The 288,358-nt window shown below is 47.3% G+C and overlaps 2 protein-coding genes and 2 pseudogenes across 5 annotated transcripts; 1 reads left to right on the top strand and 3 right to left on the bottom strand.

The window, feature by feature from the left end:
• Nucleotides 1–76,222: 76,222 nt before the first annotated feature.
• Nucleotides 76,223–90,836, bottom strand: LRRC32 (leucine rich repeat containing 32). Of its 3 annotated transcripts, none has more exons than XM_066249746.1 (3): nucleotides 90,421–90,836; nucleotides 85,759–85,853; nucleotides 76,223–80,441 (listed from the first exon to the last, which is right to left on the bottom strand). In XM_066249746.1, exons 2-3 carry the CDS (start codon nucleotides 85,843–85,845, stop codon nucleotides 78,549–78,551), a joined length of 1,980 nt encoding a protein of 659 aa, XP_066105843.1. In that variant the 5' UTR covers nucleotides 85,846–85,853; nucleotides 90,421–90,836; the 3' UTR covers nucleotides 76,223–78,548. The 3 variants fall into 3 exon arrangements, with proteins under 3 accessions (XP_066105843.1, XP_066105851.1, XP_066105838.1); XM_066249754.1 differs by lacking the exon at nucleotides 90,421–90,836 and adding an exon at nucleotides 90,162–90,212; XM_066249741.1 differs by lacking the exon at nucleotides 90,421–90,836 and adding an exon at nucleotides 89,600–89,700.
• Nucleotides 90,837–107,986: 17,150 nt separating this feature from the next.
• LOC136319576 (guanylate cyclase D-like) lies at nucleotides 107,987–131,983 on the bottom strand (annotated as a pseudogene).
• A 726-nt stretch (nucleotides 131,984–132,709) lies between these two features.
• On the bottom strand, nucleotides 132,710–227,010 carry LOC136319575 (uncharacterized; annotated as a pseudogene).
• Nucleotides 226,790–242,019, top strand: TSKU (tsukushi, small leucine rich proteoglycan). 2 transcript variants are annotated; one of them, XM_066249694.1, is made up of 2 exons: nucleotides 226,790–226,927; nucleotides 239,493–242,019. In XM_066249694.1, exon 2 carries the CDS (start codon nucleotides 239,501–239,503, stop codon nucleotides 240,572–240,574), a length of 1,074 nt encoding a protein of 357 aa, XP_066105791.1. In that variant the 5' UTR covers nucleotides 226,790–226,927; nucleotides 239,493–239,500; the 3' UTR covers nucleotides 240,575–242,019. The 2 variants fall into 2 exon arrangements, with proteins under 2 accessions (XP_066105791.1, XP_066105798.1); XM_066249701.1 differs by lacking the exon at nucleotides 226,790–226,927 and adding an exon at nucleotides 226,994–227,773.
• The last annotated feature ends 46,339 nt before the right edge of the window (nucleotides 242,020–288,358 follow it).

Raw genomic sequence — 288,358 nt, 5'->3', positions numbered from 1 at the left:
GCTAAAGTGCAAGTGTTCCATTTGTGTTAGGTTAAGGTATGTTTCAACTTACACCAAAATTTGGGTTACCTCACCGTTGTAGGAACGGAACTGTGTCATAACCTGAGGACCCTCTGTAGAGAAATAACTCTAAGAACTCAGAAGTAAAAATCCCAATTTAAAAATGGGCAAAGAGTCCAACTAGACATTTTCCCAAAGGCAATATACAGATGGCCAATAAGCACATAAAAAGACGCTCAACATCGTTAGCCATCAGGGAAATACAACTCTCAACCTCTCCATTCTTCTCATCCACCATGCTTCAACCACAGCGGCCTTCCTCTGTTCCTGGACATGGCAAACAGACTCCTGTCTCAGCATTTTGCATTCGCTGTGAAGGCCTTTCTACTAATTCTTCAAAAAGAGAACAGTTGCATAAGCCAAATACTATGTTAAACTTTATAAGAAACTGTCAAATTGTTTTTCCAAAGTAGCTAGATCATTTCTTATTCCCACCAGTGATGAATGAGAGTCCCTGTCGCACCACATCCTCATTGTCAGGTTTTTGGATTATAGCCATTCTAATAACTGTGTAGTGGAATCCAATTATTTTGATTTGCATTTCCCTCATGACTAATAATTTTAGGTGTAATTTTATTTTTAATTTTTACTTTTCTGATTATTACTAAGGTTGAGTTTATTTTTATATGTTTATTGATGATCTGAGTTTTCTCTTTATGAGATGCCTGTTAAAGATTTTTGCATATTTTTTATTTGATTCTTATCTTTTTTTATTATTTCTTAGAAGTTATTTATATATTCTGGTTATATTTTATTTTTTGATTGAATGTATTGCTCATGTATTTCCTGACTATTGTGGCTTGATTTTTAACTCATTTTGTTCGGCTGTATTTTATTCTTTTTATTGAATTTATTGGGGCAACATTGATTAATAAAATTATAGCCTGACCAGGCGGTATAGTGCAGTGGATAGAGCATCAGACTGGGACGCAGATGACCCAGGTTCAAAACCTCGAGGTCGCCAGCTTGAGCGTGGGCTCATCTGGCTTGAACACAGGTTTGCTGGCTTGAGCGTGGCATCATAGACATGGCCCCAAAGTCGCTGGCTTGAGCCCAAGGTCACTGGCTTGTCACTCAGTCTTCTGTAGCCCCTCAGTCAAGGCACATGTGAGAAAGCAATCAATGAAAAACTAAGGAGCCACAACAAAGAATTGATGCTTCTTATCTCTCTCTTTCCTATCTGTCGGTCCTTATCTGTCCCTCTGTCTGTCTCTCTGTCTCTGTCACACGAAAAAATTATACAGGTTTCAGGTATACAATTCTATAATATATCATCTGTACATTGTATTGTGTGTTCACCGCTCCAAGTCAAGTCTCCTTCCATCACCATTTACCCCCCCTTTACCCTCTTCTACCTCCTCGTATCCCCCCTTTTCCTCTGGCAATCACCATACTGTTGTTTGTGTCTGTGGGATTTTAAAAAATTTCTTCACCTTTTTCACCCAGTCTCCCACCTCCCTTCCCCTCTGACAGCTGTCAATTTGTACTCTGTATTTATGAGTCTGGGGTTTTTTTGTTTGTTAGTTTATTTTACTCATTAGATTCCACATGTAAGTGAAATCTTATGGTACTTGTCTTTCTCGGATTGGCTTATTTCACTTAGCATAAAACTCTGCAGGTTCATCCATGCTGCCACAGAAGGTAAGATTTCCTTCTTTGTAAGGCTGAGTAGTATTCCATTACATTGTGTAAATATACCACAGCCTTTTCATTCACACACCTACTTATGGGCACTTGGGCTGCTTCCAAATCTAAATAATGCTGCAATGAACATAGAGGTGCATATGTTCTTTCAAACTAGTGTTTTAGGTTTCTCCAGATATATTCCCAGAAGTGGAATAGATTGGTCATAAAGCAGTTCCACTTTTAATTTTTTGAGGTAACTTCATACTGCTTTCCACAGTGGCTGCATCAACCTGCATTTTCACAACAGTGCATGAGGGTTCCCTTTTCTCCACATCCTTGCCAACACTTGTTATTTGTGGATTTATTGATGATAGCCATTCTCAAAGATGTAAGGTGATATCTCGTTGTGGTTTTAATTTGCATTTCTCTGATGATTAGTGATGTTGAACATCTTTTTATATTCTATTAGCCATCTGTATGTCCTCTTTGGAAAAGTATCTATCCTGGTCCTTTGCCCATTTTTTAATTGGATTGTTTGGGGGTTTTTGGCATTGAGTTTCATAAGTTCTTTAAAAATTTTGGATATTACCCTTATCATATTTTTATAGTTTTGAGTCTGACATTTTTTGCAGGGATCTGTTCAAGTTTCCCAACATCATTTATTGAATAGACTATCTTTATTCCATTGTATATTCTTCCCTCCTTTGTCAAATATTAATTGACCATAAAGGCATGAGTTTATTTCTGGGTTCTCTATTGTTTCATTGATCTATATGTCTGTTTTTATGCCAGTACTATGCTGTTTTGATTACTATAGCCTTGTAGTATATAGTTTGATATCAGATAACATGATTCCTCCAACTTTGTTCGTCTTTCTCAAGATTACTGTGGTTCATATACATTTTTGTAATATTTGTTCTAGTTCTGTGAAATACACCATTGGTATCTAGATAGTCATTGTGTTGAATCTATAGATGCTTTGGGAAGGATTGACATGGTAATGATGTTAATTCTTCTTATCCACGAACACAGTACATGCTTCCACTTATTTCTATTGTCTTCAGTTTCTTTAGTGTCTTATAATTTTCTGAGTACAAATCTTTTACACCCTTGGTTAAATTTATTTCTAGGTATTGTATTTTTTGATGCAATTGCAAATGGGAGTGTTTCCTTAGTTTCCTTTTATGATAGTTTATTATTAATGTATAGAAGAAGTGCAACTGATTTCTGGATATTTATTTTGTATTCTGCTACTTTACTGAATTCATGTATTAGTTCTAGTAAATTTTTGGTGAAATATTTAGGGTTCTCTATATACAATACAAATGCATCTGTTTTACCCTTTAAAATGCCTTTTGATAAACAGAAAACCTCTGTGCTTGAACTAGATCATTTAGTCTATATTTAACTTAAACACAGATACATTGAATATATATCTATCATTTATTTGAACTTTCTGTTTATTTCATTCTTTTTATTTCTCTTTCTTTCCTTCATTTGGATTATTTGGTACCATTCCATTTTCCCCGCTACTAGTCTGAAAGGTATACCTGTTTTTATCTTTTTAGAGTTTCTTTGGAAATTAAAATGATCATATCCTGAATTTACCAAAATCTCATATAGTTAATAATTTTACCCTTTTCTTAAACAATAAAAGGACCTTAAAATACATGTACCTTCCACTCCTGACATACATGCTATTGTTGTGTATTTTAAGGCTATTCTTAAAAAACCCACCTTTTTTTCTTGCAGTATAATATAATGCAGAGCACTGCACCTAGCAAACATGTTGACTCAATAAATTTTTACAGACTGAACACCTCCATGTAGGCAGAATCAGATCGGGAAAGAAAGATTATCAGTACCTTGAAATCCAACTTGTGCTCCTTTCCAGTCATCACCACCCCTTGCCAAAAATTTTACTATCTTGACCTCTATCAACATAGTTTTGCCTACTTCTGTACCTTATAAGAATGGAATCATACAGTATATACTTGTCTGTACCTGGCTTCCTTTGCTCAACATTAAACTGTGAGAGTAAAAGTTTTTTGCTGCAGATTATTGCCTTGATCTGAAATCTACTTTGTCAGATAGTAATATGGCCTTTCTTTTTTCTTTTCTTTTCTTTTCTCCCTCTCTCTCTCTCTTTCTTCCTCCCTCTTTCCCTTCCTCCCTTCCTTCCTTTCTTTCATTTAGGTGAGAGGAGGGGAGCTAGTGTGGCAGACTCGGAGGGGAGATAGTGAGGCAGACTCCCACATGTGCCCTGACCGTTTTTTAAAAATTATCACATGTGCCACACAACTCCCCGTCTGGGACTGTTGCTCGAGTACTGAGCTATTTTTAGCACCTGTGACCAATGCACTCCAATAGAACTATCCTCAGCATCTGGGGCCACACTCAAACCAATCGAGCCACTGGCTGTGGGAAGGGAAGAGGGAGAGAAAGTGGAGAGGGAGGGGTGGAGAAGCAGATGGTCACTTCTCTTTGTGTGCCCTGACTGGGAATCAAACCCAGGGTATTCATATGCTGGGCCACGGGCCAGGGCCCACTCTATCTTTCTTTTCACTAATGCTTTCATGGTATACTCTATTCTTTTTCTTTTAATGTGTCAATATCTTTATATTTAGAGTGGGTTTCTTGTAAACAACATGTGGTTAACTGCTTTTTTATTCAATATGTCAATTTCTTTTAATTGGTATATTTAGACCATCAACATTTAATGTACTATATTGTATATATAATGATATAGTTGAATTTAGATCAGACTAGATCAAGCACATTCAGGGTGGTATGGCTGTAGATCAGTGGTCCCCAACCCCTGGGCCACAGACCGGTACCGGTCCATGGGCCATTTGGTACCTGTCCACAGAGAAAGAATAAATAACTTACATTATTTCCATTTTATTTATATTTAAGTCTGAACGATGTTTTATTTTTTAAAAATGAACCAGATTCGCCTGACCTGTGGTGGCACAGTGGGATAAAGCGTCGACCTGGAACACTGAGGTCGCCGGTTCGAAACCTTGGGCTTGCTTGGTCAAGGCACATATGGGAGTTGATGCTTCCTGCTCCTCCCCCTTCTCTCTCTCTCTCTGTCTCTCTCTCTCACTCCTCTCTCTCTAAAAAAATCAATAAATAAAATATTAAAAAAAAAAAAAAAGACCAGATTCCCTCTGTTACATCCATCTAAGACTCACTCTTGACGCTTGTCTCGGTCACATGATACATTTATCCGTCCCACCCTAAAGGCTGGTCCATGAAAATATTTTCTGACATTAAATTGGTCCATGGCCCAAAAAGATTGGGGACCACTGCTATAGATGATATAGTTGAATTGAAACCTACCATCTTATTAGCAATTTTTTGTTTGTCCATCTTCTCTTTGTTTCACTTCTCCTTTTTCTGCCTTCATTTTGATTGTTTTTTAATTCAATTTTAACTCATTATTATTATTATTAATTATATGTTTATTAAAATTTAAACCCTCAGTAGTTTACCTAGGTTTTAATATATGCACTTTAATTTGTCATAGTCTACCCTCAAATAGTATTATACAACTTCACCTAAGGTGTAAGAACTTTATAACGGTATACTTTCAATTCCTCTTGCTTATATTTTGTGCAGTTATCATACATTTTGCTTTTATTTATATTACAAACCCCACAATCCATTGTTACTATTTTTGCTATAGACAGTCAATTATTTCTTAGAACAATTCAAAAAAAGTCTTTATATTTACCTTCTCATTTCTTTGTGTATATCTAAAGTTTTGTCTGGTATCATATTCCTTCTATCTGAACTTCTTTTAACATTTTTTTAAAAGACTGATTTGGGAGAGAGAAAGAGGAAGGAGAGAGATGAGAACAACTTGTAGTTGCTTTAGTTTAGTTGTTCATTAATTGCTTCTTAATTATGTGCCTTGACCAAGGGGCTCAAATCAAGCCAGTGACCCTTTTCTCAAGCCAGTAAACTTGGGTTCAAGCCAGCAACCTTGGGATCATGTCAATGATCTCAGCTGGCAAGCCTGCACTCAAGCCAACAAGCCTGCACTAAAGCCAGTGAACTTGAGGCTTCAAACCAAGGACATCAACATCCCAGGTCGATGCTCTATCCATTGCGCCACCACCAGTCAGTCTCTAGGATGTTCATTAGACTCAATGTCATAGTTGCTATCTCTTTGCTAAAGCTCCATTTATTTTTTATATTGTCCATCTCTTCAACTAGATTCTAAAACATATCACTTTTAGTTGTTTTAAAGTCCCCTTATTATAGTTTCTTTTTAGATTTTTTATATAGAAATTAAACTTAATGGGATGACATTGATCAGTAAGAGTACATAGGTTTCAGATGAACATCTCTGTAGCATTTGAACTGTTGATTGTGTTGTGTGCCCATCACTCAAAGTCAAATCATTTTCTTTCACCATATATTTGTCCCTCTTTACCTCCCACCCCTTGGTAACCACTTTACTTTTACCTATGTCCATGAGTCTTGATTTTATATCCCACCTATGTGTGAAATCATATAGTTCTTAGCTTTTTCTGATTTACTTACTTCACTTAGTATAATGTTCTCAAGGTTCATCCATGTTGTTGTAAATGGCACTATGTCATCGTTTCTTATGGCTGAGTAGTATTCCATTGTATATATGTACCACATCTTCTATATCCAATCCTCTATAGAGAGACACTTGGGTTGTTTCCAAGTCTTGACCACTGTAAATAATGCTGCAATGAACATGGGGTGCATGGGTCTTTGTGTACCAATGTTTTCAAGTTTTTTGGTGGTTAGATATCCAGTAAAGGGGTTGCTGGGTCATAGGGTAGTTCTATTCTTAATTTTTTGAGGAATCACCATACTGTCTTCCATAATGGCTATACCAGCTTATATTCCCACCAACAGTGAATGAGGGTTCCTTTTTCTCCACAGCCTCTCCAACACTTGTTATTACCTGTCTTGTTGATAGCAACCAATCTAACAGGTGTGAGGTGGTATCTCATTATAGTTTTGATTTGCATTTCTCTAATAGCTAAGATAAGCACCTTTTCATGTATCTGTTGGCCATTTGTATGTCTTCTTGGAAGAAGTATTTGTTCAGATGCTCTCCCCATTTTTTAATTGGATTGTTTGCTTATTTGTTGTTATGCTTTGTGAATTCTTTATATCATATAAATATATTTTGGATATTAACCTCTTATCAGAGCTGTTGTTTGCAAATATCTCTCATTTAGTTGGATGTTTGTTTTGTTGTCAGTTTTTTTTGCTGCGCAGAAGCTTTTTGGTTTGATACAGTCCCATTCATTTATTTTTGCCTTTACATCTCTTGCCCTTGGTGTCAAATTCATAAAATGTTCTCTATGTCCAAGGTTCATAAGTTTAGTTCCTATGTTTTCTTCTATGTAATTTATTTTTTCAGATCTTATATTTAGGTCTTTGATTCATTTTGAATTAATTTTTGTACAGGGGGACAAACTATAGTCAAGTTCATTTTTTTGCATGTGTCTTTCCAATTTTCCCAGCACCATTTATTGAGAAGGCTTTCGTTTCTCCATTGTGTGTTTTTGGCTCCTTTGTCAGAGATTATTTGTCGATATTTATGTGGTTTTACATCTGTATTATTTCTTTCTTTTTTTTAGAGAGAGAGATAGAGAGAGACAGACAGGGAGTGGCAGGGACAGACAGACAAGAGGGAGATAGATGAGAAGCATCAATTCTTTGTTGTGGCACCTTAGTTTTTCATTGATTGCTTTCTTATATGTGCCTTGACCCAGGCACTCCAGCAGAGCCAGTGACCCCTTGCTCAAGCTAGTGACCTTGGGCTTCAAGCCAGCAACCTTTGGGCTCTAGTCAGCAACCATGGTGTCATGTCTATGATCCCACACCCAAGCCAGTGACTCCACGCTCATGCTGGTGACCTCAGGGTTATCGACCTGGGTCCTCAGCATCTCAGGTCAGCACTCTGTCCACTGTGCCACCACCTGGTCAGGGTAATATTTATTTATTTATTTTATTGACTGTCAGCCATTTTCTATAGAATAGTAGACTGAGATAAATAGCATTTACACTTGAAAATAAACATGTGTCCTGTCAGACCTTTAGCATGTAGGATTGAATTGGGAGTGAACTAGGTTGAATTTTGTTGTAACTATGGTTATCTTCAGTACATCACAAGTTTCAAATTCCTTTAAAATTGCCATGTCCTCAAAGATAAACTCAAAATGGATAAAAGACTTAAATGTAGGCCGTGAAACCATAAGCATCTTAGAAGAAAACATAGGCAGTAAGCTCTTCGACATCTCTCGCAGCAATATATTTGCTGACTTATCTCCACAGGGAAGTGAAATAAAAGACAGGATAAACAAATGGGAATATATCAAATTAAAAAGCTTTTGCACAGCTAAAGACAACAAGAACAGAATAAAAAGACAAATTACACAGTGGGAGAACATATTTGACAATACATCTGATAAGGGGTTAATAACCAAAATTTATAAAGAACTTGTAAATCTCAACACCAGGAAGACAAACAATCCAATCCAAAAATGGGCAAAAGAGATGAATAGACACTTCTCCAAAGAGGACATACAGATGGCCAATAGGCATATGAAAAAATGCTCAACATCACTAATCATTAGAGAAATGCAAATTAAAACCACAATGAGATATCACCTCACACCAGCCAGAATAGCGCTCATCAACAAAACAACACAGAATAAATGCTGGCTAGGATGTGGAGAAAAGGGAACCTTCCTGCACAGCTGGTGGGAATGCAGACTGGTACAGCCACTGTGGAAAACAGTATGGAGATTCCTCAAAAAACTGAAAATCGAACTGCCTTTTGACCCAGCTATCCCACTTATAAGAATATACCCCAAGAACACCATAGAATGGCTCCAAAAGGAGAAATGCACCCCCATGTTTGTGGCAGCATTGTTCACAATAGCAAAGATCTGGAAACAGCCCAAGTGTCCGTCAGAGGACAAGTGGATTAAAAAACTTCAGAACATATATATACTATGGAATACTACTCAGCCATAAGAAATGATGTCATCGGGTCATTTACAATAACATGGATGGACCTTGATAACATTATATGGAGTGAAATAAGTAAATCAGAAAAAAACTAAGAACTATATGAATCCATACATAGAAGGGACATAAAAATGAGACTCAGAGACATGAACAAGAATGTGATGGCAACAGGGGTGGGGGTGGGGGAGGGGGGAGGGGGCGAAGAAGGAGAGAGGGGTTGGGGGAGGGGAGGGGCACAAGAAAACCAGATAGAAGGTGACAGAAGACAATTTAACTTTGGGGAAGGGGTACACAGCACAATCAAATGTCAAAATAATCTAGAGATGTTTTCTTTCAACATATGTACCCTGATTTATCAATGTCACTGCATTAAATTTAATAAATAAATTTTAAAAAAAAAAGAATAAAATTGCCGTGTGCTTAGAATTAGAAGTAGGATGCTGGGGGATTTTTCTCAGTAATTTCTCCTCTTTCTCTAACCATATCCATACTCCTTCACCACAGAAAGACTCACTGTCCATATTCTTGCTCCTCCCCTAGCAGTAGACTGATCTTGCTTGTTACTCAGTGCTTGTGAAGGTTGGTGTGAGTATAGGGAGGTGTCCTTTTCATTGTGTCATAGCCTCGGTCTTAGGCAGGCACTGCGTGCCTGGGCCTCAGAACTGGGAAGTTTTAAGCATTCCTGCCCTTCCTCCCCATGGAAGCCAATGTCTGCCTTCTATCTAGGGTACACTTTGCACCAGATGGGATTTCCTTCTGTCTTCCAATGGTGAAAGACCTGTGATCGTATTCGTTTAGGATTCCAGGCCTGGGACAGCTTCCTGCCCTAACCAGGGTAGAGCTATTTTTCTTTCATCCTTCTTTCATCAGCAATGGGATTTTGCCTGTGCCCTTGGGGACAAGTTTTGATGCTCTGCCCAAGTAGCTTAAAGGTTTTGTTCCATATGAAAGAAGGATCTTGGCAGAGTGACAGCACTGTGTGCCTTTCTTCTAGTAGTTACCAAACCCCTTCCTACATATGTGCACTCCTGAAGGTAGCCCCTCACAGCCTCCCACCCTTTCTCCAGTCTTTCTCGTGGGTGCCTGGTTAGAGGTGCATGAAAAGCAGCTTAAAAGTGTGTTAAGATTCTACTGAGTGTGGGACTCTATACTATCATGCTAGCCAACAATTGGCTGTTGGCAGTTATTAAATTAAGTCATTAAACCTAGTTGTTTTCTTCTTATCTGCTTGTATGGTGGCCAGTACCTCTCCCTCTTGAGCTCTGTCACAGGTGAGCCAATCCTGGTTTCACCTCTTCTTGGAGGTGCCTGTCCCTCCTGGAAATTCAAAGTCCTCCAACCTCAGATCTCTGATAGGTTCAAGTTCTGGTTTGTAGTTTACCCGGCCTTTTCTTGTGAGATGAGAGCAACACTCTTTCCAACTTTCTCCATCTTAGGCAGTTGTAAACACTCCCTCCTCTATTCTTTTTTTTTCCTTTGTGAGGAGAGAGAGATAGAGAGACAGAAAGACAGAAAGAGATAGACAGACAGGAAGGGGGAGAGATGAGAAGCATCAACTCGTAGTTGTGTCACTTTGGTTGTTCATTGATTGCACTTCACATGTGTCTTGACCAGGGAGCTCCAGCCAAGCCAGTGACCCCTTGTTCAAGTCAGCGACCTTGTGCTTCAAGCCAGCGACCATGGGGTCATGTCTATGATGCCATGCTTAACCTGGCGCCTCGGGGTTTTGAACCTGGGTCCTCAGTGTCCCAGGCCGATGTTCTATTCACTGCACCACCGCCTGGTCAGGTCTCCCTCTTCTATTCTAAATAAAGTAAACAGGATGAATCTCTTTTGCCAAGTCCTTCCCCTTCTCCGCTGCCCTCTGATCCAGTTCTTCTCTGCTTCCTCTGCAACTCCGTTCTCCATTCCCAAAGTAAAGAGTCTACCTGATAGATCACGGCCTTCCTTAGAGGACGAGGATGCTTCAGGAGAAACTGAAGGAAAAAGGCAGAGTTTTGTTAGTGGACAAGGCTTAGGCTTGAATACTCATATGTTAATAATGTTTGTCCTGTCACAGCTTTAAATAATAGCAGTAACTGGGATGGACACAAGTCACTATGCAGGGTCCCCATCCTGCCAAAGGGAATCCAGTGAGGGTCCCTGCAGTTTTCCCCATTGTTCTCCCTATTACTGGACGAGGAGCCAGGTTGATCCTCATAATAAAGTATTGGAGTTGAGGGGAGGGAGGAAGGAAGATGAGAAAAAGCTAAATAGTTTGAGACTAGAGGAGTTTTCAGGGAATTTGAGGAGAGCGAAGCCAAACCAGGCACAGGGTAGGAGTGGACCAGAGGGGAAAGATGGGGCTTCTGTGAGTACTGCATGGACCCCATTTCGATTTCCGTTTCTCTGTAAGAGCATCAGGTAAAGAGTGAGTTAGTCTATGGCTTTTTCTGTTCACGTCTTAAATGCAATGCCACTCTGAGACTGAACCGTGAGTGTCCCTGGCTTCATAAGGGTTACACTGAAGGCCTACTATGTATGTACCAGGCTGTGGTAAGTACTTTACAGAGGAAGAAACTGAGGGTCGGAGATGGTAGACGACTTGCCCCCAGTCACACAACTAAGAAATGTCAGAGCTTGGATAAAAATCAGGCTTTCTGCCCAGACAGTTTTCCTCTGATCAGCCACCTATCCCGAGGCTGTTCCTGCCCCTCTCAGAGTCTCTGACCCTCAGTCCACAGAGCCAGCTAGGCCTCGCCTCAGGGCTGGGCTGAATCTGCACCCTATTTAGCTCCTGCAAAACCAGCCTCCACAGACATCTCCCCCTGCCCCCATCACCGAGGAGAGAAAGCTCTCCGCTTCCTGACACTCTCCAGACAGCCAGGCCCCGGGGTTGCAGCCAAGCGGAACCCCTCTGGGTGCCCCAGCCTGGGCTCCGGGTGTGTTCCCTGTCACAGCCCAAGAATGTGGGCATCCAAGCAGCAGCAGCAGATACGCTGGCTGTCAGCCGAGCCAGGGCCCCTGATAACTGACAGGAGCTCAAAGAACCATTAGAGAGAAAGGCTGGGTTGAGGGAGCATTTCAGAGTCGCCTGAGCTGCACAGAATGGCAAAGGGCAGCTGGGATGGCCGCCTCAGGTAAGCTGGTGTCTAATAGGACTCAGTTCTTATCCGTGGAATAGGGATGATATTTCTTGGCCCGCCTGCCTTACCAGGCAGCCATGAGAAAAATGAATGTGCTTGCTTGTGCTGCCTGATTGTATTGCCTCCTCCAATCCATCTCAGAGAGCTACAGCAGAACCGAGGCCCCAAGAGCACAACTTACACCTTCAGCTGGTCACAGAGCTAGGAACAGACTGCAGGCCCTCTTCCTCCCCAATCAGGGCGATCTCCCCCAGTTTCAGTGCTTTCTATCCTAAAGACACCCAGAGAAGGAGGACAGCTTCCTGGATGGAGGGCCAGATGAGGCAGATTCCAGTCCTGGGACCCTGGATGGGGCCAGGATGCTGGGCTCCAGGCTTAGTGCCGTCACTCACTCACTGTGGCAAAAACACTGGGCAGAGTTTCTCCTTTTAGGACCTCGGTTCATGACATTGCCACAGCAGTACCTCAGACTTTCATGTGCTCGTGAATTACTGGGGTCTTGTTAACAGTCAAATTCTGGGTTAGCAGGTCTGAGACAGGGCCTGGGAGTCTGCATTTCTGACCAGCCTCCAGAATCCACTGGTGCTGCTGGCCCGTGGACCACAATTTAAGAACAGTGGCCTGGAGGAGCCCTAAGGACTTCCAGGTCTGGCCTTGCAGCCTGCTGGGTCTCTGAGGCTCCGCCTTTTTCTTATCCCAGCAAACCCCCTCCCCAGAGCTGTCCAGAGGTTCTCAAAACTCCTTGGGAGTACTTTCTCCTCCCCAGGATCTGCCCCACCATCTGCTCCTGCTGCACCTCCAGGGCCAAGAAGTCTCAAGTTGCTCCTTCTCCTGCTGCAACTTGCCTCAGGAGCACCCTCCCCCAGCTCTTCTAGGAGACGGAGCCCCATCTCCACTGAGGACGCAGGAGCTCATTGCAGTTACCCAGCTCTTCACTGCAGGCCGGGCGGCATGTGACAGCAGGGCTCTCAGGAGCACCCTATCCAGAGACCTGGCCCTGGCTGATGTGGCGCCCCCTGGGCTTTCCTGCCCCTGCCCCCTCACGCCAACATAACAGCAGCTGCTGGAGTGAGATTTATGTGGATGCTATTGGGGTTTTGTAAAGAAAAGAGGGCGTGTGCTCATAAGGAAGGAAGAAAACCAACATTTATTACGGTCCTATTGTGTGGCAGGCACATTCGCAAACATCACTTCCGCCCAACCCTTGGCCCTGGAAGGAACGCTTGCCTTGAAGGTCATGGTGAGGATGAAATAGGACGAAGCATATGAAACTCCTGGGTGACTGGTCAGCAGTTTGAGGAGCAAACAGAGGCCAGCCTGGCTTCAGGACACAAAGAGAGAAGAGGCTGGGGGTGGGCAGATGAGGGGCATCCGGCCGAGGCTGGGCCTGCAGACCTCAGAGGGAATTAGACTCTTTTTGAGGAGAGGGGGGAGTGTGGTAAAGAATTAGGCAAGTTTGGGAGTCAAATCCAATTGGCCCTCCAGAAGCACAGTGTAGCCACTGAGTGCAGATGGACAGGAGGGTGCAGGGCTTATGTGGAGTCTTCCAGGGGTCTAAGGAGCCTCCAGTGACATCCCCTCCACCTCTGGGAGCTTGAGCTAGCCAGTCTATGTGGAAGTTCTGTTGTTTGTCTATTCCTTCAACACCTCTAGGAATGTTCATATCCACAATTTGAGTCTCCCTGTCAAAATCTCCAGAAGGGGACAGCCCAAGCTTCCCCACTGGCAGATAAGGTCTAAGCAGCCCAAAGGCCTCCGCAAGATCACCCTGGATGAGTCACTGGACTGGGGTTGGAACCCAGGCTCCCTTAGGCTGCACTGCTGCCAGGACACTGGGCCTGGGAGGGAGAGAGGCCGGAAGGCCAGAGTCCAGCCTGGGTCAGCCAGCGTCCATCAGCAGGAGCATCACCCGGCTGGCTGGGCTCAAAATAGCTCTCCAGATGCAAGGAAATATTTTATCTTACTCTGTTTTCCCACAAAAAAAAAAAAAAAAAAAAAAAAATTAAATAAATAAACATTTCCAAATCTCAATGGGGCCAGACTCCAAAGACAGGGAAAGGGAACAGAACATGCCCGGCCTCCCACTGAGAAGTCCGGTTTCTGTCCTTTTAGTTCATTTCTTGAGGGTCAAGACTTTGCTTCATGACTTGAGTGAAGAGACTCCCACGGCTTTCCCAGTAATGACTGGCTTTCGGTGTCAGGCTGCCCTTTTCCAGGGGTCACTCATCTCAGACATGGTGCCAGTCAATGATGGGAGAGCTGCAGGGACCGCCACGGAGGAATGAAGACATAAATGACACAACTTTGCCCTCAAGGGGCTTCCAAATTACTGGGTAACAGGGCTGAGCTTCCTCTCTCCCTGAGAAGCCCGCCCTCTCTCCCTCCCTCCCTCCCTCCCTTCCTTCCTTCCTTCCTTCCTTCCTTCCTTCCTTCCTTCCTTCCTTCCTTCCTTCCTTCCTTCTTTCCTTCCTCCCTCCCTCCCTCCCTCCCTCCCTCCCTCCCTCCCTCCTTCTTCTTTTCCTTCCTTCCTTCCTTCCTTCCTTCCTTCCTTCCTTCACCCCCAAATCTGTAATGTTTCCTGCAAACAAGGACTGTCTTCTCTGTAACTGCAGAACGGCCATCAAAATCAGGAGGTGAATATGAAATCATTGCTATCATTTACTCCTTGGACCCCCTTCAAGTGACCACGTGTCCCAATAATGTCATTTTTAGCCTCAGGATCCAGTTTCAGACACACGTACTGTATATAGTTGTCATGGCTCTTTAAAGTCCTTCAGTCTAGAAAAGTTTCTCAACTTTTACATGACTTAAAGTTTTTAAATTTATTGGAGTGACATTGGTTAATAGCGTATACATTTCAAGTGTACAATTCTATAATACATAATACATATATTGCATTGTGTGCTTACCACATTAATTGACTTTTTTAAGGCCTTGACAACTTGAAAATTATTTCATAGCTCTCCTTCAGTTTGTTTGTCATGGAAGTGACCCTGTGTTTTTCCAAACACACCTTCAGGTGGCATTTGATTTTGATCAGTCCTGTTACTGGTGATGATTTTTTTTATAGAGAGATTCTTTGAAATGAAGCAAATATCTCATTTCTTATCAAGATTTCAATTTATTCATTTGTTTATATCAATATGAACTTACGGTTTTGTTTTATTCAGTAGGTTATAATCTCTTACTATCATTATTTATTTTGATGCTCAAATTGCTCCCAATTTGGCCATGGGGGAATCCCTTCAAGGTGGCTCCTGTATCCTTTTGAAAAGTCCTCATCATTCTTTGACTACTTACTTACTTTCTGGCATGACAAAATGTTCCAAGTGGATCTTGGACTTTTCCTGTCCCTATCCTGTAATCAGGCATTCTCTAAGGAAATGTAACATGGTGAAATTCTAATTCTATTATTTTTACTTTGTTTATTAGCTAGCATTCCTTTATTTGAAAACAAAAACTTCCTTTTCATCAACTACACTGATTCATTTCCTTGAGGTACAATTTAACAGCAAGTCAGGATAAATGTTTGCTTTCATAATAATGAGTTAGTTTTCTAGCATCCTCTAAATGTGGTCAATAAGGGTTTTTTAAATGTTATTATGAACTAATTAATTTTTATGCATTTCACTCTTTATCATTATTGTTATTAATGTTCAAATAATCCCATCTTTGGTCAATGGGAGCTGTCTTTTCTTCCATTTGAATCTAACCATGAGGAAACAGGAGAAAACAAACCCAAACTGAGTTATTTCCCAATGGAAATTTTGTTTGAGATTGCATTGAGTCTTCGGGCTGATTTGGGAAGAATTGATGTCTTTAAAATAGTGAGCCTTTCTGTTCGTGAATGTGGTGTGCCTCCCTGTTTACGTAGGTCTCCTCTAAGGTCTTTCATTGAAGTTTTATTAAGAGTCTTGCACATTTTTGTTAGGTTTATTAAAATATATTGTATCTTTTTATTGCTAGTCCAAATTGTATCCTTTTAAAAGTACATTTTCTTTATTTTTATTTTTATTTATTATTATTATTATTATTATTTGCATTTTTCTGAAGCTGGAAACAGGGAGAGACAGTCAGACTCCTGCATGCGCCTGACCGGGATCCACCCGGCACGCCCACCATGGGGCGACGCTCTGCCCACCAGGGCGCGATGCTCTGCCCATCCTGGGCATCGCCATGTTGCGACCAGAGCCACTCTAGCGCCTGAGGCAGAGGCCACAGAGCCATCCCCAGCGCCCGGGCCATCTTTGCTCCAATGGAGCCTTGGCTGCGGGAGGGGAAGAGAGAGACAGAGAGGAAGGCGCGGCGGAGGGGTGGAGAAGCAAATAGGCGCTTCTCCTGTGTGCCCTGGCCGGGAATCGAACCCCGGTCCTCCGCACGCTAGGCCGACGCTCTACCGCTGAGCCAACCGGCCAGGGCAAAAGTACATTTTCTAAATGGAAAAGTGTGGTATGTAGAAGTACACCTGGCTTTTTTGTATATTGATTTTGCACCAAGTTGCTAAACTCTTAACTCCAATAATTTGTAGATTATTTTGCTTTTCTATGTAAAAATTATATTAAATCATAATACAAATCATAACACAGTTTTGTTTCTCCCTTTTCAGTCCCTGTAATTTTATTTCTCTTTTGTCTCATTGTGTTTTCTGGAGCTACTAGTGCAATGTTGAATAAAAGTAGCAATAGTAAGCTTCCTTATCTTATTCCTGTTTTTAAAAGAAATATTTTTAACATTTCAGAATTTAGTAAAATGCGCCCTGACTGGACAGCTTGATTGGTTAGAGCATTATCCCCATATGCAAAGGTTGTGGGTTTGATCCCCATTCAGGGCACATAGAGAAACAGATCAATGTTTCTGTCTCTCTCTACCTTCCTCTCTCTCTAAAATCAATAAATAAATTTTAGAAAAAAAGAATTTTGTAAAATGTTTTCTGTATGATTGCTTTTTTTTGTAGATACCAGGTATAGAATGTTCGTTTATATTACTAAGTTGCTAAGAGTTGTATTTTTAATCATGAATGGGTGTTGAATTTATGTTCTCTATATACTTACTGAAATAATTCCATTTTATCTCCTTTAACCTGTGAATAAAGAACAACTCATATATAGATTTGTCTAATGTTGAACCCTGTGGTCAAAGAACATGGTTTGTAATGAAACTGATTCTTTTGGAATTTGTTGATTCTTACTGGTCCATTTGTGCTTTTTATTTTTATTTTTATTTTTTTTTTGTGACAGAGAGAGGGACAGATAAGGACAGACAGGAAGGGAGAGAGATGAGAAGCATCAATTCTGCATTGCGGCACCTTAGTTGTTCATTGATTGCTTTCTCATGTGTGCTTTGACCGGGGGCTTCAGCAGAGCGAGTAACCCCTTGCTCAAGCCAGCGACCTTGGGCCCAAGCTGGTGAGCCTTGCTCAAACCAGATGAGCCCGCCCTCAAGCTGGCGACCTTGAGGTTTCAAACCTAGGTCCTCCGCGTCCCAGTCTGATGCTCTACCCCCTGCGCCACCTCCTGGTCAGGCCATATGTGTTTTATGTCGGGTTTATTCCTCAGTCTTTGGATGCAGGGTTCTGATCCATGCATTAGATTGCTAAAAGTCTTACTGATTTTTTTACATAGTCTATCAAATCCTGATAGATCTTCCACTATATATATATTATATATGTATATCAATTACATGTGTATATAGTATATATCCATTATACATTATATATATGTATAATATATATTTATTATATATAAAGTTATAATATATGTATGAATTAAACAATTTTATATCTTCCCAGTTGATTCAATCTTCAGTCATTTTGTAATGGCCTACTATATCTCTAGTAATGCTTTAGTCTTCAAGTCTGTTTTGTCTGGTATTAATCTGGCTATACCAGATTTCTTTTGGTTAATATTTGTCCCATCTTTTGACTTTCAACTTTTCTGCATTCCTTAAAATAAAACTTTTTACTTACTTTGACAATCTTCTTGTTATTGTGAGTACTGATGTGTTTAATTTGTTTCTACCTAGAGCACATAGTAGGTGCTTAGGAAATCAGCCAGTGTCAACCCTGGATCTGTTAGAGGCTTGCTGGGGGTAGGGGAGAGGAGAGAGAAGGGGGGCCTCTTCTCACTATTACCCCTTAGTGTGGAAGGCCAACAGGACATGGTTTTTCCTGAGAAAAGCATGGCATTTCCAGAAAGACTTGGCTGAGAAAACCCCAACCTAGTCTGAGGCCGCATAACTGTTTCCTAGAAACTAGATGTGAGTGAAACTCGGCCGGTGCCCGAGTCACAGCATTCATTTCCTGTTTTTCATCCATGAGCTAATAAAGTTATTTCCTTCGTATGCTACACTGCTGAGCAGGAAGGTCCCGCTGCCTCAAGGCTTGAGGCCAGCTGTCATCCACCACCCGGCTCCAAGCAGAGGAGGAAGTGGCCAGGGCTCCCAGGGGGAGGGCTTCCTCTCAGCCAGGGTCGGCTACTCCTCTCCCCACACATGTTCCCAGGCAGCATCAGAACCACCTCTACCCTGATAGACTCCAAGGCTCTGTCCCCAGCCTGGAGCCCCCTGTGGATCACCTGCTGACCCATCTATCTCATTCTCTCAGAAGTCCCCCAAGATGTCTGACCAGCACCTCAAATCCCACATGTCCCACAAAGACCTTCTCTTGGCTCACCACGTTCCTTTGGGTGATCCTCATATTCCACATCTCTGTGGTGCCGTCACCATCCACCTGGCTGCTCAGTCACAATTAAGGGCATCACTGTGCCCCCTGCCCAATCCCTGTAGCCTGTCAACCAGCCGCCTTGGTCTGGGCTCCCCGGCCCACTCACAGCAGTGTGAGGTGGGCTCTTGTCTGGCCCAGGCCAATCTCCCGCTCACTGCAGGTTCTCCAGGGCAGGGCGAGTGTGGATTCATCTCTGTGCCTCAGTGTCCCGCACAGAGTGTGGGCATGGGAAGACTGCTCAGAAAAGTTCACTCAACAAATGAATGACTGAGTAAGTGAGCAGAACCCTCAAAGCCTTCTCCAGGATAACACTCTGCTATTCCACCTATCCCAGGGATCCTCCCTGGTTGTGGATTCCATAGGCCTCTGCCTCCTGTCCCTTCTGAATCTGCCCCAGGCCTCCGCTTTCTGCCCCACCTGCGGAATTCAGCATCGTACACTGCCCTGGTCACTGCTCTGAGCCAGGGCCCTGGCTCCAGCTCTGGAGGTGGCTTGGTCCTGCACAGACAGCATTGGCTCTAGGTACCAGGGCTGTTTCCCTGGTTCATTCATTCTCTACTCATGCAAACATTCACGGAGCCCAGAGCTCTGGGGATACAACGCAACAAAGAAGAGGTTCCTCCCACCTTGAGGTTTACTCACCCGAGTGGGGAGCAGACGATCCAGCAGCACCCAGTCACTAGCAATGTCCAGGTGAGCTGGGGGACCTCCGGGTGTGTGTGGTGGGTCCAGCCTCATGGGAACAGATAAGAGGGCCGTGGGAAGCTCGTGCAGTTAACAGCCCAGACAGCAGGCCGAGACGCAGGGCTGAGTCTGGCTCCCAGAATGGAGTGTGAAGGATGAGGGCAGTGGCCTACAGGGGCAGGGTTCACTGCAGACGCCCCATACAGAAGGTGGACTGGGAAGGTCACAGTTTGGGAGTTGGGCGGTCTGACATACTGCAGGAGCTGTTCTCTGAGCCCCGGTTTCCTCTTCTGTGGAATGGGTGTTAATAATCCTCACCTCAGCCTGACCTGTGGTGGCACAGTGGATAAAGCGTCGACCTGGAAATGCTGAGGTCACTGGTTCGAAACCCTGGGCTTGCCTGGTCAAGGCACATATGGGAGTTGATGCTTCCAGCTCCTCCCCCCTGTCTCTCTCTCCTCTCTCTCTCTCTGACTCTCTCTCTCCTCTCTAAAATGAATAAATAAATAAATAAAAATAATCCTCACCTCGCTAGGGGAGGAAATACATGCACACCAGGAAAGGTGTTTAACAAATCGGGCACCTATGAGAAGCTCAAGCCAGAGCTTGGGGAGGCGGGGAGCTCACAGTCAGCCCTGGAGCATGGGGCTGGGACCCTCTTCTGCTCAGGGATGCCTTGAAGCTAAGACAGGGCCAAGGTGCAGGGACAGGAATTCAAGAGGATTCAGGTGAGGGCGAGGGGCAGAGTGTGGAGGAAAGATTCAGTTTTGAGCTGGGCAATTTATTTGTATGAAAAACACCTTCACAAGCCCAAGGTAGTGCTGGTGTCAGCCCAGGAAACCGCAGCTTGGAGGGGAAGGGGAATGGCAGAGCTGCGCTCAAATCTGGGTTTGTGGAACCCCTGCTCCCATGCCCCTGGCCTTGCACTGGGGTCCGGGTTTCATCAAGGCCCTCACATCCTTTCACACAGAATCAGGGTCCTGGGGTCAACTGAGCTGTCCTTCCTGCCCTGGCCGCGTGCTGCTGCATTTTTGAACATCTTATTCATTCCCAATCAGTTCAGCTTTTGTTTCCCGGGTCAAGTGCAGTGCACCCAAGAGTGGCTGGCATGGTTCCCACATTGGCACAAGTCACCCCTCAAGGACACTTCCTAAAGGGCAATATTGCATATAATAATAATGATAATTGCAGCAAAACCGTAAGAGTGAGGCGTTGCGGACAGGACCATGGCCGGTGAAGAGAGGGGAGACTCGGCCCTTAAGCCTGCTCTGCTGTGAACTGACTGTGGGCCTGACCACGTCCTTCTCCCTCTGGGCTGCAGCTTCCTTCTTGCATAAAGACGGGGTGCACAAGGAGACTTGCTCCCGCAGCTTCCAAGGCTCCTTCTCTTCTGTTGTCAACCCCAGCCCTCACCTCCCCTGGGCGGAAGCTGCATGAGCAGTTCCCCATGTGTGAGAAGCGGGAAGTAGTGCTTCCCAAGGCCCTCTGCTCCCTGAATATCTTGTCTGCTTGTCCACCAGACCCTCAAGGACAGGGGTCCTGGCTTTCTCTCATCCATTCATTTATTCATTCACTCATTCATTCACTGGTGTACTTAACGAGCCTGTGCCAGGCCCCGAGCTGGGCTGGCTGTGGGCGGCCTGGTGCCTGCCTTCCAGGGGCTCCTGGTCTGGCGGGCAGGCAGAGCCAGGTACGCGTGGTAGCGCCTCACCAGGCCTGCAGGGACGAGATGAGATCCTGGAGTGCTCTGCCCTACAGAGGGGCGGGGTGGGGAGCGGCCTGCGGTGTGGACATGCTGTAGCAAGTGCTCCTGTCCTTTAAGCTCTGTCTCCTCATCTGCAAAGCAGGTGTGAATAACAGCAGCCGCCCCATAAGGCTGTTGTGAGGAACAGATGAGAAAGTACAGGTAAAGGAGCGAGCATAGCTGCTCAGCAAACGCTCGGTCTCAATGGACCAACCTGTGGGTAGGATGGACCCTGCTGACAAATGCTACACTTATATGTCCATTGTCCCTCAGCGAAACACTTCAGCACCTCTCAGGTGCAAGCATGTTTCAGGTGCAGTGTTGCAGACAGCCCAAACGGGCTGCTCAGTGCTGCAAGGCAATTCTTGAGAACCGTAAAGATGCTTATCTCCACCGAGCTGCATTTCTCAGAAGGGACTTACTGTTGGTTGAGCATAAGCCTTGGGTCGGGAACACAGAAGCACAAGACCTAGGCCCCTCCCTCCAGATCTTCGGTCTCATGGGGAGGAGACAGGTGTGAAACTGCAAGCGGCCTGCCCAGTGTGGTGCGGGGCAGGTGGTATGACTCCAGCACCGTGCCCCCAGCAAGGGTGGGAGGTGTGGAGCAGTGGGAGTGACAGCTCATGGATGGAGGAGAGGATTGAAACTGGGGTAACAGACTGCTGTGGCCAGTTCTGATGTTTATTCTCACAACACCATCACCACCACCACACACACATGATTTAGAGACATTATATCTACAATTATCATTTTATAGATGTGGATGCTGAGACTTAGAAAAGTCTTCTATTTGCTGAAGATCACACTGTTTAGTAGGTGGCAAGGTTAGGATTTGAGTGCCATACATATGACATCAGAGGCCACCACCACCCTCCACTCCCCTGTGAGAGTCTTTCTCTCTCCCCTCCGGGCACACCTTCCCCTCCTTTCCTTTTCACGTGCCCATCCTTCAGGTTTGGTCGGAAGGCTCTCTCCCCTTGCCCATCATGGGTGGTCAGACAGGGACTTCCTGGGTGCAATGCCCAGGAAAGCGGTAACTTTGTAATCCCCAGTCCTCCCACATCCACAGCCTGGGCGCGTCCTCTGTTCAGGTACAGCCCAGGTACACAGGCTCCACCCTGGGGTGTGTGGCAGGGGACAAAGACTCTTTGTTCCATTATCTTCCCCCACGAGGCCTTGCCCTGAACACCCTGGATTTGGGGAGGGCACAGGGCAGCTGTGCCAACCAAGCATGGGTTTGCTGATGAGGCAGCAAAGTCCATGTATCCACGATTTAGTACAAAGGCTGTCATCCTGCCTTTGCACCAGAATCACCCCGGAGCTTATAAAAAACCTCCCTGGCAGGGCCCCACCCCAAGCCAATTGAACCAGGATCAGGGGTGGAGCCCAGGCACCCACACTCTATGAAAGCACCTTACAGAATTCCATGGGCAGCCAGACCCATCGCAGTGGGCAGTACATCAGTCCTAACGGTCATGGCGGGGTGCATAGCTGGACAGTAACTCGCACTGATCGGCAAACCTCCCCGTCAAACTAGTTTTCTATTACCTCCTGTTATGGATTGAGATCATCCCCACCCCCTCCGCCAAATTCATATGAAGTCCTGTTCCCTAGTCCCTCAGAATATGATCTTATTTGGAGAGCAGGTCTTTACAGAGGCAGTCAAGGTAAAATGAGGTCATAGGCTGGGTCCCAATCCAGTATGACAGTGTCCCTATATAAAGGGAAGAAGACATGCACAGGAAAGGGCCATGTGAAGAGGGAGGCAGATTAAGGGGATGCTTCTCCATGCCAAAGGATGCCACAGACTGCCGGCAAGCCACAGGAGCTGGGAGCGCAGGGAGTGGATCGGATATATTAGGTTCACCTGTTTCTCTTTACTTTCATAACGTGGCTACTGGGGAAACACAGCAGAGTATGGGGCTCGCATTAGTCTCTATTGGATAATGCTGCTCTGGAACTCAAAGACCATTTCTTTTTTTTTTTTTTTTTTTAATTTTTTTTATTTATTTATTTTTATTTATTCATTTTAGAGAGGAGAGGGAGAGACAGACAGAGAGAGAGAGACGGAGAGAGAGACAGAGAGAGAGAAGGGGGGGAGGAGCTGGAAGCATCAACTCCCATATGTGCCTTGACCAGGCAAGCCCAGGGTTTTGAACCAGCGACCTCAGCATTTCCAGGTCGACGCTTTATCCACTGCACCACCACAGGTCAGGCCAAAGACCATTTCTTTTTAATTTTTTAAAAAGAAATTAAATTTAGTGGGATAATGTTGGTCTATAGCAGGGGTCCCCAAACTACGGCCCGTGGGCCACATGCGGCCCCCTGAGGCCATTTATCCGGCCCCCGCCGCACTTCCGGAAGGGGCACCTCTTTCATTGGTGGTCAGTGAGAGGAGCACTTTGACCATCTCATTAGCCAAAAGCAGGCCCATAGTTCCCATTGAAATACTGGTCAGTTTATTGACTTAAATTTACTTGTTCTTTATTTTAAATATTGTATTTGTTCCCGTTTTGTTTTTTTACTTTAAAATAAGATATGTGCAGTGTGCATAGGGATTTGTTCATAGTTTTTTTTTTATAGTCCGGCCCTCCAACGGTCTGAGGGACAGTGAACTGGCCCCCTGTGTAAAAAGTTTGGGGACCCCTGGTCTATAGGAACACAGGATTAGGTATACATCTCTATAGCATGTCAACGATGCATTGTGCTGTGCCCCCATCACCCAAAGTCAAAACACTTTCCATCACCAGATATTTGGCCCCTTTACTCCCCTCGCTCACCCCTCCCTCTGGTAACCACTTCACTTTTATCTACGTCTCAGTTTTATATCCTCCCTATGTGTGAGATCATACAGTTCTTAGCTTTTTCTGATTTACTTATTTTGCTCAGTATAATGTTCTCAAGGTTCATCCATGTTGTCGCAAATGGGAATATTTCATCATTTCTTATGGCTGAGTAGTATTCCATTGTATATATGTACCACATCTTCTTTATCCAATCCTCTATCGAGGGACACTTTGGTTGTTTCCATGTCTTGGCCACTGTGAATAATGCTGCAGTGAACATGGGGGTGCACATGTCTCAGAAAGGCCATTTCCAAGACGTCTTCCTGGTGGCTCCCAGGAAAAGCAGCCTTGGAATTCTCACTGAATTTCACTCAGCCTCAGCCTCTGAAGAATGTCTGCTTCCCAGATGGCCTCTGGGCTCTGGAACGCACTCAGGGAATTCACTCACTTCTCCCCAGTCCCCCGTGTGTCACGCAGCCTCCCAGGAAGCTGTCCCAGCCAAGCGACCTTTCGTGTGTCATCACAAAAGTGTAGCCAGCAGAGCCCGCAGCCCCCTGCTCAAACTGGAGCTGCCCAGCTGGTTAGAGTCTCAACGCTGTGTGGGAACTTCCATGGTGTCACTTTCTCCCTCCCCCCACAGGCCCTAGGGATGTGGCTTTGCCTCGCCTCAGGCCCTGAGTCAGCTCCAAGGAATCCCCTCTTCTCTCAAGAGGGTTTTGAGGATGAAAAGAAGGCCATGTGATGCTCAAAGTATGTCTTCAGGAGCCAGAGAGATCAGGCCATGAAAGCAGGCGCTGCCTCACACCAGTCACACAGGCAAGTCCCTCTCCTGTGCCTCCATTTCTTCATTGATGAAATGGGCACAAGCACTGTACCTGCCTCACAGAGTTGTTGGGGATTAAATGACATCATCAGTGCATGGTCCGCAGCACAGCACCTGGTTTATAGTAAGTGGTGGTTGTTAGAGGACAAGAAAGAGGATGTGGCTTTTGGCCATTGCTTTACTCAGTCAGCCATCAAGAGGAGGCAGGTACCAAGGGGGCAGGGCCCGCGGTGGGAGGGAGGTGGGAGGACTGTAGTTCCCTTTAGATTTTGGGCTGCATGAAGCTCAACAGACAGCCTATCTGGCCCATTTCCAGGTGAGGAAATCGAGGCCTAGGAGGTGAAGTGACGTGCTCAAGGCTGGTGCAGGGGCTGCCTGTCTCCGAAGCCTGTTTTCTCTCTACCACGCTGCATCATGAAATCTGAGTCCAGTGAACTCAAGAGAGTTTGAGAGGATATAAGCTAATAATGCCTCGAATGCAGGCACTTCGTTCAGGAGGTGACCCAGGAAACACAGAAGCAAGACAGAGAGGGAGAGAACCAAAGAAAGAGTGCTTTGATGAGCAGGTCATCGCTGTGGGCTCTAGCCTGCTGGGCACCCTCTGAGCTGGTGCATAGAACAAACTCCAGGTTTTTTAAACCAGGACGCTGGAGACTGTGGTGTTTGCCTGGCTTCCACCCTGGTGGAGCCATGGGGCCCAGGATCTCTGGCACTTCCCTGCACAGGCTGCACAGGGTCCTCTGTGGTGGAGGGAGCTCCTGCATAGAGTCAGGAGAGAAGCTGAAGCGGCTGCTGTGAGACAGGCGTCCGTCCACGGGGTCAGCCGCAGCCCCACGGCTAGGGAGTCCTCTTGAGAAAAACTTTCAAATTGTGTGATGATGGTCATGAAAGTTTCACAAGTATATATATATAATAGTGGATATTTGGAAGTAATCTGACTATCCAGCAAGAGGGGATTGGCTTAGTGAATCGTAGTGCATCAACAAGATAGACTATTCTGCAGCCAACATGGAGAAGTGCTTGGGAGGGAATGGTGAGTAACAAGTGGCAAGTGCACACAGCACCACGTGGACGGTGCATCAGTCAGGGCCCCATCGGGGAACGCTGAGTAACAAGTGGCAAGTGCACACAGTCTCACGTGGACGGTGCATCAGTCAGGGCCCCGTCAGGGAACGCTGAGTAACAAGTGGCAAGTGCACACAGTCCCACGTGGACGGTGCATCAGTCAGGGCCCCGTCAGGGAACGCTGAGTAACAAGTGGCAAGTGCACACAGTCCCACGTGGACGGTGCATCAGTCAGGGCCCCGTCAGGGAATGCTGAGTAACAAGTGGCAAGTGCACACAGCCCCACGTGGACGGTGCATCAGTCAGGGCCCCGTCAGGGAACGCTGAGTAACAAGTGGCAAGTGCACACAATCCCACGTGGACGGTGCATCAGTCAGGGCCCCATCAGAGAAGCAGAGCCATAGGAGCTGAACACTGAGAGACATTGCCAGGAGTTGGCTTACAGAGTGTGGGGCTGGCTAAGTGAGTTAGAAGGACTTAGCTTGGGACCAGTCCGGGCTTCCCTGAGGCCATGGAGCTCCATCAGGCTGCTACCACTCTAGGCTGAGGTTAGATCCTTTCAGAGGTTCCCCTTCCTTCACCTCCCATGACAGCAGACCTATGCTGGCCAAGGTGGGGGTCACTCTCTCTCCTTTTTCCCAGCCTTGGCCTCAGAGTTCATCACATCTGGGCTCAGTGCCTGGACTGACACACCACAGTCCTCTCCCCTTTAGCTCCCGGCCTCCCGGGGCTGGGAGGGGAGGCCTGCAGGGGAGATAAGTCCTGAACACGTGGGTCCCATCAGTGACCTCACTCCGACTAGCCATTACTGGACTCTCTGGCCTAGCAAAGGTCTGGCTGGGGCTGCCTCACCCCAGGGTGAGTCTGTATAGTCTCCAGTCTCCTAAAATGGACCAATGCCAAGTAGAAAGTGAGTCAGGTTATGATTGTTTGTGTTACCTCGGGCAGGTCTGTGCCCTTCTCTGGGCTCTCTGGCCACCCCAACTCTAACATGGGACATGTATGATTGTGTCAGTGTTAGCCTCTGTGCCTCTTGGGGTCAGTGTCCAGAGTTGAATTGCCCAAAGCAGGGCTGTGTAGACATGGGGGTTGGGCCGAGTGACACAGCTAAGGCCAGCTGGCCTGGGGCAGGGGCATTTATGCCTGGAGTCTGGTCTGTCCCTACTGGCCCCACACCTTGTACTTCATGCTAGGCTGAGCCCACCAGATCCAGGGACACTGTAGGATCCACCTCTGAGGCATCAGTGCCCAGCCCAGGGTTGGCACAAAGAGGGAACTCAGTGAATAGGGAAGAAAGAGAGGGAAAGGAAAGGCATGGAAGGAGGGGGTATGGGGAGTGAAAAGGGAGAGAGGAAAGAGTAAGACGGGAAAGGGAAGTGAAGGGAGGAAGGAAGGAAAGGAAAAGAGAGGGGACAAGGTGAGGAAGTGGAGGAGAAGACCGAGTGATCTAGTGGGTGGGAGAAGAGGCCACGGTCTGAGGCACCCAAGCATCTGTGTGGCCCGGTTTCGCTGCTGACTCAGAATGCAGAGCTGGAGGGGCAAGCCCAGCCCTTCCCGCAGGCACAGGAAGGGGAGGGAAGATGCATGAGGTTGTGCAGTGAGCAGAGGCAGGGACAGTAGCAAGGTTCATGGTCCAGTGTCTGCCTACCTCCCAAGATCACCCCCAGAGAAATGGTTTCCCTGAACCAGTGGGAAGGTGATTTGGAAACAGCCCCAGAAGAGAGGCAAGAGGGAAGGTGTCCTTGGATAGATTGTACAGGGCAGGGGCTGGGCTCTGACGGGTCAGTGGGCAAGAGCTGACTTCTCCTGGTATGACCATGGCTGCCCCAGGACTAGCTGTAGCGGGTGCCATCTGGTTCAGGGGCTCCAGCTACTCTGAGACTTCCCACATTCCACTAGTCTCGCCAGCTCCTGCTGTCCTGGCATTTCCCAGCCTTGTTCTGTTTCCTCTGAGGCTGTCCCTGTCCTTCCCCTCCTCCTTTCTCCCTCTCTTTTTCTCCCTTGCCATCTCTTCTTCCCCCATTTAGTCTGCCCAGCTCTCTGCCCCCACCACCAGGATCCATCTCTCAATGCCTTTCTCTCCCTGTCTTGTTCAAACGTCACTCCACCTGACTGCCTCCCACTATCACATGTGCTTTAACTCATTTTCTGTCTTGCTCTGCTCTGTCTCAGAGTCTCCCTCTGTCTCTCTGTCACCTTCTGTCTCTGATTTCCTCTTTGCCTCTGTCACATGCTCCTTCTTCTCAAGTCACCAGAGGCCCAGCTGGCTGCTCCGGGCAGCGCTCTACCCCGCCCCCTCTCCTCCCACCCGATCTTGCCCACCTCTGGTAACAATTACTTTGGGTTGGGATGGAATCCTCCAGTGCCTCAGACAGACCCACAGGCAGCACACAGGGACCAGATGGCGACAGATTCCTCAAGAAACTAACCACTTTGGGCAAGGGGGCAGAAGCCCCAGGGGAGGCTCAGTCAGCCAAAGAGCAAAGACCTACAGTCCTGCGCTCTCCACACAAGAGCCTCTTGGGCTGCCATGTTCACTGGGCCAGGAGACACAGGGGTAGTGCTGGTGCCCAGGGCACGGACACCAGGAGCAGCCAAAGAGCAAAGACCTACAGTCCTGCGCTCTCCACACAAGAGCCTCTTGGGCTGCCATGTTCACTGGGCCAGGAGACACAGGGGTAGTGCTGGTGCCCAGGGCACGGACACCAGGAGCAGCCAATGGCAGAGGAGCAGGGCCACTGGAAAGCAAGTGGTCCTGCCCCAACTTCACGGGTCACTAGAATCTGGGCAATAGACCCAAAGCTTGAGTCTGAATTGAGGCTCTACTCCTTGGACTGAATTATTCTTACTCTGGAACCTGACTGTCTGGGTTCTAGGCCCACCTCTCCCTCTTCCTGGCTCTGTGACCTTGAGCAAGTCACTGAACCTCTCAGTGTCTTCACCTGTAAATCAGAGATAATAATAGTACCTGTCACAAAGCGTTGATGGGAGAGTTGATATGTATAATGTGCTAGTACAGGGCCTGGCCAGAATAAAGGTTCAATCAGTGATAAATGATAAATAATATAATATAATATAATAATAAACAGTAATTATCATTAATCTTCTTAAAGCATAGTTCAGCTCAAGCCACTTGCTGCTCAGGAACCTGCCATGCCCCTCAGGGTCTACTGTGTAAGTCCAAGCATACTCCAAAGGTCAATTTTCTTCCCTCATCTTGTTCCACTTAGCACAGCCGGTCTCTCCCTCCTAGATATGGAAACATTCTGTCCACTGGCCCCTGGGCCTCTGCCCTTCCCACTGGCAGCTTATTCTCCCTCTCCTGCTAAGACTCCTGACCGCTACCTTCCACCCCTCTCATGTGGCCTACCCACCAACTCCCTTGGCCATCTCGGGCAGGCCCATGGCTCTCACCACATAACAGAGACGTCCCCGTGAAATCTCCAGGCTGGTCCTCTCCCCAGGCCTCCTCACCATTCCCGACTAGTTATGTCCTTGACTTCCCCACTTAGCTTGTCTGAACCAGAACTCGTGATTTTTCTCTCCAAATATTTTTCTCTTCTGTCTCCCACTTCCTATTGCTCAGGCCAGGAAACTTGCAGTCATTCTTTAGTTCGCTCTTCTTTTCACAGCCCACATCCACATGTCAGCATGTCCGATCAGCTTGGCGTTCGGTCTGAGCCACAGCCTTGCTCTGGGCCACCACCATCTCTCACAGGGGCTATTTCAACAGCCTCTAGCTGATCCCCACTGAGGCCGCCTTTGTCTTCCCAGCTTGTCTAGACTAAGCAGCCTGTATGACCCCTTTCAGAGTTGTACACTAAAAAGGGTGTGTTTTACTGTATGCAAATTATGCACTAGTATAAAAAAAAAGTGGAACAAAAAACCAAAATGGACCACATTACTCCTCTGCACAAATGTGTCCAGTAGCTTCCAGCTTACTCTTTACAATGGTCTTTATAGCCCTATATTAGTGTTTTTCAAACGGTGGGCTGTGACCTTTTACTAGATCAGGAAATCAATTTAAAGATCGTGACCAGCATTTCTAAAAGATAAAATAGAATAAAATAAATTAGTTGAGTGTATACCTTTAGTAAAAGTATGTTTCATGAAATGATTACATACTTTGGTTGTATTTTTGGGTATGTATGTTTATACTGAATTGCAAAATATAATTTATTTCTTGCTGTGGATTATAATCAGCCAAATTAATATACTGAGCAGCATGATCTGTTCCTCAGCCCCTGGTATCTGCTTATTTTATCTCTTCCCTCCCTTACCCATTCTACTGTGACCTCACTGACTTTCTTGCTGTTCCTGTGTCATTCCTGGCAAAATCCTGTCTCAGGGCCTTTGCACAAGCTGTTTTCTCTAACTAGGACATTACTCCTCCAGATATCCCCATAGATTTCTCTTATTTCCTCCAGGTCTTGACTTCAATGTCAGCCTCCAGAAAGAGGCTTTTCAGACTGGCTTGTTTAAAATAGACCCTTGCCCTGGCTGGATAGTTTGGTTGGTTGGAGCATTGTCCTAAAGTGCAGAGGTTGCCGTTTGATCCCCAGTCAGGGCACATACAGGAACATATCTACGTTCTTCTCTCTTTCTCTCTCCCTTCCTCTCTCACTAAAACAATTTTTAAAAGTTTTTTTTTTTTTTTTGAAATAAACCCCATTCCAGTTTCCCTGTCATTCTCTTTATTTTCCTTCATAGCACTTATGACTACCTGGAATACTATATATTTATTTTCCTACTTCCTTCTGCTAGAATGTCCATTCTGTGAGGGCAGGGCCGGGTCAGTTTTACTCACTGTTGTTCCCCGGGGCCTAGAACAGTGCTTTGCACAAAGAGGACATTTATTGAATAAATTACTATACTTGCCCTGAAGGAGCATAAAGTCTAGTTTAGATGGATTCTTACAGTTTTCTTTATTTTTATTTATTTAAATGGTAAAGTTCTTGGAACCTGCCTCCAATCTCTACTGAAAGGACAGAGGTACACCTGAGAATTCACCGGGTTTCAGGACCTGGTGAGACCAGAACACCCTCTGGAACCTTTGGCGCCTCACTGGAACCTCAGTGAGAACTGGCACCGTCTCCAAATTCCAGAGCGCCTCTGCTGGTATTCCCTGGGGTCCTGCCGAGACCCCGGTGGTCTGCGCAGAACCTTGGGCTCATGCCCTGCTAGAGTCAACAACATGGAAATGCTGTGGTTGGGATGCTTCATTCCAGTTGACAAGACTTGCGGGCTGAGTGCTCCAGCTGAGACGAAGCAGAGAAACCTGAACCAGATGGCTGGAGGTCTCCTCGCGTGGGAGGCCGCCTCACTGGTGTGGAAGGCAACCTCACCATGGCGCTCTGTCCTGCTGGCGGCAGCCAGAAAATCCCCTCAGCAGCCCACACTTGCTTCAGGAAGACTACTTTGTGGAAAAGGAAGGGGGAAAAGGAGAGGACCAAACCTCCAATAACTTGAGGGTTCAGAGTGAGTTCTTTCTACCAAAATGACTCTTTCCTCCGGAGGGTGAATCACAGGCTCATAGTACCAGGAGGGTCCATAGGGATCAGGTAATACACTTCTCTATTTCACACGCAGAAAAACTGAGGGCCAGACAGGGGAGCAACAGCCCCAAAGTCACACAGCAGGCTGAGGCTAGAACCTGCATCCTACAACCATCAGTCAAGAGGTGTTAATAGAGCAGAAGTTATAGGGTGGGCAGGCCTGAGGGACCAGGGACAGAGCACCAAAGCTCTCCTGAGCCCATGGCATTGGAAGGCCTTGGGGCCCAAGTGGCATTTGAACAAACTTTCTATAGGTTGACAGGATTTTGACCAATAAAGAAGGCATTCCTTGAGGGTTTGAGCTAGAGGGTGGCTGGGTTAAGCCAAGTTTCAGAGGTTCAGAGGTAGAAAGCTCATTTGGGACCCATGTGCAATAGTGTGGCTCATGTCCAGCTTGTGTGAGGGTGGTGGTGAGTGGCTGGAGCTGAAGCCCACGGCCTTGCTTGGCAATCAGCAGTAGCCTATGCACAGTAGAGGAATTAGGGGCTAAGGACTTCACACCTGGAAAGGATTAGGGAACATAGAGTGCTACCTGGGAGTTTTCTGTCCAGACAACCTTCCCTCCACCCCCTACCCCCACTTCCAACACTGTCCCTACAGGTGTGTGTCTCTCCTTGCCGGGTGCTGATGCTATTTTAAGTTTCAGAACCTGCCAGTTGAGAGAGACCTGGGCTTGAGGCCCCACCTCCTGCAGAGAGGCCGGGGCTCTGGGAAGCAGGAGCAGGGCCTGGGAAAACAGGCTATCAAAGCGGCCTGGGCAATTCCCTCTGGCCATGGAGAAGAGAGGGCGGCAGGGTCACAGTGGATGGCTAAATATAGTAACACTAAGAGGTGGAAGTCTTTCCTGCCAGCCACAGGGGGCCGGCCATTCATAGGAGTTCCTTCTCATAGGAGCAAGGATAAGGCTCTCAGGAATGGTGTTTGTGAGACTGAGCTCTGAGGGCCAGGCCAGCCTGTGGTGGACTCAGGTGCTTGGAGGACCTCAGTCTGAATTTGATGTCAAATATTTGCCCGTGGCTGCAATAGTGACAAGGATTACCCCCTGTATTATTATTCTTAAATTTTAACCAGTATCCATTTGGTCCCTATTCTGGGCTAGGATTTGTGCTTGGAGCTCAGGCTTAAAGACTCTGCTTTTTGGAGCAAATGGTTTCCTGGGGAGACAAACTTGTAAATGGCCAACCACTTTGTGGGTAAACAAAATAAAGACTGATCCTAGAACATCAACAGCTATCCCACTAGAATGTGAGCTCCTAGAGGAAGAGATTCCTATCTTTTTGGTCCACTGACTGCTATATTCCCAGCAACCCGTAGATCAGTGGCTGGTATATAGTAGATGCTTAATAAATACATGTTGAATAGCTGAATAAATGACTCTGCCCAGAGAATCAGAACAGACTTTATGTTGGGGTGGCCTGGGGCTGGCTCTTGAAGAAATAATGGACTTTTAAGCCAGACCACTAGATACGGGCCTATTAAGCAAAAAGACTTGCACTGGAAAGACACAAAAATGTGTAATGTACTCAGGAAGGCTGGATCTAGTTTCATGTGGGAGCCAAGGTGGGAGGAAAACTGAAACAGATTCTGAGGGGCTGTGAACGTGGCTAAGAAGCCTGCTGTAAGAAGTGTCCAAAATTGGGTGCACAAGGGGATCTGTTCATGTAGACAGAACATTCTGGAACTTTTATTTTTAACTGTTTTTAAAAAGGAAGAAAAATTTAAGCTCTACTAATATTTAACAACTAGACTGACATCCATGCCCTCACCATGTCCACACTGTGGTAGGTCATGTGTCCCACTTCCCAGGTCTCCTGAGGCAAGCAATGTGGGGTCCTCCCCATGGGCTTGGCTGACACGGTGCCCCCACTCCACTGTGATGCCTTCAGTTAGCCTGCCACAGGATTCATCCAGGCACTTAATTTTATAAAAATAAAGTCTTTAAATTTTATAGCATCTTTACAAAACTTATTGAGGTAGGGGTACAATTTTTTTTTTTTTGTACCATGTAGAAATGTGCTGTTTATCTCACAACAAAATACTGAAAGAGTTACCCATGAAAATGATGAGTTTTATCTTTTTCCTTTTTTGTTTTTTTGGTTTGTTTTTTTTTATTTCTCCGAAGTTAGAAGTGAGGAGGCAGACAGACTCCCACATGCGCCCGACCCAGATCCACCCAGCATGCCCACCAGGGGGCAATGCTGTGCCCATCTGGGCCATTGCTCCATTGCAACTGGAGCCATTCTAGCATCTGAGGCAGAGGCCATGGAGCCGTCCTCAGCACCCAGGCCAACTTTGCTCCAATGGAGCCTTGGCTGTGGGAGGGGAAGATAGAGACAGAAAGAAAGGAGGGAGGGAAGGGTGGAGAAGCAGATGGGCACTTCTCCTGTGTGCCCTGGCTGGGAATTGAACCTGGGACTTCCACACACCAGGCCAATGCTCTACTGCTAAGCCAGCTGGCCAGGGCCTTTTTTTCTTTTATGAAAAGACAAATTATCCAAATGTGCGGCTCTTTCTTTGACATCAAGGATAACCATCCAGCAGATGCTAAAACAAATAGATAACAGAGGAAAATGCATTTTAAAATTGAGTAAGAAAGCCTGCCCAGGCAGTGGTGCAGTGGATAGAGCATTAGACTGTGAAATGGAGGACCCAGGTTCAAAACCCCAAGGTCGCCAGCTTGAGCGCGGGTCATCTGGGTTGAGTGTGGGATTATAGACATGACCCTGTAGTCTCTGGCTTGGGCCCAAAGGTCACTGGCTTGAAGCCCAAGGTTGCTGACTTGAGCAAGGGGTCACTTGCTCTGCTGTAGCTCCCCCTCTCCCCCTGTCAAGGCACATATGAGAAAGCAATCAATGAACAACTAATGTGCTGTAACAAAGAATTGCTGCTTCTCATCTCTCTCCCTTTCTGTCTGTCTGTCTGTCTGTCCCTATCTGTCCCTCTCTCTCTGATTCTCTCTTTCTGTCAAAAAAAAAATTGAGTAAGAAAGTAACTGCCTTAGAAGAAACTTATGCTATAGAGAGAGTAACTTTGCAAATGGACATTTTGGAATATTTCTGTTGCTGAAGTTGTTGTTAGAACTTTACCTATCTGTTGCATCTACACATTTAACAACAGGGAAATAGACTTAAATAGAATTGTATAACCTATTTAAAAATCTAAGTACAGACAGGTTCCACTTAATACCAGGGATAAGTTCTGAAAAATGCAAGATGCATGAGGCTGCTGCTGGTGTAACACAGCACACTGCTTCACAGCAAATCTTTTTTTATAAGTAGAAAGAATACACTCTAAAACAAGGATAAAAGTATAGTATAGTAAATACATAAACCAGTAACAGTCATTTATCATCACTATCAAGTATCGTGTACTATACATAATTGTGTATGCTATACTTTTATACGACTGGCAGCACAGTAGATTTGTTTACACCAGCATCACCACAGACACGTGAAGAATATGTTTGTTATGACGTTATGATGGCTATGACATCACTAGGTAATACAGATTTTTCAGTTCCTTCATATGTATTGACTGAAAAGTCGTTATGCAGTACATGTCTGTAAAGAGTTTCAGTGGGTTTTGAACTCATCCGTCAAAATAATTTTTAAAAATATCACTTTCTGATTAGTTTCCAATAACAACTGATGTCACAACCTCTGCACAGGACTGGAAATCGCCCTGTGTGATTTAGTAAACGCAGGTAGAAACACAATTCTTCCATGCAGTGCTTGGGCTCTTCGTGAGGTATATTTTCAACTACAACAGACATTAAATCAAGTGAAAAGGTAAATAGAATTTAGCACCAGATCCTCAAATAAGTGTACCACATTGTAAATCAAGGTTTTATTTAAAAATAAGACATACTTGGTCCTGGCTGGTTGGCTCAGTGGTAGATGGACGGCCTGGCATGTGGAAATCCTGGGTTCAATTCCCGGTCAGGGCACACAGGAGAAGCACTCTTCTGCTTCTCCATCCCTTGTCTTCTTGCTTCTCTCTCTCTTTCTCTTCTGCTGCTGCAGCCAAGGCTCGGTTGGAGCAAATTGAAGCTAGTTGGCCCTAGGTGCTGAGAATGGCTCCATGGCTTCCGCCTTAGGCACAGAGAAGAGCTTGGTTGCTTAGCAATGCCCCAGATGGACAGAGCATCGCCCCCTAGTGGGTTTGCTAGGTGTATCCCGGTTGGGGCACATATGGAAGTCTGTCTCTCAGCCTTCCCTCCTCTCACTGAATAAAATAAATTAATTAATAAAAATAAGAAAAAAAATCACAATTTTTAGAAATAAAGCATTTAGTCAGAGCAAGAAACTTTTTAAAGCCATTTAATAAAATGAAAATGAAACTTTAAAAATAATATTATTTATTTACTCTTTCATTCTTTTTCCAGTTTCTATTTTTGGTTTATGTTTTATAATTTATCCAAAATATGGAAAATGGCATATATATATATAATTTATAAATAAACAAATTCATTACTGGTTAGATTGCATGGACTTGGCTTTTACTAGAGGGAAGGTGAGATCTATTTGTAACTGACAGTGATGGGGAAGCTAGGGCAGGGTTTCAGAGGGAAGGATTGCATCCACGTGAGGTCTCTGTGAAAACCGGAGGCCTGAGGTTTCCAGAGGAGAGGCTGGGCTGTGATCCAGACTGGGATCGGGAGAGGGCCTGACTGGGCCTGGGGCGAGGGCAGGGAGGTCTGGGGAGCGGAGGAAGCTAGAGGTTTTAGAGAAGGCAGAAATGCAGGCTGTGGAGATGGGTGGGATGAGGGGGTGAGGAGAGCTCAGAAGGTACCCATGCTGCTACCTAGGATCCTGGTCCATGTGATGAGGTGGCCATGTGGAGTCCCTGCTGGAGAAATCGGGGACAAGAAATCCAGGGAGACAGAGAGAGAAGCCAAGGACTCTGCTTCCTCTCTGTTCTCCTCCAGGATGACCAGCCCCAAAGGCCCAGACAGGGCCTCCTTCTGCCTTATTCTCCCTCACAGCCTCCCTGAAACCAGGAAGGGCTGCTCCCCGCGTGTTAATGCCAGCAGCCAGTGGAGGGGGGCCAAAGCCCTTGGTCCCAGATCACCTGGTCTAGCGGTTGTTTTGGCAACAGGCTCTGTTGTGATGCTACACAGAGCCAGAGGCCTGTTAGTCACCGCCATGCAGGAAGGTCTTGTCTATCCCTGGAAGGCCTTTCAGGCCAAATCTGGACATGCCTGGAAGTGGTCCAAGGGCTGACCATTGTCTGGTTCGGCCCTGGCTGCCAGGCCAAGGGAAGAACAGCTGGTCAAAGGGGAGAGCTGAGTCCATCAGGGATTGGAATTCAAGTATCAATCTATTGTCCATTAACAAACTGCACTCAGATAGCAGGCAAATCAGGTTCTACCTTTGGTTGGGGGAAGAAGTTCCCTGTCTATCACCCGAGATGGGATATCAAAGGTGTCACCAGCACAGCTAGGATGCATCTTACCAAACAGAACTCCCCCCTTGAAGCAGTCCCCTTAGAAGGCTAGTGCGCTAGGCCAGTGATGCGTCTGGGGTGCCTGTGTTTCAGGACTCCCAGTGGGGACCGCTTCAGAGCCACAGGGAAAATGCAACTCACTTTAGACTGGGCTGCAATATTTTTCGTATAGCCTGGGAAACACAAACCTTCTTTTTCTGGGCCTCAGTCCCCATGGTATGTCAGCAGATTGCCCAGGAGACCTGCCCCCTCTCCCTCCTCAGAGCCAGCCTCCCTCATCTGGCCCCTACAAGCCCCACTTCATCCACACCGAGCTCTGCCCATGCCAGCCGGGGCTCAGTGCCACATTAACGCCAATGCTGTCCCAGTTCACTGTTCTGGCTGTGGTGTCTGTGCTGAAGGCAACGAGGGGCCCTGCGCCCAACCACCACCCGCCCTTCCATCCCTCCCAGGATTGGGTTAATGTCCCCAGGTAGTGGTCCCTTTCCTGCTGTGTCCATGCCCCACCCCTCACAGCACACACGCAAATGCCCCCACCTCCACATCGGGGCACAGTATCCTAATGACGGGCCTCAGTGAGGCCACTTCCCTCCCCGAGTCTCAGTTTCCTCATCTGTGAAAAGAAGGTAATGAGAGTGACCTCTCAGAGAAGTGTGACAGGGCAGTTCACTCCCATGCTTCTGATCACATTTAAGGAATTGTTATTTTTATTATTCACGTGGGTGTCTCCTGTTGGCTTTTTCGGGTTGTTGGATGAATAATTCAGGCATAGGTCGGACCCCACTTGACCCTTCTGTGGGTCGCTCAAGACTGCAAGGGTGGTGCCTGGGAGGCCACACCCTCCAGGAACCTGCGTCAACAACAGAGCAGACCTGAATGACTCGGCCCACCCTGTCCCTCGGGAGCTCTGAAAATAGATTCAGGACCTCTTCCCAGAAGCAGCCCAGAGTTCTAGAAAGGCTGACAGGCCTAGTTAGAATCCTGCCTCTGCAAGTGACTCGCAAAGCAGGTCGCCTGAGCTCCCTACCACATCCTCATCCCCATTCTCACCTTCCTGGTCCTCCCTCCATCTCTATGGCAACTGTCTCAGCGGGGCTTGTGGATTCTTGCTCAAGCTGTTCCCTCTACCTGGACTGCTGGCTCCATTCTTCTAGGCTTAGCCATGCCCTCTAGGAAGTACTCCTAGGTTCCTCCACCTAGAACAGGGTCGCAAACCTATGGCTTGCAAGCCAGATGTGGCTCTTTTGATGGCTGCATCTGGCTCACAGACAAATCTTTAATAAAATAAAATGATAACGTTAAAAATAGAAAACATTCTCATGTATTACAATCCATTCATTTCTTACCGCTCATATTCATGGTTGAGGGTGGCTGGAGCCAATCACAGCTGTCCTCCGGGACAACACCAAATTTTTATTGGATAATGCGTAACGTACATGGGTCATTGTATGGCTCTCATGGAATTACATTTTAAAATATGTGGCATTTATGGCTCTCTCAGCCAAAAAGGTTCCTGACCCCTGACCTAGAAGGATCTTTTCCTCAACACCTTGCAAGCATCACGTTAAAGGGCCCAAATAGGAGCTCCAAATCAGCAGTTGGAGCAGGGGCTGGGCCCTTCAAGAGCAGCAGCTCACCTTCCTCTATTTTACAGAGGAGGAAATTGAGGTTCATGAAGGTTGAATAACTTGCCCTGGATAATTTGCAGAGGGCGGACTCAAAACAAGATAGTACAGCTCCCCCATCAACTCCTCACAACTGCACCCTCATTGTCTTCACTAGACAAATGAAGGTGACGCAGCAAAGAAAATCTGAACTTAAAAATATTTTTCTTCTTTTACATTTTATTTACTCATTTTTAGAGAGAGAGGAGAAAGAGAGAAGGTAGGGTAGGAGCAGGAAGCATCAACTCCCATATGTGCCTTAACCAGGGAAGCCCAGGGTTTTGAACCAGTGACCTCAGCATTCCAGGTCAATGCTTTACCTTGCACCACCACAGGTCAGACTGAACTTTAAAAAATTAAAAATTGCCTGACCAGGTGGTGGTGCAGTGAATAAGAGTATTGGCCTGGGACGCTGGGGACCCAGGTTTCAAACCCCAAACTCACCAGCTTGAGCATGGGCTCACCAGCTACAGTGCAGGGTCGCTGGTTTGAGCATGGGATCATAGACACAACCCCCTGGTCGCTGGCTTGAAGCCCAAGGTCGCTGGCTTGAGTAAGGAAGGAGTCACTGGCTCTGCTGGAGCCCCCTGGTCAAGGCACGTATAAGGAGCAATCAGTGAACAACTAAAGTGATGCCACTATGAGGTGATGCTTCTCATTTCTCTCCCTTTCTGTCTGTTTGTCCTTGTCTGTTTCTCTCTCTAAAAAAAAAAAAAAAAAAAAAAAAATTAAAAATTAACCCAAAGTGATTCTCCAATTAACCCATGACTCTCTCCGGTTTTTTATTCTCCAACATAGTTCCTAGAGCAAACGCTCTCAGTGAACTCAGACAGCAGAGCTGTGAAGGCAGCGTCCCCTCTGTGAGCCTGGATCTGCCTCCTTACAGGGACACTCAGCAACCACCGCGGGCTCAGCTCACAGCTTCCCCAGCACTAGGGGCAGTAGTAATAACCACACTCACACCAGCTCACAGCTTCCCCAGCACTAAGGGCAGTAGTAATAACCACATTCACACCAGCTCACAGCTTCCCCAGCACTAAGGGCAGTAGTAATAACCACATTCACACCAGCTCACAGCTTCCCCAGCACTAAGGGCAGTAGTAATAACCACACTCACACCAGCTCACAGCTTCCCCAGCACTAAGGGCAGTAGTAATAACCACACTCACACCAGCTCACAGCTTCCCCAGCACTAGGGGCAGTAGTAATAACCACATTCACACCAGCTCACAGCTTCCCCAGCACTAAGGGCAGTAGTAATAACCACATTCACACCAGCTCACAGCTTCCCCAGCACTAAGGGCAGTAGTAATAACCACACTCACACCAGCTCACAGCTTCCCCAGCACTAGGGGCAGTAGTAATAACCACATTCACACCAGCTCACAGCTTCCCCAGCACTAAGGGCAGTAGTAATAACCACACTCACACCAGCTCACAGCTTCCCCAGCACTAGGGGCAGTAGTAATAACCACATTCACACCAGCTCACAGCTTCCCCAGCACTAAGGGCAGTAGTAATAACCACATTCACACCAGCTCACAGCTTCCCCAGCACTAGGGGCAGTAGTAATAACCACATTCACACCAGCTCACAGCTTCCCCAGCACTAAGGGCAGTAGTAATAACCACATTCACACCAGCTCACAGCTTCCCCAGCACTAAGGGCAGTAGTAATAACCACATTCACACCAGGCGAAGAGGGTGAAGGTCTTTGTCTCATTTTCACAGCAACCCAGCTATGTGGGTATTACTGTCCTGTGTCATGGGGTGGAGGGGACACTGAGGATCAGAGAGATTTGTGGTAACTTTGACAGATTTGTCTGGCCCAGAGGTCATGTTCGCAACCTGCCAAGTAGGGATGTCCTCACCCTCCTTTCCCAAGGGAACCCTTCCCACTGTTGCCAGAGACCTCTTGCCAAGGGACCTGCCTTGGGAGGGGGCCTCTCTTGGGGTTTCCCCTCCTCCCAAAGGCTGCAGAACTTGGCTGACCCCCACCCCCACCGCACACCTGCTGGTCTGGGCCTGCCCCATGATAGTCTATTGGAGGAGAGAGTGCGGACTTGAAGTCATGAACCTGAGCTTCCAATCTCTGCCACGTGTTTGCTGTGCTGTGACCTTAGTTGAGTCACTCACTTCTCTAAGTGCCTGAGGGATTGTCTCTCAGGTGAAGTGAGGGCGTGGTGGCGACTTGGGCAAGAGTACAGTGGGACTCACTGGAAGTGAGCTGGGTCCAAGATCAGGGTGGAGAAGCAGGCAGGAGGAACCTTGACCCAAGAGGCCAGGTCACTCCAGGTCTGGGTCAGGAAGCCGAGAAGGGAGGGAAGGAGGGCCTGAGAGCAAGGACATACTCATCTGGGCTTGGGCAACTTCGGGGTGAATCTTGTCCCTCCCATGGGGCAAGGAAGAAAGTGCTTCGGAATGTGCCCCTCCCCCTCTTCCATGCCGCAAAGACACAGACCTCCAGCATTTGGGCTGAATTAAGAGCCCCAGACGTCAGCTGCCTCTGAATCACGGGCTGCTCAGAGCTGGGGGAGCACGTAGGATCCCATCCCAGATGGTGATTTTCACATTGTGTCCTGCAGGCTCATTGGAATTTGGGGGTATCCAGGAGAGGGGGCTCTGGGCCCTGCTCTGGCTGCTCTCCCAGAAACTAACTCCCTTTATCTGCCTTATCTACTGGGTAGCTTTTATTTCAAGTGCAGAGAGAGCACTGCATCCAAACAGAGAAAGGAAGTAAACCATTCATATATCCAATAGTCTGGTTTTAGAGTTCCAGAGAAGTCACACAGCCAGACAGTGTGAGGGTGGGGTCAGCACCCTGTTTGCCAGGCTCGTTCATTCATGCATGTGTGCCTTCATCCACTAATTAATTCAACAAGCCGAATTAAATGCCTCCCCATGCCAGGCTTGGTGCTGACCATGGGGGCTCCATGGGAAACAAAATAGGCTGGCTTCCTATTGTCATGGAGTTTAAAGTCTAAGGAGATGACCCTGATTACTAAAATCTCATACATTCAACTTTATTACCACCTGCCATATACTTTACACATTACCAACTCTCATGACAAGCCAGTGAGGTAAGTAAATCCCCCATTTACAGATGAGGAAATTGAGGCACAGGGAAGTGAAACAATAAACCAGACAGCTAGGAAGTGACAGAGCTGGGATTTGCTCCTCAGCTATCTGGCTTCAGAGTGTGAACTCATGACTCTTACATCATGCAGCTAAATATAGTTTATAACCTACGGTGCTATGTATATATGTATATACATACATATACATACAGGGGAACCTGGTTAAGCTGAGGTGGAGAAGGGCATCAGCAAAAGCTTCCCTGAGGAAGTGATGCATGAGTTAAGAGGGAAGGATAACGTTTGGCCTGTGGTAGCACAGTGGATAGAACGCAGACCTGGAATGCTGAGGTCGCTGGTTTGAAACCCTGGGCTTGCCCGGTGGTCAAGGCACATACAACAAGCAACCAATAAACAGCTAAGAGTGAAGCAACTACTTCTCATTCCCTGCCTCATTCCCACTCCTGTAAAATCAATAAATAAAAATCTTAAAAAAAAAAAAAGGGAAGATGACATTTATAGGCAATTGGTTTTTGACAATGGTGTCAAGGATACTACTTTGTGAGAGAAAGAATAGTAGTCTGTTCAACCAGGGGTGCTAGGGCAATTGGATATCCACATGCAAAAGAATAAAGTTGACCCTTAACCTCACACCATAAACAAAAATTAACTCAAAATGATTTGAAGGCTTCAATATAAAAAGTTAAGCTATAAAACTCTTTTGTATGTGTGTGTTTGTGTGTGTGTGTGACAGAAACAGAGAAATGGACAGACAGATAGGAAGGGAGAGAGATAAGAAGCATCAATTCTTTTTTTGTGTGTGTGACAGAGACAGAGAGGACAGATAGGGACAGACAGACAAGAAGGGAGAGAGAAGAGAAGCATCAATTCTTCGTCGTGGCACCTTAATTGTTCATTGATTGCTTTCTCATTTATGCCTTGACCTGGGGGCTACAGCAGACCAAGTGACCCCTTGCTCAAGCCAGTAACCTTGGGCTCAAGCTGGTGAGCTTTGCTCAAACCAGATGAGCCTGAGCTCAAGCTGGCGACCTCGAGGTCTCGAACCTGGGTCCTCCACATCCCAGTTCAATGCTCTATCCACTGAGCCATGGCCTGGTCAGGCTCAAGCTATAGAGCTCTTAAAAGATAAACATAGTTGCAAATATTTTTGACCTTGTATTAAGCAGTTTTCTTGGAAATAATACCAAAAGTAGAAGCAATAAAAAGAAAATTAGAAACATTAGATAGCATCAAAATTAAAAACTTTTATGCTTCAAAGAATGCAGTGAAGAATGGGAAAATTTTTTAAAATCATATCTGATGAGGGACTTATATCTGGAATATATAAAGAATACTTACAAACCAATAATAAAGTGATAAGTAGCCCAATTTAAAGATGGGCAAAAGATTTAGATAAGCATTTCTGCAAAGAAGATATACAAATGGCCAATAAGTCCATGAAAAAATGCTCTGACAAGTAAACCATCAGAGAAATGCCACTGAAAGCCACAATGAGATACCACTGACACTGGCTATTATAAAAAGAAGAAAAAAAAAGACAGATAGCAAAGAGCAGTGTTAAAGATGTGAAGAAATCAAAACCCTAAAACACTGCCGGTTGCAATGGAAAATGACACAGCCTCAGTGAAAAGAGTCTGGCAGTTCCTCGAAAGGTTAAACAGAGAGCTGCTACATGATCCAGCAATTGCACTCCTAGGAATATATTCAAGAGAAATAAAAACACATGTGCACACAAAAATTTGTACACAAATGTTCATAGAAACATTCATACTAGCGAAAAAGTGAACACAACCCAAACGTTCAATTGATGGATGGATAAATAAAATGTGGTATCATCCATTTAATGGAATATGGTTTGGCAATAAAAAGGGATGCCGTTCATATACATTTCTACAACATAGGTGAACCTTGAAAATGTTATGCTAAGTGAAAGGAGCCAGTCACAGAAGACCACTAACTGTATGATTCTATGTACACGAAATGCTTCGAATAGGCAATCCATAGAGACAGAAGTTAAATTAGTGGTTGACAAATAAAGGGTGGGGACAGTGATTGCTAATGAGTAACAGATTTATGGGGAAAGTGGTACAAACGTTCTAAAATGGATTGTGTGATAGTTACCTGAATCTGTGGAGGTACCAAAAACCATCGAATTATATGTATATTTTCAACAGGTGAATTGTATAATATGAGTTATATCTCAATAAGTCTGTTATCTTTAAAAGATGGAAGGATGAAGAAACATTAACTATGGACATGGGAGTGGCTGGGGCTTGGAACATAAACTAAGGGAATTGTCATGCAAAAGCCCTGTGGCTGGGGCCCTGGAATGCTTAAGAAAGTAAAAAAAAAAAAAAATCTCAAAACACAAAACCCACGTAGCAGGAACCTCTAGGGCAAAAAAGAAAGGGAAGAGAAGAGGTGGGAGGACCGGTGGGGCCAGGCCACCCAGGGCCTCAAGGGCTATGGCAGGGCCTCCAGTCTATGTGCAAGCATGGCAGGGTGAAGCTCTTCCTTGGTGCAGGTGACGGCATGAAGCTCACCAAGCTCAGGCTGTGCTGTCCTTCCCCTCTTCCTGATCTCTCTCATCTGCCTGGGGGACCCTACGATAGGATATGAGCTCCAGAGAAGCTGCAGGAATCATCAGAGTCAAGAGTCTCTGCAGAAGATGGACTTTGTGGCAGAGCCAAGGGGACAGTCTCAGCTTTTTACCTTGCTGTGAGACTCTGGGCAAGGTACTTCCTCTCTCAGAGCCCAGATTTCTGCATCTGTGCAGTCATGTTTCTCCCTGTTCTACCTTCCTCACAGGGCCATATTGGGGGTGGTGTCCATGTGAAGGCATGTGGCAATTTAGAAAGAAAGTTTAAAAAACCCAGACAAGGTCATTATCTCTCTACTACCAGCTGCCTTCTTTCTGAATTCCAGGGTCTGCCGAGAGCTGCCACACCCCCGCTCTGGGGGTTTCACTGAGGAGCTGGCTCTTATCCTGAGACGGGAAGGAAAGCCTCTGGCCTGCAGGCTGCTCCTCCTCAGCTCCAGGGTACTCAGGGGATCAGGGGGTGGGCGAGCTGGGAGCAGACAGACTGCGCCCAGAGCTTCAGAGCTGACTAATTGAGGGCAAGGGGCCGGCCGACCGGCGAGCGGATTCCTCAGAGAGGAGCCAAGTCAGGGCCTTGGCAGCTGGAATCTGTTCACTTGCTCTTTGAACAAACACTGGCTTTCTGTGCAACCTTAGAGATCATTCCTGTCCAATACAGGCTCTGGATCTGTGGGGGCGAGTAAGGCCAGAGTGCAGGAAGCCTTAGACAAGGCCACATGGTCAATAAGGGGCAGAGGAAAGCCAAGAATCCAGAAAAAGTCAGAAAGAAAAGGAAGGGACTTTAGGGGTTTCCTGGTCCAACTCCCACACTGAAGCCCATAAAGCTCAGACCAGCCACAGTGGTAGGGACAGACCAGCCTCCAGACAAGGATGGGCCTAGTGACCCGTGCTGCCCACGAGGTTCTGTTATCCCGACCCCCGAGGCTTCCTCTCCAGACTCTCTATCTAGAAGAGCACTCCTTGGTATCTTCACAACGTCCCATTCCTTGTCTGAGTCACCCACCCCATACTCCTCTGTAATGGCCCTTCTCCCCTCTCCCCACCCTGTCTCCCACTTCAATGCCTGCAGCTGCGTTCCCAGGGTCAGAGCTGAGCCCAGTATCGGGCACCGTATAACCATCTTTGTGAGTCCCAAACAGAACCTGTCACTGAGCCCAAGTACAACTTGCCACCCTCTAGTCTCTGTCAGTGATGGACACCGTCATCCACACTGTGCCCAAGCCAGCCAGACCCTTGAGGTCACCTGCCTCCCCCTCCTCCCCCTGACGATCACCTGTGTACCAAGACCATCTGTTCACCTCTGAAATAGGCCCTCCCTAGGGGCCCACTGCCCTTGACTGGATTCAGGCCTCCTTTTCTCTTACCTACATCTCCAGACTTGCAGGCCTATGGCCTCTCGGCCTCCCGTCCATCTCCCTGCTACAGTCCAACCTCCCCACAGTGACCAGAGACACATTTTGAACACACAGTTCTGATCCCAGCCTTCCTCTCTTCAAACTCTTCCATGGCTCTGTAGTACCTCATAGGAAAGCCCATGTTCCTTGGTCTGCTGTTCAAGATCCTTCTTCGCGTTCCTGCTGGGAGCCCCATGCTCCAGCCATCCCGCCAGGAGAAAGATGGCTGGGCTCCCACCTCCAAGCTTCGATTTCCAGCCCTCTCTGACCAGGACTCTCTTTTCCTTCTCCCTCTGCTCTACCTGGCAAATACCTACCCATTCCTTCAACAATCACACCCCCCAAAGATTTCCCCACAAGGTGCCCCCTGCCCCTGTACCCTGTCAGACCTTGATCTGAGCCCTGTGACACTGGTCATACCCCCTGCCCGGCCTGGGGGCCCCTCAGCCCAAGGACCAGATCTTGGGCTCAGGGCAAAATGTAGAAGGAAGGCAGGAATGGAGGAGAAAGAAAGGACTTTGTTTCAGGTGCCAGATCTGTGCCTCCTTCCCCTGGAAGGCCTCCAGATGGCCGCGTCTCCTTGTCATGGCCACCTGGACCTCTTGCTTGCACCTTTGCCAGTGCAGCCACCACTACTCGTGCCCACATGGAGTCTGGAAAGTCAGTGGAACTCTCAGCCCTGGCAGATCATTTAGGCCGCACCTTGTTTTACACATGGGGAAAATGAAGCGCTGCTGAGATCACTCCACCAGCATGGAGCAGAGCCAGGATCCAAACTCTGTCCGTCTGACCCCAAACCCTGCGCTCTTTCCCTGCTCCTGCTGCCTGATGTTGGCACCTCTGGATCTGCTCATCACAGAGGGGCCTCTACGGGACTGAGAGCCTCAGGCCTCAGGCTGAGCACAGCGGGGCAGGTGGTGGGGGTGGGCATAGCATGGTGCAGGGGTGTGGGGAGGAAGGCAGTAGGGACTGAGCCTTGTGGGGCCTCCACTCTGTGCTGACCCTTTCCTTCCCAGCTCATTCGAGCTCAGGCAGGAGACTACTCATCACTGGAACCCCATCACAGCTCTCCTCATGTCTCTGTGGAGTCAGACCTCTCGGTCTTGAATCCCAGCTCCGGGAACCTGTCTTGCCCTCTCCCTGTGCCTCGGTTTCCTCCTCTGTGAATGGAAATATTACCAGTGTAAGACTGTGGGGCTGTGTGTGAATCAAATGAGTTCATATGTGTGAATCACTCACAACTGTGCCTGGCATGTAGTAAGTGCTCAAAAACAAGCTTGGTAGTATTGTTATTATTATTACCTATTTGTCCCCTTTGCCCACCAGAGTGCTATGTTTTTGGGGTCCCTCTTTATCCCAGTGCCCAGCGCTGTACCTGGTCCGGCAGTGGTTTTGGTGCATGTCCGTGTGAGTAGGGAGAGCCCATTGGTCATGTGAAGGGACTTGCTTGAGGTCTCACAGGGACTTCAGCCTGGGGGCTCTGCTCCTCCGTTCTGCAGGCAGGGTGGGCACCATGCTGCGCTCACATGGGGCATATTGGCCAGCCTGACCTCACGAGAAAGTGTTCCTTGGGGCCCCTCCAAGTCCAAGTGTGACATGCCAGGAGTAAAAAAACACATCCGGGTGTTAGAGTATAAGACACCAAGGCTAGAGGGTGAAGGGCCCGCCTCCTGCTCTGTGAAGCTGGTGTCCCACGTGCCCACTTGCAGTGCTGCAGGGAGATTAAGGGGGGACAGGAGCCATCTGCCTGCATGTCTGCTTTATGTCATCCTGTGTCTGGTGCGTCTGGTGCGTCTGGTGCGTTTACATTCCCAAGTACTCCAGACAACAGCAGCTGATAAGGATGTCTCTGGTCTGGGAGTCCCCACAGTAACGTATCTCTCCTGATAGGGCTGGGCTGGCCCTGTCTAAAACAGGGAGGGCAGCTTCGATTTCTGAGAGGCCCCACGCTCAGGTGTGGCTGAGCCCACCTGGCTCTGGTATGGTCGCCCCTCTCCCCTACCTCCAGCCCTGCCTGCTGGTCCCTCCACTCCTCTCCCGTACACCCCCACCCATTCACCCTGGCCTGGGCCTTCCAGGGCCTCCCCAGGCCCACCCCTCTTATTCCCAGGTCCTGTCAATTTGGAAGCAAGCTGAGGTCAGTGCCTTCTGGGGACCTGTCGGCCTGTACACAGCTGGGTTTCTCATAGCCAGTACCCACCAGAATTCATCACTTTCCAGCCTTCCTGAAATCCATTCCTCCTCTCGCCTTTGACTAAGTCAGAGGCTGGGGCCACATCCTTATTTAAGTCAGAGGCTTTGGGTGTCACATCCTTGCCTCCACCTAGAGAGTTTTCACTATTGCCAGGCACTTTAATGAATCCCAGACTTCTGAGAGGCACTATCTGAATCTCATTTGGCATTAAGCATTGGAGAGGGTTGGTGACCTGCCCAAGGGCACACAACTGAAAGCTACAGAGCTGGGCTTTGAAAGAGGGCTGTGCAGCCCAGCAGAGTACTGACTCCAGGTTATGCCTGCTGGAGTGGAAGTGGAGATGAGAAGAAGCTTACCTGTACTTTGGCTGGGTGATTCAGGGGCTCAGGGTAAGAAGGAGGGATGTTTCTGTTACCTAGCATTGTGTACTCAAAACTTTATGCTCAAAACAATGGCAATTATTGTGTTCTCAAATCTGCATTTGGGCAGGGCTCAGAGGGGATAGTTTATTCTGCTCTGCTTGACATTACCTGGGATGATTTGCAGTCTGAGAGCTGGAATCATTTACAGAGTTGTTCAAACATATGTCCAGAGGTTGACGTTGGCCATTGGCTGAGACCTTAGTTGGGCTTGTTGGCCAAAGCACCTATAACGGTCTCTTCTTGTGGCTTGGGCTTCCTCACAATATGGTTGCTGGATTCCAGAGAGAGACAGAAACAGAAATAAGTAGACAGGTGGAAACTGTATCACCTTTATAGATTTAGCCTGGGAAGTTATGTAATGTCATTTCTGCCACATTCTGTTTGTTGAAACCGACACAAAGTTCTGCCCAATTTCAAGGGGAAGGGCAATAGACTCATCTCTTGATGAAGAACAACAAGGTTTTACTATGTGGATCTGAAAATACTCCTGAGGCCATTTTTAAAAAACACACCCTACCACAGGGACCTCCTCTCTTGAGTTCTCCTGAGTAGTTCCAACTTCCATGACCTAGCAAGGCACTCCCAGAGGTTCAACCAACACTGCCTTCCCACCCCAACTTTGAAGTATGTTCCTAAGTGGTGGGAACAGGGAGAGACAACGAATGGCCACTTACTGAATACCTGTTGCATGCCAGGCTCTACCTGGACACTTCAATGCCTTATGTCATTTATGATCTGACACAATGGGCAATGAGGCCCCATGTTATGGGTGAGGAAACTGAGGCCAAGAGACATAAGGACCTTACCAAGACCACAAGGAGTCACCAGTGAGGCTAGGATCTGAAGCCATTAAGATTCCAAAAGTCTTTCTCTTACCCCTGTACCAGCTGTCCCCACAGTCAAGGCAAGGAAGGAGTGAAGGATCAAGAACATGGGTCTTGGATTGGAACAACTAGGTTCTGACTGAAGCTCCTTGCCCTTGGGCAGGTCACTTAATTTCTCTAAACCTCGATTTCCATATCTGCCCAACGGGACATTGCAGGCTTTTAAAAAACAAAGAAATGAAATAATCTCTGTTACAAGCGTGGCACAGCCTCTAGCACATTTCACATAGTACCAGACCCCTCCAGCACTCCCCAGAAAGGATTTGCTCAGCTGTGAGACAGCAAGTCCCTGGGCTTTTGCCACTCACTAAAAGGGAGTCCCCGGTCTGCTTTTGGCTATTTTTAGACCTGTGTGGGCAACCACAGAACCACATGTGGGGTTTACCACGAGCTGGCCAAGCCCAGAAAAATAAGAAAGCACTTCCAATGACAAGAGAGTGGGCATCTGAGATCAGGATGGGCCTCACTTCTTCCCAGCATCTCTAGATTGACTTCACACAAAGTCTGAAAGCCTTTTCAGGTCTCAAAATCCTCATCTGCAAAATGGGGATCACTATAAGCACAACAGCCCACATTTTGGGGCTGCTTCCAGTGTGCTGGCTCACGGTGTTGACTCACGTGACCTCACATGACGCTGGCCTTGAGGGTAGCTGATGGGGAGAAGCTGCTCACCCAGAAGAGGGGCAGGAGTGGAATGAGGACCAATCCTTTTCTCCATTCTGCTTCCAGCCTTCCCAAGCACACTAGAAGTTCATGAGAATTAGCTGAGATTATAGAAATGGTTGTGTTTTTTAAATTGTAGATTAGAAGGAAAACTGAAAAGGCCCAAGAACAACCTAGACGCAGAGCTTAGAACTATATTTCATGGAGACCCCTCCCCAACCCCAGCCTTCAGCAACAGTCCTTCCATTTATCCATCTGCTTTCCTGGGAAGGATCCTTGCAAGATTTTGTTTTGGCTTTACTACTACTGCTACTACTACAAGAAAAAGGCCTTAAAAGTCACTAAGGTGTGAACTGAAGACCAGAGGTCACAGTGACATTCCCCAGGGCACACAGTGGGGTCTGAGGTCCCTGGTGTCCCAACCCCATCACCAGCCTGGCTGACAGCATTGGCCCTGGGGTCCTCTATTCAGTTCTCAGAGGAGCCCAAACCTCAGGCCCACCCTCTTTGCACCCTCACCTAGGACCTCTGGTGTTTTTACTTTTCAGGTCCAGGAAACCATCTTCCTGGAAGAAACAGGCACAGCAGGACTCAGAAGATCTGTAATTCCCCAAGAGAAAAGGAAAGAAGAGGGCGAGAAGGATGTTAGTGTGCACATGTACGTGCAAGCATATGCATCATCCACACCACACATATCTCACATGTACACACGCACATGTCACACACACACTCACCTATACACACATGCACAGGCACACACAACACTCATTTCCACAGGCACCATACATACACCTCCTCACACCACATTCTTGCAGTAAGATGGACCGATAGATGTGAATATTTCAAACAACTTGCTATTAAATTATATTGTTAATCCACAGCAAAAAAGATGTACTCATAGAATGCACACACACCTTACACCAATATGCACACATATTCTGTATTTTCTTATGGATTAACATAAATGCACAACAAGTATTTATGCAAAAAGCACAAATAAATGCATATTTACACCTACCTAGATATATACACCTCCATGAATAAACAAGTACATATACTCAATATACTTGCATTGTAAAAGCTTGCATACAAATGCATGTTCATACAAATACACATGCCTATATAAATTTGGATATGCACATATACTTTATTTACACATTGTCATTCATAATAGCAGTAAGTATAGACACTTAAATAGCTGTATATTTACAAAAAAGCCATATATCGCAGCTGTCCATGCATGCACATGCACCTTACACACACACACACACACACACACACACACACACACACACACCCTTGCATGGACGCACACAAGCTCAGCAATTCTGAACGTTGCAAGTGCACACTGCCTTTTTCGGCTCCACTGTTGCTGAGCCAACCTATAAAGGTGCAGAGGCACAAACACCTAGTTCCACTTCACCTGAAAACCGCCAGCCCCTGGATGTGTGGGAGGGTGAACCAGACACCTTCCCTGCAGGGGGCACAGTGGAAAGTATGACCCAAGTGGACTTTTGTGATAAGAGCAAAGGTGAGGGTTTTTTCCACCGGGTTACTTCAGTGTGTCAGGGGTGATCAAGGTCGCCATTGCTATTCCACGTCCTATTAGCCCCTCCAACCCTTGAGGACATTCAGGTCTAACATCAGTTTACTAAGCAATAAACTACCATCGCCCGACCTGTCTGTGTGCCAGGCCCTAGGCTGGGTTAAGGACAGAGAGAGCAGCTGGACCTGGGCTCTGGCACAGTCAAGAGGAAGGGTGGAGGATGGGATCAGTAAGAGGCTCTTTCTCAAGTCCCTAAAAATATATTCACTTGATGGCCAATTTGTCAAGTGCTTAACCTTCAAGTGACTGATTTGCTGCATATACTAAATTTTTCAATTTACTGTTAATTTTTGTTCAATTTCAGTTCAAAAGTATACAGCAATTTGTCCTAGCTGGCTCAGTGGTAGAGCATTAGCCCAGCGTGTGGATGTCCCAGATTCGATTCCCAGTCAGGGCACACAGGAGAAGCACCCATCTGCTTCTCCGTCCTTCCCTCTCTTCTTTCTATCTCATTCACTTCTGCAGCCAAGGCTCCACTGGAGCAAGAGTTGGCCCAGGTGCTGAGGATGGCTCCACGGCCTCCACCTCAGGCGCTAGAATGGCTCCGGTTGCAATGGAGCAATGCCCCAAATGGGCAGAGCATTGCCCCCTAGTGGGCATGCTGGGTGGATCCCGGTGGGGCACGTGCGGGAATCTGTCTCTCTTCCTCCCCGCTTCTCACTTCAGAAAAATACAAAATAAAAAGTATACAGCAATTTTATCAAATGGATTGGAATTTGTTTTCATTTTGTCTTCATAACAGCATTTTAAGGAATATTCAGATGGTCAAAAGCTAAGGATTGGGCTGATTTGGTTTAATAAAGGCACTTAATATTTTTAACTGGAAAAAAGATTTTCTGGGGACATTAGGATTAGGGCATTCTGGGAAACTTGCAACATTTCTGGGACTGCTGACCCCCAGGTGCCATGTGACCTGTACCTGGGGCTAAATTGCTCTTGATCTTGGCCATGTCCCTTTGCCTTGCCAGGCTTCAGACTCCTCACTGAAAAAGAGATCTCTTAAGGGCTCTTCTGACATTTAATGGTCCCCTTGAAACTTCTTGTGACCTCACTCTCCCAGCGGGGCCAGGGTCTGGGCTATGCCGTACCACCTTGTTTTGAGTCCTCCCTCTGCAAATTATCCAGGGCAAGTTGTAAGAGTCAACACTCACGTATATTGTGCTGGTGTCTCTGTGTGAACCATGACGTTTCTGATCCCATTTCCAGCCCCAGGCAGAGGGGCCTAGCATGCTCTGAGGGGGAAGCATGGGGCTGCAGAGGGTGGGGCCCAGCTAACTTTCCTTTCCTGGTAATACGCTTGCTAACCTCATTTCCTTTTTCTGAAGGGAAATGCCATTGACATCACACAACTGGATTTTCAGCAAGGCCAGATAAGAACTCGTGATCCTGCTGGCAAAAAAGACTTTATGCATGGGCTGGGTTCAAATCTGTCCAGCAGTGGACTTTGGGAACTTCTGATCTGAGGCTCTTACTCAACCCCCTTGCTTCAGAGATGGGACTCATAGATGCAAAGACATGCCCTGGGGCCCACAGCCAGATACAAGAGCAAGGGCCAGAACCCAGGTACCTGCCTCCCAGCCGGGGATCTAGATGGAAAGGCTTAACCTGCTCCTCCAACCCTGTCTTAATAATAGTGGCACCAACATCCACCAAGCTGCCTAAGCCGGAAATGGCCCAGCACGGTTTCCTCCCTTAGCAGCCCCTCCTCATTGCAACTACGCATCTCCTCCAGTCTATCCCCAAACCACACTCCAGCTCTGACCTCCTAGTCTCCCTCTAGAACCCTTGCCCAGGTTCTGCTCAGGTCTCCCACATCCATCCAGACCTCTTCCTCCACTCTTTCCAGCTGACTGGGTGACATTGCTAAAACACACAACCCTCAGAGGCTTCTGGCTGAGAATTTGAGGTCTTCCAAAATATTCTCCATCTTCTCAGCCACTGCCCTGATATGCCCCTTTGTTCCTTCAATGCAGAGATTACTTGCCGTCCCCAAATGTGGAACCTTCTTGCACTTGCCTTTCTTACTAATGGAAACTCCTGCCTCTACATGTACATCCCTGCCTGAATTCACTCACAACCAAGGGACAGAACTCGGGGATTTGCCCCCATCACTCTCTTTGGTTGATATGTCTAAGTCCTCCTTCCCACCCCTTGAGAGCATCAGGACATTCTATTGTGCAAAATTTCAATCATATACAAAAACAGTACAGTACAAAGGAGCTCACATATTCCTCACCTAACTTCAACCCTCACTAATTCAAGCCACTCTCATTTCATTGACATCCTCCTCCCCACTGGATGCTTTGGAACAACTCCAAAACATCAAATTGTTTTATTCATAAATATTTTTGCATGTATTTCTAAAAGATAAAAGCATAACCAGGATACCATTATCATATTTATATTTTAATAATATTTTTATATTATCTTCAAATATCTAGTAGTGTTGAAATTTCTCCAATTACCTCATAGATGGTCTTTTAAAGTTGGTTTGTTCAAAATCAGGATCCAAACAAAGTCCATACATTTCACTTGGTTGTTGGGTCTCTTATATCTCTCAATCTGTAAGTTTCTCCTCCTCATCCTATTTATTTGTTGAATAAACTAGATTTTTTTGTCCCCTGTAGTAATCCACATTCTGGGCTTCTCCTAGCATGACCTCCATGGTGTTTGTTTGTTTGTTTGTTTTTAGCTGGAGAGAGAGAGAGAGAGAGAGAGAGAGAGAGAGAGAGAGAAACAGGGGACAGACAGACAGGAAGGAAGAGAGGTAAGAAACATCAACTCAGCTGTAGCACTTTAGTTGCTCATTGATTGCTTCTCATACCTGCCTTGATCAGGGCTGCAGTGGGGGGTTCTCCAGCCAAGCCAGTGACCCCTTGCACAAACCAGCAACCTTTGGGCTGAAGTCAGTGACCATTAGATCATGTTGATGACCCGTGCTCAAGCCAGCGACCTTCGTATTTCAAACCTGGGTTCTCAGTGTGCCAGGTCAATGCTCCATCCTCTGCACCACCACCTGGTCAGGCCCCCATGGTGTGTTTTAACAGTCTTTTGTCCCCTGCCTTTTCTAGAAATTAATAGTTAGATCTAGAGACTTGATTAAATTCAGATTCAAAGTTTTGGCAAGAATACTTCATCAGAGGTGTGTGTACTTTCCTCTAAAGGTACATAAGGCTTAGCTGTCTGCTTTTTGTGCTTTTAAAAGTCTTTGAAGATCATTGCCTAGATCCACTATTTCATTGATTATTTGAAAAACAGTAATATTTTATTTTAATTTTATCATTCCTTCATTTATAGCTGGCATCAGCTATTTCTTCAAGAAGGACCAGTTTTTTTAGTGAGAAGAGTATTTAGATACCATAAATCTGGATGCTAGGAGGCCCAATGCTATTTGATTGGTCATTGCATTTAAGCTTTTCAGTGTGCAGAGCTGGGAAATGCTTTTTTTTTTTTCTTAAAAAATATATATCAAGGCCCTGGCCAGTTGGCTCAGCAGTAGAGCGTCAGCCTAGCGTGCGGAGGACCCGGGTTCGATTCCCGGCCAGGGCACACAGGAGAAGCGCCCATTTGCTTCTCCACCCCTCCGCCGCACTTTCCTCTCTGTCTCTCTCTTCCCCTCCCGCAGCCAAGGCTCCATTGGAGCAAAGATGGCCCGGGCGCTGGGGATGGCTCTGTGGCCTCTGCCTCAGGCGCTAGAGTGGCTCTGGTCGCAACATGGCGACGCCCAGGATGGGCAGAGCATCGCCCCCTGGTGGGCAGAGCGTCGCCCCATGGTGGGCGTGCCGGGTGGATCCCAGTCGGGTGCATGCGGGAGTCTGTCTGACTGTCTCTCCCTGTTTCCAGCTTCAGAAAAATGAAAAAAAAAAAAAAAAAAAAAAAAAAAAAAAAAATATATATATATATATATATATATATATATATATATATCAAGAGTTTATACTGATATTTTAAATAGAAGCTAAGATTACAGGGCTTTTATTTAAGCTTCTTGATTTTATATTTGTATCTTTTTTCTCTAATCTTGTTTTCTACCAGTGTTAACATGATGACTGATTTGTTTTCTCCTACTTTAAACCTCAGAGTAACAATACCAGTAGTATGAATAAAAATATATAATGACTGAAAACACTTCATAATTTACTTATAGTTCTTTTGTCCTTAGAATTTATTTTTTTGTTTGTTTGTTTGTTTTTTGTATTTTTCTGAAGCTGGAAACGGGGAGGCAGTCAGACAGACTCCCGCATGTGCCCGACAGGGATCCACCCGGCACGACCACCAGGGGGCGATGCTCTGCCCATCCAGGGCGTCGCTCTGTTGTGACCAGAGCCACTCCAGCGCCTGGGGCAGAGGCCAAGGAGCCATCCCCAGCGCCCGGGCCATCTTTTGCTCCAATGGAGCCTCTGCTGCAGGAAGGGAAGAGAGAGACAGAGAGGAAGGAGAGGGGGAGGGGTGGAGAAGCAGATGGGCGCCTCTCCTGTGTGCCCTGGCCAGGAATCGAACCCGGGACTTCCGCACGCCAGGCCAATGCTCTACCACTGAGCCAACCGGCCAGGGCCGGAATTTATGTTTTATAAGTGATGTGCAGTCGAGTCGCCAGGTTTCTAAGTTGCTTCAAATAATTCAACTCTTTATGGTGAAGCCATGAACTCAATACATAGATTTATTTATTTAAGTTTGTTTTTGATTTTTTGGAATTGCTTCTGACTTTTATTTTGATTTAACTTTGTTTTATTTTTATGTAAAACATTTATTTGGTTCTAAAGTTAATCTATAAAATAAAGTATATTCAGAGAAGTCTAGCTTCTACCCTTACTCTCTTTACCCTATTTCTTCCCTTTGCCAATAGATAATAATTTTAAACACTTATTTTTTATTTTAGCTGATTTTTAAAATTAAATATGTATTCCCTTTATTTAATAAATAATTGGTTAACAATTATAAATAATTGGTTATATATATATTTTATTCCACTTTGCTTTTCACTCAGCACTGTACCCTGGAGATGATGTCATCACAGCATCTGTAGATAGTGCTTTTTCCCTTTTCTAGCTGCAAAGTCATCCCTCGTGTGGGCAACTAATTCCCATTGATGGAAATTTGAGTGGTTTTTAGATTTTTGGTTTATTTTTTTTACTATTACAGATGGTGCTTCCATGAATAGCTTTATGTATGCATCTTGTCTTATTCAGCTAGCATATCTTTGGCATAGATTCCTAAAAGTGGGATTGCTGGGTCAAAAGGCAAACACATGGAATTTTCTAGAAATTGTCAAATTGTCCTCTATATGGAGCTTGCACCATTTTGTAATCCCACTAAGATATATACAAGAGGGCCTGTTTTCCCACAGTCCTGCCAGTAGAGTACATTGTCAAATTTGGGGGTTTCTGCCAATCTGATAGATAAGATATGGTATTGTGGCTTAGTTTTAATTGGTATTTCTCTGGTTACAAATAAGGTTGACCATCTTTTTATTTATTTTTATTTTTATTCACTTTTGGGCTTGTAGCCTTCAGCTGGCAAAGATGGGGCCCTTAGGGGAGATTTTTTTTTAAGTGCAAGGAGGGGAGATAATGAGACAGACTCCCGCATGCTCCCCTACCAGGATCCACTCAGCAACCCCTGTCTGGGTCCAATGCTTATATCAATGAAGCTGATTTTAGCACCTGAGGCTGACCCTCAGATCATCCAAGCTGTCCTCAACACCTGGGGCTAATGCTCAAACCAATTGAGCCACTGGCTGCAGGAGGGAAAGAGAGAGAGAAAGGAGAGAGGGAAACAGAGAGAAGCAGATGATTGCTTCTCTTGTGTGTCCTGACCAGAAATTGAACCTAAGACGTCCATACACCAGGCCAATGTTCCATCTATTGAGCCAATTGGACAGGGCCAAGAGAGATTTCTAGAATAAAAGAAGGAACAGGTGCACAAACAAATAAAAATTGAAGAGGATGACTGACTTGCTCAACACCACATATTCAGTAATCAGCAGAATTGGAACTAGAATTGTTCTCCTTTCTCCCCACTTGTCTAATTATATTTTTTCCAACTATAAAATAAACAAATTTATAGTAGATTTTTTTCTAACTATAAAATGAATAGAAGTTTATAGTAGAAGCTTTGGAAAGCACAGAAAGTATCAACCTAGAAAAATATTTTAATTTTTCTATCCCAATTCAACCATTTTTAGGATTCCAATCTATTTCCTCCCAGTTTTTATGCATTTTTGATCACACTACATTATGGTTTATATTTTTTATATAAGACTTTTACATATTAATAACAACATTTACAAACATAATTTCAATGGCTGCACAATATTTCACGGTCCAAATACAAGTTAGTGTATTTAAGCCTTTTTGTTACCACTGGGCTTCTAGATTGTTTCCAGATTTTTGCTATAACAAATAAATTACACCATGTTCATCTTTGTTCACATTCTGGGTTTTGCCCCTTTAGGATTGATTCCTGGAAGTGGAGCTCCTAGAATCTCAGCACTGAGTTCCAAGTTGAGGGATTTTCTTGGCTGCACTTAGAGAGGACTGCTTGCTAAGCTTCATCCCCATGACTTCCCAGAGCCCCAGACCTGGCTTGGTTCTCGATGTCTGTGATCTTGAGTAGAGATACACTCACACCCAAGTCAAATCGGCAGATGGGCTCAGTTGGGAGAGATGGAACTCACTCAGGATGAAGAACAGACAGTCCTGTCATTTGCCCCTGTGCTCCTTGCCTTCCCAGGGCTATGAACAGATAACCTGGAACCAACAAGAAGAAACTGCACAGGAGCAAGATCACATCTGGTGAAGGGTGCTGGCAGGCAGCGATGCTGAGTGGATGTTATTATCTTTGCTTTGGAAGCCTCTGACTGGAGGAGCCATCAACTCAGTTTAGTAGTAAGGAATATACCACATTTCCCCATGTATGAGACGCTCCCATCTATAAGATGCACTTTAATTTGGGAGCCCGAAATTTGAAAAACAAAATGTATTGCATAAAGTTATTGAACTCAAGTTTTATTCATCACAAAATTCATGCAACTCTTCAAGCTGGAAATACAAGTAAAAAAATCTACAACTACTGTATAAGATGCACCCAGTTTTTAGACCCCAAATTTTTCGAAAAAGGGTGCGTCTTATACATGGGGAGATACTGTAGGTCTTATTTGACAGGTGAGATTGGGCGGTGGCCAATCATGAGGGGCCCTGTAAGTTAGGTTACAGATCCTGGACCTGATCCTATAGTTGGTGAAGAAGGCAAAGGACAGGGTCAGGTCAATATTAAGGACAATCCCTCTGGCTGCTGTTTGTGGGGGCAGGATTACAGATGGGGAATAGACAGACTGTTAGAATGAAGCCAACACCCAAGCAAGAGACCATGAAGCCCAAATCAGCGCAGCAGCCATAGGGATGGAAAAGAAGGACCAGGACAAGGGACACCAGGTATCAGAGCAGAAAAAATCATGTCAATTTACGAGCTTCCTGTTGTGTGTGCGAAAGAGTCCTGGATGGGGAGTCAAGGTACCTGGTTCTAGTCCCAGCTCCATGTGACCCAGGACCCAGCCTCTTGTCTACATCTGGGCCTCAGTTTCCACTTTTGTATACCGAGGAGGTTGTATTATATCATCTCCAAGAGCCCTAATGTTCTGAAATCTGTAATCTTAAAACTGTAAAGTGGCTGAGAAAGGAAAAACCAGGCTGAGTGAAGAGAGCATCTGGGTTGGGGGCCTTAGAGTCTGTCTTTCTTCCCCATCAATCTTGCAGCATTAATGTCAGTTGGGGGGGGGGGGGGCTGGGCCCAGGCCAGAGTCCAGCTGTGGAGAGGGAGGAATTGTCTGGCTCAAGAAACAGAGGGAAGACTACAGAACTTCTAAAAGGCTGTGAACAAGTCATCAGCTCTGGCTGGGTGCCCAGAGGTTCTGCAACTATCCTCCCAGCTTGAGTATGAAGAGAGGGCCAGTGTGAGGAAGGTGCCTCGTTCCCCCTCTGTGCATAAGAAACTGCAAGGTCACAAGGAGCACTGAAGAGTCCTTGCCTTTGGCTGCAAGTAAGAGGACTCCGTGGCTTGGACATCTAAATACAACTGAAAACTATTGTCTCGCAGCACTGTGAGTCCAGAGAATGTGGCTCCACCACTAGCAGCTCCTGGTGTCATCAGGAATGCAGGCTTTTTTATTTCTCTCTCATCCTTATATGATTCCTCTTGTGGCCCCATGATAGCTGTCGCTCTCCTCAGGAAGCCGCAGGCTTCCATGAGAACATCCAGGGGCAGAATGTAAGAGAGGACTTCTCTACCAACCAAAAATTGTTCTTCAGTTCATGTAGGATGACTTAGCCATTTCCAACCAGTATATTGACTTACTGATTGGGATCCAGTATTGAAGCTGAGAGAACAAGCAGAATTGGGGTCCTATGAGAAAGAAAGAGGTGAATAGATGCTGGATGAACAACCAACACAACCGCAAGACCATGATCCTCCATTCCCCATCATCTTGTTAGATCTCCACTCAGCCCAGCCCAGGGGTCAGGTCAGGAGGACAGCTGTCATCTCCAGATGACCAATGAGGTCACTGAGGCATAAAGTGGAGTGGCCTGTTTGGGTCACAAAGCAGGTAAGTAGCAGCGCCTGGATTGATAAAAATAAACACACAGCAGACACACTGAGCAGGTCTCAAGCTGCCAGTCCCGCAGTCAGGCTCCTGACCCCTGTCCCTCAGGCAGGGGCCTGCTGTCTCCTCTGGGTTTGCATAGCACCTGCTCAACCAATGGCGCTTTGTCCAGTCTCCTCGCAGTGGTGGATGGGTGGCCATCTGCCTCTGCAGCCTGAGCGTGTACTCAGTCACTCACCAAACGAGGCTGTCCAAGAGCCTCAGGATCCAAGGCCAGGGTGTGAGTTTGAATTCTGGCTTTGAGCTTTTGTGTCTTCCTCTGTGAAATGGGACCATGAGTCCCACATTTACCTCTTTACATAACTGTTGGGGGTTCAAATGAAATGAGGAGATGGTGTTTTACTAATTGTGAAGTGATCTGGAACCATCAAGTTTCCCTTCTCTTGGTGGGAAAAGGTCATTCCAAGAGCCTCATCAGCCCTGGAAGACAACAGGAAACAGGCAGCCAGAGGGCTCAATGAGACAGCCAGACAGGGATCCATTCAACCACAAACCCAGTGCAAACCCATCTGTTGTTAGATGAGGAGATCTGTCCTGAGAGGGCAGTGACCTGCCCAAAGCCACACAAGACTAGAACCCAGCCCCTGGGCTCTCAGCCTTGTCCTCTTTGCACCAGGCCACACGGGTCAGTTGAGGTCCACTACCTGGCCCGAGGGTGGGTGCAGCTGCAGGACAGCTTGTGCCTGCTCGCACGTCCCCAAGTTTCTCGGGGGCCATTCTTCAGGGGTTCACTGAGGCGAGGCCACACTTCCCCTCGGGCGGCTTCCTGTTTTGGCCAAACAATGACTCTCGCTGGGACCTGGTGCCAGCTGGCTGCAGCTGTTGCCAAGGCCTTGACTTCTTACATGTAGGGGAGATCCTGGCCCCGGCAGCCTGCTATTGGCCTCCTCAGGCCATGAACTCCCCTCCCCACTCAGATGTGGCCTTTGGACCCCACTCAATCTAGCAGTCCCTTCATGTACTGATCACATACATGCAAGCACCTTCTGTTTGCCAGGCTCGGTTTGAGCACCCAAAACAGAGAGAGACATAGGGCAAGAGTTTATCCATTCTACATTTATCCTCTGTCCATGAAGCTGAAGAGATTGTGCTAGGAACCAGTGATGCAGATATGAATAAGATACTCCCTGGAAACTCGCTGACTGATGCATCTGCTTGTCCTTTCAGTGCCTTGCAAGAGCTCAGAGTCGGTTGTACACGCTCATGTGAATTAGTGCATCCAGCTCCTTCCTGAGGGAATGTCTCGAGGCACATGGGAAGAGGTTCTAAGGGGTATGGGTAAAATAATGAAGATGAAAATTTTCCTGAGTTTTTTAATAGGTGAGTAAAGAAAGATTCAGATATGTAAAGGGGCGGGGGGATGGAGCCAAGACCTTGACCCAGGCCCTCAGAGTCCAAGCACGGCACACTGAAATGCTGCAAAACGCAGCCAATCCAATGTGCAGATTGGAATACTGTGGGCGTGTCGATGTGCACGTGGGGTGGGGAGTCTGCTGCTGAGTAAAATATGTGACGACCAGACACACACACACAGAGAGAGAGAGAGAGAGAGAGAGAGACACTGAGTGCTCTCAAAGTGCTGGCCACCTAGTCAGGGGTTGTTTTCACTCCAGAGATGAGGAAAATGAAGAGGTGAAACAACTCCTTGAACATTTGGAAAGCAGCATAGCTGTCATGTTCACCCAGATCTCATGTGGATGCTGGCCCTTCTCCACCTGCCCCGGGTCTCTGTCTGCCCCAGGGGTTACCCTGGAAGGCTGACTTCTACCGACACGACACCTTTCTGTTAGGTCAACGGGAGGCTGTGGCAGGAGAGCAGTGAGAAAGGAGAGAGAGGTCAAAGCCTTTGGTCCCCTTGCTTCTCCCTGTGTGGCCACAGTGCCGGCAGCTGCAACGTTCTGTGATTATGGCTCCAAGGACCAACGGCTCTGGAACAAAAGCACTGCTGCTGCCTCTGGGTCCTGCAGGCCTAGGAAGGCCACTGTGTCTTGCCGTTGCTGGTGGGGGGCTCCTCGCCTTCGGTTGGCTCCTTCAGCATGCCCATCTTTTCATTTCTCTCTCCTCAGCCCCTCGCCCTGAGTGGTCCTGTTTCCTGCTGGAACGCTAGCCAGTGCTGAGCTGGACCCTGCTCCCATCTGGCTGCCTTGCTCCTCATAGCCAGGGGGATGCCCCCACACCACCCCATCCACACCTGTCTGAGATAGGGCAGTGACTCGGCAACGTCTGCCTCCTCCTGGGCCTCCTGAATTGTGTGGGGGCTGGTGATCCTGTGAAAACAATGAGGAGGGCTTTCCAAAGGCTGGGATCGGGTGCCCCTCTACAGCTCACATGTCCTGGGACAGGCTGGATCTCCTGGGCCCAGCGCCTAGAAGAAGCACAGTGTCCTGCCTAGAAGAGGGGTGGTAGGTCTTGGGAGAGTAGTGGTCTGGAATCAGACTTCTCTGCGGCCACCTCCAAGCGGGGGGTGAAGGAGGTACCAGAGACAAAGGGGGGGGAGAGAAACCACAGAGGCTCTTCCTGCTGAGCTGCAGGACCCCTACGAGTCACCCAAGGCAACCCTCTTGCTTCAGCAGCAACAACAGGCCCAGGAGGGAAGGACATGACTGAGGTCACTAGGTGGATGCTTCTCCAGTCTGCTTCAAGCCCCGTCTCCCTCCTGAGCACCGCACCCAGGCCTGCGCATGCTCCAGAGACCTTTGTGAGCCAGGAGAACAGATGCCTAACATGATCCTTCTTACTCCTCACCATGTCCCCTCCATCAAGGAAAGACACCAGAGGCTTAGAGTCAGTCCTGATGGTCTCTCTCCCTCTTCTCTCTGCTCCCAACCCCTGACCTTACTTAGGTCCTCACCAAGTTTCACTTTCTCAACTGCCCTGGACTCTGTCATCTTCTCTCCAGGACATCTCCACTTCCTTAATCTGGGCCTCAAATCTACACTCAATTAACGGCAGGGACCTCCTCGCTGGTCTCCCTGACCCTGGTCTTGCTCCCACCGATCCATCGGGAGAATGTATCCAGCAGCCGAAGTGATCATTCAGAAATAGAAATAGAAGCATGTCTCTTTGGTGTGTAAGTGGAGCCCAGACTCACTGACCTCTGTGATATGCCCAGGCCTCCCTCTCCAACTTCACCTCTAAAGCAAAACCCTATCCAATGGTCCATCATCCACTAGCCTTTGCTAGTTTCTCCACGTGTGGCTCTGAGTCCATTCAGAATGGTTCCCTTGGAAAGGGTCTTCCTCATGGTCACCAGCACCTGCATTGTTCCTAGTTTGGGTTCCTCCAAAAACAAAGTATGACACAAAGCCTTGGTGCACATTTAAGGAGGTGACCCCAGGAAGGGGAGTAAGGGAGTGGGGAGCGTGAGTCATGGAAGGAAAAAAAGCCTATGACAGGGTGTGTTATATCTATCTCCACAGAGGGCTTACATTCCAACAGTACCCTGCAAAGCCCACAGACACCTCCCAGAAGTGCCCACCTGCGGGGTGGAAGGCTGGAAGTCCACCCATCGGGGAGTCCATCTGTTGTCTCTCGCCCCGTCGGGTCAGGGCCTTTAGACCTCTTGGCAGCATTGCTGGCCCAAGCAAGCTCCTGTGGCGCTGAAGAGCCTGCAGCCCATGCAGAAACTCACAGCTCAACTTTGGGGTCAAAGTCTGCCCACAGGAAGTGATCTTGGCTGAAGTCAGACGTGAGCCTTGGCTGTGACAATAGCTTCTGAGGTGGCTGCCCCAAAATATTTCTTAATCCATCAGTACATTTGGCTTGTTGGAGCTCAGTGGCACCTGAGTTGCCTCACGATGTTGAAAAGGAGACTGTGGTCAGAGTGCACCTGAGGAGCTCTGGATGGAGATTTGCTGTCAGACTTTCTGAGTTCACATCCTGCTTTGGGTGGTACCTGCTGGGTGGACCTCAAGCAAGGCACTTACCCTTGAGCCCCATGTCACGTTCAGCAGTAAAATAGAGACAGTACTTTCTACCATGCAAAGTGTTTCTGAGAACCCAATGTGCCCGCTGAAATGAATACATGTAGCAGCCTGATGCCAAATGCAACGTTACCTCTGCTTCTTTCTTCCGTCCCAGAGCTGCTGCCCCAGATTCCTCCTCACTCTTCTCCCTCAGCCAGAGGTACCCATCTCCTCCTGGCCGTGGATTTAGCTTGTGTTGCCCAGAAGCCCTGACTTCCTGGGGACAGTACTGGTTTGCCCATGTCCTGGCTTTGGGCCAGCATATCTGCAATCTTCTTCCCCACTCCACTGTATAGAGCAGTACCTTCTGTGGGAACACAGAAGATTTGACAGTGCATACCACATAGAGATAGCTTATGTTTTTAAATCCCATGAGCTGTGTCTGCCTCTTCCCCGAATGCCTGTTCTGACCCAGCTGTCTTTCTCACATGGGTGAGTTTAGCTTGAACCGGCCCCTTCAGTTCTAGCCTTACACATTCACCACTGTCCTTTGGGTGCTGGCCTCTATCCCCTGTTATCAGTTCAATTTTGTTCCCCCTCAAAAAAAAAATCATATGTTGAAGTCCAAACTCCTAGCACCTCAGAATCTAACCTTATTTGGAAATAGGGTCATGACAAATGTTAATTAGTTAAGATGAGATCACACTGAAGTAGGTGGGTCCCTAATTCAGCATGATGGGTGTCGTGATAAAAAGGGCAAATCTGGGCACAGAGACACAGATGCAGGGACAGCTCCATGTGAAGACTGGACCACTAGATGCTAGGAGAGAGGCCAAGAGCCGACCCTGCCCTCGCACCTTCAGAGGGAGTCCAGCCATGCTGACACCTTGATCTTGAACTTCCAGTCTCCAGAACTGGACAATATATTTTCAGTTGTTATTGTAAGCCGCCTCTCACCCCAGTGTGTGATACTTCGCTCTGGCAGTCCTAGCAAACTGATACACCACTTACAAGAGCAACTTTTTCTTTCTTGCAAAGGTCATTTTCCTATCCTTCCCTTCTAATTCATTTTTTGTGTCTCTGTTTATGTGTTTATATGTCTTCACTCCCTGACGGGCTGTGAACTCCTTGGAGAAGTCTGGGTCACTCTCACTATTGTCTCTACAGGGCCCAGCCTAGCACCAGGCCCAGAGGAGCCATTCCGCAAAGGTCTGTGGAAGATTTTATATTTATTTATTTATTTTTTACAGAGACAGAGAGAGAGTCAGAGAGAGGGATAGACAGGGACAGACAGACAGGAATGGAAAGAGATGAGAAGCATCAATTATAGTTTTCCATTGCGCATTGCAACACCTTAGTTGTTCATTGATTGCTCTCTCATATGTGCCTTGACCGTGGGCCTTCAGCAGACTGAGTAACCCCTTGCTGGAGCCAGCAACCTTGGGTTCAAGCTGGTGAGCTTTTTCCTCAAACCAGTTGAGCCCGCGCTCAAGCTGGTGACCTCGGGGTCTCGAACCTGGGTTCTCTGCATCCCAGTCTGACGCTCTATCTACTGCGCCACCGCCTGGTCAGGCTGGAAGATTTTCTAAAAGAGGTAACTTTGATGCTTGCCCTTGAAGGGTGGTCCGGGTTTGGACAGGAAAAACTAATAGGAGAAGGCATTCCAGGGAGGAAAGTGGCATGAGCAAAGGCATCGAGGCAGGAAAGAGCGGTACGGGGGTGAGTGAGCACCTCGGTGGGCTGGGGTGTGGGGTACTTACTGGTAGGGGCGGAGGCAGCGTGGGACCAGAGAGTGTGGAAACATAGATGTTGCCAGCATTTCAGGGAATGAGTTTGACTGGGTAGGCAATGGGTCAGTGTGGAACCATGGAAAGGGGATAGAATAGCAGCAAGGTTCTGAGATTATTCAGCCACAGAACAGATTGAAGACAGGGAGACCAGGAAGTCTGGGGCTTGGGCCACAATCCAGATGAGAAATGCCGTCGGTCTGAACCCTCAGGGGCATGAGGATGGAGAGATGAGAGACAATTAGGAGGAAAAAATACCAACCTGGTGACTGAGTTGGAGGTGTTTTCCCCTTTGAGGTACCTGTCTCCAAGCTTCCCCTCTTTCTGAAGATGCCACACTGAGAATTTCCATGATGTCTACAGTGACATATAAATCAGTCCGCCCCCATCCCCTCTCTGACAGCTGTCAGTCTTGGTGAGAGAGCAGAAAAGAAAGAGCCATCACCACCCCAGTCTGCTGAGGTTTCTGGTCACAGTTCAAAATGTCAATTTATGGAAACAGATGGTTTTTCATTTTTTTTAATATCGTTTTTTTTTTTCTTACCACTCACAAATAATAAAAGTTAACTGTATAAAAAGTCTGAAAATACAATGGCATTTCATCTTATAACTAGAAAGTGAAAATTACATTCAGTAAAAAATGATCCTGGATGATCCCTTCAGTGGAAGGACCTGGGATATTGGAAATTCAAAAGGCAAAGATTACACAGCGTTATTTTCTTTACCTGTTGACTGTGACCTTTCTCCTGGAGCATCAGAGGTCAAGGTCTAATTAGAATTGGGTAAGAGGGCAGAGTTTGGAGGTGGTGGGGCGTCGGGTATGAGTCCACTCTATGGATGAGTCCACGGAGAAATGGAAAATTACCTGAAATCCTTCCACTCTGTTTTTAGGTGAATATTCTCCTCTCAGTGTTTTTTCCTTCCTAAAGCTATTCTCAGTGGTGACCTGAGCAAGACACATCACTTTTGTGGTATTTTTGCCAAAAAGGCAGACCCTAGCAGGGGAAATACCAGACAAACTCAAATTGAAAACCATTCTTCAAAACTGGCCCAGAATTATCTAAAGTGCCCATGTCATAAAAGACAATGAAAGACTGAGGAACTGTCCCTAAAGAGATAAAAGAGACACAGCAACTAAATAGAATGCGTGATCCTGGATGGAATCCTGGATCAGAGGGGAAGTTGCTATAAAAGACATTATTGAAGCATTTCGAAATTTGGATCTGGTCTGAGGATTAGATAATAGCAATGTTAAATTTCCTGCATTGATGACTATGCTGATGTTGTGTAAGAGAATGTCTTTTTCTCCTTAGGAAACGTGTGTTGAATATTTGGTGTAATGATGCAATGAACTCTCAAATGGTTTGGGGCAAAGTGTGTACTGCGTACATAGAGATAGAAAGAGACAAAGCGAAAAGTTAGTGAGTCTGGGTAAAGGCTTTATGGGAGTTTCTTGTCCTAGTCTCACAATACTTCTACCAATTTGAAACAGTTTCAAAACTAAAAGTTAAAAAAAAAATCCAGTTGAATTCAAATAAAACTTTATTTCAGCCTCCAGAAGAAAATTTGCAAAAGGCATATTAATAAAAATATCAAAATAACCAAAAATCTTTAATCCGCAACTATACTCCTATGAAATGGATTAAAAGCAACAATAACAATGCCAAGTGTTAGTGAGGATGAGGAGCAACCTAATACTCTCAAGGAAATAAATGAATGTCAAGTGCATTATCCTCAGTGAAAGAGCCCAGACTTGAAAGTCTACATACTGTGTGATTTTATTTATATGCCATTCTGCAAAAGGCAGAGCTATGGCAGAAAAACAGATCAGTGGTTGCTTAAGGGCTGAGGACAGAGAAAGGAGTTGACTATAGCCTAACCAGGTAGTGGTGCAGTAGATAGAGCATCGGACTGGGATGTGGAGGACCCAGGTTTGAGACCCCAAGGTCACCAGCTTGAGCACGGGCTTATCTGGTTTGAGCAAGGCTCACCAGCTTGAGCCCAACCAAGGTTGCTGGCTCAAACAAGGGGTTGCTTGGTCTGCTGTACACCCCTCCCCCATCGAGGCACATATGAGAAATCAATCAATGAACAACTAAGAGGAGTTATAGAGGTGCACGAAAAGAGCTTTTCAAGGTGATGGAAATGTTTCACATCTTGATTTTGGTGGTGGGTATACAACTGTATGTATTTGTCAAAACTCACAAAATGTACACTAAGGGTGAATTTTACCAAATGAAAATTACATCTCAATTAAACAAACAACTGAGTTTCTCAAAGCTTCTCTCTTCCCTTACAGCTCTCAGCCTGACACCATTCAGAAACCTGTAGTAGGGAAAGGAAGGATTGTTTGTCTCTCCTTTGTTCTGTGTCTTCGTCTGTGAATCAGGCTCAGGGATGCATGGGGCTCCTGGGAGGTAAGGAAAGTGATGGCCTGTTTGAAACAGAATCATTATAAGCTGGCATTAGACACTTCTGAGTGGTACATGCCCAAAGTCTTGTTCTTGCTCTCATGATGTAAACATTTTGGGGGGTTGTGGAGCCTCTTTGTGGTCTCCTTCTGCTAATTCCTGGGCTTAGGGGACATACCCCTGGCTGACCACCTGTGCCTGGCCCCTCCACTCCAACTGAGGGGTCTTTCTTCAGGCGGAAGACTTCTTGGACAAGAATCTCCCAGGGTAGCTCATGTCCAGCTACCTTGCACTATGTCTAACTGGTCCTTTTTTGAAAACATTTTTTTCTTTTGCTGCCAAGTTCTGAAAGCACAGGCTGCTCCCACAGCAGCCTCCGACCCCACCTCGGCTACCACCACGGCAACTCCCACCATCTTTTCTCTTCAGATCTCTCCATGGGAGAGGGGAGCTCAGGCTCTGTGTCCTTTAAGCTCCAGAAAAGCCCCAGTCACTTGCCTTGAGCTGTGTAGGGTGACACACAACATCTTGCCCCGTGGGAAGCCTCAGCCCTGTCCTCCTCTGCCAGGACAGTGCCTGCAGTGAGGCTGGAGGCGGATGATGGGGTGAAGACGTCATGATCGCTGCTGGAATCCTTCTGGGTTGTGTCTGGTGCTGTTTTTAAGGTTCTGGGGGAGAGTAGCTATTCGGAGACAGGAAAAGTCCCATTTAACAACCCATTACACATAACTAATGTGTTTCTTTTTTAAAACAAAACTTGGATCTTTCACATATTTTAGAACCTGCCTTTTCACTACATATTAGGTTTTGAGCATCTTTTCATGTCAATAAATATATCTCTACATTGATATCATTCTAAGTGACTGATCAAATTCCTTTGATTAGATATGCTATAATTTATTATATCCAACCACGATAGTGCTAAGTTGTTTCTAACTTTAGATTATTATTAGTAATACTATAATTGAGTTAATTTAGGTGAAACTTATGAAGCTTTAGCTGCAGAGCTCCTCACTTCTTCAGGACCTATATCTGATTGCCCAGGAGGGTCTAGCAATTTTAAGATTTTATTTATTGATTTTAGACAAAGGAAAGAGAGAGAGAGAGAAGAGGGGCAGGGAAGAGTGAGAAGTATCAATTTGTAGTAGTTGCTTCTTATATGTGCCTTGACAAAGCAAAGGCAAGCCTGGGTTTCAAACCAGCAACCTCAGTATTCCAGATGCTTTATTTACTGTTCCATCACAGGTCAGGCAGGTCTAGCAATTTTATATTCATGAATTTGTCTTTTTTTTTTAAAAGGGGCCCTCTAAATTGTATAAGCTTCAAAGTCCAAAAAGCTGGATGTGCCCTTGGCTATGATAAACAGCCTCACACTCAATTTTCCTTTGGCTACATCTTTATTTCCTTAGGATAAACTAGAAACAGAATTGCTGGGTTAAAGCAGATGCACATTTTTAAGATTCTTGGAACATATGGCCAAAGAGTCCTCCAGAAAAAGTGATTTAATTTGCACCTCAACCTTGCCCTAAACAAGAACACTCAAGACTGGAATGGTTTCTATGGGATGGTGTTTCTCTATTATTGTGGTTCAGTTGTAGCTGCCATGAACACCTTCTCCAAAACACAGGGGTCTTGACTTGAGGTCCAGGGGTAGAATTCTTGGGGTCTGTGGACTTGGATGAGAAAAAAATTACATCTTTATTTTCATCATTAGCCTCCAACTAAAATTTAATAGCTCTTCCAGTCATGAACATAGGCCACAAATCCTCACAGTATCACCAGTCCCTGTGACATTAGCAGTCCTGTCACCAACAGAAATCACAGATGTTTTCATGCCGTTACAGCTGTTGCAAATCTCTCAAAATATTGTTCATACTCATCAGTGCTTCAAAATTACAATAGTTACTGGACTTGCCACTAGATATCATTATATAATGTGTTAATAAAAAACATGTATTACCAAATCACAATTATTTTTTAATATTTCAATAACTGTAGTCAATGTAATGGATTTCTTTGTAATAATGTGTATTATTTGTTTTATGAATTTGAAAACCTTATTCTGAGAAGGGGCCCATAAGCTTCCTCAGACTGCCAAGGGGACCCAGGTTTTTAGATTTCCCAGGATTTTGAGAAAAATCAAAAATCCAGATTTTCATATGTTCCCATATAAAGCAATACTTCCAGTTTTCCGATGTTGGCAACTAACCCAGATTTACATAAACCACTGCCTGGGCCAAACAAAGCATGCCTGAGGGCTAAATTGGGCCCATAGGCCACCCGTTTTCAACCTTTGCTCTGGGAGGAGAACAGAATTCCAGTTAGGGTGGAACAAATTCACTCTGTGGGACAGAGCAACAGGGATTCTGAGCTCCCCACCCACACTTCCACTCTGCTCCCATAAACCAGGAAGACGGGATTGAATGGAGCCTTGGTCTTGGGGGGAGAGGTCATGGGAGAAGGAGTGTTTTGGTGGTCATTGAGGGTTCCTGCAACCTGGCTGCAGGCTGGGCAAGAATAAGTCTGGATGGAAGCAGATGCCACGGTGGTGAGGGCAGCAAAGGGCTGTGGCAACAGGGGAGCCATTGAAAGATTGTATACCTAGAAAACTCAAGGGCCTCTAGCAGAAAAACAAAAACCAAAAATAAATGCAAACACAAAGAAACAAATTTTAAAAACTTTTTTTTGAATTAAGAAAAATTGATAAGGTTATTGGATACAATATAAATATACAAAATCCAATCGCTTTGCTCTGTTTTGACAATAAACATGTAAAAAATGAACAGACACTCTCATAAGTTGCACTTGTGGAAATGTAAACTATAACTGTCCTTTGGAAAGGGAAGCTTTATTAAAATTACACATAATATGTATATAATATCTATCCATGGACCTAGAATCCCACTTAGAAGTGCTTATCCAACATAAATGCAAATCCCAGAGACTCTAGTCATGTGAACAAGAATATATTTGCAGCATGTTTATAGCTTCAAAAAAAAGGTAAATATTTATCAATCGGTGAATGGCTGAATAAATTTTGGAATATGCACATTATGAAATGTTACGTACTGTCAAAAATGAATCAGTTATGTCAGTTTGGGGGGACTTCCTTGAAGTGAGCTTGAATAATAAAAGGAAGAAGCAGAAAAATGTATAAAATACAGTCCCATTTGTATAAAACACGGATACATGCATATATGTATTTGCATATAATTTAAATGTGTTAATGACTGATGATGGAGAAAATATACAGAAGGTTAGATATGGGAATGTTAATAACGTATCTCGAATGAAAGAGGAGTGTGCAAGGTGACATGGGTGGGGGAGAAATGGAGGAGGGAGATAAGCCCATAAAAGCAGGGGCCTTTGGAACTAGACTCTCCTAGTTGCAGCCTAGCTGGCCCCCTACCCTTACAGTGATGACTCCTGACAGCCCTTCCTTAGTCGTCCTCCCCCATCATGTGGCCTTCCGTATCTGTCTCCATGATTCTAGAATGGGCAGCCAAGGCACCACGGAGTGGGGGAAGCAGGGAGGGACCCAGGAGAGGGGCCTGATTTCAGTGCATGAAAATGAACCTCAGAGTGTTGTGTTGCTCTTTCTCTCTGCAGGCATTTTGGCAAATTCATGGGAGTGAGGGGCAAAGGTATACTAATTTACTTAATCAACTTAAGTCCTCCTGCAGTCTTAGTTTACAGATTACATCCTCAGAGAGAACTTCTTTGAGTCCACTCAGTTCAGTTACATCTCCCTATTATTTCCTTTCAAGGGTCTCATCATAATTTGCCATTTTATCTTTATTCAAATGTATGTGTCTGGGTGTTTAATGTCTATTTCCCCCAATAAACAGTGAGCACCACAAGCAGAGAGACCTGGTGTGTACAGCACCTAGCATGGCTTATAGCAGGGGCTTAAGAAATTTCAGCTGAGTTCAGTAATTCACTTACTTATTCTCTTTGTCATTGACTCACTCTTTTATTCATTCTTTATTCATTTATTTCCTTATTCATTCCAGAAACATGTGCTTTTGGCTAATGACTTTTTCCCTGATCAGAGTCTCCCATTTTCGAGGGTGGCTTTTTGGAGGGATGTTGGAATGGGGATATGACTGTAGAATTCCAGGAATGCATCCACATTGGGAGAGCTGGGTGAGTTGGAAATTCTTCAGGGAAGGAGGGAAGATTCCAGATGGAAGGTAAAAGCAGAAGGTGCTATAGGGTCAAGAAGGACAAAGTTGGGAGTGATAGGATGAAGGCTGGGCCTGGGCAGACTGCTCCCTGCCCCACCCACAACGGCATCCCCCCCCCCCCCCCGACTCGCTCATGCATTTGCTCTGTCCAGTTTCTGCACTCTGGAAGAGCCTCTCCCCATCTTCACAAGCTGAAATCCTACCCTAACTAACAGAGCCAGCCCAGATGTCCTGGAAGTCCACCTCACTCCTCCAGCTGGAAGGACCACTCCCTGTGGCAAACAAATCCCCTGAACACAAAATCTGGACCTCCCCTGTGGCGCTGACCACTTCCTGTCCGTGCTGTGGTATGGCCTATCCCTCCACCCGAAAGGCAGTGGTTCCTTCTGACTGTTCCCAGGGGTCTCCCCCCTCCCCAGGACTTGGCAGAGAGTGGATGCTCACGCCACTCTGTGCGCTTGAGGGGCAGTGGTTACGACCCCATTTTATGAAGGGGGAGCTGGAGGCACAGACAAGTAGCTCGGCCTGCCTTTGTTCCCAAAGCAAAACAGTGGCAGACTCAGGCCTGGTTTCTGATCCCAGAGGCAGCGCTCTTTTCAGGGTGGCTTGGTGGGAGGTGAGAGCAGGGTGGGTGGAGTAGGGAGCTGGGTCCTGAGAACCAGCAGGCCAGAGAGTTGTAGAGTTTGCATGGCCAAGTTCAGGGAAAGCACAGCTGGGGAGGAGCCAAGGTATTTATTATGCTTGGTCTCCAACTCCAAACAGAGCTGATGGATGGAGCTGCTCCAGTTCCTATAAACAGCTTGGGCCTCCCTCCCCTCCACCCGACCCTGTTCTCACCACCACGGTCCCAACTGCTTCCAGTAAGACTAAGACTGGCTGGAGGGAAGAGAGATGACCAAGGGAGGAAAAGAAGAGGAGAGTGGGGGGAGGGGAAGGAGAAGATCAGACAGGGTCTTAGAGGCAAGATGAAACTGGAGGGAAATGAAAGGAGGTGAGAGAAGATTGTTTCTCTGCCACAGCACTGGCCACTGCTGCTTTTGGGCAGCACACACCCTGCATCCTTTTCTGTGTCCTCTGTGTCCCCTGGATTGTCTGAGAAACTGTCATCCCATTCTCTGAGGGCTGGTCTTAATCCCCCCCAAGTTTCTTAGTCTCAGAGAGCAGGGGCTATTCATTCAGAAAACCTTTTCTGAACTCCCTTCTGCATTGGCTCACGGGCCCTGGGGACACAGAAATGACTCCAGTAGTGGCCTAACCCTAGGAGCTCTCCACTGGTGGCAGATCAGGCGGACATCCCAATGCTGTGGCCCAGGGCAGCTCTGGGCTCTGGGCAGCTGGAAGAGGGACGTCGGGGCAGTGTCCCCAGAGGAGGTGATGTGGGCAGTGGTGGAAAGATGAGCAGTTTGGCAGGTGGGGGCTGGGTGTGTGAGACATTTCAGGTGGAGGAAGTGGGAGAGAGCCTGGGGTGGGGGTGGGTCAGGAGGCAGTGCCCCCTAATGGTAGAGATCACTGGCTCTGGAGCTGAGCAAACCTGCATTTTTAAGTCTCAGCTTTGGCACTTCTCAGCTGTGGGAACTTGAGTCCCAGTTTCTCTAAATTGAGGATGATAATAATAGAAATATCTTCAAAGACGGTTAGAATTACACTTGACAATTACTGAGCACGTTCGGAAGCGCTCAGTTATTGTCAGCTCTGAACACAGGGTGAGAAGTGGTTAGAGAGAGAGGGGCTAGGCTGCTCGGGGGTCTCGGGGACTGGGCCTCAGAGCTGCCGAAGGGACAGGGGCACAGACAGCAGACCGTGACTCCCGGTCCCGGGAGGTGTGCTAGGTCAGGGGACTGGGAAGGGAGGCAGCTCCGGGCCGTGGATGCTGCCCACCTCTCCTCCCACCTGACCTCCAAGCCTGGCTCCTGGTCCCTCTGCCTCCTGGAATGCCAGAACAGCTCACCGAATAAATGGGTCTGGTGACCTGGCACCGCAGGCTGTCTGCAACTGAGTAGGCGAGGGCCTCCCCTCCCACTGGTACTTGCCGGATGCTCTGATGACCTAGTTGGCAGCTATGGCCACGTTTGGCTGAAAACAGGAATTTCTGCCTCACTAGGGGTCTTGACCAGGTGAGCAAACACTTCTGTTTGCCAGGAAAAGGGGTCAGGGGCCTGATGCACTGCTGGCTGGATGGGAGGTTCACAAAGCCCCGGGCTGAGCTCAGCCCTTCTACTGTCTTCCCTTAGGCCTTCATTGGACACCTGCGGGGTGTTAGAGCGTCGGTTCACATGCTCTCTCACTGCCCAGCCCCATCCATGAAATAGGCATTTAAATTTTTCCTTTGGAGAGTAGGAACTGGAAGCAGGAGTTGGGAGTTGAGAGGTCACAGACTAGAGAAGAAGCTGGTTGGAGACATCTCCAGGATGCCTTGGGGTGGGGGACTGGGGATGAGGCATCATTAAGCAAGAACTCGGGGGAGAAGAGGTTGGCGCCTGCAAAAGGGGTAGTGTTTGGGTGTCAGGAGGCTGAGAAGGGACAACAAGGACACATGAGGACAAACACAGGAGCTGCAAAGTGTGTTTGGGGGAGAACCACTCTATGTTCTCTAGACTCTGTCTCAGAGCCCCTCACCTGCCCTCCACCCTACATAGGGTGGCTCTGGTCCCTGCCTCAGACCCCACTGCCTGCAGTCTCACCCTCTACCTCCCTTCCTGGAACCAGGAGAGCTCTTCTGTTGGACTCTCCTGGTTCTTCTTCCAAGGTCAACCTTGAACTGCAGCCTGGCTGCTTACTCCCAATTCTCCAGCCCCTGGGAGAACTTTAGTACTTTAGCTGGGGAGGCTTCTGGGTATCAGGGTATCAGGGCTGAATGCTCAGAAGGGGATCCAGCTGGAGGTAGAGACGTGGGCATCATCATCTACTGGGGTGACTGTGGCAATGAGTGTGATGACATTCCCGAGGGAAGAGGGCCTGGGACAGGAGTCCTGGTAGTTGCCACTCAGATAGCTCAAGGCAGATGAGCAACACAGTGGGGCCTGAAAGATATGGCCTGAGAGGAAAGTGAAAACTGGGTGTGGGTCCTAAATGCCGGAGAGTGTGCCAAAGGGAGGGTGTGAATGATGGGGAGGATAGGGGTGATGGGGGAATAGGGGTGATGGGGAGGGATGGGGTGATGGGAGGATAGGGTTGATGGAGGTTAGGGTGATGGGAGGATAGGGGTGATGGGGGATGGGGTGATGGGGGAATAGGGGTGATGGGGAGGGATGGGGTGATGGGAGGATAGGGGTGATGGGGAGGGATGGGGTGATGGGAGGATAGGGGTGATGGAGGTTAGGGTGATAGGGAGGGATGAGGTGATGGGGATAGATGAGGCAATGGGGAGGATAGGAGTGATGGGAGGATAGGGGTGATGCTCTGATAGGGGGGTAGGGGTGATGGGGAGGATAGGGGGCCCCCACTGCCAAGAGGTCAAGGGAGTAACAGGCTGAAAAGTGCACTAAGGTTGGCAAAGGACACTCTTGGTGACCTTAGCCAGGGCAGTGTGGGGCTCTGAGGAGTTGAAGGCCGCCTGGGTGGTTGAGGGTGGAGGGGAGGGAGGAGAAGCTACTTAACCAAGAAGTTTGCCCGTGACATTGGGGAAGGAAGGGAAAAGTGGTTTAGGATCTTTGCACACTTTTTAAGATGGGCACAACTTGAGCACAGCTGAAGTCTGAGAGGAGGAAGTGACTAGAGGTGAGAGGAAAGTGAGAGAGCCAATGAGAGGAGGGAATGAAGACCCTGAGGGAGACAGAGGGGTGAGCGCAGGGAAAGGGCCCGACGTGTAACCACCGAAGGCCACCCTTTTCCCAGCGGTGGGGTGGGGGTGGGAGCAGGGTTTGTTGAGTGTGAAGGATGTGATTGGGGCTGAGGGCCCAAGGTCCGGGGTGGTGATGACCCAGAGCTTCAACCTCTGGTCTAGAGATCCTTGGCCTCTCTCCCTAGGCGCTCGCCACGAGGGTTCCAAGACCATAATGGGAGTAGAGGAGGGCAGGGCTTGAGCGGAGGCAATGGCGCTGATCACCTGAAGCAAGAACAAGGCTAGCAGGCCACACTATTTCTCCAAAGTTATTTTTTAATACATTCATATGGGTTATACAAAGAGCTAGTCCCAAGGCCTGGCCTGTGGCCTGGCTCCTGGGAGGTGAGAGCAGCATTGTGTAGTGTTTTCAAAGATCAGGCACAGAGAGGCTCACACCTGCCCCCAGGCCCGAGAAACAGTGTTTGTGTGCAGTCGGCACCTGTAATCACAACCGCACCTGTAATCACAGCCCCAACCGAGCCTGGATGCCCTGAGCTGCCCCTCAGGACCACAGGGCCCCAGATGAGGCCAGGACACGAAACTCCAGCCCTGGCTCTGCAACCAACTACCTGAGTCCTGGACCCTCTCTGGGCCTGTTTGCTCATCTGTAAAATGGGGCACAGAGTGGCATTTTCATAGTCTCACGCTTTCCCCAGTACTGCCCTGAGCTGCACTGTGGCCTCGCACAGGTGGGAGGTGAAGACAGCAGCCCAGGAGCCTCCTTTCTTCCCATGGCTTCCCTGGGTGTGAGGGGCAGGGGGTTAGATATGAATCGTTGTTTTTAGCCATTTTTTTTAGGGGAGTGGCAGGGAGGGGAATCCCTGCATGATGAGGACCAGGAAAAACCATTTGGCATCCGTGTTACCTTGTGATATGACAGCTGAGAGAGAAGGACGCCACCCAGGTTCAGCTCTCAACCCCCCACCCCTGCCATACACACACCCTTAATGAGGCCTGAGTCCATGTTTTTCCTACAGGCTCTGAACAATTCTGTTTCTCTTCCTAAGCCTCAGTTTCCCTATCTGTGCAATGAGGAGATGGGATTCAATGGTCTCACACTATAGGCTACACTCACTGCAGCACGGGAATGCAAGAGCAAAAAGAGGAAAGGGAGAACCCACCAGTCTGCTAAAAAGAGAACGAGGGAACCTGAGGCAGAGAAGGAGGAGAGGGCCCGTGGCTGCCTGTCTTCTCTGTGCCTGCTGGGAGAGAGGAGGGAGCGAAGCGGGTGGGGAGGGACAGCACAGGATGCTCCCAGGCCCTGTCCCCGCAATGAGGGCCACTTCCTGGCCACCTGACAGCCTGCAGCCTCCGCAGTGGCAAAGCTCTGTCCCTGGAGTCAGGACGATGTGACTCTGAATCTTAGTTATGGCCATCTCTTAACTGGGTCACACTGGAGGGAGATTCAGAGCCTCTTGTATAAAACGGGATCATACACCAGCCCCGCAGGGTTGTCATTAAGAGGCAGGTGCAGCCTGACCTGTGGTGGCGCAGCGGATAAAGCGCCGACCTGGAAACCCTGAGGCCGCCAGTTGGAAACCCTGGACCTGCCTGGTCAAGACACATATGGGAGTTGATGCTTCCTGCTCCTGCACCCTTCTCTCTCTCTCTCTCCTCTCTAAAATGAATAAATAAAAAAATAAAAAAAATTAAAAAAATTAAAAGAAAAGAAAAAAGAGGCAGATGCAGGCTTGGGTTTGTTACAGCTGCCAAGCCTGGTGCAAAGCAGAACCAGAGACCTAAGGCTCTAACTCCTGTCTCCCCAGCCAGGCTGGGGTGGGATGACGCAGGAAGTGGGGTTAGGGCAGTATTTGGACCAGTGTGTGCAACACAAGGGTGCCAGGTGGGAAAAGAGCCTGTCTAGAGCAGGAAACAGTATGGTCCAGTGCTGGCCGAAACCCAGGGCAACAGCCTCCTAACCCGGACGTGCTGGAGCCACCACAGTCTGCCTAAGAGCGCTGGATCCAAGACTACTCATGTGGCTCCAGTTCTCTTCCAGTTACAAGTTCCTCGTGTTCCAGAGAAGCTGAAAGTCATTATCAGAAGATGTGACAAATAGTCTGCTTGGAAAGGTCTCAAATTCTCTTGGTCTTTCCCCTCCCTGGCCCTGCAGGGGGCAGGACTCTCCACTCTCAGCTTGTGCTGCCAAGCTTTGCAGCCCGAGGCCCCACACTCTGTGTGGTCATTGCATGGCTCTGTGACCCCCTCCCCACCCAGACTGGGAGATGCTTGAGGGCAGGGATGTGTCTCCTTCACCAGTACCCCGGTGCCCAGAGCATGGTGGGGCACAGAACAGATGTCTGGTGAAGATCTGTTGATCTGATAGGTCAACCTCATTCTTTGTCACTCCCGGTACTGCTCAACTTCCAGCTTCCACAGTTGTACCACATGTGTGGCCGAGGATGTGGGTCACCTACTGATGCAGCCGGATGCAGGGAAACGAGCCCTGGGCTGGGATTTAGAGCTGCGAGTTCTGGGACCCTGGCTCACTGTGAGATCTTGGGTCAGACCTCAGCCTTCTCAGTGCCTCCGACTTCCTCACATAGCCTGGAAGGGTCTCCTGGCCGAGCTGGTCAGCAGCCTGGATTCCTTAGGCTTTGTACTGTTGGTTGAACTTCTGCTGGCGGATACAACAGCAGGTGGCCAGCATGGTGAGGACAACAGCAGAGACAAGTGCGAAGGTGAGGATTATGATGAGGTTGACATTCTTGAACCCGCCCTTCCCACAATCCTCGGGACGCACGTGGCTCAGGGACACCTCCTCCTGGGAGCCGAAGCGGCAGATCAGGTCCTGGGTGGCATCCACATCCACCCGGCCCTGGTGCAGCTGGGCCGCCAGCCAGCCATTGCCACAGCAGCTGAGCGGATTGCCCTGCAGGTAGAGGCGCCGGAGGCTGGTCTCAAGGCCACCCATGGCACTGCTGGGCAGCAGGCTGAAGCTGTTGTTCCTCAGATCCAGCACCTCTAGGGACACAGTCTGTGTCCAGGCCGGCAGGCGGCTCAGACGGTTCTCCGCGAGATTGAGCAGCTTGAGGCAGCTGAAGCAAGGCAAGTCTATCTGCAGGACCTCCAGCCCATTGCCCTGCAGGGCCAGGACCTCCAAGGAGGCCTCCAGGCCAGCCAAGGCCCCCATGGCCACATCCAGCCCAGGGTTGTAAGAGAGGTCCAGCTCAGTAAGTGGCGTGTGGAGGAAGGCACCTGCCCACAGTGTCTCCATCTCATTGTCCACCAAGTTTAGGATGCGGAGGGAGGAGATGCCAGAGAAGTCCACACAGCCTGAGGGTCCAGGCCCAACTGACCCCCCACAAGGGCTGACCCGGTTTCCCTGCAGGTTGAGCCTCTGCAAGCTGGCCAGGCCAGCAAAGGTGTGTGGGGGCAGGTACCGCAGGGCATTGTCCTGTAGAAGCAGCGTCCGCAGAGACCCCAGGGCTCTGGTGCCCAGCTCTAGTGTCTCCAATGCATTGTGGCTGATGTCCAGAAGCACGAGGCAGGGCAGGGAGCCCAAACGCTGAGCCACAAAGGCCCGTAAGCAGTTTCGGCTGAGGTTCAGGAAGCGCAGGGAGGTCAGGTGCTCAAGAAAGCCCTCAGGGACAAGCTCAATCTCATTGTAGCTCAAATCCAGATTCAAGAGCTGGGAGAGGGGATGGGTGCTGGCATTCCGGCTGGGGTTTGAGAGGGGCAAGGCTGACAAGCCCTTGGAAGGTGCTTGGCTAGCCTTTTCTCCCTGGGGTGTTCCCGCAGGGAGACGGATGAGGTTGTTGGACATGTTCAGGTAGATGAGTCTCGGCAGTGCGGCCAAGTCAGGGAAGTGGAGCAGTTTGTTTTCCCGCAGGTCCAGCCAGGTGAGCTGGTACCCAGCCTGGGGCTCTGGGGCCATCTGAAAGGCCTCAATACTGTTGCAGCTCAGGTCTAGCACGCGCAGTTGCTGGAGGCTAAAGTCGGAGATGCAGGTGAGGGAGTTCCTGGAGAGGTTGAGGTGGGTCAGGTGGGGCATAGCCTCGAAAGCACCATCCTCGATGTCCATCAGCACGTTGCTATGGAGGTCCAGCCACTCAAGTGCAGGTGTGCCCCAGAAGGTCTGGCGGGCAAGGCGAGTCAGGCTGTTCTCTCCCAAGGAGAGGGTGCGCAGGGCGGGTGCCTCCCCCAGGAGCTGCTCCACCAGGCCACTGTACAGGCTGTTCCCAGACAGGTCCAGGGACTTCACATGCAGCAGGGGGCCCAGACCACCAGTGCTCAGTGCCAGGTGGTTGTGGGCCAAGTTGAGGTGCTCCAGGTGGGACAAGGCCTGGAAGACACCTGGCTGGAGGAAGCTGATCTCATTGGAGCTCAGGTTCAGGTGACGAAGCACCGTGTATACGCCCAGGGGCAAAGCCAGGATGCTCCGAAGCTGGTTTCCAGACAGGTCAAGGGCCTCAATGTCCCGCGGAAGCATCGAGGGGACCTGGAGTAGGCCAAGGCCCTGACACAAGGCCTGCTTGTTCACCTGAGGAGGGGGAGGCAGGGAGAGGAGCAGGCATTAGTGGGTGCAGTAGGAGCTGGGATCAGACAGATGCCTCCAGGAAGGATGGCTTGAGCTCCTGCCGGGTTTGGCTAGGAGCTTTCTCCCCTGGTCTCCCAGGATGTTTGACGTTCCTCCATCGTAGCCTCAGCACCCATGTCTGGATGACCTCGTTCTGCTTCCTGCCCCTATCTCTGGCACCCAGTACAGTGCTGGCATCAGGGAGGGATTCAAGGAAGCTTTGATGGGTGGACAGATAGAGAGGTGACAGAAAGTTAGAAGAACAAATGAATAGAGAAAAATACCTGCACTGATTATTATCCCATTTTATAGGAAACTGAGCCACAGATCAGCTAGATAGACCCAGAGCCAGCAAGGAACAGAACCAAGCTGGGCCCCAGGCCTCCTGGCTCCACACCCTGGGTTCCTTCTTTGGGCCTGGGTAGTTAAATTTACCCAGCTGGTGTTAAACTAATTAACCCACATTGGGGGAATTGTTTCCAAAAGGGTAAATTTGCAATTTTCCCTCTTGTCATAAGTTTTTGGCTCTGCACTCTCAGATCTCATTCAAGCCCTCATTCCATGGGGTACGGCTCTGGCTCCCAGAGCTTGCTTCCTCGGTGACTCTCCCCAGAAATGTCCTTCTGCTGCTGCTGCTACCCACCCCCACCCCAGCAGTGGCTTCACTTCCCATGGCCCTGCCCAGATCTGCCCCTGGAGATGGGGGAGGGGGAAGGGGAAGGGGAAAAGGAAGGGGAAGGGGAAGATGGCCAGGGTCTCAACCCACGTTTTTCGACAACAAGGCTATGATTTCACTGTGGAAGCCCCATCAAGTTACATTACCACTCTGGTTTCTTTTTTTTTTTTTTTTTTTAATTTTTTATTTATTCATTTTAGAGAGGAGAGGGAGAGACAGAGAGAGAGAGAAGAGACAGAGAGAGGGGGGGGGAGGAGCTGGAAGCATCAACTCTCATATGTGCCTTGACCAGGCAAGCCCAGGGTTTCGAACCAGTGACCTCAGCATTTCCAGGTCGACGCTTTATCCACTGCGCCACCACAGGTCAGGCACCACTCTGGTTTCTTATTCAGAAAGTAACTCATCCTTCCTCAGCATCCACTCAGCATTTTAGATTTTACTTAGCATTTTCAGACTGGTTCTTCACAATAGCCTGCCTATCAATATGATCACCCCTATTAGAAACCTAAGCTCAGAGAGAATAATGGAGGTTCCACGATCAACTATCTGGTGAGGAACTGAGCTGGGTTTATATATATATATATCTATATATATCTATATGTCTATAGATATATATAGATATATAGATATATACAGATATATAGATATATATATACTTTTTTTTTTTTACAGAGACAGAGAGAGAGAGTCAGAGAGGAATAGATAGGGACAGACAGACAGGAACAGAGAGAGATGAGAAGCATCAATCATCAGTTTTTTGTTGCGACACCTTAGTTGTTCATTGATTGCTTTCTCATATGTGCCTTGACTGTGGGCCTCCAGCAGACCGAGTAACCCCTTGCTCAAACCAGCAACCTTGGGTCCAAGCTGGTGAGCTTTGCTCAAACCAGATGAGCCCGCTCTCAAGCTAGAGAGCTCAGGGTCTTGAACCTGGGTCCTCCGCATCCCAGTCTGACACTCTATCCACTGCGCCACTGCCTGGTCAGGCTGAGCTGGGTTTTGAACAGAGGTCTTTTAACGACCAAAGGCCCCACTTCTTTCCTTCTATCCCATGTACTTTCTGGGGTCAGAATTCTTTCCAGTAAGTGCAATCTTCCTCTTATCTTTTCTAGCCCACCAGGGACCCCAGCCTTTCTCAGCCAGTCTGACTTCTATCATCATCCAGCTCAGGCCCACTCCTGCCCCAGCTTCTGTCTTCGCTGATCCTTCTGACCCACCCACCAATCAAATACCTGACAACTGCCCCCAAATTCCACTCTCAGTGCTGCCCTCTGCTTGTGTCCCTCCAGGGCAAACTCCAGGACTCTCAGCAGGGTTCAAGACTGTTTGTGGCCACTGATAAACTCTCCCCTCTCCTCCCAACCCACTCCAGCCCAAACGCAGTGACCATATCTGAACACTCTCCATTGTGCCCTCCAAGTGCCTGCCCCTTGCTGTTTCTTGTGCTGGTTATACCCTTCCCAACCAGATCTTCCTGGTAGGGTCTCCTCTACCAGGAAGCCTTCCCTGACTACTGGCCAGATCAGGGCCTCTTTTGGGTTCTCACAGCCTCTGTGCTTTCTCTGTTACAGCTTTTGCCCCTGAATTGTGGCTGTGGTGGGACCTGCTAGACACTGAGCTCAGAGCAAACAGGGACTGGTTTGATGGATGTGGATGCCGTGGTCCTGGCTCACAGAAAGTGCTCAGTAAATTCTTTAATTAATGAAAGAGTCAAAGGCATCATTGGCTTAGTAAAGGTCTGAGGGACTGACTCAATCAATAACCTTTCTAAAGGGTAAGAAAAGGGATGATCCATACACTCAGACTAAATTCAAAGACTGTTAGAGCAAAAAGGGTCCAATCACCCAATTCTCAGATGGGGAGACTGAGCTTGAAGATAGCCTGGGTTCCCTGCCTGACCCCACTGTTGGCTTTCTCTCGAGAACCCCAAGATGAAGAGGGCAAAGAAATGGACTTTATGCCTCTTCTGAGTCCATGCATCACAGTGACCAGCCTTCTCAGAGGCTCAAGGACACCCCTGCAGTTGGGCACCATGTTAACCAGACATCTACCCTGGCTACCTTGCCAGTCCTGCCTGACTCCTTGCCCCTTCCTCCTTTACAACCTCTCAGCCAGCTGGGGCCACCAGGAATGGCCTTCTCATCCGGTCCTCAGCTCCCGGACCATCCTGATTAAAGAAGGAACAGCCAAAGAAACATAAACACCATACCTGCCACTAACTGTAGAGCATCATCTATGTGTCAGGCTTGTGCTGAATGCACAGATCCCTTGCCTCATTTAATGTCATAAGGCAGGTATCCCCAAACTATGGCCCATGGGCCACATGCAGCCCCCTGAGGCCATTTATCCGGCCCCCCGTCGCACTTCTGGAAGGGGCACCTCTTTGGTAGTCAGTGAGAGGAGCACTGCATGTGGTGGCCCTCCAACGGTCTGAGGGACAGTGAACTGGCCCCCTTTGTAAAAAGTTTGGGGACCTCTTTCTAAGGAGTATTTACCCCATTGCACCCCTAAGGAAACTGAGGCTTAGAGAAGGTGACTGCCCCAAATCAAATAGTCAGAGGCTCAAAACTACCACTGCGAGGTCCTTTTCCTATTGGTGCCAGCCCAGTCCTGACTGGGTGCCCTCAGCTGGTTGAGCACCCAGGTTGAGTCCTTCAGCACAGTAATAACACCAGCCACCACTTCCTGAGCAGTGACTGGGGCGGGGGGCGTTCTTTGCATCACATGTCATCCTACAGGAAAGCCCACATCCCATTTCACTTCTGGATACTCAAAGGCTCCCTTCTGAGAGTAGTCAGGACACAAAGCCAAGCCCAGAGCTTAAGACTTGCTTTCTGCCCAGGTGCCCAGGCCCCTGTCAGAGGCCCAGACGAGGCTGCTGGCAGGCAGGTGCACTGGGCTGGCCCACTCTCCAGTGCAGTCTGGCAAGGAGCTTCAAGGCCAGAGCAGCCCTCAGCACTCCATTGCACTCACCGCTGCAGGGGCTCGGGCCCCAGTGAGCCTGACTTACTTGGGAAAAGGTCTTGGGGGAATCAGCCCTTAGCCAAGTTCGGAGCTTCCCTCGACAACCCTCTACCTACTCTGGGAGGCAGGATGCCCCTGCCCATCTTTTTTTTTTTTTTAGGAGGGAAGAAGACTTGCCACCCAACTCCATTTAACCACCTGCAGAGAGAAAGGACGTGGGGTAGTAAGAGTCACCAGTAGTGGACATTATAAGCTCTGGAGAGCTGAGTTCAAACACTGTTGTTACTTCCTATCTGTGTAACCCTGGAGGGTCATATCTCCTCTCTCAGCCTCGGTTTCCTCAGCTGGAAAGAGGAGTTCTGGGCAGCAGAAAGGAGACAAAGCCCTCAGTATGTAGCATTTTATTTTTATTTTTCTTACTATTTTAAAAGTCATCATAACCCCTTTGATGGTAGTCCAGAAAGTACTTTCCTGCCTATTACCTCATTTGCCCCAATCCAAGGCTCACCCAACTCCCCGTCTTGTTGGGTGGCGCAGGCCCCTCACTTCGCTGAGCCCGTCTTCCCAGGTAAAACGTGGGCTGCACTTGGTGACATCTGGGGTCTTTTCTGCCTGTTAGTCTGGGTTCTGGGCATCTCAGAAGGGCTCTGAGGGGCTGAAGTGAGGTGACAACAGCAGGACGCTGAAATCCCAGGGCAGGGCAGCCGGGCCCTGGCAGCCAGCACATTCTGCGGCCACTCATTCTGTGTCAGAAGTTTCCAGTCCCGGGGGCGAGCGTGTCTGCCAGAGGGCCTGTCCCTTCCCAGCACAAGCTGCTGCCTTGACCTCAGTGCCTGCCCAGCCGTACTAGCGGACCTAGGTGGTCTTTTCCCTTGTGCCTCACAGGGTGACAGTAACTTCAGGGCTAGTCACCCTGGTTTGGGGTGAGGAAAAGGAACCAAGTGAATCAAACCTGGTCCCTGCCCGTAAGGAGTTCTTGGTCGGGCAGGCAAGACAGGCCTAGGCCTATTTTTTCAACTACACCATGTGCTCAACATTGAGAAGGAGGAAAGCTTGGGGCTGTAGAAGCCCAGAAAAGGGAGAAAACAGAATGAGGTCAGCCTAAGAAGGAGTAGAGGAGGCTTCCTGAAGGAGGTAGCACTTGACCTGGGCAGTAAGGAGTGAAAGACTTCTCAGCAGGGATGTGGTAGATGGGCCCAAACCAAAGAGCCCCATTAGAAAAGGGGATTTGTCCCCAGGAAGCCCCAATAACAGAAAAGTCCTTCCCAGCTGGTCCACCCCAAATTCTGCATCACCCAGCTAGATGCACTGCCCTGTGGGGGCAGCTTGGGGCAATACAGTCCAATATTGGCCCCACTGGTTCTAGCTGAATGACCTTGAACAAATCACCTAACCTCTCCAAGCCTCAGTTTCCCACTCTGTAAAATGACAGTAATGGTTCTTACCTGACAGGATTAATAGTAAATAAGGCATTTAAACATTCTAGCAGGTGCTAACTAAATGCAAGGCTTAAATGCACTAACTGCATTCCTTTTCTGACTCCTCTAACTTCTGGCTTCTGGGGCTGGGACAGGAGAACACCCTAGGGCTGGGGAATGAAGGACTGTGGGGAGCTTACCCTGCCTGGGCAGGGCTTCTTACCATCTCACAGGGCACCTTGTCTCGGAGCTGGGAGGCAGCCAGACCCAGGGTCAGCACGGCCAGGAGCAGCAGGATCTGGTGGCTCATGGCTCTGCCTAGGGCAGGGAGGAAAGGGGAACACTGTAAAACCTCAGGCTCCTCCCACTGCCCGCCCCCACCCTCCCATCCTGTCTGCATCTGTCCTGAAGGAGCCCCAGACCACAGCTGTATCTGAAATTAAGGTGCAATGAGGGGCTGTAGCCCATCGCAAAGGGCCTCCAGGGCCAAGACAAAGAGCTAGGCCATTCGCCCAGCTTGAGTTTCTAAGCAGTGGGTGACATGGTGAGATTTGGAATTCAAGACTCTACCTGGTGGAAGACAGTCTAGAGGGTAGAGTAGGAGGCAGAGAGACCCTAAGGGCTACCCTGAGCCAACCTCAGGGGTGGGGTAAGATGAGGTGGGAAATGGGCCTCTGACTCCATTTCTACCTAGGCCACAAACAGGTCACCCCACCCTAACGCCTCAGATCCCAAAGGGAATTTCCCCACCCCACCCCCACCTCTGGACTTTTATTTTGCCCGTTTTCTTTTGATTTTCTGCTTCTGGAGCCCCTGCCATTGTTTGAAGGCTGGGCCTGGAGCCTTGACAGGAAGCCCTACCAGGAGGCCTCCCGGCTCCCCAGGAGCAGGCTCGAGCCCTTCACTTTCACTGAAGCCACTGACAGCGCCAGGGCAGGGGACACTCAGGCCTGCGGGGCTGGCCCCTCTCCGTGAGCAGACAGGTTGAGGCTGCCGGGGAGCACAGAGGCCTCAGCAGGATGGAATCCCAGAGCTGTGAGGGGCTCACTCACTGAAGACCTGGGTCAAGTGCTAGGAATGCACAGATCAATCTATTAATTTCATTCACGCATTCACACTGTTACTGAATGCCTCCTCATGTCTAGCTTTGTCCTGGGAACTGAGGGCACAAACACACAGAAGTGACCATAATACATACAGAGCATTAAGGAAGACATAGAAAGCCCTTCCAAGAGCACTGGACTCAGTGTCACCCATATCCTATTGTTCTATCCGACTCCTTCACTTACCTACTGTGTGACCTTGTGCAAATCACATTACCTCTCAGAGCCTCAGTTTCCTTTTCTGAGGAAATGAGGTTAATGATCAAATGAGATATATTCTATGAAAATGCCACTAGAGAGCCCTTGTTATGCACCACTCTTCTCCATACTTCACATGTATTAACTCATTTAATCCCCGCAATAATTCAATGACTTGGCTCTATGATTACCATTCCCATTTTACAGACAGAGAAACTGAGGCTCAGAGAGATAAAGTAACACGTCCAAGGTCTCACAGCTAACAAGTCTGGCTCCTGGGTCTGTGCCCATAACCTCTACACCATAATGTCTCCCACAAGTGCTCAATAAATAAATAAGTGCTGAATCGTGACTCAGGGTGCTTTAGAAGAAGAGGCATTTATAGGACCTTTGAGGGCTGGGTCTTTATAGTTGGAATCCACTAGCATCCTTACTATGAATTTTAAGTGAATATGGCTGCTCTGAGGGCCTTTCTTGTTCAAACAGTGGTCTTCTAAACCTGTTCCCTGGATTCCCCCAGGCCATGGGCCTCTGCCCCCACAGCTGCTCTGTCTTCTCACCTGCAATACAGGTCAGACTTTCACAGGAAATTTTGTTCTTCTGTTTAAAAAGCAGAACATCACCACCCATCTGAAAGCTGGTATACTCAGAATTGAGTGGAAACCCCTCAGTGGGGCCTCCGAGGCCCTTGGGGAGTGTGCCGTGTGCCTGGCCAGCTCTTCTCTCCAATCTCATTTCTCACTGTTCCCTCTCCCACCCTGGGTTCTGGAAGCCTTCTATCTCCTTCAGTTCTCGGAGCCCCTTTTCTCTGCCCCAAACCTTCATTTTCTCCCCTCTCTTGTGCTAAATAACTCCTCATCCTTTGGGTCTCAGCTTCGATGTCACCTCCTCTAAGAAGCCTTCTCTGGTTCCCCAAGTCTAGGTTATATATTGGCTCTTCTTCTAGGTTATTACAGCCCCTGAGCTTCCAGTGAGCACAGCACTGAGCAGTTCATGGTTTATTCCCTCCCCCATAGGAAATGTCCCTAGGGCAGAGGGGCTCACTGTCCTCTGGGACCCATCTCAAACCACATATAGGCAGGGGGAGGCACTGAGATTGGCATGAGGCATCTCAGTGACATGGTGACACTGGCGAGAGCGGTTGCTCTCCTTGACTCTCCCTTCACCTCCTTGCCATACTCCTCCCTTTCAGTGGGTTCTATCTGTTCTCCCCGAGAAACAACCACCAGATCTGCCCACCTTTCTCCTCTATCACTGCCGCAGACAGAGGCACCACCATGACCCTGGGCCTGGACCACAGCAACATGCTGCTTTTACCCTGACTTCTTTCAGTCTGTCCTACACATAGCTGCCAGAGAGATGTCGTTAAATCATAGATCAGCTCATGAATCTCACTGTTTAAAAATCTCCAGTATAATACAGGCTTTACACCTCTCTTCTCTGACTCCATCGACCATTTGCCCTTCCCTTACCAAATTCTAGCGTTTAGCATTCTTCTTGCCTTTCCTCAAATAGAGCAAGTGTATTCCTGCAGAAGGCTGTTTGCCCTGTGGCTCTGTCCACCTGGAATCCTCTTCCCCAGACTCTCATGTTCTATTGTTTCCATTGCATTGATCATTTCCTGATAATCAATTTTTTATTCTGTGAGGACAGGGGTCTAGTGAGTGGTTCTCATCAAAGATCTATTGAACAAACAGCAGAGTAAGGGGTAGAAATGGGCTGAGGGCTAAATGTGAGGTGAGGACAAGGAAAGGCTGACAGTTCAGAACCAGAGGCATTGCTGCCCAAAAGGGTTTTCATTTCCCCCTTCTCTGCCTGCCAAATCCCACTCTACCCACAAGTGAGCATCAGAGCATCCAGCAGGGACTGTCCCTGCACCAGTGGAACTCTGCCCTGGCATCTGACAGAAAGGGGCGCCTCAACTGTTACCATCCATCGACAGTGCCAACGATGTGTAGAAGTTGAGGACAGTAAAAAGTTGACTTACAAGCAGGAAGACTTGGGTCACTTAGACCCAAACTCACATCCAGACTCTACTGCTCACCAGCCTGTTCCCTGGGACAAGTCCTTTAACCATTTAGTGCCTCAGTGTCTCCTTGGTAGGGCAAGTAGCCTGGTTCCCATTTTGCCGCTGCATGTCCCAACCCTTGTGATGATCAAGCTGAGAATGCCTGTGGATGTGCCCTGGACACGTATTATCTTTTTAGCTTGGACAATGATTCACAGGGTTGAATAAACCCAGGCAAGGTATGCTGAGAATGGAGGCCTCAGGCCTGCAGACAGGCAGACAAGAGAGCTAGGCAAGAGATATCTTAGGATTCGGATTGAAATGAGACATGCTAAAGAATATCTGTGTGTGTGTGTGTGTGTGTGTGTGTGTGTGTGTGTGTGTGTGTGTGTGTGTGTGAAAGAGAGAGAGAGAGAGAGAAAGAGCGGAAATGAGGTGGGGCAATGCCTACTATCATAAATAAGCCCATCCTTACTATTTAAGGATGTTAGACACTCTTCAAAGTACCTGACCTATATTATCTCAATTCTCACAACAAATCAACAAAGTAGTTATTACAATTTCCATTTTACAGATGAGAAAACTGAGGCTCAGAAATGACTTACCCCATAGTTACTCAGCTCATAAATGTTTGGGGATTTAGCCCAGGTCTACATGACCCAAATGCTGTTTTCTCTAGCAGGAGCTGAGCTGCTGCCGCCTATAGAACTGTCCTCAATTTGCCCAAGAGGATGAGGCTCAGAAAAGTGACTTACCCAAAGTCACACAGTCAGTTAACAGAGTCAGGATCAAAATCCAGCGTGAATACCTCCAAAGCAAATGTTTCCACTGCATCTGGCCAAGATCTCCCTCTCTAACCCCCACTAATAGCAGCCCCCCCACATCCACAAGTTGACAGGCTCCCAGTGCTCCCCCTCCTCTCAGCCAGGATCACTGGCACAGTGGGGTCCTGGGAGAGCTGCCGTGGAAGTCCCTGCCCAGCAGTGAATCACTAAGAGCAGACATGTGCATCCCACGGGGGATTTAGACCTTAACCCAAAGGAATGTGACTATGATGGTGGAATTTCAGGCAGCTCAGGGTGGGGGTGGGGGTCCTTCACATCTTACCACCCATAAAGAAGGCTGGCTTCCCAGCCCCTTGGAGAGAAGTGGGTGTCCCCCCCCCATTGGGCAGGCTATCTGGAGCAGTGGTATGGGAAGCCCCACCACAGCCAGTCCGGTCAGAGGATGGTAGAGATCTGGATTCAAGTCCTGGTCTGTCCTTGCCTAGCTGTGTGTTCCCGCTAAGTGCTGGCCATTCTGCCCTTGTTTTCCCACCTGTCAAATGGGAACGCTGGCCTCCCCTTACAGGAAAGATCCGTTGAAACAGGAGCCTAGGAGACCTCTTGGGCAGAGGGAGGGTCAACTCTGGCTCAACGCTCAAGGTGGGTGTCGGTGGCAGAAAGGGCTCTTGGGGGATAGGGATCGGCGTCCTGATGGGCTGACCCCTGCCCAGCTCCACGCGATCTCTCAAGAAGGGCGCGGGACAGCGGGTTCCCTAGGGGGCCCGCCCGCCTCGCTCGCTAAGGGCTCCTACCTGGCTCAGCGCGGCCGCCGCTCCTCTCCCGGGCAGCCCCGGCACATTTTGCGCAAACCTGCCCCCCCCCCCCGGTCCCACCCCGCGCCAGACCCCGGGGTCACGGCCCGAGGAGGCACACGGCAGCTCCACAACCCCACGGGAGCCCGACCCGCGAGGGGGCGGCTTGGGCTCCAATTTAAATACCTCTCCCGTCCCACCACGCCCCCCCCCTCAGCCAAGCCGCGGGGTCCTAGCGCCCTGCCAACGCTTCCCAGCTAGACTCGGTTTATCCGGAACCCACGAGGGAGTGAAGCATCTCCCTTACGCTGAAACCCCGGCTGGGAAGGGGCGGGTTGCAGAGGGCGAAATGGAAGGACGGGAGGAAGAGGGCTCTCTGAGGAAACCCAGTGCGAGCGAGGCTCGGCCCGGGGCCGCACGTGCGGTTCGTGGCCCCGCGGGGTCCTGAGGGGCGGGTGGCTCTAGAAGCCACAGGTCCTCAGAGGAAATCCGGCCTGGCCCCGATGTCCCCGCTGCCGGCGCCGCCGCACTTAAGAAGAGGGCTTGGGGGGCGGGAGGGGGAGCAAACAAGAGAAGCGACCGCGGGGTGAACGCGGAAGGAAATGACCCTTTACTGGCCCTGGGGCGGTCACGGAGGGGTTTCCCCCGGACCGCGCAGTCTCCTCTGGGCAGTGCAGGCAAGTCGCTCCCCCTCTGGATGTGCTCTAGTATCCAGGACCTGTCGCCGACCTAAGCAACCCTCAGACACGGTGCCATCAAAGCTTCCCGTTTTCAGATTGAGAAACTGAAGTTAGGGATGGGGACAGCGAATATAAATAAAAACCTGCGACTGATAAGATCCCTACTTATATTTGGGAAAACTGAGTCTCAGAAAGGTTATATGGCATATCCAAAGTCATATAGCCCATAAGAGGTTGAGATCTGAGCTCAATTTGTCCACAAAGCTAAATTTAGGCCAATTTGAGTGCCCCTTTCCAGGCACCGTTTTCTTCAGGTTGTTTAAATGCAGTGCAAAGAGCACGGTGGTATTAGTGTCTTTTACATCAGAGGTTGAGGCACATCTTCCCTAAAGCCACACCCTCTTCTACATGCCTTGACCCTACCAAATCACAGGTACTGTGCCCTGCTGGGTGTGGACTCAGGATGGGGTACTTGCAGGAAGAGGGTCAGAGCTGTCCTTGGCGTCCTGGTTCCCAGTGTAGAAGGAAATTATTCCTCTTCCATGGGGTTTCTCTTCCTTGATGGAGTGGCACAGGGTGCCCCATTTTACAGATGGGAACTGACCACCCAAAGCCTGTGATAAATTAGGGGAAAGCTGGGCTTAGAAACAGGGTTCCCTGAATGCTAGATGGTTGCTGCTTTTCCTTTCTCCCATCTGGCCCACTATGAGGATGGGCCTGCTTACATGGGGACAGAACAGAGAAGACAAGCTATGATAGCGTGTGGCCCGGGGCCTAATCTAGCCTCAGAGGACGCTATCAGGGAAAGCTTGCCTAAGGAGGGGCCTAAGCTGCAATGAAGACATGGGTAGGGAAGGTTGCAGGTTGTAGGCAGGGTGTCCAGACCTCCACCTTCCCTCCCAGTCACCTGAGGCTTCAGATCTATGCTCAGGGAGGGCCCAGCAGGTCATTCCAACCCCCTCTCTGGGCTCCACTGCTCACCTGGTCAAATGGAACCTCAGTATCCCTGTCTGTAAAGTGAGGAAGATAGTAGCTACTTCTCAAGGTTGGTGCCAGAATTAAGCATAGTGGACCCAGCCTGGAGCCTCTACTCAGTGGGTAAATTCTCACTGTCTTTGGTGGTGACTGGAGATACCTCTGCTATACCCTGCAGGCTTCCTTTTCCAGATCCTTATCCAAGAGGCCACTGTCCAGGAAGTGATTGCCAGCAGCACTCCATCACAGGCAGAGCATGTCTGGGTGGATTCAGGTAATTCCCAGCTCTCCCACCTGACCTGATCCCCCCAGGCCAGCTAAGCACCCCCTCACCCTTTCCTGAGCTGCTGCAAAGCAGCAAATGCTGAGTTGGCATGCAGCTCTGACTGGGGCTGGAGTAGGGCAGGGCTGAGGCCATGGTGGGCCAAGGAGAGTGGCCCACCTCCCCACACACCCCAGTGGTTGTGGTTATGGTTAGTAAGTTCGTGGAGTTCCACCTCACTCAGTGCCCGGATGGGGCTCCCCAGGAGTTAGATACAGATGGGCAACCAAGTGTGCCCACCTGCTACAGATGTCTCTTAGGACTCGGGGTGCTAAATGCTGGAAACTCCAGGTGCTCAGCAGCCCTTTATCTCTTCACTTCTTCAGCAGTCATGTTGCTGTGTGACTTTTGGCAAGTTGCTTGATCTTTCTGACCTCAGTGTGCTGATCTGCAAAGTGATACTAATAATAGCACCTGACATTTGGCTTGTGGTGAAAATCGTGTGTAAAGTAGCTGCTTGAGGGCCTGACCCATGGTCCTTGCTTAGTAAACATAATCCCTTCCCTGGTGGGCCCTGGAGAACTGGTGAATAAAAATATCCAGGACTGGAACTCCCAGTCCAGATGGGAGGCAGAGGAGGACATAGGATGATTGAGGCCTCGAAGGCCAAGTATGGGAGTCTAAGCTTGATCTGAAGAAGGAGGAGAAGTTGGAACCAAGCAGGGTGGGAGTTGCCTGGCAACCATGTGAAAGGTAGCTTTCTTTAAATGCCACTAAGGCCAACTTTGCATCTAATGTTGCCTACTTAGCTCCTGCTCACACACCTATAGGAATGGAGAGTTCTCCTGGACAGCCCATCAAGGGGCAGCTCTGTCTGCACTGTGTTGGTATTTTGGGAGCTATGCTACCAGTCCTGCATGCATCTCAGTGGAAATAGGAGACACGCCTTTTCCTGTGTCCTTAGGAGATCCATTCCAAGGCAAGAAAGGCCTTTAAGTCACCAAGTCAGGCTCAAGACTTCCTGGAAGGGTTTCATCTCAGGCCAAAATGAAACCCAAGGGCCCCAAGTAGGAGCAGGTGGCCGAGGAAAGCAATCGTGTATATATCCTGTGTGACCTTGGACAAGTTGCTAGCTGCAGGACTGGATTAAGAAGGATTGTGGCACCCTGGACCCCCAATTTAGTTTTCACTACTCACTGCTGAATACCCCCTCTGGACCACCCTTCATCTCATGTGGCAAATCAGGATAAAGACAGACATCGAGAGCTTTCCAGTTAGGTGTCTTTATTCTCAATTACTCACTAAGAAACTGAGGCTCAGAGAAGTTAGATAACTGGCCCAAGTCACACAGAATTGAACCCAACTCTCCAGTTTCCCAGTCTAGATCTCTGTGCAAGGATGTGGCTGTTTTTACCCCTTGCTTCTTCCCAGCACCTCTGTGGGCCCCTGGGAGTCAGGAAGTTCCCTCATCAGCCTCCCTGGGGGCCCTGCCTTTTTGGGTAGGATTCTGGGTTCCCCAGTTCTTCTGCCCACCCTCTCTTGCTCCCTAGGGAAACTGGGCTCAGATCATACTGGCTATGGGCCACCTCCTAGAGAGGTGGTAGGTACAGAGAGCAAATGTTGCTGGGTATCAGCTGTAGAGAGTTTGTGGGCCAGAAGCCAACACTGGATGCTTGGGAAACAAACACTTATAAAAAGACAGGTGGTGTGTCCCTTGCTCTGAAAAATAGCTGAAGTGTTAAAGGGGAATAATGAGGGATTGAAGGACTGGGCCTGGTGCCAGGTACTTTACTTGAATTATCTCCTCACAACCATCAACGAAGGCTCCGTCTTTTGCCCGTCTTTTATAGAAGAGGGACGGAGGCTCCAAGGGACTTGTCCATAGTCATACAGCTAACAGATGGGAAAGGGCAGGGCACAGCGGACATTCCCATCTGAGTCCTTAGACTCCCAGGCCCTTGTGCGTGGCCAGCAACTGGCTTGGTTGGTTTTCTGTTCTCACTGGGGGTACAGGTTCCCTCCTCACTGTGGCACTTGGAGTAATCAATGAAGGGGAAGCAGGTGGTGCTCTTGGGGACCAGCGTTCCCCACCAGCCACACCAGAGGCTTCCGGTTCTGAGACTGGTCAGTGAGAACTGAGGCTGAGGAGGCTCCCAGAGGCCCTGAGGTAGAGGGGGGCTGTGAAGTGAGAAAACCTGAGACTGGGTAAAGCAGGCGGGGCAGGATCAGAAGTGTTTCCACAGCCTGACTATGCTGTGTCACGGACCGTGAAACCACAGCTCTCTGCAGCATCCACGCTGCTCGGAGCCTGAGGGCTTGTCATTCTCAGCCACACAACTTTATCCTCCGTTTTAACCATTTGAAGGTTAAACCCAATGTACCCTTTTCTTGATGATTCAGGGTGGTTGGTATGGGCTCTGATGTCATAAAATGTCATCTTCATGTTAACAACAACAGCCACAGAGCCAAGCCCAGAGTGAGACAGCAGCAGACACATGAGTGCCCCTGAAGGCAGCGCTTAGAGAAGGCTGGCCACAAGGGGGCTGGGCGACCTGGGACAAGTCATTTTCCCCCGGGAGTCTCAGTTTCTTATCTGTAACACTGGGAAGTCATTCTGCCACTTCAAAGGGGTGTTAAGATGATGACACTGTGGCAACCTGAATGGAGTAGGGGGAAATATGATTATTGGTATCACCTGCCTCACGCACAAGTTGGTGGTTGACTGAAGGGACCTATTGGCGGATGAAGCACCAGTGATGGGAGACAGTGACTGAGGGGGGTGCTGAGTTAGAGGGGCTCTGTCACTGCAAGCTCTGTGGTCCCAGAGCAGAGGTGGGTCCCGGGCTCTTTGGGGGGATCGGCTGTGGCCCAGATAGGGCATCTCATAGTGGGGATACCTTGCCCCCAGACATTCCCTAGAGGTCCTTTGCCAACCTCACAGCCCTTCCCAATTTTGGATTTTTTGCTATGCTGAGCTCCCAGCAGGCTGTGACCTCCCATCTTCATCTGAGTGTTAAAGCCCCGAGGGCTGGCAAAGTTTCCAGAAACAGACTTGTGTACCCAGGTGATCCCACTGATAATGGTCACTTCTTGAAGTGTCAGAGAATCCCCTCCCCCCTACTCGTTTCTCTCACTTGCCTTTCATGAGGTGTTCACACGGCAAGCAACCTCGGGTTCTAGCCCAGGTCCTCTCAAACTTTGGAGAGTGTCAGAATCCCCAAGAGTGTTCAAACAGGCTGCTGGGAGTTGTGCTCTCCTCCTTCTTGGGTGGGATGAGGAGGAGAGCAGAGCCAGTGGAGACAAGCAGCCTGGGTTTCAGAGAGGGACCCACCTGGGTTCCATTCTCAATGTTCTGCCCACTGCTGTGTGACTTTGAGTTGGTGGCCTCACCTCTCTGAGCCCATTCTGTCTCTGTAAAAGTGGAACAATGATGGATGACTAGGGCTAATGGAAGAGTGTGCTTCTTGTGTCAAGTGCCCACCCACCCATGGCACCCACCCAGTCGATAGCATGACTTGTGATTCCTGGCTGGATATTATTTGTATATTTTTGGCAGCAGCTTGGTCTTTTTCATGCTGCAGGGAGGGGAGTAAAGTGGTTTGTGAAGCTTCCCGTGGCTGTGCTTGGAGGATATGGGGAGGGGACTTGCTGTGACTGCCTTTCAGAGGCAGCATTCCCCTCTGCAAGGGGACAGCTGGGGCCACCAGAGGGTGGATGAGGGGACAGAGACCTGGGCACACCCAGCTCTCATTGGAACCATCCTCTTTAGCACAGGCCACTGTGACCCAGTGTCCTACTCACATTGCCTTTCTTCTCCTGGCCCTAGGGCCTCCCTAGAATATATCAAATACTGGCCTTTGGGGAGAATCGAGGCTAAGGTGGGATAGGAACTAGCTCAGGTGACACAGCCAGGAGATGTCAAAGTGGGAGCTGCAACCTGCTCCTCTCTGCTGTGTTAGGCTGTCACACACACACACACACACACACACACACCCGTGATGTCCCTACACACGCACGCACGCACACGTGTGCTTCCCTCCATGGACACAGTATACCTGTACCTGCCAGAGTGTATTTCCCCCAACGCACATACACACAGACCCTTCATATAGACCCTCAGGCAGCATAGCCGTAGAGGGGAACAATTCATGAAAACAACAAGCATACATCAGCCTCACACATATATTTCACACAGGCACACATGCTATTCACGAACATTTCAAACATTTCACAGAGACATCCTCAAAAGTGACACCCTCACAAATTCAACTCTCATTTATACAGAATGCATGCAGCACACAAGCATGCATAATGTACACACAGAATGTGCATATATCGCACCAAATGCCATCGTCACATACACACCACGCACACGGCTAACAAACACACATCATATCCCACACGTACAGCAAAGACTTAAAACATGCAGGCTCCTAAGCCCAGTGCACACACATCAGACACAGTGCACAGATCAGTGTGCCATCTCTGTGTGTGGACGTGTACATGCACGAACACATGTGCACTTGTGTGCAGGACCATAGGAGCTAGACTGATTTTGCATTGTTCGTGCCTCTGATTATCTCAGAAGCAGACCACATATGAGCCAAGAGGCTTCCACTAGGGCTGATTTCCTGGGGTGTGAAAGGGAAGAAGGGGAAAAGGCACGGTTTGACAGACTGCTGTGCTCCCAGGGATCCCGTGATTAACCCTGAGGGGTGCTGTGAGCTCAGAATCCCAGGATCCTGGAAGCTAGGCTGGGGCTCCGGGGCACAGAGGGCTGGATCCCATCTCTCAAGGATTGATGTGCCCAGGTCTGTATTCATAGCCAGCCTTTTTCTCTAGGTCTGGAAGCTTGGGAATGGATATTCAGCCTTCCAGACTGCTGCTCTCTGGCCTCTTCTGAGCTATGTGACTTCTGCCTGCTTGCCTTCCCTCTCTCTCCCTGTGTGTTGGGGCAGGAGACCTGGGTTTGAGGCCTGAACTAGACCCCTAAGACCAACCTCATCTCTGTCTGCATCAGGGCCTGCCTGGCCTGGGGGATGGGCTGCTGGCAGAGCTGCCCCTGGTGGAAGCTTCCGAGAAGCCTTTCCTGGCAGGCTCTCCCATCAGCATGAATACCCCATTTCACACACCCCATCCCGGCTTCTCAGGCTTCCCAGCCGGCCACTGCCATGCCCTCTTGTCTCCTCCCAGCCAGACCTGTCAAGGTCGCTACCTGCTCTTGCTGTCTCTATTTTCCTCCACTCTCCTCACTTCTTCCTCCACTTGTCTCCAGCCCCACCATTCCAACCGGTTCATCCCTGGCCTCTGCATCTAGAACTTCAATAAATAAACACTCTTTTGTCCCCAGCTGCCTCGGTCACTTGGTCACTCGGCTGCATTCTTCACAGCTGCGCACGTCCTCCTTCCTGAATCATCCTCTTCCCTGGGTACTATAATGCCCTTTCCCGGTTCACTTCCCACCTCTCCAGCGTTTCCTCCTGGACCCTGGTGCTGACCCCTCCTCCTCTTCCTCTTCCTCCACCTGATCTTCAAAGTGGGATCTCCTGGGTCTCCATCCCCCCTTGGCCTTGCTTTCTTTCTCTCCTCCCCCTCCACGAGGGGAGCTTCCTGCCCCAGAGTCTCCCTTTCCTGTTCATCCATCCATCCAGCCATTCATCCTCCGTCCTCCACATGGAAGCCAGATGGAGTCCTTCCAAACACAGATTTGACTAGGTCACTCCCCTGCTTAAAACCCTTTGAAGGCCCTGGGGGTCCAAGCACATGTCACATTTCCCATTATCCTGTCTCTTCCACTACTCAGGTGGCCAGATTCAATATCATGCACCCACATACATTCTCCATCATCCCCTCTCCTTCCTGCTCTCTCCTGCTGTGCCAGTTATCTCTGCCAAACTCCCCCTCCTCTCTCATTCTCTCTGTCTCTGTCCCTCTCCATTGGAGGGAAGGGTTGTAGGAACTAACTGATGGGGCTCCCATAGAGAGGGGAGATCATGGCCGTAAGAGTGAGAGAACCACCCTCCCTCTGGGCCGCCCACTGGGATAACCTCAAAGACATCTTGCCCAGTGCTTGGAAGGCCTGAGTCAGCTCTTTGAAAGGCGCTGGGATAGCTAAAGGTAGTTGGCTTCCCTGCTCTTTCACTCTCCTCCTGCCCCACTTTCACTACAAGTTATGACCTTGACCTCTGTCCACAACACACTCTGATGTCTGCTCCATTCAGCTCCTCCATCCACTAGCCAGAAGCCTTGGCTTTCCCTGGGGCCCCAGCCTTACCTACCTGCTCCTCTAGATCTCATCCCAGAATTCACCCCATCTGTTTTGGCGGGTCCCACCCTGCATCTGGTGACTGAGGCTGTTGCCACATCTGCGTCACCTTTTTCTGTATAATATGTGGTGTGGCCGACAAGGCAGTCAGTGTGGTGTGTGTGGTGGGGGCCTTGGAGTCAAGGTCCAGTTCTGCCACTGGCTTGCTGAGTGACTTTGGACTGAGTCACAGTAGCTTCATGGGGAGAGCCCTGGCCAGGTAGCTCAGTTGTTAGAGCATCATCCTGATACACCAAGGTTATAGGTTCAATTCCCGGTTAGGGCACATACAAGAGTCAACCAATGAATGCATAAGTGGAACACCAAATAGATGTTTCTCTCTCCTCTTTCTCTCTCTCTCCCTTCCTCTCTCTCTAAAATCAATCAATAAATTTTTTTTAAAGTTTTTAAGCCTAACCTGTGGTGACACAGTGGGTAAAGCATTCAACCTGGAATGCTGAGGTAGCTGAAATACTGAGGTTTGCCTGGTCAAGGCACATACAGGAAGCAACTACTATGAGTTGATGCTTCCCTCTCCTCCCCACCCCCCTTTCTTTCTCTCTCTCCTCTCGCTAAAAATCAATAAATAAAATTTATGAAAAAATATACATGTAAAGTTCTTTAAAAAAGAATATACAGTGGTACCTTGAGATACGAACAGACCAACAGACAAATTTTTTTAAGATACGAGCTGCGACTCAGTCCGTATTTTTGTTCAAGATCCGATTGAAATTCCGAGATACAAGTCGTGATTCGGGAAGCTGCCGCTAGTTGGCGCATTGGTCCAGTATCGGCAGTTTCATATACGAGTTGACTGACTTACGAGCTCGGTTACAAACGAATAAAATTTGTATCTCAAGGTACCACTGTATAGGGAGAATAATGTCTACCTTAATATGCTCGTAGTGAGGAATAAAGTATACCTGTATAGATATTCCATTCATATCAGTTCCTTCTTTTCAATAAAATTAAGCCATTCCCTTGGGCTGCCTACAGGGGGAGTCTTGAAAACATGTACCTGGGAAGGCCTGGCTTGAATTTACCCTTTAAAAGGCCCCTACCATTGCCCTGGCCAGCTGGCTCAGAGATAGAGTGTTGGCCCAGCGTATGGACATCCCAGATTCAATCCCCAGTCAGGACATACATCTTTTTCTCTCCCCCTCCTTCTTCCCCTTCTCTCCCTCTCCGTAGCTAGTGGTTCAATTAGTTTGAGCATCGGCCTGGGCTCAGTTGGTCCCAGCATGTCAGCCTCAGGCACTAAAAATAGCTCAATTGATTCAAGCTTGGCCCCAGACAGAAGTTGCCAGGTGGATCCCAGTCAAAGTTCATGTGGGAGTCTATCTCACTATCTCTCCTCCTCTCACTTAAAGGCCCCTAGCCTTAATTTTGTAGGTCCTCTTTCAATGAAGCAGGAAGCTGACACTGGGTGCTGGTTGGCTTGGGACAAAAGAGGATTGGGAGGCAAAGGAGTGGTGAGGAAGAGGAGGGGGAAAGGGGCACTGCCAGGGAAGAGACTGGGAGAGAGAACTCGGAAGTTTGAAGGGATTCATGAAGCTTGGCTGCCTGAAGCATGATGATAATACTCTCTTCTCTGGTTCCCAGGAAATCTCCAGAAACTCTCCATTTCTCATTGTACACTGGGAAGTTGGGTCTGGTTTTAGGGTTATATCAAAGTGTTGAGTGTGGGCCCAAGTTGGACACATGAAGGAACAAAGATGGCCCCCATGGCTTAGCTTCCCCCAGGCCATGAACACAATGACAACTCCTGAAATGGGCCAAGTGGATATGATGATGTTCCTCAAGCTGAAAAGATTCTACACCAGGACACAATGGTGACAGGGGAAGGTTATACAGTGTCCAAGCCACTGGTCCAGGTCTGGGGGTTCTTATAACTGTTAATAATAATATTGTAAAATAAAAATCCTCTCAGTTGACACTGGGGGTCTGAGAAATTTGAGAGGACAAGATGGGACTAAGCAGGAGGATGGGAAAGGGCTGGACATCACGGAAGACGGGTGTGAGGAGGTCAGGAGGGAGGTCTGTTGGCAAAGGGCCCTGGCCACCAGCAGGGGAGAGTATGCCAAGGGGAAAGTGACATGGCACAGTCTGTGCTGCAGGTAGACGGGGAGGGCACGAGCCAGTCGGGGAATGGAGGCAGGAGAGCAGCACGGAGGCTGGTGCTGTCACTGAGGCCCCAGGTGATGGGGCCCGGACAAAGGCAGAGACTATGGTGGGGGGTGGGACAGACGCGGGGATGGGGGAGAGGGTCATGGGGAGGACAGAGGAGAGGGTGATCACCCCTGGTTCTGGCCTGAACAGGGCAGAGCACAATCAGGGTGAGCTGTGGCTCAAAGGAGAGGTGCTCAGCGGGCAGCCGGACACTGGCCTAGAGCCCAGAGGAAGGTGGAAGCCAGCAGTGGACGAGAACTGCCAACAAGAGCCTCATTCTCCTGTCTGTGCATGGAGACCGTTACACCTGCCTCATGGGGGTGGGGGTGGGGGCGGGGGTGGGGGTAGGTATGTGAGCTAATGTCCAGAACAGCACCAAGTAAGACAGAATGTCACCTACCTATTATTTAATAGGAAGTGCAAATGGCTGGAGACTGGAAAAACCTCTAACACATGCCCACTAGGCCAGGCCTTTTGGATGGGGACAGGACACTGGGATCTGCTGCCTCTCACTGTCCTTCAGTCGTCATGGAGATTCCTCAAGCAAGACTTCCCTGTGGGGCGGGGCCCACCTATTACTTTGTGCTGCACCATCCTCCCTCTCTGTCTGGGCAGTGGAACTGAAGGAGCCTGCGGGCTGGGGAGGAGCCAGGAATCTCAAGGTTGACAGAGGGGTTTCTGGTTCTCTCTGGAACAGCTTGCCTGCCCCCTAGTGGACTTCTGAAGAGTCTTAAGGACTCACGGAAACCCAGAGCAGAGGTGCTGTGCAAGCAAGTCCTAGGGCAGAGCCTGGACTTGAGCTGGCATGTCAAGCTCTTGGAAAAGAACTGGGGCTTTGGTGTCCTACAGCCCCAGGTGAACTCAGCAGCAATGGGGATGACACCTACTTCCTAGGACTGCAAGGACGGTTCTCAGAGTCACTGCACAGACAACATGCTCAGTGTACGACGTGCGGTCCTTTCCTCCTGCCCTACATTACTCCACCTCCCACTGTAAAGGTATAGACTCAGCTCTAACAGTCTTTGAGCAAACCTGGATTTGCATGCGTTCATGTGAGTGAATTTCCTTAAAATGAGGTTCATCTGCCAGCACAGTGGCCTCCTCTACCTCCCCTGCCCTGTTATATGTCTTCTCCCACCAGGGTCACAGAAAGAGGGCTTAGACCCAGCCCTGCCCTCAGGAAGCCTCAAGTCTGCTAGCCAGGGTGGCCAGGAGACTGAGGGGACAAAGAAAGAGGTGCCCCTCCCATATCATTTGGGAGTGGAAGGAAGGATTTCAGGGAAGACTTCCTGGAGGAAGTGGCAAAGGAGCAGAGGGGTGAAGGGTTGAGGAGAAGTTAGTGAGAAGGGGTGAGAAGCAAAGGAGATGAGGAAGGGCACCCAGGCTGGTGCAGGGGTTGGAGGTGGAGTGTCCAGAGCAGCAGGAGGGATGGTAGCAAGTAGAGAAAGAGCAGCCAGGGAAGCCACACACTCAGGGTCCCACTAAGCATTAGACTAAGCAAACCCCGATGCAGAGAACAGCAGAGGAGAAACTCAGCAGGAGACCTCAGGAGCGAAGATGGTTCATTAAAAGCCTTTGCACTAACTAGTTCATTAGCTTGTTCATTCATCCATTCACCCTCCTAGTCCACACCTCTTCACGGGCATTGCAGTGAAGAGTGAACTAGATAAGGTTGCTGCCATCAAATGAGAGTCAGGCATGGCAACTGCTAATTACATACAGGGAGCAATTGGAAAAGGGTTCAGGAGGAGGTGGCTTTTCAGGGTGACTTTGAAGGATGTGTAGGAGTTCACCAAATGTTGAAAAGGGGGATAAGGTCATCTAGGTAGAGAAAACAGCAAGAACAAGATGTGGCATCATGAGGAGCTTGGGGAAGAGTGAGCAGTCTGTCATGGCCAGAGAGCCGGGCGTGCAGGAGGCATATGAGGTGAGGGCAGCGTGCGTAGGGCTTTGAGTGCCAGGTGAAAGTGTTTGGACATTTCTAAGGAGCCCATCCCAAATTGTGTCTGCCTGAGGAACCATAAACCAGCAAGTCCAGATGACCTGGCTCTGTGAGGACCTTCTAGAGCCCCATGGCCCCATCTGTCATAGCAAGAGCCTCATCCCCTGGAGATGTCAGGGGTGGCCCACGGCTGGAAACCATCCCAGAGGAAGAGGAGGGCAGTATCGGGCCGGCAGGGGATTACAGGGGAACTTCATAAGGACCAGCTGGCCCTGACTCATCGTGAAAGTCATGACGTGAAGCCCCATCTGTGGGGTTCCACCTGGGCATGTGCCCGGAAGCCCCATGCAAATGCAGGGCTGGTGCCCCATGAGAGTGGGGCCAGCTCTGAGAGTCTCCTCATTCTCATCTGTCCTCACCCTGATTTGCAGAAGAGAAACCTGTGTGTCCCCTAAGACCATTCCCTCTGGAGCCTTTCAAGGACCATTGCCATTTCTCTGGGCTACTGTGCAACCATCGCCGATCAGGAGACAGGCTGGCGTGGGGTCACTTCACCCTCTGAGCCTCCTTTTCCTCATCTAGAGAGTGGGCAAATACCCTATCTCAGTGGCTGGTTGTGGTTGAGATAGTATGTGTGGAAGCTCCAGGCGTGGGGTCTACTCCACAGCAGGCAGCGGGGAAATGTGGGACAAATGAGCCCGAAGTCTCCCACGATGGAGGAAACCAGCCCAGCGCCTGGCAGGGTACAACACAGGATCCCTCAGGGTACAACACCTTCCTCCTCAAAGGCCTTGTTCCCAGCAGGTGGGGGAGAGGTGAGGACCCTGGTGGGTGCTGGTCAATTTACATGCAGTGTGTCAGCTCAGGAGCCAGAGTTCACTGTCCGAGCCCCCGGTTCTGCCCTGGGGAGTCTGAGCAGGGAGCATCTGAGAACAGAGCTGCCTCAGTCCTTCTCAGAGGGTTGACAGAGGGCTGGGGACTGTCCCCCCACACTACCATTCTGGAGGGCCCAAGAGTAAAGAGACCCATGGCTGGATGCAGACACACCCCAACATACAACCCACACATGTACAAGGCATGCACTTGGACACACATCACACATGCAGACACACATTGTGTGCACAGACACCAGTATAAGGAGGCCCACCACTGCTCTCAGACTACTGCCCAGACAGACATACTTGAACACATAATGTACACAGCTAAAGCAGCATACATGCCAACATACCAAGGACTACATATACACAAATTCATATGCACAGCTCACACAGACATATAAATGCACATACACATAGATGGACAACGTGCACACAGACATTCACAGACATGCACAGGTACACTGTCACTTGAGTGACACAGGTACACAGGGCACTCTGAGCTCTGACATGCACATTGCATGCACAAAGCCACACGGGTTGGTCACACATATGTATACCCTAACTCACAGCTACAGCGCACTCCTCAGTCAAGAGTGTGTTTTCACAGCTGTTGCCACTTTTGCCCTAACAGGCAGGCAGTACAGGGGTCTGGTCCTTGCTGTGCAGTGAGGAGCTGAGGTCTTAGAGAGGCCACTGACCAGCTCATGTTAAGACAGCTGGGTGCTAGTTAGAATTCTTGTCCCCTTGTGTCTGCCTACCAAGCTGGGTCTCCACTGACCCAAAGTGTGCTCATAGACCTGCACACCCAGAGGGACCTCACAGGCACTTAGATGAGACCCTTCTTTTACAGAGGAAGAGACTGAGGCCCTGAGAGAAAATCTACAGGCTAAAGTTGGCCGCACGTTAGTCAGTGAAGGACCAGGGCCACACTTCTCTTGCCCTCCCCATGGCTGCCCCACACACCGACGCACAGCTGCTGGCATGCCCCACAGATGGGCACGGGCAGATCCTGCCTTCTCAACATCCCCATAGGCTCTCTCGGGGCCGGACCCACTTGACATTTCCACCATCCTCTCCATTAATTCTCACAAGGACATGGGAGGTAAGGGTGACTGGCCTCAGTTTGCGTTTGAGGAAACTGAGGTGTAAAAAGGTTAAGTCTAAAGTCATGCAGGTAGGGACTGGCCATGGCGTTTGCCAAAGCCAAGGCGAGCGCTTTCCTCCGCACAGCTGCTAATGGCTCGACGCACACGTGGCCCGTACCCCTTACGCAGCACTTCTCTCTCACAAATATGCGCACACGCACACAGCCTGTCGTCTGTGAGCACAACCTGCAGGCAGAACATTTTCCCAACAATTCCCAAGGGGTCTTTTGAAGAAGGACCAGTTTGTTTAGGTCTGAACTTACTCCCTAGCCCCCAGCCCTCTCCCCCTGTTGGGGAAATGAATTCCACATGCTTGTGGTCTGCCCAAGGACTTAGGTGAACACTCTTTGATGTCGGAAGTCAGTTTAAAGAGTTGGCTGTGCACCCAGGTTTGTTTTTTTCCTGTGAGACAGAAATCTCAGTTTCCTAAGAATCAAAGCATTATCACTCTCCTCCTGCTCCCGAGATTCTAGGAGCCCACAACCTGGACTCCCAGCACAGTGCTTACAGACACCCTACAGATTAGACCAGCAAGCAGGGAAGGAGGCGGCATTCTCAGAGCATTTGCTGTGGGCCGAGACCTGTTAGGAACGAGCCTTGTGTGGGCCCTTTCAACTCCCATTCTAGAGATGACAAAACATTGTCTCCAAAAAGAGATGGAATGTGAGTCGGTGGGCCTTCTGAGCCCGGAGCCCTCGTCTGCCTGGCTCCAGTCCCTGGTACCTGTCTTCCTTTCATCCATGCCACTGGGGCAGATGACCTCCTCCCTCTGTGCCTGGGCACCTTGGCTGACAACGGGGACAGTGTTCTTGATGTGTGGAACAATTGAGCCCCGTAATAACGCGCTCTCAGAGTCAGAACAAAACACTGCCTGAAGAGAAGGGAATGTTTCCAACTTTATTGTTTTTGTATTAAGAGGCAAGTTTACTCAGAGGATTCACGCTGGAACTTACCAATTAATATGGCTCTAGAGCAATTATTAACAAGCACCCAGGTGGCTGCTAGAAAACTAGCAGAGAGAATTCTTGGAGGGGAGTGAAGTGGGAGAGGGTCCTGGGGGGTCCAGGCACAAGAGTTCCTGGGCTGGTGCAGCCCCTGTCCTCCTCTGTCCCTCTCCTCAGGGCCGGCCTAGGCCTTCCCCGAGCTCAAAGGTCCAGCTGAGTAATGGCGGACTTTAGCAAAAGCCACCCTGACTTCTCAGTTTAGGAGTGACTTCCACAGGGATTCCTAGGGAAAGGAAGAAACCAGATAATAAAACCCTGCCCAGAACAACAGTGATGAGGAGTAAGAGCCCACACTGCTTCCAAGGAGCCCCTTTCCCTCCTTGGCTTCTCCTGATCCCCACCCAGCCCCACGCAGGCTTACCAGTGCCCTCTCCATTGCAACTTTAGGGAACACAGGCTCAGAATGGTGTAGTGCTGCTGACCCATCTGCACCTGTTGCAGTCCAGAGATCTCCCAGGGGATGAGGAGCTCGCCCCAGCTCTGTCCCTTACTTAGGACACGACCTTGGGAGGCCATAGGCAGAGGGGCTCTGTGACTCTCTGGGTATGATGCAAGTCCAAGGTGGGGACACTGGACCCCCACTCTGCACACGCTCGTTTTCTTATTCTCTCCCCACATGAGCCTATCAGGGGGTAGAACAGGGTTCTAGTCTTTGCACAGCAACCTGAGAGGGAACACTTTTGAGCCTGGTTAGCAGGAGCAGAGGGGAGAGAAGGGGCCACTGTATGGAATGTTTCTGTGACACATGACAGGAGACCCTGTGTCTGTGTCATGGCTACACCAAGACATGGAGGGCGCTTTAGCCCCCCCCCAATTCACCAGTCTCCCCAAATGCCTCCAAATGTAAAGATGAATAAGTTATGCAGACATGGCAAATACAGAAAGTGAGTCTAAAAGCATCTTTAGAAAATTTGACTTAAAAAAAATTAAGCTATAGCACAAATTCAAGTAAAATTTGGCAACTGCCTTATAAATGCAACTCTAAGACAAGTTCCTATCTAACTGGTGTCCTAGCCCTTCCTGTAGAGCTTCTGTGTGTCTGTTCGTCTGTTGCTGTCTGTGAACTCACATCCCCGCAGGCTGAGGGGCACGTGGGTCTGTTTCTATGTGTGTGTGCCCGGTGCCCAAGATGAGTATAGTGTGTGCACTTGTGTGTGTGTGCCCACGTGCACTGTTTTCTTTGTGCCCACGTGCTGGGTCTGAGCCTGTGAGCCTAGGCTGGTATGGATTCTCCCCTGGCTGGCTGGCCATCTGGGAGAATGATCTCTCCTCTCCCCCTTCCCTGAGCCGAGAAGATGAAAATGTTTCTGGCACTTTCTAAAGTTTCTGTCCGGGTGTGGAAAAGTCATCAGCAGAGGGAACTCAGGATGACAAATGGCTGCCAGACCTGCCGGTTCCCACTCCCAGGCCAGGGGAGTGGGGGTCAGGGAGGGCTGGGAGCTGGCTGCCCAGTGCCTGCGTGACCAGGGCCCTGCTGGGGAAGGCGGGAGTTCCAGAGCTCACCTTCCCTGGGCGCCGGGCTGTGCAGGCACACAGTGGCCAGGATATCCGGGCTTGTTCACGCAGGGGAAAGTTCCATGAATGTGTCAACAGGAAATATCAGGGAGTAACAAGTGCGACAGAGACACAATGCTGAGAGGTGGGATAGAGGGTGACAGCAGGGCTTTGTTTAGAGTGTGTGATCAAAGCTGTTTCATGAAGGAGATAGCATCAGAGCCAGACCTGCAGGATAGGAAGGGACTGGACCAGGGCATTCCAGGTGCAGGAGACAGCAAGAGCAAGAGCCCTGGGGTGGGAGGAAGCTCAGTGTATATTAAGGACTAGCGAGAAGGCCCCGAGCACATGGCTTGGCAGTAGAAGATGGCAGAAGAGATGAGGCCAAGGGGCAGGCACAGGCAGGAGAGATCAGGGCCTCAGAGGTGGCATGAAAGATTTGGGGTTTGAGCCTCAGAAGAGTAGGAAGCCCCAGAGGGTTAAACAAGGAACTTTCCTATTGACCATGTTTATGTTTTCTTTAAAAGATCACCCTGGCTGCCACTGGAGAGGATGGAGGGGCCCAGCGGGGAAGGGGAAATGGCGAGGAGCCCCTGCCGCGGTGGGAGAGTGGTGTGGGGGGTGATGGAGGCAGAGCTTAGGGATGCTGAGGATCCCAGGGCAGCGGCCAGCTTTCCGAGTGAGGATGGCAAGGCCAACTACGAGACGCGAACTCAGGAGGAGGGCCCCGCTGCCAGGTGGACGCAGGGAGTCTGAGATGCCATGAGGCTCCAGAAGGAGTCCATGAGGGACAGGATGAGCTGCAGGGTCCCGGAGCTCAGAGGCGTGGTGGGGTATGGTCTGCATTTAGCAGGACAGAGAGCCCAGGGAAGAGCCCCGTGAGTCCCAGCATTGAAGGGTTGGAAGAGGAGAGGAGTACGAGGAGGACGGGCCGGGGAGGGGGGAGCGCAGCAGAGTGCCAAGGAGGAGGCTGGGGAGAGCCCGTTTCTAGGAAGTGGGAGGGCAAAGGGGAAACGCTGCTGAGCAGTCAGGTGGAGAACTAGAACTGCCCACGGATCTAGTGACATGGGCGGAGGTCACTGGTGACCTTCACAGAGCGTTTGGGCGCGTGGGGGTGGAAGCTCAGACTGCGGGGGTGGGGCAGGGAGTGGGAGGTGAGGAAGTGAAGTCAGCATCAGCAGACAGGCCTTCTGGGAAGTGTGTGGAGGTGAGGAGTGGGAGGTAGACGGCCGGCTGTGAGGTCAGAGGGCAGTTCGCTTTACGAGGGGCAGGAGAGAGCTGGAATCGAGGACCAGGGTAGGTGAGGAAAGGGCCCAAAGCGCCACAGCTGCTGTCCTGAGGGTGGGTGAGCTGAGGCTGCTGGGGTACATGGAAAGGTCCAGAGAGGACAGGGACCCGCCCAAGGTCACACGGCCCATGGCCCGGACCAAGCCCCATCCTCACACCATGCTGCCTCCCCAGTGAGCCACCCACACAGACTTCCTGCAGAGTTGAAGAGCCTGGGGCTGTGTGGAGGCATTTTGTGAACATAAGCTGGCTCTGTATCCAGGGGGCTGACATGACCTTATAAAAAAATACATCTATGTGTTCCCTATCCCGGTGGCTTCTCTGTATGCCACTGTACACCTATCCATGCCCTGTCCCCCTCCCTGTCTCGCTGGACCCTGAGATTGTTGTCAGAGGGCACTTAAAATTGGAGGGGGTCAGTTCCAGTCCTCTGGCACTGCTCTGCCCCAGGTTCTCCAAAGTCTTGGGACACCCTGACAGCGGGATGGAAAGGAAGTGGCTGCCGCAACCGGCTCTGTGCCAGTCTCCCCTGTTCACATCAATCCATCCCCTGAAGGACACGCAGCCTGGGCTGCTCTAGCACTGGTCCCTTCCAGGAAGCCCAGGGGTATCCCAGACATTTCTCATCTTTAAGAGATAGAAGCGGGCGACCTGGAGCGGGGGAATCATGGAAGAGCTGAGAGGAGCCAGTGGGAAGTTCTGATAAAGGAAAAACTCTGGTCAGGAGGCTGTGATGTGGTCATGCTGTGGGGCCCCGAGAGGGCTCTGGCCATCCGCAGGTTCAGCCTCCCCACTGGTGGAATGACCTGTGGGCCCTGTGGGCCCTGGTAGGCCCTGGGCCCTTCTTATTAACAGGAAACTGTAATTCTCAGTAATTGGCAACACCTATGACCGTTGCCCTCCAGACTCCACAGAAATTAGTCTGAATGGCAACAGATGCCCAGTGATATTTATCAATGCATTATTTGTAAGCAGCTCAAAATGAAAAGATTCTACCTGCTCAGCAACAAGAGAGAGGTTGAGCTAATCACGGCGCCCCCCACATGTTGCAATCCTGACACTGTCATTACGAGTGTGTTTATCAAAGTGCCCAAATGCTCTGAACAACACTGAAGACCCTCAGGAAGTGGAGCTCCGAATGGGAGGCCACCGAGGCAGCGTGATCTCATCCACACAAACGCATCAGAAGCGGCCGGCAGGAGCTGCACTAAAGTGTTAACAGCACTCTCTTGGGAGTGGGGAGATGGTGATTATTTCATCCTTCAAGAATTTTGTATTTTCTAAGTTTTCCACACTAAGCAGCTAAGACTTTCACAATCAGAAAGAAACAAATATCAAATTTCGCACAGAAAAGGCCAATCTTCTGGGGAAATTTCTCTTACTCAAGTTTGATGTCCAGAGGTGTGGGGAGGGGTCTGGGGAAGCGTGCCTTCCCCACCAGCCAATAGGTCTTCTCCACAACCTCCCCCTGGAATAGAGAGGAAAGAGGATTGAGCAACCTTCTCAAGCAGAGAGCAGGGCAGAGGCATGCAATCTCCAACAGCTTGGAGCAAAGCAGTCTAGAGGGGTCTCAAACTCGCGGCCCGCCGAACAATTTTGTGCGGCCCGCAGACTAATCCACGGGCTTACTTAATTTTATCCAAAATATTTTGAACTTCGTGGATTAGTCTGCGGGCCGCACAAAATTGTTCGGTGGGCCACATGCAGCCCACGGGCCGCGAGTTTGAGACCCCTGGGGGCAGACTGTCTGCATCCAAATCCTGGCTCTTTCACTTGCTAGCCGTGTGACTTTGGCCCTGACTTCACTTCTCTGTGCCTCAGTTGCCCTAATACCTCATAGAGTTGCTGTGAGGATTAAATGAGTTAGTATTTATCTGTCAAAGGAATAATAAATCATGAATTCTATGACCTTCATATCCGGAATGTTAACGTGCCAGGATTCTATGATCTCCGAGTCTCCCCAACTATTGAAGGGCCTGGTGGCCTCCTCTGGGATGGGGGTACATCTGCCTGGAGGTCAGGAACAAAGGGGGCATGAGGCACACCAGGGCCAGGTTAGCTGGTCTGGAGGTACCGTACCCACTCTGGAAGAGAGATGGCTATTGCTCCTTGAAGAAACTGAGGTTTGTTTGCTGCCCTCCCCATTCCTTCTTGTCACTCCTTTCTGTCATCAGAGTGCCCCTGCTCCTCAGGACACCCAGTGCTCACTCCCCCATACAAGACACACCTGCCTTCACTTATTCTAGCTCACTCTCCTATAACCTCAGTCTCCAGGGCAAAGGATTCCACATTGTCAGCCCTCCCAGGCTGTGTGACCATGGACAGGTCACTGTTCCTCTCTGAGCTGCCCCCTCCTGCTCTAACATTCCCCAGCATAATGCAGTAAGTACTCTGGAGCACCCAATTTCTTTTTTTCTTTTTACAGAGACAGAGAGAGAGAGAGAATCAGAAAGAGGGATAGACAGGGACAGACAGACAGGAACAGAGAGATGAGAAGCATCAATCATTAGTTTTTCATTGCGCATTGCAACACCTTAGTTGTTCATTGATTGCTTTCTCATATGTGCCTTGACCGCAGGCCTTCAGCAGACCGAGTAACCCCTTGCTCGAGCCAGCGACCTTGGGTCCAAGCTGGTGAGCATTTGTTCAAACCAGATGAGCCCCTGCTCAAGCTGGCAACCTCGGGGTCTCGAACCTGGGTCCTTCCGCATCCCAGTCCGACGCTCTATCCACTGCGCCACCGCCTGGTCAGGCTGGAGCACCCAATTTCTGAGGCCCAGTCTCAGCCCTGGTCCTTTAAATACTGAGGCTGCTCTAGTCTCCCCACCAGGCCTGCCTCTAGCTGAAGAACTGGGGAACAGAGAGAAGGTGGGGTAGGAAGAAAAATCATTCATAGGAATATTGTACCATTTAATGAACATTAACATTAAAAAAGAATACAGAGATGACAAAACTGTCTCTGCCTTTGAGGCACTCATAAGCAAATACAACACAATATCACATCTACAACAGCGGAGGGCTGGTCTTTAGACTGGTGGGTGCACAGAGAAGTCATGATAGTTAGGGTGGGGAAAAGGAAGAAGTGTTCCTGAGTAGGTGCAGGCTTCAGAGACAGGTGATTTGTTTATTTGTTTTGTTTTAAAGATTTCATTCATTGATTTTATGGGGCGTGGGGGTTGAGCGAGAAGTATCAACTCATAGTTGTTCCACTTTAGTTATTCATTGATTGGTTGTTGAATGTGCCTTGTGCGGGCAAGCCCGGGGTTTCAAACTGGCGACCTCAGCATTTCAGGTTAATACTTTCTCCACTGAGTCACCACAGCCCAGGCTAGAGAGGTGATGTTTATGTTAGGGTTCTGAGGGACAATAGGAGTCCAACAATGCTTTGGAGAAAGCACAGGCTTTGGAGCCACTGGACCTGGGATACAAGATGTGAGAATCTGGACAAGTCACTTTGCCTCTCTAATTTAATTTCCTCAACTATAAAATGGGGACATTAAGCCCCCTTTCATTATTGTGGGGAATAAATATGTTAATGTATTTGTACACCAGCATGCTGCCCAAGTAGATCACCAATAGAAGTAATTTCTCTACCCCGGGCTTTTGGGCTTTTCTCATGAGAAGCCAAATGAGGGAGTGGCTCCAGGAAGAACTGTTGCCATAAAATTTCAGGAGTGGAGGATCAGCTCCATTCCCAACACCAGGCAGTCTCCCTTCAGCCACATCCGTCAGATGACACTCTCTCCTGCTGCCCACAAAAACTTTGGAAACTTTTCTCACTAATACCAGGAAATAAAGTCTCTTACCTTTAGCACAGTCTGGCCTCTAATGTCAATTTTGTAGCCTTCACGCTGAACAGGGTCTGGACAGTGCTGCTGACATGAATTCTGTATGCTGAGAAGAAAGGTAGTAATTCAAGTCACCACCCGGGGGCAGCATACCTAGTGTTTAGTGAAAACATTAACCGCCTGTGATGGCCCCAGTGCTAGCCCATAATACACAGAATTCTGATCTATGCAATACCCTTTGCCTGGCTCTCTGGTCTCTCTAGTAGGTAGTTGGTCCCTAAAACAAAGGCCTCAAAGGAAAGCACATTACATAGATTGAGTGTTAAGAAAATCTCAAGATGAAGTCAGAACCTCTAGGAACATAATTTCCACCTGTAAGGAAGTCTATGAAAGTTGAGCCAGAGTAGTTAAGTAGGGTGTTGTTGTTTTTTTTTAAAACAAATAGAGCCCCAATAGAGCCACCATGTCTGGTTATGCAGGATAGGCACTAAATGACCTTGTGGAATACACAAGCTGTGTGGCCAGAAGTAGAGGTCTTAGTACTTCAACTTTTTTGGCTGCTCTAGCCAAACCATAGAGTGGCTATTGCTTCCAGCAAGAACCCACAATGGCATTTAGAGAATTGGAAGGGATCTCCTTCTTGCAGAAATGAGGAAACGAGGCCTAGTAGAAGAGCATTTTGCTCAAGGACACAAAGCAAACCTGTTGCAGCAGGGCTAGACCTAGGTTTCCTGCCTCTTGAGTCATTGTTTTCTCTGCTAATTTCTCATGAGATCATCACAAAAACCTCATGGAAAGTTAAAAGAACCTGTGACATACATGATCTCCTTACAGTTGCTTTACTAATAACTAGAGTACGCTGCCACCAGGTGGTGATTTGATTACTAAGCACTGTTTCAAACAGCCAAGCTGCAGGGGTCACTGAGACAGAAAGTCCTTCCCTGAACAGGATAGAAATAGGATACACTGCCTGACCAGGCGGTGGCACAGTGGATAGAGCATCGGACTGGGATGCTGAGGACTCAGGTTCGAGACCCCGAGGTCGCCAGCTTGAGCGGGGGCTCATCTGGTTTGAGCGAAGATCACCAGAGTGGACCCAGGTTGCTGGCTTGAGCAAGGGGTTACTCAGTCTGCTGTAGCCCCACGGTCAAGGCACATATGAGAAGAGCAATCAATGAACAACTGAGGTGTCGCAATGAGGGACTGATGATTGATGCTTCTCATCTCGCTGTTCCTGTCTGTCTGTCTCTATCTATCCCTCTCTCTGTCTCTGTAAAAAAAAAAAAAAAAAAAAGAAATAGGATACACTCACATAGCCCTGTTGACTCAATCTGAGATGCAGTGTTAACAGTGTCCCCAAAGAGGCAGTACCGAGGCAGTATCAAGGCATGACCCCTACCACACAAGGCCCTGAAACCCAAATGTGTTTAGTGAGCTCCAGCAGGTCTTGGACCACAGAGAAGTCCCTATGACAGTCCCGCCCTTCCTTATCCCCACTGTCATCCCCACCCCACACCCTGGGCTCCAGCTGGGGTGGGAGGGTTAAAAGTATCTGGAGTTTCCAACAACATCCAGAGAGGAGATGACATCTGTACCAGGCTCTGGGCTGGGCGTAGGTGACCACAGATAAATCGAAGCCAGTCTGTGCTCTTGGGGAGCTCCTAGCTCAGTGGAAGGAGATGTGCAAACTATGATCAATACTGTGATGAGGGAAGTATCAGGATTGTGCCAACCCAAAGAAGGAACTCTGATCCAGCCCAGAGGACTTCCTGGAGGAGGTGGTGCATGAGCTGTGTCTTGAAGGATGAGAGAATGAGTCAGCAGGGAACAGCAGGTGCCACGGCACACAAGCAGAGCCCACGTGTTGGTGGGAAAGTGCAAGCAGCTGAGTTTGGGTGGAGGGCCAAGCGGGGAGTGGTGGGAAGTGAGCTTGGAGAGATTAGCAAGGGTCTTGGTGACTACGGGGCAGGGCCTCTGGACTTTATCTTGCAGGAAAAACTGTGGAGGGAGAAAGGAATGGAACAGGATATATCAGAAAACCTGAGGTCTCTCCCTCAAACATTTAGTTGTTTGCAAGACCACAGAAGGTCTCTGTCCTGCCTCTCCCAACAGACTGTCAGTTCCTGAGCATGAACTTAGATGCTCTCGACAGATGATGAGACTCACACACACAAAAGATGTGTGAATCTGAACACAGATTCTATGATGTATATACCTTAGAGCCTTAAAATAATAAAAGAAAGATAGCCCTAGCTGGTTGGCTCAGTGGTAGAGCGTCGGCCTGGCGTGCAGGAGTCCCGGGTTCGATTCCTGGCCAGGGCACACAGGAGAAGCGCCCATCTGCCTCTCCACCCCTCCCCCTCTCCTTCCTCTCTGTCTCTCTCTTCCCCTCCTGCAGCCAAGGCTCCATGGAGCAAAGTTTGCCCGGGTGCTGAGGATGGCTCTGTGGCCTCTGCCTCAGGCACTAGAATGGCTCTGATTGCAGCAGAGCAACGCCCCAAGATGGGCAGAGCATCGCCCCCTGGTGGGCATGCCGGGTGGATCCCGATCAGGTGCATGTGGGAGTCTGTCTGACTGCCTCCCTGTTTCTAACTTCAGAAAAATACAAAAAAAAAAAGAAAAAGAAAAAACCAAAATAATAAAAGAAAGAAAGAAATGTAAATTTTATTTTATCACAGAGTTTTAGAATCTCTGAACTCCAGAAACACATCATTGGAGTGGCCTCAGCCCGTACCTCAGGCAGGGTTGGGAGACTGGTCTGGCCCATCGTCCCCGTGACCCCAGCCTGTACCTGAGTGCAGGCCAGCCCTGATGCCAATGGGTATGCCAGGTGCATGCCTCATCCAAAGTTGCCGCCAGAGCTGAGGATCCAGGGCCATGCCGGCCATCTCAACCGCATGCCAGCTCTGCTTACGCCAGGCAGCCCTGATGCAACCATGTAGGCGTTCCAGTGGTCTCCACCTAGAAATCACAGCCTCACACTTCAGCATGAGCACACAGTCTCCCAGACACTGCCCACATCCCACTCAGGGGAGAACCCATGACAACCCCTGTGGTCTGGAGCCCACAGGGCCATCTCTGCCAGGCCGCTCATTCCACACACTCTAGCAATGACTGGATCTGCATATTTCAGGTCACCTTTGTCTGAACTGCAGGTGGCCATGCCCGTTCATCTTCACTGACATCAGGCCATGAGCTCATTGGTGGCAGACCTGGGTGCCCTGTCTGCATAGTGCCACAGTGGCAGATCAGAACTTCATCTGGAGAAGAGTACGTGTATATTGAATATATATCCTGTTTTCCAAATGCCACTGGCCTTCCAACGTGTACTGAAAAGAATGTAGATTTTGGAATCAGAATGGTGTGGGTTCAAATCCCGGCTCTGACGTTTACTGTGGGCAGACTATTTCACCTGTGTGAGCCTGTTTCCTCTCATGTGGAATGCATATTAAAGATAAAGTATTTAAAGAACCAGGCTCATCATAGATGCTCAATAAACAGACTTCTGCTTCCTTCATTGTCATCTTCATCATTTGCATGGCTTAAGGTTTTCGAAAAGATAGAATCACAGAATCTCAAAATTGGGAGGGACATTAAAGGTCACTCCCCACCTCCAGTCCCAGTGGCTGTCCTGGCCTGCTCATGTCTCCTAATAGGAAGGTACCTTCCTTCTTGAGGTGGTTGCTTCTCCCTTCAGGCAATCCTGACTTTCACAAATTGAGTTGAATTGAAACTAATCCCTCACCTCTAGTTCCAACTCTACTATCTGAATTCAATCCACAAGCCTTTCCTGTTTCAGGAGCTGAGGACATGTGTACTGTGGCCTTCCCCCCCTGCCATACGCCAGACTAACCAAGGTAAAAACAGTGACTGTCCCTCCCAAGTCTTCCCCTCTGCAGGCTAACGAGCTCAGTTCCTGTGCTGCCACTCGAGCAGCCAGCAGAAGCTGGCACCATCCACTCACCCTTCGCATCTGGCGGGTAATAACAATAATGGTGATGCTTTTCCTGCCCACAGGGGCCACTGTAATTCAGTACTCAACATTAGCTGGGGGATGTTCCCTATTGCTTATGTCCCCCAAATCTCTTTCTCACCCTGGCTGTCTCTACCCCGACACCAGGAGGTGATCTGCCCCAACCATACTACATTTGCTCAAATAGTTAAATTTGCTTCCCATGGCCAATGGCTTAAAATTCACACCCGATGGCCTAGCAATCAGGGACTCCCCTGACTTGCAGAATTTCCTGACTTACTCCTCACAGTTGCTCCTGATTCCCCATGCTTCAGCCTAATGGGAGACTTTCTACTCTCTGCCGAGACTCGGGGCACTTGCTCACACCCAGAACTTGATCGCCCTGTTCCTCTGCCTGAAATGCTCTCCCCAAATCCCTATTTGTTGAGAACCAAGCTCTCCATTATCCAAGCTCACACCTGATGGAGTCCATTAAAATCTTTCAGGTCACCAGCTGGGGGAAAGATTTTTCCTTCCTTGAGGCTGTGACCTCCCCCCCCCCATGTCACCTGCTGCCATCCGCCCAGTATTTTTGGACTGGTAGTGAGTGTGGTGGGGTCGGGGACAGAGCTACCCTCCACTGTGTATATTTCCACAGCGGAGAGACCTCCCACCCCACACCCCAGGAAGGGAAAATATGAGTAAGCTCTGGCTTTCCCCTGCTCATCCCCTCTTTCCCCACAGGAGGAAGAATGCCTTAGTTGTTGGGCAAGATTGGAAGAAGGCAAGATTAAATGCTTAAATCTTTGTATAGCAGTTGTTACTTGCCTGACACTATTCCAAATCCTTTACAGATATTATACATTATATCTTCATAAGAAGTCTGTGAAATAGGCATTATTACTATTGCCATTTTGCAGGTGAAAACTGGGCCGGAGAGATTAAGTTGCTCACCCACGTCACATAGCACAGATCTGAACTTTGCTAGTCCAGTTCCAGAGCTCGTACGCTATGCTGCCTTCTGATAAACAAGGCTTGGCCCTTTCCCTCTCCCGGTTCTGGGGAGAGAGGATCTGCCTGCTGTGTGCCTTTTCCTTCTGATCCTGCCCTGCACATGGTTAGCACATGTGTCTGGCCTGAGTCCTGCCTCCCATAGCGGCCTGGGAGGCCTGCCGCTTGATGGGCCCCCCCACCAGCCCACCAGGTGTGCAGCTGTGGTTCAGGGACAGTGCACCTGCTCTGGGGACCCAGCACTGCCTCAGATGGGTGACCCAAGGTCATCCGTGGGGAGGAGGAACAGTAGAAAGCCCCAAAGTAGCCACACATCCAGACCACATTCTCCAAACTGCTAAAACTGACTGCTAGCCCTCCGTGTGCCTGCCATCTGAGCCGGAAGGGAGAGCGTGGTGCAATCATTAATCATCCCTAGAGCCCCAGTGACAGAAAGATGACCAGGCATAGGCTCTGCTCTCTAGGAACTCAGACTCATGAGATGAGCTCTGAAAGACTTAGTTAGATCTTAGATCAATGGCTGCAGTGAGGGCCATGACTCCTTGTACACAGTTGTAGTCCTTTCTCAGATGGAAGAACACAGCCAGGGGAAAGGTGAGAGCAAAGGTTTCCATATTAACAAACACAGATGCGATTTCTAACTCCACCACTAGCTTGCTGCGTGACCTTAGGTGAGTCGCTTACCTCTCTGAGCCTGTGTTCACAACTGTACAGTAGGGATAATGAGCCCTCCCTCTGAGGGGTACTGCAAGGGCTAAATGAGATAGCCTGTGACACTGTCTAGACTGGGCCAGCCCTCTGTAGGTGCTTGCCCCTGTTCCCAGGCTGTGCTGTCAGGGAGAAGCCTCAGTGCCTGCACCTGCAGTTTCATGCTACATCATGTTGGTGAATGAATAGACAATAGCACTTTCTTTCACATTACTTAGTCTGCAGAACAACTGTAAGCCACAGACACTTTCATCTCTGTTTACAAATGGGAGCTTGACATTCAGAGTGGTGAAGTGATTTGTCCACAGTCACCCGGCAGATGGCTAGGGCCAGACTCCCCCCCTGGGGCAGCCCACGTGGGCTCTGTTCTGGAGTTCTGTCCATGAAAGTGCTCACTCAGCACGTGCTGGGAGGGAATCGCAGACCCCCATGGAACCAGGAAATGATTGCCTGGCTGCCTCCCAAGCCAGACCGGATTAAAGAGCTGTAACCAGATCCTGCTGGGGACGGCGGGGAAACCAAGGCGGATGGCCTGAGTGGTGAGAGATGCGCTCGCACACCATGAGAAATGGGGCCTCCTGTTTCCCCACATCTGGAGGGGTGTGCGGGCCTTGTTTTATTTCATTTCACTCTGCCAGAAAGATGCAGACCTCTTGGCCAGAGTTCAGAGTAGATCAGAAGGTGTGATTCAGAGCTGGGAGGGACACATGTGTGAGAAAAGATTAACGGGGGAGGAAGAGACATGCCAGGGGTGACTCAGGGCAGATCAAAGCTGCAGGGCTCAGCAAGATGAGACGAGATGAGGAATCTTTTCCTGGGGCCCAGGGAGGCTTTGGAGGCAAGGGGAAATTCAGTCGGAACGAGGGACAATGCCTCGGAACCACAGACTGGGGCGGGCACGTGGGGTCAGGAAGAGGGACCAGGAGGGAAGCTGCATCCTGAGAATGTCCATGGCTCAGGTCTCTGTGGGTCAGTGGTGGGCAGGTGGACAGGGCAGGCAGTGGTGGTGGCAGTGGACATTGCAGATTCCCATTCTGGCTCTGCCATCTACCAGCTGTGTAACCTCAGGCAAGTCATTTCTACTCTGGGCCTCAATGAGCAACTCATTCAGTTAACATATATTTCCTGAAGATCTACCATGTGTTGGACTTTGTCAAGCATTTGGGACAGAGTGGTTTAGGCTAGGACCATAAAGTGTGGCTGTGTTGTCCAGGGATAGTCATGAGAGCATCACACAGGAGCTTGTCGCCATGTCCAGAAGAGCAAGCAAGTTAACCTGAGACCAGGATGACCAGGGGGGAACCAGGGGAGGGGGAGGGAGAGCAGTGTCCCAGCAGAAAAGAACAACGTGTGCAAAGGCCTAGTGCCAAGGAGAGCAAAGCATGTGCGGGAACACGGAGGTCTGCGGAGGCGGAGCGGCCAGAGATGCAGCGCGAGAGGTGGGCGGAGCCAGCTCCTGGAGGACCCTGTGGGCCACCGTGAACCTGTGGCTGTATCCTGAGGACATCCATATTGTGGGGATGGTGAGCCCCCCTAAAGGGAGGGTGTCGGGACTAGAATGCTCAAGTTCAAATGTCAGCTTCATATTCAACCGGGACTATGTAATTAAACAAGCCATTTAATCACCTCAGTTTCCTCATTTGTAAATTAAGGGTACCAGTACCTACCTCATAGATTATTACAATAGTTAAATGGGATAACACATATAAAGTGTTTAGAATAGTGTCCAGGACACAGTAAGCACTCAATAAGTACTGATGAGTGCTGTTGGGAAAATATACACAATGCTCTCAGCAGCCTGCCTGGCACCTCAAACAGTTAGTTCTCTCCTCTGAAGCCTCTTGTCCAAGCATCCTTTTCACTCTGGCGTCAGCCCCAGGTCTGGCCCTCCCCATGCCTGGGTCCTTGGAGAGCCGCGACAGGAAAGGGGCTAGGGAGTAACAAATGAAAGCCAAAGCCAGTGGAGCTTGAACATGGCTGTTACCTGGGACCTCCCTCCTCACCTCTTCCGCAGTAACTAAAGCTGATCCGAGACCCCCAGGAACTGGGATTCAAAGCTGGAATCAAGAGGTACACAGATCATGGAGGGTCTCGACAGCTCTGCCAAGGCCCCCACTGCCCTCTCCAGTGCCCCCACCTGCCCACTTACTCCCAGATTTGTGCAGCCATCACAACCAATTCAGAGTTCCTCACAGTCACAGGCCTACCCTCTCAAGCCTCAAGTTTTAGTACATATCCCCCCCCATTGTTTTTGGGAGCCACCCCTGCCCCAGACTGAACAATGCTAGAAAGACAGCACCTCCTCCAGGAAGCCTTTCCTGCTTTTTAGTCTGCACATCTGCCCCTGGCTGGATTGAAGTACTTCTCAGCCTTCTCCGCCTCCCTGATCATCACTCTCACTGTGGGTTGCCTTCATCTTTACCTACAGCACCAAGAGCTCCCTGAAGCAGGCACAGGAACTGACTCATTTGTCTCCCCTGGCCCAATTAGCCTGCCAGAGGCTGAGAGATCATGGGACCAGACTGAGTTGTCCCAGGCAAGGCTCTAAGGATGTGAGAGAGCCCAACCAAGATCAGCAGAACTTCCTGTCTCATCCACATCGGTATGGGCGAGTCCAGCTGAGTCCAGAGAACTTTACTGCTCCATGTAGCTTGTGAAGAATAATAAACACTAATTGTATTAACCACCTGAGAATATTTGCTACACAGCAATAGCAACTTGATGAAAACACATGAATAAATGACTGGAAGTAAATGTATGACAAACATAGTGGTAAAAGAAGGAGAGATGGAATGCCAGCTTCATCACATGGCTTCCCAAAGCAGCATCAAACAACATGTAGAGATCACTGGGCAAGCCCACCTCAATGGGCCCACTCAGGGCTGAGAGGGTGGTGAAACCCCCAATGTCACTGAAGTATATAGAAACTTGCTCAAAGTACTCTGGCTCCACAGTTGCCCCAGTTTTCAGAGCTTCAGCCACAGACCTGGAGGGATGGTAAGTTCCAGAGTGACAAGGTAGAAGAACCCCCTTTCCACAGTTTGGAGGTAAGGGGGGAATATTTAAGGGGAAATCCTGGGTTGAGCATCAAAGGATCTTAGACAGGTCTGCTGGGATGCTGGCTTCCCTTCAACATTTACTTGTTCCTCTGAGGATGTTACTTTTTCTGAAGGGGGGTAGGGGGCATTATACTCTCTCCTTGTCTCCAAGAGAGTGAGGTAGTAGAAATTCAGTACCCGAGTGCCCAGACAGTGCCTAGCATATGTAAGGGCTCTATGAAAGTATGTTGGAGAAATAGACAAGGAATGAGTCAAATGAATTCATGAAACCTAGATTTACTAAGCACTTATTATGCTCCAGATTCCATGCTCAGAGCCACTGAGGCTTGAGGCACAATCAAGTCCGAAGGGGCCACTCACTGAGGGAACATCTGAGAGAGCGCCTTTCCAACTCCAGTTTTCAGTCTGCTCCTGGATCAGGTCCTCCAGGTTCCGGGAATACCTCTTCGACATCCACAGCATAGAGTCAGCAGCACTGGTCTTCCTGCCTTGATGATATTCTTGAAGATGAAACAAAAAGTCCAATTCATCCATGAAGGTTAGTACAGTCAAGTCAGCCCACAGCCTGGTGGTCTGGGCTGTGAACCAAACACAGTCCCTGCCTGGAAGAGATGATTGACAGGGACCAGGTATGTAATAGACAGGGATGGCAGCTCTGAAAAGGAAAAGCACAAGTTGCTGGGAGGAAAAATAGGTTAGTTCTGCATGAGGCAGGCAGAGAGGCTCAGCATAGCATTGCCATTAACAAACACCCTACTGCACTGGTTCTTATAACACTGTGAAAAAGGCATTCTTTGTTCTTCTCAAAGATGGACAGATGGATGGATGAATGAACAGACAGATAGACAATTGGGTGGATCGATACTGGATGGGTGAATAAGATATATGTATGGATGAATAAGTGTATGGGTAGGTGGGTGGATAGACAAGTAGAAAAAATATATATAGGTTATTAATATAATAATCTATTTCTACCTCTCTATTTCTCTGTGTTTCAAAAAAAAATTTTTTTAATATATTTTTATTAATGGTAATGGGATGACATTAATAAATCAGGGTACATATATTCAAAGAAAACATGTCTAGGTTATTTTGTCATTAAATTATGTTGCATACCCCTCGCCCAAAGTCAGATTGTCCTCCGCCACCCTCTATCTAGTTCTCTGTGCCCCTCCCCCTCCCCCTAACTCTCTCCCTCCCTCCCTCCCATGTCCTCCCTCCCCCCACCCCTGGTAACCACTACACTCTTGTCCATGTCTCTTAGTCTCGCTTTTGTGTTCCACCAATGTATGGAATCATGTAGTTCTTGTTTTTTTCTGATTTACTTATTTCACTCCTTATAATGTTATCAAGATCCCACCATTTTGCTGTAAATGATCTGATGTCATCATTTCTTATGGCTGAGTAGTATTCCATAGTGTATATGTGCCACATCTTCTTTATCCAGTCTTCTATTGAAGGGCTTTTTGGTTGTTTCCATGTCTTGGCCACTGTGAACGGTGCTGCAATGAACATGGGGCTACATGTGTCTTCACGTATCAATGTTTCTGAGGTTTTGGGGTATATACCCAGAAGAGGGATTGCTGGGTCATAAGGCAGTTCTATTTGCAGTTTTTTGAGGAACCACCATACTTTCCTCCATAATGGTTGTACTACTTTACAGTCCCACCAACAGTGAATGAGGGTTCCCCCTTCTCCACAGCCTCTCCAACATTTGCTATTACCCGTCTTGTTGATAATAGCTAATCTAACAGGTGTGAGGTGGTATCTCATTGTAGTTTTGATTTGCATTTCTCTAATAACTAATGAAGCTGAGCATCTTTTCATATATCTGTTGGCCATTTGTATCTCTTCCTGGGAGAAGTGTCTGTTCATGTCCTCTTCCCATTTTTTTATTGGATTGTTTGTTTGTTTGTTGTTGAGTTTTATGAGTTCTTTGTAAATTTTGGATATTAGGCCCTTATCTGAGCTGTTGTTTGAAAATATCAGTTCCCATTTAGTTGGCTGTCTGTTTATTTTGATATCAGTTTCTCTTGCTGAGCAAAAACTTTTTATTCTGATGTAGTCCCATTCATTTATCTTTGCCTTCACTTCTCTTGCCATTGGAGTCAAGTTCATAAAATGTTCTTTAAAACCCAGGTCCATGATTTTAGTACCTATGTCTTCTTCTATGTACTTTATTGTTTCAGGTCTTATATTTAGGTCTTTGATCCATTTTGAATTAATTTTAGTACACGGGGACAGGCTGTAGTCGAGTTTCATTCTTTTGCATGTGGCTTTCCAGTTTTCCCAACACCATTTGTTGAAGAGGCTTTCTTTTCTCCATTGTGTGTTGTTGGCCCCTTTATCAAAGATTATTTGACCATATATATGTGGTTTTATTTCTGGGCTTTCTATTCTGTTCCATTGGTCTGAGTGTCTATTTTTCTGCCAATACCATGCTGTTTTGATTATCGTGGCCCTATAATATAGTTTAAAGTCAGGTATTGTAATGCCCCCAGCTTCATTCTTTTTCCTTAGGATTGTTTTGGCTATTCAGAGTTTTTTATAGTTCCATATAAATCTGATGATTTTTTGTTCCATTTCTTTAAAAAATGTCATAGGAATTTTGATGGGAATTGCATTAAATTTGTATATTGCTTTGGGTAATATGGCCATTTTGATTATATTTATTCTTCCTATCCAAGAACAAGGAATATTTTTCCATCTCATTGTATCTTTTTCGATTTCCCTTAACAATGCTTTGTAATTTTCATTATATAGGTCCTTTACATTCTTTGTTATGTTTATTCCTAGGTATTTTATTTTTTTTGTTGCAATCGTGAAGGGGATTATTTTTTTGAGTTCGTTTTCTAATATTTCATTGTTGGCATATAGAAAGGCTATGGACTTTTGTATGTTAATTTTGTATCCTGCGACCTTACTGTATTGGTTTATTGTTTCTAATAATCTTTTTGTGGAGTCCTTCGGGTTTTCGATGTATAGAATCATATCATCAGCAAAAAGTGATACCTTTACTTCTTCTTTTCCGCTATGGATGCCTTTTATTTCTTTGTCTTGTCTGATTGCTCTGGCCAGAACTTCTAGCACCACGTTAAATAAGAGTGGAGAGAGTGGACAGCCCTTTCTTGTTCCTGATTTAAGGTAGAAAGTCCTCAGTTTTATGCTGTTTAATAGGATGTTGGCTGATGGTTTATCATATATGGCCTTATCATGTTGAGATATTTTCCTTCTATACCCATTTTGTTGAGAGTCTTAAACATAAAATTGTGTTGTATTTTATCAAAAGCCTTTTCTGCATCTATTGATAAGATCATGTGGTTTTTGTTCTTTGTTTTGTTGATATGGTGTATTACGTTAACCGTTTTGCGTATGTTGAACCATCCTTGAGATTCTGGGATGAATCCCACTTGATCATGATGTATTATTTTTTTAATATGTTGTTGTATTCGGTTTGCCAGTATTTTGTTTAGTATTTTAGCATCTGTATTCATTAGAGATATTGGTCTGTAGTTTTCTTTCTTTGTGCCATCCTTGCCAGGTTTTGGTATGAGGGTTATGTTGGCCTCATAAAATGTGTTTGGAAGTATTGCTTCTTCTTCAATTTTTTGGAAGACTTTGAGTAGAATAGGAACCAAGTCTTCTTTGAATATTTGATAGAACTCACTAGTATAACCGTCTGGGCCTGGACTTTTATTTTTGGGGAGGTTTTTAATAGTTTTTTCTATTTCCTCCCTGCTGATTGGTCTGTTTAGGCTTTCTGCTTCTTCATGACTCAGTCTAGGAAGGTTGTATTGTTCTAGGAATTTATCCATTTCTTCTAGATTGTTGTATTTGGTGGCATATAATTTTTCATAGTATTCTACAATAATTCTTTGTATATCTATGATGTCTGTGGTGATCTCTCCTCTTTCATTTTGGATTCTATTTATTTGAGTCCTGTGCCTTTTTTCCTTGGTGAGTCTTGCCAAGGGTTTGTCAATTTTGTTGATCTTTTCAAAGAACCAGCTCCTTGTTTTATTGATTTTTTCTATAGTTTTTCTGTTCTCTATTTCATTTATTTCTGCTCTGATTTTTATTATCTCCTTTCTTCGGCTGGTTTTAGGTTGTCTTTGTTCTTCTTTTTCTAGTTCCTTAAGGTGTGAAGTTAAGTGGTTTACTTCGGCTCTCTCTTGTTTGTTCATATAGGCCTGAAGTGATATGAACTTTCCTCTTATTACTGCTTTTGCTGCATCCCAGAGATTCTGGTATGTCGTATTTTCATTTTCATTTGTCTGTATATATCTTTTGATCTCTGCGCTTATTTCTTCTTTGACCCATTCATTTTTTAGAAGTATGTTGTTTAGTTTCCACATTTTTGTGAGTTTTTCCCCTCTTTTTTGCAGTTGAATTCTAGTTTCAAGGCTTTATGATCAGAAAATATGCTTGGTACAATTTCAATTTTTCTAAATCTGCTGATATTGTCTTTGTGGCCCAACATATGGTCAATTCTTGAGAATGTTCCATGTACACTAGAGAAAAATGTATACTCTGTCGCTTTGGGATGAAGTGTCCTGTAGATGTCTATCATATCCAGGTGTTCTAGTATTTCGTTTAAGGCCACTATATCTTTATTGATTCTCTGTTTGGATGACCGATCTAGAGCCATCAGCGGTGTATTGAGGTCTCCAAGTATGATTGTATTTTTGTTAGTTTTTGTTTTAAGGTCAATAAGTAGCTGTCTTATATATTTTGGTGCTCCTTGGTTTGGTGCATATATATTTAGGATTGTTATATCTTCTTGATTCAACTTCCCCTTAATCATTATGAAATGACCATTTTTGTCTCTGAGTACTTTTTCTGTCTTGTAGTCAGCATTATTAGATATGAGTATTGCTACACCTGCTTTTTTTTTGGGTGTTGTTTGCTTGGAGTATTGTTTTCCAGCCTTTCACTTTGAATTTGTTTTTATCCTTGTTGCTTAGATGTGTTTCTTGTAGGCAGCATATAGTTGGATTTTCTTTTTTAATCCATTCTGCTACTCTGTGTCTTTTTATTGGTAAGTTTAATCCATTTACATTTAGTGTAATTATTGACACTTGTGGGTTCCCTACTGCCATTTTATAAATTGCTTTCTGTTAGTTTTGTATCTAGTTTGATTCTTCTCTTTTGTTTTTCTATCATTTGTTTGTGTTCCATACTTCTTTCCTCTGTTGCTCCCTTTTTTAAGTCAAGTGTTTTTGTGGTGGTTTTTTCAAGGGTGGTTACCATTAAGTAATGAAAAGGGTACCTACCATATTCATTGTAGTACCCTATCTTATGAGTATTTCTGCACTTCATCGTCCTTTGCTACTGTTAATCTCCATCCTCTCCCCCCTTTTTTTCCTTTGTTGTCACAGTTTAAGTTTGGTTTTATTGTGTTCTTGGTGGAGCTGTTACTTGTGGTTTTGTTTTCTTTTGTTCTTTGAATCTGGTTGGAAAACCCCCTTTAGTATTTCCTGGAGTGGGGGCTTTCTGTTGATAAATTCTCTCATCTTTTCTGTATTTGTGAATGTTTTTATATCTCCTTCATACTTGAAGGATAGCTTTGATGGGTATAGTATTCTTGGCTGAAAGTTCCTCTCTTTCAGGGCTTTAAATATTGGGGTCCACTCTCTTCTAGCTTGTAGAGTTTCTGCTGAGAAATCTGATGATAATCTAATAGGCCTTCCTTTATATGTTGTACTCTTCTTTTCCCTGTCTGCTTTGAGAATTTTTTCTTTGTCATTGGTTTGTGTCATCTTTATTATGATGTGCCTTGGAGTGGGTTTGTTGGGGTTAAGAAAACTCGGTGTTCTGTTTGCTTCTTGAATTTGAGGCTTTAGTTCTTTCCACAGGCTTGGGAAGTTCTCTTCTATTATTTGTTTGAGTATATTCTCCATTCCATTTTCTTTCTCTTCTCCCTCTGATATACCTATTATTCTTATGTTATTCTTTCTGATGGAGTCAGACAATTCCTGTAGGGCTTTCTCGTTTTTTATTATTTTTGAGTCTCTTTCTTCTTCTCTCTGTTGTGCCTCAAGTTGTTTGTCTTCTATTTCACTAATCCTATCTTCAATCTGGGCTGTTCTGTTAGCTAAGCTTGTTACCTCGTTTTTCAGCTCGTGAATTGAGTTTTTCATTTCTGCTTGATTTGTTTTTATAGTTTCAATTTCCTTGGTAATATATTCTTTGTGTTCATTGAGTTGTTTTCTGATCTCCCTATATTGCCTTTCTGTGTTTTCTTGTATATCTCTGAGTATTTTTAAGATTTCTATTTTAAATTCTCTGTCATTTGGCTCCAAGGCTTCCAATATGTTAAGTCTTTTCTCCATAGATTTTTCCACATCTATTTGTGTTACCTCTCTTTCTTTTGTATCCATAATATTCTATTTCCTCTTTCTTATTGGCATCTGAGGGTGGTCTTGTTGATAGCACTAATTAGAATTAATAAAGAGTAAAAAGTAAAAAAAAAAAAAAAACCACAACAAAAAACAAACAAACAAAAAAAAAGGTAAAACACCCCACCAAAAAAAAACAGTAATAATTTATTATTTCCCCCTTTTTTCTTTCTTCTCTTTCCCTCCTCTTCCTTCCTCAGTGAAATATCGTGCCTATAATGGAGGGCCTGATTTGGGGTGAAGAGTTCAAGGGGCAAAAAAAGGGAGTAGGGACCTACTAAATGCAAAAAAAAAAGGAAGAAAATCTTAGACAAGCATAAGATGATTTGCTTGTAAGTGATGGTCGACTAAGAGATATAATGAGAGGGATAAGAGGGAACCAGAAAAAAGGACGAAAAAAAAAAGAATAATAAAGAAGAAAAAAATAAAAATAACAAGTAAAAATCTGTTGTATTAAGTGGAGCGAAGACTAAATACAATGGAGACCTTGGGTTGGGAGGACCCCAAATGCCACAAAAATAAACAAACAAACAAGAAAAAAACAAAAACAAAAGCGAAAAAGAAAAATAAAGCCAAAAAAAGCCTTGAGTCCCAAATTAACTAATTTGTTCGTGATTGAGGATTAAATGGGAGGAAAGTAAAATGAGAAAAGAAAAAACGAATAGAAAGGAAAAAATAAGAAAAAGAGAAAAATGAAGGAAGAAAAAAAAAGGAAGAGAAAAAAACAAAATAAAGCAAAACAAAAAAAAAGAGGAGAGAGTGAGAGTTAAGTGTTTTGGAGTATAACCTTAAAGGAGGGTGAGGATGAAGAAGAGAAATAAAATGTAACACTCATGGGTAGTGTAGTTCAAGAAAAGGGAAGCATAAGATGGGCAGAGAATAGAAGGACCGAGGTGGAGGAAATAAAGGCAATAAGATAGAAGAAACAAACAACAACAAAAAAAAATTAGTGGAACAAGTTGTAAAGTCTGTGGATTTTTCTTGATTTTGAGAGGTTAACTTCTTCCTTTTTCTTTTCTCTCCCTCTTCCTGGTCGGTGACTCTGTACCCCAGGCTCTGCCCCTGTGTCACACTTAGGTAGGGATTTGCAGTTGATGGGATTCTATGGCAATGTCATATAATTGGCTTTAGTCTTGCTGGTAGTCAAGGCTTGTTGGCGTTTGCAGGGTCCAACGATGAGAGAGTTTGCTTTCCTGGAGTCTCTCTCTTAGTCCCCCCTTCCTGAATTAGCAGCCTGGTGATCCAGCTATAAGGCTGCAACTGCTTCTGCCTGGGGAGTAAGAGGCTCAAAGAGCTGGGAAATCCCCACTCTATCCCCACTCAGCGCAAGGCTTTGGGAAAGGCTCTGGCAGTCAGAGCCTCCAGTGTAATCAGGCGGGGGTGGGAGTCAATTGTTGTCAAGGTGACTGTTCAGCGCCTAGCATTCAGTTGGACCTCTCAACCCAGGCTTTCCACACTTTGTAGCCTGTTTTGGCTGGGAAGAAGAGTCACTAGTCTCTGCTTGTGACTAGTGTAGTATAGATCTTATTATCTGCCAAGTCCCTCTTGTTAGCGTTTATCCCTGAATATGGAGGCTCTATCAATCAGAAGTTGCCCCCACCCCATTAGCGAGAGGCACTAAAAAATATCACGCCTCTTGTCTTGGATCGCTGAACTGAGAGAGATCTTATCAATTAGAACCCGTGGGTGCGCAGATTTCATGGGTTAAGCTAATTTCAGTGATTGGGTCGCAGCTGTGCTCCCAAAGGTATTTCAGGCTGCCTGTGCGCGCCCCTCCCCCAATGCTTGATTGTTAGCTTGAATGGCTGGGTGAGGTGCCCCGCCCACGGAGAGAATCTCCCAAGTAGGGAAGACCGCCCTGGCGCCTCTCCTGCTCGCCCTGCCGCTGGCGGCTGGTGCGCACCGGGCGCAGGATAATGGGGCACCCTGGGTGTGCGGGCCAGTAGGGCGCTCTGGGCGCGTGGAATGCCCAGGGCACACGTGCGAATGGGGTGCTCCTGGCCCCGGTGGCTGGCGACTCTCACTTGCAGTGCGCGGGCTGCTGGGAACGTTAGCGGTGCTCGCTCTGCAACCCGACCGGGCGCGCGCCGGCTGCTCGCCGCTCCCGAGTGTGGGCTGACTCACCACAGGCGCACTCCCTCCGCGGCTTGAATGAACGTCCCTGCGGTAGCTTCCTCCACACCCTCTTCTCTCAGATTCAAGTGATAACAGTCCTTTCGCTTTCAGTTTGTGTGGAACTCCGGAATGCTCCGAGGATAATTTTTTCTGTTTCTAGTTGATAAACTTGTTGTGATTTTGGGGAGATCTGTCGGACGCGCTGCTCACGGCGCCATTTCCGTGACGTCACTCCCCAAAAAAATTTAAGTACTAAGAAAAATAAAGCAAAGCCACAAAATAAAATAATAAATATATAAGGACAGTGGGACCAAAGGAAAGTAAAGTTTTTTTAAAAACAAACAAATAAAAGCTAATCTAGCAGTGAAGTCTATGTTAGAATTTAGTCTTCTAACAACAAAGCAGAGAAGAAAATGTAGACCACATGGTCCATGGAGTCCACGAGACAGTGGAGCAGAATTAAACTGTTGCTCAAGAGGAACACACCCATTGCTGGCACTGACCAGACTCTCTTAGGTCTTCCTATGAGGACATTCATAGGTGGTTATACACTGTACCTTCAACAACAACCTTACAACCTCTCCTTGACAATGTTCTGCTGTGGCAGGGGGCGGGGGTGGAGGGTAGGAAGTGGAGGCACGCAGATGTCACCTCAGACTTGATGGGTTAGCCCTGTGGGAACCATCAGCCAGTTCAGCCAGGTCCACACACTCCACTGCCCCACAGACTCATACAGACTTGCCTCACCCCTCCTGCTGCAATCCCCAAGACAGGCCTGAGCATCAGTGTCACTCACATCTCCCTCTCACTGCGCAGGGAACCAGCACTGCTTCCAGAGCCACAAATGGCCTCTCTGCTCTGGTGCCAGGAGACCAGCACAGGGTTGAGGCTCTCAGGGCCAGCTCTGCCGGCAGACGAACCTGGGTTTGGACTCCAGCTCCATCTATTACTCCCTCATTTACCCTGAAAGTCCCCCGCACCTCTCTGCACCTCAGATTCTCTCCCGTAAAGCCCAGAATGTAACAATGCTTCTTCAGAGAATAGGAAGGCACTCAGATGATGTCCCTCAGGCCCCACCCTCAGGGATTATGATGCTGACCCATTGTCCCCTATCTGCACAGGACTTTAGGCTCCACAGATGACATGGGGCTTCCACTGAGCAAAGCAGCCATTGCTTGTGAGCACCCAGCTTTCCCAGGGAGCACTGCCCAGGGTGTAGATCTGGTCCAGATCTGGTCCAGCTCCTCTGGAGCTTCCTCACAGCACTCCTCCACCAGCTGAATGCATTTGGGTGGCTCATGGTCAGGAACCACCAGTGGCCAGCACAGGGAAGGGGACAATGCCATGTTTTTGAAGATTTCTGTAACAAGTACCATGTGGGTGGTGGGCCTGAGGTCCCCCAGAGGGATATGAAAGAGCCTGGAGTCCTGACCTGTAGGAGTGTGGGGATCAGGCCTTAAAGGTACTCCTTGGATCCTGTTCAGGGCCCAGGGAATGCTAGCCAGTGGACTGAGATTTATTGCTTTCCTGGGTTTACCCTGGGTGTGGCTAGGGAAAGGGTCTCAGGTCTCAGAAAAGGCTCTACCTCAGGGTATGACTGGAAAAATGGGATTTAAATCCTTGATCTTGCCCTGGCCAGTTGGCTTAGTGGTAGAGCGTTGGCCTGGCGTGCAGAAGTCCCGGGTTCGATTCCCGGCCAGGGCACACAGGAGAAGCACCCATCTGCTTCTCCACCCTTCCCCCTCTCCTTCCTCTCTGTCTCTCTCTTCTGCTCCCGCAGCGAGGCTCCATTGGAGCAAAGATGGCCCGGGTGCTGGGGATGGCTCCTTGGCCTCTGCCCCAGGCGCTAGAGTGGCTCTGGTCGCGACAGAGCGATGCCCCAGAGGGGCAGAGCATCGCCCCCTGGTGGGCAGAGCGTCACCCCCTGGTGGGCGCCATGGGTGGATCTCGGTCGGGTGCATATGGTAGTCTGTCTGACTGTCTATCCCCGTTTCCAGCTTCAGAAAAATACAAAAACAAAAACAACAACAACAAAAAATCCTTGATCTGCCATCACCTCTCTGTGAGATAGTGGACAAGGTAGTGACCTCTCTGAACCCCAGTCTCTTCATCTGTGAAATGAGCTCACTAAACCACCTTTTTGAGAAGGGTGCTGATGGAGAAGATGACGGATGGGAGGTGCCTGGCACCCCGCAGACTCTCCCCCACCCCCAGGTGCTGAAACAACTGTTGCTGCCAGGGATGCCCACCTGGTTCTTTTCACCAGCCCTGCCTCCTGGGGACTTTCTGGTGCCAACTCCCCACAAATGTGAAGTAAAACTGACTGCTCGTCATCATCACCACCATCATCATCATCATCATCATCATTATTATCCCAAGGCAACCCTGCCATAGACTTTCCTGTCCCCAGTCCACGTGGTGAAGGCCACCAGATAAGTTGAGTCAGATAGATCGGTGTTCTGGCTCTGGCTTTGCCACTTGGCATCACTCTGTGCCTTGGTTTCTCCCCCTGACAGTGGATGGAAATAATTTCAGGAAGCTATTGGGGAGGCCTGGGGAGCTGAGAGTCACAACGACAATAGCAGAAAGAGGGGCTGGGCTTAAGTTCAGGCATTCAGCAGATCAGAAGGGAACTTCGAGATTATCCATTTACATTCTGTACAATTGATGTCACCTCTTTGAGCCTCAGTTTCCTCACTAATAAAAGAAGTGTAATAATAGCACAGACCTCATAGGCTGTTATGAGGCGTAGCTGATTAATTTCCTCCAAGAAGGGCTGCGATCAGGCTTCTTTCTGGAGTGCACTCCCCTTCCCATCACCTTGTCTGCCTCCTTGTTGGGAGTGGTCCCTGAATCACTACCATTTTACCGTCAGGGGTTAAGTAAGTTGCCCACAGCCACAAGGCCACAAAAAAGTGGACTTGAAAACTGAGCTCGATCTCCTCCCAACCTGTGTGATTTCCTGCAATCCGCCCAGAGGTTCCCAGGCTGTGGGCCTCAGACCCAAGGGCCTCTGAGCAAAGGGTCTGGAAGCTGGATGTGCTCACGAAGGAGTGTGAGCAGATGGAACCAATAATACATCGCGGCCCGCCCATGTACAACACTTTTTCTAAAGTATTCAGATGATGTTGTGATGACTAAAATACCAATCCGTCGAAGTGTTGCTGATTTCAGAGAAGATTTTATCTTTGGGTGTTTTCTCGGTCTGCGGATATTAAAAGTCAGATAGCAGTATGAGAGGTTCCAATCTTTTCTGACACTGGAATGGAGTCCTCCCATGCGAACCGGCTGGGAACCCGGCGCCGGGAACCGGCGCCAGGCCCGCTGGCCACACCCAATGCATCACGTGATTGAGTGATTGACGGGCCCTGCTGGAGGCTGAGGGAGAAGGCTGCGCATCCAGCTCCGTGGGGAATATGCTCCACCAGATGACACCGAGAGATTTTAGGACAAGAGCACAGAGTTTGCATCAGGGAACTTTTACCCCAAACCCAGACCCATGGCTTCTCACTGCAAAGTCCCTTCTTTTCTCTGAGCCTCGTGTAACTAGGTCTGAAAAGAGTGCACTTACCTTCTCATAAGTGTCTTACATTTACAGGAACTGACCAAGACGTGATTTCTGACAGGGTCTGCCCCCAAGTGGGAGAGTCAAGAGAGAACCTGACATCCTCATTAGCACAACCCAAAACCACTCAATGCAGATGTTTATTGGGTGACCATGCTGAACCAGGCATTTTGAATAAAGCATTTCACTGAATCCTCACAACTACTCTGGGAAGCAGGCATGAGGGCTCCCATTTTGTAGAGGAGGAAACGGAGGCTCAGAGCATGAAAGGGATTTACTCAAAGCCAGGAGGTGAATTGGTGTGGAGCTGGGCTTAGGTGAGTGTCCCCAAAGCCTGTGCTCTTAACATTTTCCTCTCTGAGACCAGGGAAAGCACCCCAGAAAGTAGCAGGCCCTGGCCTCACAGCCCACTGAAGGGTGGCCATGGGGGTCGTCCTCTCTCAGCAGGAAGATGGGGGGACAGCTGAGGAGTGTCGAACAAATGGCCTGACAAACACCCCTCCTTCCCACTCCCCCACCTCATAAATCTGGGGCCTGGAATACTCATTAGTCACTGAGCAGTGCTTTAGTGGAGAAAGGAAGCGGGACCCCGCCTTCTTGTGAGGTAAAGAGTATCAACTGGGGGTGGGAGGGTATGGTGGGCTCGTCTCCACCCCTGCCCTGCACTTCGGGCTAAGGTGCTAGGGTACCATAGGGTCAGGTCGCTGGGACTGTACAGAGGCAGCAAGGGGACAACTGGAAAAGCAGCCTGGAGTCCAGGAAGCCCTGACAGAGAGCACACAAGGGGAAGAAATGTTTCTGAAGTTGGCTCTGGCACTGGGGTCAGAAGAGAGAAAATGTCTAAGACCAGGTGACATTGGGGATGGTGTGAGTGATCGTCCTGCGCACCCAAAAGTATGGGGACAGAGATGCTCTTGAAGGGACTCTGCTCAGGCAGAGAACCAAGCCCCCAAGACTGAGCAGTTTGGCCACATCAGACATGGGCCAGATGGCTGGCATGTTTTAAATTGGATTCCCATTTGAAAGGTGGGAAATTTGAGGCTCAGAGAGAGTAAAGTTATTTGTGTAAGGTCACACAGTAAGTAAGTGATACAGCTGGGTAAGAACTGAGGTCTGTATGGGCACAGGTCTGCACTGGGCAGTGGGGTGGTTACTGCATGAGCATCTGCATACTTGGTAGCGACACTGGGGAAGGCAGGAAAGGTTTGGGGCTTTCACCCAGAAACCAGTGACTTTAGCCCTGGAACTGCTCAGCTGACATTTTGGCAGTCACTGATGGCTGCCTGGCTTAAGTCAAAGAAACCCAACTCTTATGGTCAAACCACGCAAGTGTGTCTGTGTGGTCATTTTGAGGCCCGGATTTCCTGATGGTCACGGAGCTCCCTGACTATGTGGGGAGAAGGGTGCTCTACATTCTGCTGAGAGCCCTGAGGAGCTGTGGGGCGGACCTCGAGTCAGAACCTCCCACAGAATAATGCCAACACTGCAGACACCTCCTTTGAGGGTTCCCTGCCCGGACTCCCTGGGCCCCCGCAGCAGCTCCGGCACCATCCACAGCAGCTCTGAAGTCACGGGGTAGGGACACACCATGTCACCCACTAACCACCCAAGCTGGGCTGAGCTGGGCAGGCATTTTGCACATGTGGTGCCACCTCTTCCTCTAGTGTGGGGGGAGGTAGGTCCTTCTCCATTCACAGGTAAGGGACCCAAGGCTCAGGAAGGAAGCCATCAGCTTCGGGCTACCACACACAAAGCTGGAAAACAGATCTCACCCTTTTCCCTGCCTGACAAGTGCCCTACTTAAACAGGTGCCTCAGAACCACCTGGCATCCCCCTGTCCACCCTTGATGACCTTCCAGGGCTGGCCATGGGCAGGGAGCCTGTTGAGCATCCAGGAGCTTGGCATAACCATGGTCAGTGACTTCAGCACAAAGTGGCCATCTACCACACAGTTTCAGGTCATACAGGGAATGCCAATGGTGCAGATATTGCCCACTCTGGAGTGGACATAATGGGGCCCATTAGGCCTGTGATGAGTGAAGGGAACCCTGGTCCTCTCAGATTTCCCACAGAACCCAGAAAACCTTCCTGCCCCCCTCATCCTTTCAGATTTTTCTCAGGCAAAGTGAAGAGAGCCCAGGTCAGAATTCTGAGCATCTTGTCTCCCTACCCTCCCCATTTCCCCCACAGTTCCAGGCCCAAGGTGGGGGTGGGGGGCTTTCACATGAATCAAATCCAGCAGCAGAGAGGCCTTGAAGGTCCAGTCCAGCTGCAGAGCCTCATTCAGCAGCAGGTCCTGCAGGCTGCCCTGGGCACAGTACTCCAGCACCAGAGCACTGAGCCCAGGGCCCACGAAGAACCCCAGGCAAGCAACCTTCTCATGCCACAACTCCCACACCTGCCAAGGCAGTGAGCATCTTTAGGAGTCCCTGGGGTTGGACCAGGTGCAATCCACATCTAGGATCTCAGTACATCCAACACAGTGCTGAGCATGGAGAGGCACCAGAAATGTGGGATGGAAGGATGAATGGTTGAGTAGATGAGTGGATGGATGAATAGTGAGTAAATGGAAATAGATGAATAAGTGAGTGAACTGTAACCAATTCCACAGGACAAGGATCTAAGGCTATTTCCCAACCTAAACGACACCATGAATCTGAAAACCCTCAGACTCAGTGACTGATAAGGAGAGGAAGAAGTGCAGAAGGGATCGGGTTCAAGCAGAAAGCATCCCTGACTACTGCCCAACAGGTCAGAGAACTTGAACCCAACCAGCAATGCTGGCATTTGCTCAGCAAGATGGAACCCTTGTCCAATGAGGCTCTCCTCACAAAGATAGTTCAAGGGCCAACTAAGAAGGGGAGACCTCAATACTCTCCCCCCTTAGAGATCCACACACATACTAATGTATGTGGTGAGGAAAGAATGGCCTCAAATCCTTTGCATTCCTGCCATCAAAAGGTTGGGGCCTCTGTCCCCTCCCTTGAGTCTGAGTGGGCTCTGTGGCACTGTGACCAATAGAACGTGGTGGAATTGGTCCTGTGAGCTTTGGATCTGGTTCTTAGAAGACTGGCAGCTTCTATTCCCTGTCTCTTGGAGTCTTCTTTGTTGGAGCCCTGAATGGCCATAAGAAGTCTCTCTACCGAGAATCACATGGAGAGGTTCTGAGACTACTCAGAGAAGACAGGTCCAGCCCAGCAAAGGTGCTGACCATGTGAGTGAAGCCACATGGGGCCCCCTGAATGGGTGGTCAGCAAACTTTTCTGTAAAAGTGCAGGTAGTAAAAATTTAGGCTTTGCAGCCCATACAGTTTCTGTCCCAGACACCCACCTCTGCTGTTGTAAGGTGAAAGCAGCCACAGACAACTCATAAACAAATAAGCATGGTTGTGTTCCAATAAAACTTTATCTATAAAAATAGGCAGTTGACCTGATAGTTTGCTTGCTTCTGAGCATTTATAAGCTGAATACCACTGAGTGACCTTAATTGATGTCAAGTGGAACTGAAAAATTGTCTAGGCAAGCCCTGCCCAAATTTCCTACTCACAAAATTGGCCTCATAAACTTTGAAAGCCTTGTCCATGGAGCCAGACTTCTGGGTGATGCTGAGCACTGCATCATAGACCTCTCGAAGGGGCCCACTCTGGCCAAAGGCTAGGTAGGAATGGTTTCAGCAAGGCAAGGCAAAGACCATGGTGTTGTAAGGCAGAAAGACCAGCCTCCCATCTGCCAGGCCCTAGGCCCATGGTCAGCTCATAAGGGCCATCTGTTTGGAGCCTCCCTGGAGCACAGAGTACATGCACAACACCAAGACTAGAGGCAGATGTGGCAGGCTCACTTCTACAGGCCTTGTGGCCTTGGAGAGCTTCTCAGACTCTTAGGCCCACCCTTACCTTTCTGTTACCACTGCCCAGCTTCCTCCCCTCCCCATCAGTTCTGGAAAAGGAGATATATCCCTTCCATCTGCTCCCTCTGTAATGATAACATTCAGGACTGACAAATCTGGGTTTGACCTGGTGGGAAAAAAGATCCTCTTAACGGAAGATAAATTTATACTAATATGTCCCTTCTAACCCTCTCTCCTGTTGTCTCTGACAATTGCTAATATATCGTATGTTGACAGCTTGCTCTGTGTTGTCCTGAAGTACCTTTGCAAACATTTAGTCATTTGCTATTACAACAATACTAAGAAGTATGTTTATCATTATCTCCATTTTCAGATGAGAAATCCAAGGCTCACAGAGGTTAAGAAGTGGCCCTGGGTACCTTTACTCCCGTGGTGGGAGAGCGACCCTCTAAACCTGGGCACCTTGTTCCTAGCTTGTAATCTTATTTTTTTTAAGATTTTTTTTTTAATTGACATAATTCATCCCTGGCCAGTGGCTCAGTGGATAGACTGTCAGCCCCCCCAGTGTATGGATGTCCTGGGTTCAATTCCCAGTCAGGGCACACAGGAGAAGAGACCATCTGTTCTTTCCTTCCTCCCTCTTCCCCTTCTCTCCCTCTTCCTTTCTTGTAGCCAGTGGCTCAAATGGTTAGAGCATGTCAGCCTCAGGCATTAACAATAGCTCAGTACTCAAACATTGGCCCCAGACAGGGGGTGCCAGGTGGATCACAGTTTGGGGCGCATGCGGGAGTTTGTCTCACTATCTCCCCTCCCTCACTTTAAAAAAAAGAATTGACATAATTCATATACCATCAAATTCACATTTTAAAAAATGTACAACTCCAGCCTGACCAGGTGGTGGCACAGTGGATGGAGTGTTGGCCTGGGATGCAGAAGACCCAGGTTCAAACCCCTGAGGTCGCCAGCTTGAGCATGGGGATGCTGGTTTGAGCATGGAATCATAGACATGCCCCCAAGGTCGCTGGCTTGAGCAAGGAGTCACTCACTCTGCTGGAGCCCCCTGGTCAAGGCACATATGAGAAAGCAATCAATGAACAACTAAGGTGCCACAAAGAAGAATTGATGCTTTTCATTTCTCTCTCTTTCTGTCTGTCTGTCCCTATCTGTTCCTCTCTCTGTCTCTCTCACAAAAAAAAAGTTCAACTTTAAAAAAAGTGCATTCAGTGGTTTTAGTATATACACAAGATTATGTAACCATCATCACTATTTAATTCCAGAACACTTTTTACCACCCCAGAAACAAACCCTGTACCCATTAGTAGTCACTTCCCATCTCTCTCTCTCTCCCTAACCCCAGTTAACTAACTACTCATCTACCTTCTGTCTGTATGGATTTGCCTATTCTGGACATTTTCTATAAATGGAATCATACAATATGATTGTGACTAGTTTCTTTTACTTAGCATAATGTTTTCCAGATTCATCCATATAACAGCCTTGTTACGGCTACACAATATTCTACTGTATGGATAGACCACATTCTGTTTATCCCTTTATCATTGCCTTGTAATATCATCTGTGGCTCTGGGTGGCATCTCAAGATCTAAGCAAATATGAATACATTCATTCCCCTTTGTCTTAGTTAAAGAAATTGGTCCTGGATACTAAGGTAGTCAATTTCATCCCCAGGCACAGGGCCCAGAAGGGAGCCTTACACAAAGTATGGGTCTCACACATCAGCCCTGGGTAAAAGTTGATTTGCATCTTGGGTCCCTGACCAGGGATGTAACCCCAATCAAAAGTGGACCAACACTTGTTTTGAATGTGTCCCAGGTCTATGGCCATACCACCCTGAAACCACCCAATCAATCTCTTCTGAATGTGGCCCAGGTTCCTAATGCAACCCATTTCTCCAAAAATCCAGGAATGTGGAGCCACCAAGGAAGGTTGAGGGTCTCCTTGCTGGGAGCTGAGGACCACTGGTGATGTGGAAGTTAGAGCCTGAAGTCCCGGCTTCCGTGAATCCCTGGGTGGCCATGCTATGTCGGCATGGGCAGGAGCCATCCCCTCTTGGCCCCAGAGTAGTGGGGAAGGCCCTCAGAAAGAGACCCACCAGGACTAGGGGAAACAGAACCAGGGGATGCTTTATCTTGTCTCCTCTGCCTGGCTTCTGTTCCACTTCTCACCAAACCTCCCCTTTCTCTTAAGAGGAGCGGAAGCCATTGTTCTATATTTGGTCACAAGGGAGAGTTGATGCACAAAGCTGGGGAGTTCAATAGGTAAAAGCCTGCACTGATTGTAAACCATAGGGTTCTAAGCCCTTCATTGGCGGTGGTTCATCTCATCTTCACAACCCTATGAAGTAAGGACTTTTGTTAGGCTCATATCATTGATGAGGACACTATTGCACAGAGAAGTTTAATGACTTGCCTGAAGTCACACAGCTGGTAGAAAGTGGGGCCAGGTGTGGGGTCCTGGCTATCTGAGTCCAGAGAATATGGCCCTAACCAGTCTGCCTCCTGGCTCCTGAAAGTCAGCATAGGGCTGGAACTCAATCTCCTGCAAGAGTGCTGGAGAAGCAGTCTGATGAGATTGCCCCCTCCGACTGCCACCGTGCTCCAGCCACACAGAGGTGAACTATACATTCTCTTAGTCCTGTCAATATGCTGCCTCTGTCCCTTTGCACTGGCGACCCCACAGCCTGGAATTCCTTTCTCCTCATCCCCTCCAGCAGTCAACTTCATTTTCAGGCCCTGCCCTAATGTCACCTCCTCTGTGAAGCCCTGCCCACCCTCAAGTAGATCAGCCTCCCCAACCTCTGGGCTCCTCTGTTGCCTAAAAATACATCTGTCTCCTGCCAGACTCAAGCTCCTCACTGCTGAGGCCCAGCCAGTTCCTCCCCACATCCCCAGAGCCAAGTCAAGGTCAGGTGCAGAGCAGTGCCCAGTGACTACTGGTTGAATAGTGTTTACAAAGCACTTGGTCACATACATCTGCTCCTCATGAGGTGGGTTTCATTATTCTCATTTCGCTTGCTGGAAAACTGGGGCTCAGAGAAGTGAGATACCATTCCTCAATGGTGGCAGGAACACCTGAGCCCGGTCCCATGCTCTACTCTGCTCTAACTCACTACCCAGCCACGTGAGATCAGGGGCTGCCCAGCCTGCCCCTCCTCGCTGGAACTGGCTTCAATCCCTCAAATCTACAATGTTTGGTAGTTGGTGTCAGTGGCTTTCAAACTGTTTTGCTAGTGCCCAGTAGTAAGAAATATATTTTATCTTTGTATGCTTTTAAAACTGAATATATAAAGCTTGAGTACACTCACAATACTGAAAGGAAGTTGTGCAGAATGAGACTTTACCTTCTATCTGCAATGTACTCTTGTATTCACTACATTTATTCCATTCTATTTTAGTCTGCTCAATTCCCTTGTTCTGTATCACTTTCTATTTTCCTTCCTTCCTTCCTTCCTTCCTTCCTTCCTTCCTTCCTTCCTTCCTTCCTTCCTTTTTTGTAATGCTACTTTTGATTCACTAAATTGGTTTATGGACCCAAATGGCCCACAGTTTGAAAACCCCCAATCTAGATGAACCCTAAGGTCCCTCTGTCTTCTAGGTTTCACCTCTCCCCTACACCCCACTCCACCATGCCTCTCTCTTTTTTTTAATTCTTTTTTTAAAGCATTTTAATTTTACTTATTTATTTATTTATTTTGTGACAGAGACAGAGAGACTCAGAGAGAAGGACAGACAGAAAGGGAGAGAGACGAGAAGTATCAATTCTTTATTGCAGCACCTTAGTTGCTCAATCATTGCTTTCTCGTATGCGCCTTGACGGGGTGGCGGGGGGCTCCAGCAGACTGGGTGGTCCCTTGCTCAAGCTGGTGAGCCTTGTTCAAACCAGATGAGCCCACGCTCGAGCTGGCAACCTCGGGGTCTCGAACCTGGGTCCTCCATACCCCAGTCTGACGCTCTATCCACTGCTCCACCACCTGGTCAGGCACCTCTCTCTTTCTTAAAGACAGGTCAAGTGTCACTTCCTCCCAGACGCTTCCTCAGATCTCCCAAGGCCCAGCCCCATTCCTTCTCTGATTATCCAGGCTTCTGCTTCTTGGTATGGCCTTGACCTCTCTTTCATAACTACCTGTCAGTTCCCTCAGCACAGCAGGGGCTTGATGAATTCAGGAAGCCATAATTAAATAAAAAAATCCATGAAAGTTCTGACTCTAACTCCAAAAAACTAAGAATGGCTCTAACTCCCTTTCTGGGGCTCCCTTCCTACTCTCTCATTGCCTTCATTGTACCAGGGAAGGAATAAGAAAGCCCTTGACTCCCACTGCACAACTGACCTTTGAATCAGAACTCAAAATCTGGTCCAACTTGCTTGCCAGCTGTGTGACTGGGGCTTGTTACTTCCCTTCTCTGAGCTGCAAAGTGCAGACCCCAGCAGCACTAGCTGATGGGGCTGCTGGGAGGTTAAATGCACAGTCATTGTCAGGTGCTCAGCCAGTGTCCGATGTGGAGGAAGCTCCCCATCAGTAGCCATATGAAGTCCTGGCTTCCCACAGGAAGAAGGCACCACGTCCACTTGCCACGTCCATGCTGCACAGCTGCTTCAGTACCTCTGAGGCTCCCTCTCCCCAGGTCCCAAGGAAGTCACCAGCACCACAGGCAACCCATGTGTCCTGAGAGTCATGGCAATCTGTTGGGCTATAGCCACCCAGATGTCCTGGTGGGAGGACACGATGGCCACACAAGCCCAGCCAAAGTGTCTCATGATGGACAGCATGTCGGTAGTTGAAGGTAAAGTGGACACCAGCTCACCTCCACCTTCTGGATCCCCACACACCCAGAAGAAGCGAGTCTTGCCCCAGCCGTGGGACAGCAGGGCTGACGCTGGGCAGTAACCAGAGTTGCCAGGAAAGCAGCTATGGTGTTCTTCTGGGCCAGAAATATGGCCAGGGCCTGAGAGGTGTCACAGCCCAGGAGAAGGAGCACGGAAGCCAGCTGTGAGCCCAGCACCAGTGAGGAGTCCTGTCTGGCTTGGTCCACACCCAGCTGAGTGTTCACACTGGGAAGAGCCTGGGCAAGGATGGGTTACAGTCCCAGGGACCCTGCACCCTCAGGGTGAAGGTCTCCACCCTTCAGGCCAGCTTGGGGAGGGAGCCAGCACACAAGAGGGCGCCCCAAAGAACCATAGAGAGAAGCGGCAGGGAAGGGACTACCCTTGGATGGCAGAAAGTGGACTTCCACAGAGCCTGGTAGTTCAGGAAAGTCTTCCTGTGTGGCAGCATCCAGCACTAACCTTCAGGGTGTAAGCCCCTTTGCAGTCCTAGGAAAGAGGATAAGGTCAAGGTTTTCAGCACTTTCTGCCAGCACTTTCTACATAAATTTGAGGCCAACATCCCCTCCCAGATCCTCAGTCTCCTCATTGGTAAAACAAAGGATTTGGACCCATGATGTTGGAAGACCCCAGCCTCATGATGCCCACATATGACCCTGGGCTGGAGCGCAGTGGCTCAGTGTGTGGGCTCTGGAGTCACAGCTGGCCAGACCCACTCTCTGCTTCCTAAACTTGTGGACCTACACCAATCTGTGAAGTGTTCAAGCTCCATTTTCCTTTTCTGTAAAACATGGATAATGAAACCTACTTTATGAAGTTATTGTGATGATTAAGTGATATAATGAGAAGCACTATCACAGTTCCTGGTACATAGGTGTTCCATAAATTCTACCTCTCTTAATCTATAACTATTATTTCTTCCTGCATTCATCCTCCAAGGTGGGCCAAGTTCTCCTGGTCCCGCTCAGAGCCTCCCCTGCCTCTCATCCTCAAGCCCAGCACCGTTTCATAGCCCTTGACTCTGCTGGAATCCGTGGGTCTCTAGTGTAAGCAGGACCTAGGTACAGGTAGCTCTCCCACTGTGTGTCTGTGGTTAGACGGTTTACAATGCATGTGCAAAGTTCCCTCTCTGATCTCCCACAGCCCTGTGCAGACAAAGGACTTTCATCATAGTGCAGATGAGGAAACTAAGGGGAACTGAATGGAGGGCCCCCTTGACCAGTACACTTAGGCTGGAAAATTCCCCGCTCCATGCTTCAGTTCCAGGACCTCAGTACCATTCTGCAGCCTGGCAACTCCTGACTAGCTTCTGCCTGACCCATCTTGGAGGATGAATTCAGGAAGAAATAATAGTAGCCCTGGTCAGTTGGCTCAGGAGTAGAATGTCAGGCTGGTGTGTCTAAGTCCAGGGTTTGATTCCCAGTCAGGGCACACAGGAGAAGCGACCATCTGCTTCTCCACCCCTCTTCCTTCTCTCTCTCTCTCTCTCTCTCTCTCCCCTCCCACAGCCATGGCTCAACTGGGTTAAGCAAGTTGACCCCGGGAGCTGAGGGTGGCTCCATGGCCTCACTTCCGGTGCTAAAATGGCTCTGTTGCCAAGCAACAGAGCAGTGGCCCCAAATGGGTAGAGCATTGCCCTGTAGAAGGCTTGCCAGGTGGATCTCAGTTGGGGCACATGTGGGAGTCTGTCTCTCTGCCTCCCCACTTCTCACTTAATTTTTTTTTTTTAATAATAGTAGAGCCCTGGCCGGTTGGCTCAGCGGTAGAGCGTCGGCCTGGCGTGCGGGGGACCCAGGTTCAGTTCCCGGCCAGGGCATATAGGAGAAGCGCCCATTTGCTTCTCCACCCCGCCCTTCCTCTCTGTCTCTCTCTTCCCCTCCTGCAGCCAAGGCTCCATTGGAGCAAAGATGGCCCGGGCGCTGGGGATGGCTCCTTGGCCTCTGCCCCAGGTGCTAGAGTGGCTCTGGTCGCAGCAGAGCGATGCCCCGGAGGGGCAGAGCATCGGCCCCTGGTGGGCAGAGCGTGCCGGGTGGATCCCGGTCGGGCGCATGCGGGAGTCTGTTTGACTCTCTCTCCCCGTTTCCAGCTTCAGAAAAATACAAATGATAATAATAATAATAATAATAATAATAGTAATTGATTGAGAGAGGTAGAAGTTATGCCTGCATCCTTATCATTGCCCCTTCCCCACCCACAGGACTCAACTAAGTCCTCCCCATACCACTTATGCAGCCAGCAGCCTTCCGCTGTGGGAGCCCCAGGAAGGCATAAGATCGCACCTCACCTTCAGAAACTGCAAGGCTATAGTGAGGTGGATCCCAGCCAAGAGCTGACTGACCACAGTGTGGGCAGTAGTCAGGGCAGGTGGGGAGGTTCTGAAGGCCTCTTCAGGGGGTTCAGGGAGGCTTCCCAGGGGCAGCCCACCTAGAACCAGATGACACGTGAAAGTGTAGGTTGAGAGAGTAAGAGGACAACCTCCCAATGCCAACAATGGTGGTCTGTGCAGAGTAGCTCCTTGTCAATTATGTTCAGAGCAGAGGAATAGGAAGGGCTTTGGATTCCCACAGAGGAGCAAACCCTAATCTCACCACTCGCTAGCCCCTAACCTTGGGCAAGATGCTTAACTTCTCTGAGCCTCAGTTTCCTCTTCTGTAAAATGGAGGTGAAACTAGCTACCTGGTATGCTGTGTGAAGGCTGAAATGTATTGAGCACAATGAGGAAGCTCACTGTGGTAAGTAGTTAAGTAAGTAGCATTTACCAAAGGGAAGTGAGTAGGAGCTTATTAAATGGTGTAGTTACCACTATCACCATCATCGCGGTCTTTGGGTCTTTGCGGGGAGGTGGTTGCACTGTGGTGTCGGGAGAGCAAAGTGGGAGGTGGAAGCCTGAGTTGCAGTCCCAGTCCTCCTCTGCCCCACTCAAGCCTCAGCCTCTCCAGCTGTAAGGAAGTCAGTTTGCAGGGCTGGCCAACTGTGGTTCCTTCGGGTCTGCGACCTGGTTCTCCCAGCTCAGGCCTCGGTGACTTGGGGACAGCTGTTCTTCTACCAGCCCCTGGGGAGCCCTCTGTACCCTCCCTCCATTTTTTGCCATGATGCTCAAGTGCTCTCCTAGTATCTCCATCCCTCAGAATGAGCCCCTTGGAGGAACTGTGCTATTTTGAGCTCACAGAGAGCTAATCATTTCTGGTTGGGAACGTAAGCATATGTGGCTGATACTAATGACAGTCACCTTGCCCCTCAATTTGCACTTTTGAAAGCACCTGTGACCTACTGCGTTGCCTGTATGCCCAGAGACCCTGAGAAGAAACAGACTGACTCTGAGTGAGACAGTGACTTGTCCAAGGTCTCGTAGAATGTTATGTGCTGAAGTCCCGCTCCAGCTGGTCCAGGGGTCCCCAAAGGAATGGCCGGCCTCAGAGAGAAATGAGTGAGAGAGCCAAACTCTTCAGTTCATCTGTAAGGCATCTCTGCCAATTGCTAGTATAGCTTTATTTTTATACACTAAGTTATAATCACATGTTATGTAGAATACATTGATTAATAGTTATTTTGCTTTAATATGGATAAATATTCCAGGAAGAGGTTAGGACATTTCTTTAAGCTATAAATCAGGTGGTAAGCCATTCTAAGTACAGTTATGTAATACCTTGAGCAGCAACAAGAATATTGGCATCAGCCTTACGCAAGCTTCTAAAAGATCACTATTGATTAATAACTCTGCTTTACCTAATGGCCTATTGTCTAGTAAAATTATGTTTGTCTACTACTTTCATCTACTAATTAACTTCTAACTTTATTTTTCTCAGAGCTCTCCATTACCTGAAGGTCAGGTATATAAGAGGAACAGAAAGTTTTTCCATTCTTCTATAGTATGAAAAGGCTAGGGGGGTTAAGCAATCGATTAGGTAAAGGCTGAAAGGTGCTTTTGTGTTTATCCTCTGTTTTCCACCTATTCATAAGTCACAACCTATTTTCTCATAATATGATTTTTAGGAGGGAGTTTTTCTACAGACCTAGCCCTTTTCGGGGGATACCATAGCCAGCCTCCTATGTCTATGGGCTTAGGCAAGGGGGTCATATTCTTTAGCCGGGTTTCTTCAGGGAACTCCTGAGGGGAACAGCTTTGAAAATGGGAAGGACAATTGTGTTGATAACTGCCTCTAGCTCTTGTTTTTGGAGTTGCTGGTAAATTTTCTTAAAGGAAACAGGTGGTTCCAATGGTCAAGGAGATATTCGTGTGGTTACTTTTAGAGTAATTCTGGAGGGACATATTCACAGACTGGTTGACCTCAGGGTCTCAAGTAGCCTGGGAAAGTACAGTATTGTTGGAATCATATGTGGACCCATCTCAATAGTGAATGCACATAACCCTAATAAGGAAAGAATTGCCAAAGAAAATGCCCAGATATGACCCCAAAAACATATGCTGTGCAAATGCTTCTTTCCTGCTGTGACTGTGTCAGACAGCAAGGTTGGATCAGCTCCTGACAGTTAGGGCTGAGCTGAACCAGGGCTTGGCTGCCCATGGCCCAGCCAAGGAAAAAAATCACCTCTTTTTATTGACTACCAACATCAAAACTGAAGTATTTTTGTAGACCTACACATTTAAACCAACTCCTCTATGTACAGATGGGGAAATTGAAGCACAGAAAGGAAGAATAAGAAGGGAGTTCCCTAGGTCCCACAAAGCAGCAGCAGGCTCCCCTGACCCCACTGTCTTGCTAATCACACTCAGTGTCCCAGGAATTCTGCATCTGATGGCCTGCAGGGAATCTCAGGAGGCCCGGGCCTGTAGCAGGGTCAGTGGGGCCAGGGCAGGAGCTTCAGTCCCAGATATCATGCTGGTTTGTGGGATAGAGTCCACGTTTCTTTCTCTGCCTCAGTTTTTCCATTTGTACAGGGAGGGCTTAGTTTAGATGTTTAAGTCTCCAAAGATCCATCAGCTCTGATGTTCTAATTTGTTAATAAAAATCAGAAAACAGGTGACTTTTGTCTCTGAAACTGACCACATCCTCTCTCCCAGCCCTTCCCACACCTTCGACACAATGGGTTAATGCACCACTTTCCTGGGAGGAGAAGAGTTATGCTTTTAACTCTTAAGAATATGTTATCCATATTCTTATGGATGCTAAGAATTAACTACAGACTGCTTGGCTTATAGAGACAACTTCATGGAGTTAATCAACTCCATACTATCATAACCCAAAAAGATGAAGATGTTGTTAGCTACACTAACAGACAAAACACCAAAATAGGGAAGATGGTGAGGACCCAGGAAAGAGAAGTGGGAAATTCCTGTTAGAGCCAAGGCTCCTTCAACCTCTGTATCCAAGTGTCATGCTCCTGCCCAGCCCCAACCTGGTACTTCTTGCCTTCCTTCAGGACAAGATCCTTGAAGGTCCACTTGCCATACTGCACTGTTGGGGCTGACTCACTCCTCCTTGGAGATCCTAGGCTTCTGCACCAGCGTCCTCAGATGCTAAGCTCTTCAAACAGTGTGTGGCTTGGGGAACTCCCATTGCCATCACAGACTGCATGGTCACTACTCCTGCTGCACATTGGCTTCTACAGACTCCTGCCTGGGAGTGCTTCACATATGGCTTATTCTTTCCCTGCCTCCCTCAGGAACCTGAAGAAGCCACTTGGAAAACTTGATCTGTTCAGACCCCAGGGCTCTGGGGAACCAAGCCAGAAAGGAAGAAGGGAATGAAGGAGAGAGGACTGGAGGGAGGGGGGGAGGATGTCTTCAGCACTCCGGACAGCTCCAGACCTGGCTGGGACTCCCAGGAGGATGAGCCAGCACTAAAGAAATCAGCACTGGTGGGAGTGCAGAGTGGTGCAGCCACTGTGGAAAACAGTATAGAGATTCCTCAAAAAATTAAAAATGGATCTGCCTTTTAACCCAGCCATCTCACTTTTAGGAATATATCCCAAGAACACCACATCAGTGATTCAAAAGAAGAAATGCACCCCCATGTTTATGGCAGCATTGTTCACAATAGCCAAGATCTGGAAACAGCCCAAGTGTCCATCAGTGGATGAGTGTATTACAAAGCTGTGGTACATATACACAATGGAATACTATGGGGCCATGAAAAAGAAGGAAATCTTACCTTTTGTGACAACATGGATGGACCTGGAAACTATTATGCTAAGTGAAGAAGCCAGGCAGAGAAAGAAAAATATCACATGACCTCACTTATTTGAGGAATTCAATGAACAATATGAACTGAGAAACAGACTAGAAACAGAGGCAGGATCGAAGGGACCAGAGGGAAAGCAAACAGAGGGAAAGGGGATGAGAGGATGGGATCAGAAAAGGGAAAGAGATTGGTGAAATTATACACACATAACACAGTGTTATAGAGAGCAGAAAAGCTAATCTTGGAGGGAAAGGGGGAGGGTGTGGCGAACACAGGGAGGGAGGCAAGGGGGATGTTGTGGGGAACACAGGAGAGGGGGGTACATTCGGGGGGGACACTAGAATCTATGTAAACATAATAAATTAAAATTAAGAAAAAAGACCCATGATACTTTTCAAACTGCCAGTTATAAAAACAGAGATGTAAAGTACAGCACAGGAAATATAGTCAATAATATTATAATAATTATGTATGGTGTCAGATGGGCACTAATTTTACTTGGGTGATCACTTCACCATGTATATAAGTGTTTAATCACTATGTTTTACAACTGAAACTAATATAATATTAAATGTGAACTGTAATTGAAAAATAAACTTAAGACTGAAAAGAAAGAAAGCGCATGCGCCATACCCCCCCCCACACACACACACACACTAACATCGTGTATTGTTGTGGTACTTCTCTTACAATTGATGAATCGGTACTGGAACATTACTGAATAACGTTTATAATTGACATTTAAAAAAAGGAGCTACCTTGTAGTAGGGGTCATACACACTCCCTTTCATTTAATCCTTACAACAACTTGTGAGTTGAGTGTTGTATTATTGTATTTTGCATTCTTCACACCACTTTATTCATTCAGCAATATTTACTGAATATCAACTATGTTTCAGGCACTGTTCACTTGAGATACATCAACAAAGAAACAACAGAACTAAAGAAAGAAAAAGCAAAGTTTTTGCCCCTCACAGTGCTAATTTTATAGCAGAAGTAGGAAGTGATGTGTGTGAGTCAACAAACAATGAGCATGATAAGTAGATTTATCTTTCATGTTAGGAAGTGATAGGTGGCATAAAAGTAAAAATAAACGCTGGTAATAATGTTGTATTATAATTCAGTATGAATTTTTCTGTAATTTTACATAAATTTTATAATTATAATTTAATGGTCAAGGAACACATTGAGTTGATGTGTCATAACTTAAAATTTATCTTTTTGTTGGATATTTTTATTTAGCCCTTATTTTGTTCAGGAAGGATTCTAGGGCTCCTGTTGATATCCCAGACATATGCTTGTTTGTTCTCAGATCCATTCTCTGACCTTCCCAAACCCAACTGGGCTCTCAAGAGGCAGGTTAGGGAGGGAGCTCTGTCCTGCAGGAAGCTAAACCTGAAAACTTCACTTTCCAGCATCTCCTGCCACTGACTTCTGGTGGGATTCAGCCAGTAGGAGACATTTGCAGGAGACTAGAGGACAAGAACAGGGAGAAGCCAGGAGATCTGTTTCTCCTTTTTTTTAAAAAAAAATTTTTATTTTATTTTATTTTTTTAGAGATACAGAGAGAGTCAGAGAGAGGGATAGATAGGGACAGACAGGAATGGAGAGAGATGAGAAGCATCAATCATCATTTTTCGTTGTGACACCTTAATTGTTCATTGATTGCTTTCTCATATGTGCCTTGACCGTGGGCCTTCAGCAGACTGAATAACCCTTTGCTCGAGCCAGCAACCTTGGGTCCAAGCTAGTGAGCTTTGCTCAAACCAGATGAGCCCGCGCTTAAGCTGGCGACCTCGGGGTCTCGAACCTGGATCCTCCGCATCCCAGTCCGACGCTCTATCCACTGCGCCACCGCCTGGTCAGGTATTGTTTCTCCTTTTGTGTGTGTGCACACGCGCGTGTGCACGCATGCTTTGGATAGTGTCCCAGTGATGGCCGAGTCTCTTCTTTGGCTTTGGCCTCTTCAGATACCCCTTCCTATGTGACCCTAATTTCCGAACTCAAGAACCACCACCTCCTTCCTCCCCTTGTCTTTCCCCGCCAGAGGTCAGAGAGACTTCCTACTGTTATCAATTTCTGAACTGCTTCAAATCTCAACACCTTTAAGATCACTTCCCCATTCTAACTTCCCGCTATTGAACTAGTGGTGAGGATTCTGTTTTCTAGAGTGTACTGTGACTAATACTATATACCTGATTTGTTTTGCAGTTTCTCACCACTGTGAAGAGTTCTTTAATAGATACAATGCTTTTGAATTTTTTCCTTATGATAAGTCCTCAGAAATAGCCATACTGGATCAAACAACAAGAACGTTTTTGAAAAGAAAGAAGAAAAGAAGAGAAAAAAGGAAAAGAGGAAAGAAGAAAAAGAAGAGAAAGAGAAAAAGAAAAGAAGAAGAAAGAAGAAGAAAAATGAAAAGAAGAGAAAAAAAAAAGAAAAAAAAAAAAGAACGTTTTTGAAGCTTTTGTTGCGCATAGCTCCATATAAAGTTCCTAAAAACATATTGAGTGAAGATATTTAGATAATTGAAAATATTTGAATACAGAATGAGTGTTAGTCGACACAAGGTTACTTTTAAGTTTTGGGGTAATAATAGCAAGGTGGTTAGGTGAAAATTAAACATTTTTCAAATAAGCACAGTTGAATGCATGTAAAGGAAATGACATGATGTCTAAATTTGTCTGAAATTATTATACAAAAAAAGTGGGGGATATTAATTTTTGAATCTAGGCCATGTTTGTATCATACTTGGGTTTGTTCTTCCTGATTTTTTATGTGTTTGAAAACTTCATAATAAAAGAAAATACTGCCTGACCAGGTGGTGGTGCAATAGATAGAGCTTCAGCCTGGGAGGCTGAGGACCCAGATTCGAAACCCCAAGGTCACCGGCTTGAGCACAAACTCACCAGCTTGCGCACAGGGTTACCAGCTTAAGCGTAGGATCATAGACATGATCCATGGTCACTGGCTTGAGCCCAAGGTCACAGGCTTGAGCAAGGGTTCACTGGCTCAGTTGGAGCCTGTTGGTCATGGTGTATATGAGAAAACAATCAATGAACAACTAATGCACCACAACTACAAGTTGATGCTTCTCATCTCTCCTTTCCTGTCTGTCCCCGTCTATCTGTCTCTCTCTCTCTCTAAAAATAAAATTTAAAAAGTGTTAATACCCATTAAAAAGGTACAAATTCTACCATATCATCCTCGACATTTAGTATTCTGATCCTTTCTAACTTAACCAACATTTTAAAATATCATGCATTCTATTAGTTTTTCATATTGTATAAGGTCTACCGGAAAGTTCTGTTCATTTCTATCACAAGTTTTGACACATAAGCACATGTTTATTTGGTGCATGTGTGCCTCTCTATTTTAATCACTTAATGTATACATACTGATGTAGCAAATTAACTAAAACAAAGTTGATTCACGTTAGTCTTATGTGTGAAGTGATAGTGTACCCACGGTTACTGATAAAGTTCATTTATGCCACTGTAATTTTTACGAATTTCAACAAGGAAGAAATGCTACAGAAGCATGTAGAAATTTATTGAAAGTGTTTGGTGAAGGAATAATACCGACTATCACTTGTGTTTGTCCTTACAAAATTTTTTGAAGGCCAAAAAAATTCAAAAATGAAGAAGATATCAAACAAGCACTGGTTCAATTTTTCGCATCAAAAGATAAAACATTTTTCAAAAATGGGATATACAAATTGCCCTCATGCTGTGAAGAAATTATTAATAATAATGGCAATTATATTATTTAATAAAGTTTATTGATGGTAAGAAAAATTTGTATTTTGTTTTATTCCAAAAATGGACAGAACTTTCCGGTAGACCTTATATAACAAGTTACCACAAACTTAGTAACTTACAAAAGCACACGTGTTTTATAGTTTCTATAGGTCAGAAGTCTGGGCACAGCTTAACTGGAACCTCTACTTATGGTCTCATAAGCTGTAATCAAGGCATTGGTTGGGGCCTGTCCTTGTCTGGAGGCTCAGGTAGGAAAGGATCCACTTCCAAACTCCCTCAGGTCGTTGGCAGGAGGGATCCTGACAGCTTGCTTTATTGAAGGCAGCAACAGACCCAGTATCTAGTAATGTTCTGGATTGGATGGGTATTTTCCTTTTTGCAGAGAACATTCACTCTGGTAAATAAGCACAGGATGCCCTGGAAGATTTATGACATACGCTTTCCTCAAAGGGACCCAGAATTCAGGTTAGGAACTCTGACCCTATGAGCTGCTCCATCTAGGTCCTGGATAAAAGCAATGCATCCACATGGTTATGACTCAGGATAGATTTGTACCCAGAATGCTAGAATTTTTCTTCATGCATTTTCCCCCTAGGGAAACTGTGATTAATTAGCCATCCCCACTGATCTCTAAAACTCCCTAAGAACTGATAACCATTCCATATCGATGACTTATTATGGTCATTGTGTTCATCTTATGTCTGATAGTTAATTAAGTGCTGCCATCTATCTGGGCTCCCGTTATCCGCAAGGAGATGAGGAACTTCCATTACAAAACCCCCCACGGCCACCTCTGGCTTACAGAAGACAAGTACCACAGAGTTCTTCAAGGATGGTGAGGAACCCCCACCACTGTGAATGTGTTCCTTAATGCTTTGGTGAAAGGAGTATCCTCAGCTTCTTTTAAGTGTGTGAGCAAATTACATGTAATAGATCTACTCCAACATGTCCACTCTCTTCTGAGTCTTCATCGGACTTTCTTACACGGCGTTCCAAGAAAGTTCTGGCATTCTAATCTTATTTAGTGAGGCAAGAGACCCCGGCAATATAGTTTATACAGACCGCTTCCTGGGGCCCAGAAGGGGTAGGGAAGAGCAGGGAGAGGATCTGGGCGGGCACATGGAAGACATTGGCACACCTTTTCCCTGGCAGAATCAATGGGCAAGCAGCTTTAGTCCATCCAGGCCTTAACAAAGGGGAGGTTTTCCCAGGAGCAAATCATAGGAGGTCACCTAAAGAGAAAGGAATGACACAAGCGAATTTGCTGATCAGAGAGTGTCTGATACATCCAGATGTCAGTGTGTCCTGGAAGGAAAGGGTTAGGGCCTCCTGATGCAGCTGACAGGCAGACTGAGATCAAACCTGGGCCTAAATCTCCTTTCATCTGGAAAATACTGTATTTCTCTCTCTCTCTCTCTCTCTCTCTCTCTCTCTCTCTCTCTTTGTGACAGAGACAGAGAGAGGAACAGATAGGGACAGACAGACAGGAAGGGAAGAGAGATGAAAAGCATCGATTCTTCATTGCATCTCCTTAGTTGTTCATTGATTGTTTTTTCTATGTGCCTTGTCTGGAGGGCTACAGCAGAACCAGTCACCCCTTGCTCAAGCCAGCAACCTTGGGTCCACGCTGGTGAGCCCGCACTCAAGCCGGCAACCTCAGGATTTTGAACCTGGGTCGTCTGCTTCCCAGTCCTTTGCTCTATCCACTGTGCTGCCTCCTGGTCAGTCTGGAAGATACCTATTTCTGAAATCTATCCATCTTCCTGGCTGAGCACTTCCCACAGTAGGCACCTGGAGACCTCAGGAGACGTGATCCACAGTGGTTCACCTAAGGCTGACACCCCCGGCACTGCCCCCCTCATTCTATCCTACCATCTACCCACTATCCACAGCCTTTTAGGTCCTGCTCTTGCCAGGGCTCATCTGGCCAAACTTAGCCTTTAACCAATTTGTCCTGGATGCCCAGCCCTGAAATCAAACATGGTTTCTGTGTCTGAGGGGGCCGTGGTCTAGTATTTGCTTCCATAAAGGAATTCCTGTGGCAGTAACAGCTCTGATAGAAAGACAAGGTGTGCACAAAGCCGGAAAGGATCAACTTCCTGGGTCCAGACAAGGAAGGCTTAGAGAATGTGTCATACTCTAGTTGTCTAATGCTGGGCAACCAGCTCCAAATTAAAGGTTTACCATGACAATTATTTATTTTGCTCATGAACCTGCCATTTGGGCAGGCGTGGCAGGCAAGGTTTATTGCTATGCCACATTAGTGGGGGCAGCTGGCCTGAGGCAAGTTGTGGGAAGGGCATGTCTAAGATCAGGAGGCAGTTCCTGGGAACTGTGGTCAGGTCTTGGACACAAGCAGAAGGCAGTTGCTTGGCATCCAGGCTGAGACCAGGAGGCCAGATGCTTTGGGGCTGCCACCAGGAGGCAGTCTTGCCTGACTTGTTCCCCTCCACCACAGGGGCTCTCTCCAAGGGTGTAAGTTCCCTCTGTCTGTCCCCAGAAAATGGAATCCCTTAGCTGAAGAAGGAACATTAAGTAGTCTCTGTGCCACTTCTCAGACAGGGGAGGGACTCCGCGTGGTGTCTCCACCCACGTTCGCACACCGGCCCTGCTCACAGCTCCCTGGGCTGGCTGCCCTATTGAGGCCACTCTGTTGTCGAGGCTTCTGTACTGTTGAGTTGAGAAACTTGCCTCTCCCTGACATCAACACCCTGGTGCTTGTTCTACCCTCTCTGCCCACAAAATAATTTTGTCCTTTTGTCCTCCTCCTCCTCAACCCCAGATAGTCAAGAAATGTCTCTAGTATAAAGTACCACTAAAAAAACACCCAGAGAGCCTTCACAATGGTCAGGACAGTCACAATAGCAAATGTACAGTACACACTGCATTTAGGATTATTCTTGGTGCTTGGTATGTTATAATTCATTCAATCATCACATTTCACTGAGATAGGACAAGCCTTTTCTGTCTTGTTCATGGCTGGGTTCCCAAGACTCTTCCTGGCACTTATTAGATATGCAACAAATATATTTTGAGTTATTATCCCCAATTTGCTGATGAGAAAACCTAAACACAGAGAGGTTATTACTTGCTAAAGATCACACAGCTCTTAAGTGTCGGAGTCTGGAATTTCAAACCAGGCAATCTAGCTCCAGAGTCTGTTCCCTGAACCCTAATGTGTGCATTATGTTAAAACACACACACACACACACACACACACACACACACACACACACACACAATGTCAGCCATTCCTTCTTCTTTTGTTTTCCCAGGAAAGTATCCCCAAGTCCTTTCATGCACCTCATAGAGGTAATAGCAATGACATGATGTAAGCGACACTCACAAGGCACTATGATATATTCTCATCTCATTTGAGCCTCATTAGACCCTCCACAGTGTAAGGTTCAGAGGAGCAATGGACTTTCCAGTCCTGTTCATTACTGTACCCCCAAAGCCAAGCCTGGCACATAACACATGCATAATTTATATACGTTGGGCTTGTTAACTTTGCAGATGAGGGACCAACGTTCATGTAGCTTAAGAAACTTCCCCAATGTGACAGAATTAGTAAACTAAAAACCCCTAATTTGAACCCCTAACTATCTATGGCACCATGCTGCCTGGCCTCTCTGGACCTCGCTTTTTCAGCAGTTAAGGGGGATCCTAAGATTCCTTAGGGCTATAGTGGGGATAAAGGATGTAATGGATGTGAAGGGGCTCTGCAAACAGGAGGGGGCACACAGATGTGGGGCTTCCTTGTTTCTGTCTCTGTGTCACTGAGGCCTACACAAGATCTGGTTTACAGCAGGAGTTAGGGGTGTTGCAATGAGAGTCTCAGTGATTGACAGTGATGCCTACAGGACATCAGTGAACCTGGGATGGATGGGAGGATGGACGGACGGATGGATGAATGGATGTATAGGTGAATAGAGGGATAGGTGGATGGGTAGATGGAAGGGTGAATGGAAGAATGGACAAATGAATAGATGAGGAAATAAATGACCCTTTGAAAAGGAAAATATTACCAGCGTGGACTCAGGGTGGTATTTTGGTCTTTATCCAGCAGAGGGCACCAAGGCCCCAATAATTGGACTGGACTAGAGTTTCTTGACAGTAAAAAGCTTCCTGCAGGAGGGCGCACCTGGAGTTAGCCCTGGGCCTGGGTGGTACCTTTCTGGCAGCTCTGGCAGGTGAAAAAAATGAAAGACAAAGAGGACCAGGTGAGGGTCCGTGGGGAGCAGGGGAGAGGTAAGGAGCACAGGCTTAGAGACAGACCCAGGCACCCTGCCTCCAGTAACAGGGGTCTGGGGAGAGTACGTCACACCCCAGAGCCCAGTTCCCTTTTGTAAAGTGTACCTTCTAGGCCTGTCATGAGGATTAAATGAGATACAGAATGCTGAGCATTGGAGGCCGTCAACACTCACAGGTGAGAAATTTATGGCTCAGACCAGTTTGTATGACTTACAAGTACATGGTGGGAAGTAAAGATGGTCTCTAAAGCCCCTAATGAGATTTCTATGAGAATAGAGAGCCACTTATCCTAAAAGTGGTTCTCTATTCTGGGGAAAGAAGACAGTTCCAGGCAAATGTGCAAGTTTTGTGGGGGAAGCTGCTCAGAGGCAGAGAAGTTCTTAGTAACAGAATTGAGTGAGCCTTTCTGCCACCAGGGGTAGATACCAAATACCCACTTAACAGCTTACCCAAGAGCTTCATGTGCACCCTCTTAGTGTAGAAATTAATGGTTTTTTAATTTTGTTTGGTTGAGAGAGTGAGACAGACAGGAAGGGAGAGAGATGAGAAGTATCAACTCATAGTTGTGTCACTTTAGTTGTTCATTGATTGCTTCTCATGTGTGCCTTGACCAGGGGGCTCAAGCTGAGCCAGTGACCCCTTGCTCAAACCAGTGACCTTGGGCTTCAAGTCAGCAACCTTTTCTCAAGCCAGAGATCTCTGGGTTTTGAACCTGGGACCTCAGTGTCCTAGGTCAACACTCTATCCACTGCACCACCACCAGTCAGAGCAGAAATGAACATTTTTAGTGTGGAACTTGACTTTCACGTCTTCCAGCAGCTAGATGTGAATTTGCCATCTTAATGGAGTGTTTCAGGGGGCTGAGCTATTCCTTTGGTGTTTACTTTGTGTTACTGTACCTCTTGATCTATGCCAGTGATTTATCACGGGGACCAGGTCTGACTTAAATTGCCTCAGAATGAACTTGTGGGACAGCAGCACCCTGCAGAAAGCTAAGCCCAGTTCTACACACTTTTAAAAATAAACAGAGAAACAACGTTTTCTGGAGCAAGCGGCCTTGCTGGGCTGAGGGAGTGTCTGGCCCAGAGCACAGTGAGCGGGCTTCAGATGGTGAGCTGGGCTCCCGGCCGGGCTGTGGCCCTGATCCCCTGGAGGAACACTGTCCAGTTTGCAGCGTTTCTATTTCAGAGTGTGGCCAGGCCCTGAGGCTGGGAGAGCCCCTGAAGAGTGGGAGACGCTTTCAGCTGGCCCTTTTTCTACTCACAAGGGGGTGTCTGGGACCTGCCAAGGTGCTGCAGGCTGATGTAGCCTTGAGCAGCACCACACCACCCTGGTCTAAACCTGCTGCTGGGGCCCAAGGCCTCCTTTGGTTTCAGCAGCGCCCAGTGCTGCTCCCCAGTGGGGAGTGCCCCGGGAGGACCTGCCTCTTCCACCAGCAGCACATGGCCCAGTTAGTTCCCTGTCCCAGCTCGAGCAGGATCTTGGCATTCATTCTTAACAAAGTTACTCTGGATACTTCCCATTCATAAACCCAGCTTGTTGAGATTCACCCCTTCATTCACCTGTGATTTCAACATTTTCTGACCCTTTATACTACATAGACTCTGTCCTTGGTTCCCAGGAAGACAGAGACTAGACCAGGGCCTCTGCCATAGCCTAGTGAGGAAAGCAGAGGATCACAACCTAGTGAGGGGTGGAGGCACAGAATGTGGTGGTGACAACTCACTTTGGAATGGATTCTGGGATCTGGTAAACCTCGGCCCCTCCCCTCCTCAAGCACGTATGGGCTGAGTTGGCTGCTGCTTCACCCCAATCTCAGCAAAATTATTGAGCAAAACAGAGGCAACAGAGGGCAGCCTAGTGAGACCCACCAGCTAACAAAGAGCCAACAGCAAATAACAAGGAGTGGGGGTAGAAACCAGAAGACCTTGAGCAGCAGCATGATGAGAAAGGGAGCCACACTTGTCGGGTGGGTCCCAGCTGGCACCCTGGAGGGCGTGAGGCTGAGAGTTGGCAGCCAAAGCACCGTTAAGTGATTATCCATGGCCCTAGTACTGCAGACAGGGCAAACCTGGTGTAGTGTCTGTAGAACTAACCAAGGGCTGGGAGCAGGACCAAATGCACAGAGCCAACACTAGGCTGTGTAAGCCTGAAGAGCCCATTCTGACTCAGTGTCAAGAGGCCTGGGAAGTGAGTGAGGAAGAAAGCTGCTCCTTCCTGTACCACCAGCCAGGCACCTCCAAACAGACACTGCACTCCTCACACTGACATCTGAGGTCACTCTTTGTGACCTTCTTGCTTCCTTTAAGGGTGTGCTACTGGTGATGTGGCCTACCCCTCAACCCTGAGCGCCATACACCCCCACCCCTGACATGCAGGTCCAATCCTTCAATCAGAAATCTGACTGTAAACCTGACCAGGTGGTGGCACAGTGGATAGAGTGTTGACCTGGAATGCTGAGGTTGCTGGTTCAAAACCCTGGGCTTGCCTGGTCAAGGCACATACAAGAAGCAACAACCAAGCAACTAACAACTAAAGTGAAGCAACTATGAGTTGATACTTCTCAATTCCCCCTCCTCCTCTCTCTGTAAAATCAATAAATAAAGTATTTTTTAAAAATCTGACTGTGCCTGACCAGGCGGTGGCGCAGTGGATAGAGCGTCAGACTGGGATGCTGAGGACCCAGGTTCGAGACCAAGGTCGCCAGCTTGAGCACGGGCTCATCTGGTTTGAGCAAAGCTCACCAGCTTGGACCCAAGGTCACTGGCTCCAGCAAGGGGTTACTCGGTCTGCTGAAGGCCCGCGGTCAAGGCACATATGAGAGGGCACTCAATGAACAACTAAGGTGTTGCAATGCGCAATGGAAAACTAATGATTGATGCTTCTCATATCTCCGTTCCTGTCTGTCTGTCCCTGTCTATCCCTCTCTCTGACTCTCTCTCTGTCTCTGTAAAAAATAAATAAATAAATAAATAAATAAATAAATAAATCTGGCTGTAACATGGTGCCTACTAGAATATTACACCAACTGCATTTAGGTTGCTATTCCTTTTCTTTATCTTTTTTTTTTTTTTTTTTTTTTTTTTTTTTAAGAAAGAGAGAGAGAGGAAGGGAGAGAGATGAGAAGCATCAACTCATACTTGTGTCATTTTAATCGTTCACTGATTACTTCTCATATGTGCCAAGCCAGTGACCTTGGGCTCAAGCCAGCAACCTTGGTATCATGTTAATGAACCCATGTTCAAGCCAGCAACCTGAGGTTTCAAACTTGTGACCTCAGCATCCTAGGTCAATGCTCTATCCACTGCACCACCACCAGTTAGGCTGATATTTCTTTCCTAAGACCTGAACTGGCTGCCAATGGTTGGCTTCCATAGGATCACTCAGCTTCTCCTCCCACTGTCAAATTTCCATCATTGGGTTGTCATGGTGGGTAGAGGACAATGTGGGCAGATCAGACTTGTGTGGGCTATAAATTCTGCCAATAACTGGCCTGTGACCTTGGGAGCCTAACTCTCCTTACTGAGAAATGGGGGACTATTGTACCTACTTCCACAGTTGCTGTGAGGTTCGTGTGGGGTGACAGATGCTCCTGGCACTAGTAGGGAGTTGCTCAGTACAAATACAGTGTGTCCGTAAAGTCATGGTGCACTTTTGACTGGTCACAGGAAAGCAACAAAAGACGATAGAAATGTGAAATCTGCACCAAATAAAAGGAAAACCCTCCCAGTTTCTGTAGGATGATGTGGCAGCATGGGCTCATGTGCAGGTGATATGTAACACCGTGTATACAGCGGAGCAGCCCACGGCCATGCCAGTTGAGATGTGGACAGTACAGAGGAAAGTTCAGTGTGTTCTGTGGCTCGCTAAATTCAAATCCGTGACCAAAGTACAACGTGAATATTGGCGTGTTTATAATGAAGCGCCACCACATAGGAATAACATTACTCGTGGGATAAGCAGTTGAAGGAAACTGACAGTTTGGTGGAGAAACCCCGTTCTGGTAGGCCATCAGTCAGTGATGAGTCTGTAGAGGCTATACGGGATAGCTACCTAAGAAACCCTAAAAAATCTGTGTGTGAGGCCACATTGAACTGAACTGAATAGGTATGAAACCGGGAGAGTTTTCCTTTTATTTGGTGCAGATTTCACATTTCTATCGTCTTTTGTTGCTTTCCTGAGACCGGTCAAAAGTGCACCGTGACTTTACAGACACACTGTATGTTATATCTGGATTCTGGAAAGCATGAGGCCAGACTGGAAGGTATAGCATATGTGGGTTTGATGGCAATGAAGCTAGATGCTAACCTGTGGGTGGGTCAGAATTTTCTCTTCCTCTTGAGTTTTGATCTATGTCCACGTGGAGAACATTCCAAGGGCTGTAAACTGGCATTTAAGGCAGGAGTAGACTCCAAAGAGAGGAAGCACCCTTGTGGTAACCTGAGTTCCAGCAGGAGTTCTCATTGAAAGATGACTGCCAGTGCTCATGCCCCAGTTATGTGTGTGCACATGCATGTGTGTTCATGTGTGTGCACACGTGTGCACAAACGGGATGCGGTTGCTCGTTCGGCTGATGCGGCTCTCTGGGTTTGGGCTTTGGCAGGATTGGATACCTCATCTGAGCAAGGGCTGTGTCTGATTTTTTGAACTTCTTTGAGACAGAGGCAGCCATTGGGCCCAACATGCCTCCTGGAGCCAGCCTCACAGCTGCTGTTTCCATTACAGAAAGAAGCCTGGCTCTGGTAGGAGGAGCCACGTGGCAGCGCCCAGCTCCCAGCCCCAGGCCAGGGCTCCAATGGGAAAGGGGAATCTGGGCAGGGATAGGAAAGGGGTGGAGGCCCAGAAACACTGACTTGAAAATAGGCTGAGAAAGCAAAGTTGGGCAGGGTGTAGGGGGAAGAGGTAGAAAGCCAAAGAGAAGGGCAGGGAGAGACAGAGGCTACAGAGTTGGAAGCAGTGGAAACAGAGAAAGGGGGGAAAAAAACAAAGATTCAAGAAACAAAAATTAAGATAGGAGTAGAAGTTTAGGAAAGGAAATAAAGTCACAGAAAGAGGAAGGAGAGAGACTACAAGAGAACTGGAGGCAGAGGGGGAGAGCATGTGGTAAGATAAAGAGTGTGAAGAGAGGGGCAAATAACAGGCTGTGCACCAGAGCCAGGAGCTAGGAGAGGGCAGAGCCGGCAGGAGCCCTAGACTCTACCACCGCCAACCCGCTCCCATTTTACAGATGAGAAGCTGAGGCCCAGCGATCAGTGGCAGAATCAGGCTTAGCATGTAGGCGACAAAGATGGTGAAAGGAGAAAGAAACTTGACGGAAAGCTGAAAGCCTGAAAGAAAGGCCCAAACGGGAGAGGAGCAGGAAGGGGTGGGGGAGAGGGGCAGGGTCTGGCCCACAGGTTGGGCTGCTGCGGCCCGCCCGGAGACCCAGAGCACTCAGACAGTGAACATCTGGCCTCCCCGTAAGCTGGGGATCTGGCAGCGGCACAGACCCGAGAACCTCCTGCCTGACCGGTCACAGGCTGAGAACCTGAGGTGTGGCAGGGGCTGAACAACAACCGACACAGTGGGTTTTATTTCTATACGTTCTTATTGATCCCAGTTATTTGGCTTCTCAGACCGTCTCAGATTAAAACCAGTAAGTCAGGAGGAAGCACCCTGGAGGGGGCCCGCTGGCAGGCCTAAGAAACAAGAGCTGACAGCAAAGAAGGAAATGGCATAATTGTAAACAACAGATACCAGAAATCACCGTGATTCCTTGTCTGGGACCACACAGAGCAGGAGCATCAAAACTGTAACAGTGAGTGTGCTTAGTAATGATTCATAGGTATCAGGAATGGGTAACCACCCTTAGTGAATGCTACATATACTTAAAAGTTACAGAAGCCTGACATGCATTTTATTAAAGAGGTCTCAGATCAGAAGTCCGGCAATGTACTCTGAGGGTACAAGATTTCTGTGTGGATTTTCAAGTGTGTCTTTTACTTTTTGGCATTGTTTTAAGAATTCTCTCCCGGCCCTGGCCGTTGGCTCAGTGGTAGAACGTCAGCCTGGCATGCAGGAGTCCCAGGTTCGATTCCCGGCCAGGGCACACAGGAGAAGTGCCCATCTGCTTCTGCACCCCTCCCCCTCTCCTTCCTCTCTGTCTCTCTCTTCCCCTCCCACAGCCAAGGCTCCATTGGAGCAAAGTTGGCCCAGGCGCTGAGGATGGCTCTGTGGCTTCTGCCTCAGGCGCTAGAATGGCTCTGGTTGCAACAGAGCCATGCCCCAGATGGGCAGAGCATCGCCCCCTGGTGGGCGTGCCAGGTGGATCCCAGTCGGGCGCATGTGGGAGTCTGTCTGACTGCCTCCTCGTTTCCAACTTCAGAAAAATACAAAAAAAAAAAAAAAAAAAGAAAAGAAAATTTCTCTCCCAGTTATGAAAGCAAACGGTTTCCTTTTCAGTCAATTCAAAATTAAAATGCAAAATTAAAAGAGATTTTTATAGAATAAGACACTTCTTGGTCAGGGTTACTTAAGAAAGACCGAGCATTAAGCGAGTCAGTTAGCATATACTGACTTTTACTTCCCTTTGCCAGACCCTGGGCCCACCAGGGGGCTGGCCCGGCATGGGGTATCATCAGAGTGCAGAATGATAAATAGGGTGTCCACATAAAGGAGGGGGTAGCGGCTATGATGGAAGATTGGTTATATATGATCAAACAAGTAACCATGTTAAGGTTAAAGAGAGACAATTTTCTCACTGTTAGTGGAGGGAGTCACAGATATGGCAAATAATTTTTGACAATGGAGAAAAGAAAGCCTCTTCAATAAGTGATGCTGGGAAAACTGAAAAACCACATGTAAAATAATGAAACTAGACTATAGTTTGTTCCCATGTACAAAAATTAATTCAAAATGGGTCAGAGACCTAAATATAAGATCTGAAACAGTAAATTACACAGAAGAAAATATATATACTAAACTTATAGACTGTGGTCACAGAGAACATTTTAGGAATTTGATCCCAAAGCCAAGGGGAATTAATGAATGGGTCTATAGCAAACTAAAAAACTTCTGCACAGCAAAAGAACTGACAACAAAACAAAAAGACAACCAACTAAATGAGAAATAATATTTGCAAACAACATCTCCAACAAGGGGTTAATATCCAAAATACATAAAGAACTCATACAACTCAACACCAAACAAACAATCCTATTAAAAAATGAGAGGATCTGATCAGACACTTCTCCTAAGAAGACATACAAAGGGCCAACAGATATATAGAAAGATGCTCATCTTCACTAACATTTAGGAAATGCAAATCAAAACTACAATGAGATATCACCCCAACCCCACACCAGTTAAAACGGCTATTATCAACAAGACAGGTAATAACAAGTGTTGGAGAGGTTGTAGAGGAAAAGGAACCCTCATCCACTGCTGGTGGGAATGTAAAGTACTACAACCATTATGGCAAACAGTATGGCAGTTCCACAAACTATTAAGAATAGAGTTGCCATATGATCCAGCAATCCTTCTACTTAGTATCTACCCAAAATACTCAAAAACACTTATTTGCAAATATATTTGCATCCCTATGTTTACTGCAGCATTATTCACAGTGTCCAAGACATGAAGACAACCAAAATGTCCTTTGATAGAGGATTGGATAAAGAAGATGTGATACGTATGCACTATGGAATACTACCCAGTCATTAAAAAGGATGAAATACTTCTATTTGCAACAACATGAATGGACCTTGAGAATATTATGCTAAGTGACGCAGTCAGTGAGAAAAAGCTAAGAACCATATGATTTTACTCATATGTGGGATATAAAACTGAAACTCAAAGACACAGACAACAGTATGGTGATTACCAGAAGGAAGGGTGTGGGGGGATAGTAAAGGATAAATTCAAAATATATATAGAAAGGGAGAAAAAAATAGAATTAGCCTTCTGTTGCTGGATTGAACACCAATTCATGAGGTAAATTCATTATTTTCTAGGTAGATATACTTTTTTAGCTCTCTCTAATGAAAGCACCTGGGAAAAGTAACCCTCCAATAACCATGAGCATCCCTTCCATTAGATCTTGGTTTCTAAAAGGAACCTTGTAGAAATAAATAAATTAAAAAAACAATAATAAAAGGAACCTTGTAGAAATGGCTTATTTCAGGTCCGAAGTAGAGAAAGGACAAGATGAAGCCGGAATGGCTTGTTGCTCTGGAAAGTAAGGAAGTACTCAAGAATGATGGAGATATATAAAAAAGTCACAGAAGTCTCTGGTCAAATCCAGACACTTTGTGCATCAATATAAATAGTGATAGCAATATTATAACCCATTGAGTAAAAGAAGAAGCCATGAATCCAAACTGTGAGGGAGGGAGGGAGGGAAGTAAGGAGAGAGAGAATTTCATGAGGAGTGGAATATTTATATAGTTTCAGAATACTTCCTCACATAATACTTATTCATTACAAATGGAAAAGGAATAATTTTCTGCAGAGAATAATTTCCTGTGGAGAAGCTTGGCAGGCACATCAAAGTGATCAAAGTGGACATCACCAGTAATGGGACAAGTTGAAATTACGTGCCACCTGATAAGATACAATGAGAAGACTATGTCACTGCCATGATTTTCTTGATAAAGAGTCAACACATAAATCTAATCATGAGGAAACATCAGACAATCTAAAATTGAAGGGCATTTAAAAATGTCAAGATCATAAAAGTCAAGGAAGGACTGAGGAACCGTTTCAACTCGAAGGAGACTAAGAGACGCAGCGTAACACAAGATTTTGAACTGAATCCTTTGGCTTTAAAGGGCATTATTGGGACAATTGGAGAAATATGAATAAAGTCTAAGGAGTAATGTACATGTATAATTCTAGATTTTGATGGCCCTATTGTGGTTATACAGAAAAACGTCCTGTTTGTAGGAAACACTAAAATATTCATTCAGAGAAAAATAAATTATGTGTATTCTACTTACTTTTCCATAAATGTCAAGTTGTTAAAAATAATTTTTAAGAATTTTTTAATCTTCCCACAATAAAACTCACATGATAGAATTTTTCAGATGAGTAATACCAAACCTTCAATGAATGAATAACTCTAAATTCATAGAACCTCTTATATAAAAATCAAAGTTAGTGTGGTAAATAAAAATTGTAAGCTTACAGAATTTATGAATATGTATGTAAAAATTCCAAATAAAATACAAGCATAGTCAAGGACACCAGACTCCAAGAGCCTTTCTTGAGAGCCAGCTGCCTAGCCCTATGCTCTGTGGTCCTCCAGTCCCTGCAGCAGGTGACTGTGCTGCAGAAGTGCTATCTTGGGTCATGAGAGCAAGCCCCTTTGAGAGGTGACAGAGTGCAAAATGGGAAACCCTGGGCACTGAGGACTTCCTGGGGCACAGTTGTGAAACTATCCTTGAATTGTCTGCTCCAAACTTGAATGTCAGAAAGACAAACTCCTTTTATGTTTAAGCCACTATTATTTGGAGGTTCTGTCATTCACAGCCATATCTTGTCTTAATTAATATTCAATAATAGCTTATAGAAGAAAAGCCTTATTTTTATCTTATATAAAAAAGAAAAAAGATTCAATAAAATTCAATGTTTATTCATGATCTTTAAAAATAACTTGAAGGCCCTGGTCAGTTGGCTCAGTGGTAGAGCATCAGCCCAGTGTGTGGAAGTCCCAGGTTCAATTCCTGGTCAGGGCACACAGGAGAAGCACCATCTGCTTCTCCTCCCTTTCCCTTCTCCTTCCTCTCTATCTCTCTCTTCTCTTCCTGCAGACAAGTTTCCATTGGAGCAAAGTTGGCCCGGGCACTGAGGATGGCTCCATGGCCTCCGCCTCAGGTGCTAGAATGGCTCCAGTCGCAATGGAGCAACGCCACAAATGGGCAGAGGATCGCCCCCTGGTGGGCATGCCAAGTAGATCCCAGTTGGGCGCATGCGGGAGTCTGTCTGACTGCCTCCCTGCTTCTAACTTTGAAAAAATTAAAAAAATAATAATAAAATAACTTGATATATGAGCTCCAAGGGAGGTGAAAAGGGACTCACTGAACGGGGCTGACCCTGCTGGTTACCCTTCTGGGAAAAATGAAATGTGATGTGCACCTCACACCAAACACAGAACACAATCCCACATGGATGAAGGACTTAAATATGAAAGCCAACATTTTTGTTAATTTTAGGAGAAAATATAGGAACATTCCTTTATGAACTTAAGAGAGGTGACAGAGTGCAAAATGGGAAACCCTGGGGCATTGAGGACTTCCCCATGATAGAGAAAAACTTCTTAAATAAGATGTTAAAAATGCAAACATAAAGGCAAAGAGAAGTACAAGAAATTTGACTACTACAGAGTTTAAAATTTCTGTTTATTAAAAGACACCATAAAGAAAGTGAGGCCCTTGCCAGGTGGCTCTGCAGATAGAGCATCAGCCTGTTGTACCAGTGTGCCAAAGGCATGGGTCTGTCCCTGGTCAGGGCACATACAAGAAGCAATCAGTGAATGCACAACTAAGTGAAACAATCAATTGATGCCTCTCTCTTTCTCTCTCCCTCTCTCTTTCCCTCTCCATTCCCTCCCTCTCAAATCAATGGGGAAAAAGTGAAAAAATTCAACACCAAAAAACCAAACAATTCAATTAAGAAATGGGCAAAGGTCCTGAATAGACAGTTCTCCGTAGAAGACATACTATTAGTGACAAGTGGTCTGCCACCCACAGCCCAGCTCACTGTCAAGTGACCCCTTTGGTAAATGTGGGAATTGCCAACCACTTTCTGGAACTGGTGCCTCTGTCTGGGGGGTGGCCAGCTCTAAGGAGAGCCACACTGAACATCACGTATGGCACCATTTGGCCTTTCTGGAAGTGGCCGACGGCTGGAGAGGCTGGTTCTCTTCTCCAGCTATGGCTTGTACCCCCACAGCCTGACCGACTGCAGTCACAGTGCATTCGTGATTGTTAGATGGAGTTGGGATTGTCCCAATTCCAGTCCATTGGGTCCCCAGCTCCCTGCAGCCACATTTTACTTCAGAACGAAAAGCTCCTTTGTCAGCTCCCTGTGCTGACCCAATGCTGCACATGTTCCCTGCCCCTTCTGGGGGAAAAGGACAGTGGGCGAGTGGTCAGCAGTGCTAAGCAGTGAGCCGAGGCCTTTGGTGGCTAAAGAAACTCGGCACACCTGAGTGTGTGTCGTGGGGAGGGCCTTTTCCACCCCCAGAGCCAGCAGCTGCTCTGCTCAGCACCTTCTGGCCCCCCACGCCTGGGCTTGAGGAGGGCTGGTGCTTCGTGGATTGCCTGGCTGGTTTGGGACCTGTGGCTGCCCAGGCTCCCTAAACTGTGACAGCCTGGGACCCAGACAGGCTTCTCCCAGCACCACCTTCCCAGCCAAAGAACCAGAACTGGACGTGCTCCTCGGTCACCTCCCTGGTAGGGTGTGTGTGTGTTTGTATAAGAGACTCATGTACAAGCATGCACAAACACACCTGAGCACATGCTCACAGGCATACACGCACATGCCTCCACAGACCTGCTCTGAGACAGCCCTCCCCAGCTGCCTGGCAGTGTCCCCGCCACCGCACACACTGGTGGACGTTGGGAAGTCCATTTCCCAATGTCTTAGAATTTCCCCATGGGCTGAAAGAGCCTCACGGTCAGAAAGCCTTTTCTGCTCTGGAATAGTATTTGGTGGTGGGATTGAAATAATTTAACAACTGGTTCTCAGCCCTAATGACTGTTTTAAGTATAAAAAAACAATATACCAAAAGGTAGTTTGTTACTTCATGCATTTAATACTTAAATAAAAACAATAAAAGAGGTACACAAAACTAGATTGTTATAAAAAAGAGTTTTAAAATGTTAATGAAAAAATATTAAATAATAACTGACAAAAAAAAACAATAAAACTGTTTTTTAAGATATTTCCAATGACAGCTTGTCACCCCCTGATTGTTTGGCACTTTTTCTCTTTATGTTATATGTTTGTTTACTGAGGTAACAAATGCAAGAGAATTAAAATGTAGTATTTCATCAAAAGTATAATGAGTTTTATGAAATGATTAACTAAATATTACAAGCATAGTTCCGTCAAATTTTTTTCACCTGTGGACAGAATGAACATTAGTAGGAGTGCTTAGAATACACTGTTGCAGCCTGACCAGGCAGTGGCGCAGTGGATAGAGCATTGGACTGGGATGCAGAGGACCCAAGTTCAAGACCTCAAGGTCGCCAGCTTTAGCACGGGCTCATCAGGTTAGAGCAAAAGCTCATCAGCTTGGACCCAAGGTCGCTGGCTTGAGCAAGGGGTTACTTGGTCTGCTGAAGGCCCATGGTCAAGGTACATATGAGAAAGCAATCAATGAACAATTAAGGTGTCGCAATGCACAGCGAAAAACTAATGATTGATGCTTCTCATCTGTCTGTCTGTCCCTCTCTCTGACTCTCTCTGTCTCTGTAAAAAAAAAAAAAAAAGAATATGCTGTTGCACAGATGAACTTTAAAAAAGAGTAAGGAATGTAAATTTATAATTTCCACATAGAGCAGCTGCCCAGACGCCCACCTTAGAGAGAAACCTGATTACAAGTGCCATTTTATCAACCAGCTCGCTGAACTCAACAAAAAATTAGGTGTCAAAACTAATGATTGATGCTTCTCATCTCTCTTCGTTCCTGTCTGTCTGTCCCTATCTATCCCTCCCTCTGACTCTCTCTCTCTCTGTCCCTGTAAAAAAAAAAAAAAAAAAAAAAAAATTAGGTGTCAGTTCTGCTGAACCTTTGCGAACCGGCTGAATTCACCACTGATAGTTTTTCCCCATGGAAAGTGGGCATGAAGCACTAACCTCCTTGAACGCAGTCACCTTAAGCAGAAATCTGGTGTTATCCTAGTCTTCCTTTTTTCATTCTCTCACTGGCTTCAAACTGTTTGAGTAATCTGTGTGGCATATCAGTGAATAAGATGAAGTCTTGTTGTATAGTTGGGGATAAAAAGAAAAATGAAAATCAGTAAAAGGTAAATCTGGGAAAGACTTTTTTTAAAATTCAACTATTTGTCTTAGAAAGGGGACAAGAGAAATTGAGAAATCTGGGTGCTGGTGATTAGGAACATAGGAAGGGAATTCTGAACACAAGCTCTGAGCTGAGGGAGGAGCTTGAGAACAAAGACCCCAAGAGCTGTTGTCTCACGTTGCTTGACTCAGAAATACAGAAGTACCCTGGCAGGAAATCCTGTGGAGACTACAGAACAAATCATCCTACCATTGTCAGTCCCACAAGGGCCTGAGGGAGAAAGAAAGAAAGAAAGAAAGAAAGAAAGAAAGAAAGAAAGAAAGAAAGAAAGAAAGATGGAGGGAGGGGGAGGGGAGGAGGGAGGGAGGGAAGGAAGGAAAGAGAGAAAGAGATAGAGAAAGAAAAGGAAAGGAGAGGAGAGGAAAAGAAAAGAAAAAGAAAGAGAAAAGAAAAGAAAGTGAAAATACAAGCTGCAAAGTGGTATGGCAAATCGTATTTTCCAAAGATGATGGCAACAGCATCTCCGATCCCACAGGCTCTTTTAGAACCTTTCCATTCCCCATCAAGAAGTAGAACTATGTCCTCTCCCCTGGGATCTGGCAGATCCTTGTAACTGCCTTGACCAATAGGCTACAGCCAAAGTGATGCTATGTGACTTCCAAGGCTAGGTCACACAAATGCCACACAGGTCAACCTCCATCCCCTGCTTCTGGCCTTCTCCCCCACACCCACCCCTACCTGCATTTGGCAGGTGACTCAGAGCTGCTTTCTGGCTCAGACCCTGGCTTCACCACAGCTGATATGATTACAGTAAGTTTACTTGGGCTTGACTTCTCTAGCTATCTCTGCCAAACTTTCCCCAGGACCACCTGGCCCTCAGGAGATCTGCTTTGGCCTTACCTGGGGCAGACACTTTCAGTCCCAACCCCACAGGTGGATGGAGGCAGAGAAAACAGAAATCAAAAGCATACCCAACATCCTTTTGGGCTGAAGAGTTGGGTACATGTGGGTACACTCCGAGTGGAGAGCCGTGTCCCCACTTGCTGCCTGGCGCTGCCCTCCAGAGTCACCCTCTGAAAGGGTGGGAAGAGGCTGGGAGTTGAAGACGTTGTGTCCTTGCTCTGCCCCTGATGTGCTGTGTGACTCTGAGCATGTCACTTTGCTCTCCGGGACTCAGGTTCCTCAGCATTAGAGTTCTGTGTTTCTCATTTGCATTCAGCTACTACCTTGGGGGGGGGGGGGCACAGATGTATGGAGCAGGTACTCTCCCTATATGGAGCTGAAGGAATGTCCTCTTCTGCTACTCTGCATTGTTCCTAGCCAGCAAACTTCTGTCCACTCATCAAGACCCATTCCATTTATCACCCCTGCAGGAAGTCTCCCTTGACTCATTAAGCAGTTGGGGGATCTCCATGCTTCCCTCCATCACTGTACTGAATGAACTCCGTGTCTCACCTCAGCCGCCTCTAACGGTGAGCCCTCTGAGAGCAGAAATCCTGTCTGAACTGCCTGTGTCCCTGTCCCAAACCCAGCCCAGGGCCTGGCACAAAGCAGACACCTGGAAATGGTTGCTGAACTAATTATTTAATTAACACATAATAAAACGTGTTCTTGTGCGAGGACACGGAAGAGTTTGTTCTGGCTGAAGACCACGAGGCATGTTTCCAACAGAGTCCCCAGGCTGCTTTGAGACTCCTGAGAGTCACGGGGCTGTTGGGGAAAGTCACCAGCTTCCAGGCAGCTGCCTTCTCAGCTGGTCTCATGATACGCATGAGTCTCTCGTTTATTCATTTATTTTCCAATATTAGCAATATTCAAATATTGGCATCCTTTTTTTCTGGTATAACCTACAGATATATGTGAGGATATGAGTTGGTATTAATGCTGATTTAAATACACCTTTATACCTTTCACACCTTAGTCAAAAGGCACAGGGTGAGCTCTCAATTATCTGCCTGTGGATGTCCGTTGCCACTATGGACTCCCAGGTGGATTCCTCCTCTCATCTGAAGCCAAGGACCCAACATTTCCAGTGTTGCCTGAACCAAATAAAATCTGATGTCTGAGGTTTGCTCACACACCTCTGGCCTGCCTCAGTTCAGTCTTATAAGATTTTATAAAAGTACAAGAGGGTGTATAGGTAGGATTATCTATCAATCAATGGAATGCTAAAGGTAATTGTAGAAATGATGATGTGGAAGCATATTTAATTTAATGACAGGGAAAGATGTTTACAGCATTTTATTAAGAAATAGAGCTGGAAAATTAGTATTTATAGCTGTGAGTTTATGTGTAATTATGTATGTACGTGAATTCTAACTGCAGACCACTCAGACTCAGAAGTGCAAAAAAAGTGGTAACTTCATTTTCCTAGTTTAGTTTCTATTATGAACCTCCTCCCCAATCTATGAGGTAGAAATTTAATCTCAGTCATTCCTGGGTCCCCCATTCACATAACCTACCACATCTCCTTTCCTCAGTGCTAACAAGTAGATCCTCAAGTATTAACTGTCCACAATGCACAAAAGTACCTCCTGAGACCCCCATCAGCTTCTCTGAGCTCTGGCTTTAGTCCTCAGTGGGTGCTGCCTGGTCCAGCCTTGTTCCCGACCACGTGGTCCTTCAGTTCCAGGCACCTTTCTTGGCTGCTGCAGGGCCCCTGTGAGAGGCAGAAGAAAAAGGTGTTCCTTCCCCAAGACATTTTCATTTTCTAATCCCCTAGAACCTGTGATACTACCTTATATGGCAAAAGATGTGACTAAGATAAAGATCTTGAGAGAAGTTTATCCTGGATTATCCAGATGGCTCCTTGCTGCGATCACATGTATCCTTATAAGAGCGAGGCAGATGGGACAGATGTGAGGATGGAGCAGAGAAAGATGCAGCCACAAGCTGAAGAATGCCAACAGCCACCAGACGCTAGAAGAAGCAAGGAGAAAATTCTCCCGAGAGCCTTAAAGGGAGCATGGCCCAGCCAGCACCTTGATTTCAATTAAATGAAACTGATTTCGGACCTCTGGTCTCCAGAACAGTGAAAGTATAAATTCCTGTGGCTTAGGGCCAGCAAGTGTGTGGCAGTTTGTTGCAGCAGCCACGGGAAACTGATACAGCTACATTTCAAGGTACACTGTGATCTTTCCACTGTGTGAAAGCCAAGGGGACCCTGGGGAGCATTCCATTATGCCCTACACCTCCTGAGACCAGGATCCCCCTCTCCGACCTCCACGCTTCTCCTGGGCTGTGGGGCATTTTGCCAGGCTCCCTCAGCCCATCTACCTGGATTTCTGCAGACATCTCTGCTCTGCTATCCACAGCCTTAGCCAGGTGCAAGGAAGTCAAGTTCCCTGGCCTCCTCCCAGCTCATGGAGTCCACAGGACTCCTCTGCCTCTCTGGGGCAGGTCCTGAGCACCAGCTTCCTGGGAAAAAGTGAGGTGGGGTAGGACTGAGGGTGAATGATGCTGGGCCCCTTCTTAGCACCCCCAATTCTCCACTTTCCCTCCACCTCTCTCCTTCTCTCCATTAGAACATTCCTTGTCTGGTCTGGAATCTAACTCTTCACCAATTCTTTCAAAGGTGTGCTTACACTCAAACCTCAAAAGCCAACTGTTTGCTGCCTTTATTAGCTGTGTTCCACCATGGCACGAAGGTGCTATTCCCTGGCAGCCTGAACAAGGACAGGGCGTGGGACTAAAGGGTTAAAAGTCATTGTCTTTGAGTCACATATGTTTTCTTCATGGTATTTTACATGCCCATTTCCCAAAATATCTAACATTAGCATGTGTTATTTTTGTAATTAAGGAAAAGCTGTTATATTAAGGAAATTATTTAAAGCATATAACATTTAAAATGTTTCTTAAGTAGGCACGGAAAGAAACAATTGCAAGAATAAAGCTGCAACTGCCTACAGACCAAGGCATTTGCTCCGAGTAGAATACCACTTTGCTTTAAGCTTCCCAACAACCAGGAAGCATGAGAAATGCCACCACAGTGTTCACGAGATTGGAATGGCCCAACTGCTCAGAAGGACTGCTATTCTTAGGCCTCAAAGCAGACAGGAATTTCTGCCAAGGGTCTGTTAGACACATATTCTTAATCTGCTTTTTTATGGAGAGGAAACTGAAGCTGGATGGTAAAATGTCTTGCCCAGTGATGCAGCTACAGAGAGGTGGAGCTGGATTTAAACCCATAGAACAGTCATACAGGGTGACCTTTCAAAAGATATGTCAAATCATATCACTCCCTTGCTCAAAATTTCCAGTGCCTTCTTAGTTTATTCAGAGCAAAAAATCAAAGTCCTTACAATGGCTGGTAAGGCCCTGTATGTCAAATCATATCGCTTCCTTGCTCAAAATCTCCAGTGCCTTCTTAGTTTATTCAGGGCAAAAATCAAAGTCCTTACGATGGCTGATCAGGCCCTGATGAAATGACACAATAACACCTTGGCCTTATGCCCTAATGTTCCCTGTTCCCCTTCTCCACTCCAACAGGTCAGGTCAGTTCACCTTAAGGCCTTTGTTCAGGCTGTTCCCTGGCCAAAAGCACACTTCCCACAGATATATCAATATGATAAACTCCCTCGTTTCTTCAAACCTTTGCTCAAAGGTCTTCCTCTAAGGAACCCAACACTGACCTCCCTATTTAAAATTGTAATTCACTCCCTTTCCCCCCACTCCCTCTTGTACAGCTCCATTTTTACTCATAGCATTTCTCACCTTCTAACACTTACTGTTTGCCGTTTGTCATCTGCTCCCTCTGCTAGAAGGCAAGCTCCATGAGGACAGAATTGGTGGCTCTTGTTCACTGATGTTACCTAAGTGCTGTGGACAGAACCTGACACATAGTAGATGCTCAGTTAGTATTTGCTGAGTAGGTGAATGATGCTCAATAAATGCTTCCCATGCTGCCTGATACATAATAAATGCTCAGAGAACATGTCTTAATTTCTCTTGTAATAATCAGGGCTAGGGCCACTTCCCTAAGTGCATTTTGTGTTGGTGCAGGTCCTGTGTTCAGCAGTGTTGGGCAGATAAAATGTATTATGCTCACTTTGTTAAAGATGATGCTGCCCACGTGGAGACCGTTGCCCATGTGATATTAATTTGTGTTGAGAATCCTTGTAGCCTGGGGCTTGGTTTGGGGATTAAGCCTTTCCCACCCTTTTTGATGTGGGGCGGTACAATCCAATCATGCCTCAGAGAAGTGACTTTGTATTAGAGACTTCCCTATTTTGCATATTGGATTAAAGGTTTGGATTTCTACACTATAAAATAGGGGCAGAACGAGAGCTTGCACTCTTGGTTCCTGGGATGATTAGCATGAGAGAGCAGAGGGAGCAGAGCAGAGAGCAGAAAGAGGCCATGTGGCCAGGAGAAGCAGCCAAGATGGAGGAGTACTGAGTGAGATGCCAGTTTGTGTAGAGTTTGTATCTGGGATAAGGAAGGAGATGGGGAACTGAGGAGAATAAGGCTGGTGAGCTAGAAACCTTTGATTCTAGGAAACTCGGATAAGTCAGTGGCTTTGTGAGCACTGAATGTGAGTGGGTTTTGGAGCCCAGTGTGTATTTTTACTTGCCCGCCGGGTGCAAGCTAGAATTAAAGATGACAGCCCATCTGCTTTTGGCTCCATTGTTTCTTTACCAACTGTCCGAATCCAATGCGAACCTGCATGGGCCGGGCGGCTGCTTTGATGGTCCTGGCCCTGGCTGCTGGCTTTACAGGGCTGAACTACACATCTCAGGAAGCAGGGACAGTGATGGCCAAGGCACAGAGGGGGTGCTACAGGGGAGGAAGAAACCTTCTTCTACTCTTCAGGTTTCTTCTGCTGGATCTGAAAATTAAATCTATATGAGAAAGATTAACAAGAGAAAATAACCAAGTTTAATTACTGTAAAGCCAGTAGCCATGGCCACCATCACAGCTGCCTGGCCCATGCAGGTTCGCATTGAATTTGGACAGATGGTAATTGTTGGGTAGATAAAATATATTATGCTCACTTTGTTAAAGATGGCGCTGCCCATGTGGAGGCCATCACCCAGGTGATATTAATGTGTGTTGGGAGCGGGCTGTTGGTAGGCAGGATCCTTGTAGCCTGGGGCTTGGTTTTAGGATTAAGTCTTTCCCACCCTTTTTGATATGGGGTGGTGCAATCCCATCATGCCCCAGATAAGTGATTTTGTATTAGAGACTTCCCTATTTTGTATATTGGATTAAAGGTTTGGATTTCTACACTATAAAATGGGGGCAGAACAGGAGCTTGCTCTCTTAGTTCCTGAGATTAGCATTAAAGGAGAGAGCAAGAGAGAAGAGCAGAGAAAGGCCACATGGAGGAGGCCAGGAGAAGCAGCCAAGATGGCAGAGTGCTGAGTGAGAAGCCAGTTTGTGCAGAGTTTGTGCAGGGAGAAGGAAGGAGATGGGGAACAGAGGTGAATAAGTCGGTGAGCTAGAAACCTTTGATTCTAGGAAACTTGGATAAGTCAGTAGCTTTGTGAGCACTGAATGTGAGTGGGTTTTGGAGCCCAGTGTGTGTTTTTACTTGCCCGCCAGGTGCAAGCTAGGATTAAAGATGATGGCCCACCAGTTTTTGGCTCCGTTGTTTCTTTACCGACTATCCAAATCCAATGCAAACCTGCATGGGCCAGGCGGCTGTGATGATGGCCCTGGCTACTGGCTTTACAGTATTAAAACAATGGAGCCAAAAACTGGTGAGCCATCACCTTTAATCCTAGCTTGCACCCGGCGGGCAAGAAATACACACAGTGGGAAATACTTCTCTTTCCATTCAGGGCTCTTAAAGCCACTGACTTATCCGAGTTTCCTAGAATCAAAGGTTTCTAGCTCACTATCCTTATTCACCTCTGTTCTCTATCTCCTTCTCTCTGCAAACTGCACAAACTGGCTTCTCCTTCAGCACTCCGCCATCTTGGCTGCTTCTCTTCTCCTCCACGTGGCCTTTCTCTGCTCTCCTCTAGCATGGGCTCCTCCCAGAATGTAATCACTCTTCACCCAGAACAACATGATCTCTCCTTTTAAAACCTTTTGGCACGAAAGCCCTCCCCCAACACACATTAATATAGTCACGCCCATCCCAAGCAAGAAGAGCAATGAATATTATCACCTGGGTGACGGGCTCCCACGTGGGCAGCATCATTTTTAACAAAGTGAGCATAATATATTTTATCTGCCCAACAATTACATATGTGTGTATGGGAATCTCCAATGTACACGAGAAAGTCAAAGATACCCCCCTCCACCACCACCACCATATATATGACAAGTTCAGAGACAGAAAGTTTAATGAAGTATATGTGAAATTCTCAGCTAAGGATGAGGTAAGATGCCTTGGGGCTCGAGAGAGAAGGAAAGTCATTGCAGGAAGAGCAGACATTCAGTAATTAGATGTTTGCCCTGCCCTATAGATAGGTCATAAAAGGTTATTTCTGGTAAGTCTTTGTAGGTTTGCAAATATGATGTTTATGTTTGCTCGCTTATATAATAGTTTGCAATGAGTGTGGGAGACAGGCTGTAAGCTGGCAAAGTCCTTATAGGCTTAGTTTTAAGACTAAGCCATTCCCACCCTTTTAATACTAGGATCTTTTCAAAACAAGGCTTTCCCCCACACCCTTGACTGTTGCATGATGTGGGGTGGTGCACTCTCATGAGGAATCCCATTTATTATTGTATCAAAGGCTTCCTTATTTGTATATTGGCTTAAAGGCTTTAATTTCTACACTATAGAATAAGGCAGACCAGGGGCTCTCTCTCTCTCAGATCCTGCATTAGCATTGCAGAGGAGAGGCAACCAAGATGGTGGAGTGCTGAAGGAGAAGCCAGTTTGTGCAAAGAGAAGGAAATGGGGAACAGAGGCGAATAAGGCTGGTGAGGCCTTTGATTCTAGGAATACTTGAATGAGTCAGTGGCTTTGGGAGCCCTGAATGGAAAGGGAAGTGTTTTCTCACTGTAAGTATTTCTTGCCGGCTGGGTGCAAGCTAGGATTAAGCTTATGGCCCACCAGTTCTTGGCTCCGTTGTTTCATTACCATATGTTCAAATCAAACCTGAACCTGCGTTGGCCTGGCGGCTGTGACAGTGGTCGTGGCTATTGGCTTTACAGTCTTGTTATGGGCAAGGCCCCTAATTTAAATTCTTTAAGAGAACGGTAAAAGTTTCACATGAGCCCACTGGGTCTCAACTGCCTTCAGCTCAAAACAATCCACATGCCAAAGTGGTACACCTTGGAGAGGCCTGTTCTGTACCCCTTCAGTAGCATGTGGACCATGTTCAAGGGAAGCCAGAATCAGGTAAGGGCAGATCTGTCTGCCCTGCCACTGAGGCCCATGCTCAGGTGGAACAGGGATTTGGTGCCTAGCCTGGATATAGGATGTGCCCAGGCTCACCACCAAGATGGATAAAACCTGTAGTCATGGAAACAACCTCCTTCCTAGGTCTCTGCCCTCACTGGGCAGGACTGGCCCCCAGACCCTGACCTCCTTAGATCTGCCCCCAGTCTGTAGCTTCCCTGGGTTTTTAGCTCTGATGCCTCAACAGCCCCTTGGTCAAAAAATCAGCCTGAACAATTCCCAGGCACTCTCACTCAGACCACTCTGAGCCCACAGGCCACTAAAAAGCAAGTCAGGCCCTTTGTCCATGTTCCTCAGCACTGTGAGCTTAAATGGGGCAACTGGCCAGTTTCATATGAGAATTGGCCTTATACACTGAGTTTTTCACTTTAATTATTATGCTATGACTATTAAAATGTATATAAGGGCTAAGATTTACTGAACACTATGCATTTTTATATACTTTTTTTTTTTAACAAGAGAGACAGACAGATAGGAAGGGAGATGATAAGAAACATCAATTTGTAGTTATGTCACTTTAGTTGACATTGATTTCTTCTCATAAGCGCCTTGATTGGGGGACTCAACCTGAGCCAGAGACCCCTTGCTCAAGCCAGCGACCATGGGCTCATGTATATGACCCCTCCTTCAAGCTGGCAAGTCTGTGCTCGAGCCAGATGAGCCTGCGCTCAAGCTAGTAACCTCAGGGGTTTCAAACCTGGGACCTCAGCGTCCAAGGCCAACACTCTATCCACTGTGCCACCACTGGTCAAGCCTGATGTAAGGCCAGGGGCCATGGCCATCATGGCCACGCAGGTTCCCGTTGTACTCGGGCAGACGGTAAAGGAACTGTGGATCCAGAAAATAGTGAGCCATTCCATTTATTAAAGTCTTATAATGGTGTATAAGCAAACAGGCAGGGAAGACCTTCAGCACTCCAGACTCAGCCAGATTCACAGGCCCCCACCAGCCTCAGCAGGGCTCAGCCAAACAGGTGAAATCTCAGGGCTCCCTCAGCTCTCTCTCTCTCTCTCTCTCTCTCCACTCTCCAGCAAACAAGCTGGGGGGAAAAACCTTCTCCAACAAACAATAGCAAACACCACTGTGGCAGGCTGTAAAGCCAATAGGCAGGGCCACTATCACAGCCGCCTGGCCAGTGCAGGTTCGCATTGGATTCGGACAGTCAGTAAAGAAACAACGGAGCCAAAAGCTGATGGGCCATTGTCTTTAATCCTAGCTTGCACCCGGCGGGCAAGTAAAAACACACACTGGGCTCCAAAACCCACTCACATTCAGTGCTCACAAAGCTACTGACTTATCCAAGTTTCCTAGAATCAAAGGTTTCTAGCTCACCAGACTTATTCACCTCTGTTCCCCATCTCCTTCCTTCTCCCTGCACAAACTGCACAAACTGCACAAACTGGCTTCTCACTCAACACTCCGCCATCTTGGCTGCTTCTCCTGGCCTCCTCCATGTGGCCTTTCTCTGCTCTCTCTGCTCTCTCATGCTAATCTCAGGAACCAAGAGAGCAAGCTCCTGTTCTGCTCCCATTTTATAGTGTAGATTCAAAACCTTTAATCCAATATACAAAATAGGGAAGTCTCTAATACAAAGTCACTTATCTGGGGCATGATGGGATTGTACCACCCACATCAAAAAGGGTGGGAAAGGCTTAATCCCAAAACCAAGCCCCAGGCTACAAGGATCCTGCCTGCCCACAGCCTGCCCCAACACACATTAATATCACCTGGGCAACAGCCTCCACATGGGCAGCGCCATCTTTAACAAAGTGAGCATAATATATTTTATCTGCCCAACACAGGCAATTCATATTTGCAATCTGCCACCCTGATGGCAAGTACAAAGCCTTCCATAGAAGGCTATACACACACGTTGCTGCCCCAATATAAGCAAGCAACCTAAAAGAAACACTTGTTTACCCAACACCTATATTCTTTATTTAACTTTCTTATAACACTTTTGCAAGGTAAAAATTACCTCTCCATTTTATTGAGGACCTGTGATTTTTTTTTTTTTTTTTTTTTTACAGAGGCGGAGATAGACAGGGACAGACAGGAACAAAGAGAGAGATGAGAAGTATCAATCATTAGTTTTTCGTTGAGCGTTGCGACTTCTTAGTTGTTCACTGCTTGCTTTCTCATATGTGCCTTGACCGTGGGCTTTCAGCAGACTGAGTAACCCCTTGCTGGAGCCAGCGACCTTGGGTCCAAGCTGGTGAGCTTTTTGCTCAAGCCAGATGAGCCCGCATTCAAGCTGGCGACCTTGGTGTCTCGAACCTGGGTCCTTCCGCATCCCAGTCCAACGCTCTATCCACTGCACTACCGCCTGGCTAGTTTTTTTGTTTTTTGTTTTTGAAAGGCCATAGTTAATCAGTGACTGAGATTCAGTCATTCATCCCCTTATCCCTTCACTACTTCAACCTTTTCACTACCTCTCTCTCCAGCCCTTGTACCAGGCATAGAAGGTTGAGATTTGAATACAGGGCCTCTCCAATCTCATTTCCTTGTCAGACATTCAGGTTCCATGTCCAGTAGCCTTTATTGTTATTGTGAGACTTCAGTGCTGAATGTTTTATCTATGTCTTCACATGTAATTCTCCTAACAGTGTACCTGAAGGGAATCTGTTGCCTCATTCTACAGGAAAGAAAACAGAGGCCCAGAAAGCAGAGTGATTTGCCTAAGATTACCCCACTGGTAAGGGGCAGATTCCAATGGGGTGGAACCTTACATGTTTAATTCCCACCACATTCCAGTCTCACTGTCTCTGGCTCATGTTTGTTCTTGGGTTCTTCCATTCTTCTGGCTGGACCCTGGGGTTTAATTCTTCTCCATTGAAGTAGCCCTAATAACAAATAGCGCAGCTCCGCAGGCTTTGTGGGAGGAAGCCAGCAAAGGCAAGCAGCCTCCTCAGGAGCCTGAGTGTAGCCTTTATATGAGGAGCCCACTTCCCAGCCAGGGCACTGGGGCAGTCACGGACAGAAAGGGGACCTGCTTCATGCAGGGTGGATGCACAGTATGTCTAGGCCAGAAGTGGCCAGACAACCTGGCCACAGTCATGACCACTCCCTTCTCTTCTTCAGGAAGGCAGTGCTAGGATGCGTGAGTCCAGCATGCCCCCTAGGCTGTGCAGGGGCCAGTGGCTATCCTGGAGCACCCTCCCAACAGAGGGTGATGGGTGGGGATGCAGGCTTGCTGGGGCTGGGGCAGGAGAGTCAGGATACAGGAAGGGGCTTTGGGAGAAACTGAGACCAGCCCTCAGTTAGGCTGGGGAAGCTAAAGCCCTGTGGAGGGGAAGGAAGCAGCTAGGATGTAACAGGGGTCTGGAGAGGAGAAATGGAAGAAAAGAACATAGACAAACCAAGACAACAAGAGAAGGACAGAGGTGTGGACAAAAAAAGAGGTTCTACAGAAAGTAACCTCACTGGGTAATCTGATCATAAATTCCTACCTAAGCAGGTTACTGTGGGTAGTCACTCCAAGCCTAAATCTTCTTCAATAAAAGGTTTATCTTTGCTTTAGCAAATCCTGTCCATTGTTTCTTTGCATCTAGGTTACTACACCTTTGAAATGCCTCTTTTAAGACCTCCTCAAAAAATACACCCTCAATTATGAGACAGAAAGGGGGTGGGAAAGGTGAAAGGCAGTGTTGGGCAGATAAAATATATTATGCTCACTTTGTTAAAGATGGCGCTGCCCACATGGAAGCTGTAGCCCAGGTGATATTAATGTGTGTTGGGGGCAGGCTGTGGGCAGGCAGGATCCTTGTAGCCTGGGGCTTGGTTTTGGGACTAAGCCTTTTCCACCCCTTTTGATGTGGGGTGGTACAATCCCATCATGCCTCGAATGGGTGACTTTGTATTAGAGACTTCCCTATTTTGTATATTGGATTAAAGGTTTGGACTTCTACACTATAAAATGGGGGCAGAATGGAAGCTTGCGCTCTTGGTTCCTGAGATTATCATTAGAGGAGAGAACAGAGAGCGGAGAGAGGCCACGTGGAGGAGGACAGGAGAAGCAGCCAAGATGGCGGAATGTTGAGAGGCCAGTTAGTGCAGAGTTTGTGCAGGGAGAAGGAAGGAGATGGGGAACAGAGGTGAATAAGTCTGGTGAGCTAGAAACCTTTGATTCTAGGAAACTTGGATAAGTCAGTAGCTTTGTGAGCATTGAATATGAGTAGGTTTTGGAGCCCAGTGTGTGTTTTTACTTGCCCGCCGGGTGCAAGCTAGGATTAAAGATGATGGCCCATCAGTTTTTGGCTCCATTGTTTCTTTACCGACTGTCCAAATCCAAGGCGAACCTGCATGGGCCAGGCGGCTGTGATGATGGCCGCGGCTACTGGCTTTACAGGCAGAAACCACTAGCCTCACTGAAAAACAGGAGGCTAGTGTGTTCCAAAAGGAAAATTTATTTTAAAAGCACCAAGGTGCAGGTGGGCTGAGAGCAGCAAAGGGTTGTCAGCCCCGAGGGAAGGATCGGGCAGGGGTTATATGGACTCATCAAAGGGTCTTGGGCAAAGGCAGCTGCAAGATCGCTTCTTCTGTTTGTGGTTGGGAGTGGTGTCACAGTTCCTCAAAATCCTCTGCACTCTGAACCAATTGACCCTATCAGCATCCAGCTACCAGGGAGGTCTGAGCGGGATTACTGAGTAAGCAAGTCCTTCTTCCTCCCTCAAGCCTGCATTGTGGTTAAGATGGTGGCTGATTAGCCGTTTTATCTTTCAGGAGGTAGAAGAGGGTACTGGGTGGATAAATGGTGACAGAAAGAGACCTCACTTGGGGTGGTGAACATATGATGCAATGTACAGTTGATGTATTGTAGAACTGTACTCCTAAAACCTACATAATTCTATTAACCAATGTCACCCCAATAAATTCAATAAAATTTAAAAAGAGAGAAACCACCCTCAAAAGAGTATGTGATCTTGTTAACTATTTTGTAATCTAATCCCCACCTTGCTTATTCCCACTGTAAACATAAGAAATGTCCAAACCTTAAAAAATTTTTATGAGTTCATTTGAGCCAAACTGTCGGCAATTGCTGGCAGTTTCATCACTTTTTTTTTTTTTTTTTTTTTACAGGGACAGAGAGAGAGTCAGAGAGAGGGATAGACAGGGACAGACAGACAGGAATGGAGAGATGAGAAGCATCAATCATCAGTTTTTCGTTGCACATTGAGACACCTTAGTTGTTCATTGACTGTTTTCTTGTATGTGCCTTGACCGCGGGCCTTCAGCAGACCGAGTAACCCCTTGCTGGAGCCAGCGACCTTAAGTCCAAGCTGGTGAGCCCTTGCTCGAACCAGATGAGCCTGCGCTCAAGCTGGAGCTTTGGGGTCTCGAACCTGGTTCCTCGGTATCCCAGTCCGACGCTCTATCCACTGCGCCATCACCTGGTCAGGTACCACTTCTTTTATATATCAGAATCAAAGGGGAAGACGGAAGGGGGTTATATGAAATCCATCGGTGATAGATTAGGGAGTTGGGAGACAGCAAACCAGGAAAATCTCTGGGATTGGATTAAGAGGAAAACATATCTCTTGCAAGCCAGGTAAAGGATAGTTAACAGTTAAGAATTAACATGATAATAACTATGAGGAAATTTGTAGTCTCTGCTCTGGTGGGGTGGTTGCACTCTAAGGACTGCCATAAAATAAAATTACTCTTACATTTCAAAGGCATGTTATCAGGTAGTTATTATAGATGCAAAGAAAAGACAATAGGTTCAGTGAAAGTAAACATTGACCTTTATTAGAGAAAAATATCCCCTAGGACATGACTACCCACCTTGAACAGCTTTTAGTTAGAAAGTTTTCACTTCAGACCATCTTGTGTGGTTTTTTTTAGGTCCCTGAGACTGTAAACCCATCATGCAGGCCTCCCCTAAGCTTGTCAGCTTCAGCATGTGGCCTCTTTTTCATCCATACCACCTTAATTAATCTTCTCTATGTTCCGTCTTGTTAAAGCCAGTAGCCATGGCCACCATCACAGCCGCCTGGCCTGTGCAGGTTCACATTTGATTCGGACAGACAGTAATGAAACAACGGAGTCAAGAACTGGTGGGCCATTACCTTTAATCCTAGTTCACACCTTGCTGGCGAGAAATACACACTGTGGGAAAACACTTCCCTTTCCATTCAGGACTCCCAAAACCATTGACTTATCTGAGTTTCCTAGAGTCAAAGGTTTGTACCTCATCAGCCTATTCACCTCTGTTCCCCATCTCCTTCTCTCTGCACAAACTCTGCACAAACTGGCTTCTCCTTCAACACTCTGCCATCTTGGCTGCTTCTCCTCTCCTCCACGTGGCCTTTCTCTGCTCTCCTACTGAATGGGCTCCTCTGCCTCATTTTATAGTGTGGAAATCAAAGCCTTTAATTCAATATACTAACAAGAAAGTCTCTGATACAAAGTCACTTATCTGAGGCATATGGGATTCCTCATGAGATTGTACCACCCCACATCGTGCAACAGTCAAGGTTGTGGGGAAAAGCTTAGTCTTAAAACTAAGCCTTAGGCTATAATGACCCGGCCTGCTTACAGCCTGTCCCCCACACCTAATACAAACTATAAGTGAGCAAATATATATATATCATTTTTAAAAACTGATTTGACCAACATCTCCCCATTGAGAAATTCCAGACCAGAGAACCCAGTCTATGCAACTTCCCTGCTGTGGGTAAAATAAGTTTGCTAATATGATGTATATATTTGCTCGCTTATAGTTTGCATTGGGTGTGGGAGACAGGCTGTAAGCCCACAAAGTCATTATAGCCTAAGGCTTAGTTTTAAAACTAAGCCTTTCCCACCCTAAGTGACTTTGTATGAAAGACTTCTTTGTTTGTATATTGGCTTAAATGTTTTGATTTCTACACTATAAAATGGGGCAGACTGGGGGCTTGTGCTCTCTCTCTCTCTCTCTCTCCCTCTCTCTCCCTCTCTCTCCCTCTCTCTCAGTTCCTGAAATTAGCATTGCAGAGGAGAGGCAGTCAAGATGGCGGAGTGCCCAAGTGTCCGTCAGAGGACGAGTGGATTAAAAAACTTTGGTTCATATATACTATGGAATACTACTCAGCCATAAGAAATGATGACATCGGATCATTTACAATAACATGGATGGACCTTGATAACATTATACGGAGTGAAATAAGTAAATCAGAAAAAAAACTGAGATGAATCCATACATAGAAGGGACATAAAAATGAGACTCAGAGACATGAACAAGAATGTGATGGCAACAGGGGCGGGGGGGTTGGGGGAGGTGGGAGGGGGTGAAGAAGGAGAGAGGGGTTAGGGGAGGGGAGGGGCACAAAGAAAACCAGATAGAAGGTGACAGAAGACAATTTAACTTTGCGGGAGGGGTATACAGCACAATCAAATGTCAAAATAATCTAGAGATATTTTCTCTCAACATATGTACCCTGATTTATCAATGTCACTGCATTAAATTTAATAAAAAATATTAATATTAAAAAAAAAAAAAAAGATGGCGGAGTGCTGAAGGAGAAGCCAGTTTGTGCAGAAAGAAGGAGATGGGAAACAGAGGTGAATTAAGTCTGGTGAGGTACAAACCTTTAATTCTAGGAATACTCAGATGAGTCAGTGGCTTTGGGAGCCCTGAATGGAAAAGGAAGTGTTTTCCCACTATGTGTATTTCTTGCCCAACGAGTGCAAGCTAGGATTAAGGGTAATGGCCCACCAGTTCTTGGCTCCATTGTTTCATTACTGTCTATCTGAATCAAATGCGAACCTGCACAGGCCAGGTGACTGTGATGATGGCTGCAGCTACTGGCTATACATCTGCTCTCTCCAATTCAGGCCTTTGCAAAATCCTATTTGTTGGGCAGATAAAATATATTATGCTCATTTTGTTAAAGATGGCACTGCCCACGTGGAAACCCGTCGCCCAGGTGATATTAATGTGTTGGGGGTGGGTTGTGGGCAGGCAGGATCCTTGTAGCCTGGGGCTTGGTTTTAGGACTAAGCCTTTCCCACCCTTTTTGATGTGGGGTGGTTCAATCCCATCATGCCCCAGATAAGTGACTTTGTATTAGAGCAGGGGTCTGGAACCTATGACTCATGAGCCAGATGTGGCTCTTTTGATGGCTGCATCTGGCTTGCAGACAAATCTTTAATAAAAAAAATAAATAATGTTAAAAATATAAAACATCCTCATGTATTACAATCCATTCATTTCCTACTGCTCATGTTCATGGTTGCGGGTGGCTGGAGCTGTTATTACCTCCAGGGACAACATCAAATTTTTATTGGATAATGCATAATGTACACGGGTCATTGTATGGCTCTCACAGAATTACATTTTAAAATATGTGGTATTCATGGCTCTCTCAGCCAAAAAGTTTCCCGACCCCTGTATTAGAGACTTCCCTATTTTGTATATTGGATTAAAGGTTTTGATTTCTGCACTATAAAGTGGGGCAGACCGGGAGCTTGCTCTCTCGGTTCCTGAGATTAGCATTAGAGAGGAGAGCAGAGAAAGGCCACGTGGAGGATGCCAGGAGAAGCAGCCAAGATGGTGGAGTGCTGAGTGAGAAGCCAGTATGTGCAGAGTGTGTGCAGGGAGAAGGAAGGAGATGGGGAACAGAGGTGAATAAGTCTGGTGAGCTAGAAACCCCTGATTCTAGGAAAATCGGATAAGTCAGTAGCTTTGTGAGCACTGAATGAGTGGGTTTTGGAGCCCAGTGTGTGTTTTTACTTGCCCATTGGTGCAAGCTAGGATTAAAGGTAATGGCCCACCAGTTTTTGGGTCCATTGTTTCATTACCAACAGTCTGAATCCAATGCGAACCTGCATGGGCTGGGTGGCTGTGATGGTGGCCGTGGCTACTGGCTTTACAGGAGAGAAGACAGAACACCCCAAAGTTTTGGGCTTCCTGGGCAAGAGAAGGACTGAGTAGATGAGGTTGTCAGAGAGACTGACTTCCCCCACTCTCACCTCTTTGAAGATGGAAAACAGGCTCAGGGGGAAGAAATGACTTAGCCTAAGTTCACAGGGTTTTCAAGTCTACTATAAACACAGGCTCTCTCACTCATTTACTCATTCTTTTATTCAACAAGCTTTTATGAACTGAGCAGTTGCCATGTGCTAGATACTAAGGTACAATGATACATAGTAGATGGCTTCTACCCCATGGAGCTCACAGCCTGATGGGAAGGCAAGCATGACAACACAGTGTGGACCTAAAAAGGGCTACACACTAAACCTGACAAGCTCAGGGAGGCCTGCATGGTGGCCTTGCAAACTGAGACACCTAAAGTAACCATACAGGATGGTCTGAAATTCAAACTTTCCAACTAAAAGCAGTTCATGGCAGGTATTTTTCCAGTGGTGGGATTCAAATAATTTAACAACCAGTTCTCTGCCCTAATGGCTATTTTAAGTATACTGCTCACAAAAAGCAGGGGATATTTCAAAATGAATATGAAGTGATAATAGAAGCATTTGATTTTTTTTATTAAATAAGAACATCAGTAAAGCAAACAAGTCAAAGAAAGTTGTTTGATTATGCAAATAAATGCAAAACCAACTTTTATTTCATTGGTGAAAATGTACTGTATGCAAAAGGCTGAAAATACTGGAGTATCTGCATGTTCCCTGATCCCCTAATTTTTGTGAGCAGTGTATAAAAAATATAATATACCAAAAGGTAGTTTATTATTTCATGGATTTGATACTTAAATAAGAACCATAAAAGTGGTACCCAAAACTAGATTGTGTTATAAAGAGTTTTAAAATATTAATGAAAAAATATTAAATAATACCTGACAATAAACAATAAAACTTTTATTTAAGATATTTCCATATTGCTTTTTCTTTTTTAGTGTTGTCTTTTTGTTTGAATTTTTATTTATTAATTTTAGCCAGAGAAGAAGGAAGAGAAAAAGAGAGAGAGAGAGAGACAGGAACATCAATCGATTCCTGTATGTGTCGTGATCAGGAATCAAACCAGCAACCTCTGCGCTTTGGGCTGATTTTTTTTTTTTTTTTTTGGTGGCAGAGACAGAGTCAGATAGGAACAAACAGACAGAAAGGGAGAGAGATGAGAAACATCAATTCTTCGTTGCAGCTCTTTAGTTGTTCATTGATTGATTTCTCATATGTGCCTTGACTGGGGGGGGCTACAGCAGACTGAGTGACCCCTTGCTCGAGCCAGCGACCTTGGGCTCAAGCTGATGAGCCTTGCTCAAACCGTGCTCAAGCTTGTGACCTCGGGGTTTCGAACCTGGGTCCTCCGCATCCCAGTCTGACGCTCTATCCACTGCGCCACCACCTGGTCAGGCCATATTGGTTCTTGACTGGCATCCTCACTTGTAAGTTTTTTCACCTATGGACAAAATGAACATTACTATGGCGCTTTTATACGTTGTTGCACAGATGTATGTTAAAAGTGTTAAAAGAAGAACAAGGAATGTATATTTGTGATTTCCACATTGGGTAGCTGGCCAGGTACCCACTTTAGAGATAATCCTGATTACAAGTGTCATTTTAACAACCAGTTCACTGAACTCAAAAAATTAGATATTGGTTCTGCTGAACCAGTGCAAATGAGCTGAACCCACTACCTGTTGCAGGAAGCGATATCAACAGAGAAAACACTCAGACCACTTAATAAAGGAAGGAGGAAACACTCAGACCACTCAATTAATAAAAGAAGGAGAATTTATTAGTAGCTGGTGGAGCACATTAGATTAGTAGCACCAAAGCACCAGCGCTCCTAAATTAGATTTTCTTACAGATTATATACTGTTGGGCAGATAAAATATATTATGCTCACTTTGTTAAAGATGGCGCTGCCCACAAGGAGGCCGTCACCCAGGTGATATTAATGTGTGTTGGGGGTGGGCTAAAGGCAGGCAGAATCCTTGTAGCCTGGGGCTTGGTTTTAGGACTAAGCCTTTCCCACCCTTTTTGATGTGGGGTGGTACAATCCAATCATGCCTCAGAGAAGTGACTTTGTATTAGAGACTTCCCTGTTTTGTATATTGGATTAAGGGTTATGAATCTATACTATAAAGTGGGGGCAGAACAGGAGCTTGCTCTCTTGGTTCCTGAGATTAGCAGAGGAGAGAGCAGAGAGCAGAGAAAAGCCATGTGGAGGAGGCCAGGAGAAGTAGCCAAGATGGTGGAGTGTTGAGTGAGAAGCCAGTTTGTGCAGTTTATGCAGGGAGAAGGAAGGAGATGGGGTACAGAGGTGAATAAGTCTGGTGAGCTAGAAACCTTTGATTCTAGGAAACTCGGATAAGTCAGTAGCTTTGTGAGCACTGAATGTGAGTGGGTTTTGGAACCCAGTGTGTGTTTTTACTTGCCCGCCGGGTGCAAGCTAGGATTAAAGATGTTGGCCCATCAGTTTTTGGCTCCGTTGTTTCTTTACCAACTTTCCGAATCCAATGCGAACCTGCATGAGTGTTGGGCAAATGAGTTTGTAAATATGATATATGTGTTTGCTCGCTTGTGGTTTGTGTTGGGTGTGGGGGAAGAACTGTGGGCAGGCAGGGTTGTTGTAGCCTAGGGTTTAGTTTTGAGACTGGGCTTTTCCCCACACCCTTGACTGATTGTATGATCTTGGTGGTGCACTCTCATGAGGAATCCAATTATGCCTCGGATAAGTGGCTTTGTATCGGAGACTGCCTTGTTTGTATATTGGATTAAGGGTTTTTGATTTTCTACACTATAAAGTGGGACAGACCAGGAGCTGGCTCACAGTTCCTGCTATCACGATTGCAGGAGCTTCCCTGATCCCTTGCCCTTCATGGGAAAAGCTGGTTTTCTGCTTTTCCCTTGTCTTCTTTTGTAGTTTGCCTGTCTTGGTGAGACACCAATAAATAGGATGGCCCACCATCCTCCAACTCCACCATTTCTTTACCGTCTGCCTGAATCCAATGGGAACCTGCATATGAATGGCCACGATGGCGGCTCCTGGCCTTACAATGAGCCAGGCGGCTGCTGTGATAGTGGCCCTGGATACTGGCCATACATATACCTTTACGGTATCTAAGCAATGGGTGCGTGATTCCTTTGTTAAGGAATCCCAGGACTCTAGGAGAGGGGAGGAGGAGATTCGGTGGGGTCAGCAAGGGGGAGAGGTTTCCAGATCATTGGTTGTAGCTACGACAGATCCTGCTTTTCTTGCTTTGTGTTGCAAGTGGTGATAAGCAACCATTTAGAGAATTATGGGATATAGTTAATTTATAACTGGCTGACTCAGTTATCCCTGCTGGCTCCTTTCCTTGTTTTCTTCTGGTTTCTCCCCTCTCAAGGGAGAAGGGAGGCTTGCTCCCTCCTCAATACCTGATAACATACCTCTGAAATGTAAACTCAACATGCCTTTGAAATATAAAAGTAATCTTCCACTGACCTAGCCAAAAAACATGGGCAAAAAAAAATAAAATAAAATCTGTCTTACTTGTAATGAAATAAATGCAAATTAAAACAAACAAACAAAAAGAGTAATCTTCCAGACCTCTCAGGGTGCAGCCATCACACTCAAACAGAGCCCACAAATTCTCTCATTGTTATTATTATCATATCATGAACTATTAACTATCTTTTCCCTGCCTATGAGAAAGAAGTTTGTGTCTAACCTGACCAGTGGTAGTGCAATGGATAGAGCATCTGCCTTGGATGCTGAGGACCCAGATTCAAAATGCCAGCGTCATCCTGTTTGAGTGCAAGCTTGCCATCTTGAGTGCAGGATCTTGAGTGCATGGCTTGAACATGGGATTATCAACATGCTCCTAAAGGTCATTGGCTTGAGCCAAGGTCACTGGCTTGAGCAAAGAGTCACTGGCTTGGCTTGAGCCCCACTCCACCCCCCACCCCCCATCAAGGCATGTATGAGAAGCAATCAATGAACAATTAAAAGTGACACAATTACAAGTTGGTGCTTCTCATCTCTCTCCCTTCCTGTCTGTCTCTCCTTTCATCAAAAAAATATAAAAAAAGATGAGTCTATACATTTTACTTTTTATCCAATCCAAGAGATTCTCCCGCTTTGCTTTCTCCTGCTTCCTTAATCTGTCGTCAATGAATTTCATGCAAACCTACTATATCTTCCCCTTTAATTCTAGTAAGTGGTGCAACTGTCTTTTTCCAGAGCATTTTCTCAATCCATTGAGATTTTGTTTCCAGCAATAGTCTATAGTTTGGCTCAGATAAACTCACAAAAATTCTTACAGGTTTGGACATTTCTTCATTTGCTTTTTTTTTTTTTTTTTTTTTTTTTTTAGATTTTATTTATTCACTATAGAGAGGGGAGAGAGAGAGAGAAGGGGGAGGAGCAGGAAACATCAACTCCCATATGTGCCTTGACCAGGCAAGCCCAGGGTTTTGAACTGGCAACCTCAGCGTTTCCAGGTTGACACTTTATCCACTGCACCACCACAGGTCAGGCAGATTTGGACATTTCTTACGTTGACAACTGCAAACTTAATGCTGTGATAAAAGGAAGCTTAAGGTGTGAAAGCCAGTCTGAGGGTTCAAGGGCAGCTCCCTGTGGAGGGAAATCAGGGCTACATTGAGAGGCAAGTAGGAGCTAATGGGAGAGGATAGGGAAAGCATGCCAAGTAGAGAAAGCTGACCCAACAGAGTACACTGCATGAGGTCACAAAGTTCAGCACATTGTGTGCTCCAGTGCACAAGGAAGCTGTAATGTTTTCTTTGTTACTTAACTGACTTTCCTCCCAAACCACTCACCCCTTGGTTAGCAGGGGGAAAATGACCATGTCATCTAATGTGGTATAAAGCTTAGTTTGATCTGGTCACTTAAACAGTCCCTATAAGGAATATTCACTCTGTCTTGTATAAAAATGCTCTATTCCTCAGGTGGTTCCTACCTCCACTGCCACTCTAGGTGTGTATGTGTAGAAGGGGCCTTAGTGTGAGCAATCAGACAGATACCGGCTTGCCTTGAAGAGGCAGATGTGGTCTGTATTTCTCTAGGATGATCCTGTACCTGCCTGGTTACTGGGCTCCTCGAAATAATGAGCTGGGAGTCTTCTCTCAACCCACGTCATGCCCCAGTGGTGGCCCTGGCTGACCTGGCTACACCTTGGCTCAAGATGCCTGCAGAACCACAGTCTCTGCCTTGTCTTCCATTAACGCCCTGTGTAGTGGTCTCCCCTTAGCCTTTGTGTTCACCCTCCTGCTTTATTAGCTCGCTGGCTCTCAGTTCAACCTCCAGGTCACTTAATGCAAGACAGCCCAGAGAAACAAACCCTCAGGTTTTCTTCTCTTGGATCACCAATAAGTCCAAGTTACAAGGCTTACACACCCCTGTTGTTGCATGGTATTGCATAGAATGAATGTACCACCCCATTTGTACATTTTCCTTCACTTTTTCACTCTTATGAACAATCCTGTAATAAACATCTTGCACCTCCCTTTTTGTGTACATATGCAAGTGTTTCTCTGGGGTGGATACTGAGGAGTATATTCTTAGGTCAAATATAACAAGGTGTGTGTAGTTAAATTTCTGATAAGAGTCTGCCAGTTTGCCTCCAGAAAAGCTATACCAACTTTCATTGTCAGAAACTCTTATCAACATTGAATATTGTCAATATTTTTCAAAATTGTTAATCTGATGGGTGAAAACTAATTCCCCGATCAATGATCATTTTAAACTTTTGTTTCCCTGAGGAGCGGCAGGATGAGTATTTTTGCAGTGGAAATCTTCTTTATTTCTTTTGTGATTTCCCTTTTCAAACACTTTTTTCAGGTTTCTATTGGCTTATCTGTCTTTTCTTATTGATTTATAGTTATCATATTTCTATTTTCTAGACATTGATTTTTTTCTAATACATGTGGCAAATATTTCTCTTGATTTGTTGTTTGTATTTTAAACATTATATTGTCTCTTATTACAAAGGAGTTCCTAACTGATATGTGCCTAAATATAGCAAACTTATCCTTTAGGACTGTTATCTTTTCTTTCTTTCTTTTTTTTTTTTTTTTTTTTTTTTGTATTTTTCTGAAGCTGGAAACGGGGAGAGAGAGTCAGACAGACTCCCGCATGCGCCCGACCGGGATCCACCCAGCACGCCCACCATGGGCGTCGCTCTGCCCACCAGGGGGCGATGCTCTGCCCCTCCGGGGCGTCGCTCTGCCGTGACCAGAGCCACTCTAGCGCCTGGGGCAGAGGCCAAGGAGCCATCCCCAGCGCCCAGGCCATCTTTGCTCCAATGGAGCCTTGGCTGCGGGAGGGGAAGAGAGAGACAGAGAGGAAGGAGGGGGGGGGTGGAGAAGCAAATGGGCGCTTCTCCTATGTGCCCTGGCGGGGAATCAAACCCAGGTCCCCCGCACGCCAGGCCGACGCACTACCACTGAGCCAACCGGCCAGGGCCTCTTTTCTTTTTTTAATTGAAATAAAAATTTGCTCGGGTATCCAATCTGGACTTACTTGGGGAGAGCCCTCCGAAATTGTCCCCTGCACAAAAGCCTTAGTCCAATTTTTCCAGCAGTTAGAAAGCACCTGTGTCCAAGCAGCCTGTGCCACCGTGGCTCCTGCCTGCTACCCCTACCCCGCATCACCGTACGGGAACCTGGCCCCCCAGGTCTGACAGCAGAAGCAGGGCCCTCTGCCAAGCCAAATGTTCTTCCAAAGGGTCATCCTGCCACCTCCACACCACACTCAGATAATCACACACATACTTGGGCTCCTTGCCTGGCAGGTCCCCTTGTTGGGCCCATGGCTACCAGCAGTCCTAGCAAGGAGAGATTTGGCCTCCAATCTCCTTCAGATAAAAATTTAGTACCTTTCCCTGGCCAGTTGGTTCAGTGGTAGAGCATTGGCCCGGCATGTGGAAGTCCTGGGTTCGATTCCCGTCCAGGGCACACAGAAGAAGTGCTCTTCTGCTTCTCTACCCTTCCCCCTCTCCTTTCTCTCTATCTCTCTCTTCCCCTCCTTCAGCCAAGGCTCCACTGGAGCAAAAGTTGGCCTGGGTGCTAAGGATGGCTCCATGGCCTCTGCCTCAGGCACTAGATTGGCTCCGGCCGCAATGGAGCAATGTCCCAGATGAGCAGAGATTGCAATCCCTCTGGTGGGCATGCTGGGTGGATTCTGGTTGGGCACATGTGAGAGTCTAACTGCCTTCCTGCTTCTAACTTCTGGGGGGGAAAAAAGGGGTTTTTGGTACCTTTTTCTTCTTCGGGATCTGGCAGCTTTTCCTTTTCAACCCACAAAACACTCTAATTACATTCCCTCTCTCTGACCACGCTGCTCGTCCCACCCAGGGACAGGTTGCTCCATACTCCCTTCCACTCCTGTCAAAGGGCGGCTGTGTCTCCCAGAGTGGGCGGAAGAAGAATGCTCCAGCTCACACCCAGACAGCCTCAGCCCACAGGGAGGCTCTTAGGGGGCCCTTTCTCAGTTTTCCTTCCCAGGCAACCCCAGAGCCAGGGAGTCAACTTGCTTCCAGTGTCTGCCTTCTCAGCAACCTTGACCCACTACCCCTCGCCCCAAAGAACCCCTCACTTTCCTAGGAGAGCAGGTGCAGGGGATGTTCCTAATATGAAGGTTCCAAGAAAAGCCACAATTGGAGATTCCAAAGTTATTGTCTGCTTATAACTTTTCTCATTAAGGAATATATAATTTAATTCCTTACAAGACCCTCCTTCTGATACAAGACCCTCCTCCTTCAGTGCCCATCTGAATTCCACGGTGACCACTAAGACCTAGACATCCAGATAGCACACATCAGCCACTGTGCCTGAAATGCCGCCATGTGTGAACTCCATTCTACTGTGTAAAACCTACCCCTTTCCTCTCTGTTTCTCAAACGTTAGGGAGCACGGGAACCACCACGATAGGATGGAGTTTTTTCCTGATTGCATGACCTTTAGCAAGTTATTTCCCCATCTTGGATCACCTTTTTTTTTTTCCTCCATAAAATGGGGATAATCATCTACCTGCCAGGGCGATGATGAAGGGGAACAGAGTTACACATGAAGGACCAAGTGCAGTGTCCAGGTGAGTCCTGCTCTTTCCTTCTTCCATGCTTGGTCCTCTCCACTCCCACTCTTGCCAGAGGCCAGATCCTCTGCATGGATGGATCCAGTGATCGCCTTTGCTGTGAAACCTAAGCCAGGGCCGTGTTTGCTTTGGGTGACCCGGATTTCTCCCTGGCCCGTGACATTAGCTTCCCCCTCACCTTTCAGCCTGCAGGACCCCTCAACCCAAGACAGCAAATGACCCTGCAAAAAAATTAAACTGGAGGTCTGTGGTGGCACAGCAGATAAAGTGTCAACCTGGAACACTGAGGTTGCTGGTTTGAAACCCTGGGCTTGCCTGGTCAAAGCACAAATGGGAGTTGATGCTTCCTGCTCCTCCCCCCCCCCTTCTCTCTCTCTCTCTGTCTCTCTCTCTCTTTCTCTCCTATCTAAAATGAATAAATAAAATCTAAAAAAATAAATCTTTCTAAAAAGAAAAAAATTTAACTAGAGTCTCTTGGCTCAAAGCACTGAATTGGCTTACCAAGCAAGCTGACTGTTGGGTTTTCATTTGAAACGTACACTCGACTCAAAGTCTGAAGTCCAGTAATACATGATGGTCCTTGTATCTGAATTTTTTTTTAATCTAATGAGGTTCCTTTTGTGGGCACACAGTCTCATATACAAGCCTCATTCTCACTATACCCACAGTCAAGCCCACAGTCACACATACTCATAGCCAAGAATATATAATACAATCCAAGCAGTCTGAGTAGGGGGTGCAGTTGGCAATGAGTGGACAGGATACAGAACTCTGTGATGTGGGAGACATCATAATTCTGCACAAATGCGATTCTGTTTTAACTCCCACTCCAACAAGAGAGGGACACTTCCAGCTGGAAGGAGCTTTGATACTCCTCTCATCATAGCAACAATGGAAGATGCCTGCCTAGGAGACCCCTGACACAGGTTGGAGAAAGGGATGGGCTGGGTCAGCCCCATTCATGGGTGCACAGTGCAAACTTCAGGTTTCACTCCTGCTGTTGACAGAAATAACTCTGGTCAATTCAGGGCTTTCCCCCTCCCCTCCCGCATGGGGTGCTGGAGTTCTGGAGGTGGTTAGGGTGCATAGTGCCCAGGCAATGGCAAGAGCCACCTGTCTTTGGTCACCTTTGTTCCATAATGTCAATTCTCCCACTGCCCTCTCATTCCCACTGGGGCTTTGGTCACCAACATCTCTTCCTATTGGCTTGTGTTGAAAGGTCCACACTGTCATCTGATTAGACCCACTCTGACATTTGACATCTAACAAAAGTTCCTGCTTTGGCCTTTGTTCTAGAGCAGGTTTAGTCAACCTTTTTATACCTACCACCCACTTCTGTATCTCTGTTAGTAGTAAAATTTTCTAACTGCCCACCGGTTCCACAGTAATGGTGATTTATAAAGTAGGGAAGTAATTTTACTTTATAAAATTTATAAAGCAGAGTTACAGCAAGTTAAAGCATATAATAATAATTACTTACCAAGTACTTTATGTCAGATTTTTGCTAAGTTTGGCAGAATAAATCTTTATTAAACAACTTACTATAGTTAAATCTATCTTTTTATTTATACTTTGCATACATAGAAATTACATTAGTTAATTGAATTATTAGTGGGATCCCCGAGGCTGATGCTGGGAAACTAAATATTGAATATCCGGTTCAATTTTTGTGAGGAACAAATGAAGGTCTCCCCTTTCGGAAATATCCAGGCGGTTTCTTTCTTTTGTCATAATATGATTAATAGCACTAAATCCTGATTCCACAAGATATAGGTAGGGAAAGGTATCAATAAACTGAATACCATTTTTCACATATTTGGATATAAGACCAGCATTTTTTTTATTTTGCCATAGGTTTTCATATCCAGCACTGTCGAATTTATGTTTACTTTCTTCATCATATCTAATTTTTAACAATTTTTCTTGGCAAGTTGTATCAGCCTCTTCAATATTTGTAGTAAAAGGATTTTTCATCCAGGGATATACCTTCAATTTCAACATATCTTCAAATCGTTTTTCCATGTCCAATTTAAGTTCGTTGAGGTGGCTACTGAATCTGTCAATATCCTCTGGAATTACATCATCTTTATAGGTGATAATTGAGGAAACTGATGAAATTTTCTCTTCAATAGATTATGACGAAGTAGTTCAAATTTGTCAATAAATAATAGTACAATACTTTGGCAACCTATAAGAGTTTTATTAGCTCCTTGAAGCTGCAAATTGACATTGTTAAATCTCTTGAAAATATCTGCCAAGTAAAAGGCATCATTCTTTACTGTTTTTAACTGTTGACAGAGATTGATCTCATTATTACTTTCAAAAAATTATATGACACTATCATATAATGCTACAAATCTAACCAAAGATGTACCCTTTGACAGCCACCGAACTTCTGTGTGCAAAAGTAACTTAATAAAATCTTCATTATGTCCTGGCAAAGCTGCCGAAACATTCTATCATTCTTTGCATTGGATTTGATCTTGTTCATGGCTAGAATTATTATAGTTAATGATGAATAGAGACTTAAACTTAGATGTTTTCCTACAAGATGTTGTCTGTGCACCACACAATGAATACATAAAACATTTGGCACTTCCTGCTTCAAATAAGCAACAAATCCATGATAGTGACCTACCATTGATGGTGCTCCATCAGTAGTGCATGCAACAATACTATTCAAAGGAATATTATTTTTTGTAAAGTATGTTCTCACAGTATTAAATATAGGTAATCCTTTTGTATATGTGATGAGATTTATTGCAAATAGCATTTCTTCTCATAATATATTGTTTTCATCAAAATAGCGTACATATGCCATCAATAAAGCATCATTATCTGCAATGGTAGATTCATCCAATTGCATGGAAAATGAAGAGTTTTGAAGAATACATATAAGTTTGTTTTCAACATTAACTACAATTTCATCAATTCATCGCTTTACTGTGCTATCGCTTAGGGGCAACGTTTCTAAAATTTGAGGTATATCCTGATGCATTACGTTGAGATAAATTCTTTTATAGAGGGTATTATTACAGTTTCTCCAATATTATCACTTTTATCACTTTTTGCAATTATTTGTGAAATGTGATAAGTGGCAGTTAATCCATGTTTGTTTGTTGTATGTTGTTTCTTTTTATTTTAAAGAGACAGAGATAGATAAGAACAGACAGACAGGAACGGAGAGAGATGAGAAGCATCAATCATTAGTTTTTCATTGCGACACCTTAGTTGTTCATTGATTGCTTTCCCATATGTGCCTTGACCGTGGGCCTTCAACAGACTGAGTAACCCCTTGCTCAAGCCAGCGACCCTGGGTCCAAGCTGGTGAATTTTTGCTCAAACCAGATGAGCCCGCGCTCAAGCTGACGACTTCAAGGTCTCGAACCTGGGTCTTCTGCATCCCAGTCTGATGCTCTATCCATTGTCCGGCAGTTTCTGTCATAGAAAGAAATGTTGAACCATGGAGTTCTTTGTCTATAGGGTAATAGAACGATGAACTGCTAGTTTTTGGGTGACAATAGCGGTCATAAACTGCCAACTGGATCGGGCGGTGGGTGTGGACCCCGGGTCAGGTACCTGGCCACTCGCAGATACGGGCCAGGTGGTAGCGAAAGAGGTCGGGTGCGGTCCCAATACAAATGCCCTGTAACAGAGTCTGACCGCTGTCCTGATCTTGACTGGTCAACAGTTAGTCGATTAGTATGTAATCGGGGAGCCGTTTGGTTGCTCCGCTACAGCCTACTATGAAAGCTGGAATGCCCACTAGTGGGCGGTAGGGACCAGGTTGACTATCACTGTTCTAGAGGTTTGTGCATATCACAGATACTGAAATACAGATATAAATATAGATGATAGATAGATAGATAGATAGATAGATAGATAGATAGATAGATAGATAGTCTTTAAGGAATTGGAAGTGCACAAGTGATTGAGCAAACAAAAAGACCAGAGAAGGAAGTAGGAGACATATTGCCCCAGCCCCTCTAGGCCAGGGGTTCCAGGGCTGAATACTCAGTGTGTGAGCATCAGGCACTCCTGTGTCAGACACACTGAGATGTCAGGAGGCAAAGGAGCATCAGAGAAGTCAACCCCTCAGCCCTCAGCTGGTGGGATCCTTTGGGTCAGGACTACCAGTGCCATTAACCTCATGGCAAGTTGAGCACCCAGAAATAATGAGCTTGGAGGGGTTTAGGTGCAGTAATTAAATCAGGTCCAAAAGGAGCAGGCAGTAATTGAGTGCAGGGAAATGAGGCAGCAACCTCAGGTCCTGAAGGAAAACGGAAATACAGAGGCATTTATGTGGGCCTGTCAAAAGCTCTGGGGATGGTATGGAGAAGGGGTCAGGAGTCCACAACTGTAGCCTCCACTCAGACTCAGCAAAACTCAAAGCTGGAGGTCCCAGAAGCCTCTGCATAGCTGAGGAGGCAGGCCCAGAGGGAGGCAGGCCCAGAGGTAGGCAGAGGCTCCTTCACGGGCGTGTAGCTGAGCTGGAGTAGAAGCCAGGTCTCATGATAAATGGGCTCTACTACCTCCTCCTGTACCCCAGGAGTCCTAAAAGTCTGGGGCTGTGACTCACATGACTAGGGTTTTATTTCTTCATCATAAGATAATGATGCTAATGAGACCAAGGCACTGAGTCTCACTTTGACCCTGACTACAGCTCACATCCCCAAAAGACAAATATAATCTTAATAATAATTGGTCAAATTAGCAAAGTTAGCAAATAAATTTTCTGCTGGTTGATTTTCTGCTGGTTGGACTGCTTTCATCTCATCTGACCCACCCTCAGACCTATACAAGGAAGCTGGCAGCCCAGAGCCCATCTCAGGATGACTTATCAGTGGTTTTGAGCAATCCAAGAATAGCTGGGTTCCACACCTTCCTGGGTCCTGAGCACCCAGGATAGAGCTTGATCAGAGGCCTCAAGGATGCCTGATCAATGAATGAATAAATGAATGAATGAACTGACAATATCTCTTTTGCCTAGAATAATATCCTCATACCTACAGCAGAGCCTCACACTGAACAGAGCCAGGAGTGACATATAAGGTGGGTGGGTGGTGTCTTCCTTTTGCCCCTCTAGATCTGTTGTCTGCCTTTCTACACCCTGCTCTATGCCTCAGATGCTGACCTGAGGGACTGCACCAACTGGCTCCAGTGCCTTTTGGCTTCTGGTCAGGTCTAGCAAAGGGGAGTCCAGCAAGAGATGGAAGAATGAGAGGAAGGTAGGAAGCCAGAGTGCTTATTCCCCAGGCTCCTCTCTGAGTGGTGCCTCAGTCTGGTGCATCTCTGGACAAAGGGCACCACTCCTACCAGGTCCCTCTCCACAAGACTCTCTCTCCCCAGGTTTCATTAATATCTCCCTTCCTCACCCCTTCAGGTTCCAGGTAATATCAACTTTGCTTTTCCTGACTCTAGGATGCTGCAGGATCCTGTGTGGTTCCTTTCACACCACCCTCTCCTATCTTTTTTTTTTTTTTTTTAATTTTCTGAAGTTGGAAACAGGGAGGCAGTCAGACAGACTCCCACATGCACCCGACCAGGATCCACCGGGCATGCCCACCAGGGGGCGATGCTCTGCCCATCTGGGGTGTCGCTCTGTTGCCACCAGAGCCATTCTAGCGCCTGAGGCAGAGGCCATGGAGCCATCCTCAGCGCCTGGGGCAACTTTGCTCCAGTGGAGCCTCAGCTGCAGAAGGGGAAGAGAGAGACAGAAAGGAAGGAGAGGGGGAGGGGTGGAGAAGCAGATGGGCGCTTCTCCTGTGTGCCCTGGCCGGGAATCGAACCTGGGACTCCTGCACGCCAGGCCGACGCTCTACCACTGAACCAACCAGCCAGGGCCACCCTCCCCATCTTTATGCGTGGTCCCTTTATTAAGCCTACTTTGAACTATCCTAATTAAGTGAGAATCTGTTTTCTACTGGGATCTGTCTAATACAAATGGGTAAGTGATTGGATGGATGGATGGATGGATGGATGGATGGATGGATGGATGGATGGAACTAGTATAATGTAGTAGTTACTCCAAGTTTTATAGCCTGAATTTGTATCTTAACTCTACCATTTATTAGGTGTCTGAACTTAGAAAAGTTATATAATATCTCCAAGCTTTTTTTTCCTCTCTGCTGTAAAATGAGAATATAAATAGTAATGTACTCATAAGGCTGTTGTGAGGATCAAATGTGGGAATAAATGCAAAGAGCTGAGCATCTTGCTTGGCACATGGTAAGTGCTCAGTAAATAGTCACAGTTGCTACTCTGGCTGGCCAATCAAATGGTAAAATGAAGGCCCATAATGCTTCCCTCAGGAGCCACCTCAATTTCATGAACCAGGAGGTCAGCCTAGGTCATGGTGTACAACACATATAAGCTCTTTCTTTGGGGTTGCCTGACTTCACCCCCTTCCCCGAGCCTGGATGTGGAGAACGCTGTTGTTGTTTTCACTCCTCTCCTCTGAGCTGGGGGGTGGGGTACCTGAGGTGGGCGGACAGACAGCTCTTTCTCCTGTTGGGCATTACCATGGGTTTGGTCTTCTTTCTTTAGAATGGGAGTGGAGGAACATGACTGAGTACTCAGTGACATAAGTGACTGTGGCAGTTCAGGGGAAACTGTAGACACTGCAGCCCCCTAGCAAGCTTCCAACTCCAACCTTTCAGAAGATCCAATAAAGGTCAAGAGCAGCAGGCCTTTCTGTTGAGGGGCATCTCAGGCTCTGAGCTTCCCAGGAAGGCTTTCGAAGCCAGTCTGAGGCCAGGCAGAGAGCACACACCCTGTCACTAGGAAGGCAGCCTCCTACCCTACCAGGAGCAGCGCTGGACTCCTGGCACACTCACTTGGTGCCTGAGAGCCACCCACCCAGAGCCAGCCACACATGCGCTCTCCCATCCCCACTGTCAGTGTGGGTTTACTCGGACCCCCTCCGAACCAAGGGCCACCCAGACACTGGAAACACATATGAGACACACGTAGTCCCAGCCTTCAGTGCACGTCACACATCCAGAGGTGGTCAGAGCGAGAAATACCATATTTCCTCCCGTATAAGATGCTCCCATGTATAAGATACCTTAATTTGGGGGCTTGAAATTTGAAAAAAATGTGTTACATAATGTTATTAAACTCAAGTTTTATTCATCATAAAATTCATACAACTCCTCATCACTGTCAAAACTCCCATCCATGAGCTTGTCCTCATCTGTGTCTGATGACAAATCATTGTCTTATATATTGCCTCGTCCTCAGTTCCATCTATGGCATTTGAGATGCCACACTTCTTAAATGACTTAACAACAGCTATATAAGATGCATCCAGTTTTTAGACCCCAAATTTTTTGAAAAAGGGTATGTCCTATACATGAGGAGATATAGTAGTTGAGTTCCGCCCCTCCCTTTACAGATGTGAACAGTGACTCCAAGAGAGGGCAGACACCTGCTCAAGGCCACCCAGTGCTTTGGGACAGAACCTGTTCCAGCCTGGGTTTCCCAATCACCAGACCAGGGTTTTTTCACCTCTTGCGTCACCATGAGTTTTAGGACAGAAGACAATACGGGGCGGCTTTTGGCTTGGTGGTCAGGAAATTGAGGGATCTTAGAAACTGATCTGAATTCAAGGTCTGGCCCCACTACTGACTTGCTAGAAGGCATTGGCAAATCACCTGAGCTCTCTCAACCTCCATTTCTCTGGCTTTGAGATCAGAATAATGACACCTTCCTTGCAGAGAGAATAGAACGCCCCGTGTTGTGCCTGAATAGCATGTATTAGGTTGAACCATAAGAAATTGTTAGTTTTTCAAATAATGACTTCACCTAATAATTCTCATTTTATTAGTATTAGCATAGTCATCATTAACTGTGTGTTCTTGCACGTATTACTTTATATCTGTCTCCTCATCTCCCCAAAATGGCACAGAGTAGGTCCTCACTAAAGCTTAGTCACCTCCATCTCATTCCCCTTCTCATGCAGTCACTCTTCTGTGGATAGCCACAGGGGACCCTGACCTCTGTGCTGAGAACCACAGCCCCGTGGGGATGAGATGGAATTGTGACAGAAATGGGAGAAGAGTAAGGAGCTGGGTTATATAATCATCTTCTCAGAAAAGTTTTTCAAGTTAAAAGAAAAAAAAAAACAGGTCATGCTTTTAAAAACGTGACACAAGGCAACCCTAGCAAGTCATGCCTGGGACTTCTGGTGGACTTGGGGGACCGGAGACCAAAGCATTGCAGATGGGGCCTCTCCCTTTCCCATTTTCCCTGCCAACACTCTTGCAGACTCCCTACAGGATTTAACAAAAAGTTAGTTCAGTGTGTTCTGGGTCACAGCTGAGCAAACAGCCAAAATGTTCTCTTGGCAGCTGGATGCCACCTGGAGCCATAGCAGAACCAAAGACTGCAGAGCTGGAGGGCCCCAGCCTCTCTGAGTCCAGCCTTCTGCCCCTGGATCGGAGGCTGTCAAACACTGAGGGCAGAGGCCACTGCTCTCTAGGGATGGAGATGCCACCCCACCCCTAATTTCCCCTGCAAGGTTTTCTCTCATGCCAGTCAGGAAACCCTTGTGTCCAACCTCAGCCCTTCCTTTCTTTATCCAGTAATCAATAGCCCCTGACAGCATATTTGCTGGCCTCAGGGACTCAGGGACAAACAGAAGAGCCCTGTAGATTCCCTAGTCAGCCTCACTATTTCACACCCAACTCCTCCACCAGCCTCGACTCAGGTGAAGGCAGGACCCAGGTAGCACAGGGCACATGGGAGGTACTTCCTAAGTAGTTGTTCAATATTAAATAAAGGGATGAACAAATGAATGACTAGTTAGATTCCATAGGAACATTTTCAGTAACAACAAGCTCAGTGCTTTGCAAGTTGCCTTTTTCCCTGGAGAGAGCAGGTTGGAAGTGGTGGGCCTCCGATGAGGCAGGGGCAGCCCCCCCCCACACACACACACATACACACATACCGCCAGGTCTCCTGCCACTTCCATTAGAGAGACTATGAAACTTCCTTCCCACTAACCAGGAGCTGGGGGAGCCCCAGGTCTGGAAACTCCCTCTTGTCTGGCTCTGGGCTTATCCCATTGTACCCCACCTCTCCCTTAGGCCTGGACATAGCACTGTTTCTTGGAAGGAGGCAATGGCCGATGATTAGAAGTTCTGGAATTCAGCACAGGAAGTAGTTATTTGAACAGAGGAGAAAAAATGCTGACTGAAGAGTTAAGAATTCTGGATTCTTTTTTTTTTTAATTTTTTTATTTTTGTAGTTTTCTGAAGCTGGAAACGGGGAGAGACAGTCAGACAGACTCCCGCATGCACCCGACCGGGATCCACCCGGCATGCCCACCAGGGGCCATGCTCTGCCCACCAGGGGGCGATGCTCTGCCCCTCTGGGGCGTCGCTCTGCCGTGACCAGAGCCACTCTAGCGCCTGGGGCAGAAGCCAAGGAGCCATCCCCAGCGCCCGGGCCATCTTTGCTCCAATGGAGCCTTGGCTGCGGGAGGGGAAGAGAGAGACAGAGAGGAAGGAGGGGGGAGGGGTAGAGAAGCAAATGGGTGCTTCTCCTATGTGCCCTGGCCGGGAATCGAACCCGGGTCCCCCACACGCCAGGCCGACGCTCTACCGCTGAGCCAACCAGCCAGGGCCAAGAATTCTGGATTCTGATCCACACAGGCATGGGATGCAGGAACAGATAGAGCTGTGTTCAACTGCAGCTCTGATGTTTAGGAGCTGTTTGATCTAGCAACTCACTCTCCTCACTGAGCCTTGGTTTTCTCTTTTTAAGAGGGGATAATACAGCGGTAGAGCGTCGGCCTAGCGTGCGGAGGACGCGGGTTCGATTCCCGGCCAAGGCACATAGGAGAAGCGCTCATTTGCTTCTCCACCCCTCCGCCGTGCCTTCCTCTCTGTCTCTCTCTTCCCCTCCCGCAGCTGAGGCTCCATTGGAGCAAAGATGGCCCGGGCGCTGGGGATGGCTCTGTGGCCTCTGCCCCAGGCGCTAGAGTGGCTCTGGTCGCAACATGGCGACGCCCAGGATGGGCCGAGCATCGCCCCCTGGTGGGCAGAGCGTCGCCCCATGGTGGGCGTGCCGGGTGGATCCCGGTCGGGCGCATGCGGGAGTCTATCTGACTGTCTCTCCCTGTTTCCAGCTTCAGAAAAGAAAATGCAAAAAAAGAGAAGGGATAATAATATCTGCTTCAGCAGGTTCCTGTGAGGATTGCATGAAGAACAAGGAGAGTAGATATCCAGCCAGTATACAAAGATGCTAAGTTACTGTGTGGTCAATAGCTGCCTCTCAGAGCTCCCCTAAGGGCCCCTGACATCCAGCACACCACCCTACTCCCAGGACCAAGCAATGAAAAGGTTAACATCTAGCCCAGTAGTGGGTCTCCAGGACCCTGGTGACCCTCTGACTGGTTGGTACCCATATTAAACTAATGGCTATACAGAAATTCTCTGTAAACTGCCAGTGCTGGTGAACCCCCAGATCCACACCTCCTGCTCAGGTCCCTCCCCTGATGGTGTTACTCAGCCTGGCCTCCCGGGTTCCACCTGGAAATCGCATAGGCGCGGCATGCTACCCACTTCCAAACTGAACTGAGTCCTGCTCATCCATCCCAGGAACTGGCTCCACTCCTGCCCAGCTGTTTCAGGTAGCTTTCTGTCCCCTCCCTGGCAATCGTTTCCTCTAAGTCCTCCAGACCCATCCCTTTTTCCTGTCCCCACCCACCTTGTGTCATCATCATTCCTCTTCTAAATCAGAGCAACCTCCTCACCGACCTCTGGGCTCCAATCTCTCCATCTAGTTCATTCTCACACTGTGGGCAGAGCTACCGTCCAAAAGCAATGGTCTCTCTTTGTCCCCTCAATGAGAGGGCAGCCATCCCTGACAGCTTTCAGTGATGGTTGTTGCAGGTTGGGGTTCCTGGGCAAGGGAAGTCTCGGGTAAAGATTTGCTGGCAGAAGGTTTATGGGGGTTGATCTCAAGATCAATACCTGTGGGGGAGTGACTGAAACAGGACTGGGCAGTGGGACAGTTTGGGCTGTGATGCAGACTCTACAAGGGCCTCAGCCCACCTCTTGGGGAGCTCTGGAGCTGGAATGACTTTTCATAGTTGTCCCAAATTGAGGCACGGGGGCTAAGCCTTCACAGCCCTAGATGGACTAATCACTGGATGCCGGCCTGTCTCAGGGAAGAGGAGTAACATTACAGGAGGGGTAGCCTTCAGCCTAAGGTACTAGAAGGAACAGAGTTTCACTGTGAGTTGTCAGCCGTCATTAGGACGAATGCTCCCGTCTGCTGGCAGCGGCATGGGAAGCTGGGCAGTGTACCGCAGGGCCCACTACGAAGCTGCTTTGAATCGAGTAGATACTCAGGAATGTTTGTTTCGTGATGCATAGAATGTCATTGCCTTCAAGACACATTTTGAATGTCTTATTTGGCACACAAGGCTCTTCATGATCTGCCCCCAACATCCTCTCCATTCCACTTTTAACTCTCTTCCCCCCTTGCTTTCAACTTTCCAACCATCATGTGCTTCTTGCAGTTTCCCAACTCAACATGCTATTCACTCCTCTCTGCTTTGCACATGTTATTTCATCTGCCTGGAATGCCTTTAAGTGGAGAGAGAAATCCTATCCTCTCCTTCCAGCCTCTTCCTACTTGTCTATCAAGACTCAGGTTAAACTCTGCCTCTGCTGGGAAACCTTCTACTATTCCTCCAAACCTGGTGCTCCCACACACCCAGGGTGCAGCTGTTGGGTGCTGATCTTCGTCCAGGCTCAGATCCACAGTGCCTAGTGCCACGAGGGTCCTCAGTTACTTAAGACCCATTTGTGGAACCAGAGTAGGAGAGTCTCAAGAAATGGTATCCAGGCAGAAGAAAGAGTCAGTGCAAAGCTGGGAAGTGGGAAAGTACCCACATGCTGGGAGAGGACACAGCAGTGTCTCATACTGTCCAACATAATTGTTGTCATCCAGTTGCTTCACTCACTGCCATCATCATCGTTGTCGTCAAGGCTGCAACACTGAGTTCTTACTACATACCAGGCTCTGTGCCAAGTGCTTTACAGACACACTTCCCTTTAATTCTTGTTTTATCCTTACTATCAATAACCCACAATAGTGGGTCCTATTATTATCAACAGATATGGAAACTGAAGTGCGAGAAGGTTAAAAACTCAGACCAAGGACACGCAGCTGGAGAATGGTTTGTCTGACCTAAGGACTCTATTCACCTCACCAGCAGGCAGCTGGGTCACACTGATCTCACCCTCTCCTGCTCCTCCCATCACATCACTGACTAAATGGAAGGACATCCCACTGAGGACGTAGGATGGGCCCAGCTGCTGCCCCCAGAGACTGCGGAGAGGCCTTGGGAGGGGCTGGGGGAGGACATTCAGAATCACGTCTGTCCTTCTAGATCAGACCAAAACTGTGTTTGATTCAGCTATTTATGAGTGTTGCTGGAATGTTTGTCTCCTCCTTCTGTCTGTGAATAAGGAATCTGGAGCCCTGAAGGGGAAAAGCCCCATTATAGAGCCAGACATTGTACAGCCTGGACTCAGGGATCCCAGACCAGCGCTGTGCCACTGCCAGACTATCTAATCAAAGGCCATCTTTCTTTAAAAAATATTTTTATTTATTCATTTCTTAGAGAGAAAGAGAGAGGAGAGAAAGAAAGAGAGAAAGAGAGAAATAGAAGGAGAAGGAAGCATCAACTCCCATATGTGCCTTGACCTGGCAAGCCCAGGGTTTTGAACCAGCGACCACAGCGTTCCAGGTCTACATTTTATCCACTGCGCCACCACAGGTCAGGCCACAAAGGGCATCTTTAAGGGGAAATCTAAGGGTGCTTGGAAAACCCTTCCTCACCCATACAAAAGCCTGCTGCCCAAGGCTGCTGCCAATGCCTGAGATTCCTCTGTAGTGACTGAGCTTCCTAACCCTCACTCAGGCACAAAGTCCCCACCCAGCCTTGGTTCCCACATCTTAGGAAATTCAAAGGCATCCAGGGGCTGGTTCTGAGACTGGGGAGGGAGCAGACCCTAGAGCAGGCCATGATAAGGACATATAGACACTTAAGAGGCGGCATAGCTTAGAGAGAGGGTTTTTAGTCAGATTGGTTTAAATCGAGCTCCAAGAGTACTGACCATGTGAACTTTGGGAGGATAGTTGATTGCTCTGAGCCTCAGTTTTTTACTTACAAAATAGAATAAGGTTTACTACCTGGCAGGGTTGTAGTAGAGATTCAATAAGATAGATATTGAGGGACTCTGACGCGGCAGCAGAGCCTGGTGCCCAGAAGGAAATGTAGTTGGCAGTTGAGATTATTAGTCATTCTGGGGACAGAAAGAATTAGTGAATTTGGCACATGCTCCAGTCCTTGCTAGACAACATTTAAATTTCTTGGCCTAGCACTTAAGACACCCATCTTATATACATATAAAACAAACAAACAAACAAAATAAAACCAAGACACTAATTCAAAAGAATAGATACACCCCTATGTTCATTGCAATGTTGTTTACAATAGCCAAGATATGAAAGCAACCCAAGTGCCCATCCACAGACGAGTGTATTAAAAAGCTGTGGCGCATATATACAGTGGAATATTACTTGGCCACAAAAAAGAATGAAATCTTATCATTTGCAACAAATATGGATGGATCTAGAGGGTATTATGCCAAGTGAAATAAGTCAGTCAGAGAAAGACAAGTATCATATAATTTCACTTATATGTGGAATCCAAAGAACAAAATAAACAAACAAAATACAAACCGACTTATAGATACCAGGAGCAGACTGATGGTTGCCAGAGCGGAGGAGGGTTGGGGGCCTGGGTGTAAAAGGGGGAGGAATTGAGAAGTACAGATTGGTAGTTACAGAATAGTCACAGAGATATATATTACAATGTAGGGAATGTAGTAAATAACTATGTGTGCTGCCAGGTGGGTACTGGAAATATCGGGGGACCACTTTGTAAAGTATACAATTGTTTGACCTCTATGTGTATACCTGAAACGAAACCAAAATAGTACTGAATGTAAACTGTAATTTAAAAATAACATTAAAAAATAATGTTAATATGAAACATGATACCCATCCTATCCTTTTATTTTCCTTCCTCATGCTTTGCTCCAGCAGTTCCAGAATTTCGTTTCATACCCTAAATTTTCACTGAAATTACAGGTTTACTTTATGTTTACTGGTCTTTCTCCCCAGGCTGACAATGATGGGAAAGAACCATGAGTATTTCTGGTTCCTTGTGTCCCTGGAGGCCAGCAGAAGGGCAGGACAGGGTGCCCAGTGCCTAGGGTGTACTGAATTGTTTGGAGTTCTGTGGTGTCTGAAGGCGGAACTGGCCCCAGCGGTTCAGTGATGCGGAAAGAAAGATTCAGTGTGAGGAAGGTGTTTCCACTAGAACTGTCCCGTGGTAGAAGGAAGATGTAGTAAGTTTCCTGGAAGCATTTAAGCAGAACCTGAGTGGGTATTTGGCAGTGTTGAGATCACCAAGGCCCAGTTGGATCCACACAATTTCTAGGCTTGGGGAGAATGTCTGAGTTGGAAAGTTGTTCAGAGACCCTCAAGTTTAATCTCTTCAACATATAGATGGGGAGACTGAGTCACAAAAGGGGGAACAGACTTGCCCAAAGTGAGCCAATGCCAGATCTAGGATGAGTAGCAGGTCCTGCTGGCTCTGGAGAAGGAGGACAAGTATTATTATATCTGTTTCACAAAAGAGGAGACTGAGGCCCAGAAAGAGGTAAGAACTTAGTCTCCAAGAGAGTCAGTGACAAACCAAAATCCATCTCTGGCTGCAAGGCTCTCCCATAGCTGCCTGGGCTGACAGAGTTCTGTCTGGAGGAGGAGGTAAGAGCCAGAAGCCATATCTCCACCCCTAGCATGCGGCATGAGTCACATTTCCTGCAGCCACTGGTCAATGTCTCCAGGCTGGAAAAGCCACCTCACACTCCCCTGGCTCCATTGACCAAAACACCAAAACTCTAAGAGGGAAGGCCCGCAAGACAGTTATTACCCTCCCACTGTGATTCTGAGGAGGAAACTGGGCCCAGAGAGGGAGTGGCTGCCACCTGGCCTGGCAGTCCTCAGCCACAAACACTTTCTTTTTCTTTTCTTTTCTTTTTTTTTTTTTTTTTTGTGTGTGTGTGTGCGTGTGACAAAGAGAGAGAGAGAGAGAGAGAGAGAGAGAAAGACAAAGAGAGGGACAGATAGAGACAGACAGGAAGGGAGATGAGAAGCATCAATTCTTTGCTGTGGCACCTTAGTTGTTCAGTGATTGCTTTCTCATATGTGCCTTGACCGGGGGGCTACAGCAGAGCGAGTGACCCCTTGCTCAAGCCAGGGACCTTGGACTCCAGCCAGCAACCTTTGGGCTCAAGCCAGCGACCATAGGGTCATGTCTATGATCCCACACTCAAGCCAGAGATCCTGCACTCAAGCCAGTGAGCCTGTGCTCAAGCCAGTGACCTTGGGGTTTCGAACCTGGGTCCTCTGTGTCCCAGTCAGACACTCTATCCAGTGTGCCACCTCCTGGTCACGCACAAACCTTTTCTCTCACAGAAGAGAGAGAGGGAATTGTGGGGAGAGAGAGGGCCTGGCTAGAGGGAGATTGTGCTAACCTAGGAAAGTCAAGCAGTAGGGAGGAAACATCTGCCACCATCAGGCAAACAGCCGCAGCCCTTGGACAGCCCTACCTCTCAGCCTTTGAGAACCCGGAGAAGAAAGAACTCAGACTTGCACTTGCCTCAGCTCTGCTCCCATCAGAATCCTGCTGTTTCCTCAGGTTCCCCTCCTCACCCCCAGAATCCATCTTCTCAGTTGCTGTCTTGCCTCTATAGCATCAGACGCCTCTGATTCGACGTGATCTTGCATGCCTTCGTGCCTTTGGACATGTTGTTGTTCTCTGTTGGGAATACTGTTCCTTTCCTGTCCTAACTGCTACTCATCTTTTCCTCTTTCCACTGAGGCCTCTCTGAGAGGCCTCCTGGGCCCTTCTACCTGGCCCCTCCTGCTCTCTGAAGTGGCTCACCTGCTCTGGCTCCCCCCAGCCCAGGTGCTTCCTTCCCTCTGTCACAGCACAGGTCACACCAATGGTCACTGTCTGTGTCTGCCTCCTCTACCAGACTGGAAGCTTCTAGAAAATAGGACTGGGCTCTTACTTAGGCAACTGCCCCAAATGCAGAAAAACACTGACTGCAAAGGGTCAACTCATTAATTCACTACACAGATAATAACCAAACACTGACCATAAACCAGACGTTGTTCTAGGTGCAAGACAGAGCAGGTAACACACAGACAAGTCCCTGCCGCATGATTACCAATCATTCTGTGGGGGAGGGGGCAGGATATGCAGGTGACAGTGACAATAAAGTAATCCAATTAGTTTAGACAATGACAGGTGCTATGAAAAAAGTAAAACAGTGTTTACTGAACCAGAAACTACAAATAGGGAGACAGTGGTTTTAGATAGGAACAGTGGTTTTTGAAGGTAAATTCCAGGCCTACCTGCCCCCACCACTGCCCATAGGGCTCTCTGATCCATTCCCTCTCAAGGGCTGTCAGGCACTGGGGTAGGAGGCATGTGACAAGGAAGTCTTGCCCTGCTCCTCCCAGAAGTGCCAGGTATCTTCCTCACCCACAGACACACTGCCTGGCTCTCCAGGAATTTGATTCAGCAACAGTTACTGAGCAGTTCATTATGCAGCAGTCACAATAGCTGCCAATTATTGCAGGCCTGACAGTTTCAGGACAGAGGTGGCCTCTCTTTCTGACGCAGCCTATTAACAGCCTGGCCAGGTGGAGAATTGCCCAGAGTCACACCCTCATTCAGCTGGGATTTGAGCATAGGTCTGGTGACTCCTGGGTCCATGCACTTCCTATCACAATCCTCAGTTCCCCAAAGCCTTGGAGGGCAAGCAAGTAGTCCCAGGGCCTGAGTCTGGTTTCCAACAGCCTAATCCCTACGTGAGTGTGCTGAGTCAGGGGAAGTCCCTTAACTTCTCTGGGCCTCAGTTTCTCCTCAGTGTCGAGAGGAGCCCGTTAGCCCAGTCTGCCTGAAAGGGTTGCTGTGAGCATCAGACGAGATACAGTATATAAACAGGTATTTTTGGAAAATACCACCCTGACACAGTCAGCCCCTCTGCCTCTGAGATCCCTGGTGCTACCCTCCCTACTCCTCTAAGGGATCTCAGAGGCAGATCCCTGGTGCTACCCTCCCTACTCCTCTAAGGGATCTCAGAGGCAGAGGGCCTAAGCCAAGCTGACTGAACACTCATGGCAGGTTTGTTGATGAGCATGGGCAGAGTTTATACGAACCCTGATCACCTTGCAGCGTGGCAGACAAAAAGCCAATGTCAAGGCATGGGTGGAGCTGAGAACAGGATGGCCAGTCTGGAGAAAGGTGAAGGCTGGTCAAAGGTCGGGAGTCCTGCAGGTTCGTGCTGAAGCAGAATGACTCAGCAATATCTCTATGCCCTTGCTGCTATTCCCATGCTTAGAAGGGGAGGGACAACTATGTGGTGGTGCTTTCTCAGGTATTCTTCTATTTAATCTACTGTATGAAGAACAGAAATATTAACTAACTAGTTCAATGTTGCATATTGAGTGTACTGGTCTGCTCAGGCTGCCATAACAAAGTTCCATAGTTCTCCAGGCTAGAAGTCAGAGATTAAGGTGTTGGCAGGGTTGGTTTCTTCCTGGGGCTTCTCTCTTTATCTTGAAGATGGCCATCTTCATGTTCAAACGGCACTCTTTCTCTGTGTCTGTGTCCAAGCCCCTCTTCCTAGAAGGTCACCAGTCATATTGCATTAGGGACCACCCACATGACCTCATTCTATCTTATCTTTCTAAAGATCCATTTCCAAATATAGTCACATTCTGAGATCCTGGGGGCTAGGACCCCAACATATGGATTTGGAGAAGATTTAATTCAGCCCATAACAATGAGTAAGTGACAGAGCCAGACTTTGACATTTCTAGCTCAAAATTCTACCCTTTTTCTATTATACCACACTATTCCTTTCCTTTTCCCCTGAACCCAAGCATTTCTCATTGGCCTGCCACAAGAGGAGCTAATGTAGTCTGAGCATCTACTGCATACAAGGTGTTTTACCTCCATTATTGCATTTACTATAACAACCCTGTGAAGTGGAGACCTTGAAGAAACGGAAGTTGAGGGAAGAGAAGTGGCCAAGGGCACACTGGATATTAGTGGCCGAGGCAGGGTAAACACTGGCATATCTGAACCTCTCCATCCCACCACACTCCTTCCCCTCCAGGTTGATATTCACTTTACTTGACTACGGTATGGCTGCACAGCAGTATGGCAGCGTGGCCAAATGGGTGTTGGCACTCCTGGCTGGGGCAGAGGGCTGTCAGGCATTAACCACTGAATTGCTGGGCAGAATGAGGAGTAGTAGGGAAAATTAAGGGAAATGGCTATTTACCAACCAATATAAAAGTATATCAATCTTTTTGCAATCAGTAAAGCAGTTCTCAACCATAGAGTCTGAACATCAGCCCTGTTCACCTTCCTTAGTCATTCCTTCAGGGGTTAAGTACCATGGCTAAAAGACAGAATTAGCTGATGGTAGTGAAAAAACGGCTAGGAACTCCTCCTGATCTAGAAGGTACTTGATAAGGCAGGGGTCCCCAAACTACGGCCCATGGGCCATATGCGACCCTCTGAGGCCATTTATCCGGCCCCTGCCGCACTTCTGGAAGGGGCACCTCTTTCATTGGTGGTCAGTGAGAGGAGCATAGTTCCCATTGAAATACTGGTCAGTTGGTTGATTTAAATTTACTTGTTCTTTATTTTAAATATTGTATTTGTTCCCGTTTTGTTTTTTTTACTTTAAAATAAGATCTGTGCAGTGTGCATAGGGATTTGTTCATAGTTTTTTTTATAGTCTGGCCCTCCAATGGTCTGAGGGACAGTGAACTGGCCCCCTGTGTAAAAAGTTTGGGGACCCCTGTGATAACGTGTTCCCTTCCTTTGAAAAGAGAAGCATGTCTAAGGAGTTATAACTCAAAGCAGAGGGAGGAAGCCTAAAAGGGGCCTAGAAAATCATACAGTCCAAGCCCTTACTGTACAGACAAGGAGACTGGAGCCCAGGCATAAGAATTTTCCCAGGTTTGTACAGTGAGCAGGACCACAGCCAGGTCTGATTACTCTGTCCAAGTGCCCAGACCCCTTCAGAACCAGACTCCCATGCCCACTCACTGCCTCACCTCATGAGGGCGACATGTGAATTCAGCCTCTTGGTCTGCTGGTTTCTCCTGGACATAAGGAGTCCAGAACAGAGTACCAGAGTTTCCTGGATGCCCCCACCCAGCTGAGCTGAGCTGGGCTGAATGAGGCTGGCAGCCATTCCTGGAGGAGATGCCTTATTCACCTGCCTGTCCAGGGCCAGCTGTCCATGCTGTTGACCACAGGGCCTGGATGAGCCACTATCCATGAGTGAGAGGTCAGAGGCTTCATGGCATAATTGCAACTCCCTTCACTCTGACCCCCATGTAAATGAAGTTGTTAAAAGCACAGACTTGGCGGCGGCACAGTGGATAGAGAGTCAGCCTGGAAAACTAGGCCCCAGGTTTGAAACCCCAAGGTCGCTGGCTTGAGTGCAGAGTCACCGGCTTGAGTGTAGGATCATAAACATGACCCTATGGTCACTGGCTTGAAGCCCAAAGGTCACTGGCTTGAAGCCCAAAGTCGGTGGCTTGAGCCCAAGGTCACTGGCTTGAGCAAAGGGTCAATGGCTCAGCTGGGGCCTCCCCGGTCAAGGCACATATGAGAAAGCAATCAATGTACAACTAAAAGTGATGCAATTACAAGGTGATGCTTCTCATCTCTCTCCCTTCCTGCCTGTCTGTCTCTGTCTGTCCTTCTCTCTGTTTCTCTGTCTCTCTCTCTCTCTCTCTCTCTCTCTAAAAAAAAGCACAGACTCTCTGAAACCAGAGGGCCCTGGGTTCAAATCTTAATTCCATCACTTACTAACTCCATAAATCAAGTAAATATTTTTTATCTTTATTTTTTTTAGTGAGAGAGACAAGGACAGAGAGAGAAACACAGAGAGGGTTCCCACTCTGCCTTTTTCTCACTGTGTGGCCTTAAACAACCACTTCTCCACCCTGAGACCCCAACTATAAAATGAGGGCCTGAGCCCCACCTCCCAGGGTCACTGTGAGCATCAAAGGTGACAATGGCACGAGTCCTGGGAAATGCTCTGCAAATATTTCATCCCTATGATTAACACAGAAATTAAAGTAAGCATGTTGACAGACAAGTATCTTTTCTTATTTGGGGTACAGGTCCTCCCCCACAGCTCCAAATAGTAGCACCTAGAACCAGCTGGGGCGGGAGGGGGCCCTGCCTCAGCCTCTGGCAGTTCACTGACCCTGATTACTCACTATGTTCTGAAGCCTCCCTCCTTTGCGTAATTGTTCCCGGGATATCTGTTCTGATAGTGCAAAGCCAGGGCTGATGAACTCTCTTCACCTACCTGGCAGGGCACCTGAATTATGTCAGACATTGACCTTGGGCACACACCTTTATGTAACTGTACACTGGGTCCTGACCTGCTTTTTCATCCTCTCCTCTCCTTTCTTTCTTCTTACTCTCTACTTCCTGCTTCCTAAACTGAGACCATCTTACTGTCTCCCCTCAGGCCCTGGTTTTGAGGGCAGACCTTGACCTCCCAGCTCCTAGGCCTTTAACCAAAGACACTCTGGATTTCGATCTTTGGGGATAAGAGAGCAGTTATAATGAATCGGGGACACAGCCAGAGCAAAGGTTTAGACGATAGAAAGCCCTGAAGTGTCTGGGGCCCCGTCACCTAGCAGGGTGATCATTAGTTATGTGTGGAGATGGGCAGATGTGTGGTGGGAAATGAGGGTGGACAGGTAGATAGGACCTCATGTCATGGTCCCTCATGAACACCGAGAGGTTGAGACTGGCAAAGCCAATGGGGCACAACCCCGATGGTCAGTGTGCTCCTTGGAACCACGGCCCACTTGGAGAATCCAGAGAAGCCCGCCATGGGGTGAGGACCTATCAGCAGGTGAGCTACAGCTGAACCAACCCTCAGTGAAGCTCTGAGCATGGAGGGGTTTGGCCAAGTGTCAAGGGCTCTCAGGTCCAACAGCTTGAGGTTTAAATCTCTTTAGCCACTCAGAAGACATATTACCACTTTTCCTCTCTGAACCTCAGTTTCCCCAACTACAAAGTCAGACTAACAATTGCATCTACTTTGTTGTGAACATTCACACAGGTGATGGCAGCAATGACAACATTTAGCACAGTGCCTGGCACACAGCACGAGCTCAGTGAATATCAATCTCTTCCCTTGCCCTCCATTCCATTATCCTCTGGTTTCAACTCTGAGGGCAGGTATATAAACTAGTCACCCTATTATGCAATGCAACAGGGCTTTACTGAACACTTACTTCTAAAATGTTCATTGCAAGAGATTTTTTTTTATTATTATTATTTTTTTTACAGACAGAGAGAGAGTCAGAAAGAGGAATAGATAGGGACAGACAGACAGGAATGGAGAAAGATGAGAAACATCAATCCTTAGTTTTTTGTTGCGACACCTTAGTTGCTCATTGATTGCTTTCTCATATGTGCCCTGACTGTGGGCCTTCAGCAGACCAAGTAACCCCTTGCTCGAGCCAGCTACTTTGAGTCCAAGCTGGTGAGCTTTGCTCAAACCAGATGAGCCTGCACTCAAGCTGGCAACCTTGGGGTCTCGAACCTGGGTCCTCCGCATCCCAGTCCGACGCTCTATCCACTGCGCCACCGCCTGGTCAGGCGAGATTATTATTATTGATAATAGTAAATACTTGCTGAGGAATTAGTATGTGTCCAGAATTGTGTGAATCACTTCACTTAAGTGATTCCATTGAATCCCTTTCACCTCCCAAGGTAATCATTGTCTTCACTTTATAGAAAAGAAAATGGAAACTTTAAGGGCTTAAAGTAAGTGACAGACCAAAATTCAGCACCAGGCCTGCATGGTCTAAGAGTTGAGCACTTCCCCACTTTTCCTTGTTGTCCCCACCCATGTTCCCAGCAGCCTCCCTGCTCCCTTCACTTCCCAGAGCTTGAGGCAGTGAGTGCCCATGGAGGGCAGCATGATGCAGCAGAAACAGCATGGCCTCAGAATCAGCGACTCAGGTTCAAGTTCTTGCTCTTTCATTTGTGAGCTGAGTGATTTTGAACAAGTTGCCTTACCTCTCTGAGCCTTGGTTTCCTCATCTAGACAACAGAGATAAGATGAAGTAATGGACGTGTGCACTCGGCCCAGAGCCTGACCTAAATGTCATTTTCCTTCCCTTCATCTCACACAGGGATGAGAGCCACCGTGTGCACATGACCTTGCTGTGGTCATGTAGGAGTAATTAACCAGAGCTCTCTGCGTAGCTAGCGGACCCAGACTGTAATGGTCTGGAATCGTTTGAAGCATGGACCTGAACATCATTGTCTTCAGAAATATCAAGTGTGTTCCTGTTGTTCCAAACCAAAGCAAATGTCTCTGGACAGTCTAGAACTAGGGAGGTTGAGAAAAGAAGAGGCCTGACTTGGAGCCCAAAGGAGTGGATTCTAGCTGTAGCTCTGCCCCAACATGCTGCGTAGCCCTGAACAAGCTTCTCCACTCTCTGAGTCTCATGTCTCCATCTGCAGAATGCAGGCTTCTAAGGTAGTTCAGCCTGTGCTGATTGTAGAGAATCCCTCCTGAAGGGTGTTTGTCCTTGCCCCAAGGCCCTGACCTTGTATAAACCAGGGCCCAGGCTCTGTCCTCTGAGCCACCAGGAAAATAGGCTCAATGGACAGTCAGGTTAGGTAAAATATCCAGCCAAGTTCTCCCAATTAGAGCCCCAGGACAGTTGTTTATTATAAAGAGACCCAACCCGGTTAGACAGCCACCTTTCTTATCAAAAAAGGGGCAAGTTGTATGTGTTCACTGTCAGACTCCATGATCTCATTGCTTACAAGCCCTGGGCTGAGCAGGCAGGGCCTCTTATCAGCACTTTATAAAAAATCAAATGGAAATTCAGAAAAAGGACTTCATCAACTTGCTTGAGATCACAGCTGGGAAATGGTGGAACTGACATATTATCTGTCCCATGAGTCTACATTCTGTGAATCCAATCACAATATTTCTGTGATTCCAATCTCCTATGACCCTGATTATAATAGTCTGTGTTCCAAACATCTGGTTACAGTCCCTTCCTAAACCATGGTAGTTCTATTATACTTCTAACATTCATTAAGTCTAAGTGCCCATTCTTCTACAAATATTCACTGAGTGCCTAGTGTGTGCTAGGTCCTGACTGGATGTTGGGGACATAGCAACAAGCTCAGTGGAGTCTCTAGACTCACAGTCCAGAGGCAGAAAGGAGAAGCCAATTATGACACAGTGTGATGAAATCCATGACAGAAGAAGCAGAAGGTGCTACAGAAGCACCAGGCATTGCTTCTTGGCCTTTTGGCTAAAATCAAGTGCAGAAGCACCAGGCAGATCATAGGACCCATGGGTAGTAGGTCAGAGAAGGCCCCCTGTAGAGTTGTCAGCCATGCTGTGACCAGAGGAAGCGGTAGACTTTAGTCAATGTTCCAGTTGGAAAGAACAGCAGGTCCAAAGGCTGAGAGGGTAGAGGGAACCTTGCCCAAGAACTGAAGGTGGTTACATATGTCTCGAAACAGAGACAGAGGTGAGAGGTGAGACATGAGAAGCTGCTGGGTCCAGATTACACAGGTTCTTTATGTCACAGTAAACAAGTACAACTTCATTTTAAAAGCAACAGTTGTGGGAAAATTTTAAACCAGGTAGAGACAAGATCCGTATTACATTTTAAAAGAAATCCTCTTATTTCTCTAAAGAGCTTGATCTGAAGGTGATGATATGCAGGCAGGAAGACCTCAAAGAGGTGGTTTCCATGGTCCAGGCAAGAAATGCCATCACCTGAACTAGGATCAGATGATGCAAACAGAGAGAAGAAGACAGAGTTGAGAAGCCTGGGAATGCACTGACTGTGGGGATGAGGAAGAGGGTCTTAGAGTGAGATTTAATCTTTGATTCAGGCAAATGAGTCTAAGGCCTGTGGGACTCTCCCAAATGGAGATGATGAGCAAGCAGGTGGCCATAGAGGTCTGGCAGAGGCTGAAATGAGAGGTGGTAGCTAAAGATACAGATATTCATTAGTCAGCACGGTGAGCAACTGAACACATCAGACTGGCTGAGGTTAGCAGCCCCTGGAAGCAACTGCAGAGCAGAGCCTGGGGAGCAGTCATATACGGGCTTGGGACCAAGCAGGAGTCAGCAAAGGAGACCAAGAAGGAGCAGCCCGTGATATGGGAGAAAATGAGGAAGGAAGTTAGAAAGAGTCAGCTGTAACAACGTCACATGGTGAGGGTTGGTGAACTATTGTTGGCAGCTAGCCAACAGCAAAGGCCATTTGATAGTTTTCTAGAGGGGATGAGTAAAGAGTGGAAACAAAAATCTAGACTGTCACTTAAGAAGCTTAACTGATGTGGAGAACAAGGGGGAGGGGGACATTTGGGGGGACACCAGAATCTATGTACACCCAATTTTTAAAATAAAATTTTAAGAAGAAGCTTAACTGGCCTGACCAGTGGTGGCACAGTGGATAGAGTGTTGACCTGGGATGCTGTGGACCCAGGTTTGAGGCCCTGAGGTTGCCAGCTTGAGCATGGGATCAGATCATAGACATGACTCCATGGTTGCTGTCTTGAGCCCAAAGGTCACTGGCTTAACGCCTAAGGTTAGTGATTTGAGCCCAAGGTCACTGCCCTGAGCAAGGCATCACTGGCTTGGTTGGAGCCCCCTGGACAAGGCAGGTATGAGAGATAATCAACAAACAACTAAAATGACACAACTAGGAATTGATACTTCTCATCTCTCTCCATGTTTCTCTCTCTTGCTTGCTAAAAAAAAAAAAAAAAAGAAAGAAAGAAAAAGTGTAACTGATATAAGGTGAGGAACTCAGTAAATATTTCTAAGTGAATATAACAGAGAAAAGGTTGAGAGCAAGATGGCAATGAGAACAGAGCAACTAGCCAGGAGGAGGCGTTCTTTTGTTCTTTTGACTTGTTTTGTTTGAACATGTAGGATACTGAAACAGGGATTCTCAAACTTCCCATTGTAACTTGTTAGTGGGATGTAAAATAATTTTCAGGGTCGTGACCACTATTGTTATTCTTAATGGAATAGAATAGAATAGAAAAGGAAATAGCAGCCCTGTCTCGAGGCACAGTGGATAGAGGATACTCTAGGAGCACCATGGTGGCTGGTTTGATACCAGAGTCACTGGCTAGAGCCAATCAGAGCATGTATGGAAAGCTACCACCTGACCTGTGGTGGCGCAGTGGATAAAGCATCAGCCTGAAATGCTGAGGTCGCTGGTTTGAAACCCTGGGCTTGCCTGGTCAAGGCACATATGGCAGTTAATGCTTCCTGCTCCTCCCCCCAGCCCCATCTCTAAAATGAATAAGTTTTTTTTAAAAAAAGAAGCAATCAATGGGTGCACAACTAAGTGGAGCAATGAGTTGATACTTCTTTCTCTCTCTGTGTCTCTCTTCCTTCTTCTCTCTCTCTCTCAAAATAAAAATAAAAATGAATACATATGGCAGAGTATTACCTGTGGTAAGGATAAGTATTGTTCTGTCAAACTTTTGTTTCAGCTCTCTATATATATGTATATGCATCTGTGTCCCAGGTTGTGTAATAATATTCGTGTTTTTTACTATAGGCTGTTGTTAAAAAACAAACAAACCTGAAAACCTCTTAATAGAACTTGCTTGCTCAAGGGCTAGGAACAATTCTAATGTTCGCTGAGAGTCAAAAGCTGTGGACGTAACATTCTGTAGTTCTGTTTGTCCTGGGACAGAAGGTAATAAATTGAGCACATATTCCTTTGCACGCAATGACATAATCATACACCTCAAACATGATAACAAAGTTCGCTGAGTTCACTGGCCTTCAGGACTAGACCAGTCAGGAAGGCCTCTGCGCCACGGTGTAAATGAGACATCGTCCCTGATAGAGGGTGCTGCAGTGAGGCACCAAGGAGACTATGGTTGGACAGACTTTGTCAGCTGGAGATGGTCTTGCAAATATGTTGTTATTAATAAACTGTTCTTGTCCATGTGAATTGGACCTCTGGAATCCCATGTCCTCACTTCCAGGGGCCCTTTGCCTGCAGAGTGTGGTTGTAGGATACAGTCTGTTTTTTGTCAGGAAGACAGGACAAAGAAGAAAGAGGGGAAAGGCCAAGTAATTGATAAGGACTAAGAGGCTAAAAGAATAGAAAGAGAGGGACACTGGAGAGAGCAGACGGACACAGATAGGAATGAATACTGCTTACAGGGGAGGGACAGAAGGCTAGAGAGAGTTGTCATGCCTTAGGAAAGAGAAGGATGAGGCCGCTCAGAACCTTCCCTCCTTCCTGAACACCCTTTTCTCTGGTTCTCTCAGGGTCCCTCTGAGGATGCAGAGAACATCTGTTCATGACAGAGGTGTCTTCACTGTACCATAGAAGCACAGAGGGAGGACCTCTAATGTTAGAGTTAAGGTTTGGGAAGGTCAGGGGAGGCTTCCTGAAAGAGGTGGTACTGAGCTAAATTTTGAATAGTAAGTAAAAGATGGTGTGGGGCAAGGGGTACTTCTGTAGGAGGGACAGCGGGAGCAAAGAGATGAAGAAAGCAAGAAACTACCAGAATCTGCAGGGGAGCCCCAACAGCTGGGAGTGTTGGCACATCCAGTCTCAGCAAGAGGCAAGGTTGGAAAGGGGCTGCATGGAGACACAAACCAAGTGCTTCCAGGCTCAAAGGAAGAGAAAGTGTGGGAAATGGAAACGGAAATGTCTTTGTGGAGGAGGAAGCCCACTTGGAAGACAGCAAGAACTGCAGCTGGTAGCCTGGGCTGAGAAAGTCAATCCAGGCAGGGGAAAAAGCATAGAGATGGGAGAGCAGGAAAGAAATATTTAGGGAAGGGAGGAATGTTCATTGTGCAGTGACTGCTGAGACACTAGCAACGCCCATGCTTACAATTCCATCCTGCCAAGGAATGGCTGGAATTATCTCAAAGAACCAGTTTTAAGTTCTAGCTGTGTGTCCCTAGATCAGTCTCTCCTGAGTCTCAGTTTCCACAATGGTGAGATGGAAGTGATAAGCAACGACCTAAGACATTTGCTCAGAGGTTTGAAAATGAGAAAGTGTGGAGAAGTATTTTGCAAACCCTAAGGCACTGTACCATGTTCTCCAGCCCCCAAACCGACATCAGAATCACCGCAGAGCGTTTAAAAACAAAACAGACTGCCTGAGCTGTGGTGGCGCGGTGGATGAGCTGTTGACCTGGAACGCTGAGGTCGCTGGTTTGGAACCCTGGGCTTGCCTGGTCAAGGCTCATATAGGATTTGATGCTTCTTGCTCCTCCCCTGCTTCTCTCTCTTTTTTCTAAAATGAATAAATAATTCTAAAAAATAATAAACAGATCTTTAAAAATAAACAGAGTGTAAGTCAACCCAGATCTACAAAATCAGAAGGGGGCTTGGGCAGGCATTCCTTTTCTTCCAGTTCTTCTTTTCTGTTCTTTCTTCCCATGGTCCTGGTGCTCTGTTAACTTTAGATCTGCCAGCTTCTGACAGCTGGGCAGAGAAAACACAGCAAGAAAAATAGTTCGAGATCGTAGGGGTTCCTGGAAATACATTAAATTTGAAGGGTTTTCTGGTCAGGGCTTGACAGCTGTGACAAAGGGGAAAAAAAAAGACCTCTTTGCTTTCCCAAAACATGGGAAATGAGCAAAGCAGCCAAAGGGACTGATGGTGCCTTTGACCTTCCGTTTGGAGTCCTGAGAGAAAAGAGGCCCTTGACCAGTCACCCTCGGTTGCAGTATGGTGATCAAGTAAATCAGTTAAAAGCACATAGCACCCTGCAGCTTACAACACATTTGCATCTGTATTAATTCATTTTATATCCCTGTGTAATGGGGCTTCTTACTCATTCCCATTTTACAGGTAAGGAAACTGAGGCTGAGGAAATGACTAGCTAAAAGTCTATAGGTAACCAGGGGTAGAGCAATGATTTGCACCTGGGACTCTTATTTCCAAGGCCTTTCTACCACATTCTGTTTCCTGTGTTGACTGGAAGGTAGTAGAAAGAGCACTGGAGCTCTCTCCCTGTTGTTCTTGCTCTGCTAGAACATGCTGTGCAATCCCAGACAGAGCTCTTGTCTTCTCTGGTCCACACCACTATCAATCTAGTGTGGTTGACTTAGAGATTAAATGATGGAATGACCTTAAAAGTATCCAACAGAGTCCCTGGCACATCACAACAGCTAGGATGACCACAAGAAGGTGAAGAAAATGGGGAAAGTGATAGTGCATTGGTACAAAGGGTGCAGCAACAGAACAGGAGGAATCAACTGTGCCAGGTTCCTGGTGGAGGAGGATTTGGACAGAGACTCAAAGAATGAAGAGGCACCTTTTTCCCTTACCTTCCTCCCCCTAGTTCCACGTGGCTAGGGCACTAGAGCTTGGGATATGTAAGCGGGATGACCAGAAATTAGGTTAATGGGGTAAAGGTTGTGGGAGCTAAAAAAATTAAACTTTTCCTCACACTTTCTAAATCCTTCTAGCTGAGCTAATAATCAAATTAATAGTGACAGATTGGGGTTTTATGACACTTTGGACAAAGGAGAAAGTGGAGGAAATGGGGCCTTAGATTTCAAAAGAGAGAATAGGCGGTTTATAGGTAATTGAGAAAGAATGAAATACAAATGGCAGGCATATTCTTGCTAGGCAACTTAGAAAAAAAATGGGACATGGTATCTAGCTTACAGGCCCCTGCCTTAAGCCACCCTGTTTACCGTACTTAATTCAAATTATGCTAAGGCAACATCTTAAGGTTTCCTCTCCTGAAAGAAGTTTTCCTATCTGAATTTCTTGGGCAGGAAAGGGGGGAATGGTCAAAGGTTCTCTCTGACTCTTTTGTTCCTAATAACCAGCTTCAAATCAATATCCCAGGCCCTGGCCAGTTAGCTCAGTCGGCTAAAAGCAAAGTCCCAGGACAACAAGGTTACAGGTTCGATCCCCAGTCGGAGCACACACACGGGAAGCAACCTAAAACTGCATGACTGAATGGAATAACAAGTACTTCACTTCCCCCTCACCTCTCTCTCCTTTCCTCTCTGTCTCTCTAAAGATTAGAGAATAAAAATTAAGCCCAGGTGGGATAGGAGCGTTGTCGTAGAGCATGGAGGTTACCAGTTTGATTCCCCCATCAGGGCACATACAGGAGCAACTCGATGTTCCTGTCTCTCTCCCTGCCTCTCTCTCTCTCTCTCAAAAAGAAAAAAAAATCCCAAAAGGCAAAACTTTTGGTCTCCTTCAAGATGAAGGAGGCATATCACATGGGCCTTGAATGCCAAGCCAAGGAGTTTGAATTTTGCTATTTAAGCAGGTAAGTCCATTTTGCAGGTTTGCAGTTTAGAAAGGCCATTTTTTGGTACTGTGTGACAGCAGGCATCAGGAGCCTACAGGCAGAGGGAACATCGACTGAAGTAGAGTGCAGGACAATAGGGGAACTAGAGGTTCACCTACCCCTGTATAAGCCCTTCCCCCCTACCAGGTCACCTCCCAGTTAGAGATCAGGGATTTGATGAAAGTAGAAACTGCTGCCAGCCACCAGTCCAGGTGTGAAGAGTTGTTTGTCATGCTTAAGGTCATTGAGAGGCCCTTTGGAGGGACTTAGAGCCTCTAGCTCAGCTAGCTCAACCCTACATACAAAGAACAGTAGGAATCAGCACCCTCCAGTTCCCTGGGAGCAGAGTATTCATGTCTCTTCTGAGATGCTGAAGTGAGCCTCACTCCACAACACTACATCAAAGAAGGAGGTTGAGAGTCTCTAGGCCAGGGCCAACATGGGGTTCCTTTGAAAGGAGGCTAGGAGGAGGCTGACTGCAGGTGGGCTAGTGGAGCCAGAGGGTCAGGTGAACTTTTCCCTGTCTCCTCCCCTTCCAATCCTTCTGGGTTTTCCAGATTCTGCCCCATCCCTTACAGGAGACATCTTGGGATAATAACAATGGCATAACAACACACAATGGATGGTCCTTCCTGTGAGCCGCACTAATACTTTACCTAGTTCTCGTTTACTCCTCACAACAGCCTCTCAGAGACATTAGGTAACTTCCAAGGTTACCCAGAGCTGGTCCGTGGCAAGGCTGGAGCCTGACCCCTGTCCAAGCTTAAACAGTCTTTACCAAACGCTAGTTTTTGCTGGTTTACGGGTCTCTCTCCTCTCCAGGCTGGGAAAGGAGAGCTGGAAGGGCTCTGACTTCTATGGAGGGCCTCAGAATGCACGGAGAACACTAATGGGCTACAGACTGGACTCTCAGCATCTCGTTTATTCAGCTCCATTGTGAGGTACAATTTCTTTTTTTCTTTTTTTTTTTTTTGTATTTTTCTGAAGCTAGAAACAGGGAGAGACAGTCAGACAGACTCCCGCATGCGCCCGACCAGATCCACCGGGCACACCCACCAGGAGGCAGGAGGCGACGCTCTGCCCACCAGGGGGCGATGCTCTGCCCCTCCGGGGCATCGCTCTGCCTCGACCAGAGTCACTCTAGCGCCTGGGGCAGAGGCCAAGGAGCCATCCCCAGCGCCCAGGCCATCTTTGCTCCAATGGAGCCTCGCTGCAGGAGGGGAAGAGAGAGACAGAGAGGAAGGAGAGGGGGAGGGGTGGAGAAGCAGATGAGCGCCTCTCCTGTATGCCCTGGCCGGGAATCGAACCTGGGACTTCTGCACGCCAGGCCGATGCTCTACCACTGAGCCAACCGGACAGGGCTCATTTTTTTTTTTTTTTTTTTTGGTACAATTTCAAAGACTGTTTGATGAAAAGTCTGAGCAGGGTATTTCCCATTGGCCTCACAGTTCTATGGAAGCTGGTATTCTAACTGGGGGAGCTGGGCAGAGAGGAGAGAGGGGGGCTCTCCCTGTACCACACCAATAAGGGCAGACCCCTAGCCTTCCCCCTGCACTGTCCTCCGGGCAGCGTCCACAAGGTCCACGGGTCTCAGCACAGGTGAGTAGCCATGCCACCACCACACAAAGACTTTGAGTGCTGGGGGAGGACTTGTAAGAGCACTTTGTTCTCTGGGCAGATTTGATTCTGCAGCCCTGCAGCCTGGAATAGTGGCCTCTACTCTCCCTTCCTCATCTTCCTACTTGCCTCCCTCCTTCCCCAGGCAGACGGGCAGACACAAACACTCAAGATCAAGCAACGTTTTTAATTTTTAAAAAGGCAATAAGGAAAGAAGGAGCAAAAAGACTGGGTGTGCAAGCCTGAGCCACTGCAAGGGGAACATTGCCCAGTCTCTGCACACTAGGAAAGTTCCTGGGAGGTCCAGGGTACAAGACTAAAGCCTCCCTCAACAACGCCTCCCCCAGGCGCAAGCCTCTGGGGTGACTTAGAACCCCCCCCACCCCACCCCCCGGACGGTAGAGGAAAAGACTCAAACCACCAACCCTCCCAACCCCCCACCTGCCCTTGTAGGGCAAGTATCCTCCAGGTAATTTCAAAAAGTTTTTTGGATGCTTTCCTGCCTTTTTACCATAAGGATGGGTGAGAGGGTAGGCTACAGAGGAAGGAACAGACTTAAACCGCTGCCTAGTCACACATGCAGTTTCTTTTTTTTGAATCCTAACCAGAAGTTCCATGGTTCTCTCCAAGAAAAAAAGAAGACTTTTGCTTTCTCTCTTCTCTTTTGCCAGGCTTTCTGCCTCCGCCGAGCTCTGTCCTCTGTGCTTCTCTGCGGGTTCGTCTTTCAGCCTGTCTCTCTCTGCTTCGGATTCTTGGTCTGCCTCTCACTAACGACTCAGGATCTCTTTCACCCGTTAAAAAAAATGGGGGATAAATTCGAGAAGAGAGAAGCCTCACCCACCCAATCTCTTTCTTACCAACTACCTCCCAGACCCATTCCCCCACACTCACATACTCCAACACACTCTCTCTCTCTCTCTCTCTCTCTCTTCCCTCCCCCCCCCCCTCCCCGCTTTCTCCACCAGCGACCTCCAGATGTTCCCGACAGTGCAGGCCATCTGCTGAGATTGCTCAGGCGCTCCTGGGAGGGGGTAGGGATCTGGGTTCCTGGAAGCTGGGAGCAAGGCCGACTAGAGTAGGAGGGAGCTACATACGCACTTTTGAGACGCTCCCTAGGGTGGAACTCCGGCTAGCTGCGGACTCCGCAGGCGGGCGGGGAGGCGGGGAGGCGGGGAGGCGGGGAGGCGGGGAGGCGGGGAGGCGGGGAGGCGGGGAGGCGGGGAGGCGGGGAGCGCTCCAGGAAAGGCCCGCACTTTGGCGACACTCCCCAAACCTCCGGGCAGCAGGCCCAAGCCGCCACTGGGCGTCTGGCGGGCGGAGGGTTGGCCCCGCAGAGGGCGGGACCGGGGGGCGGGGGGCGGACCGCCCAGCATTGAGAAAGGCGCCGGCCGGAGGGCCCACGGCCCGGCCGCCTAGGTGAGCGTGCTGAGACGGCTGCGGCGCAGGCTTCCAGGTAAGTGCGGTTCCCCTGGTGGAGCGGGAGTCCGCGCTGCGGGCGAAAGTATGAAGCCCCCCACCCCAACCTGGCTGCGCCATCCGGCGGGAGGGCGGCGCTGGACACATGGGTGGGGACGGTAGGGGGGCGCTCAACTTTTTCTGGACCCGGGGTGTCGGCAGCGGCCGCCAGACGCCCGAGGCTCGGCCGGAGTGGGAAACTCAGACCAAGAAGGACAGGGCTTCAAAGAGACAAAGGCTCGGGCCGGGGGCGTGGGCCCGCCCCTCTGGGATCTTTGTGCGGACACGTGCATCTCGCGTTTGTGGGCCTTTGTGGATTTGGGTCTGGGCATCTCTCTACCTTCGCCTTTGTGTGTCCGTGGCTTTGCGTGACTGTTTCGCGCTTGTGTCCACGTTTCGTGAGCCCGCGTTTGGTTGTGGATGTCGGTGGGCTCATCGTTGTGTGTCTGCGTACGTGGTCTGTGCCTGTTGACGTGTCTGGTTTGGGTGTCCGTGGAGTTTGTGCGCGTTGAGAGCCAGACAGCGCCCCCAGCTTCTCGCTCCCCTGCTGTTCACCCGGGCGCCCAACTTGGCTTTAAACTTTTCTCTGAGTTTCTCAGGCAACAGCCCGGATCGTCCTCACCGCTGAAACCTTGGCAGGGGGCGCTGGCAGCCCTCCCCTCTTTCGTCTCCTAGGGTCCGTAGAGCGCAGTGGATGAAATAGGACTGGCGGGTGGGGGGATCGGCAGCGCCTGGGGACTGGCCTGGGCCGGGGCGTGAGGAGCGTGCCGGACACCCTCGCGGAACCAGCTAGTGGAAGAGAGCGGAGCGGCCGGTTTGGGGCCCGGCCGGGAGCTGAGGAGAGGTGAGCCGGTGTTTGCCCACCGCACTTATCCGAGAGAGTGTGTTTGACTCAGAGAGATATGTCTGCGGGGCAGAGAGGCCGGCCCCAGTCCCGGCTCCACTTTAAGATCCGCTCTCAGCTTGCCCCCTGCCCCCTGGGTGGGGGTGCCAGCCCCGGATCCTGTAGGTGAGAAGACGGCGGCTTCTTGGAATCGGGGCCTGCCAGGACCCCAGTTAGATTGTGGGAAGTTAGGAACCTTGCACATACTGGTTCTGAATGGACCGGTCACTGGCCCACAGTACAGCACTGGAAAAGTTGCTCAGCTTGTTAAGGATGAGGGTGAGAACTCCTTCGCAGTGCTTGGATAACCAGGGCAGCCTTTGAGAGCTGGCTGAGAACAATGCCTCCCCACACTTAGCCTGGGTGAGGAGGTGTCTCAGCAACTTCTGTGATCCTCCCTGCTGTTCTACCCTTCAGAGAAATCCAGGCTTGCAGAACCCAAGTCTGATCCCAGAGGGAGGACTCCAGCCACAGGAGCCTGCTGGGCTTTTGATGCTGAGTTGCAAAGATAACCCTAACACCTTCCAACCCCCCACTCTGCCCCAGTCTTAAACTTAGAATTTTGCCAGAGGCTGCAGACAATAAGGAGCCGCAAAGCCACTCACTTGGGAAGGAGGCCACTGTGGGCACTTTTCCTTCCTGGGCCTTAATTTGCCCTCTGGAAAAGAAGGTCTTGACAGTCTCCTCCCTTCCTGTCTGGCTGACTGGTTGAGACCCTGGAACCTGGAAACACTTTGATGTTTCTTCTCTCACACACCTTTATTCTGACAAAACCAATTCCCAGGCATTAATTTGCTCTTCTGAAGGGGAAGAGGGGAGCTGGCTTTGAAGTTAGGGAGGGATGGGGTGAGGTGGGCCGGCGCCAGAGCTGGAATTCCACAGCCTGCAGAAGCCAGGTGAATACACCCTGGAGTCAGGAAGTGTCTCCCACAAAGAGAACAGCACCGCCTGGCTCTGTGTGTTCTGATAACAGCACAGGTGGTCAGCATTGTGAACCCTCAGATTGGGAGGGCGGGGTTGGAGGTGGATTAGAATTCAACTTTAGTCTATGGCCATACCACCCTGAACGCACCGATCTCTTCTGATCTTAGAAGCTGAGCATAGTCGGGCCTGGTTAGTACTTGGATGGGAGAATTCAACTTGAGGCTGGGAGAGAAGGTAGGAGTGAAATGTGAAGGCCTTGAATGCCAGGTCTAGAAGCTGGGATTTGAACCTGTTGGCAGTAGAGAGCTGCTGGAGGGTTTAAACAGGCATGACAGGGTAGGATTGGTAATTCTGAGAAACCTTTCTTTGGCTGTTGGTGGTGCTGGAGACTGGGCGACCAATCTGGAGGCCACTGAGTACTGCAGCCTCTTATAGTCAGGAGGACCTGGAGTTTACTCCTACTCCATTATTTCCTACCTCTGGCCTTGGGCAAGTAACTTGACCTTTTTGATTGTTAGTCTCCTCATCTTTTAAATGGGTATAGGAATTCCTGTTCCACTGATCTGTTGTGAATGTTAACTAGGATAATGAATTACATGTCCTAATAAAATGAGATGTGGTTTATAGTCTCTGTTACATTATACAGACAGTTGTTGAATTACACTATTAGAAGACAGAGGCAGCATTTACTATGGCCCTACATGTAATTAAACCACGTGGCAAAGCCCTTAGTATCCGGCAAGCTTGGACAAGTTGTTATCCTCTCTAAGCAGAGGAAAGCTTTCTGTCCAGGGCATTTCATTCGTCTGGTTTATCCCCCTTTCCATGGCCATGCTGCATATAGGAGAGGAGTTGGACACAGATTCAGAGATAGCCACAGAGCATGAAGTGTGTCTACCTTTAGGGATGGCCCAGGAGCCATGGAAGCCCAGGGGAAGGTGATCTTTTGCCAGATAAGGGGCAGGTTACACTGGGAAGGCCTCATAGAGGAGGTGGCTTTATAATCAAATGAGTGAGAATTTGCATGGTAGACAAAGAAAAGAAGGCCATCCCTAACATCTTCCTCAGAGGGAACAGTCTGTGCAAAGGCATAGGGCCTTAGGAGCAAGATAGGTCTCTAAACTGATACCTCTTTTTGTGGGCTGGGCTTTAGACAGGGAGCCATGGCCGGGTTCTAGTCTTCTGTTGGGATTGCACTCTAGTGCCCAGCAAGGCTGGCTGTTGGAAGTAAGAGGGCAGGAAGAAGGCTGTTGCAACAATTAGTCCTAGAGGCCTGCTGAGCCTCACTTGGACAGGGTGGGTGACTGCCTGGCTTGGGGGGGAGGGATGGCGGGGACACACCCACCCACCAGGGGTAGCTACTGATTCTCATTTTGTCCTCGTTCTGTCACAGGAGATACAACTTCTTCAGGCTGCTTTGGCCTCTGAGACCTTTCCAATCCCCCTTACCACTTTCCTGGTAGAGCCTGGATCAGCACTTACAGGCCCAGCAGGGCCCAGGAAAGGTGCATTGAGAAAGAATTCAAGGCCTCAGAGGATGCATTCTGGATTCTTGTCTATCCTCTGCACCTGCCTGGCCTTGGGATCTGCTGGTGTTGCAACTCCTTTTTCTTTTCTGGTCCCTGAAATCACCCATTATGGGGGCAAGAACCCACATGTAGTAAGCACCAATGTGTGCCAGGCCCGAGGCTGAGTCTTTACTCTTTCTTGTGTCATCATCCTGGTGACTTGCTAGAACCAGTGCTAGGATTCTCTCACCACATCACAGATGAAGACTCAGGCTTGGGTGAGGGCACATGCAAGCCTCATGGTGGGGGAGGCATTGTGGGGCTGCAGGCCTTTCTGTCTGGCTGTAAAAACCATTTCCTGTGCCCCAGACTGCCTCCCCGTGTGTCCACACATGCTGCCTCAGACTGAGGGGAACTCAAAAAGCTTCAGAAAGAAGACACTCTGAAAAGAAAAGATAGTATTGGGAGCTTTGCCCATTTCCCTGTAGATTATCCTTCTTAGGGCTGGTTGCTGGGACCCCAGGACCTACCTGTACCTGCACCAGGGATGATGTCATGGAGAAGGCCAGACATTGGGTGTCAGATTACCTGGATCCTGAGTCCAGGCCCTGGCCTCCCTGGCTCTGTGACTGAACAGATCACTGAACCTCCCTGTAAAATAAATAGAATGCCACCTAAACTGATCTTGCAGGGTTACTGAACAGATAACAATTGGGGAGGCACTGAAAAAGTTGAGAGGTGTCCTTAGGTGAGATGGTAGTATTCTAAATGCCTGGTATATCTTCATGTAGTACCTGTTACATGCCAGGTCCAGTGCTCAGCCTGAAGGACATAAAAATGAGTCTAATTCCTCCCTGACTGGTGGTGGCACAGTATATAGAGTGTTGACCCAGTGCACTGAGGTCCCTGGTTTGAAACCCCAAGGTTACCAGCTTAAATGCGGGGTTACTGGCTTGAGCATGGGATAATCAATATGATCCCACAGTTGCTGGCTTGAGCTCAAGGTCGCTGGCTTGAGCAAGGGGTCACTGGCTCAGCTGGAGCCCCATGGTCAAGGCACATATGAGAAGCAATCAATGAGCAACTAAAGTGATGCAACTATGAGTCAATACTTCTCATCTCTCTCTTCCCTCTCTCTCTCTCACTTCCTATCTTTCTTTCTCAAATATAAATAAATAAATAAATAAATACCGTGAATCTATCCCTGGCCATGGGAAGACAGACAGGTAAATGTAATAATAGTCCAGCATGATCAGTTAGCCATCATCTGCATGGGCCCATTTGTACACTGAGGCACATGGTAGAAGAGAGCTAAGACCCCTGGGATTGAGACCTCATTCTTCTACTACCCAGCTGAATAACGTCCATCTCCTTGTCTGCAAAATAGGGACAGTAATCCCTACAGTCAGAGATGTGGTGAGGCAGACATGACCTGCTGGTGTAGAAGTGCATGGGGAACTGATGTGTTTGTACAGATGGGCCACATTAGCTGTTCTGTTGGGAGAGCCAACCCTCAAGGCGCCAGGAGTTGGCCCTGAAATTCTTTTAGCCTTGAGTTTCCAGAGCTGACTAAATGGTTGGGGGGCAAGATGTTAATGGAATTTCCACCTGGGGATTTTGTTGGCATCAGCTTGAATGAGCTCATGAGGAAGGGAGGGGGGGGGGGGGAGGAGGCAGCTGGGCCCCGAGGATTAGCTGGTGGAGGCAAAGTCCTGTCTCAGGTAGGGGATGGGGCTCTGGCTGGGCCGGGGGCTCGGCTCCCCACCCACCCCATTCCTGTGGCAGGGGCTCCCCCTTGAAGCTGTGGTGAGGAGCTGGCACATCTATGGGCCAGAGACACTCTGTTATAGTACCAGAGACAGCAGCAGGGGTCAAGGGGGCCAAGACCAAATTCCTAACCCCAGAGAGGTCTCAGAGGAGGGAGCTTGGGATCGTGCCAGGAGACAGTAGCACAGTGACCAGAGAATGTTGGCACAGCAGTCATAGCCCTGCCAGGTGCCTGGCACTGCGTTAGGTTCTTGGGTACTGAGGAACATGAAGAAAAATGACACAGTCACTGCCATCACCTTCTACTTTACCCTGAAGACTTTACATGTGGCAGATAGTGAGCTGAATGCTTCACACGTTGTCCCCTAATGGTTTTGCCAACCCTGTGTTGTGATCCATGTTAAGGACACTGAGACTCAACCAGATTGAGACTTCTCTGAGGCTAGTAGATACAGAGCTGCATTCAGATCTGAGTCCTGCGGTTGACTCTTAACTGCTGGGCTCTGCTCTTTATTTATCCAGTGATGTTGCCCGCCAGGCCTGGCTCTGGCCTCAGGTGGAGGAAGGGATGAACAGGTGAAGAAGGCAGGGTCACTGCTTCAAGCTGCTCACGCTATATGTCAGGAAATGGGCAGGTAAATAATTAAAGACAAGAGAATTTACTTAGTATATGTCCTAGGAGGTGTGCCCAAAGTATGGCATGACAGGCCCAGGGAGCAAGGATGGGAGAGGGGTGGCCGGGGAGCCTGAGTGGACAGAACAGGCTTTGTTCCAGGGCAGGGCCAGGGCAGGCCGGGTGTGTGCGGGTGATGCTGGCAGCATCATGAGGCATCGGGACCCGGGTCCGGGGTCCGTTTCCTTGCCGTCACTGTCCCTGCCCCTCTCAGTGCCTCCATTACTCTCTGAGGGGCCTTGCAGCTCCCCAGCCCTGGAACTCTGAGTTTGGAGAAGTGTGAGCAGAGGCTGAGATTTGTTCAGTGGTTGTCACCAAATCAAGATGGGGTGCTCAGCTGGGGAAGGGACATAGGTGGGGACAACTTGTAGATGTCTCCATTCTAGGGAGAACTTGATTTCTGATGGTAAAAGTAGAAGTCAAGAAGTTTTTGAGACAGGAAGTGATGTAGCCAAAGTCATTTTAGAGGCTCTCTAGCAAGGCCTGGAGTGGCACAGCGGGGAGATTTGCCTGGAGCCTGTTAGGGCCACACCATTTATTACCCTTTTGACCTCACGGGCCATCAGCAAACTTTCCTTAGTCACAGTGGGTCCAAAGGATTATATGCTTGTCCACTGAACCAAGGGTGGGTACAATTTCTAAGCCCTTGTCCTCCTGCCCTTGTATTCTGTAACCTGGCTGACCAGTAAGTGTATATTTTATCTGTACGCCGGGGTTTGGAAAAGAAGTGTTGGGACTGGGGCCACATATTCCTTTCCTCCATGGGGACCACCTGTCTGCCATTTCCTTTCTCCAGAAGGCAGATGATAGCTCCCCGAGGGAGGCAGAATTAATACTGTTACACAGGTGTGAAGACCAGGGCTCAAAGAAATAAGAAAAACTGCAAAGGTCACACAGATCACTGGAGTCCTGATCTCCTGGGTCCAAAGCAGGTGTTAGGGATCTTGTTGTGAGTTGATGTCCTGTCCCCACTGCTGGTCAGTAAGGCCCATGAAGACTTGGTATCCCCACCCAGTCCAGCATACACCTCGCACAGTATTTAGTAGAGATTTAGCAAATGCATTAGTTAAAATTTGAAACCCTAAAGCACTGGAGCTGGATTGTCTAGATATAAACTCTTAGGGAGTTGGAGAAACTAAGGCTTGGTGAGGGGAAGGGACTTGTCTGAAGATGTGAACGGGCCAAGGCAGTGCAGGGACCATGACTGGGGTTCATGACTGTCCTCCAGGACCTGCCTTGTCACCATGCAAAGTTGCCCAGTTGCCTCCCCGTCACCCACCCCCCTACCACAAGAGAGTGGCAAGGGAGGTGGGGTGGTGGTTCGTGGGTGCCTTTTCTGGGGGACTCTTTCTACCGTACAGCCTAGGAGAGACACGAGCACCCATTGACTGCACACCTGTCAATGTCCTGGCCCTCTGATCTCTAGTCCTTGAGGAAGGGATTGTTGTCTCCATTTTATTTTATTATATATATATTTAAAAATTATTATTATTATTATTATTATTATTATTTTGTGTTTTTCGGAAGAGAGAAGCAGGGAGGCAGAGAGACAGACTCCCTGCATGCACCTAACCAGGATCCACCTGGCATGCCCACCAGGGGGCGATGCTCTGCCCATCTGGGACATTGCTCCATTGCAACCAGAGCCATTCTAGCACCTGGGGTGGAGGCCATGGAGCCATCCTCAGTGTCTGGTCCAACTTTGCTCCAGTGGAACCTTGGCTGCGGAAGAGGAAGAGAGAGATAGAGAGAAAGGAGAGAGGAAAAGGTGGAAAAGCAGATGGGTGCTTCTCTTGTGTGCCCTGACCGGGAATTGAACCCGGGACATCCACACGCCGTGCCGACGCTCTACCACTGAGCCATCCAGCCAAAGGCTGTTGCCTCCATTTTAGATGGGGCTGAGGGGGAGGAAGACACTTCCCATAGTTGCCCAGTTTAGCAGCTGACTCCTGTTCTTAGTATTGTAACTCCTTCAAATCAGAGACTAGATCCCATAATGACAGTTTTCATCTCAAGTGGGTAGAGAGCACCATGTTGAGAAGAGCTCTGAGGTCCTGGGCAAATTCCCTAGGAAGCAGTGCTGTGATTGACTGTGTCAGTAGATAAGGGTCTAGGTAGACTGAAAAGGACAGTCTTTCCATGAGGTGGCTTCCATCCGTTGGGGCCTCATATCTCTATTGGAGTGTTCAGCTTCTCTGTCTGAGCTTCACAAACAGCCTTTCTGAGGCCAGTGGGACCCTTATCACCACCTCAGATTCACAACCGAAGGAACTGGTCTGGAGAAGTAAAGGTGAATTTCCCAGTTAGCACTGTAAGTTGGTGTCCAAGGCCTTTTTGCTCTCTGTGAAGGCCTTTCCTCTCCAAAGAGCTGAGGCTGGTGGTCTTTTTCAAGAGCAAATTATATTACTCATCCCTTCCCAGATCTGGCAGCCGTGTTGAAAAATAGCATAGTGTGGCCTGTCTGGAAAGAATAGCTGTCCAGGAGGACACCAATAAGAACCTTGACATGTTTGATACATACTTGCTAAAAGAAGAAGGAAGAGAGCTGGGGTCAGGCCCACCTGCCCACCCCTACCCCGCCAGCTCTCTGTGGGGTAAAGCAGGGCAGCCCGCACTATGCCCTTCCCTGTACTGGGATCCACTCTAGGTGACTTACTTCTACCATTTTGTTTCATCTTCATGACAGTCCTGTGAGGTGGCTGTTGATACCCCATTTTATAGATGAGGAGACCGAGGCTCAGAGATTATGGCTATCCACTACCCAAGATAGGATCAGAGAAAGCAGACATGACTGTGAGGCAGTCCTATTAGCCTTTTTAAAAATTTTTTTCTTTATTATTTATTCATTTTAGAGAAGTTGAGGGGGGGGGAGTGAGAGAGAGAGAGAAGAGGATGGGGAGGAATAGGAAGCATCAACTCCCATATGTGCCTTGACCAGGCAAGCCCAGGGTTTCGAACTGGCGACCTCAGTGTTCCAGGTCAACACTTTATCCACTGCGCCACCACAGGTCAGGTCAGTCCTATTAGCCTTTATTACTCAGTGTGATATATATGGTTGTTTTGTTTGTTTGTTTGTTTGTTTGTTTGTTTTACCATAAGAGAGGACATGGAGTGTGTGTGTGTGTGTGTGTGTGGGAGGGGGGTGATGAAGCAATTAAGACATGTTTAAATCACTCAGAGTTCTACCATGCAAAGAAAACCACTGTTGTGTTGATATATTTTCTTTTGGCCTTTCTAAAATTGGGATTTGGGTTTTTGAGGGGTTTTTTTAATGCATGGATATAGTTTTCCTAGACATGCAATTTATCCTTATGATACCTAACATTGTGGTATCAGCCCTCTCCATGAGGTTGCAGACTCTTCTGAGCATTATTTTTATTGGCTCCCTAAGATTTCTGGGAGAGTCAACAGCCATCTTGAGTGTCTAGGGAAGCGCTGGGCCTGGAGTCAGAAGCCCAGAGCCTGAGCATCAGCCACCATTCTTTACTGGAGATCTGAGGACAAGTCACTGCACATATCCTCATCACCAAAAGGAGGGGTTGCACGCCTGCTCTGGGCCCTCCCGGCATCAAATAAGCAAAGGCCTTTTTTTCACTATGAAGAGCTGTGCCCCTAGCAGGAATTTTCCTTATCCTTCTTCAGTCTCCTCCTGGGAAAGTTCTGCCCAAGCCTCGGCTCCTGAGCCTTTTGCTAAGGGGCTTCCAGCAGCATGCGAGAGCCCAGCATCTCTGAAACACTCACACTGAAGGCACCCTCCTATATGTTACCCCAAATGGGACATTTCCTCTGAGCAGAACAGGGGCCCTGACTCTCAAAGACCACTAGCCCACACCTCTGCCTTTGCCCATTTCTGGGTCCAAACTTGTAAGGCCTCTCAGGAGTTTTTCTCTTCTCTTTTCCAAACAGCCTGGGCACCCCTGAGGGGCCTCTGGGCTCCTCAGTGACCACAGGAAAGCTTGGCACCTACCTCATCACAGTCAATTGCAGCTAGAGCTTGGCCCTAGGACTCTGGACACTTTTATCTCTTTTCCCAGCAACACACAGAAGTATACATTCCACTGAAACCAAACCAATTACAAGGTTATAAAGGCCTGAGTTCAGTTCTCAGCTCTACCACCTTCCTTTTCTCATCATCAGTTTCCTTTGCTCTAAAATGGACATAAGACTGCTGGCTTCCTGGAGTGACTGAGGATTGTATGAAAGAACATGTGTCCAGCACTAACACATAGTGAAAACCAGCCCTAACTGCCAGTGTCAGTGCTTTCTAGGTGAATGTCCAGGCCTGGCACAGAACAGGGGCCCAGGGAGAGGTGTCCATGGTGCGGGGCTGAGCAAGGACCTGTCCAGGATGCCATGGGAATGTTCACAAGCAGTTTTCTGCTATGTCTCATTTACATCCCTGCTCCTTCTACCTCGGCTGTCCCTATAATTGCCTCAGTTCCATAGCTACACTGGCCCAGTGGTGACCACCTTACATGCGTGCATCTCTCTTCACGGTTTGGATTGCACTTCAGTGAGAGTCAATCAATTTATGACAGGAGGTCAGAACAAGAACTACTGCTTTGTGGTTCAGAAGGCAAGGCTGAGGCCTGGAGAGGGGTAGCGAGAGACCTCCTCTCTGGAGGGGTAGCTTTTGGGTTGTGTTTGGGCTCCTGGTTACATAAGCAGGAGCTCTGAAAGGCCATTTGGCATTTAATAAGCACATTCTATAATTACCTTTGGGAACCAGCGGGTAATCTCAGGGCCTTTTTTTTTTTTTTTTTTTTTGGTTTGTATGTTGTTTGTTTAAACCCCAGGAAGGGTGAGTATGAGCAGATCAGCTTATCAGGGAAGGTGGGGCCCTAAGTAGAAATGAACCCCTGTAGTAAGAAGCTCACTTAGCTTCTTACCACAGGGAACAAAAGGTGCCTGAAGCAATTTAATTATTTTCCTTTTGGTTCCAGACATTGGAACACTATCCTGCTTCAGTTGAGACCAAGCCCAGGATGCACCTGGACTGGGTTTAATCCTCAAATTGGACTCTATAGTAGAAAGGGATGGGGAAGGAGGGACCCTATAGGGGGGCAGGGGAGAAGAGCTTTACTTCTTCCTGCCCCCACGCAGATCCAGAATGTAGATCAAATAGCTACCCCTTTAAAGTTTCATGGAGGGCTGGTAATACTATATAGTGTTGCTCCCTCCCCACTCACCTGTCTAGAAGGTGGGCAGGTCCCTGGTCCATCCCTCCCTTTCAGAGAGCTGTGGGTAGAGGGGCACAAAGCAGGGTTACCCAAGATGAAGAGACCTGCTGGGGTGAGGCTTGGTGCCTTCCGTCTCCGAGGCTGAGTGGCTGTGTGTGGTGGGAGGGCATAACCACAGACTGTCCAGTTAGATGCTTTCATGTTCAGCTGTTTGCCTCATCCTCCCATGAGCACCACGGAGCACCACCATTGAGCTACAGTGGGGGTGCACACAGGCTTTGGGCCAGCCGGAAGAGGTGTGAGGTTTGAATGGAACAGTCAGTGTTCTTGTTTGTAGTGCCTGATATTGGCGGCAGGGATGGAAACTGAGGCCAGGGGAGGGGGCATGGCTTGTGTCATAGCATGTGTCTCCAAAAAGCCTCTCTTGGACCTTGTCTCTCCACCAGGTTCCCTGCCAGTCCTGCCAGAGGCAGCAAATGAAAGTAGGGGAATTGGATTTGAGCAGGCCTGGGTTCTAATCCTGTTCTGCTTTTTATGAGTTTGGAGTAAACTTTTCTTTCTGAGCCTTCACTTTTTAATTTGTATAGTAGGAGAGAAGCAGCCCAGATGCCTAGGTTAAAGGAAGAGCCAAAGGGGGATAATAGCTGTATCAGCTGGGGGCGGGGACAGGGCATGGGGGAAGGGGCTTGGGACAGGTCTCCCCAGAGCCCATCGGGAGGTCTAGGCAGTTGGACTGAAGGATCTTGCCTCTGGCAGACAGGCAAGGTGAGGGGGCTTAGGAACTATGGACTCGTCCATTGTCACCCACAGAAGAGGTGAGGGAGGGCCAGTCCTTGTAGGGCGAGGCCTCCACCTGGGAGGCTGGCCTGGGGATCTCAGGTATGGCTCAGCCACTGCCGAACTGTCACACTGAGTCATGTTCCCCTGTGCTCCATCTAGTTCCCCTCCCAGTTACCTGTGGCCCTGTGTGACTTTCTGAACCTCTCTAAATCTCAATTCCCTTTTCGTGAAATGGCAACAGAAATTGCTACCTTACAATTTTTGTGGTTGTGAGGGTCAAGCGAGTCCCTGTGGCAGGGCAGCTATCACAACACTCAGTGCATGGCATGTGGTCAGCACAGGTGAATGGAGCACCCTGACCCTGACCCCTAAGCTGTAAGCCCCTCTCTGATAGGGCCTGGATCAAGACCAGCACATGGACCCAAGATCATCAGAGCTCTAAAGGCCAGCCAAAGACCCATCCAGTCCAGGGGGTTTCCCGCTGGGTTCCTTACCATCCTGCGGCAGAGGTGGTGAGCAAGCGGGGAGGGCACCAGGCCCCACCCTCACTTCAGCCAGAACAGGTCCACTCTCATCTGCTAATCTTATTTAAGTTCAATTTAAAATTCACCAATCTGGCCTAACCCACCATACCATACAGATGGGGAGACTGAGGCCTAAGAGGAACAGGGACAAGGAATTATATGAGGAGGCATATTCAAAGAAGAGCATCCTGAGAGACCAGGGTGCTGGTGGCAACTTTCAGCTGTGCCTAGACACATTGGCAGGTGTCTTACTTATGTGTTGGGGTTAGAACCATCTGGTATGGGGTGCCTGCTGTCAACCCTCACCTGTGGCTCTCTTTCTAGCCCCCACCATGCTGTGGTCTCCGCTGCTGCCCCTGTTGCTGTTGCTGGCCGTGAGCCAAGTCCAGACAACCCGGCCATGCTTCCCCGGATGCCAGTGTGAGGTGGAAACATTCGGCCTCTTTGACAGCTTCAGCCTGACACGAGTGGATTGCAGCAGCCTGGGCCCCCACATCGTGCCCGTGCCCATCCCTCTGGACACAGCTCACTTGGACCTGTCCTCCAACCGGCTGGAGACAGTGAACGAGTCAGTGCTGGCAGGGCCAGGCTATACCACGCTGGCCGGCCTGGATCTCAGTCACAACCTGCTCACCAGCATCTCGCCCACTGCCTTCTCCCGCCTTCGCTACCTGGAGTCGCTCGACCTCAGCCATAATGGCCTGGAAGCGCTGCCTGCGGACATCTTCACCAGCTCACCCCTGAGTGACGTGAACCTCAGCCACAACCGGCTCCATGAGGTGCCAGTGTCTGCCTTCACCACCCACACCCAGGGCAGGGCGCTGCATGTGGACCTCTCCCACAACCTCATCCACCGCCTCGTGCCCCACCCCACCGGGGCCAGCCTGGCCAGGCCTACCATTCAGAGCCTGAACCTGGGCTGGAACCGGATCCGCACTGTGCCCAACCTCCGGGACTTGCCCCTGCGCTACCTGAGCCTGGATGGGAACCCGCTGACTGCCATCGTCCCAGGTGCCTTCACAGGACTGGCTGGCCTGACACACCTGTCGCTGGGCAGCCTTCAGGGTCTCCCTCAGCTGGCACCCTATGGTTTTCGTGAGCTGCGTGGCTTGCAGGTCTTGGACCTGTCGGGTAACCCCACGCTCAAGTGGGCAGGAGCTGAGGTGTTCTCAGGCCTAGGCTCCCTGCAGGAGCTGGACCTGTCGGGCACAGGCCTGGTGCCCGTGCCTGAGATGCTGCTCCTGCACCTCCCTGCACTGCAGAGCGTCAGTGTGGGCCAGGGAAGGCAGTGCCGGCGCCTGGTACGGAAGGGGGCCTACCCCCGGCAGCCGGGCTCCAGCCCCAAGGTGGCCCTGCACTGCAGAGACACTGGGGAACCAGCTTCCAGGGGCCCTGACACCTTGTGACAAATGGTGTGGCCTGGGGCCACCTAACAGACTGCTGTCCTGGGCTGACTCAGGTCCTGGGTAATTTATATTTTAATGTGCCATTGCCAGTGAGGACTCCGCAGGCCTATATGGTAGCGTCATTGAAAGACATCTGTGAACCTGGGAAGAGGCTTTGGACCTGGGGCCAATACCCAGGAGCCAAGTCTTGCCCCTTTGTCTCTACTGCTCCCCAAACAGTAAGCAGAAGGTCTTTGATGCCAAACCAGAGGGCAGTCCCCTGCTGTCCTTCCCCACTTGATCCCAAAGTGCCTTTCCTCAGGCCTGGGCCAACCTGACTGACAGGCGGAAGGTCAAAGGTCAGGTCAACGGCTGAGTGCCCCCTTGGACCCATGGTCCAGTCACTCAGGGGCATGGGATTCTTTTGCTCTGGGCACATGAGGCCTACTCTATCTTGTTCTCTTCCCCTAGAACCCTGGGTAGAACTTTAGTTATAGAAAGGACCGGGGCAAAAATCAAGCCCACCTCCTCATGTGATAGATGGGAGAACTGAGGCCTAAAGAAGGAAACTTGCTCATCTGAGGTACTACAGCGGCAGAGGCACGACTGGACCCAGCGTCCTGCCTCCTAGCCAGGCCCCTTTGCACTTTGCTGTTTTCTCTAAATCATGCCCTCCCTCTCCCCTTACTGGGCTCCCCTTTGCTGCCAGACCCACATCCTTTCCTTTGCGCCCTTTTCTTGTCATCCAGAGGAAGAGAGGCCAGGGTGTCAGGCGGGGCTCTGGCCCCACGGATCAGCTTGTTGCGCAGGCTGAGGCGCTTCGCCTTGCAGAGCCGCTGGAAGCGTCAGGCGTGCCAGTCCCAGCCCTGCAAGGGTCCCACTCTGGGGTAGTGTCCCCTGGCATCAAGACTGGAAATGTACCCATTGATCCTTGAGGCACTTCCTCTAGATCTCCCCCGAGATGCTGACGCAGAACTGGAGCCCCAACTGGCCACAAGCAAGGAGAGGCCTCCCAGACTGAACCCCGCTGGCCCAGAGCCACAGCCCGTTTCACCCTCCTGAGTGCAGCAGAGGGGGCAGGCAGTTCCCACCCGTTCTGTGTTCCCCACCAGGGTGGCATCTCAGCTCCCCAGCCCTGGGCTCTATCCTTAGTGCTCATTTTATACAATGTATTGCCTTTTTAATGGACTGTCACTTTCAACCAGCTCCCCTCCTCCACCCCTGCTGGCAGGGGGTGTAAAGTATCATTTGTAAAAGAAAAAAGTTGCATTTATTCACTTTTGTAATAATGTGTCCTGGGGATGTGTTGGGGGAGGAGGTTTTGGGTGGAAGCCAGCAGTCAGTGGCCATGTGGGCGTCAGGGGGCTGGTCTCTCAGAGACACCCACAGGACAACGAGAGCTCTGTCCGCCACCGCACCGCCCAGCACCTCCCTGGTCCTTGGTTTAATAAACATTATAAAGAGTCCTTTCCATCTCTCAGCGAGTCTGCATTCACATGCCCTGGGCAGTGTGTTCTCCCTGAAAAGCCCAATAACCTCCCAGGAAAGTGCGTGACATAAGGGGGGCTTACTCAGGGGTGGGTTGCACCTTTTACAGCAGCAGCGTACACCCCGTCTACCCTCCTCACCTCCCCTCTCCCTGCTGCCCCAATTCCATGAGCGTGCCTGTCTCTGCCTTTGCTCAGGCTGTTACTCTGGGGCCTTGCCCTGCGCTCATCCCTATCCTTCCCATCCTGCTAGACCCAGTTCCTGTCTGGCCTCCTTCAGAAGCTTTCCCTGAGGTCCCTCTCCATTTCCCTCCTCTGAGCTAACAATACTTGATTCTTTCCTGGCATTTCAGCTGCTGTGATAGCCTAAGTCCTGTGTGCCCTCCCAGTTACAGGGAACTCATTTCCCGCTCATCTAAGTGGCTCTACTGTAAGCAAATTCTTCCTTCTCACTGGCCAAGGTCCACGGGAATATCCATCCCCATCATCACCAACAAGCACAAGTCCACCTGTCTCTGCCCTAAGGGGACTCATGTTCCCTGAGGTGGGAAGGGGAAGGACACACACGCAAGACACCTGACTCAACAGCACAAGGAGCTGTGAGAGCCCTGTGGTAGGATTAGGAAGGCTTCCTGGAGGAGGCTTATCCACACAGCTGAGAACAAGTGGGCCTGGAAAGAAGGAACTGGCATTTGGGAGGGGTCGTAGGTGAGCAATAGCACAGAACCCAGAACACTCAGGCCACAGGTGTGTGTGGGGGCTTGCTCATCTTGTCACTCAGCCCTCCCCCATCTCCCCCTCCCACCCCGTACAGCGCCGGACCCCAAGGCTGGCACCATGGTCAATATGAGAAGGGACTGAGAAATGGAAGGAAGTGAGACCCCAGCCCTTAGTCCTCTGATTGGTCCTCCATCCATTCTCCATTCCCTGAGATTAGAGACACTTCAAATGCAGGGCTGGGGGAGAGATCCTGGGGACTTGCATCCAGTGGGCCTGGGTTCTCCCAAAACCCCACTTGAAGAAGGAGCCCTGAGGGAAAGACATGCCACGGAGGGTGTTAAGATAGGGACAAAGCGGTGCTGAAGGCAGGGAAGGGGAGGCTGAGGCTGCTGCAGAAGGGAGCTCTGAGGCAGGTCCCCTCTGCCCTGAGGCACAGCTGTAGTGGCAGGGTGGGCGCAGATGCCTTCTTGCTGTGCGCAATCCTCCTTCCGGTTGAGCACATCATCCCGCACCCCCAGTCCTGGCCTCTCCCCTATCTTAGGGAAAGCAGAAGCCCAGCAGCGAATCGGGTATCCCTGAGGCTCCCAGCCCGCAGCGCCACCTCGTGGTCATGCGTGGCCAGACAAACCCGGTCCAAGGGGTGGTCAGAGCAAGGCCACAGCGGACCTGCGCAGTTTGTGCAGCCGGCCTCACCTTTCCCTAGCCAGACTGCTTTCATCCTGGATACTCTGCCCTCCTGGAATCCTGGGGCCAAGAATGAAGTCATTAAAATATTACAGAATTGTAGAGATTCTGTTTTGGAGATTATGGAAAAGGGTTAACATTCTGGGTCCATCACAAACCAGTTGAGTGACTGGCCAAGTCATTTTACGTGTCTGAGCCTGGAAAATGGGAATGAAAATGTCTCCCTCTACAGGATTGTATAATGAATAAATGAAGTAAAGCATCAAGCACAGTGCCTGGCACAAAAAGACACTCTATAAATACCTGTTCTGGAACTCTCTCATTCAACCATAGAATCATGAATTAGATTACAGAACCTTGTAGTCTTAGAGTCATATTTTGATAATTGACTCAGAACTGGACAACTTCATAAAAGTTTGAAATTTAGAATTACAGCAGCATCTCTGCTCCTTGTGCCTACCGTGAAATAGGCCGCCAGTGCACATGTCAGTTGAGTTTTAGAGATGGCGAAACAACTGAGACACTATTTGCCACCATGGCCCAGGCTGGGTTACAAACAGCTCCTTGCATTTTATTAATAATACAGCTGCCATTTACTGGGTACATGTTTCTCAGACTTTGTGTACTCACTGTCATTTCCTCCTCACAATAATTACCATCGGGATTATTGTTAACGCACAGCTGAGGAAACTAGCCTGGACCTGGCTTCCTCTGTCAGATGGTGTGTCCCTAATTACTGTCTGTCCTACCTCAGTGGCCAGGCCAGCAGTACAGAGCCTTCATGTCAGAGAGAACAGAGATGATCTGAGAAATAAGAAAACACTGAGATTTCACATATTTTTCTGTTGAAAACAAATTGGGGAAGTTATGTGGCTCTAAATATTTCTAATCAGGTCATTGATTCTAGATCCTAAGGCATAAAAAAACAAAAACAAAAACGGAGTCAAAGTTCTTCCTCTCCTGGCCCTATTTCACAGATGGGGAAAGAGAGGCCCAAAGAGGAGCAACCCAAGGTTGCATAGCAGGTGGCCAGGGTTCTGTTTCAGAACTGGCTGCATAATTTGTGGGACTCAGTATGGAATGAATGTGTGGAGCCCCTTGTTCAGAAATTATTAAGAATTTCCAGATGCAAGAGCTGCGCATTAAATCAGGTATAGGGCCCTTCTAAGGTCTCAATGTGCACAAAGCCAGCCCTGGGGTGCTTAAGTCACACCATTTACAGAGAAGGAAGGGACAATGCCTAGACAAAGTAGGTGAGGACAGCAGATGAGAGCTTGTGGATCTGTGTGTATGTAACCCAATCCCTCTGTAGTTCAGGGAAGTGGTTAGACTCTTTCAAACCCAGGAGTTTTCCTCCACGGTTGTAACCACATCACTCTCTGATTTTCCCAAAATGTCACTGCCGATGGCTTTAGAGAGAGGGCAGATGGAGATATAGATGCTAACATCCACCAACTGCCTCTAAGCCAGCTCACAGAATGTTTCTCTGGACAAGACTGCCAGGCATGTGCTCATACCTAATGTCCACCAAGACAGAAGTCGTCATAGGCTAATAGGACTTTGCCCATCAATGCTTAGTGTTCCGTGTTTGCTAATGTCTACTAGGAAGCAGATGTCCATTGACACCAAATGTTTATCAATACCTAATGTTCATCAATGGCAGCTCTCACCAACGGCAGATATCCACAAAGAGAAAATGTTCAGTGGTGGCAAAGTCCACTACTCAATATATACCAATGCCCAGTGTTTACAGGTAGCTAATTGCAATTATAATTGCTCTGTGCATCGATACTTAATGTCAGTTTATAGTTCAGCATATGGCAACAGCAGATAACCACCCAGTTAATTCTGTGCCTTGTGTTTATTCTTCTCTTTTATTTATTTAAGTACCAGTAGTTGTATATATGGGGATTGTTGTGTTTCTTGAGTTAGGCGGGATATTCTTCCTGCATTTGCTGTTTAATTCCAAAAGCTAGTTATTATCTTTTACATACCTGTTAGTCAAATATTCTGAATTAGGAATACCAACATACATTTCTGTTTCTCGATATATACACATGTGTATATGTAGCATATATGTAATTATTATACACAGTACAAGAAAACAGAGAAAAAGAAACTGGTTTGAGGACAGAAGTGTCAATCCTGAAACAATTATCTAAATAGATGATTCTGAGAAGCAGCAAAAAGAAGTGGAGCGATGATTCATGGCACCAGCTCTTCTGCTCAGGCAAGGAATTGACAAAGAACCATACTTTAGGCTGGGGGAAAAAATCCAGCTTCCTCAATAAGGTTGAGACACAACACATAGGTTCCTTAACGTAATGTAGCAGCGGTCAAGACACAGACTCCAGAAGGAGGCTGCCTGGGGTCAAAGCCAGACTCTGCTGTTTGCAGCTAGGTGGCCTGGGGTAAGCCACTCAGTTTCCACTCTGTAAAATGGACATAGTAGCTACCTCACAGAATTGCTTTGGGGAATATAAATAAGTCAATGTACTTAAAACAGAACAGTGCCTGGCACATAATACGTGCCACATAATTAATAATATGAAAAATTATTTGGGGGGAAAATTTTTTTGTCAAACTGATAAGCAGGCTGTGGCTCAAAGTATCCCCGGGCAGGATGTCTCCAGTGGCCATCAGCTCTCAGCAGGTGACTTCATGCAAGTTGTTATGCTTAGGAATCTGTCTGAAAAGAGTTTCTACCTTCTGCACCAGTAGATCAAACCACCTCACCAATACAGCTTCCTTCTGACCCAACACTTGTAAGGACACTGTGCTTAGGAAATATCCTCTTGGTCATCTTCTGCAGGCCTGGGGGTCAGAATGGAATGGCCAGCCTGCTACAGATAGAGATGCTGGGAAAACCTTTCACTTGTCTCACTCTCCCTTATAGCCGTACTCTGTCTGGAATTCCACCATTACTCTTTGGCTTAAGCTATGATTGTTGTCTGATGTTCTTGCTAGATAGGCAGTGGCCCAGGACATCAAGAATATGATTGGGCCTGACCAGGCAGTGGCAGTGGATAGAGCGTCAGACTGGGATGCAGAAGACCCGGGTTCGAGACCCCAAGGTCGCCAGCTTGAGTGAGGGCTCATCTGGTTTGAGCAAATGCTCACCAGCTTAAGCCCAAGGTCTCTGGCTTGAGCAAGGGGTTACTCGGTCTGCTGAAGGCCCATGGTCAAGGCACATATGAGAAAGCAATCAATGAACAATTAAGGTGTTACAACGTGCAACGAAAAACTAATGATTGATGCTTCTTATCTCTCCGTTCCTGTCTGTCTGTCCCTGTCTATCCCTTTCTCTGACTCTCTCTCGGTAAAAAAATAAAAATAAATAATTTTTTTTAAAAAGAATATGATTGGGGGACGGAGACAAATGTCTGTGCATCAGTAGGGCATTCATTCACTAATGGGGAGCAAGGAGTACCTGACCACTTTTTTCAAACATGATATACCCTAAAAATGATCTTAAGGTGCTATGTTGATAGGACAGTTGTTAAGACTATAATGATAGGGGCCAGACTGTGAGACCCACAGAGAAGATAAGGTCTCTTACATAACCTGCATTCTCTACCACCCAATGTGATATCCTGTTATATTGGTGTCTCTCAGTGACCCACACCTCCTAGTATTACCACTTTGTGTAGAATTTTCCTGTTGAGTCTGGGCTGGGGCTATGATTTGCTTTAATCATGTAACATAATAGAAGTGGCTCTGAGCCAGTTCCAGACTAAGTTTTATGAAGGCCTGGCAGCTTTCACTTTTGCAGTCTTGGGAGCTGCCATGTGGGAGTCTGGAGAGACCACGTGGAGAGGCTGGGATGAGGCCAGTGATTGTAAGACCTGCTCACCTAAGGCTAGATGGAGAGAGAAAGGTACAACCATCTGGCATCCAACAGATCTCAGACCCCGGGCCGACCCACTACACTAGCTTAACATACATGATGACCACAACCAAACCAGCAAAGACTCAACCAGCTGTTCCCAGCCTTGATGGTGGAATCTTGAGCAAATAAAATCCTTGTGCTAAGCTTTCTGCTTTGGAGTGGCTTCTTACATGGAAACAGACAACCAGAACAACCAAGTCACGAGCTCCGTGTCCTCCCAGCCCCATGGCCCCTGCTCCCCCCCCCCCCAACTCTGGCTTCCCTGGTGAGAGAACTGCTAGCTTCACCTTGGGACGTGAGCAGCTGAAAATTCAAAATTCAAAAAAGATGCCAAATGACAAAGCCAGCCAGCCAGAGCCTCCGTGAAGATGGCCAGTCTGAAGGGAGGGGGCAGAGAGGCACAGTTGAAAGGAAACACATGTACTTAGTGTTTGAAACTTTATGAGGTGCTACCTGCCCATGAGTTTGTCTCTTGTTATATTTTTGTCTCACAGTTGCCCGGAAGGCTTGGGCTGTCTTCCCTCAGCCTTACTGTCCTCCCAACCCCCTTTCAAACCCAGACAAATGACTGGCAGGTTCCCAGACAGACCCACCTCTCACTCTGGGACTTGCCCCTGTTTCTCCCTACAGCCCTGGTAGAAACTGAAGGAACAGAGACCTAAACCCACTGTCCCGCTACGGTGCCTTCTCCTCCCTTCAGGGGCTTTCCTCCCGCCCCAGGGGCTGATATTAAGGCGCTGAGACTGGGGTGAGGCCACTCACTGGGTGGCAACTGGCAAGAGCTGCTCATAGGAGAGGAGAGCAGAGGGAAGCTGGCCTGGGACCCGGGGCACTCCCAGCAGAACTTGGGAAAGCCATAGCTTTTGGATGCTGCCCGCAGACTATGGACAAGGTCATACTTAGCACCAGCTTTAAAAATACTCTCCCCACACAGTCACAAATACTGTAATTCCTTTGACTTGCTCCACCCTCCAGTAAAATCCAACATCGTGTGCAGACACGTGAGAGGGGGTGGGGACCAGGACGGGTGTTGGGAGGGAGTGTGTCTCCCATTCCTAGTAAACCTCTTAGGAGTGGCTACATAGAACCTTACCTTGCTCGCATGTTCTAAATAAAGGAAGGTGGCTCTCGAAGGAGTAAGAGTGGGGCAATAAGTGCTTCCTGTTCTCACACCCACAGGCCTGACTAACTCCTACCAATCCATCCTACCCCCTCTAGGAAGCTCCCCTGACCACCTCTGACCATCCTACCCCAGGCAAAGTTAGATTCTCCTCTGTGCTCACCCAGTACCCTCATCTTCCCTCCGCAGTCACACTCATCGCATTTATTTTCTGTTTATTTTTCCAGCTCCCACTTTACATTGGAGGGGGGAAATGTGCCTACCTTGCTCCCCAGAGGGTCCCTAGTTTTCAGACTGGTGCCTGGCACATCCCATACTTGGTTGTCAATACACAACCAATAAATGAATAAATGGGTCTGTGACACCCATTTCAATGATGGTTAAATGGAGGCCCAAAGAGGTTAAGTGACTTTCCCAAGACTGCACAGAAACCAGGTCTTGAGACTTCCAGTTCCTCTGCTATAGGAACCTCCCTTCCAGGTCCCTCCTCACTCCCTCAGGCAACAGATGTGTACACTGACAGGTCTGAAGCTGGGATGGGGCAGGAGTCCCCTGGGAGCTTCCACGTCCTCCTCTCCCAGTCTTTGGCAGGGTTCTACCTCTGCTCTGACTTCATCCCAGTGACTAAGTCCATGCCCTGCCTCACCCATCCCAACAGCCGCCTCACTGGCTGAGGAGGGGCGGTCTTACTTCTCCAAGCCTGCTGGCCCAGCTGTTAGCTGAGTCAGCCTAGCTCGCTAGGCTCTGTCTGGGAGTCTGTGCACCCCTGCGAAAAAGACAAAAGAAGACTGGAATGCCAGCTCTGTGCTGTTGGCAGCATGGCACGAGCCACAGACCTTCACCAAGCACTAGAAAGGCCCAGAAATCTTTTATTCCCCCCAAATGTACCAGAATTTTACTTCAGCAATACATAAGTTTTTAATTTTCTTGTGTGTGCACGCACACATGCTCACAGATGGTGGTGGTGGTAGTTTTCAGGTTTTAAAAACAAACAAGTCCAGGTGATTCTACCATACAGTCAGGTATGGGCAAGGCTTTAAAGTTCACCCAGATCTTACATTTTATACCCATACCTCATTACTCTTCACAACTCTCAGGAGGAAAGCTGGGCAGGGCTATCACGAACCCATTCCTCAGATGAAGAACATGATGCCCTGAGAGTAGGTGGCAGAATCTGGGGCTTGTATTCAGAAGCCCTGCTCCAAACTCTTCCTCTCCCCATTCCTCTGCAGAGTGATTCAGGTTAAAAAACAAACAAACAAAAAACGAATATAATTACTTGGCTGGTAATCCTGCCCAGAGAGTTTGCTTAGCCCTGGCAGGGAGCTATATCATTTGGTGAGGAGCCCATTCTCTAGGACGTGGGGGTGAGGGAGATGACAAGAATAATAAAACTCTGGGACAAAGACAACGGGATACTGAGAAGGTGACTCAAAGGATTAGGGCAGCCTGGGGGTTGAGCCCAGGCCTCAGTGCTCAGGGTTTGCCTACACGTGTAAGCCCTGTGTTTGTCAGAAAGACACCGCAGTCCTGGCCATAGGGTACCCGGAAGGTGGACTGAACAGAGCCCGTGCCCAGCCTCTCCCTGTAGATTGAAACACAAGGTGACAGGTACTGCTGTGGCAGCCCTGGGACTTGGGTTCTAAACTGAGAAAACTTGAGAGAATTGAGTTGCAGGCAGACCTTGGGGTCAGGCCTCTGACCCGTCACAACCTGTCCCCACTAGAGGGCGCTGCCTGTTGCACTCTCCTTTTACAGCCTATCTGCCCCTTTTCTCCATACTCCCACCCTCACCATGCCTGGAGTTGACACTCTAGCCCAAACTTGGGCTTATGGAGGGGCTGGGGGTGGCGGAGAAGGGGTCCCCAGGAGTTAAGAGCTGAGGGCAAACTTAGAAAAGCAGAATTTTACATGAACAGTGGTTTTGGATAGTAACCAAGGACTTTATTGCCTTCATATCTTCCCCTCTGATAAAAGAACTTCAATCTTTGTAGTTTACAGAATTTTAAAACTAACATTTATTCAAGTGTTTTTTAATTCAACAAATAGTCAATGCTTATATATTGACTTATTTTATTCTCACTATACAAAAAGATGATTGACAGATGAGAAAAGTGAGGTTCAGAGACATTAAATGATTGCCTAAGATCTCGCAGCAGGTGAAGTGAGAGAGTCCAGATATTAAAAGCAAGTCTGTCTGATTCCGGGGCCCATAAATAAACTGCTAAGTTCAGAGAATGGAAGTAGAACGCTAATTTTACAGAATCAGAAACAAATAATTTTAAATGTTAACCTCCCTGGCTCTTCTCTCACAGAAACCAAGGCTGGGGTTTGCTGGGGACCTTGGAAGGGACTTGATGCCCTACAGGCCAGTGGTCCAATTGCTTTGATCTTGGCTCCAGCCCAATCCACCGCCTTCTGAGCAGGGACAGTGGGGAGCAGTTTCTAGTCACCACTGCTTTGTTGGTCTGGCCAAGGTTACTTTTTTTTTCTTCTGTATTTTTTTTTTTTTTCTGAAGCTGGAAACGGGAGAGACAGTCAGACTCCCACATGCGCCCGACCGGGATCCACCCGGCACGCCCACCAGGGGCGATGCTCTGCCCACCAGGGGGCGATGCTCTGCCCCTCCGGGGCGTCGCTCTGCCGCGACCAGAGCCACTCTAGCGCCTGGGGCAGAGGCCAAGGAGCCATCCCCAGCGCCCGGGCCATCTTTGCTCCAATGGAGCCTCGGCTGCGGGAGGGGAAGAGAGAGACAGAGAGGAAGGAGGGGGGGTGGAGAAGCAAGTGGGCACTTCTCCTATGTGCCCTGGCCGGGAATCGAACCCTGGTCCCCCGCACGCCAGGCCGACGCTCTACCACTGAGCCAACCGGCCAGGGCCTGGCCAAGGTTACTTTAAGTTAGGAATCTCTCCAGAGGAAGGTCCTGTAAGCCTAAGTCTTCATTTCCCCTTTCTTGCTCAAGGTCACCCTGACAAGTGGGCCTGGATTTGAACCAGAGTCCTCTGACCTTCTGGCCTCCTTGCCCCTCGTGGGGCCTTGTTCAGTAAAGGTAGATCCGAGAATGTCTCACGAGTCACTCCTCATGGCAGAAGAGAGCACAGCGTAGTCCCCACCCCAGTCTGCGGCTTCTTAACAGGGACCTCAGGGATTGAACTAAAAATATTTGGTTGTGTGGGGATACCCAGACATGAAGGTAGGTCAACAGGAAAAATATTTTGCCTCTCAAATGAGGGTGGCAAGGAAATTGGGGGTACCTTGGTTTCCAACTGCTCCAGGCACTTTCTAGCTACATCACTACACATGAGGCATTTACTCCCTGAGATTCAGTTCCCTCAACAGACAGCAGGGACATTTGTACCACACTCAGAGCCACCATCACATGGCCTGGCACACTGAGGGGCTCAGGAGGTGGATAGGATAAGCACCTTTTTTCACTCCCCGAGGCGGAGGTTCAGGACACATATCCCAGGACAGGGCCCCACGCCAATTTTAACTGGGCAGTACTGGTACCAGGTAGTATTTAAACCCTAGGTCCCCTATGCCATTAGGTCTAATCTGGATCCAAGAGAGGAATAAGGCATTATTTTGCTGACAACTAGCCAAGGACACTGATGAAACAAATTACACGATTGCAAGGTGTAGCCAGAAATTATGGAGAAAAGGGCCTGACCAGGCAGTGGCACAGTGGATAGAGCATTGACCTGGAATGCTGAGGACCCAGGTTCAAAACGTCGAGGTCACCAGCTTGAGTATGGGCTTACCAGCTTGAGCACAGGGTTTCCAGCTTGAGCGCAGGGTCCCTGGCTTGAGTGTAGGATCACAGACATGACCCCATGGTTGCTGGCTTGAGCCCAAGGTCACTGGCTTGAGCAAGGGGTCACTTGTTCTGCTGTTGCCCCCCTGGTCAAGGCATATATGAGAAAGTAATCAATGAACAATTAAGGTGCCACAACTATGAGTTGATGCTTCTCATCTCTCTCCTTCCCTATCTGACTGTTCCTCTCTCTCACTTGCTCTTTTGCTAAAAAAAAATATATATATATATATATATATATATATATATATATATATATGGAAGAAAAGAAACTGAAAGTAACAATACAATTAGTAAAATGCCTATCTAGCATCTAAACAGCATGTGATATTTCAAAACAATTGCAATTGCATATCCATGATGTTTTGATCTACACAAAAATCTTGTGAGGAGCTAAGATGGTATTATTAGCTCTCTTTATGGGGAAACTGAGAGTTAGAGAGAAGGTATATGGTTTGTCCAGGGCCATACATCCAGTGACAGAAAGAAGAGTCAGCTCTGATCCTGGCCCCCCGGCCTGGTGAGAATGGGTAAGGGGAAGGCACAGCTAGAGAAGCAGGAAAGGACATGGCAGCACAGAATCCCCACGGCTGTCCCTTAAGGTTGCCTTTATTAATCAAAGAAATGCAATGAAAACCCTGTGGAGATCTCTTCGGCACTGTTTTTGTTTTGTTTCTAGAAGGTGGTCCTTCCTTGGAGAAAAGGGTAAGAAACTACTCTGTCTTATGCCCAGCTTAAGAGAGAGAACATTGACACAAGCTTTGCTGAAGAGCACACAATATGTATCCAATGCCCTAAAAGGTGCCACAGTCATTCTACTTCTGAAATGCATTTCTTAGAAAACAAGCATGGAGAAGTAAAAAATTTAGCTATGATGATATTTATTGTTCATTTATTACTCAGTAGCAAAAATATTGAAAACAATCTAAAGATTCATCAATAGGGTGGTTAAGTAAATGATGATATGTCTAAGGAGAGAATGTTGGCCAACCATTAAAATTAATCAGCACATAGGCAAAAACAAACAAAAAGCAACCCTCAATTTGAACTTTATATACTATATATAATTAACTCAAAATGAACCACAGACTTAAATGTAATATATAAAATTATACAACTTTCAGGGGGGAAAAAAAACAAGATAAAATTTTCAAGATGAAAGGCTAGGCAAAGAGATTTTTAGACTTGATATCAAAAGCACAATCCATAAAAGAAAAAGCTGATAAACTAGCCCTCATCAGAATTTTAAGTTTTGCTCTGTGAAAGATTCCATAAAGAGGATGAAAAGACAAGCTACAGACTGGAATAAAATATTTGGAAACCACATACCTGACAAAAGATTTGCATCTAGAATATATAAAGAACTCTCAAATCTTAACAGTACAAAAAAATAAACATCCCAAATAGAAAATGGACAACAAAAACCCATGAACAGCCTGACCTGTGGTGGCGCAGTGGATAGAGCATCAACATGGAACGCTGAGGTTGCTGGTTCAAAACCCTGGGCTTGCCTGGTCAAGGCACATATGGGAGTTGATGCTTCCTGCTCCTCCCCCTCTTCTCTTTCTCTCCCCTCTCTAAAATGAATAAATAAAACCCTTTAAAAAAAAAAACCATGAACAGACATTTTTCTGAAGAAGATATACAGATGGCAAATAAGTACATGAAAAGATGTTCAACACCATCAGTAAAATGCAATTTTTTTCTTTTCTTTTAATATTTTATTTAGAAAATTAAATTTAATGGGATGACATTGATCAATAAGAATACATAGGTTTCAGGTGAACATTTCTATAGCATTTGAACTGTTGATTATGTTGTATACCCATCACTCAAAGTCAAATTATTTTCCGTCACTGTATATTTGTCCTTCTTACCCCTTCCCCCAGCCCCTTCCCACATCTCCCCCCCACCCCGGTAATCACTTCACTTTTATCTATGTCCATGAGTCTCAGTTTTATGTCCCACCTATGTGTGAAATCATATAGTTCTTAGCTTTTTCTGATTTACTTATTTCACTGAGTATAATGTTCTCAAGGTCCTTCCATGTTGTCATAAATGTCACTATGTCAGTTTCTTATGGCTGAGTAGTATTCCATTGTATATATGTACCACATCTTCTTTATCCAATCCTCTATCGAGGGACACTTTGGTTGTTCCATGTCTTGGCCACTGTGAATAATGCTGCGATAAACATGGGGGGTGCATGTATCTTTACATACCAGTGTTTTCAAGTTAAAATGCAAATTAAAACTACAATGAGATAGCACCACACACTTTTAGAATGGCTAAAATAAAAAATAGTGACAACACCAAATACTGTTGAGTACTCTATATGGAAAACTGAATCACTCATGCACTGCTGGTGGGAATGCAAAAAGGAACAGCTACTCTAGAAAATGATTTGACAGTTTGTTTTAAACTAAACAATACATCCACCACATGCCGCAGCAATTACCCTCTTGGGCATTTATCCTAGAGAAATGAGAACTTATATTCACATAAAATCTGCATACAGCCCTGGCCGGTTGGCTCAGCGGTAGAGCGTCGGCCTAGCGTGCGGAGGACCAGGGTTCGATTCCCGGCCAGGGCACATAGGAGAAGCGCCCATTTGCTTCTCCACCCCTCCGCCGCACTTTCCTCTCTGTCTCTCTCTTCCCCTCCCGCAGCCAAGGCTCCATTGGAGCAAAGATGGCCCGGGCGCTGGGGATGGCTCTGTGGCCTCTGCCTCAGGCGCTAGAGTGGCTCTGGTCGCAATATGGCGACGCCCAGGATGGGCAGAGCATCGCCCCCTGGTGGGCGTGCCGGGTGGATCCCGGTCGGGCGCATGCGGGAGTCTGTCTGACTGTCTCTCCCCGTTTCTAGCTTCAGAAAAATTAAAAAAAAAAAAAAAATCTGCATACAAATATTCATAACATTAATTTGTAATAGTCAAAAAGTGGGAAAAACTTTAATATTCTTAACAGTTGAATGGTTAAACAAACTGCGGTATATTCATACCAGGGAATACTACATAGCAATAAAAAGAAACAAATTATTGATATGTGCAACAATTTGGATGGATTTCAAGGGAATTATGCTGAGTTATAAGGGAAACCCCAAAGGGCTACATACCATATTATTCTATTTATAAATATTCTTTTTTAAGATTTAAAAAAAATTTTTTTTTACAGAGACAGAGAGAGAGTCAGAGTGAGGGATAGACAGGGACAGACAGGAACGGAGAGATGAGAAGCATCAATCATTAGTTTTTCGTTGCACGTTGCAACACCTTAATTGTTCATTGATTGCTTTCTCATATGTGCCTTGACCACGGGCCTTCAGCAGACCGAGTAACCCCTTGCTTGAGCCAGAGACCTTGGGTCCAAGCTGGTGAGCTTTTGCTCAAACCAGATGAGCCTGTGCTCAAGCTGGTGACCTTGGGGTCTCAAACCTGGGTCCTCAGCATCCCACTCCAATGCTCTATCCACTGCGCCACCGCCTGGTCAGGCTTTTTTTTTTTTTTTTAAGATTTTATTTATTGATTTGAGAGAGAGAGAAAGGAAGGGGGGAGGAGCGGGAAGCATCAACTCCCATATGTGCCTTGACCAGGCGAGCCTAGGATTTTGAACCAGCAACCTCAGCATTCCAGGTCCAGGCTTTATCCACTGTGCAACCACAGGCTGGGTTCTATTTATAAATATTCTTGAAATAAAATTTATAGAGATGGAGAACAGATTAGTGGTTGCCATGGGTTAGGAGTAGGGGAGGAGAATGGGTGTGGTTATAAAAGGATAGCAGGAGGGAGCCTTGTGGTAATGGAATCATTATGTATTTTTTTGTGGTGGTGGTTACAGGAATCTAGAGCAGTGATAACAATATATAAAACTGACAAAATCTAGAATATATAAAGAACACTCAAATCTCAAAATAAAAAGAAAAAACACAGCAAGTAGAAAATGGGCCAAAAAAAAAAATGAACAGATATTTCACTGAAGAAGATATACTTCAATAGATCTGTAGAATTTGGAAGACAACAATCCTGTCCCTGTCCCTGTCCCTCATTCCCAGGGATAGAACTCCAAGTTTCTAATTTTCTAGTTCCAGATGCTAAAACCCAGAGAAATTGAATGACATAGCTAATTTCTTTTTTTTTTTTTCTTTTTTTTTCTGAAGCTGGAAACGGGGAGAGACAGTCAGACAGACTCCCGCATGTGCCCGACCGGGATCCACCCGGCACGCCCACCAGGGGCGACGCTCTGCCCACCAGGGGGCGATGCTCTGCCCCTCCAGGGCGTCGCTCTGCCTCGACCAGAGCCACTCTAGCGCCTGGGGCAGAGGCCAAGGAGCCATCCCCAGCGCCCGGGCCATCTTTGCTCCAATGGAGCCTCGGCTGCGGGAGGGGAAGAGAGAGACAGAGAGGAAGGAGGGGGGGTGGGGGTGGAGAAGCAAATGGGCGCTTCTCCTATGTGCCCTGGCCGGGAATCGAACCCAGGTCCCCCGCACGCCAGGCCGACGCTCTACCGCTGAGCCAACCAGCCAAGGCCGACATAGCTAATTTCAATAGATGATTACTGAGTGTTTGACATGGTACAGCACTCTGTTGACTTTACTGGTATGGCTAGAGCCACATGCACACTGGGGGGACCACCTGGGGTTCCCTTTCAGGAGTAGGCAGTAGAAAGGAGACATAGAGAGATCTCAGTGCCAAACCTGCTCTGGGGTCCTCTGGGGTCCATAATCACCCTGTGCCCCCCCCACACACACACATCGCACACACATAGAAGAGTCTGCCTGCACTTCACCCACATATTTTGCTGTCTAGAACTACTTCTAGACCTCCAACCTCTCTCAGTTTCAACCAGAAATCCCAGTTCTGCTCCTGAGGGAAATGGGTCAGGTGGGAAGAGCTAAGGAAAGAATGTGAGCAAGGAAGGGAACAGTTCCTGGTCTCCACAAGAGGTTCTGAGGTGACCTTGAGCAAGTCATTTCTCCCCTTAGGACCTCAGCTTCCTCACTTGCCTACCAGGGTACAGGTCCTTACCCTAAACCATGTTAGGGTTACTGTGAAGACCCAGTAAGATCAGAGATAAGAAAAGGCTTAGAAAAATCAGAGACCTTGGTTAACAGAGTGGTACAGGAGCTACTGATGTTTAAAGTGTTCTGAAACCCCTCTATCTTCCCTTATTCACTCATTCGCTCATTCATTCATTCCTCCTCTCTTGGTCAAGCCCAGGCCAGGCACTAGGGGTAGAGACACGAATCAGCCAGGGTACGACTCTCAGGAGGTGGGTGGAGAAGGGGTTCAGAATGAAAACAAGGAAACCAACAATTACAAATGATAAAGGGAAGCTCGGGGTATCGTGGGAGAATCCAGAGAAATGGAATTACTTAGTCTTTGTGAAACAAGGAAGGAGGAAGGGCTAGGATGTAAAGGAGAAATGAGAGTTTTCCCTGGTGGACAAAATAGGAAAGGGCATACCATAGGCTACTTACAAAGTGAAAGCATGGAGTGAGAAAGGACCTCCCCCTCATGGTTCAAGAAGAGCTTTCTGAAGATCCTTGCAAAGGCTGAAAGATGTCCTGTGGAGTCAGGGCCTGGGAAGAATCTGGCTTTGGAATACTCTGTGGAGAGAACCTGAACCAGAGATGTGAGAGGCTGGAATAAAATGCCTTCCTAAGATCTGAGTTGACCCTGATTAGAAGTAAAACATAAGGTCATTTTCCTTCTGCACCCAAGAGGCAGTGTCACATCTCAGGACTAAAGAAAAAGGATCTTGAGCCAAAGGGACAGGATTACGGAACTCACCAGTAGGATCTGTATGTCATTGCAGGCGCCTCAACCCTGCACAGCCTTTCCTGCCCTGGGAGCCGCATCTTCCCAGAATCAAGCTCTTAGTATCCTTTTCTGAGCTTCTCCCAGGAGGGCATGGGCCCCACTCCGCCCGCCAGAGTGAGGACCTGGGAAAGAGGACGTGGCCAGAAGAAGGGCCAGCGGCTGCGCTCCCAACCGCAGAGCCAGCCCAGCCAGTCCTGACCCCCAGGACCTCCAACAGGGGTCCAGGCAATTCAGAAGGCCTTTCTCCCTGATCCTGTGAGACCTGCCTCCCTAAAACACAGGTACAGTGAACCTCAATAAACACAGTTTTCCTCCTCTGCTAAGACTAGGAGCTTTTGGCCTCTTTCTCTGCCCTCAAGGATGGTTAAGTGAGTAAACGGAGTAACATTCTGGTTTTAAGGTACCTCAGAACGGAGAGGAGGAGAAATTGAGGGGGATTCTTCAGCAGGTCCAGGTTTTGTGATGGTCCGGAGAGAACAATGAAGTCTGAGCTAGGGCTGAGGGACTGGAGAGGAAGAGACTGCTTGGTGACTGGTGACTGATTGAATGTGGAAATGAGAGACAAGGAGGGTTCAAGGATGACCTCAGAGTTCTGAAGTCAGGTTGGTGGTAAAAATGCAGAAGGAACAAAATCAAGGGAGAGGGCTCAAAGTGAACTGGCAGGAAACTGCCATCATCTCTTTTGAAAATTCACATTCTGCACCTGACCTATGGTGGCACAATGGATAAAAAAATCACCTGGAATGCTAAGGTCACCGGTTCAAAACCCTGAGCTTGCCTGGTCAAGGCATATATGAGAAGTAACTATGAGTTGATGTTTTCCACTACCCCCTTTCTCTCTCTCTAAGATCAATAAATAAAATATTTTAAAATTCTTTAAAAATTTACCATTTGCATAATAGGGAAAACATTGGAAATAACTTAGATGTTAACAAAGAGTTAAGTTATGTCACATTAGGCAATATTGTAAAATATGAGTAGTGGGGAAATAGTCACAATAATTTATGCTTTGAAAGGGAGTCATAAAAACATATGGCAAAATAATCTTATTTTTGTAAAGAAAATAGATGTATGTGTCTGTGCATGAATTTTTAAAAACTGAAATAATAAGCATCAAAATGTTAAAGGTGATTCTCTTAATGATGAATTTTTATTATCTTCTTTGTATATTTTCCCTATCCTTTGTAAGGAAAAACAAATGTTATTTATCTGTGTTCTCTGCTATGAGGAAACATGGAGCCTGGATGGATGGTCTGTCCGAGCAATGCCAAAGGGCCAGAAGGTACTTCTGTCCCCATGTGTGTGCCCTTTCCCTGGGTGTTCAGTCACATGGGGAAGCTGCTCCTCAGATCCCAGGCAGTGGCTGAGTGTCTGCATCCTGAGGTTCTGAGTGAATAATCCCTTTTGATTCTTGGGTTCTGGTCCAGGTGGGACAGAGGCCCCCATAAATTACATCATGATCTCTGGCCTAAGAGGGCCTTAGGAATTCACTCCAAGTGGGAAAAGGATAAAAGTAAGATGCTGTTGAGCTAGTCCAGGACCACGTGATAGATGTGCAATGAATATGTAATATCTGGCCTGTGGTTGCACGGTAGAGAGAACGTCGGCCTGGGATGTTGAGGTTGCTGGTTTGAAACCCTAGACCAGCCCAGTCAAGGCACATAAAACAAGCAATCAATGAACAACTAAAGTGAAGGAACTATGAGGAACTTCTCATTCCTCCACCCCTGCCCCTTAAAATAAAAAAATAATAAAATCTTTAAAAAAAAAAGAAAATGTACTGAATTAATAAACAAATGACAAATGAAGAGAATTATATTGATATTAATTCCGACACCAATGCTAGTCCCTGTATATCAGCTGCCCCAGAGAAGCCGAGCTCAGTCATAGTGCAACCCACTGGGCGAGAGCGCCGCTGGCCCCTGAGATCCAGCTGAGTTTTGCTCTTCCCCATGCCAGACAGCTCGGCTATAATCCACTAAGTGAAGGGGAGGGGATGGAAGCAGGGGCCTTACTAGCTGCATCTTGTCACCCCTCTGGGCTCATTAATGTTTTCTCACTCTTCCCTCCAGAAGCTCTGCACACACAGGATGTCCTCAGACACTTGACTGAAGTTGGCAGAAACTTCTTGTCCCTTTCCAAGAGAAAGCATTATTAATGTTTTCTGATTTTAGAATGGCAGCCTATTGTTTTTTCTTCCTTTCCTGAATCCCTATTAATACAATAATATCTGGGGGATTTCAAAGTTGGCGACAACCTTGACACCTTCTCCAGTCTCTCTGTCTGGGAGCCCTTGGGCATTCAGTGATATTTCATGGGTTCATGTGAGCCTTTCAAAAAGCGCCACGATACCTAGACCAATTCACATCTAATGAGGCTGACATCTTCTGAGCAGACATGGTTGCCATTTGTTGGCAATTACTCCTTGTCCTGCCTCCCTCTGTTCTGTACTCCTGTAGTTTTTGCCCCTTAGCTTGGCAGAGTGGCAGAGGTTTGGAATCAAGCACCAGGTCGCACACTCATGAAAGTCAGAGCTGGAGGAGTCCTGGGAGAACACTGGGTCCAATCCTTTCATATGCTGAGTTTTTCAGTTCTTTTCATTCATCATTGCCGAGATGCCCCTCTGTGCCAGGCTCAGTGCCAGGCTCTGGAGGCACAGAGCTGGCACTCCTCAATTTACCCAGCATCCCTTGAAGAACTTGTTCACAGCCTGAGGGTAGAGACAGACTGTAAATTTACAAAATTTATTCAGAAATGTAAGACTTCAACGGAAGGTTGGATATAGTCTAGGAACGGGGAGCATGGAACAGAGAAGGGAATGGCTAACTGGACCTGGTGAAGTCAAAGAAAGCATCATAAATGGAGGGGACATTTGAAATTTGAAATGTAACATTGTAAAGATAACAGTCAAGAGTGTGTCAGGCAGTTGAGGGAGTAACAAACATATTCAATAAAAACAGAATGGCCTAATGGTGCAGAGCTTGAGCAATGGGGTCAGACTGGCTGAGTTTGAATTCACCTCTAACCAGCTGTGTGGCCCTAGTCTCTCAGCTCAGCATCCTCACCCGGAAGCAAGGCTGTCCCATGCAGCCATGCAGCACATCTCGGCACTCCTTCTAAGGATATGCCCTTTACTACTATGGGCTGTGTGCTTGTATGACAGTTTTCTGGTAGATGATAGTCACGTGCTTGTTTTCCAAAATAATAAGACAGTTTGTATGCCTGACCGGTGGTGGCGCTGTGGATAAAGTATCGACCTAGAAATGCTGAGGTCGCCGGTTCGAAACCCTGGGCTTGCCTGGTCAAGGCACATATGGGAGTTGATGCTTCCTGCTTCTCCCCCTTCTCTCTCTCTCCATCTCTGTCTTCTCTCTAAAAATGAATAAATAAAAAAGACAGTTTGTGAAGATGGAAGTGAACTGTGTTAGGAAGAGGGCCTTTTTCTAATTTTCACAGAGGCACCAAGTAGGCTACAGGTGACATGGTACCTACCTATGGTGTTTTTCTTTCTCCTTTCCAAAGTAAAACTCTTTCTAATAGGCAGGGGTCAGAGAACCTTCAGTCTTCTTGTCTCTCTTAAGATGTCCACCCAGAAGCACTTCTGGCTTTTTGGGGCCACTGGGCTACAGGTCTCTGCTTAGGGATCTGGGCTTTAGCACCCCCAAGGAAGGAATGACCATCCTTCTGCACAGAAGCCTTAGGGGAGAGGGGAAGGAACAGGGCTCCTTCTGCCCACTTCTCTGTCCCTTCGAGGGGTTAAAATTACACACCCAACCAGATGGGGAATAAATATTTCTGCACAGGAGCACTGGAGCAATCCTAAAAGGTTCTACAACATCCAAAGAGAAAATAAAGCTCCCATTCTCTTTACATTTCCCAGCATGGGAAGAGAAGCCTGAGGGATCGTTCATAGAGAGAGAGGTTCCCTCGGGACACGCCTCCCTTTCTAACCTCCCCTCCCTTGCTCTGAGAGTCACAGCTGTCTAATTCCAGGAGCCTTCTTCTCACAAGCCACTCCACGCACCTCTACTGCAATCCCATAGACATCCAGTCCCCACCACCAGGAGGGAGGCTCACTCTCCAACCCACCCTGCCCCTTGACCCCAGAACTGCTCAGTCAAGACCCTTGGGGGTGAGGCCAGAAATATGCGCTTTTAAATCTGTGTTTTTAGACCCATTGAGGCTTAAAAACTTCTACCCCTTGGTTTTCTCCCTCAAAGAAAGGAAGGACCCAGATTGACCATTCTAGTAAGATTTTATTAAATTCTTTACTTTTCTTTATGGTGTATGTGTGTGTGTGTGCATGTGTCTATGGGGTATGTGTGTGGTATGTGCATGTATGTGTGTACTCTGTATGGGGTGGGTATGTGTATATGTGTGCTGTGAGAGTTGTATGTGTTATGTATGCATGTGTAAATTGGGTCTGTTGTGTGTAGCTATGTGCATGCTTGTTTGATATGTGTGCACGTGGTATGTGTATGTGTTTACATGTGCTTGCAATGTGGATGTGTGTTGTGTATGTGTGTGTGTACCTGCATGTTGGTAGGGCAGCAGGCAGGCAACGGGAAGGTCAGTCACTTTTTACTCTATATACTAAAATGATTAATGTGCTTATCTCTGGGAAGTGGAGTTAATAGCTATTTTCTTTCACCTTTTTTATATTTTTCAACTTTTCAACAAGAAACATGATTTATGGAATGAAAAGAAAAAAACTTTAAAGAATTCACTGTATCTCATTATCGTTCATCTTGATTTCTTTGGCCCAGCAAACCTGACGCGGCAGTGGGGGAGCATTTCAGATTGCTTCCAGAGGCAGGCTGCTCACACGAGCCATCTGGAGACATGGACTCCACCCTGCTCTGCCATCCAGGGCTTGCCCAGATGGCCTGGGAGGGCCTTGGCAGGGTCCTGAGCATTGGATTCCCAGGGTTCCAGGCCAATTTGGAGCTGGGTCCTGGCCAGCGCAGGGAAACCAGGTGCAGCGTCCAGCTCTGGAGAGAGGCCTGGTGAGAGCAAGGATGACAGCACAGCACCCCTTTCCAAGAAAGCTGCCAGACCTCCTCACTTCGAAGGCATGCGTTATTCTCCTTGTGTTGCTTTTTGAAATCAGGAGATATCTGGAAATTGACAGGTACATTTAGTAGGTGATGTTTCTCTTTTTCCTGAAAGGCTTTTGTTAAATTGGCAAATTATACATAGAATGGAGCACAGTGCCCAGCTTATAGTACCTGTAGATGCCAATAAATGTCTATTAATAATTGAAAGCGTATACAAAAAAGAAAGAAAGAAAAACTATACCTATTATTTTGTAAGAGCAATATGCCTTCCACTCATCCCAAAGTAAGTGATGGTTATTTGGGGGTCTCCCTTGGGCTTGGTTAGCTTGGCATAGTCCCCCTGGGAACCTCGCAGAATAACAGTGATCTGTGAGCCCTGCCTGAGGTGACACTCATTTCTTCTGATGTCTTCATATACACAGCACTCCTCAGCCATCTCCCAGGAGCGTGAGAAAGTTCATGCTCAGTGCACAAAGTGGATGCTCAGTGCTGGGTTCCTTCATGCCACGGCCTTCTCCCATCTATGATATGTGCAGATTCCCGTCCAGAGCCAGGCCTTTTCCTTCGGAAACACTGGTACTCGCAGAAGGTAATGGATGGAACTGAGCACCCACAGTCTTTAACCAGATGATAATTTAAAGCAACAGGCCTCCTCCCACTCCTATTCCAGAGCAAAGGAATAACAATTTTTAAAGGTACATTGGACTGAACCTTACTAATGTAAAAAAGTGATTTATTCCAAATGTGGACTGTTTCATCACTACAAAAAAACCTATTTTGAATGATTTTCCTTTTGGCCTTAGAAGGGAGCAACTGAGTTCAGTGTCCAAAGGGGTGTGGCATTTAGCTCTGTGGTCTCTAAGTGGGTTCCCTTGGTGGGCTGGCACCTCTACCCCCATTCTCTAGTTCAGTGGTCCCAACCCCCGGGCCATGGACCAATACCGGTCCATGGGCCATTTGGTACCGGTCCGCAGAGAAAGAATAAATAACTTACATTATTTTTGTTTTATTTATATTTAAGTCTGAACGATGTTTTATTTTTAAAAAAATGACCAGATTTCCTCTGTTACATCAGTCTAAGACTCACTCTTGACGCTTGTCTCGGTCACGTGATACATTTATCCGTCCCACCCTAAAGGCCGGTCTGTGAAAATATTTTCCGACATTAAACCTGGCCGTGGCCCAAAAAAGGTTGGGGACCACTGCTCTAGTTGATGTTGTCCCCCCTCCATTCTAATCCCCTGTTAGGTGCAAGTAGACAAGTGCAGAGATAAAGGACAAAGCCTAATGACTGGTACAGATAAAACTTAGCATTGGGGGCTTCTTCAAGATAGCTGCGTGAAATTTTTGCCATTTGTTTGTATAGGGGGGAGGTTTGTCTGTGGGTCCCTCAAAGCCCATCTTTGGCTGAACATTAATTATGCCTTTTCTCTCAGCTCAGCTCCTGTTTGTCCCCTCTGAGGAGTCACCTGACCTTATAGGTGGTCCTCTTAATCCAGAGCCTCTCTATGGGGACACATCGGTCCAATGGGAAACCCCAGGCATCTTTGTGCTGCCAAAATCTGGGCTGTTTCCAAGGCAATTCCATCTCATAACTCAGCCACCAGTGGGCGCTCCAACCAAGCCTCATGCCCATAGAGATTTTCAGGTATGGGATAGAGACCAGTCTTGACACTCACGAGGAGTCAAAGCATATGGGCCTCAATCTCTGGATAGTTCCCTGGAAACCCCTCTCAGTTGCTTTAAGACAGAAGCTCCTCTTTACTCTTTCCACGTGGGAGTTTGGGATGCAGCACAGGCAGGGGCAGAGATGGACAATACCGACCACTCGCCAATGAAACTGTCATCACTCCCTTCATGACATGCTAAAGTCTCAGCCTCCTGTGTATCTTCACTGTGAGGGTTTAGTCTCTTAGCAAATTCCATGTAGGTTGTCTGCCTTGAACTTTGGTGCCTACTGGATACTCTGAGACAAACAGGAAGTTGCCTCAGCCCTGCTAGGCTCCATTGATTCCATCAGGGCTTGGATTCACAGGAGTCAGTGGGATGTGGATTTAGATCCCCGCCCTTTCCTTAACAAGCCCCTGGGGCAAGTTGCTGAACTTCTCTTGGTTTCAGGGTCGCCACTTGCAAATTGAGTTTAAAAATTCTTATTTCACAGGGCTTGGGAAAAGTTTAGAGAGAGAATATTATGAAGCATTGGACATACTGCCTGGCTCCTAATAAATGCTCACTGAATGAGAATCATTATTCACACAGTCCTGCTGAGATATGAGCTTCCTGCTCTGGGCCTGGAAAACATTCAGGATTCCAAGGGCTGTTCCGCAGGGATTATTCCATCCATTATGCTGCCAGTGATGGGGAAAACCACAGGTGTTATCTTCACACAGGGCCAGGTTCCCTGTCACTTCTCACCTAGGTGACCTTAAACACGTCTGAGATTCCTGCATCTCCCCTGAAAAGTGAAGACAACATCAAACTGTCTGGAAAATAAACCTCCCTCAGCCTCGCCTCACTGTTGTGAGGATGAAATTAAGTGGCATGTAGCAGGAGTCTGGCACAAGGCTTGTGTTCGGGGAATTCTCAGCAGGGGTTAATTCCCTTCCCTTCCTCCTCTGAGAGAGAGCAGCTGGGAGGAAGGGGTGTCTGTCACCTAAATGTCTCAATCCACAAAACTGTGGTGATGTCTGAAGGAGTGTATGCAGGACTGTCCCTTGGACAGAGTTGTATGCACTGTGAAGGGTGAGTGGTCTCTGACCATTAGCAGGAAGAAAGGAAAGGCCAAAAGGTTCTGTGAAAACTTCCTGAAGAAAGGGACGTTTTAAATGTACCTCCCCTGGAAAGACTCAAACCACTCTATGCTGCGGAAATGTGTTTCTTTCATTGGAATAGCTCACACACAGTGGGGAAGGGGGCACAGTATCCATATTTTATAGAGGCCCTATTGATTCATATGCAATATATTCCAGCATGCTCTTGTTTGGAAGCAATTAGGCACAAGTGTTCTCACAACTAAAAAGGAAACTGGAGCCATTTACGAAGATTTTATAAGAATGATAAAAATCTTTTTTTTTTATAAATAAATTTTTATTTAAATGGGGTGACATCAATAAGTCAGGGTACATATATTCAAAGAAAACATTTCCAGGTTATTTTGTCATTTAGTTCTGTTGCATACCCATCACCCAAAGAGAGATTGTCCTCCGTCACCCTCTATCCAGTTTTCTTTGTATCCCTCCCCCTCCCCCCTCCCTCCTTCCCTCCCCCCATCCCACCCCCCCCCCGTAACCACCACATTCCTGTCCATGTCTCTTTTTTTTTTTTAATATTTTATTTATTGATTTTTTAGAGAGAGAGGAGTGAGAGAGAGAGACAGAGAAAGAGAGAAGGGGGAGGAGCAGGAAGCATCAACTTCCATGTCTCTTAGTCTCACTTTTATGTCCCACCAATGTATGGAATCCTGCAGTTCTTTTTTTTTTTCTGATTCGCTTATTTCGCTCCGCATAATGTTATCAAGATTCCACCAATCTGCTGTAAGTGATCCGATGTCATCATTTCTTCTAGCTGACTAGTATACCATGGTGTATATGTGCCCCATCTTCTTTATCCAGCCTTCTATTTTTTTTTACAGTGGTTAAAAGCCTTTAAGCAAACTCTTGACCAATACAGCAAGAATCCATAAAAGAGTAGTGTCCTTAACATGTTCACCAAGTCCAAGTTGGCCCCATCACCATGTCAAATCCCTGAAAAATGCAACCCAACCACAGTTCAGACTGTAGGATCTGTCACAGGGAGCAGGAGTCCAGGAAAAGTCCACATCCAGGAAAAGTCTGCATGGCACTGGAATTGTTGTCACCAAAGAATGATGAAAATCTTGCTGAAGCGATTTTCTCTGGTGCAAGTTGTCACTGATTTAGTGGCTTCAGGAATCACTGTTCTTTCCACTGCGTTGGGCTCTCTGGGGAAGCGGGGATGCAGATGAAGAAGCTGTGGGGATACTTCCTCTAGTATTTATGAAAAAAATTTAGTTTTGAAGAAGTCTAAACCTTAAATCAGATTTTTCGCTTTGATGAATCCAGTCTCTGTTAGAGGCGAGTGCCATAAAGGTCCTGCTTTTGGGAGGAAGTACAAAAGCTCAGGTTTGAGGTTGCTAGGGGAAGTGGCCAGAGGCTGGGTACACATGTTGATGGTGATTAGCCCTGGTGCTGTTTTTTTTCGAGTTCTGCTTACAAAAGACTTATAGGTTTTAAGTTATCCACCCCAAACTAATTTTTTTTATTAAAACCTATAATTTTTTACACCACAACCTTTTACAAAAGGATTTTTTTTTTACTTTATAATAAAATTTGAGGTTCAAACATATATTATGGCAAAAATGGCTACATCAGAATGCCATGGCAAATCAATTACCTAAACATCCAAGAAGCACAAATTAAAGTGTTTAGGGGTAGTTCATTTCCCTTCAACCACATGTTTCTCAGATTTGGTGAAAGCCATGTTACCAGAACAAGAAAATATTCCTCACATGGAAGAAAAAGGTGAAATTCAGATGTCACCTCCTCCAGGAAGCTCTCTCTGCAGCCTTCTACTAATTTGGACTAGGAACCTTCCTCTGGGCTTCCCCAGCTGTCTACATTTCTCTCTGTCACAGCTCAGATTACATCATTTGGCCATTGTCCAAGTCTGCTCCCATTCTCCCAGACTGGTCTCACTCGCCTTCAGGGGTCCCGGGCCCAGCACAAGGCCAGACCCTGGGGTGGAATCAGGAGGCGCTGTGAATTGAAGTGAATGGTACAGAAGCACAGCTGGGGCTGGTGAACACGGTGATTTGACTCTGCCTGTACTTCCAGTTAGTGAGAACTTATTTCAGGGAGTTTATCATTATAAGCCAGCAGTAAGCCTGAGTGTAAACACTTTTTATAAAGCTTATGAAGTTTTTCAGCTTTGTTTATTAGCTCTGGCACAGGCTTCCTCACAGCTTAAAAATCCCCCTGAGGCTTGAGGAGCCCTGTGGGTGCAGAGGAAACCTAGGACAGGACCAGGAATGGTGAGCAATGGATTAAAGCCAGAGCAGCAGACTATAGGGAGAATTTAAATAAATAAATAAATAAATAAACAAACAAACAAACCCCACTGGGCTCTAAGTTAACCCATACTCTAAGCCAGTGCTTTTCAACTGTGGACCATTACTGATCCACCAGAGATTTTGTGCCTGTCCATGAAAGAATTAAACACTCTGATATTGTATGAAGAGTATTGACCCAGTGATCTTAGTTGAATTCGCTTATGCTCAGAGTGATTTCTGCCTTAGTGGTCCCCAAAATAATTCTTCTATTTTCACCAGTCCCCAAGTGTAAGAAAGTTGAAATCCACTGTTTTAAGCCACACTTTGCCATTCATATGTGTGTGACCTGGAGAGTCACTTTGCCTCTCTGTTCTACAGTTTCCTCATCTGCCTAATGAGGGCCTTGCAGTGGGTTCCACCATTTGTTCATCATATATAGGTCTTCAGGACAAGGCAGTCCTTAGGAGGTCACAGCCTGGATTGTAAAAACAGGCCCACACCCACATGGTCCTTTAGTGGAGAGAAGAGAAATGGACATTTACTAAGTACCAACTGTAATCCCTGGCACTTCATATCTAACATCTAATGTAATGCTTCCTCCAAGGTAGGCATTGTTAACCCCGTTTTATAGCTGTGGGAACTGAGGCTCAAGAGCTTAACTGACCTATACACACTGTGAAGCTAGCAAGCAACAGAGCTGGCATTTAAACCCAGGTCTGCCTCACTCTAAAAAGACTAAGATGGTTCCTACCCAGTTTAAACAGTCTATAACTCTATGATTTAAAAAATAACATAAAAGGCCTGACCAGGTGGTGGTGCAGTGGATAGAGCATCAGACTGGGAAGCAGAAGACCCAGGTTCGAGACTCCGAGGTCGCCAGCTTGAGTGTGGGCTCATCTGGTTTGAGCAAAGCTCACCAGCTTGGACCCAAGGTCGCTGGCTTGAGCAAGGAGTTACTTGGTCTGCTGAAGGCCCATGGTCAAGGCACATATGAGAAAGCAATCAATGAAAAACTAATGTGTTGCAAGGAAAAACTGATGATTGATGCTTCTCATCTCTCTCCGTTCCTGTCTCTATCTATCCTTCTCTCTGACTCTCTCTCTCTGTCTCTGTAAAAAATAAAATAAAAAGGCCCTGGCCAGTTGGCTCAGTGGTAGAGTGTCGGCCTGGTGTGCAGGAGTCCCGGGTTCGATTCTCAGCCAGGGCACACAGGAGAAGCACCCATCTGCTTCTGCACCCCTCCTTCCTCTCTGTCTCTCTCTTCCCCTCCCGCAGCCAAGGCTCCATTGGAGCAAAGTTGGCCCAGGCGCTGAGGATGGCTCTATGGCCTCTGCGTCAGGCACTAGAATGGCTCTGGTTGCAACAGAGCAAGGCCCCAGATGGGCAGAGCATCGCCCCCTGGTGGGCATGCCGAAATCGGGCGCATGCGGGAGTCTGTCTGACTGCCCCCGCCCCCATTTCCAACTTCAGAAAAATACCAAAAAAATAAAAAAATAAAAAATAAAAATAAAAAAAGAAAAGAGAAAAAAAGATTAATTTATTTCTCCCCCTTAGATCTGTGCTTTTAATCATGTAAATTAATTTTCTTTCTGATTCAGGAAATGGAAAATGTCCTGCTCTAGATTGTGTGTTACAAAAAGTTAAAAGGTGGCTCATTTATTTGTTCATTCATTCAACAAATACTTGTTGAGTATCTACGACGTTGACTGTAGGGCCAGTAGTTGCCGCCGCCGTCGTGGCCATGCACATGCAGGTTCACATTAGATTTGGTCAAATGGTAAAGAAACAGTGGAGCCAGAAAATGGAGGGCCATTCCTTTATTAAAGTCTCACATTAGCTGACAAGCAAACATACATGGAAAACACTTCCCTCCAGTTCCACAACCAGGAGAATCTTCTCCGGTTCCTCCTAGAATCAGGGCCTCACAGTCTCAGTAGGGCTCTCAAGCCCTTCACCTCTGGTTCCCCATCTGCACACCTTCTCTTTCCCTGCCAACATGGCTTCTTCCTCAGCAGCCTGCATTCTCTCTGCTTTCACTCTGCAAACATGGCTTCTTTCCCTCTTCTCCTTCTCTACTCCTTTCAAACTTTTCTCCTCCAGCAAACATTGCAAAAACGATGGTCCTTCCCAAGCAGGAAGGTAATTTGCAATTTCACAGACCACATATACCTGGCGCTGCCCAGCCCCCAATACAAACTATAAATAAGCAAACATAAAAGTCACATTTTACAAACTTATTTGACCAACAACCACCATGCACCGGGTAATCATAATCAAAAGGTCTGTCATGTGATACTTACATTGTACTGGGAAGACAGCAAATAAAGTTGTAAACAACTAAATAAGATGATTTGGGTTTACTACAAGTTCTAGGAGTAATATAAATTAGGAGAATTGATGTGACAGATGGGGGGGGGTCTACCTAAGTTAAGGTCATCAGAAATGGCCTCTCTGACGAGATAAAATTTGAGCTGAGGTCAAGTTGAGAAGGACCTAGCCAAGTGATGATCTAGGGAAAGTGCTTCCTAAGCTGAGAGAACAGCAGATGACAAGGTACTGAGGTAAGGACAAGCTTGACTAGCTGGGAAACAAAAAGAAAGCCAGTGCAGCTAGAGTGGTTACAGATAGGAAACATAGCAGAAAATGAGTGAGAGGTGGGGTTATGAGGCCGTGGTAAGGAGTTTACATAGCTAGAGAAAGTCATTGGCGGAAGATAAGCACAGTAATGACATCCAACCTTAGAGATGACAGGAAGCTCAGAGACACTCTGACCAAAGTGCCACACATTGGTCAGCTGAAATGACCTGTCCAGAGACCCAAAAGGGTCAGTTAGTAGTGAAGCCAAGAGTTAGTGGAACACTGGTATTCTTACTCTCCAGGGTATTAAAACAGCTCTTAGCCAAACCAGTGACACCCAGGCTCTAAGGCAACCACCCAAGCCACCACTGAATCTTTCTCCTGATCAGTTATACCCAACTTCCTTTGTCTTCTGACTCCCACCCTTCCCCTCCTTGGCATTACTGTCTACATAACTGGCAGAATGATGATGGTAAAACTTAGTTTAGAACAGGTGTGCCTCTGCTCAAATGCTCTGATGGCTTCCCTGTACTTTATTGTTCCTACTCACTTTTTGTCTCCCCACCAGACTTGAGGGCAGGCCCTTGTCTTGGATCTTCTTGGATCTTCATTCTGCCAAATATAGGATTTAGCATGTAAAAGAAGCTCAATAATTGCTGAGTGAATAAATAAACATGTATAAGATATAAAATCCTGCAAAATAACCAGATTAGGTGATTTCATTTATGTCTATGTAGGAGAGTCTATCTGGTTATTATTTATGTATAACACGTTGGTTAAGAGCATGGGCTTTGAACCAGACTGCCTAGGTTCAAATTCTATCTCTTCCACTTACCAGTGGTTTAACTCTGGATAAATTATTAGCTCCTTTGTGCCTCAGTTTTCTTGTCTATATAATGGGGATATCTGATAGTATCTAACTCATGGGTTGTTGCAAGTATTAAATTAATTCATATACATAAAGTGTCTAGGTCAATTCTTGGTACCTCTCAACTATTCTTATTGATATCATTACTGATATCTCTATGTGCAATGAGGAAAATGAATGCAGGAACGGTCTGGATGGCTTCAATGGAGACTCTTCATTCAGGAGACAAAGCTCTGTCTTTGGAGAGTTCCCCTAATTTGCTGGTACTACAACCTTGGGCAAGTTCCTGTCACCCTTCAGGGTCTGTTTTCATATCTGAAAAATGGAGATAACCTACCTCATTTGAATGTAACTTTGAGCTTAAGTGAGATCATGTATATCAAGTTTCTGGCCTAGTACCTGGCACCTAATCCAAAGGCAACAAATGTTTCCTTTCTCTCTTCTCCCAGCTAGCCTGTGAGCTCACCAAGCACGAGATCCTTGTTCACTGTCCCCAAATCTGTCCACACCCTCAGTGCCTAGCACAGAACCTGGCCTTGTGGACAGACAATAAACAATGAATAGACAATAAACACTTGTGGACCCTTAAGTAGGCTTTCATTGCAATATTTCACACATCTGTTCCCTCAGTTTCATTTATTCCTGCTAAAAATCTTGCCCAGAACATCATCTCTCATGATGGCTATGCCAGACCACCTGCTGATCTCCCCACTCTGGGAAGGCTTGTCCCTCCAGCTGTACTGAACACGGTGCCACAATTTGTCTTTTTACAGCACAGCTCAGACCATGCCCTTTACCTTGCCCAGAAGCCTCTGTGACTCTATAGGGGTGACCCGACTCACCCCTGCTCCTTAGACTGGTGTTTGCAGCTCAACACAAACACAGTTCACCCCTGGCTGCCCTTGCATGTCCTCTCTCTCTCCCCCTCTAACCACACACACACACACACACACACACACACACTCACACACACACAAGCACCAGACTGAATCACAGTTTCTTGGACCTTGACATTGCTGTGCCCTTACTCACAGTGTCCCCGCTGCCTGGAGTGGCCTCCCAAATCATCACACGTCTCATATTTCAAGGTCCCATTCTAATGCCACCTCTCTACCTGGCCTCAGTCACTTCCACAAGGTCGAGTGTCCCTCCTGCACCTAAATTCCCACAGTGCTTCATGGTACTGCTCCTTGCACACTTTTGCCACCGTGGCCCTTGTATTATATCTGTGTGCATAAGCCAGGTGGGCAGTCAGTCGATGTGATGAACAAATGCGTCTTGGCCTCCCACTGTTGGGGTAAGAATGGATCTCATTCATCTCTGTACTTCTCTCGTCACACAGGTACCTGTTGTCTTGAACACAGAAGGAGCATAATACATATTTCTCAGATGAGTCACTTAGCCTTGTCCACTCCCATGTGCAAAGGTGTCTTGAATCAGTCTCTTCTTCCTCAGTTCCTCTTAGACCACATCATCTCACTTGGACTGTTTTAATGGCCTCCGAGTAGTCTCTCTATTTTCCTTCTGAGCCCCACACAGACTACCAGAGGGAACTTTCTTTTTTTCTTTCTTTTAAAAGTTTTATTTATTGATTTTATTGAGAGAGGAAGGGAGAGAGAGAGAAAGAGAGAGAGAGAGAGAGGAACATCAATCTGTTCCTGTATGTGCCCTGACCAGGGATTGAACCAGCAACCTCAGCACTTCAGGACAATGCTTCAACCAACCGAACTATCCAGCCAAAACAAGAATGACCTGACTACTACAAAAGGCTCATCATGCCTTTTCTCTACTGAACATCTTTCATTAGCTCCCACTACCACAGGTTAAAGCCTCAACTACGTTCCTCTTCAGCCTAATCTTTTGCCCCCACCATGCCCCCCTTCCCCACACGTGCTTCCTTGTGCTCCTCCAGAGCCTCTGCATCTTAGCATATGCTATTCCTTCTTCTTCAAATGATACTTCCCCTCCTGTCCCCATCTCCCATCACCTCATAAACGGCTGCCCTTGACTCAATACCCCAGTTCTGAGGAAAGCGTACTCTGTGGAGGAGATGGCTGACCCCATGCATGCTTCCCCCAGTAACCATTTACCCCCAAAACACTGGGCATTCGCTGTGCACCAGACACACCCTCTAGGCAGCTGCTGTACTTCTCAGATTCCTGTGATTGCACTCATCACCCTGTGCTGATGTGAACTGTGCTCATACCTGCCTCATTTCCCTGGAGCCCTGAGGTCCAGGCTGCTCGTGGCTCTTGTCGTGGAGTGCCTCTGGCCACTGAGCACTCACACAGTGCCCGCATATGTGGGCGACCTATAAATGAGCTACACTGCATGCAGGGGAGCGGAGGGGAGGAAGTCCAGTGGGGAATAAAACAGGATAACTGTGAAGGTCCAACCCAAAGCTGACAGGCTCTCTTGCATCTTATTCAGAGTCTAGATCCAGCTTATAAATAGCAAAATGATGCTTCAGCTTTGACTGTCCTGGGCTCCTGTTCAGGCTTCTGGTGAGTGATGCTCACAGTGGCAAAGTCCTCAGAAAATTTCCCATAACCTCCAAAATGCTGGGCCAGTAAGCAGGTTATCCAGGTTGCTGATAACCCAGCGCCGTGTGAAATGTGGCTTTGTTACCTTCAGGTTGGCTGAAAATAAGTTCTAGTCTTAGCAACAACTCTTCATAGCCTCAGATGTATCCGTTCTTTTTAACAAAGATGCTTGGCACTGAGGAAAGAGAGAGAAGTTGTGCTGTTCCTGCCCTAGGTGCCTTGTATAGGGAAGCAGGCTGTGTGCTCCAAGACACTTTGGTCAGCACTAATGTCACCAAGTGGCTAAGTCCCAAAGAGCTAGTCCCTAAAGGATGAAGGAGAATGGTGCATGCTAGAAATGAAAAGAAGACAAGTGGAGAGTACCCAGACATTAAGGAAAAGATCCCAAGGTGAACCTGGAGAGGTCTTGCAAGGTGGAGGTAGGAGGTGGAGCACATCCTTATATCTACAATAACAGCTAACATTTGGTGGCACTCACAATGTGTTAGGCGCTCTTCTAGATTTCTTTTAAAAATTTATTTATTAATTTCAGTGAGAGGGGAAGAGAGAGAGAGAGAGAGAGAGAGAGAGAGAGAGGAACATCAATCTGTTCCCGTGTGTGCCCCGACTGGGGGTCGAACCAGCAACCTCTGCACTTCAGAATGATGCTCCAACTAACCAAGTTATCTGGCCAGGGCACTTCTAGATGTTTTATATGGGTTCATTCCTTTCATTGTCCCAATAACCTATGAGGTTAGTAATTGTGATTATTATCCTATGAGCCATGGGTAGTCATTGAATTGTGCTAAGCAGGGAAAAGAGATCTGACTTGAGTATGAGAATTTTCCCTCTGGCTCTGGTCTGGAGCACGGAAGGGGGTCAGAGTGGATGCTGGGAGACCCGTCAGGAGGCCTCCACAGTGGTGGTCTGGGGCTAGATGCCAGGCGCTTGGGCTTGATGGGTGGCTGTGGGGGTGGGAAGAAGTGGGCTTATTGGAGAGCTGTTAAAGGGGTGAGTTGACAGAACAGCTTAGCACTTACTCATTCTTCAGGACTCCAAGAAATCTCCCTTCCTCCACACTTGCCCACACCTTCCTTCCTTCTAACAGCTCTGATCTTACCCAACATTTTACAAAACAAGCAAATCACAGGAAACCTGTTGCCCAAATAAATAATTCCTCAAACCATCATTTTGCTAAGTGGAGACTAAATCAGAAGATAGTTGCCCAAAAACCAAGTCATTCAAAATTAATTCCCTAAATGCTTGTTTCTTTTTAAAACTATTATACAATTTACAGCAATTTGTATTAAGATAGGTTTTTAAAAATTGTTGTATTAGTATTAAGTAGGTAAAAAAGAATACTTATCACATATGCATAAAGTATAAAAAACAGTGATAGAACAAAACTCTTGTACCCAAAACTAGTCTTCAAAAATGAACATCACCATCACCTTGGACGCCCCGAGTGCCCCTTCCTCATCCCACTGTCTTCCTGCTTATCCCAGACATAACCACAGTCCTGAATTTTCTGCCTTTCCCCTTGTTTTTCTTTATAGTTATATATTTGTATCCTCACATGGTTTTTTTTTTTTTGCATGTTTTTGAATTTTAAATAAAGGAACCCTGGCCAGATGGCTCAGTTGGTTAGAGCATCATCCCAAAGCGCAAAGGTTGCTGGTTTGATCCCCAGTTGGGACACAAGAGAGAACGGATCAGTGTTCTTGTCTCTCTCTCTCTCCCTTCTTCTCTCTCTCAAATCAATAAAATAAATGGTTAAAAATAAATAAATAAACAAACAGAATTAGAGTATATAAATTTTTCTGTGACCTATTTTTTTTTATTATTCAACATTTTGTTCCTGAGATTCATTCCTGTTGATACATGGAGCTCTAATTCATTAATTTTTCTTGACTATATAGTATTTTGTTCTGTGAGCACATTATAATTTATTTGTTTATTGAGCTGAAGGATACTTAAGATGATCCCAGTGTTTTTCCATTACACAGAGTGCTACTAGGAACACTCTTGGATATGTCTCCTAAGACACATAAGCTACTGATTTGATTTAATTCATTTCTTGTGGGTTTTTTTATTTATTTATTAAAGATATAAGTCTAATAAGAAGTGCAAAGGTCCTGGCTGGTTGGCTCAATAGTAGAGCATTGACCTGGCGTGTGGAAGTCCCTAGTTTAATTCCTGGTCAGGGCACACAGGACAAGCAGCCATCTGCTTCTCTACCCCTCCCCCTCCCTTTTTTCTCTCTTCCCCTCCTGCAGCCATGGCTCCATTGGTTTGAGTGCATAGGCCCAGGTTGCTGAGGATGGTACCGTGGAGCCTCTGCCTCAGGCTCTAAAAATAGCTTGGTTGCAAGCATGGCCCCAATGGGCAGAGCATCAGCCCCAGATGTGGGTCAATGGGTGGATCCTAGTAGGGGTACATGCGGGAGTCAGTTTCTCTATCTCCTCTCCTCTCACTTGGAAAAGAAGAAAAAAAAAAGAAGTGCAAGACTTTTATATGCCCGACCTGTGGTGGCACAGTGGATAAAGCATCACCTAGAATGCTGAGGTCGCAGGTTCAAAACCCTGGGCTTGCCTGGTCAAGGCACATATGGGAGTTGAGATGTTTTTTGCTCCTTCCCCCTTCTCTCTTTCTCTCTCTCTCTCTCTCTCTCTCTTTCTTTCCTCTCTCTAAAATGAATAAATATAATCTTTAAAAAAAATAAAAGAGACTTTTACATATTGACTCACCCCCTGTCGAGAATTCAATGGATAAAAAATGTGTATATAAACTGCATTACACATAGTCAGGACTCGGTAAATGTTAGTTTCTTATCTGGCCCAACTATGCCAGTCCAGTTCAATGTTTCTCACAATGATCCAGGCTGCTTGTTCAGCATGCAGATTCCTGGACTCCCAGAGAGTCTGATTCTGTAGGTTTCTGAAGGAACATCACAAGCAGCGTTTCTGACATTCTGACAAGTTTGAGAGCCATTGATCTTCTTGGTGAGGAAAGCAAGTAAACGATGGCTACAATGTAGAATGATGAGTTACTATAGTGGCAGGTCAGGAAAGAGTTTCTGGAGGAAGCCTGAACTGATCTGATAAGTGAAAGTCAGCCAAGGAGGCAGAAAGGGAAGAGGAGATTCAAGTTGAAGGAAAAACATTCACCAAAGCCCAGCAGGGCAAGGAGTGGCTCTTTAAGGGAAGAGTATTTTAGTGCAACTTGACTGTGGGATGCTGCAAAGAGACCTGAGAGGTGGGCAGTGGCCAGGTCACAAAGAGCCTTGTTGGTCATGTCAGGGAGTTTGTACTTTATCCTTTTTTTTTAAAAATTTATTTATTAATTTTTAGAGAGAGAGAGAGAAAGGGGAGGAGCAGGAAGCATCAACTCCCATATGTGCCTTGACCAGGCAAGCCCAAGGTTTCGAACCGGCAACCTCAGTGTTCCAGGTCGACGCTTTATCCCACTACGCCACCACAGGTCAGGCTCTTTATCCTTATAAATAGTGGAAAAACACTTAGAGGAGGGCATTGATAGTTTTGAATTTAAGAAAGAGCCCTCTGGCAGCTACAGTGTAAAAAATAGGTTGTGGTTGGAACAGGAGAAGAGTTCCATTAAGTGAAAGTCTTACCAGGGTTATGAGGTAGAGCACAAGCAATGATGACCTGGACTGAGACAAGGGCAGTGACAGAAGGAAGGAAACGGACAGGTAGAAGACTCTGTGCTGCCTGATACTGATTGGATATGGCTGGATGGAGATAGACAGGAGTCAAGGCCCTTTCTTTAGCAAACTGGGTCAATGGTTGTGAATTTCACTGTAGTAAAAAAAACAACTGGAAGAAAAACCAGTGTGTGGGGGGGGGAATGATGAGATTACTTTAGGACATACTGATTTTGAGATCCTTATGAAATATCCAAGTAGAACTGTTCAGAAGATAGCTGGAAATGCAAGTCTACGGATAGTCTGCTAGTCGCACACTCAATATCTTCTCCCTCTTCTTTCCTAACAGAATCCAGCTTTGGGACAATGATGTGTCCAGTTAAAATATCCACCCTCCTACACCCTCTTGCCAGTCTTCCTGGACTCTCTGTGGTTGGTCATGAGACCCAGTTCTGACCAATTAACTCTAAGTGGACATCACTGGGTGGACGTTTCAGAGAACCTATTGTTTTCCTGTAACAATGAACAGGCCCTGCTGGCATTTGACTTTTACTCTTCTCCATTTTTCTTTTTTGTTGCCCAAACAGAGTTGGGACGCTTGGATAAGATGCAGCCGTTTTGTGATCATGAGGGTGTAGGTCCTATTCGAAGGGTCCAGAGCAGAAAAACAAAAGGATTCTGGCATTGTGGAGCTATTGTACGGCCCCAGGCTGTCTATAATCTGAGAAAAATAAATCCTAATTTAGTTAAGCAACTCGGATTGGTTTTCTGTCACCTGCAGTAAAACAAGATCCTAGTTGATTCAAGGGCTAAAGCTCTGGATACAGATCTGGGTTAGAGATAAAGATCTGGGTCAGCATCTACATGGTAACTAAAAGCATTTGAGAGGATACAAGAAAACCTGGCACCCAAACATGCACAAATGTAAACAATTCTTGTGAGTTAAAGGACAGAGAAGGCTTAGTTTGTAGGCAGTAATGAAAGGAGGAATTCCTGTTCACAGGGCAAATGTCTTTAGGTTACTTTTTTATTGTTGATATTTCAATAATCTCACTGAGTACAAAACAACCAATTTAAGGCTATTGAATTAATATTAAACCACAAGAAATTTATTCTGTTACCACTTTCCAGGTGCTTAACCAAGAGCTGATGACTCTGATCATAGGATGGTGACTTACCTCCCATGGTGTGGTATGTTTGGGGCTCAGGAGTTGACTTGGTAAACTCGAGTTCTCCTGTTTTCCAGGAGACAAGTGTCCTTTGAGTTTGTTCCAGGAAGGCTAGTGCAAGGACTACACAGGACCTGAGCTGCAATTTAACTCGTCTGTCCTATATTTATTTATTTATTTATTTATTTATTTAGACAGGAAAGGAAAGAGAAAGGGGGAGGAGAGAGAGGTGAGAAGCGTCAACTTGTAGTTGTGTCACTTTAGTGGCTCATTGCTTGCTTCTCATACTTGCCTTGACCAGAGAAGGAAGGGGGCTCAAGCCAGCAATCTTGGGCTCAAGCAGTGACCTTAGAATTATGTTGATGGTCTCATGCTCAAGCCGATGACCTTGGGGTTTCGAACCTGGGACCTCAGTGTCCCAGGTTGATATTCTATCCACTGTGCTACCAATAGTCAGGCTGTCTGTCATATATTTTTTTTCTTTAAATTAATTTTTATATATTTTTATTTTATTTTTTTCTTTTTATTATTATTTTTTCTTTTTTTAAAATTAATTTTAATGGGGTGACATTGATAAATCAGGGTACATATGTTCTAGGTTATTTTGACATTTGATTATGCTGCATTCCCATCACCCAAAGTCCAATTCGTTTTATTTTTCAATTAAAGTTGTCATATAATAGTATATTAGCCTGACCTGTGGTGGCGCAGTGGATAAAGCGTCGACCTGGAAATGCTGAGGTCGCTGGTTCGAAACCCTGGGCTTGCCTGGTCAAGGCACATATGGGAGTTGATGCTTCTAGCTCCTCCCCACCTTCTCTCTCTGTCTCTCTCTCCTCTCTCTCTCTTCCTTTCTCTCTCCTCTCTAAAATGAATAAATAAAATAAAAAATAAAAAATAAATAAAAAAAAGATTAAAAAAAAATAGTATATTACTTTCAGGTGTACCAAGACAACTGTATATGCCTAACAATTTTCCTGATTCTTCTCTTATCTCTACCCTACCCCCTACAAAAAAAAACAAACAAACCCAAAACCAAAAATCTATTTTCCTTAATACATGGAAACATATCATTCTCTTTCATGAACATTTTTATTGTCTCTAGGATAAAGCCCAAACGCCAGTCACAACGTATTAGGCCCCATCTTACCATCCTCAGTCCCTGATAGTTGTCTGCACCTCTTTCCCATCTCTGCAAACATAGTCAGCCACTCTGAATGCCTCATTCTACCCATATTTCTCTTCCTCTTCAAGCCCTTGCAGGCTGTTTTCTTGCTCAAAATTTCCTTCTCCATCTCCTGTTCTGTCTGCCTACCCCAGTCCACCCACTTGCAGCTAGATTTATTTTCTGGTCTTCCAGCTGAGAATGTCTGGAAACCCTGGAGAGGTCCACCTCCTTTTCCCCCCTAATCCTTCCCCACAGTCTCTTTTCAAATCCTGTTGATTCTACCCTCTAAACATCTGTAACTTTGACTTCTCTCCATCACTACTTTTACCAACAACATCACAGCAAGTCTCTTTTGTAGCCTTCTGTTTTCAGTCTTTCACAATTCTATCAATTCATCCTCCCTTCTGCAAATTTACCCATGTTGATCTCCTTCTTCAAACCTCTTAGGTCCCTGATGATAATTTTCCTGCAGACTTCTGAAGCCTTATTTCCTACACTTCAGGTGCAGAGAGAAATCAAACCCAGTGTTGGCCCACAGTCTTCTCTATCATGCACAGCCCCATCTTCTCAGCTTGTACAGGGCCGGTTTGGGACAGCAGTTAAAAACACGGCCTCTGGCACTAGCCTCTGCTCAGTTGTTTACTAGCTGAGTGACCTTAGGTTAAACATTTAATCTCACTGTGTCAGTTTCATCATCTGTACGTAAGAGCTAAAGGTAGCCTTCACTCGTAGGATTTTAAGATTGTAAAATGGAATAGGGAAGAGTACTCAGAATAGTGAAAGAAACAGAATAAATAGTATATGTGTTAGCTGTTATAATTGAGTGTCACACTTCATTTTGAGCCTTGAAATTTGTTTAGAATAGCGCAGGAGACATGGCAGCAGATGGTTCGTGGCTAGGGTATGGGGAGCAGTGGGGGGGATTTGAGGGAAAAGCTGGGTGACTAGGGACCAAAGAGGCTTAGCTATCTCAGGAAATGTGAAATTGACTTTTTGTTCTCTGTAATCCAAGTTTCATCTTAGTTTAGAAAGCATGGCTGATGAAAAAATGAGGCCCAAATATTCCCCACCATCTCCCTTGTGCATGATGGACACTATGATTTTCTGGGCTTCACCAAGGAGTTTTTCCCCTTCCTTCACAGTAATAATACCACAATATCATGAGAAGTGTTGATCCTATTCCATTTCACAGGTACTGTATTTTTTAACTAATTTTTTCATTGAAGCCATACATGAAGTGGGTACTACTGTTTCCCTATTTTATAGATGGGGAAATTAAGGCTGAGAGAAGTTAGTAAGACCCAAATCACAGCTTATTAAGAGGCTTTCTTGCCTGATACTTAGAGCTAATACTATTAACTGCTGTGCCAGATTGCTTCATAAAAGTGGATTTGTACTTAGAGTAATATCTATGGACTTGTTCACATGTGAAGCCCAGTGCTAGGCATTGAGAACCTAGAGCTGAATATAGGTGATCATTTTTCTCCAGGAACTCATGGCTGCCTTGTGAGTACAAACCAGTTAGTTAGCAGGCAGTGAGGCGGAATGTGGGACATGCACGAGGTGCTAGGGAGCAAAGAGAGGAAAGCAGTTTAACTGCTTCAAGAGTGGAATCTGGGGTCCAGCTACAGATGTGGCAGCTGAGTCTCAAAGTCTGGTCTGAGGAGTGATGATTACTCCGCTGATGTTTCTGGAAGCATGAGCATCAGCAGATGCACAAAACACTTATTCTTTAATACTTATCATGCTTAGTAAGTGAAATCAGGGAGATCCAAAATATAGTCTGTGTTTTAAAAATCTATTTAAATAAAATATATATGTATCTGTTCTAATAAAATACACACAGAGAAAAATGTTTGGCCAGTTATACATCAAAGTGGATTACCTCTCCGTGATAACATTTCAGGTGATTTGTTATGTATTTTTTATTGTGAAGTGTATTTTCACTGTATAAGTACATGTTTATATTGTGAAGCATAATTTTATTGTGGAAGGGTAAACTGGTAAAAACATTTTAGAAAAGTATTTGACATTATCTAGTAAGCTTGAAAATGTGCAGCTTCTTCCATTCACAGGTAACGGGCTAAAGAAGCTCTTGCACATGTTTATCAGATTTGTAAAAATAAATGTTCACAGCAGCATTGGTTATAATAGCAAAAATCTGAAACAACTTATGTCCATTTCAGGAAAATAGATGAATACAGAGTGGCATTGTCTTACAATAGGAGACTTATAAAAGAGTAAAAATGAAGATACTAGAGCTTTATGCAACATCATAGACTGAATCTTAAAAGTATAATGTTGAGCTTAAAAAAAAGAGCAAGACTCAGAAGAATACTTACTATATGAGTCCACTTTTATAAAATTCAAAAGTGTGTAAAATCTGTGCTTAGGAATACATTCATATGATCAAAGTATGTAGGAGGCTAAAGAAATAAGTTTTAAAAATTCAGAAAGGTGGTTGCTTCTGGAGTGAGAGAAGGGATGAGAGTGGAGAAGGACACATAGGTGCTTGAGGAACCGGTCAAATTCTGTTAAGCTGGTGGCGGCTATATCAAATCGTTTCATCATTATTTTTGGGTTTTTTTGTGGGGTTTTTTTTGGTATTTTTCTGAAGTTGGAAACCAGAAGGCAGTCAGACAGACTCCCGCATGCGCCCAACTGGGATCCACCCGGCATGCCCACCAGGGGGCGATGCTCTGCCCATCTGGGGCGTTGCTCTGTTGCAACCAGAGCCATTCTAGTGCCTGAGGCAGAGGCCTTGGAGCCATCCTCAGGGACCAGGCCAACTTTGCTCCAATGGAGCCTTGACTGCGGGAGGGGAAGAGAGAGACAGAGAGGAAGGAGAGGGGAAGGGGTGGAGAAGCAGATGGGCGCTTCTCCTGTGTGCCCTGGCCGGGAATCAAACCTGGGACTCCTGCATGCCAGGCCGATGCTCTACCACTGAACCAACCGGCCAGGGCCTCATCATTATTTTTGGTACTTTAGATATGCTATATATTACTATTATTATTATTATTTTATTTTATTTATTTTAGCGACTGAGAGAGAGAGAGACAGACAGGAAGGGAGAGAGAGATGAGAAGCATCAACTCATAACTGCGACACTTTATTCATTGATTGCTTCTCATAAGTGCTTTGACTGGGGGGCTCAAGCTGAGCAAGTAATCCCTTGCTCAAGCCAGCGACCTTGGGTTTCAAGCCAGTGACCTTTAGGCTCAAGCCAATGACCATGGAATCATTTCAATGATCCTACGTGCAAGCTGGTGGTCTTGTGCTCAAGCCAGCAACCTCGCTGTTTTGAACCTGGGACCTGTGTCCCAGGTTGACGCTCTTTTTTTTTTTTTTTTTCTCGTATCCTTCCGAAGCTGGAAACGGGGAGAGAGAGTCAGACAGACTCTCACATGTGCCCAACCCGGATCCACCCGGCACGCCCACCAGGGGGCGATGCTCTGCCCCTCCGGGGCGTCGCTCTGTTGCGACCAGAGCCACTCCAGCGCCTGGGGCAGAGGTCAAGGAGCCATCCCCAGCGCTGGGGCCATCTTTGCTCCAATGGAGCCTCGGCTGCGGGAGGGGAAGAGAGAGACAGAGAGGAAGGAGAGGGGGAAGGGTGGAGAAGCAGCCTCTCCTGTGTGCCCTGGCCGGGAATCGAACCTGGGACTTCTACATGCCAGGCTGATGCTCTACCACTGAGCCAACCAGCCAGGGCCCGCAGGTTGACGCTCTTATCCACTGTACCACCACAGGTCAGGCAACTATATATTATCTTCATATATTATATATTTTATAATAAAACTTTTCTCATCTATACTTTAAAACTTTTCATATGAATATGTATTGCTTGTTATAGTGAATTGAGAAAGTAAATATTAAATGCAATAATGTTTTAAAAATTCTCATTCTTTATCATCTTTCCTCACCCTGAGTTTTTATATCATTCCTTCACATTCTTTTTTTTTTGTATATTTCTGAAGTTGGAAACAGGGAGGCAGTCAGACAGACTCCCGCATGCTCCCGACCGGGATCCACCCAGCATGCCCACCAGGGGGCAATGCTCCACTCATCTGGGATGTTGCTCTGTTTGCGACCAGAGCCATTCTAGCACCTGAGGCAGAGGCCATGGAGCCATCCTCAGCGCCCGGGCCATCTTTTGCTCCAATGGAGCCTTGGCTGTGGGAGGGGAAGAGAGAGACAGAAAGGAAGGAGGGGGGGGTGGAGATGCAGATGGGTGCTTCTCCTTTGTGCCCTGGCTGGGAATTGAACCTGGGACTCCTGCACGCCAGGCCAACGCTCTACCACTGAGCCAACTGGCCAGGGCCTTCTTTTTTTTGTTGTTGTTGTTGTTGTGACACTTCAGTTGTTCATTGACTGCTTTCTCATGTGTGCCTTGACCGTGGGGCTACAGCAGACTAAGTAACCCCTTGCTCAAGCCAGCAACCTTGGGTCCAAGCTGGTGAGCTTTGTTCAAACCAGATGAGCCCGTGCTCAAGCTGAGGACCTCGGGGTCTCGAACCTGAGTCTTCTGCATCCCAGTTCGACACTCTATCCACTGTGCCATCGCCCGGCCAGGCTCATTCATTCACATTCTTGAGGACTTACTCTGTACCAGCCAAGCTGTATGTTGGGGGTACAGTGGTGTTACATGGTTCCTACCCTTATGGCTGCTCTCTCTATTCCTATAAAATCCTCAGAGTTAGGCTTCATTATCAGTATCTTATAAACTCATTAGCTTAAGCTGGCAACCATGGGGTTTCAAACCTGGGCCCTCAGTGTTCCAGGGTGATGTTCTATCCACTGTGCCATTGCCTGGTCAGGAAGCAATTTTTTTTTTCTTTATCTTCTTTCTTTTCTTTTAGTTTTTTTTCTGAAAGAAACAAAAAGAAGGGCAGACAGACATGAAGGGAGAGAGATGAGAAGCATCAATTCTTCATTGCAGCACCTTAGTTATTCATTGATTGCTTTCTCATATGTGTCTTGACCTGGGGTCTCCAGCAGAGCAAGTGACCTCTTGCTCAAGCCAGCAACCTTTGGGCTTAAGCCAGCAACCATGAGGTCATGTCTATGATCTCATGCTCAAACCAGTGACCCGGCGCTCAAGCTGATTAGCCTGCACTCAAGCTGACGACCTCGGGTTTTGAACCTGGGTCCTCTGAGTCCCAGTCCAATGCTTTAACCACTGTGCCACTTCCTGGTGAGGCAGGAAGCAGTTTTTCTTGATATAGTTGTTAAGTACCTGTGCTAGCTAGACTGCCTAAATTCAAATTTTGGCTCTCCTACATATATATATATATAGAGAGAGAGAGGCAAGGAATTTAATCTTGTATTTTAAGTCCCTAATCATGAAACGGGAAAGAGGACAGTATCTACTTCATAGGATTGTTGTAAAATTTACCTGAGTTAATACATAGAAAGAACTCAGAACAGGACCTGGCCATTGTAAATGTTCAAAAAATGTTCCTTATTATTATTATTATTATTATTATTATTATTATATAAATATTCCCTGAGCACAAATTCTGTATCAGACCCAAGTGGGGATGAAAGATAGTAGAATGAGATAGGGTCTGAAAAACCAACTCCTAAACAGACTGTTATGAAAATGTGAGAGGAGTTACGGTAGAGGGAAATCCAGGGGCTACAGAAGCATGGTGGGGCCCCAATGCAGCTGGGCAGGGCAGAGAGGCTTCCCAGAGAGGCTTGGTGTTGCATCACCCAGGTTGTGGTCTCTTGCACTTGGGGAACAATCTAACATCCCCCACAGATACAGGCTGGGGAAGAGTTGATAGGCTGCCATGAATGTGCCTGACTGTAAGAGTGGCCAAGAGGTAACTAGTAGATCAAAAGATCACTTGAGCCTGACCTGTGGTGGCGCAGTGGATAAAGCTTGGAAATGCTGAGGTCGCCGGTTCAAAACCCTGGGCTTGTCTGGTCAAGGCACATATATGGGAGTTGATGCTTCCAGCTCCTCCCCCCTTCTCTCTCTCTGTCTCTTCCTATCCTCTCTAAAATGAATAAATAAATAAATAAAAAATCACTTGACTGTGTTGACTCTACACATTTGATTTTCATGGTTTCAAATTTTCCTTTGCACATGTGAAATAGTACAACATATTTCATGTGAGAAAAATGGAATAAAGCTTGGATTTCTTTTGTTGTGGGAACTAGTAGAAAGGGTTTCAATAGGAATCTGGTTGAAAGCTTTCAAAATTTGGGTTCTCATTTGTTAGCTGAGAAATAAATACAGGCATTCAAAATAACTTAAATACTTAGTAGGAAGGGAATAGTAACACGGATATAAAATGATTAGTGGTATATCTATAAAATTGAATATAACTATATTTACAAGGATTTTTTTAGTGGCATGTGAAATGCTTACAAAAGAATATGAAATGTAAAGGCAGTATGAGCATTATCATATAAAAATATTCATAGATAAAATGCTGGAAGAAAATACACTTAAATGTTGAAAATGGTAATCATTGGAATTATGAGTGATTTCCTTTATTTTTTGTACCTGTTTTGGGTGCTGTCCAAATTTGCCAACATAAGAATTTACTGTTTTTTTTGGCCTGACCTGTGGTGGCGCAGTGGGATAAAGCATAGATTTGGAACACTGAAGTTACCGGTTCGAAACCCCAGGCTTACCTGGTCAAGGTACATATGGGAGTTGATGCTTCCTGCTCCTCCCCCTTCTCTCTCTCTCTCCTTCTTTCCCTCTCTCTCCTCTCTGAAAATTGAATAAAGACTTAAAACACACACACACACACACAAAAGAATTTACTGCGTTTTAAAAATAACAGTTTTATTGAGATATACTTCACATACCATACAAGTCAACCATTTAGAACATTTTGTGTTCAATTTAAAGTACACAATTCAACGGCTTTTTCCCTCTCATGTTTACAGAGTTGTGCAACCATTACTACAGTCTAATTTCAGGACATTTTCATAATCCCAAAAGAAATCATGTACCCATTAGCAGTCATTCCCACTCCCTTTCTTAGCCAATCACTAGTTTACTTTTTATTTCTATAGACTTGTCTATTCCAGATGTTTTATAGAAATTAAATTATACAATATGTGTATGGCTTCTTTAATGCAGCATAATGTTTCAAAGTTCATTCTTGTTGTAGCATGTGTCAGTATTTCATTTCTTTTTATTGCCAAATAATATTCCAGTATAAGAATATTTCACATTTTATGAATTCATCAGCTGATGGAATTTGGTTTATCTCCACTCTTTGGCTATTATGAATTATGCTGCTATAAACAACCTTGTACAACTTTTTGTGGAAGTACATTTTCAATCCTCTTGGTAAATACTGAGGAGTAGAATTGTTAGGTCATATGGTAACTTTGCTTAACATTTGAGGAGCTGCCAAACTGCTTCCCAAAGTGGCTGCAGCATTTCACATACCAGCAATGTATGAGGGTTCCAATTTTTCCACATCTTTGTCAACACTTGCTATTATTTCTTTTTGGTTATAGCCATTCTAGTGTGTGAGAAAAGACATCTGTTTGTGGTTTTGATTTGTTTTTTCTCTAATGGCAAACATGAATATCTTTTCATGTGGTTATTGGCCATTTATATATCTTCTTTGGAGAAATGTCTATTCAAATGCTTTGCCCACTTTTTAATTGTGTTGTGTTTTTTATTGAATTGTAAGAGTTTTATATATATTTTGAATACAAGTATCCTTATCAGATATATGATTTGCAAGTATTTTTTTGCCATTTTTTGGGTTGTCCTTACACTTTCTTGATGCTACCAATTATAACAAAAAAGTTTTCATTTTGATGAAGTCCAATTTATCTTTTTGTTGTTGTTGTTACCCGTGCTTTTGGTATTCTATATAAGCAAAGATTACTTTTATGTGAACTTCAAAGAGTTTTATAGTTTTAGCCCTTATATGTAAGTCTACAATCCATTTTGAGTTAAATTTTGTTTATTGTGACAGGGAGAAGTCTAATTTCATTCTTTTGCATATGGACATCCAGTTGTCCCAGCACTATTTGTTGAAAAGACAGTTCTAAAAAAAAAAAAAGAAAAAAGACACTTATCTTCCTATTGAATTCTCCTGACATCTTGTTGAAAATCAATTTGAGTGTAAATATAAGGATTTATTTCTGGAATCTCAGTTCTACTCCATTGATCTATATGTTTATCCTTATGCCAGTACTACACT

The sequence above is a fragment of the Saccopteryx bilineata genome, chromosome 1 (genome assembly GCF_036850765.1).
Source record: "Saccopteryx bilineata isolate mSacBil1 chromosome 1, mSacBil1_pri_phased_curated, whole genome shotgun sequence".
NCBI lineage: Eukaryota > Metazoa > Chordata > Mammalia > Chiroptera > Emballonuridae > Saccopteryx > Saccopteryx bilineata.
The sequence above is the reverse complement of the archived record's forward strand: the minus strand, read 5'-3'. Positions and strand labels throughout refer to the sequence as shown.

Coding starts and splice junctions, on each gene's coding strand:
- TSKU (XM_066249694.1), top strand. CDS start 239,501: ATGCTGTGGTCTCCGCTGCTGCCCCTGTTGCTGTTGCTGGCCGTGAGC.
- LRRC32 (XM_066249741.1), bottom strand. CDS start 89,678: ATGCAGTGGAAACATTTGCTTTGGAGGTATTCACGCTGGATTTTGATC. Junction 85,854..89,599: donor AACTGACTGTGTGACTTTGG/GTAAGTCACTTT, acceptor TCCCTGCCCTAG/GCAGAGCCATGAGCCACCAG. Junction 80,442..85,758: donor ACAAGGTGCCCTGTGAGATG/GTAAGAAGCCCT, acceptor CCCCCTCCTCAG/GTGAACAAGCAGGCCTTGTG.